The 243793-nt window shown below is 41.0% G+C and overlaps 4 protein-coding genes across 6 annotated transcripts in view; 1 reads left to right on the top strand and 3 right to left on the bottom strand.

Annotated features, from left to right (window-relative positions):
- Positions 1-3574: 3574 nt before the first annotated feature.
- Positions 3575-19896, bottom strand: dpp4 (dipeptidyl-peptidase 4). Its single transcript, XM_049570551.1, has 26 exons — positions 19620-19896; positions 19425-19512; positions 18838-18936; positions 15856-15947; positions 15610-15684; positions 15462-15514; positions 15184-15256; positions 14851-14971; positions 14210-14364; positions 14012-14109; positions 13785-13914; positions 11817-11855; positions 11535-11633; positions 11310-11380; positions 10724-10777; positions 10498-10613; positions 7780-7833; positions 7591-7689; positions 6976-7045; positions 6685-6879; positions 6402-6456; positions 6066-6165; positions 5850-5908; positions 5675-5747; positions 4263-4336; positions 3575-4175 (listed from the first exon to the last, which is right to left on the bottom strand). The coding sequence occupies exons 1-26, from the start codon at positions 19620-19622 to the stop codon at positions 4083-4085; spliced, it is 2238 nt and encodes a 745-aa protein (XP_049426508.1). The 5' UTR covers positions 19623-19896; the 3' UTR covers positions 3575-4082.
- Positions 19897-26987: 7091 nt separating this feature from the next.
- On the top strand, positions 26988-48955 carry gca (grancalcin). Its single transcript, XM_049569789.1, has 8 exons — positions 26988-27144; positions 31165-31437; positions 32642-32711; positions 39220-39263; positions 39540-39687; positions 42126-42239; positions 42497-42555; positions 47261-48955. The coding sequence occupies exons 1-8, from the start codon at positions 27121-27123 to the stop codon at positions 47285-47287; spliced, it is 759 nt and encodes a 252-aa protein (XP_049425746.1). The 5' UTR covers positions 26988-27120; the 3' UTR covers positions 47288-48955.
- Positions 48870-141674, bottom strand: kcnh7 (potassium channel, voltage gated eag related subfamily H, member 7). 3 transcript variants are annotated; one of them, XM_049569786.1, is made up of 18 exons: positions 141143-141674; positions 140133-140363; positions 102989-103144; positions 95451-95930; positions 94216-94236; positions 91487-91510; positions 90482-90696; positions 82936-83361; positions 74902-75133; positions 74611-74778; positions 73983-74182; positions 69864-70116; positions 66464-66663; positions 63471-63555; positions 60891-61172; positions 59231-59390; positions 53572-53761; positions 48870-52785 (listed from the first exon to the last, which is right to left on the bottom strand). In XM_049569786.1, exons 1-18 carry the CDS (start codon positions 141216-141218, stop codon positions 52516-52518), a joined length of 3669 nt encoding a protein of 1222 aa, XP_049425743.1. In that variant the 5' UTR covers positions 141219-141674; the 3' UTR covers positions 48870-52515. The 3 variants fall into 3 exon arrangements, with proteins under 3 accessions (XP_049425743.1, XP_049425744.1, XP_049425745.1); XM_049569787.1 differs by having other exon boundaries at positions 69864-70107; XM_049569788.1 differs by lacking the exons at positions 91487-91510; positions 94216-94236.
- An 83364-nt stretch (positions 141675-225038) lies between these two features.
- Positions 225039-243793, bottom strand: part of LOC125885163 (fidgetin-like) — a 37836-nt gene continuing 19081 nt past the window's right edge. The window contains exon 3 of the mRNA XM_049570661.1: positions 225039-231305. Within this exon, the coding sequence (XP_049426618.1) occupies positions 229036-231305 (2270 nt within the window). The 3' untranslated portion in view covers positions 225039-229035. The remainder of the gene's footprint in view (positions 231306-243793) is intronic.

The raw sequence follows: 243793 nt of genomic DNA, 5'->3' as shown, positions 1-243793 counted from the left end.
AATCTCAGCTTCCACTAAGCAGTTGTGTGCATCAGCTGTGCATGTGCAGTGATCCAGCCATGATGTTGTTCAAATGCTGCCCAAACAGGGATTTGTCATCTGACACATCAGCATTCATATCACCCATGACAAATACACATGTACATTCACTGTCTTTAATAAAAGAGCTAATAAAAGCTAGTCTATTGAGGTATTCACTTTAATTCTGGTGACATTCATAGGGATTATAAACATATAAAATAATAAAGGTGATCCTCTCATGTGCAACTTTAACTGCAATGGCCCAGTCAACCTCAAGCCAAATCACAGAAATCAGTGGGTCATATTTCTTATGCCACAGAATGGCCACACCTCCGGGTGTTCTGCCACGCAATATGCCTGTACTTAAGTCTGTTGTTGACTCCCCAACCCCATAGAAGTCATTGTGCACAGAGTTAAGTTTATCTAGCTCTTGTTTGGGTAGCATAGTCTCTTGTATACATAAAATATCGAAGCTCTCAAAGAGTGTGAATGATTGTACACTGTTAAAAATGAATCAATATGAACTAGTAGAATGATGTATAAAAAAAGATAAGGCAGTTGGGTGTAGTTTTTTAATATCCTTCTGATTGTCATGTACAGGTCAGGTCTCAATGTCTGATTCAACAAATGATCCAATCCAGAGATGGCGAGGCACTACACCATAGTCCACAGTAATGATGACAGATGGTCAGGAGAAGCTGAAATTCCTTGGATGGGCCTGATTCTGCTTGAGTGGTAGGATGCACTTGCACTTCATTGCTCCTCTGCATATCCTGCAAGGAAAATAAGTAACTTCAAAGTATCAAAGTAAACCTACTGAGTTGGTCTCATTAATTAGCTATTCTGCTCCAGCAGTCAAACCTTGGCGTTGGTCCAGCATCCAACTGAATGCTGAAATTTGTATTCCACTTACTGAATTGTGTGTTTCAGTTAACCCTTGCTCGTAAGGCTCATAATTTACTCCAATAATCTGAAAAATGTATCATTCGACTGAATTAGAAAAAGAAGAAGAATGCACAGCTTACAATTGCTCGGACACCTGATCATGAGGAGACACCAGCCATGTCCAGCTTTAGGACACGCCAAACTGTGGACCACACCACACCACGGAAGCCAAGTAGGAAGTGTACGTCTGGGCAACAGTCACCCAGGCATAGCACTAAATGGTGCTTCCCAGGAAATTCAGTGCAGTGACAAGTTAGTGGGCAGGAAGAAAGGGGAAAACCCTGCCGTTTAGTGTAGCCCTCAGAAATCGTTCATAGGGGTGGCCAGATGGGGCCACTGAAAATCTTGGGGTGGCACACCAAAACTAAAAGCCATGACTGAATTGCAGGAATTCTTTTATGCTGTTGAAGTATACAGGCTTGCTGAGAACTATGTCATTATGGAATGTGAAGGAGTTGCATGCTGATATGTCTGGGCAGCTAAGCTGCCAGGACGCTATTGTAATCCTAGGTATTCTTCTTCTTTCTTCTTTCTTCTACCGAGGAAATCATACTAACAGGCAATAGTCCTGATGGTGGCGCTACAGCAAGCGTCTAAAGTTCAAAACTTCATAACAAATCAACCATACGTGCTACAACTTCACAACTTTCATCAAACTGTAGCCCCAATACTGAAGAAACTTTTGTACATTTAAACCTATTAAAAATTATGAAGTTCATCACTCTGTTTTTTTTCGAAAACTGTAAAACATATTAAACCTATCTCCTCCCACAATTTTTGCTCAATTGACACCAAACTTGCTACAGAGCATCTTCAGACTGTCCTACAAAAACTATGTTTCTCAGATTTTTGATTTATCAAAAATTGTGCATCAAAATGTTTGATTGTAAACGGTACTGTAAAAATATACATGCAAATTCTTGCTAAATAAATCTTCAATGTTCGTGAAAAAAAAATGACAAAATTCTAGAGTCATGGTAGATGATGTGTGGCAAATTTCAGAATTTTATCGCAAAAACTGAATTTTTGACAGCATTTTGAATTTTGCTCTAATGTGAATAATTGGTGTCAATGTAAAAATGGCAATTTTAAACATCAGTTTTTCACTTATGGAGCAAATCAATCATTGTTACAAACAAATTACCAACATCTCCATGCTGTCTAGATGCAATATGTGTATTTTCAGATTTTTGTCTTAATAACTAAATTTTTTACAGTGGTTTCAAATCTGCATTTCCATGCATGGATGGCTGCTTTCCTACACAACAGTGAATGGCTTACTCAATTTGTGAAGCCACTGTTGAGTTGCTGCTTGCCAATTGGCTCACAGCGGTAGATGACTGTCTTAGGTTCCAGGGGTTGCGGATTCAAGCCTCAACTGGTGCAGAATCCACATTGTAACGTAAACATCTTCTTGTGCTCCAGCTTATTGCTTAAAATTGCCTGAGCGTGACTGATCACTGTGCAGCATCTTCAAGTCTTTTTTCTGCTAGAAAATCTGCCTTCTCATGCTTGAAAATAAACCAGACTTTGCACAAAGATCCAGTGTTAATACTTCAGTGTGAAACCATCTGAGGCTTCTCACTTTGCACATAGCTCAACTAGTTAAACATCAGTTTTTCACTTATGGAGCAAATCAATCATTGTTACAAACAAATTACCAACATCTCCATGCTGTCTAGATGCAATATGTGTATTTTCAGATTTTTGTTTCGGTAACTGAATTTTTTTACAGTGGTTTGAAATCTGCTTTTCCATGCATGGATGGCTGCTAAACCTGCACGTCTGACTTAGTCAATTTGTGAAGCTACACATGAATTGTTGCTGACTAATTAGCTCAGTGAGATAGATATTGATTCTTAGTCTCAGAGGTTGTGAGTTCAAGCCTCAGCTGATGCAAAAGGCAGACTGTGTTGCTAAATTCCTAAATGTCTTCCAATTCTTCTGCTTGTTGCTCAGAATTGCCTAAAATGCCCATCGCTGCACAGCAGCTGTAATTTTACTATTGTTCTCACTAATAACTTGATGTACACAGACTAATACCGGTACAGTTAATATTTTGAGTTCCAAAACAGTCTTTTTTAATGTGTCATCCATGGTTGTTTGGCAAGTCATTGTTGACCTTTTCCTTAGAAAGACAAATATACAGCTTTAATTTATGGGAGTACATTGATTGTAAGGAACAAAACATTTGAGAACAAGCCTTCTCCAGTTTAAGGGAGACTTATGGGTACCCAAAGAACCCATTTTCATTTACCTGTCTTGAGCTGAGAGTTCAATGGCCACACAAATTGTTCCCTTGCCAAATTTTAGCCTAACGTTGGAGTATTATTTAGAACCCAATCCTGACAAGCTGCGCTGATATGGTCAGTAGCAATTGATGCCAGAGATTGTCTAGTTTACAAGACAACCACGAACTTGGAAAAAAAGAATGAATGTGCCACAGTGTCTTAAAAACAGTAATGTTGGCCTCAGTGGACAGCCTCACTGAGATGTTAGCATGGCTGTAGACCCTTAGTTATGTTAGAAAATTCTGTGATAAATGCTACTATTGCCATGCTTATTTGCCCTAAAACTAAATTAAGAGCATGATGTATCAAACAAAAAGTTGTCATTAATTAATTCTTTATTAATTTACAAAACAATTATTACATCAAACATTCAACAATGATAAATTTGGTAAAACTGTATAAAATTATTGTGGTGCATTATGTTTCTGTGCATAATTTAACACAATACTGTAAAAACTCTTCATATCCAAGTAGTACAAGTACAGTTACACTTTCACATTATTATATCGATGTTGTTCCACAGGTCAAGTAATGGCCTTTTCAGAAGTTCACAAAAACAAACATTAGAAAATAAATCACATTTTCCATGTAGATGTGTTAAAAATAAAAATATAGGATATAATTTCCAGAGGAGCTGCAGACAAAATTTCACATACATAGAATAACATCATGATTTGGACCACTTTGTGTTTGTGAGTTTCTGCTCAAGACTTTTTCCTGGCATTTGGAGCACTGATAATCACTGCATTCACGATTAACGACTTTATCCAACATTTTGTTATTCACATGACGCAAAGAAAATATTTCTTTATCATCCAGTGGGTTTCATGCAAAGCACCTCTGTAGAAAGTGACTCATGTGGGTGTAGACATGTTGATAGGCCGAGCCGCCGAGCCCGTGATCCTTATCTGTGTACCACTGAAAGAAGGCACAAATTTTTTTATTTCAATATCATTAAGCCTCAGTCTTCCGGTAATTCTACTCTGGGTTTTCCAGATGACTCACCATTGCCTCAAAGTCCACTTGCTCCTCCACCAGAGCCTCAGAGATCTCGGCTGCCTGCTGGAAATGAACATTGTCTAGAAAACACAACAATGTTTAATTAATGAGGCTTTCGATACGATCTGCCCATTTTGGTCTAGACAGGTCAGGGGGTTCGTGCGGGACCACAAACTTTTCCAAACTACCATGTTATGACCCAAAGTGTTGGTCATGAACAGAGTTTGATTTTATGCTGGCACTATAGATTAAAGGTCAATAGGTCAACAAAATCCTAACAACATTTTCTGAAAGGCACGAGTATCTATGTTAAATTTTAGAGGAGCAGTTCAACATTTTGGGAAATACACTTGTTTGCTTTTTGCTGAGTGGTAGATGGGAAGATAGATACCTTTTTCATGTCTGTATGGTAAAGATGAAGCTACTGCAGTCACCAGTGTGGACGATGCAAATTTACCTATACATGCTTTGCCACGCTGGTGGGAGGGTGGTAAAAGCAAACAGATGGGCATTTCCTCTGTTAGTGCTCAAAGCCAATCTGGCCTGTCTGTGAGAGTATCTTTAATTTTATTTGGTAGCTGTTTTCCCTTTTGCCCCATAAGGCTATCAACCTGGGCATATACTAGAGCTTTAAGCCTGTGCTCTGGTGAATGGTTAGAGAGAAGCATTGTCAAACAGAATAGTGGAGTGCTCAGTTTTGAAGGACACTTGAACCAATGCCTGCTCAAACTTGTGGTAGTGTGGTAGCACACCATGTAGTCTCCTGTGTAAAGCGTTGTGGTAAGGTTTGCCTTGATGTTGTGCAGCTGTCTGACTAAGAGCTTACATTAGCAGTTTCTCGCTTCCTTGACTGAGTCGACTCCTGAAACTTTTCATGTGCTTCTCTGAGCTTCTCAGGTGAACATTAAAATTAGTGGGATTTCGTTCTTTTAGCTGTACCCCACAAATATCATCGTCCCTCTTCATCACGACACATTCAGGCTACTTTTGTCTGCTACAGGGTTGTAGTCAAAGTATTTCTGTATAGATCTATGCTGCTTTCTACCAGCAACGTCAGTGAAGCATCTCCTTATTTTTCTTCATCTGCTTCTTCCTCTACTTATACTTCTTCTAATTTTATGGCAGCCGGCTGCATCTGCTAGCTGTTGTATTGCCACTCTCTGGGACTAGTCCGTTACTGTGTCATCAGGCAGTAAAACAGAACAGGAGTGTTACACACCACAGTGCAAATGGAGGTAGAAAAAAAAGAAAAAAATAAGTTTATTTTACCTGCAATTCTATGTAGTGTTTTTTTTTTGTAGTTTTCATGTTTTTGAAAGCTGGTGCTTTTAGAACATGACTGATCGGTAGTACTTTACAAGATATAAATTACTAAAATTTTCAAGTTAATAAATAAAGAGTGGCCCTGTGTAACTCACCGTCAGCTGTTCCATGAACCAGAAGATACTTTACCGAATGGAAATTCTTGGCCCGCTCAGTTACTGTAGAGTTCTGCACACAATCAGATTTGTGTTTATCAGTGACCACAGGCGTAGCTAATAATGGCCGTCAGATACAAGAGATGGTCTTGATGTCCCTGAGTGTACAACTTACAGCGTAGGCAAGGGAATTCTCTGAAGGCTCCATCATGTAACGCTCTGTGTAGATGGAATCTAAGAGATCATTGCAGATATTGTGTGTCAGTAAAGTGGGAGGGTTGTTAACATGAAGCATTAGCTTAAATAAACAAATAAATAAATGTATATATATATATATATATATATATATATATACATATATATATATATATATGTAGAACTATGTAAATACCATAATATTTCCATTTGGACACTGGAGCGACCGCCATTCCACATTTGAAAACTCCACTTCCTGATCCCAAGGCCATTGATGTCACGTATCCACCATAAGACTGTGAGAGACAATCAGCTTTTTACTGCAGCTCATCCTAGCCTTTCTGTAAAGTCCTGACAGCAGGGTGAAACATTAACTCATTTTCAGAGCCATTTATTGCCCTCTTAACTATCGAATAACACATGCATATTGCTTTAGGAACACAATAAAATCATCTTTGTGCTTGTAACATTTTTTGTTTTAATACACTCGTTCTTCAATAAAAGTATTGTAATACAAAGCCCGACAACTTACCCAGCCCCAAATAGCAACTCTGTCTTTGTCAATGTAACCGTCTTTGATGAATCTCCTAAAATACAAGAAAGAAAATTGAGGGCAGTAAATAAAAAGGATGTAAACTTGGCTTCTCATCAACGTTTCCACCCGCAGACTCTCATGACCTTTCCTGTGTGTCAGTATACACCTGGTAGAATTTCACAGAAACAAGTCAAATCCAGTTTTATCAAACAGAGAGTGAGGCTGTTTGTTTGAGCGGGAGATGCACTGACTTGTCTAAACTGCTCCTCGCTTTCCTCACCTGGCCGCCGTTATCTGATCTTCCACCTCATAGGTTCCCAGACGTTTGTAGATTGCGTGCATTATCTTGTCGCCTTGGTAACCGCTTCCTCTTCCGTCAAAGCTGGCGACAATGATTTTCTCAGTGCTGGCCAAATAGGTGGACCAGCTCACTCTGTAGATGTAGTCTGCTTTCTGACTGCAGGGACCAGCATACCTGGAAGGTTGGGTAAAATCTAGTATTAGTTTCTAAACTCTCTTTTGAAAAGCATTTCTGATTATATGTTGCTTTTTTATATAGAGAAATTCTTACACATCTATCAGTAAAGGGTACTTCTTGGATTCATCAAAGCCTGGTGGCAAAAACATCTGGTACCAGAGTTCTGTCAAAAATATGAGCATCCATAGAAAGATGTTAATTAATTATTCATGGTTCGTTAAAAGGTGGAAGAAACACTTTTTTGCTTCCAAGTAGCTCCTGACCTAAAGGGGTCAGCCCCTTCCAAATGGTCAGAAAGTAAATTTGGGGGTTTGTGAGATTATTAATGGAGTAGGAAAGACGATAAGCTAAGTGCTGCTACACAAATTTAAAATTGTCTTTTGGACTTTTCTTCAATTCTTGCTTTTTGTGAAATATTGGATTTTACCTCTTTTGGCATCAGACTGTAAGAGGGATAATTCAGCATTTTGGGAAATATACTTTTTCTTTCTTGCTTAGAGTAAGCAGAGAATATTGATACCACTCTCATATCTGTACACTAAATATGAAGCTACCGCCACTAGTTTAGCTTAGCACAAAGACAGAAAAAATAGGGAAACAGCTAGCTTAGCTCTGTCAGGGCTAACTAAATCCATCTACCTGCACGTTGTCTGTTTAATTCGTACAAGCTGGAGTAAAATAAACTGTGAATCACCATTGATCACTTACTGTATCCTTCAAGTGTGATGGTGCCTCGACGCATGGTGGGCATCTGGATGTTAGATATCAGGCTGCTGAATGCTTTATTGTCCTCCAAAACATAGAACTCTTCAAATGTTAAAATACAGAAAACGAATTAGAAAAACATTTTCTCCTCTTTGGTATTATTTCAGATTAAAATTCAAATGTATGGATTACCTTTATTAATATTATTTCTGTTATCCATGAGAACATGGTAAGGAATGCCAGGACCTTTGCATAGAAAGATAGAACAATATTATTAGCTCTTTTAAAATCAACCATCCATGTATACTCACAAATACAGATACTCCTTTTTGGCTCTTATTTGTAATAAGTCATAAAGATATACTGTATTCAGAATATATTGTATGTAGTACACATTAAGGCCCTGACACGCCAAGCCGACAGTCGGCTGTCGGCCAGTGTCGATCCAAGTGTCCATTGCCCTCGTTTTTGTGATGTGTCCTGCGCTGTTAGCACCAGTTGGCTATTGTTGGCTTTTTTCAGACAAATCAGCATGTTGAATCAATGCGTTTGTTATGTATTGATGTGCAACTTTTTGGCCAAGACACAGGCGATGTGAGGCGACGCAGCAGTCAGCCTTTGTTGCCACTAGTTCTTGTCGTTCAATGTCTTGTCAGTGTCGGTTTTCTTCTTGCCTTTACGTACCACCATAGGCCAGTCTCTATTGAAGGGACAGGCAGCTGAGCTGAGAAATGTGCTGACCGTGAGTTGTCGGCAGAGAAAGACCGCAGGAAAAATCAGGATATTTTCACATCTAATTCAGTGAATTAATTGGTTTTGATGAGTTGAATTTTGTTGCTGTCAAGTTTGAATGAAGTGTGTTTTACGATGACTTAACAAGGCAATTAAGCAAATCTTAGTTCTGTGAAAGAGAGAAACTTGAATTCAGAGGGTGAGTGGTTGAATTTCTCTATTTAATAAATAAGTAGTGAGTAAAGTACATATATATATAGTAAAGTATATATGTATATACATATGTGTATATATATACCTATATATATATATATATAGGTATATATATATATATATATATATATATATGTATATACAGTACAGGCCAAAAGTTTGGACACACCTTCTCATTCAATGCGTTTTCTTTATTTTCATGACTATTTACATTGTAGATTCTCACTGAAGGCATCAAAACTATGAATGAACACATGTGGAGTTATGTACTTAACAAAAAAGGTGAAATAACTGAAAACATGTTTTATATTCTAGTTTCTTCAAAATAGCCACCCTTTGCTCTGATTACTGCTTTGCACACTCTTGGCATTCTCTCCATGAGCTTCAAGAGGTAGTCACCTGAAATGGTTTCCACTTCACAGGTGTGCCTTATCAGGGTTAATTAGTGGAATTTCTTGCTTTATCAATGGGGTTGGGACCATCAGTTGTGTTGTGCAGAAGTCAGGTTAATACACAGCCGACAGCCCTATTGGACAACTGTTAAAATTCATATTATGGCAAGAACCAATCAGCTAACTAAAGAAAAACGAGTGGCCATCATTACTTTAAGAAATGAAGGTCAGTCAGTCCGGAAAATTGCAAAAACTTTAAATGTGTCCCCAAGTGGAGTCGCAAAAACCATCAAGCGCTTCAACGAAACTGGCACACATGAGGACCGACCCAGGAAAGGAAGACCAAGAGTCACCTCTGCTTCTGAGGATAAGTTCATCCGAGTCACCAGCCTCAGAAATCGCAAGTTAACAGCAGCTCAGATCAGAGACCAGATGAATGCCACACAGAGTTCTAGCAGCAGACCCATCTCTAGAACAACTGTTAAGAGGAGACTGCGCAAATCAGGCCTTCATGGTCAAATAGCTGCTAGGAAACCACTGCTAAGGAGAGGCAACAAGCAGAAGAGATTTGTTTGGGCCAAGAAACACAAGGAATGGACATTAGACCAGTGGAAATCTGTGCTTTGGTCTGATGAGTCCAAATTTGAGATCTTTGGTTCCAACCGCCGTGTCTTTGTGAGACGAAAAGGTGAACGGATGGATTCCACATGCCTGGTTCCCACTGTGAAGCATGGAGGAGGAGGTGTGATGGTGTGGGGGTGTTTTGCTGGTGACACTGTTGGGGATTTATTCAAAATTGAAGGCACACTGAACCAGCATGGCTACCACAGCATCCTGCAGCGACATGCCATCCCATCCGCTGTGCGTTTAGTTGGACGATCATTTATTTTTCAACAGGACAATGACCCCAAACACACCTCCAGGCTGTGTAAGGGCTATTTGACCAAGAAGGAGAGTGATGGAGTGCTGCGGCAGATGACCTGGCCTCCACAGTCACCGGACCTGAACCCAATCGAGATGGTTTGGGGTGAGCTGGACCGCAGAGTGAAGGCAAAGGCCAACAAGTGCTAAACACCTCTGGGAACTCCTTCAAGACTGTTGGAAAACCATTTCAGGTGACTACCTCTTGAAGCTCATGGAGAGAATGCCAAGAGTGTGCAAAGCAGTAATCAGAGCAAAGGGTGTCTATTTTGAAGAAACTAGAATATAAAACATGTTTTCAGTTATTTCACCTTTTTTTGTTAAGTACATAACTCCACATGTGTTCATTCATAGTTTTGATGCCTTCAGTGAGAATCTACAATGTAAATAGTCATGAAAATAAAGAAAACGCATTGAATGAGAAGGTGTGTCCAAACTTTTGGCCTATACTGTATATATATATATAGGTATATATATACACATATGTATATACATATATACTTTACTATACTATATATATATATATATATATATATATATATATATATATACGTATACGTATATATATATATATATATATATATATATATATACGTATATATATATATATATATATATAGCACAATCAGAGAGGGACAGGAAAAAAACTGACCACTGCAGCTCAGACGGTAGAAGGAGGCATCGTGGCTGAAGTAGGCTGAGTTATACAGACAGTCATCTCCACGTATTGCACAAGTCAGACACTTGACTGGTCCTTGACCGGTCAACCTGACACATACAAAGGCACACATTTAAGTCTGAAGAAATGCTTTGGAATTAAAAATTATGTCTGTAAATCAGAGACAAAAAGAGTAAAACAGTAAATTAAAGACCCTTACTGGTAAACATTCCTTCCTCCAGGTTTTTTGTCCTTTTCATTGCTTGAATAATATCTGTGGAATAAGTGGTATGAATGAGTACAGAGGAATTTTCAGACTGTAGCGAAGGGGGAATTCAGCTATGGGACCTCATCATTTAGTGACAATACCAACTTTTTCATAGACACCAAATTAAGTTTGGCAAAGCGCATAAATAATACATTAGAGACATTAGAAGGTTGATTGCAATTGGAATAAAACGTAACTAGTAGGGTTGGGAATCTCTCTGTGATAGACGATTCGATACGTATCTAGATACACAGGTTACGATACGATTCAAAAACGATATATTTTTAATACAGAACGATTCGATACAATTTGATATGGTGTAGGAACGATACGATTTAATACGATTCGATACGATTCTATGGTTAATATTTGTTGATGTAGACATTAATCATACATTATAAAATAAAGAAGCCAATTCTATAAAAGTGACATTCTTACAGTATTTTCAAATTTGTAAAAGACCACATCCCCAAGCATTGTTGCTGTATCGCACTGGCAAAAATAAAATAAAAAGTCAAACAACAACAAAACAACTTACACACTATCTGCAGTTACTTTCAGAATGTCAATGACTTCCCATTCTCCAGAAGTGATTGGTGTAGCTTTGCCCTGCATGAGTCAGAACAGATTATGAGTGCATGGGAACATGCTAAAACATTTTTTGATATTGTGCAAAATGTGTGATATTCTACAAGTCTCAACAAAGAACTCATTTGGCTGGTATAATATTGGACCACTGGCTAAAATAGATCATTCTGCCTACCCCAACAACATGATGGATGTGCTTGTATTCTTTGGTGTCGCTCATCAACAGGTAGTAGCTGTTCTTGTCAGCAGCAAAAACTGGCTCTGGTGGAGAGAACTAGGAAGAACAAGTGTGTTATCATATATTCTCTGATTTTTTAACAACAAAAGAACTCAGTGGCACTTATTTGTAAGGCTATGGATACACATACAATACTTGTTAGAAGTATGGCTTTGGTCTTTTCATGGAATTCATGAAAAGAAAGATATTGAATATCCTTTAAAAGTGTGCTGGACATACCCGTCCAATCCATCCGGTGGAACTTTTCACCTCCAGATGCTGTAAGAAATACAACCAGTTTTTATTGCTGCAATAAGAAAGACTTGAAACAGTATAGCAGCCTTATCAGTGTAAATACAAAGAGACATTGCAACACAGAAATTAATTTAGAAACCTGACATGGAAAATGTACAGGTGGCAAGGCCTTTCTTTGCGTCAAGCTGAACATGTCTGAACTTTTTGCAACCAGGTTAATTTAAAAACCAACAGTGTAACTGCCACTTTGATCACCAACAAAGAAGTGTACAGTAAGAGTTTGTGACATGGAGCTCAGGAAAATAAATGTCCATGATTCAGCTAAGTTTATATGTAGGTCATGTTATATTCTGGGTAGTTTAAAGGATAGGTTGACATAAGTCTGTGGTAAAACAATACTCAGATGACAGTATGTACAAGTGTTAAAGGTTGCTGCATGTGTCCCTGTTGTCCATATACTGGAATGCATTTTTAGCCTTGCTAAGACCAGCACGTATGTGTACATCGCAAAATGTCAAGGTAGCGTCCCCCTTTTGGGCATACAAACCCAAAGATCCTATTGATATCAATATAATTTGACATGTGTTTGGATTATAATTTTGACACGTCTGTATGCATTTATTTCTTGTTAATCAAACATTTGTTTTATAGACATGTCTAATAATTGCTTTGTGCCCTTGCCTGAACCTAAGCTTCTCAGATACCTTAATATGTTAAGGTTGATAACCGTTGTGTCCCTCCAGTCTTCTTCCATCCAGGTGGATCAATGACTCAACACAGTGGCTGGATATTACATTTTTGGACATCTTTATTTGATGAAATCACCAGGTATGGTTAGGCCAAGTGTTGTCTGTAAATAACCAGCCTGTTATTTAGCCAACTGTTTGATTTTTGGCAGAGATTTAATTGGAAATGACAGTCATGCTGCTCTACTGTAAGACTGTACTGCAGCAGTCTCGCACTCAAGCTAACGTTAGCTGTTCATCGGTAGTAACTGTCACCAGCATCATTTACAATAATGACAGTAAATATTTATGTTTATTTTGTGCCTTAAATTGCAGTGTGAATGCCTTGGTTTACCTGCTACAATACAGCTTTCCACCATTTTCCTGTTTCTCTCCTTATGTAAAAGCGCATTTCTTTTCAAAAAAAAGGGGACACAGAGTTAGCGTGGACACGATGCCGGCCAGTCGATCTGTAACTTGAAGCCAAAGCCTGAGCTGCTATCTTCTCTTTTTCTTACGATATGGCAGGGATAGAAATCGGAGATAAGCTTTTTTGGATTTATCGTTGGTGCAACCAGCTATACAGCAACTTTTTGGCATATCGTTGTCAATTGAAACCAGTTTTTTTAAAGTAGAAATTTGGAGACATGTTTCAGTCTCCTCTATGTGCGCTGTTGCAATTAGTACTTATATTAGCACTGAGCTCAAAACATCAGTGTGTCTATGCACAGCCACATGGAGCCACTGGCATTAGTTATTGCTTCAGGAAGAGATATTTTCACAGCCAGTATGAATAAGAGCAACACTTACATCTACAAATAACTTTTTCAGTGTACATATGACAATGTGAATTTTGTTTAAAGACAGACTTGAACAATGTTGACCTAACCCACAATCATATAAAGGATTATGTGTGGCTGCATTCAGCTCAGCAATGCATGGCAGCTGGTTAGCAGTTGAAATGAAGGCAATTTAGACAAAATAAACTACTTACATATCTATAAAACCTGACCGTACTCACCCACTTTCAGTAAACAGTGTTGCTGTGTGTAGGTTTTATTGGTACTGAAATGTTTTGTGTGCTGAAAAGTCATCAATAGCTGCTTGCAATTTTACACTAGCATTACACAAAGAAAGTAACTGTGTGTAACGCCAGTGTAAAATTTAATGCTATACATTGCTCTAATGTAGAAAAACAATAATAATTGTTCATAACATCATCTTTTACCTCAGCGCGATCCCATGTAGATTCACTAAAATTGTAGATCTGTAAGATGAGGTGGTTTTGTACTCTCTTCAGCCATTGGACAGCAATACGTTCATCTGTCACCCAAGTAACACTGGCCAAGTAGTGCTCACTGAGGGCAAGAAAAAAAAAGTGGCATTTTGTTGTCTGTTTCTGATTTCCATTTCTTGATACAAAGCTAAAGAAAATAATAGAGGCTGTTTGATTACCTCATGCTGAATGGGGCTGGAACAACAACCTCAGTAATACTTGCTACGTTGTCAGTGTCCACAACAAACAGTTTCACAATAGGGTTGGGAGTACCAGGCTGCACAAGAAAACAACGTAAGATACACTTATTGACATGCGATCTGAAGATCCGAGTACAAGCTTGTTAGAGTCAAACAAGCCCTAGATGGATGTCCCACCTTTGGATATGGAATGGAAACAGTGCTGGGGTACTGGTTGTCGCCATACCAGGAGTACTCTATATTATGGACCTCTGTGTCATTGAACTGAGCATAAGCCACGTACTTCCCTCCAGGTGACCACCAGAAGCCCTGACCGGATGAGAACATTTCCTCTGGAAGGGGGAAAGTGTGGAGATGAGTTAGGATTCAGGACTGCATTGGGGGTCAGGTTTAGGGTTCAATTCCCACTACAACACCTGTGCTAAAAAATACATGTATTGATGAACCTGTAGGCTGCATGTTGCTGTTTTCGTATGCAGGTTCTTACTGCAGCTGAAGAATTTCATCAGTCTTGTTTTATGTGATTATTTAACTATCCTACTTACAAAATGCATTGTCATAAACAAGGACAGTTATTTGCTCCTTCCTGATGTGGCATGCTGGAGAAGAAAGGATTTCACAAAAACTTTTATGGTAAATCTGTACTACAGTGTCACACTATCATTTCCTGATAAGAAGACAATATGGATGCGCAGTGCAAAAAGTATACGGAAGTGAAACTTCTTCAAGCACCACTGACTTAGAGAAGTAACTGTCAAACAATGAGTGGACCCTTATTGTTTGACATACATGAATTCTCTTCACAATGTGCCACTTACCTTCATACACCCAGTCCGGGATCCCATTCAAAATCAGATTCTCCTCCCCATTGAAAGTGACTTGCTGTGAGGGCGACCCGGGGCTAGTCTTTATATACACATTATTTTTCCAAACATAGGCCTGAAAATACAAGAAAAATATAAATAAATCATTCAGTAGAGACAGCTTGGTTTGTTTTCTGAACCCTAACAAACACAGTTTGAGCCCTTTTTGCTCTGCTCAAGTGTTTGGTAAGGGTTGTGCTCGATTGCCTCGTCTATCACCCACTTCAAAGCTGAAATGTCACTCAAAGTTATGCACATACAACCAATCATTTGTGTGTCCAGGCTTACCAGTTTGTGCCCTTGAGGAGCCCAAGCAAAGTACTGGACTTCGTCAGGAATGTCAGATGGTATGAAAAATTTTCTGAAACAAAGTGAAAAACGTACTATTATTTTATTTCAAAAGCAATATTCCACTTTAAATGCAAAACATAGACCATTTGGCTGATGCTTTTAACTGGAGTGCATTGCATTATTATGAGTGCAAACATTTAACCATCTATAGGAAGCAAAATACTTTGTGTAGGTGTAAAAATAAAGCAATGAAAACACATTGTTCAGGTACTTACTTCAACTCCAGGTCATAAAGTGAATATGAAGCTGTAAATGAATGCCGCCACAGCTAATGGGACAAAAAAAAAAAAAAAAGACAACGCTGTGGCGTTATCACTTTATGAGAATATGCATCAGATTTAAGTGACTAAAAGCTTAGTGTACCTTGGAATGGTTGCTCATGAATGCAACATATTTGTGGTCAGCGGACAGCTGATAATCATAAGCATCCTTTTCGTCCTGTGTAGGGAAGAAGAAATCTGTTGTGAGAGTTTCATAGAACCCTACTCATGACCTCACAGACAACACTGCATTTGTTTGGATAGGTATGTAGTTTCCATGCTGATTTCATGTGGTTTATGTTGCTGACACAAAAGATGCATACAGACGCAAATGAGAAGCCCGACTTACAAACTTGTCTTTGCTCAAGAACTCCTCTGACCCTCCTGTGAGGATGTTCTGGAGGAAGACTGAGCCCTGGGACTTATTCAGAAACTCATGATCTGTGAAGGTGAGAAAAACCACGTGCAAAATTGAATATTACATTTAAATCATGGGGCAAGCAAACAAATCCTTAAAGACATCAGCCTAACACTTAATAATAATGGTTCAAAACACATGCAAGTAATACAAATGCATGGATCATGATTATTTATGAATGAATGCAGGATGTTTCATGAATTCTTGCTGCTCACCATTAAGAGATAATCAAGTTTATGTGATTGGTTAACACTTAAATGGCCACTCTGCCAGTGGTGCTCCTTTGGGAGGAACCAGGGAAGAACATGGCCTCCCAAATACGATTAAGTCAAGTCTTTGGTTCTGGTACAGCGTTGTGTGGGTCTGTGTTGGAGCAGAAATGACGGTCTGCTGCTGCTGTTGTTGTTGTTGTTGTGTGTGGGTCTGATTTGCTAGCATGTGCTCTTGCATAATTTGTTGGTGCCCCTGACTACAACAGTTGTTATTGGTACATGCCCCAGCTTGTGTAGTTGATTTGATCTATAATCATCCACAGACTGCAGACAAGCAAGATACAGTAAGGATTGTAAGACTTCAGTTTACTGAGGCATGCACCTGCACTGTACTGGGTATCCTTTGCACCTTGGACAAAGAGCAGACCCCCTCCCTGATTGTCATTGTACAATTTGTACTCTGAATATAGGGTTCCATGAGAACTGTATTCTGGTCAGGGTTGAAAAACCTCTGAAGCACTATTTTACACACCACTCAGTGTTTAACTTGCTCCTGAAACCTGGCACCTCTAAGCCTAAACAAGTGCTTCAATATCAGGTGTACAGAGTCATCCAGTGGGCCGGATTGGACCCTTTGGCAGGCTAGTTCATGCCCACTGAGTGTATGTTTGACGCCCCTAGTCTAATCTACATTGTATAACTTAGAATCAGCATATTAGACTTTAAAATCGATGCTTGACAGCATCTCTCAAACAAAATGTCCACCCAATCATATTTTAAAGGCATTAATGACTCGGTAGACATCTGTGCACCAGCTGTGTGGAGTGGATTCCCATTATGTACTGGTCTGTTTCGTGGAATGAGCCCATACAGGCCTGCAAGTTATTAAGGAAAAAAACAAAAAACAAATTACTTCTCCCGAGTTACATTTTGGGAATTGCCCAACTTTTACTTTTACATACTTGCAACTAAAGGTGTCGATATCTTGGCATCTGCTGCACAGATTTTGACCATTCTTTTTTTTAGATGATTTTTTCTGGCTTTTGTCTTATTTGACAGGACAGATTTTTTACATGAAAGGGGGAAGAAAAAGAGGGGATGACATGCAGCAGAGGGCAATGGGTTGAAATCGAACCCCTGGCCGCTGCAGCAAGAACAATGCTTTTGTACATGAGACCCCCGCTCAGCTACTGTGCGCCCTAACCATTCTTTGTTTTTTTTTTTTTTTTTTTTTTTTTTTTTTAAAAAATCTGTTTCTTGTGAGTCCATCGTACTTCCATAGAATTCAGCGTTGGTGGGCAAAGTGTTGCTGACCGACTAGTTTCTGTTCTGATTTTGTTTATGAAATGCATTTTTCTGTTCCTGCTCCTTGATTCCAGCTAATTTGGTTGCACACAGATATACAGTCATTCACTGATGATTCTCCAAGTGTTAACTAATCACATATACTCATAGTGATTTGATCATTCCTTAAAGGGTCATTTCAGTATATTTCAACTTGGACCCTATTTTATTGGATGTAAATGACTAATCGGAACAACAATTTTTGAGATTGGTTCATTAATGAGAAAGACCATCACAACCTGCAGTAGTGAAACAGGCTTCAATGTAATCCTTGCAGGCAATTGAGCACCATCATTTTATTTTCACTGAAAGTGTTTTTGACACTGACAGGTGCAGATTGTCATACTAAGTGTCTGACAACATTATGGAAAAGATCCTTACAGTGATAGAGGTTTTTGTTAAAGAGTAAGATCCTTTAACCAGAAACAACCTCGAAATCGAAGAAGAAACAGTAGTTTTTATCATTGCAAAGCACTTCATAGAACGATGATAGAAACAAAACAATTGTCGCAACTACCGACTTGGCTCATCTCTCCACTGCTCCAACAATCACCAGCTCTGGTTTGGTTAAAATAAATCATTAATTCAACAGTTGGATGTAATGACATGCTGGCTCTATACATGCTAAAATTGCTGTTTATTTAAATGGAGTCTGGTGTGTTTGGCAATGGTGATTTCGGGTTTGTTTCTTATTAAACAAAAAGGATCTTACTCTGAAACAAAACAGTCTATCTCTGTTGGGATCATTGTCAGACACTTGTTATAACATTCTGAGCTTGTCAGTGGCAAAAACAAACACTTTCAGTGGATGTAAATTTACGGTGCTCAACTGCCCCCAGGAATTACAGTACAGCCCGTTTCACTGGACAATTTCAAAAATGGCTGCTCCCTTAATCACATAGGATGGCAGAGGAGATACCTGCACACTAATGTAACTGGGCTAGAAAGCCACAAAAAGTCCACACGCTGAGATCAATGCAAAAATAATCCATTTATGGAGGCATCTGTGCACAAAAAAGGTGCTCAAGTGCAAAATAAAAATGGTGAAGAGTGAGTAAAAACAGCAGCAAATATTTCAGTCCTTGACTATCAAAATGAGGATGTATTTGAGTTTTTGCATTGATCTCAGCCTGTGGACTTTTTTTGTGGCTTTCTAGCCCAGTTACATTGGTCGTCCTTTCTGGTGTGTCTTTTGTACCAACTCACCCAAGACAAACTTTTACATGCATGGACTTAAATGAGGGGATCAATCCAAGTCAATAAGTAACCAGAGAGAAGGAGAATACTGTAGCTGATGGATAATAAAGTATCCTCAGTGACACATTTATGCTCCTTTTTACAGGTTTAATTCTCCCACCTGAGATCCACCTCATGCCAAAGGACTTTGGTTTCAGTGTATTGTTGAAGACATCCTCCAGGGTGAAGGATCTCTTGTTCTTGTTCTCATCCTTCTCCTCTGAAACACACATAAGAAAGTTAGAGCCTGTCAGGAACCTGAAGGTCACAAGTTACAGATATGATATCAAACACACGCACACCGTGATCACCATCATAAAACGAGCTCAGTGCTGTTAAGGCTGTAACTGATAATGACAAGTGGAATATTACTTACGTCAGTGTGTATTTGAGGGTGATAATGGGAATTGTCAGTGTGTACTGAGTGAGTGTGATGCTATTTGAGGGCGCGTGCTGTATTAAAGAAACTAAATTGTGATCCCCTTTGTGGTGTAACACCCTGATTTACGCCATACATTAAATAAAAAACAGTGTCCATTGGGACATTTTTGGTGCATCAGTGAAGAATTGCAATTTAAATCGGCCCTAACGCATCATGCGTAATGACGCGTGCGTAATGCACTTATCTTCGGATGTGTTTAATGGCGCGTCGGATCACAAATGATGCGCTAATGCCAACATGTGAATCATTTAAAAGCAAAGACTTACCTTTCAAAAATATAGCCGTGGGTACCGCTATCAAAATGACGACCACCGCCACCCCGAAGACTCCGAGGAGCACCTTAGCGATGGAAACCTGCGCAGAGTTGAACGGACAAAAGTCAGAAAAGCACTCCAAAAATACTCCCTATGAGGCTCACCCCGACATACCATCGACATGTGAGTATAAAACCAAACACCAACCATTGTTTCTGCGCTTAGGTGAAGTGTGTGACCGATATCCGTGTAAATCACAACTCCATCGATCCGGGCGGCTGCACGCGCGGAGAACACTAAAGTTAGAAGATACGCTGCTTTGCTGTTAAATATTATCTCAACTGAAGTTTCAAAGGTGGGACAATAAATGTCCGGCGGAGTAAAGTTCGTCAGCTTTGATGGTGTTCAGTGTTTTGAGGAAGTGTGCGGCTGCCTGTCAGGTTGTTCCCCAGACTGTCCGCTATTCAAAACATTGATTCATTCATACGCCGATGAAAATCGTGGCCATAAAGTCGTCTTTTTAAACATTTTATGACCGTTATTTTACATGCAAACAACAAATTACATAAAACAAGTTGCATTTTTTGTTCAAAACCGCAACAAGTTTATACTGTATATTAATAAATGCATTACTCATGTGTAACAGGGACTTCCCACCAAGCACCAGACGTCCATGGATGTTATGATTATTCCGTTTACTGAGAGAATAGCATGAAATAGTCATAGTGTGGCTGCACAGTTAGCTCCCAGACAGGCTCAGGCACTGACTCATGGTACTATGTTTGCTTATTATCATGCAGTTTCCCAGGCAAACAAATTCCACCTAAACAAATGCCGAAAGAAAAGCAGAATGCAGAATATTGTATATAAAATACATCTTTAAAATACAATTAATATGCAGAGTATAAGAGATGGCTCAGGCAGTATGTAGAATTTAACAGATTCATACTGTACAGTCCTGTCATACATTTAAGGACCTTCAGCTGTCAGGGTCAGTGTGAGCGTCTACTCATGCCACCTAATGAAGGATATTCACCAGCACATAAGCACCCACTCCAGACTTCCATTTGCTAATTTGCTAATTTAAAGTTAGACACGGTGGATTTTTAAATGGTGGATGTGTGTATTTTTAGACTGGACGTGCTTTTTAGGCCGAGAAAAATTGAGAAATAATGAATAAAATCATGGACCAGCAGAGTTTATTTCTGGCGGAGTGGAGAACATTCTTGGTAAACAGCTTTTAGTAGCACGTAGGGAAACTGAGGATGTACTGATGAATTTTAATGAATACAAATATTTTTAGGAAAATAAAAAGAAATGTGAAACATGGACAAATATTCAAATTAATAGAACATTTCACAGACATTGTAGACCTTGTTGCTTTACTTGTACCATAAAAATCCTTTTCAGACTCATCTGTCTCTGTTTATTGCCAGTTCCTCTTTTATCAGATTTGATAAGACAAATAAAAGACTAAAGCCATTTGCCTGAATACACCTTATCAGCATGAGATTATGTGTCCCAGTATTTTATGAACTCAGTGCTGACATATTCATGATTGGAAAACAAATGGCCATTTAACAGCCCCGAAAAATACATGAGGCATTTGATGTTACATCTCTGCCGGTCGGTCCACCACTTTGGTCCAGACTGAAATATCCACACAACTATTGTATGGATAGCTAAGAAATTTGGTACATACAGTCATGGTCCCCAGAGGATGTACTCTTGACTTTCCTCTTTTGTGCGAGTCATTGACTGTATATAATAATGGACAAAGCTACAGTGACGTCACCCATTGGCATGTGGACTCCCACTTTGAAGCCTTGAGTTTTGGCCGTTGCCATCTTGTTTTTTTTTTTTTGGATCCAGATGTGACCATATTTGGAGAGGATAGTGCTGCAGAGGAGCGAGGGTTGGATCTGACTCACAGAGGGCTGCAACGCTTCACACAAAGCCTATCACTCAGGCAGCCCTGCCCGTAAATATGGGTAATTTTGGGCCTCAATGAAATGTAAACGGGTGAGTAAAAAAAAAATGTCACCCCATGTTTCGTTGTCATGAATGTTGAAATTAGCTATAGAGACCAAAATGTTTTTTGTACCAGGCTGTGAACATGTTTATTTATGCTGTAAAGTTGGACATTTTAACATGGGGGTCTGTGGGGATTGACTCTGTTTTGTAGCCAGCCTCAAGTGGCCTTTAGAGGAACTGCAGTTTTTGGCACTTTCGCATTGGCTTTATTTTTCAGCCTCGGAGGTTGCTGCTTGGAGCCAGCATGAGATTGACATTTGTGGACTGAGTTAACTGTCAGTTAACAATGAAGGGATGGACTGCCATAAAATTCAACATGTATTCATGTCCCTAAATTGTAGTTGGTGATCCCTCACCTTGACATGTAGCGCCATCATCAGGACCACATACGTACCTGCAAAACTGATGTCCTTGCCATCAGCCTCCGCTGTACTTAGTGTTTAATGTTATTTAGCAAATGTTAGCATGCTAACAGGCTAAACTGAGAGGGTGAATATGGCAAACAGTATACCTACTAAACATCAGCATGCTAGCATGGTCAATGTGAGCATGTTAACATGCTGATGTTAGCATTTAGCTCAAAGCACTACTGTACCTATGTGCCCAGGCGGCTGTGGCTCAGTGGGTAGCAAGGGTTGTCGATCCTTGGCTGCACTATTGGGCAAGACACTGAACCCCAAATTACACTCAGTGTAAGTGTGTGTGAATGTTTAATTGATGGTAGCTTTGGGCACCAGTGGGTGAATGTGGCATGTACATGGAGTGTAAAGGTGTAAAAGCACTTTGAGTGCTCGAAAGGCAAAATCCATGTATCATCCGTCCAAGGGCAGCCTCACGCAGCACCCTGCATGGCTGTAGACTCTTAGCCTTGTTAGTGATCTAGGAGGCTACATTTTCTGTAACTCCGAGGACTTGAGTAACATTGAGGAATGACCAGTCCACTTCTGCATTGGATGACTTCACATAACTGTTGTGTGACTGATAACAGCTGCTATGAAGGCTAATAAACTCATAAATGCCATAAAATACATACACTGTATTTACATAATCATTAATATCCTTCCTGCTTCAGCCTAGGTCCTTTAGGAAGTGTGAGAGCTATGTCACCGACCGTGGGACACAAGGGTGAAAACTCAACAAGCAGCATATTATGAGAACAGACTGATCTTTTTACATGAAAGCGTTGAACACACTTTGGAGCAGGAGGACTAAAAGTAAAGTCAACTTTGGTCCATGTTGCCACAGACTGTGGAAGTTTTCCACTTTGTGCGTAAGCGCTGACCAGTCGCAGTCAATGCTAAAAGCCTGTTAAAAGCTTAACAAATATAAAGCTGTGCCTTTATTGGGAATAGGCATCATATTGTGCACTTGTTCCCTTCACACCGGACATCCTCAGCAAACAAACAGACAGTGGATGTCTTTCCTAATGCAGCACAGCTTGTTTGAAGAGCATTACTACATAGATGCCTCCATTTACCTCCGCACAACTAAAATCGTTTATAGGTGTCACTTTGAACACATTTGGTCTCACTGGATAGATTGTTGGTGTGTGGAGACACAGAGAGACATACATGGGGCAGTAAAAAGAGGGGGAATAAATGAGAATGGAAACAGCCATTGAGGCATTACAGAGACTGAGAAAGCTGTGATTGAACAGTCATGTAAGTGTCTGTACAAGTGTTTCATAGGTTATTTTCTCTATTATGAATTATAAGTGTAGGGTTACATTGATATTTTTGTCTTTCGTGATTTAAAAACTTGGGAAATATGGCAATCAACAAACCAAAAGAATATTAAATTACAAAAATATACTGACAATAAGAAAAAGGCCTACAACTGTTAACTAATCATTTAATAACCCTGCTGAGTATTTTTTATTAATCAAAAAGAAAAACGCCAAATACAGTTTTAAAAGTCTAAAAATACTTTAAAATGTCTAATTTGTCTGACCAGTATTCTAAACCTCAAGGTTATTTATTTTAAATGACATAAAACAGAGAATTAAATAGCTGAAACACTCGAAACAGTTGAAAATTGTTGATGAATCTTTTTAGTTGAAATATGAACAATGGAAAAGTCCATATTCAAAATGCTTTTGTGTGCAACACTGACAAACTGAGTTAAATGTTGCACAAACTTAATAAAACTGAGCGTAAGCACACAATCATTTATCATAGCGAGAGCACATCTGACTGTTTATATGCTGCAATGGATGCTGGGTATTTGCACTCAACTGTTACCAGTTCTTCGAAGAGGAATGTCCAGTGTTTATTCGCAGCGATAAACAGAGACGCCCTTGACTTTGATTTAAACAGATGTTATGTAAGTGTCAGTACTATAATTGCATTCTTGGCTTGTGGTTAAGTAGAGTTTGGACGTTATTGTTTGGGAGAACTGTGAGGAAATTACTGGTGTTAGAAATGGATCAGTGATGCTTCTATTAACATCTTATAGCACTGTGTGTATGAGCGTTATGCACTGGAGCAGCAGCTGACCTCCACACTGTCTTTTATATTAGACACACTACTGTTATCAAGTGGTGGTACTAGTACGAGTACTCAGACGTTTTAAAGTGCCAGTGCAACAATGTGAAAGTACCTGTCACTGAGAGCTCCACTTACAAACAGTTTAACTGGAAGAGCAGATATCTGTGATGTAGTTGTCTCCTATTTTCCAGTGCAGTGAGAGGTGGCTTATAAGAGAGTTCTGTTGAAGGTAGTCTTCCTTTTACCGATGAGGGGTCGGCATATTTCCAAGAAAAAGCTATCTCTGTTGGCCAGCTTGTAAGACAATCGTATAGAAATGCCTCTCGGTGGAACACTGGGGTTTCTGATTAATTACTCAATCCTCTATTTTAGTAAAAGTATGAAAATAACAATGTAAAATGCTCTCGCTTACAAGTAAAATATATTTTAAGTACAGTATCTGCCACCCTGACTTTTTTCTGTGTCCGTTTTTTTTAAACCTCTGTGGACCTTAAACAGTTATTTACAGGAAATTACACTCTCTGGTGGAAATACTTACAAGTGATAGACATCTGAAACGTGACACTACACAGGTTTTTTGTGAAGGAATCACAAGACCAAAAGGGTGGAAACCACCAGTTTAATCTGTAACAATGTGTTGTATTTTATCATCTTATTCATAGGTGCAGATGTGAAGACTTCGGGATTTAGGACATGTGCATTAGCCCCCCCTCCCCAGTGAAAACACGTAAGTAGCAGAGGACTTTTATTTTGACAACATGAAAGACATTAACATCATTGTTTGATGCAGATAACGAACACATTGGTGCATAAAGATTCACTAGAATGCAGGAAATGAAGTGATTGATGGAGGACCCCCAAACTCCCTCATTTCACGAGTGTCCCCACAAAGTATATTTATACGTAAAACCTTAATCTGTGAAGTAAATACAGATGTCAGATAAATATAAAGGTGTAAAAAAGTAAAATATTTGTGTCTGAAGTGTCAGTGTAAAGTAGCATAGAATTAATGTACTCGGGTAAAGGCGTCGTTACATTTGTTGCGGTGTGACCGGTCCTCCTGTGAAACCACTGAGTGCCTCATAACAACTGTTTTCCATATGACTCTCCATGTGTCGGCCGCCCCAGAGAACTACTGGTACCCCTGAATGTGGATGTGACATGGAGTCATTGTATATCTGCAGTTGGCTTTTTGTCACAAATGAACTTTACCACCATCTACTGGATGTAAAAATGTATGGCATTTATTCCGCCGAGGCTATTTGACAAAAGTATTTTAGATGCTTTTTGTCCACTGCTATGGTCTACAATCTGCAACAAAATGAGAGATGAACAGTATGATATATGTAGAGGTCTCTGATTCTAAATAATACATTCACAGACCAGAGAGAAGAGACAGCATCTAACTTACAAAACCTAAATTTATGATTGTGGCAAATTGGCACAGGGAGAAATCTGATTACAGTGCAGTCTTTAGGGATATAATTTTTGATTAGTAATATGTGTGTTTGGTCAACTTTAGAAAATAATGGGCAGACAAGACATCTGGATGTGTATCATCAAACCCCTCAGAGGAAGATAAGTACCATGAGAACACTATCACGTTACCATAGTAACCCCAGACCTCCATCAGGCCTGGGTTACACCTGAATACGTTCTTCTTGTGTGCAGTTTGCATGTACAAGGGACCTTCATCATAGTTTTGATAAGCAATGTAGCAAAAGTCTGCAGATTTTAAAATGTGCATGAAAACTTGCAGATTTATCTCATCGCTTGTTTTGAAGACAGGGACTTCTGGGAAATCTGTCATTTTACATTATTGCACTTAAAGTTATGCTATCATGTGACTTCAAATCCACAGTAAATCTATGTAGGTATCTCACAAAAACTTGTCATTATTCCTACAATGTCTCACATCTGTTATCATGAGTATTACAACATTACCTTCATAACTGCCATTGTGTGACCTCACTTTGCCCTTTCTGATGTGGCAACAGGAAGTTGTGGCATCGTCTGCACCTTTCTCTACCCACATTTTTATCCACCTGCTTTCCAAATAACCAGGTGCACTACTTTTCTGTTGAATTCATGATTCATTTGCCCTGAGTTTCACTGAAGGGTGAAATACAGTGCACATGTGGCTCCTCTAACCGTCTTCTCACCTTGTAACTTCTGATATATTTATGTCATGGTCGACTGTCTTTGACATCATATGGTACATGCTTTCTGAGCATTACATATTTGTGTTAGGATTCTTCTTCAAGATTGATAAAGCAGACAAGTGATAGATGAAGAGAGAGTGTGATATTTCCTGTATTTGGTAGCTAAAAAGTAAAATTTGCTTCATTTTATCTAATTTTATTCCACTTCCTTTGCCTCTCCACTGTGTTTTTGTATGTGTGAGGTATTTCTAAAGCAGTTTAAGTCGTCACTGCTGCTGTTTAATCTGCATTTATCCAAGTCATAGAAATAAAATACAGTTCAGTTTTTGTTTATAGAGCAAAAGTTACAAAGCCGCCATCTAGTGGTGATAGTAAGCCATGCAGGACAGCTAAACATTTTTCCAAAAATGGAAAAGCTTTACAAACATGTTGAGAGTGGATCTTCAGCTTAGTGAAGCAAGAGACATGCCATAATTCGGATTACAAACCTTTTTACTGTCTACATGCGCCACCCAAAGGCCATAAATACGATTTTAACACAGATAACATCAAAAGGAAAGAGCATTGGAAATACTTACATGAGAAGTTTAAAGACACCGGGGAAATCGGAATTATTTATTTTTATGGCGACAGGGAATGTAACTCAAGTTACCAAAGAATGACATTCAGGGGGCAGTTTGCGTTAATTATTCAACAGCTTTGACGATTTGGTCTTTTTGTAATTGCTCGTCTTTATATATTTTCTAACTTTTAAGTATTTGCGCCCCAACATTTTGACTGTCGTTTTAGAGATTGAATTTACGAGGAGCACCTAAAAGCAGCGCTTAAACGAGGTAGGCGGGTCTGTTCCTCATTCTCCTCACCCATTGGCTATCTGCGCCATCAGTCAACCCACTTCGACAACTTCCGGCAGCTCGGATATGATGTAGCAACTGTTGAGGCGTAACTGAAGTTACAACCGTTCAGCACAGCGTCAATCAGACTTTACAGATATTAAACTTGTAACAGTTTGACTTGCTTGATAAAATGGCGTATCCAGGATACGGCGGGGTGAGTAAACAAAATTTTAACATAATTTTATAGTGATAAACGAGGCATATTAGCAGAAAAGCAGGCCTGGGGCTCCTTTTACAGACAATTTCCGATGTCACAAGATGTTCTGTTAAAGATTTCCTGGTCTTCCTGTAGCAGGGTACTTATCCATATATATGTGAACCGCAATAGGGCGGTCTTTTCATCTTATTTTGGCAGTTTTAAGCTATATTGGCACCTCAGTGTTATCGTTAATATGCTGAAAATGTCTTCCGCTATGTAAATTCCTCAATATTCCACAGGACTAAGCAGAACCAGCATTTACCTTTAGCCTATTACACGTTCTTTGAGCCCAGGTAATGGGGCGTGTCCTTCACTAATATGCTTATAAAACTCTTGTTAAAAGCCTGTAGACTGTATCTTAAACTAAGATATAACTAGTTAAATGTATTGCTTGCAAAACACTCTCCTTGTATACTCAAACATTTAGCTATGGGTAATTGCGCTACCCCTGTAAGTTAATTGATTACAGGGACCATAGACACACCTGAATCTAATTTTATCCTACTGTGTGAAGAGTCACCTGTAATTACTGCTGTTCAGTCAGGCCCGAGTGCAGTCAGTGCAGCTTAAAAATGGTCCTAAACTCATTTTTAACATTGATACATGTTATTGTTATGGACTAAAATGTTTGTAAGCATGAACAACTCTCCCCTCATGTTAAAAACTGGTGATTTGATCAATTATAAGTTCTGTACTGCTCCATAGACAATGAATTGGGGAAAATAGTTAAAGATGACACTTTCCCCATAACGTCCTTTATTCAGTTACCATAAAAGGATACAAAAGCACAAAGGAATACAATTAATATCAAAGAACGCAAGTGGAACAGCAGTGGTACATTAACAGTGCCTCAAAAATGTATTTTTAATTATATATTTTAAATCAAAAAGAGATTTTCAAGGCATTGTAAATGACCATAGTCCTAGTGGCTTTCTGATTTGTAAGTTCTTTTACTGTCTCAAAGTCCAGTGCCATACCATTGAAGTGGTAGTGTTGTATTGATATAAAACTTACCCTATAAAATGAGAGGATTTGAAATAAAGACATGCCCTCTGTTCAGACCAATTTCACCTAAAATAAAAAGTATATTTTTTTCTGTAGATTAATCTTGTTTCCACATAATATATCATAAACATATTCAAGATCAGTCCAGAGGAATTTTACATAAATGCATTCATAAAACAAATAATTGTTTCTGATACACAGGATACAGAATACACAGGTATCAGAAAGATTATTTCTATTTTTTCAAGAAGTGGTTTGTTGGATAGATTAAATGTATAATAATAAAATACACCGACACATCACTGACCTTATTGTTGACAAAATATGTGTTACAGTGTTATAGATGACCTGTTTAAGAGGCTTAACCCAGTTATGATTATATGCAGGATATGGTTTTCTCACAAGTTTCAGGGGGATTATGGCTCCTCATTTTTACTTTACCTTTCCAACTTATGGACTTTTGTGGAAGACCAGCCTGTATATTTTTTGGTGATTCAGCCACCAACAACCTAAATTGAACCAAAATATCAAGATGGAGCACCGTGCTGCTCATGAGAACACAGACCGGCGACGTTGAGGCCTTGTCTGAGGGACCGGCTAACTGCTAGCCCACAGATGGGCCTGCTAAACATGAAGCTAACCCACCTCTCAGCTGTTTTCCCAAGTCTTGGAAGCTAGTCCATCTGTTTTTGTTTCTTTCCTTGCATTTTTCCACACACTCCAGGTTAGGATGAGTAACTTTATAAGAATTGACAAATCCATGACAGAACCATAAAGAACACAGAGAAATCATTCCTTCGTACACACACACATACATGCATTAGCCAACATGTTGTTGGAGGTACAAACAAACACTGGAGGTGCAAGGTAACCATTTGATGTAGCGATTGTTTGCGTTTTTAATTGCTTTTCTGTTTAATGTCATCCGATCACATTTCTTAGCTCGAGCAGTAAACATAAGTTAAAGCTTTGTGGACTGAATACATATTCTCTGGTGATGTTTGGTTGAATTATGAATGAATTCATGAAAGGCCGCCAGTTGACTGGAGCAGTAAAATGATTCTACTGACCTATAAAAATATACTGTAGCCTATAATACATTATAGATACAACATTAGCCTACCTGCTTTTATGATTTTGCACAATAAGGAGCTCAATTAGGTGACTACTTGTGAGAAAAGCATTAATCTGACTCCTAATGAATGACTGGTTTTGTTACCTGCTAAGTTTCTCACCCAACCCTCTCTTTCAAATACATCACCACTTTGTTTGCACCAAGGAAACTATGATCTTATATGATATTCATTGGTTTGTGCCTCCAACACAGTGGTATATAATTCGCCTTTAACTGTGGGTAGCGCGTGATGTCACTGTAGGTGAAAAAATAGTCCCCATATACATGAAAAATACTTGTAACCCGGTTACTGAGGACTGCAGCCTATTTGTGCAGGTGCCCGTGATGTTTACTAAAACAGGGTGAAAGGAAATATTAGACAACACTATACATTTATTGCTGTCACCATGACATGACAACTTAACTGAAAATTTCTCCCCTGGTCTCCAACAGCTGTCTGATCTCTCTCTCTGTCTCAACACACGCTATGTCCTGAGATAACACTATCCTAAAGGCAGCTGTGCTACTTCTGTCACTGTCACTGCCATTGTGTAGGACAGGGGAGCAGTGGATGAAGATGCCCAGCCCATCTAATTTTCAAAAGATTAAACTCTGTTTATTTATCGCTTCAGAAGTGATATCCTTTCACTGCCGTCATTGTTTGTGTTTCTGTTACATAACTTGGCTGAAGCTGCACCTGTGCAGGTCGTCAGCAGCTCTTAATACCAAGGATAAGGTGTATACATGGAACTGTGTCCTGGTTTTTATTGGAGTACTCCAGATAGCATATTCATGTTTGTCATAAACAAGATAAGGACTTATTCAGGTTTCGGAAATGGGGATATGATATTTACATGCTCACACACACTTATGAACAGGACACTCCAAAAACCAGACCACCAACAGGTTATTCATGTCCATGTAAACACACTCTGTGTATGGGTCATTTTCTGTTTAAAACTTGAAGAAACAATAGAATAAAGCTCATTTGGGTGTAAAAACAAACATCCCAAGATCTACTTCTCTGTTCTGTGGCTTTGAGAGTGAGTAGCTCATCTTCACTAAATTATTATTTAACAGTATAGAGTAAGCATGAAAGGGGGAGCGAGAGAGAGGGTTGTAGGCTGGAATTGAACCGACAGGTGCTGCTGCAAGGACATTGAGTTCGTACATTGGATGCCCGCCTTACCCACTTAGCTACTAGGCACACTGCATATTGTAATGCCTTATTTAGGTGGTGCATCCCTTATGAAAGGTCTGACACTTCTCAGTAAAGAGTAGGCTGTGTAAGCTTTGTGTGAAGAAGTTGAAATTAACCCTTAACAAAGTCTAAGTGTGATCCAGAACTGTGGAATGCCGTGCCTCAGTGTTATAGAATATTGACTATTGCCCCTATTTAAGCAAGCATTGAGTCAGCTAATAGAAGATCTCGAAGGTGACAGGGTCACTTCAGCTTCATGCACACTGTGACATGATTAACAATACCCGCCAGTTATTGAATCAAAAGCTTGCATGCTGTAACAGAGAGAAGGGCATGTGTAACATATTCCCAAACAACTGTGTTGACAATAAAAGCGTAACATCTGTGGGGGTCAACAGGTACATACAATTTCCCTGGTTTCCTTCTGCGGTGTGGTTAGTGTGTGTGTGTGTGTAGTCAGACCTGGTATTTTAGTTTCATCCACAGTCATACATTTCCACAGTATATAAAGTGTGTATCTGCTGCTGAGACCAAGTTTGAACATGTTGATTCACAAGAGAAAAATGACATCATTCTTTACATTTTGACATACCACCTGATCTCCCTCTGAGTGTCTTTAACATACCATCCCTGCTCTCCTCTCTCATCTGTTTAGCCTCAGTATGGGGGTCCTATGCCAGGAATGCCAGGTCAGGGGATGCCGCCCATGGGAGGCCCAATGGGAGGCCCGATGGGAGGCCCGATGGGAGGCCCGATGGGAGGCCCGATGGGAGGTCCAATGCCTGGGCAAATGGGTGGGCCGATGGGAGGCGCACCACCCCAGGGAGGATATGCCCCCTATGGAGGAGGCTATCCAGGCACATTCGGCGCTGCACCCCCAGCTGCCAATGATCCAATGTGGGGTTACTTCACAGCCATTGCAGGCCAGGTGAGTGTGGAGAAACCAACTTTTGGTTTCCTATGAATGCAGAGTACACATTGTTCATGTGACCTTTATAAAGCCCATGCTTTTCAATGCAGGCTTGTATTAACCTTCACATTTCATGTTTGGGCAAGATCAAGAAATTCTCTTGTTCATGAATCAGTTCAGTAACGACATGGTTGAGAGACAGCTGGGCTCTGTCTTTACTTGATTCCCCTCTGCTTCAATTGTCTTACGTGTCAGCAGTGCAAATACACTGATTCTGCAGTGGAATATAAGTCTTTGGTTGTATGGGAGATTTAGAAATGCTTAAATGCTAAATAAAAAGCGATGCATTACACATTGTTATGTATATCCATTTTTATGTATGCATTTAACATGTCATAATTAAATAGGGCAGTTATGAATTTTTTTGCCTTTGATAACTGAATAAATATTTTTCCATTGCACATACAAACACACTTTTTGATTTGTTTTTACATCAGCATCTTAAATCTTCCATACAAATGCTTCCAGCCTTACGCCAGGGTCACATCAGACACAGAAGAGACCGATAATTCAGTTGTTGCGTGAGCAGTCCCGTGGCTGTTCACACCAAAAGTGCATTTCTCCATGCTGCTCTTCTTCCCTGCTCTTCTCTAACCACATGTAGAGTTCTCTCTCTTTCTGTTTGTCTGCACATAATCTCTCACGCTCTGTTTAGACACAACTGATAAAAATGTGGAATAAGTAAGCATGGGATGCATATTCTGTAATTAATAAGAATCAGATCATTTACATCATATCATATATGTGTTATATTGTTCAGATTAGTGTGACTTCTCTAAAAAGTCACTCATAGAAAGACTAGACCGGACTATCGCTGCAGATCACGTGCTGTATGAACAGCCTACTTGGTTGGGATAGGTGCTGAAAGAAGGCAGCGGCACGCTTCATGGCCCTACCTGTGCCCAGTGTGAGCCTGGTTTTAAGTGGATATTATTTACGATGACTTAACGGAGACCAATTTACTTCTTGACACTTCTTCTGTTTCTGTCTTGCTGTTTTCCACACTTTGACTCAGCGTAGTTTAAACATCACTTTAGTGGTAGCATACACAGCTACATGGGTGACATCACTTCACACTTGACCAGCAGGCCAGTCTCCTCAGAAAGTTTTTTATTCCTGTGAGAGTCACACATGACTGAATATCACTTCCTGCTCTGTGCAGGACGGTGAGGTCGATGCGGAGGAGCTTCAGAGGTGTCTGACCCAGTCTGGTTTCTCTGGCAGCTACACACGTAAGTTACCGACTCTCCCTTCCACAAAGGAGGATGACTGACTCCTCAATTATACCACTCCCATGAGTTCTTTCCAGTGCTTAATTGTATGTTTCAGTCAGTTGCTTTAATCATGCATAAAACAAATGCACAGCTGGGGCGTTGGGATCAAAGTTAAAGGGTGTTAAAACACAGGACGGAAAACACAAAACGGTTGCTTATATCAAGTGATGCTGGTTCAAGCAACTACACAATGCATGCTGGTTAGTACATAAGGCTTGACCCTGTTTCACCAAAGTTACAACATTCAAACTCCTATTAATAGAAGGTAATGTGTGCACTTTCAGTATGAACACTACCACCATCTGCAAGTCACTTCTGTGAAATAGACCTTTGGAGTCTACACTATTGTTCAATATGATTCCTCTGGAGGGGAAGTGAACGAGGGGAAGTCAGCGTGGGCTTGTTGCAGGTTTTGGTTGACACCTGACAAAAATTATAAGTAAAATTATAACATCAAACACCATCTTCAAGTCCATACTGTGATTTTTTTTTTCTTCTGATTAGCCAAAAAAAATCTCCAATCTTTAAGTGTTCTACATATGGAACCAATCAGGCTAGTCTTATTTACTCAGTTACTTGAAAACTTAATGAGCTGTTAAACCAAACTGTGTGAAGAGAGCATTTTTGGGTTGAAGAAACAGTCATGGAGAGTTGTGCAGACTGTCTCTGGTGTTCTTGGATTTGATTGTTGATTTCTTGTTGAGCGGACTGGATCCTCATTACCTCAGCAATCATATATTTATTTAGCCTTTATTTAATTAGAAAGTCCCTTAACATTAAAATCCCTTTGTGAGGGAGACCTGGCAAAGACAGCCCACAAGTACAAGTAGGGGTGTAACGATGCATCAGTCTGTAGCGAAATATTGATTCAGTGATCAACGATCCAGTGTCATCGATGCAAAGTGAAGACATTGATCTACATTCAGGGTCACCGTGAAACAGCATCAGGCAGTCGGCAAGCAGCAGAGAAAGACAACGAGGATAACATTACTTACCTGGGAGTAAATCAGCAGTGTGAAAATATTGTCCATTATGGAGAAAATACAGGTCAACGGACAGAGCACATTGTGTGTGTAAACAGTGCCATTATGAGATAAGACATGACTAACTTCACTAGTATTTGCAGCTCTGTTTCAACAGTGTTTGGCTAAAAAAATTGCACATGCAGGCTGAAATTCCAGCGTACAGTGACTTTAACCAACACTGAGCAAGAAAGTACTAACGTTACCTGTCATTTGTTAAGCTTTGAGTAGAGGAAAAAAGTCTGCTGGCTGCTGGGCTAATTTGTGCAATGCCTAAGCTAATAATAAGCATTTATAATAATTTCTGTCCTAAAGCTGTGAAGGTTAACTTATCCCATGTACTGTTTTGTATGTGTTTGTGGAGTCAACTTAAAGTGAACTTTACTGCATTTGTTCGTGTTTTTTTTTATCTTTTATGGCCAAAAGTAAAAAAGAAAGAAGTGGCAGCTTCCTCTGTAACAGATTATGTTAAATGGGCATTTAATATCGTCTTATATCATTCTCAGGCCCCTGAATCGCATTGTATTGACATTGTATTATGGCAGACTTTGTAATATCGCCAAATATGGTATTGTTGTCCAGTGGTTAGAAAATGTACAAAGAGCACATTAAACACAGACATGGACGATTTAAAAATACAGTAGAACACGACAACAGATACAGAATATAAAATAGTAATTGTACTCGTTGCTTACACTGTGTTTTTTAAACGGAACTCTCCCAAGGAGACAAAATGATTAAGCTGTAGTCTGTTCTGTTTTACTAAGCTCTGGAATACCCTGGGTACCTGGTAGAGTGGAGCGAAAATCATAACAGCTGTTGGTGAGTGACAGAAAATGTCACAGATATGAAGTGAGTTTAACCTGTATCGACTTTATCTTTTTAATAAAAGGCCAGGAAACCAGGGCCTGTTCCATAAAGCAGGTTTACCAAATAAGCCAGGCTTTTTTTGGACTCCGTGAAGCAAATCCAACATAGTGCAAGGTCATTTCCTGTGGTTACTTATGCTGGGAAACTAACCTGGTCCGGGGCAGTCTAACTGTCACACTGTTGCTTAACCACAGTTCCTGCCCGACAGGAAGGCAGTGACTTTACCACTGACTTTGTGGCGTGCTGCAATATTATTTTACTTTTATTAAAAACTATCAGTCAAAAAAATGAAAGTTTATAGAAAAATCAACTTAAGTAAATACATTTAATAAATTGTACTAATATAAATGTTTGTATATAAACCTACATATGTGTTTAATTGGTGTGTGTGATATTAAAATGTTGGGTTATGCCACATAAAATAAATTTAAATTTAAATTACCCCTGCAGAATTATAATAGCTACATAAAATAGCCACGTTCTTTCCTCCTCACTCAAGTTGATCGTGTTGAAAGTGCCCCCCAACCCAAATAAAAAACTTTAATTTGTTGAAATCAGTTACCAGTGTTCTTGCATAAGATATTTAAATAATCTACAAGTTTTCTGTTCTTACTGTTTGAATGTAATGTGCCCAAACTTCTAGTGCGCATGCGCCCGCGCGTGCAGCCTGTTGCAGTCGCTCCTGCTCGTTTTTCTCAGTTTTCTTACTTTTTTTTGCTTTATTAAGTTTGGTATTTGTGCTTGCTTTTTGTGATTGTAATTTTGAAACTGCGCCCTCTCAAAACATGCTGACTGAGAGAGTTGTACTCGTTTTCCTCACCCTGGAATTACTTATTTCATTCGGACCCGGCACCATTGCGCAACAACTTCATGGCCGCATTGTTTACTCCAGAGATCAGCTGATCGCGCTGAGGCCGGCTGGCTTGGCGGCCGGAACATCGGAGATACCAGCTGAACTGTGGAGGAAAACACACAGAGGATGCAGGAGAGGAAGTAAACAGCGGCGGAAAAAAGCAGGGTTGAGACAACGGAGGCTTACGGAGAAGAGAAGATATAAGCCGTGTCTCCCCTCTCTCATCATGGGCAATGTGAGGTCACTGGCACATAAGATGGACGAGCTGACAGCGGTCGCCAAAAGTCAGAAGGAGTACCGGAATGTAGTCTGATGTGCTTCACTGAGACATGGCTTCACCAGGACATTCCCGACAACAACGTCTCCATCAGCGGCTTTCAGACTGTTCGGGCCGACCGGGACTGCACCGAGAGCGGTAAGCGAAAAGGAGGGGGGCTTGCTGTTCTCGTAAATAACCGCTGGTGCAGTCCTGACCATATTTCTATTAAAGAACGAATCTGTTGCCCGGACATTGAACTGTTTGCTGTAGGACTCAGGCCGTATTATTTGCCCAGGGAGTTTTCACATGCCATTATTGTGACTGTTTACATCCCCCCTCTGCCAACCCGACGTCGGCATGTGACGTCATTCACTCCGCCATAGCCCGCCTGCAGACTAAACAACCGAGTGCCTTCATAGCTATCTCGGATGACTTCAACCATGTCACCATGGCAACAACATTACCCACATTCACACAGTATGTGAGCTGCCCTACCAGAGAGGAGAGGACACTGGACTTGCTGTATGCAAACGCCAAAGATGCATACAGCTGCTCCCCCCTCCCCCCTCTGGGTAGGTCAGACCACAACCTGGTGCACCTCAACCCCTGCTATGTACCACTAGTCAAGAGCCAGCCTGCGACCATGAGGACAGTGAGGAGATGGTCGGAGGAGGCTTATGAGACACTGCAGGGCTGTTTTGGTGTGACAGACTGGCAGGCACTCTGTGAGCCACATGGGGAGGACATCGACGGGCTCACAGAATGCATCACGGACTACATCAGCTTCTGTGTGGACTCCACTGTCCCAGCCAGGACTGTCCATTGTTACCCAAATAACAAACCGTGGGTAACAAAGGACATCAAAGCCATCCTAAATGCAAAGAAGAGGGCCTTCAGAGCTGGTGACGGAGGAGGTGAGAACAATACAGGGGGAGCTGAAGATGAAGATAAGGGAAGCTAAGGAGAGGTACAGGAGGAAGCTGGAGAGGAAACTCCAGCAGAACAACATGAGAGAGGTCTGGAGTGGAATGAGGACCATCACTGGCTTCAGGACCAACAACCACAGAGGAGTTGAAGGCAGCGTGGACAGGGCCAATGAACTGAATCTGTTTTTTAACAGATTTGACACTGCTGGACCTGCCCACCCCCGACTCTTCTGCTGTCTGTCTTGGTCAACCATCTCCCACTCCACCCTCTCCCCCCCCCCACGTGTCGTCACCTCCACAGTGTGCTTCACTGTTGACCATGTGAGAAGACAGCTGATGAGACTCCACTCAAATAAGGCTGCAGGCCCTGATGGTGTCAGCCCCAGGGTGCTCAAAGCCTGTGCCCCCCAGCTATGTGGAGTACTTCAGCATGTCTTCAACATGAGCCTGAGTCTCCAGAGGGTCCCCTTGCTGTGGAAGACATCCTGCCTTGTTCCTGTGCCAAAGACGCGTCCCAGTGGCTCCAAGGACTACAGACCCGTGGCATTGACCTCCCACATCATGAAGACCCTGGAGAGACTCGTCTTGGAACAGCTCCGGCCCATGGTCAAGCCACTTTTGGACCCCCTCCAGTTCGCCTATCAGCCCCGACTTGGAGTTGAGGACGCCATCATCTACCTGCTCAACCGTGTCTACACCCATTTGGATAAGCCGGCGAGCACTGTGAGGGTCATGTTTTTTGACTTTTCTAGTGCGTTCAACACCATCCGTCCAGCTCTACTGGGTGACAAGCTGACAGCAATGCAGGTGGATGCCCCCCTGGTGTCCTGGATGTGTGTCAGACAGAGTGGTCAGCAATACTGGGGCCCCGCAGGGGACTGTCCTCTCTCCCTTCCTCTTTACCCTCTACACCACGGACTTCAGCTATCGCACTGAGACCTGCCATCTTCAGAAGTTTTTTGATGACTCTGCTATAGTTGGATGTATCACCAAGGGTGATGAGGATGAGTACAGGGCTGTTGTGGATAACTTTGTCACATGGTGTGAGCAGAACCATCTGCAGCTCAACGTGGCAAAGACAAAGGAACTGGCGGTGGATCTGAGGAGGACCAAGACACCGGTGACCCCTGTTTCCATCCAGGGGGTCAGTGTGGACATTGTGGAGAGCTATAAGTACCTGGGGGTACACATTGACAATAAACTGGACTGGGTTAAGAACACTAATGCTCTCTACAGGAAGGGCCAGAGCCGTCTCTATTTTCTGAGGCGACTGAGGTCCTTCAACATCTGCTGGACTATGCTCAGGATTTTCTATGAGTCTGTGGTGGCCAGTGCTATCCTCTATGCTGTTGTGTGCTGGGGCAGCAGGCTGAGGGTGGACGCCAACAGACTCAACAAACTGATCCGCAAGGCGAGTGACGTCGTGGGAATGGAGTGTGACTCTCTGATGGTGGTGTCAGAGAGGAGGATGCTGTCTAAGCTACGAACTATCTTGGACAATGTCTCACACCCACTCCACCATGTGCTGGTCAGGCACAGGAGTACTTTCAGTGGGAGACTCATACCACCAAGATGTACCACTGAGCGCCACAGGAAATCATTCCTGCCTGTGGCCATCAAACTGTACAACTCCTCCCTCTGAGTGGCCCTGTGACTATTTCACACACTGCAATAATTTAATCTAACTTGTGCAATCACCCCATTCACCCTGACTGTATATATTTTGTTTGTGTAAATAATCTTGTTCAGTTTACAATATATATATATATATATATGTATATATATATATTTAAGTTTATGTTTGTTAATAATTCCTGTTTATTTAACTCTATATTTGTTAATACTAATGTTTAAATTTCTTATATTTTCACGTATCTTTCCTCTCTTGCAAGGAGCAACTGTAACATAAACAATTTCCCCTTGGGGATCAATAAAGTATTTCTGATTCTGATTCTGATTCTGAAATTGAACTAGGTTGGATCAGAATTTTGTATAATATTTTAACTTAGTCGCCATTTATGCATTCAGTCAATCAGCAGTTTCTTGCCAGTCTTTCTCTCTGGGTGCTGCATTAGATTTTTTTGATCGTAAGATGTTTGAAGTCTTCATCCGTCTCTTCAAGTGTGTGTGGGACATAATATGCGTTTACATTCAAGATCTTATTTTTTCCAAAACCCTACAGTGGCCTGCAGCAGTCAGCTGGTTATGAGCAGGTCTTGGTGACTTTGAAGCAATGTAGACGGCATCCAACATCTCACAGGAGCAAATATTAGCTTTGTTAATTGCTCTTAATTTGGGTATGGGCTTCAACTAACAGCCTGTCAGGAGAAAACCTCCAGCCTCAGAGTGCTTTGTGAAGATGCCCTCAGGTGTAAAAGCTGGTTGTGCAGCTACAGTTTGTGGACATTTAGCTCATGTGTTGTTCCTTTCAATTACTGAAGTTTAGACTGGGACCATCATAGTAGTAGTGATGTAAAATGCGAGGCTCGTTAAACATGACTCGACTAATTCTTTACATGTTTTATTACCTTCACAGCATTCAGCCTGGAGACGTGCAGGGTCATGATTGCAATGCTGGATGTATCCTTTCTGTACTGTCAGGGTTAACTTGGAATAAATGTCTGTGTCAGTCAGAGCTGGAAATGAGACTCTGGCTGATTGTTGCCATAATGTGTCCGTCACCAGCTCCTGTTGTACCCTGTCCATTCATGGTAATTGTTGAAATGTGTGACAGTAGGTGTGGTGTTGAACCTTGAACAGGGTTAACCAGCTGCTGTCTTCATTCCAATCACACCTTGCTGTAATTATTCTTGTGGGTCAGCAGCAGTTATTCAAGCTTAACCAGGCTGTCTGCAGAGGGACTTTACAGGCAAGATGGGCTTCAATGAGTTCAAGGAGCTGTTCACAGCTCTGAATGGCTGGAAGCAGAACTTCATGATGTTCGACCAGGACAGGAGTGGGACCGTCGAACCTCACGAGATGAGTCAGGCAGTCAACTCTATGGGTGAGAGTCTCAACAGTTTAACATGATGGATATTTAATGTGGTGGTGATAACGCATCTAATGGTTGTCACAGTGCTTAATGACACTTAATTGGACTTGATATAAGTCATTTAATGTGTGCTGATTGGTGTGATCTGTCTCTCACTTATCATCCTTTTGATCAGTCTGTCACTTCTTCATATTATCATCCACAGTTCAACAGAGGAAAACGTTACACTTGTGTTACACTCATTGCGACATACGCTCCATATTCTTAGATATATTCCTCCAAACTGTCTGTCAGGTTATTAGATGTGGCATTACGAAGGCATGTAAAGTATGTGTCATTTAGTTTCATCTACTGCATTTTGGTTAGTGGATTTTACTTAAGAATTACTAAAGGACATCAGTTGCCACAAAAAAAAGTTTATGGCATGAAATTTTATGATGTAAAATGCCATCGTGTTTCCTAAAAACACTTCATGAAACAAACACTAAAGACAATTTGCATGTTATCATAGCTCAGTCAATTCTGGATTTTTCATGCTGACATTATTATTTGTGCCCAAAGACTTTATTTAGTATGATAAGGAATGCTTAAACATTTGCTGCGATTGATTTATAATCTTAAATTCGGGTACAGACGTACTATCTAACAGAACAACTTTGAAACTTTTTGATCACATGAAAAATGACAGTTATCAGTTGTCAAAATCAGGATTTTTAAAAATGTTAAACTTGTTTTATCAAGTGTTTTCCTCATTAAATAATTTTTTACACTGCACGTGTGCATATCTTTGATATTTAACTTGTTACAACTTCATAGATACTGAATACTTTATTATGCTCCTTGTAGTCTCTGAGATACAGTAATTTTCTTGTCATACTATGTTTAGTGTTTGGGCACATGAAACTACAGTTTATTCATAAAATATAATGAAATATGTAGAAAACAGTCCCATGTGCTCAAAGCCTTAATATAGTATGACAAAATAAATGGCCTTTTCTCAGAAACTGTTTAAAATGTCTTCAGATTTTTGCCACAAAAGGAAATTAAAAATTTTAGTTGCAGGCACAAACAGGTTCATATTTTAGTTTAGGAAATCTGATAACAGTTATTTGCTCATCTTATTTCTTTTTATATAAGCACATAACACAAACAAAAAAAACCCATGATAATGTGACCAAGATACATACTTAGTGGGATGTTGTACCGTTTAAAAATCATCTCGTCAGTGCTCCTTAGTAGAGAAACTACAGTATGTAAGGGATTATATTTCTAAACATATCTAGACATATATGTCATTATATGATTATAAATTATCATTATACAGGTGGAAAATGTAAATATGTCAAGTAGATCTGCTAGTCTATCTCTACATGGTATGCAGAATTCTGTGCATAGCGTGCTTTAAGTACACAATGCTTTATGACTCAAAATCCTTGCAACTCATCCCAAGTGTTAACAAATAAAATGCAAACATATTGCAATTAATGTCGTTCAACTTTACTACAAAACTGGACCCCATGGCATGAAAATGAACACTCAAGTATTTGTTTCATACATTTCAGGTCAAACGCACCGTCAAAGTAACTAAAGTTGAGGACATGTATCTACGAAGCATCTTAGAATTAGTCCTTTAAGTTAACCTAGGAGGAATATGTCTCTTACCTCAGAGTAGATTAGTTATTTATGATGCTTCTCGCACAGGCGAACAGCCAGAACAAGGACTCCTGGGAAGAGTATAGGTTTGCTGATTTACACTCAGCTGCAAAGTAGAAATTTTGATGATGTCTTGTAGTTTATTGACAATTGCAATTTGGAGTATTGGATAATAAAAATATTGAAAAATCACATAATTAACCCAATTTTATTATTAAGTGGAGACTTAATGTATGTAGGCAATCAGTGAATTGGCTAAGTTATCTTGGCTGTAAAACACTGGCAAACCACTCATGAGGCTTAATAAAATCAGTGTACATACAACTGAAAAAAATAAATAGTAAAAGTAGGACCACACTTTGTCACTTTAAGGCCTTTTGGCCAGTGAGGATTTCTGTCCTACTCTAAGATGTTTGATAAATACAGGCCCAGATTTTCTTGCAGATGAAGCCCAATAAAAGATGTAAATAGTAGTTTTGTCTGCCATTCATGTTTTATATGCAAACGTAAAGAAACTCAGTGAACTTAGTTTGCATAGAATTTGAATATAGCTCCTGTTTTGCAGGCTGAGAGAACAAGTTAATACAGAGGGAGCAGTGTGAAGCTTGTTTGCAGTCGAATGAGGGAATTAATGTGAGATGTATTCACTCAATGTGACACATCATGCTCATAAAATATAATGTCAGCAAAGATGTGATTATTATTATGTTAAGGAGCTCTTTTGAAACAATGGTATCTCTCATGGATACTGTTGAAATGACAAAAGATACGTCTGACATTTTTCCCTCCTATATCAGGCTACCGCATCAGTCCTCAGGCTCTGACCACAATCATCAAGCGCTACAGCAAAGGAGGGAGAATCTTTTTTGATGACTACGTGGCCTGCTGTGTCAAACTGCGAGCTGTCACAGGTAGGAGATACAGACACAGGATGTGTGTTTGACGGAAATGACCCGACACGTTCAGTGAACAGCCGCTCATGTGCAGATGCATGCTTTAAATGTGGACTGACTGACAGTGAAATTGCATTAAGGTTTGTTCCACCTGTAATCCTTTTGTTATCTCTGAAGTGCTGTGACATTGTGCTTTGCTCAGTGCACAAATCTGTGTGACATTGTTATCAAGTAAGCTTTATTGAAACAGTGATGGTTTACTCCTCATCTTGCAGACAACTTCAGACGGAGAGATACCATGCATCAGGGATCGGTCAACTTCCAGTATGATGATGTAAGTTCTGATGTCTCTTTGGAGCGCCCACTCCATCGGGAGTTTGCAGTTTGTGGCTGGACCTTGAAGATGTTTTAGCTTTATTTATTAACATTTCTCATTTATTGCTGTGGTTGGTAACTTTTATAAAAATAATTGTCATATTTGCTGAAACTGTCTGTATCCACACAGTGTTACATAAGACAGATATTTGACAAAAAAATCACGTTCCTCATCCTCCTTGTAGTGTAGTGTTTCTCAACAGGAGCGTCACCACTCCCAGGGGCCCCACAGACATTGTCAGGGCATTTGTGTGGGTCTGCATTTCTGCAGTTTAGTTTCACATGCTCATCTACACAATGTTATCATTAACCTGCTTTTACCACCATCATCTGAGGCTTTCCCTGCTGAAGACTGGGCTTTTTTCCCCTCAATTACTTGCATGTTTTTTTTGGTTTACAAGGGAACATTGGCTCCTCCGTCAACTTTTACCTTGCGTCAAAGTGGAACACTAGCATGTTATTCACTGCTCGTGAAGTGCGGTCAAACTGTCTAACCAGGCAGCACTGATCAAATATCAATAAAGATTCTCAAATTCTCATCTCAAATGTTTTCAGAAACATATTTTAGTGTACTGTTTAGCTGTAAAATGAGAAAGTTTGTGACCTTTCAGCCATGATGAAAACAACCAAACCATAACCAAGCACTGCCCACCAGTAGAAGCAAACTCTTGTTTAACACTGGGGAGGAGTGAGCTACATGTAATAAAAAAGAAGTCTGTTTTTAATTACAATTTTAATGACATACTTTACTATGACTTTTTTCAGCATACTGTACTAAGACATTTTATGACAGGTTTTTTTTTGACATACAATGCTCAGGTTAACAGTCAAACCTACAGTGTGAAAGGCACATGCATTGACCATCCACCACATCTTTAGTTCTTTGGGGACACTATTCATACCATGTCACCTGACTTTGGTTTTAATCTGCAACTTTTTGTCTTGTAAAATTACATTGAGGGTTTGTTTTTTTTTTTTGACTTTGTGAGATTCTGCCAACATAAGTTTTTGACATATACTTTGAAATGTTTTAATTAGTGATACAGGACCTTCATTTATTTATTTTTTTTAATGCTTTGTCTAAAGGTGCAAGAGAAAATCATCAAGGTGGAGTCTTCAAGTGTCTCCAGCTCATTAGCTCAGGGTGATAGGGGACTGGTTTGTGAGCCTTGTAACAGTTTGTTAAGAGGCTCACAGTTCAATTCTCAGTCTGACTGTTAGTCTGTTTTGAAAGCAGATGTCTGAAGAAGAAAGTTAAGTTTTAAGAAATACAAAGTGTCTCTGGACTGATAGCTCAGGCTCTTAGAGGACTTGGAAATCCTGAGTTTGCTTGTTTGGTTCGTATTAAGGCTAGGTTAATTTTAAAAGCTGCTGTCCAGCAGAGAGAGTGAACAGCTCCGTGAAACACAATGGAAGAGCGAGGTGAAATAGCTCAGGCTGTTAAAGAGCTGCTTAGAGATTCTAAGGTTGATGGTTTGATTCTTATCCAGGGCAGGTGAAATTTAAAGTCCAATGCCCAAATAAAAAGGTTAAATGCGCCCGGAGAAAAGGTGATTCGTGTAACAGCAGGATAGCTCAGTGGTTAAGACTACTGACCTTGGTGTAGGAGACTGGGTTTCAAATCTGGTTAGGTTGATGGTTTGATTCTGATCCAGGGCAGGTGAAATTTAAAATCCAACGCCCAAATGAAAAGGTTAAATGCGCCTGGAGAAAAGATGATATGTATAGCAGCAGGATAGCTCATTGGGTAAGACTACTGGCCTTAGTGTGGGAGACTGGGGTTCAAATCTGGTCAGGTTGATGGTTTGATTCTTATCCAGGGCAGGTGAAATTTAAAGTCCAACGCCCAAATGAAAAGGTTAAATGCGCCCGGAGAAAAGATGATATGTGTAGCAGCAGGATAGCTCAGTGGGTAAGACTACTGGCCTTAGTGCGGGAGACTGGGGTTCACATCCAATGCTACCATATGCACGTCATCGCACGGCAAGGGGGAGCCAGGACGCCAGGAAAAAGTGGGGATGTCATCATCATCCCCACATTAACTAACATTATTTATAGTAACAGGAAAGGTAGGGTAGACAGGAAGGGGGCTAGAACTGGGTAACAGGAAAGGTAGGGGAACAGCAAAAGAGCGGTATGACTATGCATGAAGGTGGCTAGGACTGGATAGTAGGAAGGAAGGAAGCTGGGACTGAGTAGGACGGAAGGTAGCTTGGAAGAAAGTAATAGGGAAGTTGGCTAGGACTGGGTACTAGGAAAGGTAGGGTAGGAAGATAGCCAGGACTGTGTAATAGGAAGGTCATTATTTTGGTTTGTAATTTTGTAGAAAGAAGTTAAATTATCATTTTGTATTTTAGAAAGAGGTAAAAATGAAATAAAGTGTTAACTGGAAATAGAAATGTTATTTTCCTACCAACTAGACCTAACTTTTCTATTACCCAGTCCTATCTACCTACCTTTCCAACCTACCCTCCCATATAACCCTACCTTTCCTGTTCCACCTTCCTTTCCTAGTACCCAGTCCTAGCCACCTTCCTGCCTATCCTACCTTTCCTATTCCACCTTCCTGCATACCCATTATTATTACCCAAATAATATTAATAAATGTGGGGATGATGACATCCCCACTTTTTCCTGGCGTCCTGGCTCCCCCATGCCATGCGATGCGATGACGTGACAACTTCCCTATTACTTTCTTCCAAGCTACCTTCCGTCCTACTCAGTCCCAGCTTCCTTCCTACTATCCAGTCCTAGCCACCTTAGTCATACCGCACTTTTGCTGTTCCCGTACCTTTCCTGTTACCCAGTTCTAGCCCCCTTCCTGTCTACCCTACCTTTCCTGTTACTATAAATAATGTTAGTTAATGTGGGGATGATGATGACATCCCCACTTTTTCCTGGCGTCCTGGCTCCCCCTTGCCGTGCGATGACGTGCATATGGTAGCATTGGATGTGAACCCCAGTCTCCCACACTAAGGCCAGTAGTCTTACCCACTGAGCTATCCTGCTGCTACACATATCATCTTTTCTCCGGGCGCATTTAACCTTTTCATTTGGGCGTTGGACTTTAAATTTCACCTGCCCTGGATAAGAATCAAACCATCAACCTGACCAGATTTGAACTCCAGTCTCCCACACTAAGGCCAGTAGTCTTACCCACTGAGCTATCCTGCTGCTATACATATCATCTTTTCTCCGGGCGCATTTAACCTTTTCATTTGGGCATTGGATTTTAAATTTCACCTGCCCTGGATAAGAATCAAACCATCAACCTAACCAGATTTGAAACCCAGTCTCCTACACCAAGGTCAGTAGTCTTAACCACTGAGCTAAGCTGCTGCTTACACACATACCTTTTCTCCGGGCACATTTAACCTTTTCATTTGGGCGTTGGACTTTAAATTTCACCTGCCCTGGATAAGGATCAAACCATCAACCTTAGAATCTCCAAGCAGCTCTTTAACAGCCTGAGCTATTCCACCTCACACTTCCTCTGTGTTTCATGGTGCCTTTCACTCTCTCCTCTGGACAGCAGCTTTTAAAATTTACTGAGCCTCGATAAGGACTGAACCACAAATCTCTGGATTTCCAACCAGTCCTCTAACAGCCTGAGCTATCAGTCCAGAGACACTTTGCTAGCGTCCCATGTAACTTTGAACTTTTTCCTTCAGACATCAGCTTTCAAAACAGACTGACTAATCACCTGAGAATCGAACTTCTATCTTTCAACCTTCAAAGCAATTCCCTCTACCAGCCTGAGCTACTGCCTTAGACAGTTTCACCATCTTTCCTCTGAGCATTGGAACACAAAACACACCAGACTGTTGGAAATAAGACTCAACAAGACAGTCTATGATTTACTGAATATGCTGCTTTACTATGGATAGATACTTCTGCCAGACAAAAAGTCCCTCTAAAAGCACTGATTGAGTAAACCATGACTGGTCACACATCTCTCCTTGTGGTCATGAGAATTTTGATGATGTGTCTGATCAACAAGGACAAAATACTGACTTTTCAGTGCAGGGTTTGGACTCGGGAACAGGAGGGGAGACATTTGGTCAGATACTGAACTGGCGACTCTAATGTTGGGTGCCCACCTTGAAACTGTGCCAATTGTATAGATCTTGTGTGCTGCTGGGGGGGGAGGTGTGTTTGATGCATCCATATTTGAATGCAGTAACAGAATCTTGATTCATATTGGATCAGCGCTGCCTCTTTGTTTGACCACAGTTCACGAGTAGTGATAGACAGCTGTGTTAGACACCACTCATCTATTTTTCTGAGGTTTGCAGATATTAATGGTCCAAGCCAGATTCAGTAAACTGTCTTAACTGCCCAAACTGTTCGTGAAGAGGTGCGCTTTTATGAGAAAATACAATTGAATTTTAACTTGAGGCGTATTATAGTCTAACTTTATATGACACATTTACTCATCATTTTCATGCAGTCCCTGATTCCACCTGATTAAAAGGAGGTAGCTTTACTCTACATGTTTGTGTTGTGCAGTATACAGACATGTCACAACATTATTTCAAGCAGTTTCATTTTGCTGCAGTTGGAGTTGAGCTGCATGTGAAACAGCTCAGTGTCTCCTGTGGCTGATTCACAAACCTGCTTTGTGGTTGACACTCACTCTTTGTCTCTGTGCCTCCTCTTCACAGTTCATCCTGTGCACAATGGCCATCTGAGCTCTGCTGTCTGTCCCACACCACAAGGTCAGTGCGCCTATGGAACCAATCAGTGGTGGATTGTGGATCACTGCCTCACAGGAACGCAAAGGGAGGCCAGTATAGTAGACTGAGCGGCCGTGAGCCACAACAGGGAAGTACCCATGGCTTTTAACGCTTGCTGTAATGCTTTAGTCTTGTATGTCACAAAGGGACGTGCTGAAGATCTATTGGTTGTACACACACACACACACACACATATACATATATATATATATATATATATACACATATATATATATATATATATATATATATATATATATATATATATATACACACATATATATATATATATATATATATATATATATATATATATATATATATATAACATCTCAGTGTCTTTAAAGCCCTCGTGTAGATTTCTGACCTCCAAAATAAAAGCTGCAGACACTGCAGCACAGTAGTGCCAGATAACACATCAGAAATATACACATAGAGGCTTTGAAGAATTGAAATTACAGAGTCTCAGTGGAACAATATAGAATTACTCAATCAGATACCTTGAGCTAGTTTGCATATTATGCTTTGGCTTTCTCATTTGGGAATGAAAGTCCTAAATGAGTGAACTGATACTATGAGGATGTCCTGACCTGTGAGACACCTACTGTGCCATTATAACCTGTGAATGTATGGACTAATATATTAAACACATTTATACGTAACTTAGTAACAGCAGCATCATGATTAATGATTTAATGTTAGCAGCATTTACACTGAACTTAATACAGTTAGGGTTTTTTTCTCATTATTTGTGGTAATATTTTTATAGGTGCATATTAGCTTGGTGTTTGAAGGGATAGTTCACCCCAAAATACACATTTTTCTTCTCGTGTGTAGTGCTGTTTATCAGTGTAGATTGTTTTTGTGTAAGTTGCAGAGTGTTGGAGATATCGGCCATAGAGATGTCTGCCTTCTCTTCAATATAATGGAACTAGATGGGACTCCGTTAAATCAACGCAACTCTACTTAAAGCACCACAAGCTGTTTTCTTTCTACTGAACTAGCTAGCTTAACTTACATCTCAGCTACGAGTAGATGCACGCTCCTCTCTGTATGGTGATAGAGTTGGTGGGTTTAGTTCAGTACAAAGAAAATAGCTCCTACATGAAACTGCTCACAAGGTCTGTGGATTATCTTGAGTAACCAGGTCATGAATTCTGTAAAGAGACATTAGTGATGAGTTTTTCAAAGCACCACAAGTGGAGTGTCATCCATTATATTGGAGAGAAGGCAGACATGTGTACAGCTGATATCTCCAACACTCTGCAACTCTCACTAAAACAATCTAGAGTGTTAAACAGCACTACAGGTAAGAGGAGAAATATCTATTGAGGGGTGAACTGTTCCTTTAGCTTGATAACAAGCCAGAGTGACTGTGAGCTGATATAAATCCACACTGATGCCTGTTATTAATGATAGTGAGATATAAAAATATTGTCCTATAGCTACAGTATGTTCATATGCCTGAAGTTTTGCAGCTGTAAACTTGTTTGTTTTGGATGTTTTTGTACAAACACAGCCATGTTTTGTCAACAATGCAGTGAAATCAACCTCAGCACACACCCACTGTTGTAGTAAAGACCACATTTTGTTACTCACATTAAACACTTTCTGATCATTATGCATTCTGTTTATTCATTTATACAATTGCGCCCCCCACCCGTCTATTTACACAATATATTTCTTTTTTTTTTTTTTTAAATATAGTTAAGAACAGAAACATTCAAATTAGCTGTTAAGTGTTGCATTGTATAAAATACAGTGGCAAACATTTAAAAAATGCATAAAAACAATTGTGAACAGCACTAGGTTTAAAAAGTGACATTTATATCCAGTACAGCAAGTTTTCTAATCTGTGCAAAAGTTTGCAAATCCCATGAAAGTTCAGTAGACTGTTCAGGCGTTGGATGTGTCGAGTTAGGCTTTAGCAACTTTTGTTCTACATCTGTGCTCGAGAAAGAAAGCTTATCAAATAAAACACCCCGCGCTCTGCTGGATCATCTGTATTGTCCTTTTTCATCTCATCCATCTTAACTAATATTCCCCCGTTATCTCTGACCTCTCAGGTTTCCACTGAAGGAGTCAGGGGACTAGATGAAGCCCAGGCTTTAGATGACAGCAAAGTGTTGGGTGTCAACTCACTGTTCAATAAGGGTAAAGTCAAAACTCCGCAGAAATGATATGAAAATCAATGTGCAATATTAAATCATAACAAACTATTTCAATAGCATACAGTAAATGCAGCACCCAGCTTAAAGCCTGTCTCTGAAATCTTACTTGCTACATTGAGAGGCTATGCATTGCATTCATCATCATCATCATCCTTCCATCAGCAGTCCACAGCACTCTGCCTAACATCAGGGGGTTTAAAAACAATGAGGTACATAGAAAAATAATGGCAAATTAAATACTTTGTTTTAGAAAAATAGGTCTAACGGTTATTTCTAAATCTCTCTGGATGAGTTTATGTGCTGTACCTTAAAAAGCAATACATGTCACACACAGCTGATTGAGACCTTTTATAATTTAGTCAAGTGCAGTCTCCATGCAATACATGAGCTTGTGTTGGAATTTATGTAGTTAAAAAACTAAAATGACTAATTCATTTGTCATGCAGATCACCCTAAAATGGTTCGGTACATTTACATCTGACGGTGGAGAAGCAGGTTTCCGCTGCATTGAACTGATGTCGTCTGTCAAAGGCTAGAGCAGGCTTATAAAGCTAAGGCTATCGGAGGCTGGCCTGTGTCCTCGGCCCAAAACATGAAAAAACTTCTGTCCCCCCCCCCCCCCCCAATTTTTTTAATCTAGGAAATTGTACTTTTAAGAGGATGATGGAAGACCTAAAGCATGCAACTAAAAACTACCATGTAGGATCGTCAGGGTTTTAGAACGTATGGATGTGGCGTCTGTGTGGCAGCGTCACAATTGCAATCAAAGCTGCACATACACTTTTAAGGGGTATCATGTCGAGGCATTTTAAGGATTTTCAAAGAAAACTTCACCCACAAAATTACCATTTGTATATCAATTACTCACCATGTTACCTTGAATTTGTCAAGAAAACTTTGTCTTACTCTCACACATCATGCAGTATAATCTAAGTCTCACGGATCTAGTCGGATGCTCAGTACTTCCCAAATGCGTTTTCACTGAAACATTACAATTCAAAACACTTCAGCCTTTGAGTAGTGCGCCCTGAGCATGTGCGTGTGTACAAGCTCCACTTGAGCGGAGTTCAAAGGAATGCACATGCCCAGGAACACCACTTGACCCTGCGTGAGACTTTACTGACCTGAGTCCACATTTTCTTCAGGTTATAAAAAATGTTTGCCATTGTTGGATTCTCCGTTCAGTAGTAGAGCTGCACAGCTAAATTTTGCATTATGGATAAGTGCAAAATCCAAATTCCAGGAGCTGTATTTTTTTTTGATGAGGGTAAATGTGTCAAATTGCCATTACAAATGGTAGTTTGGGGGGGTCCTGCCAAAGAGGCTTGTGAGAAAGTCTTCATGGTTAGTAATTGATAAAAAAAAATAGTCATTTTGCAGGTGAAGTATTCCTTTAGCTCTACAACTGTTCTTTTTCTATTACAGAATGATGAGAAATGTCAAAAAAAGGGACTAAACCTTGGTTCTTTTCGACTTTTTTTTTGTAGGTCAGTGTAAACTAGTGTTGTCATGATAGTGGAATTTCTACCTTCAATACAATACTTTGAAACTTACTTTGAAGAATTTAAAATTCTAATTAAAAGATAAATACAATAAGCTGATAACAACAACTTTTCCATTCTTGGTTAGTCGCGGAGAACAGCACAGTGACTGTAGTAAATATTAACAATAAGAGAGCGAGAAAGTGCAGCAGAAATTGAGCATTGAATCCATTTCAACTATTCAGAAATGCTATGTATGTTATTTTGGATGACACTAGTGCAAACGACTACTGTATAATTAAATACAAGTACTGGAAACAGTTGTCTGGAAGAAAACTCAAACTGTCACCTTCTGCTGAGAGACTACTGGTCCGGATGGTTAGATGTCCAAGATTCATCATAAATAACTGCAGAAAGAAACAAAGAACAGCTGTAGGAATCATTACAATCCCCAAACTGCTGGAACAGAAATTTCCCTCACAAGTTTTGATTGCAACTGCAAATACCCCACAGCTACGCTTACGTGGTATTGATAGGATGTAGGTTGTTGTATGGTAATTATGTTTTCAAATCTACGAAATCCAAAACTTGAAGCATTCATTTTGTTGTCTTTCAAATGTTCTGCGTGTCAAGGTTGAGCTGTTGAATTCACATACAGATCTTAACATAGCAACATAAATGCTGTTAAAGATGCTCTCTTCTTTGTTCAGGTTGTATAAAATGATCTCCAGAGTACATTAAACTCTAGAAATATACCGAGATTCAGTTCGTTCCTGTACTGGTTCATCATTATTGCTCTCAAAGATTGACATAAGTCTTGTTGTGCTATGTAAGGTTCATGCAGCCTCTACACACGTTATTACTATTACAGTGTTCTGTACTTTGAGCTGAATAAGAAGTGATTTTCATCTGTTGTGGCGAAGTTGTGTACAGTAGGCACGCTAAATATACAGACGGATCTCCTTGTGAGTTTGAAACTGCGTCGACTGTTCGGAGCTGCTCACAACAGGTGAACTTCAAAGCCGTGGAGTGGAATATAGAAATGCCTCGGAAAGAGTTTCAAGTAGCTTTGTCCCTGTGAAGAGGGAAGAGTCATAGAAAATGAGACTTGATAGCTACAGTAGTCTGTAAGCATGCCAAGGTCACACCTGATTGCCCGGTGAGTTGCAGTGAGTGTGTGAGGAACATGCGACAGAAAGGAAAAGAACCCATGAGAAAGGAAAACATGCATATCTCTTTTAGAAAAAGCACGTCAGGTGCCTCGTGTTGCTGGCAGTGTTCTATTTGAAGTATGTACAGGGTAGATGACGACTTTACATGTGGTAATAATATAGTGTATAAATACCTCTGTATAAATGGACTTTATACATCTAAATCCGAGAGCTGGAAGGGCAGGGGGCTGGGAGGGTTTCCGAAAAGGAATGGAAGAAAGTCTACAGTTTGTTTGCCTTTGCATATACAGTCTCTTTCTTAGACCCTGAGTCAAGCTTGAGAGGACACCTTCGGTCGACGTCGAAGGGCTCGGGGACGCCTACTTTCCTGGAAGCCCAGGGTCAGAAACTGGTCTGTGGAGTCCCAACATTCCTGAGCTGCTGGGGACATCAGGTAGGGAGGCTTGTCGGCCTGATGAGAACCCCGGGGGCTGTTCTACTGAGTCCATGCTGTTTTGCGTGTGTCTCTGCTCTGTGTCCATGTCGCTCTCGAGCAGTCCAGCAAAGTTCCCGTCTGGAAGAGTCTCTGTGCGAAGAAGGTCTGGGGAGGTTTCTTTGGACTTGTTCTGGGCCTGCTCTGGGCCAGGACTCTGAAAAAGACAGAGGCGAGGTGGCGTTATGAGCCATTTGGCAGAGAACGTAAAGACAGATACCCATAAGGAAGCAGACTACACAGAGCTACCATACAAATGTCTCTTTAAACCAGGAGCAGGCAACCATGCCACTCTTTAGCCCCTCTCCACCGAAACTTTACATTTTGAGTCCTCAGTAAGATGTAATGCACTCTTCACCAAATAATGTAATGCCATTTTAACAACAGGATGACATAATGAATTAACAATAATCATGAATTGCTTTTTAGAATTTTCATTTATTTGTTAAAACAAGCGTAACTGAACTTAATCCTTAGTGCTGACATCACTCTTTCATATTAAGCACTATTGAGCAGTACACACAACAGAATGGATTTTATGTTTCTGTCCTGTCTTTTTATCTCCCTAAATTCACAAGACATTTTCTGCAGACTACTTTCCTTTAAAGTGATATTGTATGCTGCATGTTTTATGTCTAAAGGAATTAATGTTAACATTAGTTTGTTCAGGGTTCAAGGCACACTCTTGCAGGACATACTTTTTAATCTTTGGCCTCAGGGAAAGGCATCAAGTATTTTTACGTCAAAAGGCTCAAAAGACCAAGTGATTTCAAGAGTCCTCATTGTCACAGACATAGTACATTGGACACAGCCACGGTGCAACATGTCTGCTGCAGACATGTCCTCCAACAGGTAAAAACGACACAGAACATTATTTTTTACTCAGTAATTTTCTGCATTAACTGATTGGTTATTGTTGAGGTGGGTTAAGTGTCTGATGTACCTGTGGCCGAGGCGGTGCAGGAGCGAGGCTGAGCTCTGTCTGGATGGCAGACACCGGCTGGACCCAGATGGCTGGCCTCTGGTACTCGGGGCTAGAGGTGACAGTGCTGTAGGCGGGGGGGCCTGACGCTGTTTGCCTCTGGAGGAGCTGCAGGATGGCCTGGATGTCTGCAGTCATCTGGGACTCCAGTCTGATGGACAGACACAGAGGAAAACATAAAGTAAAATAAAAAAGGAAGCTGTGAAACACAATGGTTACAAGATGTCTGCTGAGTGATCCTGAGGTGAATACTAACATGAACAGGAGATCATTAATGTTGGGAGTCTGGAGAGTTGATTGTCTAGATGCTCAGTGTTCTTAATCAATACTGATTTACAGACTGATGACAAACAGGTGATGAGCTGCTGCACAACAGTTCCCACTACATCAGTCACGTATGTAAATGAGCAGAGTCATCACACAAGAACACATGAATAAGAAGTCTGTTCTTTAACCACTTCCAATCAGCTAGGACTTTTTCAAGCTAGAGTGAAGATACTGGTCATAGGAAGCTAAATCTCAAGGTCCAGTGTCACCAGTCATGTCATGCTAGCTTGTTGGGAAGGGGTTAAATAATGCTCCAAAGTCAGGCTACGGACGGACGGATGGACTGGTATGGCAATTTTTACAGAGGTCCCTTCAGCTCTCACCTCAAGATATGTGAATGACAAGGGGTTTTCTGCAGTACAAATGAGACATTTTTAGCTATTGTATTTGAATATTTCTGCCTACTGGGCTCCCTAAACAGGATTGGAATTGCATAAAGTGGATATGACTGGAAAGATGAGTCTCCTAAGGTCTCAGTGAGCCCAATTGTATTCATTTATGATGACCTAAGTCCCCACGGTAGCCATTTCATTGCAGTGAGACAAATTCTTTTAAATTTTACCTGACTGTATAAAATGACCTACTGCAACCTCTGGGATAGTTACAGGCCCATGAAACTTTACAGCGACAAACCAGAGACCTTGGGCATTCAGAGGGTGTCTGGTTTTTGTAAGTATATTAACAAGTAGCAACCTCTGGGGCTGAAAATTGAAGTGCCACACACTGCAATTCTTTGTATGGCCACTTTGGGCTGACTCCAGAAACCAGTCAATCCCTCATTTTAAAATACCCAAATTTAAAGCAGAAATAAATACGTTTACAGCCTGGTACAAAAAATCTTCTGGTCACCTCAGCGTGCTTCCGGCCTTTGTGGCAAATGTATGGTGGCTGAATGTTTATATAACTGACGCATTTATATTTTATGAAGGATTAAAGTTACACATAATTAAGGGCGGGCTGCTTTGAGTGACAGGCTTTCTGCCAAGAGTGTCATCGGCTTCGCAGTCAGATCCCCTCTCACTTCTCCACAGCGCCAGCCTCTCACCCAAATATAGTCAATTCTAGCACCAAAGAACCAAGACAGCGAAAGTCAAAATCCGTAGATCAGTGGGTGACGTCACCATAGCTAGATCCATTGTTTTACAGTCTGTGATTGACATTTAGGGTGATTTTCAGCAGTTTGCAGAACAGAAGTGCTCGCTGGAAAATGCTGTCCTTACTGAAATCTAATATCAAAAGTTGATATTAAACTCAGCATGGATTTTTCTGTGGTGTTCCTCAAGGTCTTTGTGTCTTAATTTTGCACTTTGAAGTGATATTTGACTATTTTAACACATGGTATCAACCTCAAAATGTGCTGCAACAACTTATGACATACATAATACTCTAAACTTTCACAATCTGAACAGGCACTTTACTAAAGCACAATTTTTGTTACATCTTTATGAGCAGAAAAACTTGATCTGCGTCTCAAATTAATCATCAGGTTCCCAGCTGTCAGATGATGTACACCATTTCAATGTGGCATATGCTGTTCACCTACTATCTCCCCCTAAAGATCCTCTGTCCCCCTTCCAAGAGACAAACATGGGTCTATGGTCGAGAGATGTGGAGCGGAAGGGGTTAAAAGAAGTCATTTGCTTTTGATTGGTCCTTGTAACAGTTATGATCATTACAATTAAAGGTGTAATGATGCTGATCACTGCTGATGATTAAACCAGTACTATAAAGCCCCACAGCTCTCAGTGCAGTGCTATCAATGTCACATCAGTGCAGTGTATTAACTGCCACTGCTCAGCAGTGCTCATGTTGTAATGTGTGTGTGTATACTCCATTTCTTAGTTTGTGCTGTGACCTAATTTCACCGTATGGATCAATAATTTCATCTCATCATCACTGTTGCTTGGCCATCGGCCTGAAAATAAATATGATGACAGATGTTATCATTTTGCCCCTTTGCTCGAAGGAAAGAAAAAGCAAAAACCCAGATAGTAAATGTATTTAATCTGCAGACACATTGTATGACATGTTTTCCCCTCTTGTGTACAGTTGTGTAACACACTGCAATCATTATGGGATGGTGGACGTGTGGTCAATACTCATACCAAACACTAGGGGGAAGCTCAACCTTACAACAGGATGGATTACATGCAGTATTACAGAACAGCAGCCCTCTGCTTCTGAAATGCTTATCCTCCAGAAAGAGCAGCAGTTCTCACGTGAGCCTGAGTCAAGTATTCATATCCTTTACTCAAGTAAAAATACTCAATTACAAGCAAAAGCTCTGCATTCACAATCTCACCTCAGTAAATGTGTTATCAGCAAAATGTTAAATGTGCAACACTCAAGTTAACTACAAGTACCTCATAATTGTAATTAAGTACAGTACTAGGGCTGCAGTGAATGATTACTGCATTGTTGATTAATCAATTGATTATTGTCTCAAGTAACTGATTAGTTATTTGATCTATAAAATGTTAGATAATGATGGAAAAATGTTGTTCAGCGTTTCCAAAAGCCCAAGATGACAATGAAAATGTTTTGTTTTGTCCCCAACCCAAAGACATTCAGTTTACTGTTGTAGGGGGAGAAAACATTCACATAGGATTTAGAGTTTTTGTCTTAAACAATTACTCAAACCAACAAATTAATTTTCAGATTAGTTGGCGATTCATTTAGTTTAATAGTTGATAACTAATTGAAATAGAAATAGTATCCTCTTATCTCACAATAGAATTTCATATGAAATCAGACCAAGAGGTGGACTTATAAATTTAAGATAGGGCTTTGATATCTGCAGGAAAGTTTTTGTGGTGCAGGTACCATAAATTCAAACACCTGCACTGTGTGTCATCACCTAATGCAGCAAGTTACATCACGGCGTGGAGTGTCTGAGATGGTGAATCACCTCTTTTCCCTGCACACTCCCTTTTTTCAGTCCATCAGCAAAAAAGGACGGAGACACTGAAAGCGAACAGAGTGAGCAGAGACTTCACGGCGTGGAGGGGAATGCCTCTTGTCGCTCTGCCAGGTGCCTGTTTGCTCTTTAGAGGACAATAAGTGCAAATAAACACTTTGGCTCGGGCCTGTTTGAGTAGACAGAGTTTGTGGTGCAGTGACCATGTCTGCTGCCTCAGACAAAAACTCTGCCAAACCAGCATAAATGGATGAATGATGGGGACACTCACTGGCCCACGTTTCCACTGGGATCACTGTGCAGAATACTTCATCATTATATCTCAAGTGTGTGAGGCCGTGAAGGACCACACTGTTTCCTCCTTCTCCTCCATAACTGCACCAAAACTCTGCAACTTCACCACAACATCCAGCATCCTAACCTCACAGGATGACGTCGACACTCTTTGCAATGTGTCTGCATCTCGTGGCTTTGTGCTATAAATAGACAGCTGCTGACTGTCTGCCTCCCCCTCATCTGTATCGGTGCACCAGCCGAGAATCACACGAGCTGCTCACACGGTCCGCTCTCTGCATTAACACAGCTGCAGCGGGTGACTGGCCTAAAATGTCTCAGTGCAAGTTCTCAGCCAATTAAAGGCAGAATCAAGGGGGGCGTCTGTAGTGCAAGCTCTCAAAGAGGACTTCATTGTAGTGAAGCCGAAGAGAAATAAAAAAGCCTATAATGGGAATCTGAGCCTGAAGGTGTCTTTCGTTATCTAAAGGTCAAGATCCTCATCACGAAAAGATCACACTCTGTGCTTCAGACTTCAGCTCACAGTCTGAAAATATATATTCATTTTATCCTGATTTATTTTTTATTAAAAATGACTAAAAGAGTGTTCTTGCACCCCTGTAACACTGTCAGGCTCATCACGTTCTTCTTCCTTGTTAAAACCTGGCACCTACATTACCCACAACTCGGCTGACAGCAGTGTGGTCAGAGATTTTGGTGTGTTATGGTGCATTTCATTTGCAACAGGAAGTTGGAAGTTCAGGGTCACTAGTCGGAAATTTCAGCTGGAACGCCCCCTGAAGTCGGATTTCCGACTCTGGAAGTCAGAGGAACCTCACCAGCTCTGACCTCAAAATCCAAGATGGCTGCTTAGTGCATAAACACTAGTGAGAGCTGTAGTAATACAGGCACATTGTTGGTGTATTGCTATTTTGACGCAGCAGAAAGTGACCACCAAAAACCTGGTCTAAAGTCAAGATGGCGGAGTATTTTCCTGCCATTCAATGGCTGCATTATGCAGATAGTAAGATCCGCCTAAACAGGGTGGTTCACAGCATGCAAACACTCCGCCTGTTACACACACACAGGGATGTGGGATGGGCATTTTAAATAACTTCTATATTCGAGTACATGCAAAAACAAAAAACAAACCAAAAAAAAGCTATGTAAGAATGGAAATATAAATTGGCCCAAAACTGAAAACAAGTGCATCTGAAATTCATTTACTTAACAACCAGACATCAATTAGCCTAGCGCTGAAGGACCGTCTCTGAGCCGCTATCCCCGTACTCAGTTCAACATCTGCCAGGTGAGCATGAGCTAACAGCAGCAGCAACAGCTAACATCCAGCACCAAGCTGTTTAACAGTCCCTCTGTCTCGTTAATAACCTGATGGGTAACATTAGCCGTGTGATGCTAACAGTAAGCCCTGTCACTGTGTGTGTGTGCCGACACTCATCAACTGTTCCCCTCTGCATAGTTAACACTCCCGGATAAACAGAGAGCCCAACAGTGGAGCAAGAAGTGCTGAGCGAAGCAATACACTGCACGCAGCTCTACAATGAAACATCATTTTACCCATTTCAAACACATTATGTTGAGCAAATACTGACATCTGAACGAGTACGAGGCAGAACTACGAGGCCCATCTTTAGTTGTGAGTGGGTGAAATGAAACACCATTAATAAGGAATATATTAGACATTCTCTCAAATGTAGCATGAGAGCAGAGCTGCTGTCTGATTCCCATTAAGAGGCTCTGTGTTACACACGAGGAGCAGTGTGACTCCATTCATTAATTCCAAAGCTAAAGGTTTAGTTGTGTTTCCTCTGTCAGGTTTATAACTACAGTTTGTAGTTTTGTTGCCATATGATTTTTATTATATCCTTTGAAACAATCATATGATGGGATTTAACATAAAGCCAGAGAAGGATTATATAAATGAGGCCACAGCTCATCAGCTCCTCCATCCTCACAGTTTGAGGGCATATGGGAAAATATATCCTTATACATGTTTCCCCTCAGCCATCAGATGTGTCCCTGGATGTTAATGAGGCGGGGAGCATTTTGGCTTTGGTGATGTGTGGTGTTTCCTCTCCTCACCTGTTGAGGTGCTGCTGCAGCAGGTCCAGCCGTTGCTCCACCTCTCCGTAGGTGAGGTCTGTGTCGCTGTCATCCTCCCCGGCTGGCGTCTCTTGACACTGGGCTGACTCCTCTGCACCCTCGTTGGGACGCTGACACACCCACTCATCTTTATGGAGCTCTGGAGGGAGGGAGGGACGCGTGTGCAAACAAACACACACACACACACACACACACACACACACACACACACACACACACACACACACACACACACATACAGGGTAAATGATGTGTGTTATTAGAACAGTGCCTCAGGGGAAGCATCTTCCTGTGTTTTGCCTTTTCATCATTTAGCTTTACTAAGCTCTGATCAGCTTACCGCCTCCTGAATCCTAACATCTATCCTACAGAGGAAAACACTCATCTGACCTGGTCGACAATCACACCTTGTGTGGGATTTTTTTGTTCCCCTCCTTTTGGGTTTCCACAAGTGATGGTTGCAGATTAAATTGGCTATTCCTGTATGTTGTTCTCGCCGGGCTGTTTAGAAGAATCAATATCTCTCTGCTCTTGACTCTGGCTGAAATCCTCTTATGGCTGCAACAGCTGAATTATGGGATATTAATATCAAATCAGTTTTCCAATTTCAGCGAACAATCACGCTGAGTTTAACTTGGCAGTTAAAATACAGGATAAATGTTATTGTTGTCATGCTGTGTGTGCGCAGGAGCTTTGTTCCCGGTGGATGATTTTATGGAGGTTTAAGCCGATGGAGCAGTTGCATCTTTTGACAGGAGGTCACAACAGGTCAGGCTGCAGACACAAACTGGTGTGTTTGCTCGACATGTAGCAGCAGGCAGACGGTGAAAGTGAGGATTTCTCTCAGAGCTTGCTGGGGATCTCCATCCCAGATGCAGCTTTGTGTGGAAGCTGCTCGGTCAAGCCTGCTGCTCTCACTGTCTACACTACACTGAGATCCACAGGAGGATTTCATTACTATTTACTTGTTTGGTTTGGGTAACTGCACAGTGTCACAGCGCTGTGTCAAAGTTTAACAGTAGCTGAATAAACAATTAAAACCATTTATCTCTAAAATAGATTTAAACGTGACCAAAACAGCAGATAGAGTAATGTCAACAACATGATTTTACCTAATGTTTCCTGTAAATCCTTTATTTGGTCATGACCTCCGATCAAAAGGGGTGACCCCGGGCCGGTTTCTGGATATAATCCTCTTAAGTTCTATTACTGAGTGGGTTTTAGGTTTCGCCGTAATGACACATAATCCCTGTTTGGATTTTTAATAGGTGTGACATTCCTCCTCTGGGGCTTAGGGATTTTTGGGGTTTTTCTAAATTAACTTCTGAGCCAATTACCGTTCCGAGAGTAAAACATTAGAGGACGAGCTTGTGGATTTACAGGAAATTTCATGTCCGTTTCAACAAGACAGTGATTTGCTTAATATAGACAGAATAAAAACCTCTGATATTTTGTTTGTTTAAAATCAGTTCTTTTATGTTTGGGCAAAAATAGAAAAACCTGTTCAGGATAAACATTTATTTGAATAACAGGAATGAAAAAGGCTTTGGAAGCTGCTTATTCTTTCTTGATCCTAAAATAAATCCCATGTTACTGAACAAAAGAATGAGAACGACTGTGAGATTATTTCTGTTTTCACCTTTATATGTCTGATTCTGCATGTTGTCTGCAGCCTGTGCGTCTGTAGCGCTGCTCAGCCCGAGTCCCACAGTGTGGTCCCTAACCACAGGGTAGCCCAGCACAGCAGAACACAAGGGCCTCTGCTCCTCTTCCTCCTCCCTGCCTTCTTCCTCTTCCTCATCCTCCTCGTCCTCTCCCTCCTCAGCGGACTCTCTCTTCTCCTCAGCTGCTGAGGAGGCGTAGATCTGCCTCCCTTGCTTGGTGTCGCAGTAGGTGGCCGCTGGCTCCTTGTTGTGGGAGCCTACAGGGAGAAATGGTAATCAGGAAATCTGCCGGGGGAACACTGACTGCTCTGCTAAGACTTCCTCTGGGGATGACGGGTAGTCTCATTAACTTTGACAACAGGTAGCGAGTGTTTTGCTTTGGGGTTAAGCTGAGGACAAACAATGTTATGGGAGAATCTGGCTTCTAAACTACTAAGGATGTTTAACGCCATGCAACTGACAGTCACTCCACATGTGTGTGTTTACAAGTCACATGTGACCAACTGTAAATGAATAATGCTCCCGTTCACTGAGCAGCTCATCAGACCAAATTCTACATCTTCACACCTGACGGATGGAGGCAGGATACGCCGGCTGCTGGACTGTGAAGCGGACTGTTTGGTACATTCTCTGTCCTCACTTGTGTTATATTGGGAGATGGTGATACTGTATTCAGACGGCCTGTAACCATGGTGACCAATTAGATTCGCCTGAATCAAAGCCAAACTGCTGAGTGCTGCTGTGCGGAGGATCTGTCTCCAAGTCCCAAGTCTCTTAGCTGTTAGAAGTCAAATTACAACTGTTTCCACGGTACAGGTTGCTCTCAAACACTCTGTATACTGTCATCTGAAAGCCGAGGCTGCTGTGTTTATCTACAGTCTGAAGACATTTTCTAACCAGAATACACAGGTACCCGGGCTTGAAATATCACATGCATTTGCATGGCGGTACTGTGTACATATTATATGGGTTGTGTATTTTCAGATCTCTACTGACTGTGAGACTCATGCAATTAAAACTTTTCACACAACCTCGTGCTGCATGTCCATTTTACAGACATTCATTGTGCAGAGAAAAATAAATTTATAAGTGAGTTAAGTATATAAAGTAAACAAGTAAAGTTGCAGGGTGAAAAGAGGACACTGACAGACAAGGCAGAACAGCACAGGTCTACAGCAACACTGTAACATTACTGTCAAGCCAGCCACGGCAGCCGCACCACGGTGAAGTTCATTTAAAGCTGGATATCTGACAGACATTCACTCCGGACCCAGCGGCATCTTCTTACACAGTTTCACCCAAAGTTGGCAGTAGGACAACGGTTAGCTCACCTCTCAGCCCTCGTTTACCTGTTTTTTTATATTTTCATGCTGGTTTGCTAATATAAAATTCATACTAAATTGGTTTCACGTAGCACAGTTATTTTTGTTACTAATGTGTAGTTCATTCATTTTACATTATTTCTTCTTGCTATAAAAGAATGGGAAAATAAGAGGAACCTTTGGGGAAGTTCAGATATCAGATTGATCGAAACATCTTTCAGGCCTGAAGTAAAGCTAAGCCTGTAAACTAGCCTGGTCATCTTAGGTCAGACTTATTTAAATCTTCTTTATAAAAGAGAATTTCCTAAAGGTAAGCCTGATTTACTGAAATAAGCCTGGTTTAACTGGTAATCTGCTAATCATGAAACACCCCTCTGATGTAACCATCACTTCAGCTATTAAACTGTAGCAGGGTGAACGCCAGCATACCTTGAGGGTTGAAAAACTCCATGACAGCGATACCATAATAATGCTTAAAATGTAAATAAACTATTTTAATTAAACCCTCTCAACCTAACAGAAGGGTTTAAATCAGCACAAAGAAATAATGTTTAATGTTGGTAAACCAGGAACATCAGTCTGCTTTTATCAGTGTTACTGTGAGTGAATCTGACAGTGTGTATTGTCCACACAGACTTTATGAAAAGCCTCTCCCTCTGTTCATTACATCTCTGCAGCCATTTAAAGGCAGCAGGATGGAAATGTTGATAAATCTGCAGTCTCTGACTGGAGAAGTGCCGCACCAGAGCACAGGGCCGTTATGCACAGCTGTCCACGGTGTTTACCTTCATTAAATCAGGTGCAAATGACACCATAACCACACACCCCACTACACACATCAGACAGATTGCTAGAACTCTGCATTCTGCCTGTTATGCATCCGATTATCATCTATCCTTTGTGTCACAGCCTTCAAACTTTTCTAAAACAAATCAACTGTTCATGTGTTACATGTTAAAATGCATTAGGATGATACCAGATATGAAAGCAACATCAAGTAGAGTCTTTATAAACGTATTCTGGTTGTTTCTCATGCAGCAAAGTATTTAGACTACACATACAATAAAGACTGATACACTGAAGAAATATTTTAGGTCATACGTTGTGTTGGTATGAATAAGTGTTAAAATACAGTGGAAAGGACCAGAGGGTGGAGTCTTCAATTTTTAAAAAAAAAAAGAAACAATTTTTATGGCATAAAAGCACAGTAGTGATGTTGTGTCTCAATCTGACCTGTGGAGGATTTCCTTCTGTAGGACACTCGTCTTCGACACTCGATGTCATCTGTGTTAGAATCAGCTGCTTGTGTGCATGTCGCCTGTAAAGGGACGATGTATGATCAGAGCCATGTAACATAACAACACACACTAACTCACATGTACCTGCACATAAAGCTATTTGCTGCGTCTGCATAATGAAGAGGATGCCTTTGCTTTGGAGCCACAGTCTTCTCTGCTGGTCTAAGATCAAACCTTTAAAGTATGACATGAATAGATGCCACACTTCCTCCACTTCTTCTTTCCAGGGCTGTACCAACAAGGATTTTTTCCACTTATCCTATTTATTAATTTGCACACAGAATACAAACTAGTCCGTCATTACACTTCCAAATTTTTGTTCAGCCACACGAGTCCTCAGTAAATGTTTATTGAAACCAAATCTCCAGTAACATGTATTGACCAAAGGGAAAAACTGGTCACGTCTGAGTTCCCAAACAACCCTCCAAACCACTTTGCCTCTCCTCCAGGATGTCATAACTGACTTAAAGAACGAAACAAAAGATGAACAGAGCCTGTGGGAGACAACTAGTCCAAAATCAACAGACAGCCTTAACAACATGGATTACTGTATCTCAGATTAAAAATTAAGCAGAGCTCTGTTGCACAATTTCAAATAATCTTTGTAAAGATTAGATAAATGTGTGAATATGGAAATAGAGATCAGCTAAATACTACCGAGATCAATGCAACTTAAATGATAAATCCTTGGTGAATCCAAGTATACTGATGCAAACCAAAAACATACAGAACACCGGCACAACAGATATATTTATTTATTATTATTTAATGTGGGCTACAAAGCCATCGTCATTGTGATGACTTTGTCACTGAAACAAGGCCGTTATTGTTTGTCCTGCCCACAGTAAATAACAACAACCATGCTCGCATACATTGCTGAAGACGTTTAAGGTGCGCGCGCCGCCATTTTAGACCTTTAGCGCGATGGCAGAGTGGGGGGAACCCGTTAACGTTCGGCTGCTCTGTATCACTTTACGGTCCGTTACACTGTTGGCTAGCTAATAGTCGGTTAGTTAGCTTAATGTTACTCATGCTGGCTCGACAGAAAGTCTCTAATTTCTCATGCTTAGGCAAAAACTCGTTGGTCGAATTAACGGCGATTTATGTGCAAATAATAGAAGTTAAAAAAAAAACGGACAAAGGCGCAGGAAAAGAGACACCGCCTGACCGCGAGTTAACGGCAAACGAATACAACAGCTATTCAGCAACACCGTAAAAGTATGTTGGTGTTAAAGATTTAGAGCGGATATGTTAGCAGAAATTGAACATAGTTATTTTTTCTCTATTGTATAATTACCTGAAACTCACAGTCGTCTCTTTTGGTTAACTTTTAATGAGCCGTTCATATCTACACACGCCACAGGTGCCCAAATCACTCTCGACAGCCGTTTCCGTTTTCTCGTCGGCCACCGTAGTTTTCCCACACGCTTCGCATACGGTTTTGGAGGGTTGTCGGCAGAAGTTTTAGCCAAGCAGCAACCTCAAGAACTGAAAGCCAACATGGAAGTTACAGAAGCTGCAGTTCTTTGAACGGCCGCGAGAGGGTGGCCCCAGGAGCCAGGCCCCATAGACCCCATGTTAAAATGCCTTTTACAGAAGAAATGTTTACAGCCTTGGTCTCTGAGTGTCAGGCTGATAGCTCCTCAGTCAGATCCATCCCTCGCTCCTCCACGGTGCCAGCCTCTTGTCCGAATCTGGACACTTCTGACAAACGAAAATGCCGATTTTTACAGTCAGTGGCTTTAGTTGGCTCCCAATCTGCAACTTCACTGCTAGATGCTTCAGATCCTGCACACTAAATGTTTTCTGGATCACTTTTAAAACCTTAATGGTTGCCAGATAATTAAATTTGATCTAGGTTTAGGTAGATTTAAAGTTTAACTATGACTTAATTGGGTTTGAAAATGAATCCTTGTTGGTGCAACCCCAGCCTAAGGAACATGAACTACGGCCTGTCTTGTTGGAGCACCGTGTATCTCCTGTTTTTGGTGTAATCCTATCAGAACCTTCTCTTGTGTCTCCTTTGGTCTGTCTCGCTCTCCTCTTTCCCCGTTCTCTGAATAAATAACAGAAGGCCAACACAAAGTGCACTTCCCGCTCGCTTTAGAAGATAATTAAAACAACTGACTAATGTGGGTTCTTGTTCACATAATGTCACATCTTTCCCCTGCTCAATTCATCATAATTACAGCCTACATCATGTCCACAATGTCCACCCCACCCTTTGTGCTTGACTAACGCTCTCTATCTCTCACTCTTGTCTTCAAGCCAACGGCAGATTAAAGAAAAATGTCTATATTAGCCCTCGTGCTTTCATTCCCACAACTTTGGATAAATTGAAGCACTAAAGAGAATTAATAAGAAAGCCATTCATCCAATGGAAATGGACATGGCAGAGATATGGCACATGGAATGGATAGCTTAATTCAAGTTAACAGTCTCTACTAGGAGCTGTCTTACAGTACAGCAGGGACATCAACTTGTTTTGCCCGGGGGCCACTTTTGCTTAACGACAGGAAGCCAGGGGCCAGTTAATAAACAAACAGTATACATAATAAATAAATGAATTGCCTGTTTTCAATTTTCCAATGTTTGCTGTCCTCCGCTTAGCACAGACTTCTGTCAGGGGATCCGCTAGATCCTCCCTGGCAAGTTGTTTTTATAAACAAGCTATTTTCATGTGTTTCTTTAAATGCACTCTGGCACCTTACTCACGTTCAAAGTACAAAAAAAATTCCCAGTGTAAATTAATGAATTAGAAAATGGTCTGCAGGCCAAATCTGGCCTGAAGGCTCTTAGTTAGGGGTCACTGCTGTACAGTGACGATTGATTGTTCCATAAAAGCCTCCAGACCATTTCACTACTTCGACAGCTTTAATCAGAGACAAGAACAGGTGGTGGCACCTCAATGCTAATTACACTGATTACCTTCTCATCACGGAGGTCAAAGGTCAGCTCCAGGTTTGTGAGGAAGTGGTCGGCGAACTCTGGATACATGTCCAGCACCTCCAGGATCTCCTCCCTCTGAATGGTGTGGAGGTCACAGTAGCTCAGCGCCCGCACGTCTGCACAGGATTTCCCTGGCTTGGTGAAGAGATGGATCATCTCGCCAAAAATGTCGTTCTTACCTTCGGGGGTGAGGAGAAGGGGGAAGAGGCAGGCAATCAAATATAAGTAAGTGACTCCTATTAGCTAATCAAGGACATAAGCTTTTCCCCTCATCTATTCTTGGCTTCTTATGGAACAACATCCACAGTTGCTGGGAGTATGTACTGTAGTTAGATAGTATGTAGAACAGTATGTGATGACCTATAAAGAGACGGGCCACCTGGCAGAGAAGTGTGACAATGTTAAAGAGGCTAAAGGGCATCACAGTCATCTAAAAAAGGATTTACACAATGCCGTTCTGTCCGCATGGAAGTCACACAGGCCTAACATTCCTGTCTCTGTTTAGTGTGTAATGACCTACATGGGATGGCCACAGGGTTAACCACGCTCGCTTTGGTCGAGTCTCTGTGTGAAGGGATGATGGTGCTCAATATTACATAAATAAATGATTAAGAAGGAAATAACTTCAAAAAATGAATAAAAATATATAAATGAAATAAAAAAGTGAAATAAGAGATGTTATTTCATCATTTTTACATTCATAATTACAGATTTATAAGACTTCATTTTTATTTTAAAATGACCTTTTTCAAAAGGTTTTATTTCATGTCACTTTTTTATTTCATTGACAAAATCTCATAATGTCTCTTTTCATTACAGTGGTGATGTCACGGCCCTCTGACTTTTCAGCCAGTCACATACTCCCTGACTCTTATGGTGTTATCATACTGAATGTGAAGCGAGCATTGTATGCAATTGACGCTGTGTTGCAAAAGCCTATAAGCATTGAGATGTGATTGAGATTCTTCTGACGTTACTGAGAATCAGAAATGGAGGACAACCTTATTGTCGCCGTCTGCCGGCACCCAGAGATCTACAACTAAGCATCAGTACTGTACATAGACAGAACAAAACAGGAGAGGGCTCGGAGATCAGTGAGCGAGTTCTTAAAATATGTATTTGTGACTTGTGTAAGCTATTTTGTTAAGTGGCTTCTTTGCAAAACACTTTGGGTAATTTGTTTTTTTTTACACATATTTGGCAGTTTCCAAATACTCAAAAAGACACTCCAGCGGCCGTATTTGCATGAGTAAAATGGAGCGAAAATTTGCTTCGCATTTTGTATGAACACACCAACACTCCAGAAAGCATCTGCTACCAGATTTAACCCATTAGCCGTCATGAAAATTTACATTATGTGCTAAAAGTGTTATTATGAAAAGAAGCAATATGAAATAAAAACAGACTTCTGAAAAAAGAGCATTTATAAACGAAAATATCAATGACGAAATTTAAATTAAAACCAATAAATCTTTATGATGACAGCTCATTTCAGTAGAATGAGTTGAGTTTTAATAATTTCTTACATCATTTTAAAAATAATTGGTTCATTAATAATTTTTTTATTATTTACAGTATCTCAATGTATTTTAGATGTATTTGACATGGACTACATTGGGGTTCAATAAAGGAGCTCCATGCACAGGAGTAAAATCTCATCAGGTCTTATAAATTATAAAATCTTCAAACACTGCTGTGTATTTAGTTCAAAGGTGTTTGCAGACTCTCACATTTATCTTGCTCACAGCATTGAGCCGACTGATAATTTCTTATTTCCATCTACTTAACACCGTGATCAGAACATTAGCATTTTCACGTGTAGTGTAATTTAGTGTAGTATGCGACCATGTGACAACGGTGTGCATGCACAATGCTGTGAAAATGAAGTAATCAGCAGTTCTCTTTCTGTAGCAGAGAAAATGTGCTGAGTGGTGTGGAACCTACAACTTTCACATCTGTGCCTCTCGCTCATCATGACCCTATTGTGTCGCTGTTTTTCGCCAGACCTTATTGGCTGCATGAAAACAGTCATTACAAGAAAAAACTCATACATAAAAGGCTTAGTAGGATACACCTGCTGGCTGCTGGGATGAGAGGAGAGGAGGGGGGATTAGATTTGATGTGATTACATTTGGATGCTGTCGATAATGCCACGCGGCTCAGTGGCTCCTGTCATCAAGAACTGCATCACACCACTCTGACAACCAACTTCCTTTCTCCGTCTGTCACTTCTCTCCTGAATTTCTCAAACTACCCTGTTTCTTTGACTCTCCTCTTCCTCTCCCATCGCTTGTCTTTCCTTTCTCCCTAGCCCACTCGTTCTGCTCTCCACCCCTCCCTGCTTCTATTGTCATCCATCTTTATTTGAAAGCAATCATGCTCTCTTTTTTTTTTCATCACACAGATCCGCCGTTACCTTCGTCCCACCATGTGTCCTCCCCCAACTCTTTTCTGTCCCTTCCCTTCATCTGAAGCACGACTGTGAGGCGGCGACAATCACAATGTTCTTTGAAGTAAGTTATTACAACATGCCCAGTAGGGATCACAGCTGCCAACCCAGCCATATCACAGCACTACGGCGCCATCTTCATTTAGTTGGCCCACCCATGTCTACACTAATGGAGGTTAGTTGAGGCAAAGCTAACCAGGCTGGAATGACAGGACTATCAGAGGTAGTCTTCTGTGGTTGTGTTTGAAGTGTTGTTGAGCTCCATGCTGGCTCAACAACAGAATAAACTGGGCCAATTAGACATATTTCTCTGTACAGGAACGCTGAGTGAATGCCATCAAGTTCCTATGTTACCAGTGTGCACTGGCATTCCTTCCATCATCAGATCTGATTATCCTACAGCCAGACAAACTACTGGAGGCCTTTTCAAATATCTGTGTGCAGCTGAAGGTATGTAGAGTGCTTACAGTAGCTCAATCCATGGATGTATGTGTGAGCTAATTTCGGGGCCAAAGGGAGGGCACCCAAACAAACCTGAGGCATCCAGAAATACTACGTAGTAAAGATCTTTTTCATGCATGAATGTGACTGTTTCAGCGAAATCCAGTTTTAAATACAGTTAATCCCCACAAAAGCTTGCAAAATCCTGGAAGGACTGATATTTACCACATAGACATGAGAGTGGTATCTATCCTCTCATCTAACTCTTGACAGGAAAGCAAATAAGCGTTTTTCCCAAAATGTCATACCATTCCTTTAAATATAATAAAATTCTTTCCATGTAATTCAGCCTTATTCATCATTGTAAAGTTTGGTCATTGCATCCATCTGGCTTATTATGCTGAAACAAAGAGATCATTTAAAACTTCTGATCACACACACAAATCCATAACCAACTACTCAATCACAGACAGATGTTAGTACACCTACCGAGGATTGCCACAACAACGTCATCTTTGAGGATTTCTATGGAGCCACGGGAGACAAAGTAGAGTGCGGTGAGCACATCTCCAGAGTGGACTAGGGTGTCTCCAGGGGGAGCATGGGTGGTCTTGAACCTCATGGCCAGGGCCCGGAGGCAGCCCTTGGTGGCCCCACGAAACGCCTTACAGCCCTGGAGGAGGTTCTTGTTGAGGTGGAGGCAGATATCCGCCTGCAGGCACTCTGGGAAACCCTTCAGGACCTGTGTGTGAAACACAGGTCAGAGCAGACATGATTGTGGTCAGATGTCGTGTGGAAGTTGTTTCATTCAGGGCTGTGGTGTATGATTTATAGTGTGTGGTAAATTTTGGTTGGGAGTGAAGTTGCGGGTCAAATTTTTCCAGAGAAATTTTGATACATTTGCCACTTGTGTTCTTTCCTTCTTCTCAAAACCTATTACACCCTGCAGTAAAAATAGCCTGTGATGTCTTTCAGCACGGAGCTATGATCAACTGCTTTACTGAGCCTTTCAGCAGCTTTAGCAGCAGATGAGAGACAAGACAGAACATTTAGAAAGTGAGAAGCTGCGGATAAAAGACAGCACAAAGTGAAAAGACATGTTCAAAATTTATTGTGTCTTCTTTGTTTGTGATACTTTGGCACAGTTTAAAGCTGTTTGTTTTAAGAGTTTCACTGCCTTTATGTACTGAGAAAACCCAATCGCCTGAAAAATGCTGTCACTGTTTATTTCTGCAAAGCAGGGATATGTTACAGTTGTCAAAATTTGTGGTTATGTGGCAGAAACGTTGGAACAATGTTGTGGTTAACGCATGGTTTGGTTTAGGCACCAAAACCACTTGATCATGTTTGGGCTTAAAAAAACAGTTTTGGCAGCACAACCACAGCTGGAGAAGCTGTTGAGGTCTCGATAAAAATGGACTGCTTTTCGTGGCAATATCTCTGCGGAAAACACATCGTTGTTTTGGCCCAAAACTGTTTTTCATGGCACTAGCAAGTCAGGAAACACAGAGATGTCTCAGGCATTATACTGTCAGGAAAAGTATGGAGCTTTATTCCTATCTTTATTCAAGAGAGTGGTCTATCAGTTTGAGAGCATTATTTATTGATTTCACGCTCAAAAACCCTGCCCTCGCACTCAAATAGCCTCTGCTTGCGCTTGGATCTACTCTGTTTCTGCTCAAACTGTGTGCTTGCACTCAGATACCATGTTGCTTGCTCTCAGATACCGTGTTGCTCGCACAGATTTCCTGCTTGAGCTTTGGCTTTTCTCCTCGTGCTCAAACTGTTTCTGTGCGCTCGCGGAATTTCTGCTCTCAGATTTCTGCCCTGCGCTTGGACTTTTTTTATGTAACAACCCTGTCAAAATCCCCTAACCAATAGAATGCCAGATTTATTGTTGACCAATGAAATGAGCAAGCTCGCCCACAAGGAGGCAGGGATCATTTCATTGGTCAACAGTAAATCTGGCATTCTATTGGTTGGGGGATTTTGACAGGGTTGTTACACAAAAAAATCCAAGCGCAGGGCAGAAATCTGAAAGCAGAAATTCCGCGAGCGCACAGGAACAGCTTGAGCGCGAGGAGAAAAGCCGAAGCTCGAGCAGGAAATCTGTGCGAGCAACATGGTATCTGAGTGTGAGCAACATGGTATCTGAGAGCAAGCACACAGTTTGAGCAGAAACAGAGTAGATCCAAGCGCAAGCAGAGGCTATTTGAGTGCGAGGGCAGGGTTTTTGAGCGTGAAATCAATAAATAATGCTCTCAGACTGATAGACCACTCTCTTGAATAAAGATAGGGATAAAGCTCCATAGAAAAGCAGCAATGTATCAGTAAAGAAAACAATTTTTTGTGGCTCCGTGGAAAAACAGCAACAGCGACAGCTCAGTAAAAAACTCCCACATTCGATGACTGAAACGCCACTGGAAACACAGCAATGACTCACTAACAAACAACTGGTTTTGTTGTTTGTTGGTGTCAAACAGTGGTCTGCAGCTTGGCAGATGTCTCGCCTAGGTGACACGCCATCCACCATCCCCTCCCCCTCCCGAATATAACGTATCCATGGTTTGCAGAAATGTACAATGCCAACATTTTCCTCTGGAGACTGGGCTGACTGAAATGATGAAACTATGAACCATGAACTGGTACTTGCAAGACTAATAACAACAATATTAGATCTTGTCTGTCTATTAAAACAGTCCATAATACTCTGACCCATGTTCTGCTATGTAGTAAAAAAACAACACAAAAACAGAAAAAGTATTACAAATGTTAAAACTTGACCCAACGGTGATGGGTCAAGCATTCCTACCCATCCGAGTTAGCCTTGGAGACTGCTGAATATACACTGAAAAATATTTGGAAAGGTCATTTTAACATTACATTTAACATTTTCTATGAATGTAACATTTTTCGTGAGGACGTCCTGATGCATAAAGACTTATAATACACTTACCCTTTAAAGACAAAGAAACAGTGACCACTGACAACACAGCTAATGATCCTGGGACAATGGGAACTGACTGTAATGGACCACATTTTCAGGTTCAAACTTTAACACCATCACAGACACTGGGAGGTGAGGAGAGGGGCTTTGAGGACACATAAGGGACAGTTGAAACGAGAAAACACATTTCTTATCTTTGTCATTTACACATAAAATACAATGTGCTAATGACACGAACACAGCAAAAGAAATGCAGCCTGAACTGGTTTTCGGGCTCTGACAGGCTTTTTGTTGCTCGGAACAAAAACTGATCAGTAGATTTGGAAAGGAAAGACTGAACAACATTTGGCAAGCGCAGGTGCCACCGCCGAGCGTGCCGCCAAGGCTCCCACAGTGGGAGGGAAACCTGGCAGCGCCCGGCGAGGCTGTGCCCACTCTCACAGGCGTGATTCACTCTGTCTCTGGTACCAGATGAATATCATGGGGTTGTGTTTGAATACACAGATTTCATGCAAAAGGGACCTCGAGGCAGGCCACGTGCAAGTCTACCAGTCATAGACAATTAATGTGGCCTGCGAGAAACTTTCAATGTGTCCTCTGCAGTAACTGGCATGCAAAAGTAGATACTGTAAATCCTTCTATGATGTGGCATCACAGTAACTGTTTACAGTATGTGTTCATGTATGTAACGGATAAGACACTGGGGAAACAACAACATGCATGTTTGGGACACTATTAAACAATTGCACATTAAAACTTTAATGCTATCTGTGATTTTTCTGTATAACAAGCTAAAGGCTAACAACTCACTCCACTACTAGTATCAGACACAGCTAGGTAAAGCTCTACCACTGAGGAACACTCATATCAGCATTAGTTGTGTTAACACATGTACCTCCTGCTCTTACCAGAGTGGTGGGGTCATTCCATTTGACATGAGGCAGACATGGAAAAGACAAACTTATATAAGTACCATGAACAGTATCATGATGAGAGAAGCCAGAGTTGCTGTGCGCAGAAGCAGTAACTGTGGCTTCCACTTCGCTTGTGGCTATGACTGCACATTGCACAGTATAATCATGATGAAAACATTATACTATGCCAGTGACATAGCAAGGTCGCTTCACGATGTGGTAAGAGCATTTCTCGACAGGATAGTTGAAACTCACACAAATGATATCGGGGAAAGAGAAGAAGCAGCAGCACACTTAAAGGGACAGTTCACCCCAAAATCAAAAATACATATTTTTTCTCTTACCTGTAGTGCTATTCATCAGTCTAGATTGTTTTGGTGTGAGTTGCTGAGTGTTGGAGATATTGGCCTTCTCTTCAATAAATTGGAACTCGATGGCACTCAGCTTGTGGTGCTCAAAGTGCCAAAAAAGTATATTTGAAAAACTCAACAGCAATGTCTCTTTCCAGAAATCATGACCCAGCTAATCCAGATCCAGACATCTGTACAGCTGATATCTCCAACACTTGGCAACTCACACCAAAACAATCCAGATTGATAAATAGCACTACAGGTGAGAGAGAGAAATATGTGTTTTTGATACTGGGGTGAAGTGTCCCTTTAACTTTATATTTTGCTACCATTGCGGGGAGAAAAACACAAGCTAGAGGCAAGAAGCCTCACACTGTTAAACACACTCCTCTCGTACCATATTCATATCGATGCCGTTGGTGTACGTCCAGGCGTGTTGGAAATACTCCTCCAGCCTCTGCCTCAGTGGGTTTGGGATCTGGTGGAAGCGAATGAATTCTTTGACCCGTAGCATCTGGAGGTGATACCTGGCTGTACCTGAATACAACCTCTGGATGATGGCGGACACGTTCCCAAAGATGCTGGCGTACATTAGAGCTGGGAGAGAAGCCATACAGGTGAACTTTGAGCCATGGTGGCTGAGGCTGCTCACACACAGTACCTACTTCTCCTATTTACGCAAAACTACTGTTGTTGCTCCTGTGTGTCAGGAAAGACCCACCTGATGTAATGTAAAAGCTTTCATGCTGAATTAAATGACAACTGTGTTAAATTAAGGGGTAATAATAGTACATCTAAAATACAGTGGATCTTACATTTAAAATACCCATGTTAAATTTATGAGATCCTTTTGATATTTACTGGCTTTTATCTGAAAAATGTCCTGTAAAATTCTGATCATAGAGTTTTAATCACTACATGAATTACTGCGTGACGCTATCTCCCTAATGCGACCCTGATTACAGAGGGTTCCAGTAATAACAGGATTAAAATGCTATATGTGCTGTGACTCAGCTGTCACTCACATCCAATGAGCATGACGCAGATGGAAAAGATCTTCTCAGAGTTGGTGTTGGGGGAGACATTCCCAAAGCCCACACTGGTCAGACTGCTGAAGGTGAAGTAGAGTGCTGTGACGTACTTATCTTTGATGGAGGGGCCCGAGCTGGGGTCACTGTAGTTATATTTTTTTCCTACAATGAACGACAATAATACAGCACATACAAAAATTGACCAAATCTGGCAGGAAAAGTGGCACTAAGTTTTCCCTCTGTTACCACTTTGTTTTAAAGTAGAACAAAAACAAGGACGTTCACCTATCGACACCCCCAGGTTGTCCAGCCAGCCGATCTTATGCTCCAGGTAAGGCTTCTCCACGTTGCCAATGGCATACCAGATGCAGGCCAACCAATGAGCGATGAGGGCAAAGATGCACATAAGCAGCATGAGGACGGCAGCACCATACTCTGAATACCGGTCCAGCTTACGGGCAACTCGTACCAGCCGTAGAAGACGGGCTGTCTTCAGTAAACCGATCAGAGTGGTGGTCTATGGTGAAAAACAGAGATATACAGGGTTTAGTTAGTCATGGGTTAAAGTGTGACGAGTAACCTGGCCTACCCAATATAGGTGGCCAATCACAAAGCATTAGGGTGGGATCCCTGAGCAATGAGCTGGTATGATTTGTTGTATTAAACTTTTGCCAAATCCTGCCAGATATACGGCAAACATATCTTTGTTCTCAAGAAAAGCTTTAAGTACAATTGATTGTTGTTCTTCTGGCTAAAATACACCATCCAGTTTGTTCAATGTTGACGTGATAGCGGCTTCAACACAAAGTTCCACATCAACCGCAGCCACCTTGCCTCTATGGCACGCCACTTAACAGCCTTTGTCTCAAACCTGCCCCATATTAGACAGAACCGTTGAGATTGGCCTGGGATGTCTCAGGCTGCTGGAAATCTGTTCAAAGTGGAGGAGGCTCAGCACAAAACATAAACTTGGAGATTCTTCTTGACCTTGTGGACATTATATGCTTCCTGCTTATGCCCATACTATTTGTATTGTGGGCTATTGTCAGGACAGTGTCCAGAATTGGTCCATACAGTAGCTCTTCTGTACATTATATCATTGTTTTATTCTATAATGTCAGAAAGGAAGTGGTTATGTTGTTCTCTCCCCTGGATAAAACTGTAAACTGTGAAGCACCTACACAAATGATGCTAGAACCTCTTTGCCTTTTAAATAACAGCTCAAATTTATTTAAAAAAAAAAAAAAAGAAAAAAAAAAGTACTTAATCAGCAGTTATATCTGTGATTGGGTACAGTTCACATTTGGACTGATACTCTGGTATCAGTACCTAGAATTCTGTACTGGTATCCAATGCTTCCTTTTTTCGATTCTTTATTCTGTCTGTAATAACAAAAATGTAATTTCAGTTGCAAAAACTATTTCTGAATGTCAAGCTGCTGGGAAAAACTAAAGGGAGCAACTGTGGGATTACAAACCACCTAGGTCGCAAAATGTAGATAAATATATTTACTCAGTGCCTTTTTTTGGGCATCAACACTGTGTTTATGTGCGTACTGACAAAAAAAGGTAAACGTATAATAAATGAATGCTACAGGTCATGGTTACGAGATACAGAGATATGGCTGAGACACCAGCCTGAACAGAGCGAGTGCAGACAGCTGCATAGGATAGAATGAGAGTGTATCTGTAGTGAAAAATGTGTGAGTGAAAAATGCTGACGTGTGTTGTAGACATGGGGAAGGTTTCCACCTGGCACCACTGAACCACGTTCCTGCTGAGACCTGTTTTTTTCCCCTGTCCCAAATTGTCTTGAGTGGCTCCCCTGACCACGCTGGAAAGTGTTGCACCATCTCACCCACTTATGCTTTCAGGAACTGAAGTTTGGCACCAATTGATTTAACATGAATCGGTACTCAGTAGTGCCAACATAATTCGGCCAGTACTCTTAAAAGTACCAAGTTTGGGACCCAACCCTGGATATATTCAGTCAATGACTGAAAATGTGACCTTTTACTGTCCCAATAAGGTACAATGTAAATTTCCAAATGTGACCAGTATGTCAAGTATGTCAGTAGACACTGATAACAGCGTTCCCTGCAATCAAAGTGAACAAGTTGTTTGTCTTCTTTCAGGGTCAAGGGTCAGGGTCAGGGTCATGAGGACATATGTAGCTTAGGAATGCTTAATCTTATTCACACACACTACACATGCAAGACACACAGGCTAGACAGTGGATCACTCCTGGATCATTCCTGATTCCTGCTGCAGACAAATCTTTCAAGGTCTCAGCGTCCCTGAGTGTCAACACAACTTCACTGACGGAGACAGGGCTGCCTATGGCTCTGCAAATCATACAGTCAGTATGCAAGTGGCTTTGGTGGAACAGACTGGTATGCAAATACGCGTATGTGAGAGGGGAGAGTTTGGTGATTCATTCATTTGGCTGATGATAAAGCACTTTTGAATAACTGCATATGACAATGGCAAAATTAGCTCTAAAAAAACATAAATATCAGCTGCTTGGAACCTTTGACAAAGCCTCAAAGCCAGTCAGTGGGAAGAAAACAGCATCTAAGCAGCCCCACAGAACACACACACACACACACACACACACACACACACACACACACACACACACACGCATACATTACAACGTACACACACGGCCTTCTGTTCTGTTTAATTTAAAGCACTTTAATCCTCCCGTCTCAATTTTCTAGCTTGACTAAATTAAGACAGTCTATGGGAGGGGAGTTGTGGAGAGCGGGGCAACATACAGCCATAACAAGAGTCCTGATCTATTAGTGTCACGCAATCTGTAAACACAAGAAGTAAGAATGCTAATAGGTACCACTACTCCCTATCACGCCTGACAATTATCCTAATATCCTTGGGGAAATCATTACCCACAGCCTTCTGCAGAAGTTGTACTACCTCTCATCTACGTGTCCTCATTTCGGCCACATGAACAGGTGAGTCAATATAACGCGTCTAATTCAAAATATTAGAAGCAGGAAAGGGGCTGGTGGAGTTTTTCTGTAAAGAAGATGATTCATGAGGTGGAGTGCGTCTCCGTCATGGTGAGGAAGAGCGCAGTAGCTGCTTCTGATGGGTCCATTAATGAGCCTCCGTCCTCCCAATCTCACCCCTAAATCACCGCCATCATTCACTGCTGTGCATCCGGCCAGCGCGCCCTTTCACTGACAACTGAGCGAACAGTGAATGAATCATATATAGGAACAGATGAGCCCTAAATTATCCATCGTCTGTGAGCATGCAGTGCCTTAGGTGTAGTGCTGCTGACTCTATCTGAGTGACCTGCACAGATGACACAGCGCACGCTGTATGATGTGGCCCACACAGTGTAATGTTGATTAAAATCTGGGCTTACAGTAAGTCGGAGGCGTTTGGGGCTGAGGAGCCAGGCTAAAGCTCCCATTAGCAACCAGCTGTATAAAACATATCCGCTGAATATCCCTCTGGCCATCTGCCACTGTGGCTTTCCAGGCTTGCCTGGCCACTTTAAAACACCAAGAGTCAACTGAAGTTAGGCTGTAACCTTCTGACTCTGTGTATGTGGGCACAACAAGCTGTCAAATATTACAGGTGTTCTCTTATAAAACTGTGTATAAAGTTGACATTGGATTGACACTAAGAAAGCTAATTCTCTGGGCGCATTTGGAACTCCTGCCACCAGTTTTTTGACTCATGGGAACATTTCTCAGTGTTATATTTGATTTTACTTTGTACTAATGATACAGGATTTTCCTAAAAAGCAATGTAGAGTTTAATACAGAACTAATCCTTCTTAATCATCACTTATGTATGTAGGGGTGTATCGATCTGCAGAGACTCAGTTGTAGGACTGTAAGCAGCACACATCTAAGAGGATGCAAAAAAAAACAAACAAAAAAAAACCCAACTTGCAGACACAGCACTGAAAAATGCAAATATAGCCAGGCGAAACCCCAAATGGAGGGAATCTGGGGCTAGCTTATACTTTCACTTTGGCTGGCAATACTGTTTACAAACAGTAATAAAAAAATCCTGCATAGTAAACCTCATCAACAACAATGTGGGCAGCAGAAGCTGTAAACACAATATTGACATATTACTATTTTTTGAGTTGATATAGCAAACAGTTGCCCACTTACACACCCAGGAGATACCGCGATGTTAGCATTTATTTGGGGTCATGTTTGTGCACATCTGATGAATGTAAGTGCAATATCCACTTAACTTTCAGCTCTGTTTTGGTCTCCACCACCTACTGAGAAGAATATCTGGCTCTTTAAAGGGAGTCTATAGGTATCAGACACTTAAATTGAATGATTTTTAAGATATTTTTAAGATCATTTTAAACTGATTTTTGGACTAATCAAATATCTCTTATTCAAGCAGTGCAGTAAATATAAATTATAATATATTTAGTCTTGTGCAGAGGCAGGTTTTATAGGCTACAGGAATATATTTATATACTACATTTTTTGTGCAAGTATAAAGCAAAAAGACAGTATTAGGTGCAATGGTAGGTTTAAAGATTTCTAACATCAGAAATGTCAACTTTAACACACAAGAGCTTGACTCATTTTGACAAAAAGCAATTAAAAGATGGATACATGAAATTAGATAATATTTGTGATTATTATTAAGACTATTTGTTGAGTTTTAAGCCCCTACATATTTATGGAATTGAATTAAAGACACTGCAAGTCGTTTTAAGGACCTGCAGTCACCCTTCCTTAAGCTGTGAAATGCTCCACTATGTTCACTGCTGTTTGGTGCTGGGAAAATAGGGTACATTAAATTTTTGGAGCTTTCTCCCTGAAACAGCGACCTGCTGCAGCAGAACACAACACTGATGAGAACAGCAAGACTGAACCACAGCCAAGAAACCAAAACAATATGCTGGGAGATGCTGTAGGGGAACAGCAGAGCTGCTGATGATTCTCACCTTTCACACACACACACACACACACACACACACACGTGGTCATGTAATCCATTGTTAATATGAAAATATTGATTACTGCAGCTTTAACAATGTTCCTTACAGCCCGTATGATGTCAAAATGTCAAAAATGGTCATATTCCCTCTGTGCACTGGAGCTGTACAGGTCACAGAACAAGTCAGCAATATTGCTTTGCTTATTCATCTACTCTAGTAATAAAACAAACAATAATACTGTCTGAGTAAAAAGATTTTTTAACATAAGTCTGTGTCTATTCTGACTGTTTGCACAATTCCAGCAGGGCAAAAGTGAGATTGAGGGGGCTGCTTGTTACAATGAACCTGCCTCCTCTTTCTTCTTTGTTTAGCTCAGCCGCTGCTGCAGGTTTTGCAGCATGATAGAGTTGGAGTGAATTTCTGTCCAGTCTGCTTCAACCAAAGGCGAAAAATAATGCACATGTTACAATGTGACAAAACAAAGACAGAGTCTAAATGCGAGGGGAGGGTGGGGTTGAATTCAATAAAAGCTATTTCAATTTGCATTAAAATATATATGAAAAATCTGCCATAAAAAGGGGACGTGGTTCACTTTGAGCTGAAAAGCTGAATTTAATATTTGTGAGCATAAATAGCTCTCGTCCCAGGATAAGCTCCAATCAATAATAATTATTGACATGAGCAATTTTCTGGAACTGCTTCATTGACAACAAATAAAGCGTGACTGTGGACTAATGTCTGTTAATTTATTACTGAGAACTGAAAGAGATTTCAAAGTAAAATCACACATGCCCTGAGACATTCTGGATAGTAGTAGTAGTTTAGTCGTTAATGTGCATCAACTCTACCCTGAAAATAATATTTGCATTCTGGTTTAGAGCACATTTTCACTCTGAGCCGATGTAATTTGCCATTACCTCAAATTTGGAAACTATAAACACATGAACATGGACATAATAGGCAAACAATCTCATCTTATCACAACAGGACATTGATATGAAAATGATGGAGGAGCTCAAATGCCTCCTGCAGGTAAATTCAGCACTGCACCATTTCTTTTCATTTGCCATCCTGCAGAGCAGAAATCCAGCACTGACAAGAAGCTCTCACGGGAGATTTCAACCTGCCATGTTTCTAATGAAAATCAGCAAAAAAAAAAAAAAAAAAAAAAAAAAAGAATCATACCGTATTGTCGGTTTCCAGGCAACAAAGGTGCACGAGATTATGTCTAAAAATAGTATCTGTCTCTGCACAAAGAGCTAAAATAACACACCTTAAAGACAGGAACTAAAAGTGTACATGGATGTGATATTTTCAGTTTGTTCTGGTGATTGGAGGAGCTAAAAATACAACATTTTGTCGCCACTCATCCCGTCACTGTGTGCTTTTGACACGAGCTGTAACGGGAACACACATTCTGTCACTGCACCAGTCATCTAGCTCTATGACGAGGACATACATCGTGCTGTGGCGTCGCTCGGCTGTCTGCTCTTTTTTCTTCACCTGCCACTCACTGATGGCCTCAAACCATGGACCCCCTCACAGGAACACACACCTAATGGTAAAAAATGACTCTGCAAACCAACGAACTGACATTGAGGCCTCGCCCTCAACACACACATCAATCTGGGATGTTTTGAGTGTGTGTTTTGGGGGAGGGGGGTGTCATATCACACATCTTAGCATCTGGCACTGTAACACAATTCAGTAGCCTGTGTTCTCCTCTGCATGCTTTAGCTCCTCCATAATTTGAAAACTGAAACTAGGTGTCTGACTGACATCGAATTGCATTTCACTTAACTTATTAATATTCAAAAGTACAGTAGGATCTAAATATAAAGGTAAGCATTGCAGTGTAGGCTCATAATGACTGTTACTGCACTCTCTAAACTGCTCTCTCTGAGCATTAGATAACTTGCAGAGCCATCTCCCTCAGACACACATCACGAGCAAAATAGTTTCTCACAGGCAGAGTGGTTAGGGAGGCTGAGACCTTTTTAACTGATTTGGATTGCCCGGGGCCGTCCAGTCTGGCGCTGATGAAAAGAGAGCGGAGGGAAGCAGATGTGACAGCCCAGCGTCAGATTGCTTTAGTCGTCTAAACAGCTCAAAAACATGACTGCTGGAGCTCTGGCTTCACATCATGACACAGGAGTAACCAAGGAGGGACTCGGCTTTGCAAGGTGAAAAAGTTTGTGGTCTCAAATAGTAGTAGTAGTAGTTATAGTCGTAGTTCTTAAAATGCCATTTTGAGGGACTTCTTTCAGCTCCTATTTCAGAGTAGGCTCAAGAAGAATCATGAGAGGCTTAAGTGTATGGTGTAAGGATAGACCGATACATCGGCCGGCCGATATATCGGGCTGATATTTGAGTTTTTTACTTGTATCGGTATCGGCCGATACGCACGTGGGTTCTCGGATTTATTTTTCCCTGGCCTGATTTACAGACAGGCATCCATGGGCAGCTCTGTGTTGCCGGAAGACCCTGCAGCGCACATGCAGCGAATCCTACTGTGTACAGTAGTTGTTGTAGTTTGTAGTTTAGGCTCATTAATACTCCCTTGACATACAAAAATAGATACATCTGTTTCAAACTTTATAAACGCCCCTGCCCTCATACTTTCATACGTCCTTTATGATGGCATAGATACAGCCAACACATTGCAGAGTGAAAAGTTCCTCACAACAAATGAGGCGACAGTGGAGGAGGTCGTAGTGTTGTACCTTTAAACGGACGCAGCGCTGTTGAAGATGGTGGTCTGCATGGCCAATATACACATCCTGACATGTGGATAGAGATTTCTTTTCACTATATTACTTCTTGGTCAGTTCCACCATTATTTAAATTTCTTTGCTGTGGTACTGCTCCGTTTTACCCACATCTGTAAGCTTTCAGAAAACATGCACATAAAATGAATGCAGGGTACAGAGAGGAGGCTCCATCTGTCTCTTTCTCTAACGCTAAGAATATATAAGCCCTTAGCTGTGTAAACATGAGACACACAAAACACAAACAGCTCACCTGACAGGATGTGTCATAAGTATGCACTGACAATGTTTGTTTGATTACTCTCACTGCCAGAGGGGGCGAACAAAGGTGCTTTTAGCAGGCAACTATCGCCGTCTCAGAAGCATTATAAATCCTACTTTCATTTAACTTGCGGCACTTCAGTGGTATCGAACTGCAGATGGTTACTGTATGGATTGTTGTGATGAATAAAATTGCGTGCTGTACTGCAGAGAAAACACACTGACCACAAAATATTCAGCATGTCCAATAACAATAAGCTTTCTCTGAGTCTACACGACTATCACTCACAACCCAGCCTGCCTGTACAGCATGACTAAGTAACTGATTACCCCCTCTCACCTCATCTGATCCTGAGCCAAAGATGAGCAGGTCGAACGGGATGGCAGCCACCATGTCTATGAGGAACCAGCCTTTAAAGTAGTGGATGGCAATCTTGGCCGGGTGGCTGACCACTTCCTCGTTGGTGTTGACGTACGTGGTCCTAAAGTTTATAAGGATGTCCACGATGAACATAATGTCCACTATCAGATCCACCACGTTGAGGGGTGAGCAGGAGTAGCCGCACTCCCGCCTCCTCTGCTCCTCGATGTCATTGAGGAGGAAGGCAGCAGAGTAGGGTGTGAAAATGGCGGTGTAGATGACCAGCAGCAGGATGAGCCAGTCCCACACTGCTTTGAAGGGACTGTAGTGAAGGATGGTCCACTTGTCCATGCGTGGTGTTTGGAGCTTATACTCAGGCAGCACGTCTGCACCCAGAGAAAGAACCTGAGGAGGGGGACAGGGAATTTATCAACTTACTCCACTGAAGTTTTATCAAAGTGACAGATTCATTTTTCTGGTGAGGAAAAAAAAAAGCCTGATACAATGGTGCTGCAGATTTTTCTCTTCAGAGCCGAGTGTCTTGCTTTAAAGGGGCAATTCACTCATCTGTACATGAAGATCAGTGTTTACTTATCACGAGGACATCAAGGGTGTAGGTTTCATTTCAATATTGGGTGGAGGGATCAAATGAGGTTGGGGTTTAGGGGTCCTCCGCCAGAAAATATTTGGTTGTCAAACACTTTCTTTACGATCTTTTATGCACCAATTTCTGCCTTTTCTGCATTGATTTAAGGTTTAAATTTCGTCAAAGGCCCTCCTCTATTTGATGTTGTGTTGAGGGGGGTGTGTCCCCTGTGGTTTTAAGTCATCCCTCTTCTTCTTACAGCAGAAACTAAAGGTTTCCGCTTCTGAAGAGGGGCATGACTAAAATATCTGAGAACCACTAATTTAGTTGCACAATGATGGTCTTGTAAATAAATCAAATATCCTCAAATTTCCCCCTGTACAGTATTTCTGCATACATTTCCTATGTAGACGAGCAGCGGAAGAATCTTAAACATGCCTCATGGTTCAAGAAAATATGTTAAATTCAGTAACATGTAAATACAGTTTAATATAAGCCAACAAGCATTAGCATTTCCGTGCTATTACATTGATGTGCGTGCTGAGATGTGAAATTGCATTATGACATACGACTGAAGATTAGGTCAAGGAAAGGTCATGTTTATTGATATGTGAGTAATCTGGCTGTGGGAGTTGAACTTCAGTGCCACGACTGTACATACTGTACAATCCTAAAGCACTTTAACATCAGCTCCCGACGACAAGGAAACCTCGCATGAGCTGATTACTTGAGGCACAAACTCCCCGCTCTCCCAAATAAATCATGCATGTGCTAAGTGAAGGATGAACAAAAAGGCTCCTAGTCTTCAATTAAGCATATTTTTATTTCACATATTCCATACAGGAGCAGGCTGCCATGGTTTAATTACCTTCAGAAAATCCTAAGATTACAGCTGCCGTTGTGGGGATAACATTTAGCGTGTTTACTTTTGTGACAAAAATATCTGGGAAGTTGTTCCTGACTTGGCATTTGAACAGAGAACTCTCTTTGAGGAAAGAAAAAAATCAGCATGAAGAAAACAACTCTACAAAACAAGCGCATGCATAAAGCCCTAAAAGTGTTTTGCATGGAGGACGGAGCTATAATCCATTCCAGCGAGCCAGGATGTCACTATCATTATCTCTGTTATTGCAGTTACCATATATACCTGAATAGCTTTTAACATCAATATTACAGCAGCGTCATGGACCATTTCGGATAAGAGTCTCAATGACTTGGAAGTAATTATAGGCGCGGGCAGAGGATACATCTATTCATCTAAGTGTCTGACACTTCAATGGCCAGGAATTTTCAGGGCATGGCTCGTTCACTGCTGATTATTGTAGCTCTAAGGAGGAATGAGAAGAGAGGGAGGCAGATAGAGTACAGGAGCAAGAAGGGCAGAGAGACAATTACTGTGTACCTGTAAGAGAGAGAATGAAACTGAAAAGATTCTGTACCCATCACATGTCGCTTTATCTTTGCCCTGGTCGCCTTCATAACCCCTGTGATTGAGAGGAGAGGACTGAGGGACAGAAAGATGATGTATAGCACGAAAACGCTGAAGTGTTAATAATTGAATTGGTTATTAGAAACTCCTGCCCTCTGGGCAGTAGGGAGGGTCAAACGCTTTTACCCTCTGATATGGGATAACCTTTGCAATCGATCAGAAACCAAAGGACAGATAAAAGGCAACGTGTTCTATTATTCATCAGGCTGCTGCTTCATTAAAAGCAGGTGTTCCCACTGCTTGTTTCATTACGGTCATGACACAATGTGTAATTGCTGTTGACTTTCAAAAAATGTGCTTAGATTCCTGTATCCTTAAATTGATTTCTGTTAGACATGGCAGAGAAAGAGGTACAAAGAAACAGAACAGCTTGCACATATATGTTTAATGGACTGAAAAAACACACCTTGTATCAACCAACATGTCTCGTGCAGGCAGCGATCCAGAAACAGATCCTCATATTTTTGTTCGTATCCATGATTTGTTCTTAAGTCACCTATGACTTCTGGGATTTGCCACTGTTTTCTTATTTTTGCCCCTCACTTATATTACCACATGTTTTAGAGTAATTATAATGATTAGAATGTTGAATTTGCAGGCTTAAGAAATACTTCCATAGGTCTATTGATCCCAATCGACCCTTTGCTTAGTCCCATCCCGGAAGCAGACTGGCCAATCATAAAGTAGCATCAGGCTGGCTCAGACCAGGGTCCGACAACAACGCAGCTGTGCTCCATTAACTCTAATGCAATCGTTTCAGACTTCCTTCATTTTCAGGCTGGTTTTGTGGATTTGGAGCTAAATGTTGTGCCTGGGGCACGTCGTGTATTAATGATACTTGTTACCTGGAGAGGTTGGAAAAAGATATACGTTTCTTCCCTGTTCCAAAACCAAAATCAAACCCTGAAAAATGTAGGGTTAGCTAGCTACTGAAGATATAGCCTACTGAATGTATACACATGCTGCTTTTTATTTTTAATGGTTATAACAGTGGAAAAAAAGACTGACCCTGCTGTACAGGAACCAGTGAAGGGAAGCAGGGAAACTTTGCTGATATTCAACCAGCTGTGTGTCATTGCAGTGTGTGCAGATGAACGGTGTTTGACTTCCCCTGGAGATCCCTCCCCGTCTGGCAGCGGAGGTCGAAGCCAAACACCATTCATCTGCACACACTGCAGTGCCACACAGCTGGTTCAATATCAGCAAAGTTTCCCTTTATATTCATTGTTGTGATGTGGTGGTTCACTTTTACACTGTGATCCGTAGCCTATAGTTCGGCTTTAGCTTCTAACTATCTTTGTCTTTTTAACCTGTTGTTGCTGCTGAGTCAGTTTGACATCCTGGATATATCCTTCAAACACAGACTGTAGACCCCTCTGTCTGCTTCTCTCTGGAATCACTGCTTCATTTTTCCAAAAATACAATAATATTTCATCAGAGTGCAGTTAGTTACAGTGTGGGCTCCATGCTTACTCCGACAGCCGTTGGACCATCGCAAAGGCTTAACAGAAGGTCAATGCTGACTGAGTACATTTACACAAACACTGTACACAGACAAATTTGAAGTACTTTTTTTTAGTATTTTAATCTCATGCCACTTTCTACTTCTCAACGTCACTTAAAAAGGGAATTATTGTACTTTTTACTCCCCAAAAATTATTTAATAACTTCAGTTACTTCACAAATTATGATCTTTATACACAAACCATATGAAAATATACAAGTGTAGCTGAAAGTAGTTGACTGATACAAAAAAAATTAATTGGTGACTCTTCTGATAATTTCATGCAAAAAGATTTCATGGTCTTAGCCCCTAACTTATGAGGAATTGCTGCATTTCCTTTTAATTATTTCTGATGTATTAAATTGACGAACATTTTTCTGCACTGCAGTCTTTCACTTTTAATACTTAAGTACAAGGGTTGATCAGTACAGTCAGATTAAACGAGCATCCAATGTGGATAATATACTTAATACAGGAACGAGTATCATCCAGGCAAAATGAGTCAACATTTGCACTTGTGATGAGGGAAAATCTTCATTTGGGAAGATGTGTTTTAATCTCTTAATCTTATGATGAAAATGATCTGAAGCTCAAACCTGAGATTGTTCTGCTAATTTTTTTCAACTTAATGATAAATATACCAACTTCTAACCATTCATACACCAACGGCTTACTTATGCTAGTAGTTTACTTATGATCAAGTGGGATTCATCATTCTGTGCATATTTGGATAGTTAAGAATGTTTGGTGCATCTGACATTGACCTCTCTTATTTTTTCTCTTAAGAGTTAATTAGGAGAAAACTCAAAATGGAAAAGGATGTTGCTGCATGTGGCCCAAAGTGTTGAACTCCTCGCACAAACATTGCTCTGCTGTCAAGCAGTTTATGATCATTAGTGATGATACAAACAAGATGGTAACTCTGCACTGCACCAGCAGCGCCTGCCACCATGGATACATTACCCCTCGGCCTGCTGGGAAGCCTGGGAGGAGTTGGTTGGTTGGCAGAATGACAGTTCTGAATTAACGTGTTGTAGCCAATCTGTTTCTAAATAAAAGATCCCATCTCAATTATTTAACCTACCTACTGTATGCTATGTGCACTTGGCGCAAATGAACTCTCTTGTGGGATAATGGAGGGCTCGTTGTGTGTTTGGCTTGGCTTCAAACAATATGTAAATGAGCTTTAGCTTTCTCCCCTTCTCCTGTTCTTCTACACTGTCAGGGCTGGGCTATTATTTATAAGAGTGGAGTGTTGTTTCATGTTTCTGTGGTTTGTCACGTGGCTTCTATCATGAAAAATGATGCATGTACCACTGGTGTAATTCCACATCCAGCTTCAGATAACCCTAGGATGTTTAAAATGAGACATTAATGGAAAGTCGTGGGCATCTAAGACTCATGTGTGCACGAGCTGCATGCACTGAGACGTTCAAAATGTAAGAATCAGCATGTGAGCTGAAACTCCGCTTTCTTTCTGAGCTGACCAGCTAACCCTCCATCTGCCTGTTGTAGCTGTGAGGCACCGAGGCAAGGAGAGAGCGTGTCTGTTCTGACGCCTTGATCGTTGCTTCAAATGAACTCAGAGGAGTCCGGAGTCAGTTTCAAGACATCTGCTGTTGCTTTGTGTTCCTCACAGTCAGGTGTCGAGAGAGCTGTTTGCAGATCTAAACTGTGGAAGATTGGGATACACCCCCCCCCATGGCTTTTTAATCTATTTGTTACAATGATTATTTTAATGCTCAACAGCATGCAGTAAGTGAAACATAGAATGACACACCATATGCTCAGTCAGAGAGTGAGCAGGAGGGGAGGGTATAGCTACCAGTGTATCCACTGAAACATGTATCTGACAGCTCATTTCAGAGCAGTACTTGCAAACACAAGGAGGCAGGAGATGACACAGGGGCACAGCAGCGCTAGTAATGTGCCACACACACACACACACACACACACACACACACACGCTGATTTTTATGTACACACACCTCCCTCCACTAAAGCAGAAGTTACACCGCAGCCGTTTTTCAGGTCCTCATGTACCACGTGGTACAAAATTCCATTAAAACCAAATTAACAAGCCCGCCCTCTCTGCTGCGTAATAATAGTGTTGACTTTAACGCTGGATGGAGAGGTCAGTGTGGTGTGCTGCGGTCTGCTCTGCCTTTGGCTCCAGTCTTAGCTGAAGTTGCCTTTCGTGTGAACAGGGGTCAACTTCTGCGCCCTTTATCCATTACACCATTAATGGTAGAATGCAAAACTGAGACCTAATCAGTGGTTTGGGGCGGCCTCGCTCTACTCCTGGGAATACATTAACTTACAGTCCTCGTCTAACCCGTGCTGCCTCACAGCTCTGGCAGGGAAGGTGAGAATGACCTCTAACCCTGTGCGTAACTCTAGAAATATGGCTCGAGCTCTGGACACTGTCTGGCAGCGGTAAGAGTATCCCTGATTATCTGCCGCAAGTGATAGACACCTCTGCCGTTTTACGTATCAAACCCCTTGAGTTTCAATTACTCATCCTGAGGCAGGCGGGGGAAGGAAGGGTGGGGTGTGGATACAATCTGCTGACTTCATCGGCTGCTCAATCTACGCAAGTGTGATTTGTGATGATAGTTAATGATTTTATGAAGGACATTACTATTGAATTCCAATGTCTCTCTACTGCAGTCTGCACAACATCAGAGACAGTCAACAAAAGAGTGTGGGTATGAATTATTGATAAATGCTAACTATACATGCCTACTACTGTACTTCATCGTTTTCCAAACAAGAATTTACAAACAGAGATTGCTTTTAAAAGAGAGAGAGATTCCACACACATTAAATTTAAAAAGGGAAAACTAAATTTGTAGTGTTTTATGGGAATTTTCACAGAGATTGAACACAACATGCTTGACTAAACTAGACTGGAATATGAGGCGACAGTAATTATTGCTGATATATTGTTATTAGATGTCAGGTTAGGACTTTTTTTTTTAAATGGAACAAGATCACAGATTTATAACTACATTTGCAATGACATTGTTATTTTAGCTGTCCTTGTTTTTTATGTAGGAGTTACTTTTCTATTTTGTTTTAAGTGCGGCAATGTGTGTTTATTTTAATTTATGCAGAATGCACATATTAAATTAGATACAGCCTCATTTACATATTTAAACATACAATTTCGGAAAACTTGTAATACAAACAAAAATGTGCTCATTTAGGTAATCAACCGGGGAAGTTTCAATAAGATGTCTATTCAAGGCTGCAGCCATGGAGTCAACATTGGGGAGGACCAATTTCACAACACATATCTTTTAAGATGTGTTTTTTCTCCTTCTCTCAGTCGGAAATCTCTCCTGTTTATACATCATTCATAGCCTGATTTATTAAACATTTTACTCCTAAAAACATGGCAAAAATGTTTTTTGAATGGCTGTTCATGCTGTTTTCTGAATTATGGAGTGATAACAAGATATATTCAAATTCCCTTTGACTCGAACATGTCAACAAAATGAAACAAGAATTTTGAGCCTGGCTTTATCCAGTGTTCAGATTTCTGCTCTGACACCTTTAGTGTCTTCCCTTCAGGTTCCAAAGTACTGTACAGGTTTGAGATACTGTGGGACTGAAATTAGCTCTTGAAGGGGATAAAAGCAGAACAAAATGTTCAAAATGTCGGACCTGATTAGCTCTGATCACGTGGGTTGTCACACCCTGTAATCAGAGCTGATACCGAGTGCACTCAGATCCTTTCAGATCCACTCAGGTATTAAATGTATTGACATTAGAACTTCGGGCTTGTGGCAGTAAAACTAGACACTACCCGAGCACATCAGTGTAATCTGGATCCAGGCTGGTACAAACTCTTGCTAGCAGAATGTTTCACATGAATCCAGAGATTCAAGGCTCACACATGAAGGGAAAACATCCTCAGAGTGTCGCTTGGTTAGCATCTTACCTGCGTGACCTTGTCGGTGACATTGTGCGTCCGGTCTTTGACCTTTGGGGCGATGATGGTTTTCTCAGAGGACGGAGGGGAGGGGCACTTCTTCTCATTGTTGGCCTCAGAGAAGTTGAGTGTGATGAGGGGAATCTTGTTGATAGTGCTGTACTTGTTAAGGTTGGAGTCAGACGTGGAGCCGAGCAGGCTGGATTTGATCTGACTGAGCGGGCCTGGTGGAAAAGCGACAGGGGGAGGACGTCGTCATTAAAAGTTACCACATCTTGTAACGTCGTTGGGCTATTGTTGATCTAGACGTTCTGAATTGTGGACATCAGTCTGGTGATCATTTGTGATTGTTGTGACATGAATAGTGAGCATGGGGTGGCCGTTACTTTTGGAGTGAGTTCAACCACAACACAACACGGAGAATACAACAGATACTGAAATATAAACTCTACACCCTCCGACTGACTCGTCTAGGGTGAACAGGCCTTTCAGAGTTTCTCATGAAAAGATAATGAAGAACACTGTTGGCGAAAGAAAAGAATGATTTAATGCACAATCAAGGAATGCAACTCCACACAGTTAGTCCAACCATGTATCGGTCTGATGAGGTGTGTGGAATTAACAAAAAGCTCCCACGTCGATGGTCTCTACACGTTCACGGCGTATTAAAAACTGACTTTGAGACATCAACTCCCTGCCTTCTTGTGAAAGCATTCAACAATATGTGACAGCACTACACACACTGACATGAGGCCCAATGAAAGTGATAAAAAGTGAAAAAGAGAGAACTGCTGAATCAGCCCTGTGAGCCAGCAGGGGAAGGTTACACTGCTGCCCCCCCCCCACCCCCCACCCCACCCCCCACAAAGTACAGTACAGTGATTGAGTGTCAAGGACAGAGAAACAGACAGCTGAGGATGAGAGATTGCATGCACAGCTTCAATGCATGCCACAGTAAAGATACGTCATTGCAGTAATGAAAAATAACTTCAAAAGGAAAAGCCAAAGCCATACCCCCAGCCATCCAGGAGCGAGACACTAGCAAACCAGGAGAGAGAAGAAATAGGGGGTAAAGGGGAGAGTGGGAATGTGGAGGGGTGGTTGGATTGCAGGGTCAGTAGTCATGGATACAAGTTCATCAATCATATTAGAGCATTTATTAAGGAAGCTAAAAAAGAAGGAAGGATCGTTATGTCAGTGACAGCGTTTGAATTTCACGTACAAATCAGATACTGTATCTAGAGAGGACCATTCGTTTTGTTGCTTTGGCCACCGTAGTTAGCAACCTCTCAGTGTTTTTACTGGTTTAACTCACTAAGTCTGTTTGCTGAGGCAAGGAGGAGACCTCTGTGGATAGTCTGGCTCCTGGTTAAAATCTTGTGAATGTTTGGTAGGGTTGGGTATCGTTTGGGGTTTTTCCGATACTGGTGCTGAACCCATACTTTTAAAATCGATACCTCAAAATATGGTGGTTGAAAAGTGGCACAAATGGGCCACCATTCAGAAGTGTGTGAGTATTTTGTATAACAGTTTAAAATTATAATAAAAACAATGTTTACATTTATTTATTGCTGAGGCAAATTAGAAATACCTAGAAATAAATAGGTATATGAACTCTATTAACAGTTTTAAAATATAAGAAAAAACACTTAACAAATTAACATTACAATAATATTAACTCTATGAAAGTCCGGTCTCTGTAGGCAGCCCAGGCTCTGCAAATGGCAAAAAAAAAACAAAAAAAAAAACATTTGGGTCCAGGCTGTACCAACCAGCCAGCGCGAGACCAGCGAAAGCAAGCACACACACACATGAACGCGGTGCCCAGAGAGGCAGTTACAGCCACAGGCTACACTGAGGCTAAAAACAGAGTTCAAATGATGTTTTTCCAAACAACTTTTTATGTCGGGGCTTCACAACACTTAGATCACTACGGATGAGCAGTATGGAGATATTTTGTAGTTTCAATTATGTGTTTTTGGACGTTTGAATCTGGGGCACCATAAGCCTCCATTAGGTGAAGTTGTGTTGCTGCCCCCTCTCCCCTTGGATCTCCGCAAGTGTTGTGAGGACTCTAAAACTTCACCTGATCCTCCATCGGCATGAGGGTGAGTAGATAATGGGTGAATTTTCATGTTGGGTGCACTATCCCTTGAACAGGTGTGTAAATCCAGGGTAACTAGCAGCTATTGCTTGTTTATGTGACAGAGTTACGGAGGACGAGGGGGGGAGGGGGAGCTAGCTCCGTTGAACGTAACATTGTTGAACGTAAACAGGAGTGACGCCCAACGGTGCTTAGCGTGCCTTTAAATAATAATATACACTCAACAAATGAACGAATGAATGAATGAATGGTTCTGTTACATGTAACGTCCAATAAAGGGAGACATAGCATTAAAAAAAAAAAAAAAAAAGAGTACCGAAAGGAGGCACCGTAATGTGCGTTTCGTTTAGGTCTGGTAGGTATCAGTTGTATAGGTACGGGTCCATATAAGCACCGACTTTCGGTACTCAACCCTAATGTTTGGATCAGAAAAAAAGGAGAAATAAGCTGAGTGCAAGTTAGCAGATGCTGGGCAAGCGGCCCTTCTGTGAAACACTGATCGGTATCGTGAAACTGCTCTATTCATTGTTTTACCAGTTTAAATTCCCTGTTTTGGAGAGGAAGAGACCTTTGCAGATAATTCAGCTCCCAATAAAAAACTTTCTGAACAATGAACGCTGACAGAATTCTAAAAATCTGCAATCCTCACTACTAGATGCCCCATAAATCCACCCCGAATTTTACACACTGCTCCTTTAATGGCTGTATTGAGAGTTGAACTAATGTTATATACAGCCCCTGGATAAAGCCATATCTGTTTAGAGACCAATAGCAATGAAAACAAATGTGCACATTTAGATAAAAACATCAGTAAACTCTACTTGTTAACAGTTATAGTGGGACTTGCGATGTCCATCCCATTAACTTAGCAAGAGCATCAATGTCTGGCATCGATGCAAAATTCAAATGCTGTCACTGATGTGATGACCCTTATTCTTTGTTAGTGTCCTTGGCATTTATCAGGAAATAGAGCACTTTGGCAGCTCTGTGTGTAGATTTACATACTGTGATGCTCATCTTACAAAGCATTTTGGGAACTCTTCATTTGATCCTAAACACAATTAAACATAAATGCATTAAGTTATAATCTATGTGATAATGCTGTGAAAGGCATGCAGAATCAGCACTGCTACAAGTCCTTTGCAATTTAAATTACTATGGGAAAAGGACAAGTGTGAGCATATCGAATTTCAGTGGAAACACAGTCAGGTTTCTGTTCATTCACTAAGACATGGCAACAAGGAACCCAAGGTTTCACGGAAGAAAACAGAGGCTACAGACTGTGGGAGGGATCATCTCATAAAGCTTCATTGATTTCTTTTCAATGAACAAAAGCAGGAGAGAGATGTATTGCTTCATGCAAGCGCGTGCAGAGGTCAGTGTGTTGTTTTAACTGAGCCTTCCCCTGGGCAACTGGCTTGGGATCAGCAGGTCATGTGCACTGAGACCAAGTCATTTAGTGCTGTGCCAGTGTTTTAAGGCTCCGGCCCAAGACCTTACAGACACAGGCGTTGCACTCAACATAAACCTCAGTTATGTGGGGAATCTCATGCAACAAGCAGGCTTTGTGCAGCTTATGTTATCCAGTAGACATGCTAAACTTTGACAGCTCAAGATGCAGCAGGCTGCTGTTTGTTACCTTTAATATTGCGACCATTGTCTGTGATGGCAGCAACACAGCATCGGAGAAGAAAGAAGAAGTGTAGTGAGGGGAGGTGAGAGAGGAATTTCTGGTGGTTCCATGATGACAAATGGGGACTGGCATCAACCCCCCGCTACTGTCCCCATGAACAATTCATTACTATGAAGTAGACATATTACTGTGTCAGCCACTGGGAGCTATTTGAATGAGGATTGTAGATAAGGCTATGGGGGTAGACTGATTGGCCTGAAGGAAACGGCCAGTCTGGGGCATTTTTACCCTCATCCAAATGAGGGCCAAAAGGCTAATGAGTGATTCAGACTCAAGGGAAGATCAATAGCACACAGTGTAGATGGTGACTCAGTATAATACTGATTAAGAGGCTGGCATGCCACATCTCGAGTCTCTATTTTGGGACCACAGGGAGTTTGGTCATTAATACAGCCAAATTATACTTAGTGTTTGTCACAAGTAATAAAATCCTTCATAAGTCCCTTATTGTCAAATACAACAATTGGGGTACTGTGATCACAACTCACTTTTTGTTATCACTGGGCAATTAGTGTTTTTGTTAGAGCATTTCTCATAATCCATGCACATAAAGGACAAATACTGTACTCCCCTCAGTCCCTCTCACTTAAAAAAAAGTTTAACTACTATACTGAAAAGTCTTTTCACAGTGCATGTGCACTGGAGGTTTCAGGTTTCCATATCAAACTTGTAAGCTGAGCACTGGACCACAATTGACTTTCAAATTAGTTATGTTATGTCACACAGTCCTTTTGTATATCCATGTGTTATGTAAAGATTTGAGGTGAGCACAGATAAACTTTCCTCTGTCAGTGGGTTAAAGTAGAAACTTTTAGTGTCAAACTCTGCAAAATGACAGTGACATAACACAACTTGAACTATAAAGTGGGACACGCCGCAGATAAAACAACTGCAGTATTTGTTTGAAACTCAAATTATCTGGTGTTTCCTAAGTTTTCCTGGAAGTGAGAACTACAGGGGGTAAAGGGCATATTAAGTCATTGATAGGGGACCAAATGAAACTCATTACCTTGAACAAATGACAGATTTCTCTGGGTTTGAACAGTGTTGGAAACATTTGGGATAATGCAAGTACACAGCTCAACACATATATAACATAGATCTAGTCGCTTTTAGACATTTTAATGAGGAAATGTTACAGGTTATACCTTTAAGGGCATAGTACAGCAGTAAATTCCTACCTTCACTTGCGTGTCTGTCCCTGAACGCCATCTTGGAGTTGGACCCAAAGCCTTCCATGTCATGTACAGAGGAGGCTCTGCGAATACTGCACACACTCTCTCTGGAGGCGGTTGGAGTGAGGCCCGGGATTGACGGAGCCGCAATGAGCGTGTCCTCATTGCTCTGGTGCTGGGTCTGGGTGATGGACTGGTCTGGGTATGTCCGATCCCAGGGGCCCTTGGGCGACGAGTGGTCCAAAGGCCCGGACACAGGGGTGGAACAGTGGCTGGGGCCGATGAGGGCGCGGGTGTCATTGGCGTAAGAGGGACTGCAGCTCTCGCGGGTGGTGGGAAGTTGGTAGTCGCGTGTAGCCACCGAGCCATCGCTGTGGCGAGGAGAGTCCACCAAGACGGCATCGGGGTCTTCCTGGGGCAGGGACTGCTTGCTGATGCCCAGAAGTGGTAAGGCCGGGAATCGGAAACGAAATAGTCTCCCTTTTCCTGACGAAGACAAAGACAGAGAAATGAGAATGAGATTACTGTCATCTTATTTTACACTAACACTTTTGGAAGACCAGTTTCACTGTATATGGAGTGCCTCATGCCACCATACACTAGGAGACTTTGGAAAGACCTTCTCACATCTGAAGATAATGTGAGGTTTGAGTCACACACTCTAAGATTTCGCAAAGACTCAGGATCATGCACGGTCACAACAGCTGGATTCCTTTTGAGATTATTTCCCATCCTGTTTCTTTAAAATATTACGCCAAACTCCCTTTAAGAAATATGACATATTACCAATTTGTTACGTGTCAGCAAAACACATAACTCTGGCTACTTTAGCTAGAAAGCCTCCCCTGAGTCCCCTCCTTGTTTGATGTCCACTGGTTTGCTACTTCCTGTTTGGTGCTGGAGAGAGTGCAGCATGAGCCAAGACTAAAAACTTTCATCAAGACGGGAAAAACACTGACTTAAAACAGGTCAGACTGAGTTTTATGACCACCTTACACCAACTCTTGGGTCACAAGAGAGTGAACCAACTGGGGTTAAACTTGTGATTTTATTCCAGCATTGGGAATTTGCATGTGACAGCGACATCACTTGAAAAGGTGTTTGGTGTAAAGCCGGCATAAGGGCAACTGGTAAACACATCAACATAAATACTAAGACAGTGGATAGCTGTGTCATTCAGTTATTGTGAAGAAGCTATTTGACTGCTTTGAGACCAGAAACAGTGTGTATGGTCGTTTTTAATGAGACAGTGGGATTGACATAACCCCCGCCGACCTTGTGTTGTCTTTTCATGGTGTGTTTGTAGCAGAACTTGCTTGCAGTCTACAATTTCCCTGCTGATATCTTGTACTTGTTTGCCAGTAGCACGGTGAAGCCTGCCAATGCAGCTATCTTAAAAAGACCCTGGCAGATCAAAACAAACGCCCGTTCTGCCTCAGGCACTAGTTCAATCTTCAATTTCCTTCAATTATTCATGGAGGAGGACATTTGGTGAAATATTATAATGGCAGTAGTGCGTTGAGTCAGTCCTGTAAAGGATAATGTGCAGGGATTTAATGAGTGATTGATAGCTCCTGGGGAGATGATAGGGAATGTAACACAAAGTGTTGACAGGAGGTAGTTCAGAGGAAATTGTATGCAAGAAAAAGTAAAGAAACACAAGAACAGAGTTAAGTTTAGTGTGAAGTTAAAATTAAGACTATGCTATATACACACAGCACACATCCACACACACCATTCATAAATAGTCAAGTGTACGTGCATCTAACAATATCGGCAAACATACCATGAGAGAGACTGCACAGGATTTCACATATGGACCGCAAACTGCGGCCTGCATGTTGTGAATCATTTAGACGGCTGAACATATGCCATACATATCAGAGTGCTGTCTCACTTCTCGAAAACAAGTCTCACTGCCACGAGGCGCAGTGAAAACTAAGTCCCTTCATAAAATCATTACAATATAAACAGGCTGCACACACTTGAATTCATGAAACAACCACACCATTATGCCCCCTTTGTGTATTTGCTTGAACAAATGCAATGCTCTGCTACAACATCTGCAAAAGTGGAACAGCTGAGGACGCATTCAGAGACACAATAGGTGGTAAAATAAAACATAAAGTGAATGTTTGAAGCTCAGGAGGGAGCAGCGTGCATCTTTATCTTTCTCATTACTCCTTGTATTGGGGTGAGACTGAGAGGGAGGAGAGAGAAGGAAAGTAATTTTAGACACAATGCTCTGAGTCTTGTTGGGTCAGAGTAGTGTGTTTAAATTAAAGCTCTATCCAGATGCTGATGATGCCAGAAATGATCATTAGCCTTTAACTGGTGATTCAGGGCTGAATCTGAAGTTAGTGCTCAAATCCACAGCACAGTGTGACTAAACACGTGGTTCATCTTAATGAAGATGAAATGCAGTTGAATTGGCATTTCATTTCTGCCAAAGAATTGCGAACAAAGTTCTGTTTCATCTGAGCTCTCTGCTTTGAGGCAGATAAGACTGCTGATCAAAAATACCATCTGATTCATCAGTCTGAAGCCGATCCCAAACCAGCAAACCCAATTTATATTCTAAAGAGTCTGTGCGTAGCATTGCCCTGTTTAGTGGGGCTTACTCAAACACTTTTCCCTCCAAAGGAAAACTGTTTTGCAATCACACAACCGCAATACTACAAAATTGACATTTTTTCCAATTAATCAAGCAGCTCGAGCATTTCACATTTCCGACAGTACGATTTAAACACACGCCTCAACTCTTAAAATGACACCTCAGAAAAATAATGAATGGTAGCTCATGAAGACTCACACACTCAGAGCTGTGTTTCTAATTACTGCGCCTAGAGGATAAACATATACCCCACAAATCTTTTAATTAGCTCATAATTCAGTCATGCATTCATGCTGCGTGCTGACAACATTGTGTGTAGCTATATTTAATTGTGATATTGAAAGGGCTGAACCTTGCAGGAATATGCTGCCCTTTGAGTGCTGTTACCGCATTGTGTGTGTGCTCACTCTCACTCCCTCTCCAAGCCTCTCATTCTTTCCCTGCAAAAACTCACCAGCGGCTTTACACAACCAATGGACGCTCAGTGGCCCTTGTTGCTATGATACGGGATAGTAATATTTGCATTGAATATTAATTGGACCCTCAGATCCCCATGTTGGGGAGTGAAATGTCTTTCTGTAATGTGAGCATGATTCAGATGTCAGGGAAAAGTAGAAAGAGAACAATAAACCTTCATCCTTTGGTAAAAGCAGCACAAAGACGGCTTTGTATCCTTTTGTTTCTGTCTCTTGTTCTTGTGATTCTGCTGACGTTAAATGAATAAAAAGCAACAGTGCAGTAAAGGCACTTACTTACTGATTTGCATGAAGGGTTGTTTTACCTTACTTTAAGGAGTGTTTACCTGGGCTCCCAGACCTCCTATTACTCACCAGCTCTGGAGAATAACATGGGTAATTCTGCTGTGTCCCCACTTTGCCCCACACTCATTTACACAGAGAGAAAATTAAAGTATGATTGCAGTGAGCCTGGGTTAGTAGCAGTTTTTATTTATTATGGTATTTTTCTTAATTAGACAACTGCCAGCAGAGCGTGACAGTAAGCATGAGGGAAAATGGAGGCAGCATCGTATGCACCTTCTTCACACGTAGAAATAAAACACACCTGACTGGCAACATTTTAGTCACAGATGGTCTTCTTCAGGTGGTTGAAACATTGTCACCAAACATTAATCTATTTTCTCAGAAGGAACTCGTATCTTGGAAATGATTCCCCATTGCCCGCAGTATGGAGCAGAGAGAACAAGACTCACAGCTGCTGGTGTGTCTTTTAGGCAGCCAACCTGTCCTGAGGGATGCACTTGGCTCTGTGGAGCTGGTGCAAACACCTACACCTACAATGTATGTGAAGTTCCAGTTTAGGGGTTGCTAAGTTTTGTAGCAGGAATGAGCTTTAAGAGGGCAGGAAACTGATGCGAAAATGGCTACTATGATGAGCTGGCAAACAGCCCAGGCTTTTATTTGATTCAGTCACTGAACTCAACTGGCTATTTGGGACAGGCGTCGACATGGGACTGTCCTTTAATTCCTTTGGTACAAAATCACATTGTTAATCTAAACCTGTAGGAATAATACTTATATAAAAATTAAGCTATTAAATAACATTTCAACTACAGATCATTTATTTGATCCAGCTCCAACAGACAGGCTGTTGTGATGAAAGAATTTCCCTCGCAGTGATTTAGGGTGGCTCAACTGTGCAATATATGGTATTACTGCCCTTTTTTCAAATTAATTTGTGAATAAGAGGCACAATAAGGGGCACAGCGTTTTTTCAGCTGAGACGCTTTGGTTGCATCTGGTTGCTACGATACAGACTATCTGCTGAGGGTGAAATGTGGGCACAGGGTAGAGTACTTGCTCTGGATGAAGGGAAGGCTGAAGTACACCGAGAGACAGGACGGACCCGTCACTCTGTGTGAGCTCAGTACTAATTTCTCCTCCACTACTGTCACTCAGAGATGTGACAGTGGGTCTTTGTGGTAGGGTATCTGTCCCGCCCCTTCTCCACTGTGATTGGATGGCTGGGTAATAAGTGACAGTGATGAGTGGCTGCAGCATTTTACCCAAACTGGAATATTTTTCTACTTTTTTTTATTTCTTAGGCACATCATGTAAATAGTTCTATGTGAAAGCGTCAAAAGGTGTTTGATAATAACTTCTTGAAAGTTTTTATTAGTGCTGATAGGACAGATTCGGGACTTAAAGTAATTTCTAACAGCTAACAGTTGGATCCCACAGGAAGCTTGGATTGTAAGCATTGTAAATTTCGATGGAAGATATCGAGCTAAACTGTATGGAGTGTGTTTGGCTGGAAGAGTCTTAGTGGATATTTTATTACGCCTACTCAGAAGTCTCATCACTCAGGCTCTTCCAGCTGCCCGAGAAATTGTGGCTTCCAAGCCAACCACTACCACTTGCTTTGGGCCTGTCCAAAAGTAAATGCTTTTTGGCATTAGTGACTATATTTGGGACAAAATTTACATTTAAGTGGGATGAACTCCTTTTTTGGCTGAAAACAAAATACTTATTTGGAATACTGAGTGTAGCTGCTAAAAAAGCAATTATAAAGAAATTGCTTAAGCCAGACACCCCATGACTGAAAATTGGTTTGATATCATTTATGAAACATTTGTAATGGAAAAATAACCTGTTTAATGAGGCTTCAGGAAATTAAATTGAAAGAAATGGAAGAATGTATATTTCACTAAAACATCCCTCTTTTGTTTAAATTGGTTTATTCAACTCTTTACTATTTTTATTATTCATGTCTCTCAAATGAAAACCACCCCATGTACTATGTTTGTGTTTTATTACTACATTGAATAAACCTTAAAAAAACAGTCTCACTCTGTAAAACTACCTAACTAAAGATGACTGAATCTCGTTATTAAGTGAAACCAAATAAAGGAAAAATAAATAAATCCCACCGCTATTCCCTTTAAACTGGCAATCTAGAGTTGTAGTCAATAACAATGCCATTTCTTTTGTGTATGTGTGTCTCATTAATGGATCTGTGGAAGTGGCTCTGCCGGGAGAATCCAAGATGGTGGCAGAATGGATGGATCGTCCCTGAGCGGTTAAGGCAATCGATGAGCAGCACCGATTGGCTACTCATCCCCCAGAGGGAGTTGAGATAATGCAACACATGGATCATCCCCTCACACAGTCTAAAGGCAGCTGCTCCTACACACACTATAGAGCTGCTCCTGCACCATGGGTTTCATTGAGTTAAATTTACATCTGTAGCAGTTTGTTCATCTGTGATGTTCACTTAAATTATGCAGAGTTATTCATGATCTGTGACCTCTGTCCATCTGCCAGTTCGAAAATGCACTACTAGGTCTCTGGAGTTAACTGAGTAAAGGCTGTGATGAAATGAGGCTGAGAAATACCAACTCTCTCCGGTAATCCGTGTGACGGCAGAGGTTGCGTGTAGGCAGAGAAAGAGAGAGACGGTGTCCAGCACTGAGACTCAACCTTGTAAACAAATCTGGACCTCACCACCACATTTGCAGGGATTCCCACTTAGATATTCAGATAGGCATGAATAGACTGTAACTCATAGAGTCTTGCTCCATCAGGGACTGCCCTTGTGCTCAGGCAGAGCAATTAGCTCCCATAGAAAAGTGAAAGAGGAAGGCTTTATCAGTGACACTGACACTCTTGCACACACACTCACAAATTGAAAAGCTTATACGTTCACGCATGGCTTCACAGGAGTCTGAGTGTACGCACAATCACACAGTGCACACAAACACACACACGGACAACACTTGCTTATATACTCAACACACGCATTCCCACTCTTTCCACCACACACCCCATGAGGCATGCAGCCTGTTAGGGCCTCATCCAATTACAGTCATCTAGAGGTGACCTCTGGTCCTCCATGCTGCTGCCTTATATGTCACAGACAGAAGTGGAGAAAGAGAGAGACACAGAAGAGAGAGGAGGCATCAAGAACATGCTGGAGAGCACCGCGGGGGAATTGCATTATACACTATTATACCGACAGCTCTGGGAAGAGTGCTCTCCAGCACTGCTCCAGTAGTTCATCAGGCCATCCTGGCAGGCTATGAGCTATAATTGGGCCAGACCTTTGAGATGATGGCAGGCTAACACATCAGTGTCTGCTAAACGCTGGTGTCAACATGCCAACGGAGCTGTCTAGCAGGGAATTCCTGCGGTGCACAGCTGCAAGTAGAGATGAAAGCACAAGGTGGAGGGCGCTACAGGATGTGTCTGGTTTTAAGAGTTATGCTACAGAGGCAAGACACTAAACAAATGTATCTGTTATAGCATCGAGCAGGGAGAGCAACAATAGTAATAGGGCCATGTCAACGAGAGGCACAACTTGATGTGGGAAAAGGTCACACGTAAAAGGTTATGAGTGGCTGTGACATTACTATCACTCCCTTTCTTCTTCCTTGCTCTTCCAATCTTATCATGGGCCAACTTCTCTCTGGGCATGGGTAGTAACGATATCTCATCACAAGTGGTCAGCTTGTGGGTGCATGATAGTCTTAGGTGTGAACAGTGATGTGTCTTGGTTGTTCACTCTGTACAGATCACCAAAATGCATGTTGATACCAAGTGTAAACAGGTTCACAGATGACACTGAGAGCACCCAGGGGATTGTTCTGGGTATATGGGTACATTTTCTATTTCAAAACTCAGGGCACCACAATAGAATAAAGCTCACTGAAAATAGAAAAGACAAGCACAAGTCCACAAAATCAGGCTCCCATTCATTGTCTAGGGAGCAGCTCCAGACTTCATACATGATGACATCACAAGTTTAAGACTTACTTCTGTGGTTTCTGGCTTTGAGTAGCTCATACTCACAAATATTATACATAACTTTCCTAAGCCATGGAAATAACATATTGGATGTCTTAATTTAGGTGGCGGTTCCACATCGAATGCCACGTGTCATGTTGACCCTCCAGCCCTTTTCTGCCTGTACTCACGTTGGTCAGCTTTGGATGGCGAGGTGTGGTTGAGTCTGTTCAGTGAATCGCTGCTCCCTTCATCCAGGATGTAATCGAAGTTCAGGATGAACATCATGACCACGCCCTCCTCGTTCTTCACAGGGATGATATGGGTGGCGCACAGGAAGTTTGAACCTAACCAACAGAAAATTAAAGTTAGACATGGGTAATAAACTTTTGTTTTGTGTTCACTTATAGAACCTCAAAATTCCATTAATCTAAAAGAAAAACCTGCCTCATTTAAAATTCACAACTTTATATGTTTCTGTGCAAAACAAACAAAAAATGATCAAAGACTCAAAGTACCAGAACAGCTTTTCAGATATGGTACAGTTTGACCCTGAAGCTTTCTATTAACACTCTTTGACATTCAAACATCTTATTTCAGATAACGCTCTGTGCGCAGAAAGGCCTGGCAGCGAGATGAGGGTGAAAAGGTCAAGAGGTCCGCTGAGAGGAAAGCCTCTGGAGCTGAATGATTTCATATATCCAGACATGCCCCGAGTCTGTCCTGCTGCTGGGTACAGTACTGCACAGTTCAGTACAATCAAACACAGAGAAACATCCATTCACCTCAAGTTAACATTAAAGGAGCTCCTTGCAAAAGTCCTCCTGCACACAGTTCTCAACATGGAGGGGGCTGGGCCTGCGATGGGACTAAGTCACTGCTTGGCAAGTCACAAGTAAATCTCAAGTCTTTGCAGTCAAGACCCAAATCAAGACCGGGAAGTCCCAAGTCCTACATTTTGAGCTTCAAGTCCTAAACAAGTCATGATGCAATCCTCACCAAACCTTTTAATCTCTGGGCTTGGAGGAACATATCAAGTATTTTCAAGTCAAAATGGTCAAGTGCAAGTGAAGTCATGAGTCATTGGTGTTAAAGTCTTTTTGACTCTGTCGAGTCTTAAGTCATCTGTGATTTAAGTCTTGCCACATCTCTGCTAGCAGCCAATGGTGCTAACTACAGCTGCCCCTTGAAAGTCAGAGATTTGACTCATCAGTCGGAGACCCTCAGTTGACCCTCAGATTTGCTTCAAGTCGAGCAGTCTGGGTGTGCTGTGCAGTATACTTAAATGTCCCCAGATTATGCTGCCGAGTGAATGCTCTTGACTTTCACGCTCCCTTTTGGTACGGATAGCTGGAGACGTGACACAGAGGCACAGAGGAGTTGAAACTCTCCACTGAAAAGCCCCAAGATAACATTATCTCCTCTCTTCTGCTTGGAAGTGACAGATACTTAATACAACACAGTCTCTGGCTTTTGTTTGATATCTAGTGTCGATAAAAAGAGCCCTGTTCAAACTGTCAAACTTTATAGGAACGAATAACAGTTATTGGGTACAGCCCTAGTGCTAACAACATGAAAAGTGCTAACAACGGCAACAGTGATGACATAGCTAATGGTGTTAACCAGGTGGAACCAGAGGGTGGGCACTATGCTTCCATGCCACTGCCGCTCTGATGCCAGCTGTAACCGCCGTATGGGCACAGTGCAAAGCAGCGGTGACAAACTGCAGAGGAGCTTGGATTACAACCCACACGGAGGTAGCGTGACTTCATTCTCTGCTCAGGACACCATTATTCCACTCTATCTTTACATAGAATACAATAGTGGTTTGCTGCTCTGAATATTGTATGCAGAACTTGTAATGCCTTATCCAATTACTTCCATACCGGATGACGTCCAAAGTCATCACTATGTAACATGAATAACAATGCCCACACACAATGTATGTTTGATATGTATTTCCCCAAAATACAGAAGCCAGAAAAGTTTCTCCCTTCTGATCACGCTCTCTATGTTCTCAGTCTCATGGAAAAATGAATTGCTCTCAGTTAAACCCCAATTACTGTATTAGAGTTGCCGATGGCTCCGCAATGGGAGGTAAATTTAATGTGGCCCTGCTCGCTGCTAATGCCTCGTGTCTAAATGTTCCTAATTTATCAAACAGCAGACAAGAGGTTAACAGAGATGAAACAGAGATGGTGCGCTCTTCGTACCAGCTGTCTTTTCCTTGGCTTCCAATTTAATATTACCATTCAGAAAAAAAGATAAAGAGACAAAGATATTTTAGGTTTGCCAGACTTTAATAAAAAGTCTAAACAGTGCTATCTCTGGTTGCCAGCACTGGCTAGATGAAATGTACAGAAGCTGTGACCAGGAGTACTGGTGTAGAAAATGAAATGTATATTAAGTTTTAAATAATGAACATGGACATCTCTGGAAGATGCTCTCCCGCACATTAGGCTCTAAGTCCTGCTGTCACCAGGAGGCTATTTATAGCTCACCCAGCAGGCACCCTGCCTACAGCATTTCTTTTCTGGGGGAACACAGACACACAGACACACACTGCTGCACAAGCACATTCAACTGCAATTCAGACTCTTGCAAATGTATGCGCGCTTGCAAGTATGCATGCCACTGCGCGCACACACACAGACCTACGCAGAGAAAATAATTGCAGAAAACCAGTCTTCGGTCATTTTCTCGTATTGTTTTGTCAGCGTTCAAGATCGCATTGTGCAGCTATATTACAAACCAAATGCTCTACTACACTGGGGTTTGATTTATGAATTGTGGAGCCCTAATTCTGCGAGTATAAGCAGTAACCTGCCCCTAATAGTACATCAGTGTCACAGAGAGTGGATGGAGCCATTCATTTCATTTATTTATTTATTTATTTATTTACAGGGTTACAACAGCTGAAGGCAAGTTTGATTTAACACTTTTAAAGCCTTTTTCTAATGCCAGTCGAAATGACATTTAAGACCAATTTTACAACAAACAAACATGAACCAAATTAAATTACTCAGGGTTGGGACAATTTTGCCCAAATATTTGTTGTATCATAAAAGAAGGCTTTTTTAGGTGAAAAAATATTCATAAAATTCTACTTTGCATTTCTTAGCATTTTAAGACTTCCATTGAAAACATGTCAATACCAATTAAGGCCTTCTTTTTAGATTCATGAATTCCAAGCCTATTAAGACTTTTTAGGGAGGCCTGTTTTACAGTTTTTTCTACCTTTAGTGACAATTTGCAAAAGAAGTCCTTCTCCAAGTGGAGGTGTCTCTCTGCTTTAAATGGTTTAAGGTATATTCTGCATACTGTAGCTAAAGGGAATACATATTGTAACAAAAACAGGGCCTTGAGTGTCAGGACAAGTTGGCAGATTTAAGAAAAAAGGGTTCCAGGTTTTGGGGATACAATTCAGATGATCTTGTGTACTAACCTAATTTTGACAAATGACATGGTTTACCCCTTACTAGCAATTCTGAATTATTGCTATTCACTATAACAGACCTTGTAAGTAATAAAAAAAGTCATTAACTTTTATGTCAGCACCTCATCTGCAGGCAATTTGTTGATACAAAAGAACAAAAGTGTCTGTTTTATCTCCTTAACCACAACGAGCAGAAACGACAATAACAAGTGTCCTATTATCTGAAATCCTGACAATTCACTTTGTTTGAAAATTAAAATTAAAATGATCAAGTCCGTCTCCATGGAAACATGAGCGCTCTGGAGAAAAGCAAACTCCCTATGCCAAGTTGGATATTAGTTTAATTTGTCTCCGGCACAGAGCGACTTCAAGATGTTTCTCAAATGAAATGAAGTCTTCATTGTGCTGAAGACATCTGCCAGTTTGTGGAGAACTCTAACAAAGCAAGAGAAATTTCCCTTTCAAACTCACACTATTCACACTTCCTGTTTGTAAAGATTAATAATTAATACAACAAGTAAAGATGGAGCTTCTCTACAGTGTATGCACCATCATACATCAGCATCAGGGGCCATTTTCCGGTACAGTATCGAGAGAAGCTTCAGCCAAAGAGGATAAATTCATAATGATTGAATGTCTCCCTGTGGATGAATTTAATGGCTGAGTGTGTGTGTGTGTGTGTGTGTGTGTGTGTGTGTGTGTGTGTGTGTGTGTATGTGTCAGCCCAAACTCACTAATGCGAAATAAATTCCTCCAAAGTAGAGAACTTGCACACACACAGACACACATGCATGCACATCATTAAGAAAAACGTGCTTCACATACATCCAGCACAAGCACATAAACTCATAACACATGCACACTACAGAGAGAGTGCTTTGTGTGTAACCTCCGCATGCCTCAGGAGGGGACATAACCCCAGCTTTGTAAAGCAATCTGTGTGCATGTTAGTGTGTGTGTGTGAGTGTGTTTGCGCATGGGGGCATGCTCTAAAAATAAGCCGCTTGGAAACCATGGGCATTTATAATTCATAGGAGTTAAGTATTATGTTCTAGAAAGCATAATGGTTGGAGTTGTTTAGGCAATATAAGAATGAGAAGAGGCTCAATGGTTGTGTGCGCGTGCACATGTGTGTGTGTGTGTGTGTGAAGCAGATGACGAGCGAGGGACAAGGATAGGGAGATACATATCAACTAATCAGGTTGTGTAGAGAAAGTGTGTGTATAGATTTCTCAGATATTATATCTAACCTATTACTGTTAATGACTATTTCTTGGTTCACCATCAGGTTAATCAATGTTCTTCTATGCATGTGCCGCCTTTTAATGTCACACTGTTTCGGAACAATCTGAATTTGACAGACAAAACGCATCTCAACAATACATAACAGAGAGGTGCTGTGTTTGCTTACATCATGCGTAGGTGTGTGTAAAGAGGGGCATATGGTATATGTATGTCGGGTCTAAGTCCAAGTGGAAGTGTGTGTGTGCATAAGTGTGTCTTTTGACTTGCATGACGCGTTTATTTGTGATATAATACTGCATTCATAAGTAAAAATGATCTCCTTATCTATATGAGCCAGAGTGGACTGGATTCATTTTGCCATTTCTCTCAGACATACAGACGTGTGTCATGAGAAACAACAGCTGAAGCCAATTTTGAAGTACAATAAATTTGTTAATACTGATACCAATGTTTAAAACAAAATTTTAGCCAACAGCCAGTACTGATACTGATGTTTTTATATTGTTGTTAATTTTGTTTTTGTTATTGTTTACTCCCCACACTTGGGAAACAAAGAAATCTACACTAAAAAAACAAAAAAAAAAAAAAACATAACTGTTTTAAAGTAGCCTAAATTAAGCCCTTCAGTACACTACCTTTGAATGCACATGAAAAACATCTTTAGCTTAAATTATGAAAAAAAGACATGCTTCAAAAGCATTTTTACTAAATATATCATAAAATCTATTTAATATTGCTGTGAAAACATCAACACATTTCTCCCTCAAACAACCTCAAACGCATCGTAAGTCAGCTGATTGTCCTGGCCACCGGCTGGTAACAGCTTACAGCTCTCCTCCTGCCGATTTTAATACAGATAAATAGTTTACAATGTCGCATCATAAGGCAAATACAAGGGGGTGCTTCCTGGCATGCCAATAGTGAGTTTAATGCATTCAAAGTTTGATCTTCCCAAAGGTGTCCTGTGGAAGATCTCTGTTCATCAAACACATGTTCTATTGTTCCCGAGGCAGCAGGATACCATTAGTTTCGAGCCCTACCTTTTAGCCTGCGCAAAATTGATGTGACACTAGGGGTGGGCGATATGGCCCCAAATATAATATGAGATATATATATATATATAATTAATTTAAAAAATAGTATTGCAACAAAATAAGTGATATAGTTTGCCTTAAAAAATTCAATAAAAACTAAAATGATCTCCCATTTCTTAAGTTTGGAAACAACAATAGTATCTCAGAGTGAGATTCAGATTCTGTATACATTATTAATAGTTCAAAAGTTCAAGATTAAAATCTACCACAAATTACACACAATTCACAATTAAACAGCTCCCAAATACAAAAAATGTACCCTGGGATCTATATATATAAATCAACAAGTGATTTTCTTCTCTTTTGGCAAAATCCTAAATGCTTGAGTTGTTTTGTTTTTTTTTCCACTTGGACCTTTAAGCTCTGCCATTTCTCCTCTAATCATCATGCTGTAACCTATGACAGGCTGTTGTGCTGCCAGAACTATCACACATTCACATATATGTAGTTTCTGTCGAGCTGCGAGCATCATATAGGTCTACATTATCAAAGGTTTAATCACATGACCTTACTGACTCCCTGTGTGTTCACGGCGAGAGAGGAGAAAGAAAGAGAGATGCTGTGCTGCTGCCAGAGGAGCCGCTGACTGAGTTCCTACTGCAGGGAGGGTAACTCGCGGTAACTCGCTCAAAAGGGTCTGAGAAGTCCGGAGCGGTTCAAAAAACATAAAGGACGCCCAGGCCTAACAACACCACAGTTAATTCCACACAACCGAAGCTGATTCTCTTTTTGGATACACCGCAGAGCCAGTGATAATTTTGCTGTCAGCCATGCTTGTTCTTGCCATGGGTAACAGCATGATGTCAATATGTTAACAAGTTGAAAAATCGTGAGTATCACAATATGAATTTTTCATATGATATTTAAAAATATACCCGTGTTATTATGAACGACATGATATGGTACACTCCTATGTGACACAACGGATAAACGTCTGTCTCAGTCATTGGTGAATGTCATTTTATTTGATGTTGGCAGTCATCATGGAGAATATTAGCAGACACCGATGTTCAGCCAGTATATCGGTGCATCCCTATTTATGAATACTATTTGTTTTCATTTCCCTCTCATTCGCTTCAGTCACTTTTTCTCTCTGTGTCCTTGTCTGTCTTTCTCCTCCACCGTTAATAAATCCACCCCAGTGCTCATTTGTTTTCTTCTTCCATCACTGTTTCTCTGACCATCCCTGGTTCCCTCTTCAGTTTCAGTATGCCTGCACGTCTCTCTCTCTCTGAGAAATGAAATAGCCGCCCAGGTCCTCTGCAGGAAGGCCACCTGACGTGTTATAAGTGGACAGATCAAACAGATCCCCGGTGCTGCTGCCGATGCAAATTTCTGCCAGTCTGCCTGCATATCCTGCCTCAGCGGAGGGTCAAAGACAAACACACACACACACATGCATGCACACACACACTCTCACGCAAACAGAAATAACATTTACATTTCTAAGTTGCACACTGGCATAGAGACAGACAACCATGCACACAAGCATGTGCACACAAACACTAATGAGGTTCATGGATCTGAGTTCAGCACACTCCAAAACAGGCACAGACAGACTCTGGCTCACACACATGCACACACACAGGCGGTCACACACAGCCTGCCGGCAGCATTAATTAGCAGAATGTTCTCTGTCCAACTAAATCTAATAAGCAGGCGATGGAGCTGGTTTACATGGTGCAGTGTAATGAGAGAACGCACCTTTGAAAGGAACTAAAACAGCTTTAGTCAGAGCATCTCTGACCTGAATATTTATGGGGAGCTGCAGAGCAAAACATAGTTAAGCATCCTAATGTGATACATCAGGTGCCATCTTCTTTAGAAATACATTTGGAAAAAAAACTGACCTCCTCCGTCTTTCAAAAAACAGCATGATTCAGCAGCATTCTCCTTCGTAAATCTACAGTCATGGATGGATGGATAAAAACAACAACACACACACAAAATCTGTTCTTTTTGAGTCTCTAATCCTCCGAGGACGGCGGCTGGAGGAAAGTGCTGACTTGCAATTTGAGAGGGAGGTAAATAATCTCAAACTTTGGCAAGGTGAAAGTGAGTTGAAAAACACAAAACTGCCAATCACCCGCACAAACAACCCGAAATCCAGAGTCAGTCTTATATATAACAGCCTGTTAAGGCTGCTGTGTTGCTAGCGCATTGTTGCTCTTGCCCGGTGTGTCAAAGTCAAGCCACACACGCCTTAAGCCTGAGTGGAAATGTGGGTCTTATTGATTTAAACATTTTCCGCTCGGCTTCATTTCCTCTCTGACCGCTGCACAGCCTACCTGGATTAATAGGGCTACCTGGTAATCTGGTGCTACACAGATGGCTCGGCAGGATGACAGCACAGTGTGGCACCAAGTGCGTACACAGAATATGCCAAATCACAGTATGCTGAGGGGTGCTTTAATGCTGTTACACCAAAGCTGCATTATTTAGTGTCATCTCTATTGAACACACTGCTACACTGATGCTGTGTAGAGTCAGTTTGTACTCTGACCAACCAAAAGATTATAAAAGGCAGGTCCGCACACACAAAGTCACCTCCATGCCTGTTTGTTTTGGGCCAGATGTCTCGCCAATAAACTACTTGGATGACTGGTCCAACCAAAGACATTAGTCATGGAATAAACACAATTATGTGTGCAGACATACAGAAAAATGTGGCTACTCATCCAAAACGTACTGGAGAAACAAACACAATGAGTGTGACGTTTTCATGCATGAGATTTATTTTGGCGTGTTTGACCTTGAGGTTTGGACTGGACGCAGCACCACAGTTGGACCTCGAGTTCAGACGAGGACACTGTATATCGCACTGATACACCACTGACCAACTGTTCCCACAGAGTTGTGTCTTCATTACACGGAGCAATCCAATACACCCTCACCACACACACACACATACACACACACCTATGAAATTAGCTCCCTGCTCACCTCAGTTCACTCACCCTGAGCCTCCCCATTCTTTTCCTAAAGTTATATTAATTACACCCTATCAAGGCTGTGTCAGTTCCACCTCATTTTAAGCTTGAGGGCTCACTACTCCTCTGTGGTAAAGGTGATGCACATATTCCTCTCACTTTCATTTTGCTCTACTCATGCATTTATAGTTAAGCTAAGTAGTCATGTGTTTGATTTTGTTTTCTGTATTTTTTATGGAGATGAGGTTTAAAAATTTCCACATCTCACTTGGGTTGGTTCCTTACTGGACAGGGATTGGCTCCAAACTAGTTTTGATGTCATAAATCCTGCAGGCACAGTATGTACAGTTCTTAAACTCAGATTCAAGGTGAGCACAAAAGCTTCCGCTCCAGCAGAGAAATGTGAAAACAGCCTTCTGATGTCAAACGGTGCTCATATATCATTCTGCACAGCGAAGCTCAAACATCACAGTAACAACAAGCACAACACAGTTAGGAGTGGCGGGGGACTTAAAGTGAAAACAGCAATAATACAATGTAAAAATATTCCTACATTTAAAATTCTGCTTGAGTAAAAGTACAAAGTATTACCAGATAGACTTGTACTATTTAAAGCAAAGCTGCAATGATAAGTAGATTAATTGATCAATCAAAAGAAAATAATCAGCAACATTTTTGACAATCGATGACCACATCATTAAGCAAAAGTGGCAAATGCTTGGTGGTTTCGATGTTTAACTTCTTTGTTTGTTGACAAGAAATTAATGATGATTTCACCTTGTGCTGTAGTATAATGTCACAGTTTACTGAAGTTTACGTTTCCCCAAAAAATCATAAATTCATTGTGGAAAGAATATGCAGATTAATTAATAATGAAAACAGTTGTTGCTTGCAACCCTGACATTAAGTTTCAATAACAAATATACTTGTTATACAAAAGTGTCCCCTTTCAAAGTGTTAACATCAAACTGCTACCTGTGAGGCTGAAAAATGAGATGTCCAAAAAATGCAGTTCCTCTAATGGCCACTTGAGGCTGGCTCCAAAACCAATTCAATCCCCATAGGCCCCCATGTTAAAAAGTCCAACTTTACTTTGAGTGGCAGGTGGGTCTCATCTGTTGACAAGTCTCTAGCACAGCAACAATGGTGGTTAAGTAACACAACCATGGCGTAACCTTTGATTCAGAGTGTAAGCATAGCCGTAGCTGTCGCTATTTCAGTGTGTTTTCAGTTCATGAAAGTTAAATGTTGTGTTGTCACGGCTAAAAAAAAGTCTTGTTCAACATTTAGTTGCACTAAAAGACCCTCTAAGGAGTAAGATAGCTTTTTCCATTAAGTACATTTTGTGTCAATGGTTTTAAGCTTGTTTTTCACTCACGAAAATTAGCATTAGCATTATCACAGTTAACTGTAGCTGTAAATGCATTCTGCTAAATAAGCGAGCATTATGCGTACAGTGGTGTGATAAAGTGTTTGCCCCCTTCCTGATTTCTTACTTTTTTGCATGTTTTCCACACTTAAATGTTTCAGATCATCAAACAAATTTAAACATTAGTCAAAGATAACACAAGTAAACACAAAATGCAGTTTTTAAACGGAGGGTTTTATTAATGAGGAAGAAAAAAATCCAAAGCTACATGGCCTTGTGTGAAAAAGTGTTTGCCCCCCAGCTCCTGTTAAAACATAACTGTGGTTGATCACACCTGAGTTCAATTTCTGTAGCCACACCCAGGCCTGATTACTGCACACCTGTTCCCAATCTAGAAATCACTTAAACAGGACCTACCTGACAAAGTGAAGTAGACCAAAAGATCCTCAAAAGCTACAGACATCATGCCGAGATCCAAAGAAATTCAGGAACAAATGAGAAAAAAAGTAATTGAAATCTATCAGTCTGGAAAAGGTTATAAAGCCATTTCTAAAGCATTGGAACTCCAGCGAACCACAGTGAGAGCCATTATCCACAAATGGCGAAAACACGGAACAGTGGTGAACTTTCCCCAGGAATGGCCGGCTGACCAAAATTACCCCAAGAGCGCAGCGACGACTCATCCAAGAGGTGACAAAAGACCCCGCAACAACATCTAAAGAACTGCAGGCATCACTTGCCTCAGTTAAGGTCAGTGTTCATGACTCCACCATAAGAAAGAGACTGGGCAAAATGGCCTGCATGGCAGAGTTCCAAGATGAAAACCACTGCTAAGCAAAAAGAACATTAAGGCTCGTCTCATTTTTGCCAGAAAACATCTTGATGATCCCCAAGACTTTTGGGAAAATATTCTATGGACTGATGAGATGAACGTTGAACTTTTTGGAAGGTCTGTGTCCCATTACATCTGGCGTAAAAGTAACACTGCATTTCAGAAAAAGAACATCATACCAACAGTAAAATATGGTGGTGGCAGTGTGATGGTCTGGGGCTGTTTTGCTGCTTCAGGACCTGGAAGACTTGCTGTGATAAATGGAAGCATGAATTCTGCTGTCTACCAAAAAATCCTGAAGGAGAATGTCCGGCCATCTGTTCGTGACCTCAAGCTGAAGAGAACTTGGGTTCTACAACAGGACAATGATCCAAAACACACCAGCAAGTCCACCTCTGAATGGCTGAAGAAAAACAAAATGAAGACTTGAAAAGGTGGTTCATGCTCGAAAACCTTCCAATGTGGCTGAATTACAACAATTCTGCAAAGATGAGTGGGCCAAAATTCCTCCACAGCGTTGTAAAAGACTCATTGCAAGTTATCGCAAACGCTTGATTGCAGTAGTTGCTGCTAAGGGTGGCCCAACCAGTTATTAGGTTTAGGGGGCAAACACTTTTTCACACAGGGCCATGTAGCTTTGGATTTTTTTCTTCCTCATTAATAAAATCCTTCATTTAAAAACTGCATTTTGTGTTTACTTGTGTTATCTTTGACTAATGTTTAAATTTGTTTGATGATCTGAAACATTTAAGTGCGGAAAACATGCAAAAAAGTAAGAAATCAGGAAGGGGGCAAACACTTTTTCACACCACTGTAGCTCCAGTGTTTCGTCCAAATATGGTCATTTCTGTCTCCAAAAATCCAAGATGGAAGGTCAAACAAAACTTTAGGGGCTCTCCTATTAGTTTTGTTGCAGGAAAAGTTACAACTTCGTCATCAGTACATGGTTACCTCATGTAAACCTGTTATATGAAATAAATCCAAGGCAAATTATAGTTTTGGACAAAGAGGAGAGGAAATAACTTTAATCACTCTAGTTAAGCTATCCCATTACATTTCTGATCCATAATTTCACTGCAGCAAAGCCATATTTCTTTGTATGTTATCACTGCATTTTCTCACACTGGGGAAACTTTAAATTATTGAACAATTAGGAATTGTTGAGTGTGAGAGAGTGTGTTCATAGGTGACGCAGTGAGGAGAGTTCTAGTTTCAAGATGCTGGAAATTTCATTAGATTCTATTTCCACTATCAATAATTAAGACAATGCAGCTCAATGTGCACTTGTTCACAGTGGCAGGGTAGCTAAAGTGCAGCACACACATTGACTAGTTAGTGTGATTAAAATGCAATACATCAAGTCTCTCCTTCCTCTATGTCTCTCACACACACATGCACACACGCAAGCACACACTCAGAGACCAGTTTAACATCTGCTGACTGGTTGTGTCTGACAGTGATTGTGGGATAGTGGCATATGGGAATCTTGATAGCCCTCATTTAGAGAAACCGCTGCCAAGAGTACCGCAGTCAAAATCATTTTAAATTGCAGCCTGTGCTTTTTGCCCTGGCCTAATAGACATGGTGAGTGTATGTGCGTACACATAGGTGTGTGTTTGTGTGTGCATGCAAGTGAGTGACAATGATGTGAGCTGAGCCTCCAGCAGCAGGGAGCTGTTGGTTGGTGCTACACTGCTTGAGGGGTTACATGACATCTACCTCCTTGTTTGCCTGCCTCTGTCTCTCTCCCTCCCTGTCAAAAGCTCAGCAGGAAGCGTCTTCATGGCTAATTGTCATCAAATCAACGTATCCGGGTCGCTCTCTGACCATGCGTCTGCATGTCAGTGTTTCTGAGTCAATCACTGCTACACTATCACTGCCTCCACTTTGACTTTACATCAGAAGGTAAGCAAACCGACATCACGTGAATGATGATAAGACTATTAGGGTGTGGAAAATTTTTAAAAGTTAAATGTAAGAATTGACCTGCTTTACAGAAGGAGGAGGGCTTATTTTCTGCCGTCCCTTCTAGGGAAATGTGATCCCTTCCTCTTGTCCAACGGGAACATTCAGTTTTACTAACTCTGATGCCAGCTCTGTAATCCAGGAGTTCTACCTTATCACCAGGGTTACGACATCATCAGTGGCATAATGGGGGCCTGGTGGTTGAGTGTCATATGTCAAATCCGTGCAACAAAGACATTTGTCCATCACTGGGCGTATCAATGAAAATGTCCACAAGTTACCCACCAAGATATCTGCTCTATTACTGTAGGAAGTAAAACGAAGAACAAAAAAAAAAAAAAAAACTTTAACTGTTTACCGCAAGTGACTGAAAATCATTTTCATTTAAATTTTCCTCCCAAGCTCTCACTCCTATGGCAACAAGGGGTGTAAACATACAGAGGAATCGGGGTTCAGGTCATAGCCCCAAATGAATAAGGATCTGTTCCTTTTCATTAGGGATGCACCGAAATGAAAATTTGTGGCCGAAGTCAAAGCCGAATAATATTAAACACTTGGCCGAATACCGAGTACCGAATACCAAATATCGTTGTTTAGTTTTTCCTTAGTTTTTGCAGATGAACCCCCTCCAGACTAGTGTTGTCACGGTACCAAAATTGGATCCCACTGTACGATACCAATGAAAATATCATGGTTCTGAGTAGTATCACAATACCACAGCGAAAATGAGGCAGATGTGCCTTTTGTCATTTATAAGATAAATCACTTTTCCATAATACATCAATGATATTTCAATGGAATAAATTACTTATTGACTTATTCATACTTCAAAAACAGCATCAATAAGTGACTAACATAGGGGGGATCAAAATAAAATAAATAAATAAATAAGAAACAACCAGCCACCCTCCTCCCCTTCAGAAGTAAAGAACAGTCCCTAAAGTGCGGTGAGGTTTTTGGGCCGTGAACGGCTCGTTTCTCCTCTGACACGTCACATACCTGTGTTCAGCTGGCTCGGCTGTTCATGTACTTCTGGGCAGTCCACACGCCAAGAAGAGGATATTATTGGAGCCAACTTCTCCGTCGCCGGGTAAGCCGATGGCCGCCGTATTTGACAGGAATACATTAACGTTACTGTCTGTGTCTGTGACCCCCGTTCAACCCACAATCGGTGGGATTCACCTTTCGTTTCTGCTGGTGGTTGAAATCTGTAGGCTGCTTGCACAGTGTGCCAAAAGATTTAAGCCTATTTTGCTCGCTCAAAACTATTTTTAGTCGCAAATGCGAGTGCAGTGATGGGCAGATCGCTACACTGCCGACATTTAAATCCACCCGTCACGGCAAACTGTTTGATTGTGTTATCAAAACCGCGCCGCTATTATTCGGCCTTGCTTTTAACTTATTCCACCGAATACCGAATGTGTGGTTTTTTGCAATATTCAGCTGAATATATTCGGTTACCAAATATTCGGTGCATCCCTACTTTTCATTTATTTTGAACAGACAGTAGTGCAAGAATCAAGGACAGGCAAAATCCTCCTGCAAGGGACTGAGGTAACACTATTTTCTTGTAAAAACAGAGAATATTTCTGTATTACACTGTACATATACTGAACAAACACTTACCCAACAGCCACTTTGGCTATGTTTAACCATTCAAAGCACCCAAACACTGATCATCTTGGTGATCGGCACATCTGGGTGACACTGTACAGTATCACATTAGATGTGTTTCCATCAACACTGACACACAGTCCCTCTTCGTTACTACACAACCCTCTCTCCGTTGCTGGTATAGCTGACCACCACAGCTTGGCAGGTGGGTCTTACAGCTCCAGCATTTCATTTGTGCTCACCATAGTGTGAATGACTCACATGCCAACCAGCCTGTTGTGCTAACCACAGCACATGTTCCTAATGGCATATGGCTTTAGGTTTCCAGGCGGAATTCACACTTATGAACTTGGTTCCACATTATGTGCATCAACCTATATACTATCAGAGACCATGATAAATGAGACTTTAGAGTCATTTCCGGTATCTGTGTCTCTATCTACTCTATCTATTCATTTCGACGCGAGAAGTGAACCTGAGCAGATTATGTCTGATTCTTTGCCCCTGAAGTAGTTTTTTTTTACAAGCCATAAGCTTTCTGAACATTCTGATACAAACATGGCATTTTTCAGACTATTAAATCAGGAGAAAATGAACTTTGTTTGAGACCTGCCTCTGTCTCAGCAGCACACTCTCACGAGATCTGGCAACAACTAATCTTGCACTGATTGGTTATCAGATACTACGCTAGCAAATGATAACGAGCAGCAAAATAAGGAGCAAACATTTAATTTGTACTGTATAGCGCATTGTTTTGAATGTGTTTGGCGTTCACGGCATTCACAACACGTTAAACATTTCACACCATTGGCGCAGCTTGTATTGTGTCATCTTTTGCTATAAAGCATCTCTGATAGCCGGAGCTGACCCCATACCATCAGAGTTCGCTGCAAATACACGAACTGTTCAAGCTAGAATGACAAGGCAATTTTATCTTGACTGTAGCTTCACTGCTCATTACATTATCTTTATGCAATACTTCTACAGTGACTTGACCAATTACAAGAAGATATTTAGAAATCAAAGCCAGACACAGTTAATGTCATCATTATTTATAGTGGCTTTGAATAGGACTTGATCATTTTTGAGTATTATTCGGGGAGACAGTCTTTTAAATAGAAGATCACACAGCTGAGTCATACAAACCTCAAGGTCACTGCGTCCTGTTCCAGTATCTGTGTAAGACACCTTCCGCTCTCTGAGTGTAAGTTGCAAGCTGTAACAGTCTGTTAAATGATCAGATGACAAGATATTCGAGTGCACTCAAGTCAAGCAAGGATTTAATATCTTCAGCAGGGTTTTGATTTCACTCTGAGATTATTTATTCATCCAAAATTAGTTTTAGTTAGATTAGTTTTAAGAGATGATGGTGGTGGTTCTTAGCCTGTGCTTTGGAAAAGAGAGAAGAGTCTTAAAGTCGCTGGAGTCAACATTAAATTATGAAGCAATTTTCTTTCCATGTTAGCTATTTCACGTGTCATTGTGCTTTCTGGATAGAAAGGTTTGATGCTGAAATTCCCTTATGCCTGTGATTGTACCTTTTTGTTCGCTTGCTACGTCCGATTTGTGGCGGTGAGTGAGGAGTTAATCTGAGGCCACAGAACAAGTTGTAAGCAATTTACGGAATACAACAAAGCCTTGCATTGCAGTATTAACAGGAATAATCTGTCTGAAGCTTTGGACACCATGCAGCGTCACTGCAAAAGGTTATCTGAGAGATCATGGTGGGTGATGGAGGGCTCTGCGGACTCAGTCAAACAGCAAGCTGTGAATGGATGCCATAAATACACTGTTTATGATTATGAATGCGGAAAATAAGTCAGACTTGACAGACGGTGCAGCAAACAAGACACCACAAAGCAACAGAACTGTCTATTCTGACTCTTTGAGAACAGATGCCTACTTGTTTATTTTTATACGCTAAACATATGAAAGACTTGTTTGTGTCCCTGGCCAAAAAGGGTCCTGGTTGGACAGCAAAAACCAAAACATGCACAAAAATTGAACTCATGTAAATCAAATAAAATCCCAATTTAAATGATGTGTGAATATAATTGGAACACAGATATGCATATGTAAGTGCCAATTTATTTATTTTCAGTTTGATCAAGTTTTGGTGACACATGGTGATGTCCTTTCCATGCTCAGTAATGGTTAACCCTGACTGAAGCATTCTCTGGCACAAGAATTTCTCTTGAGATAAATAAAGTTCTATTGAATTACACTGAATTGAACTGTACGTCTGTTTAACTTAGTAGTGAATGTCTTAGAGGAACCTTCAGACACGAGTGACACTGTACATTGCTGCAGTGTTTGCTGGGAAAGGAGCCGGGCTTTATTAAAGACAGCGACAATAAAGCTGTGAATGCTCAACGCCCATAACATTATCTTTTGTAAACAAATACACATACAGGTTAAACTGAAACAGCACAGAGCTTATCTCAATTTCTGAGACTGTACTAACTGAAAATAGGCTGACAAGAGGGCCTGACATATCTACAAGCAAAAGCTCTTCCAGCATCATTGGGGTATACTGTTAGTGCTCTTGTAGGTGCAGAAACAAATTCAATTAAAGAACACCCAGGCTCCCGTTCTTGTCACCCTCATCTCCTCACAGCACTGCCATACTAAATTACTTTTGTCAAATTGTCAACGAACCAGCTATCCGTGTATCCGTCTGCCCACAGCTGAAGAATAAAACAAAAACAACATGCGCTCTGCTGTGTCTAAGCTGGACAGAATGCTCGAGGAGGACTCAAATGGACAAAGACAAATCAGAAGCCTCAGTCACAGGGTGGGACTGCAGAGTGAGACCATTGTGGTCCAACACCTTGATAATGTGCGGATGTCAGGTTTTGTTGAGAGTTCGACTATCTGTGATGAAACAGGCCAGTGGCCGTTGGCTGTCCCCTTGGACTCTAAGGGCTTGTTGAATTAATCTCCATCAAAGTGCCTCTGCAGGCGCTGCAGAGTGCTGATCCCTGCCTGGCATTTAGTAGTGGGGTTCTAAAAATGATCCAGTTCATGAACATAGGCTTTCACCTTATTCAGTGGGTAGAAATCATATATAAGTCATCTGAATCAAAGGGTCAAACACAAACTGCCTGGACACAAAGACGCTGTAACAGCATCTCCATATAGATGACCTTGCCAAGCACCGGGCTGGCCACAATGCCTACAAGGGGAACTAAAGAACATTTCTTGCAGAAAAATGCACATAAAATAATAATAATTATTATTATTAATATTCTAATTCCACATATATATCTAGGAATAGACCAAATGTTAAACAACAGCCACGTGAATGAAAACAATCAGGTCAGCATGTGATCTGATGAATGAAATGGCTGTTCATTCACAGATGTGCGCATATCCAATCTGTGAATGAGAGAAAAGCAGGGATCATGGTCTGAAATCACATAGAGACAAACATGAGTGATTGACGAGGACGGGGGGGGGGGATTATATGTTTACCAATAAATCTTTTTACTGCTCACGTGAGACATTCTGGAATTTCTACACATTAAAAAAATCTACATAATGTGAGGAAATAATCCTTGCTCACATCCAGCTCATCACTTATCTCTGGTTGAATGATATCTCCCATGCATGTGCAAAGCTGTGGAGGGTGGGTGTGGGTGGGTGTTTGCCCCTCAGTGAAGCAAGAATCAGGAGACACGAGGGGGAGGGGGAGCCGCAGAGCGAGGTGTATGAGTCGGAGCAGGTTGGGGGAGGGGGCTGTCAGACTGTTCACTGTCTGTTTGTGGTAATACCATCACATAATGGCAGCGTGTGTGGGCTTAATCCATAGATCCAACATCACAGTGACCTATATTTATTCATTGGCACGCTGCCTGCAAAGCGTGGCTGTGAAATAGATTTCATATGTACAAACTGAGGTTAAACTGCTTCATGTGGTTGATATGGGAAATCAGAAAATACTGTATATCAGATGGTTACAGGGCCGATATGGCTACTGTAGTTTGTGCAACTTGCAATCATTTTTTAAATCTTCTTTGCCTATTTTTATGTGTATGAATATATCAAAGTGACACCCCATCATCACAACCTGAAAAAGCTGTCTCAAAGCATGTAAGTCCTCGTCTTATGAACAGCTCTTAGCAGGTCTTCCAGCTCTGGCGTTTCCTTTGTTCTCGCAATAGTGTGACTCCATTAGGCGGCATAAACGGCCAAAATAGCTCAAAAGTTATTTTTTAATAAAAAAAAATTCACTTTAATGTGTTCATCAGTGAGTGATCATTACAGTCAGACCCTGCTATACCACTGATGGGTATGGAAAGCATTCAATGGAGAGCATCATAGTAAGAGAAAATAAAAAGGTAAAAGCCATCTGCATTTTGCAGTATACAAAAAAAAAAAAGACGACGAAATTTGCAAGTCTGAACATTTTTATCTCATCTATTGTTTATTACTATTGTTCATTAGCTAAGCTGTTTATTTGTACTTATTTCTTATTAATATCTCATTAGCTTTTGCTGTTGTTTGTAATCAATGTGGAGTATTTTTACAAAAAACTGTAAGAAACATATGAGCCTGCCTCGGGCACCGCATATGCTAGGTCTGACACTGGTGTGACTGTCTCCCACACCAATTAGCTTGACGTGCTAACCTAAGCACATAACGTTAACAGCATATGGCTATTGCTAAACGGAACCCATGCTTACGGTACATGCATAAATCTACACGTCATGTTTTCAGGGTGCGGCTGCATATATGGGAACATGACCCCCGAATGAATTCACAAACCTTCACAGCCCCAGCTGTCACAAGGCAATGTAAAATCTCCAATGTCAGTGTCAAGTCTCATATTAGTTATTGGAGTTCAAAATCCAAATTAGATGCAACCTGGACAATACTGACTTTGTTCTGTATTGTGTTTTACTTTAAAGATATAAGCATCTTGAAAATGACCCTGTAATTCTTTTAACTTGTTGAGATGACAATGTCTTTAAATATGTGAGTTTAAATAACGACCTATCAGGAAAGATATGAAAAGGGAACGGCCACTAAAGGAATGGGTTATTTAAAATAAATAGTTAAATAAATAAAGTACAAGGTTTCATGAATTTCAACACAAACAGGTGAAAAACAGCAAAATATTTATCTTATTGTACTAACTAATTTCTAAGGTCACAGCAGGTGCAGCGTTTCTTTTTGTCATACATTAGTAAATGTTGAATGCTCATGTTTCTGAGAGACATTTTAATGTGGCGGGATAACGATAATGTTTCTTTAGGCAGTCGAGATACATTGACCACCAATAAATCAATATGTTGTGATAATGTGCATGATGCCATTAGGGTAAATGAAGAGCATGGACATAGACTATTCAGTTGTTTCACAAAGCCATCATCTAAGCTTGTGTTAAGCCACGCTGGTGTCATGTCTCTATAGATGTTGGTCTGTCATCAGTCCACCACATTGGTCCACACTGAAATACCTCAACAACTATTGGACGGTTTGCCATGAACTTTTGTGCTTTCATGATTCTCAGTAGACAAATCCTCATGATGATCCTCTGACTTTTACTGTTATGCCAGTAAGTATTTAGATTTTTGGCAAAACTAATGACATCCCGATGAATCTCAGCTATACTTTAGTATGCTAACATGCTTTGTCAAAATGGTATACATTATACCTGCAGTTAACATCAGCATCATGTTAGGCAAATTAACATCTCAGATCAAAGCACTGCTGTGCCCATGTGCAGCTTCACAAAGCTGCTAGCATGGCTGCAGACTCTTAGTTATGTTTAGTCACACTACACTGTTACTGGGAATCCACATTAAAAGCAAGATTTGAGCAATGTGAGGCTGCCCCCTACGAGTCATTTTCAATGGAAGCTGGTGACATACAGCCATGAACTGACACCCGACACACACCCGACGCTGCTGGCGTCACATGCTAGACAATGAAAGTTGTGTAGGCCTCAACATTTTTCAGCACTCTCTTGTTGTTACACTTTTTGTTTCTAGCTCTGGTACTGTTATTTAGCTAAGTTACCTGACGCTACTCATGATTTATATGCACTGCGTCTATGTTTGCGGTGCACACACTAAATGTAATGTTACAATGAGGCTGACATTGACCAAAGGCATAGATATCTTTCTGACCAGATACAAACTTTGGATTATGTCCTGTTAAGATTTGTTGTAGCAGGTAACATTATCTTCTGCCCTCTGCATAAAAGTGGTGAATTTACAGCTCACAGCAACTTAACACCATATAATCTCTGGCTTGGTTTGATTTCTAGTACAAAAATGCTGCATATTCTTGGTTTGTTATTAGCGTAATTAGCACGCATTCGCTAGGAGGGCTAATTTGGCTTGTTTATTACATCAGGTGAGACTCACTATCACCTTTAATATCCCGTCAAATCCAGTTCAAATTCTCAAACTCTATGGAAAAAAGGAACAAGTAGTCTAATATTAGCATCTAATACAGACTCAGTGACATGAATATGAGTTGGGTACAGCCCTATAGTGATGCTAAAGTGCCACTGAAGTGTTTGCTCAGTTCAATGGACACGGAATCCAACCTATTTTTGGCCGTCTCTGTCCTCAAAACCAGCTGTATTACTGAATCGGCACTTCTCAATGTACCTACAGTGAAACCAGAGAGCTCATAGTGACACTGCTAGCCTTGATCAGTCATTGCAGATAGGTTAATAAGTTCAGTAATAACATATGAACAGCACTCTGTGGAGATAACACGTCTCTGAGTGTGCCAGAAGAAAGCTCCATAGCTTTACAGTGAGCTAGTTGTTCTTCGTGTGAAGTCATTACAGCTCGACACCAGCATCACCAAGTCAAATCCCTCTGCGTTAGTTGTACTTGGTAAATTACACCAATTCTGATTCTGCTTTTGATGACAGTTTCAGTATTGTGATTTGGTCCCAGTATTTTTGTTCTCCAGCTGTGAAACCTTCAAAGCAGGCATGCAGGATGAATACGAGAGTAGCGATGATATATAATGGCTCTTTCAATGGTTGCCAGGGCAACACTATGCTGTAATGCACATAGAGATTGTTTTTATAGGAACAGCAAAGTAAGGGTGTGACAGACAGGAGGAAATCCATGTGAATACTAAGGGATGTTAAAACATGGGTAGAAAAGTACAGCAGGGGCATGTGTCTCCTTTACATCCCTCCGCTTTGTCTGTTTTAAAGCACTCTGGTTTATAACGGCAACAGTCAAGGAGAGCAACTGCAAATCTTCTTGTAAAGGACCAAACTGCAATTCCTCTCGCTGGCAGCCTGAAGAAGCCATTGAGAAAACTCATTATAAATGAGATCCACTGTGAGGCATGAACACAGAGGAAATCGAAGCCTTTGCTACAACACAAATCTATCCATGTCACTTTAGACTGCGAGTGGGGGGCTTGCTCATTACAGTCCTTTCTCCCAGGCTCATGAGAACTGATGAGAGCAAGCTGGACAGCCGTATTCAAAGCCACACACCATTTACCAAGCGGCTCCTTTAGTTATATGATCTTTCATTGGTTTAGTCCTGATTGGGCAGTACAATAACTGACAATTTTTACGGCAGTCTATTGAGAATCATTTTATCTGCATAGCCCTAAAGACGGAGGGTGCTGTAGACAGAACTAGGGCCATCCATAATTGAAGCAGCTCTCAAGCTGCTGGACTGGATTCAAGAGGGCATCCCGCAATGGAAGAAGCCACCTGATATTCAGCTGCACCTGATTTCTCTCTCTGACACCTTCATTTATTCTCTCTTGTCTGCTCACTCACTTCATCCCTCACAGTCACACACGTCACACTTAGTTTAGGGTAAACGCTCCATCCTCCATCCCCACACTCCCTCTGTCTCATTTATGTGCCTAAATTTGTCTTTGTGTTGCCGTCCCTCTCCCCCACTGCATCTGAGCTTCTCCTTTCTTCCACTTTATCTCCCTGCATGCATATGTCTTTCACAGACACAAGCTGTCCACTGTATGCTCTCAAACACAGCCGAACCTGAGAGTGTGAAAGAGACTGCAGGCAAAACAGAATAAGAGCTTATCTCGTTTGCTCAGCAGTGGATCTACAAGAATTGGTTTTACAGAGAATGGCTGCTATTCCAGAGTCACACCATCAAACAAGCAAATAACCCGAGTCATATCATCATCACTCATCATGTCTGGCTTCTTCTGAGGCTACAGAGCCTCAATGACTAGTTACTTGTTATTCTTAAGAGCAGTTCAAACAACTTGCAAATTGCATTGGCAGCACACTGCAAGAATATGAAATGTTAGGGCTGTCACATTCATGGATTGTTACAAATAATTAACAATTTGTCTTTTCCTGTTCATTTTATGACACACAGTGGTGCTGTTGTGTGTTCCGCTTTGCAATTAGACCTAAATCTGTGTTGTTAATTTCAATGGATGCTCATTGAAATGATGCGATCATTGTCAAAGGAGCGCCTTTAATCCTTCAGACAGTTTGCTGAAACAGTGTGTTTCACCTTTCGCTCTACTGCACACAGATTTATCTTAAATAGCTCTTTCTAAAACTGCTGTGTAGGCCGATATAATGCAACCAAAATGTGGTTCAGACAGTTAATTACTGTGAAAGGAGGCTTGATTATATTTTCAATAGTTAATATGCAACATGGAAACACAAGGCCAGTATGACGGCTTTTATTTCAAACATTTTAAACATCACTGCCCTCATATTTCCATGTGTCCTTTATGGGACATGCAGATGGAATACTTCCTACACTTTATCACCAATTTGTTCTGTTCCGCCATTTTTATAATGTCTTTGTCGTGTCCTGTGGTTGTCTCAACATGGACTACGCTGAAGTGCCTCTGTTTGGTCCACAAGCTTTTAGAAAATATCCACAGATACAGACACACAGCTCCACCCTTGTTCATATACATATCTAACAGTGAGCATACACAAGCCTTCAACTGTTCCTGCTTCAGCTTTCAGACCCATGGTCAGGACTCACGACCACACGTTCAGAACACACATTGCACAAAGCTATGACACCACGTTTCCATCCCAACATTTGTATGTAAATTTTCTTATTACAGAAACTGGATGAAAACGACACCTCCAGCATAACTTTCCTCAGAGCTGTCAAGCACACAGCTGCAGTGCTGCACACTGCTACTCTCACTATAAATCTAGAGACCTGCTGTCGGCACCTCTCTGTCATCATCTTGCTCCGTACAGCAACAAACACAGACCTGTTTTCCTGACATTGTATCTTTGCACTCAGGCAGACACTGTTTACCCAGTGGATGAATACACACCTGACTCACCTAATGTTTATTGTCACATTTGTGAGATTGGCATTTTGATTGTGGAATCTGATGATTATGCAAAATGACTGCGGTCAAATCAAATAATTGAGGTTGGGTGATTATTTCATAATTGTGACAGGCTCACTTAAATACCATCATGTGTTTGTAACATAGATGTATAATAACTAGGTACTGGATCACAAGATGGTGTCCACTTATTCCAATGAGTAGCTTGCTTGGCGTATCTGCCATACACAAAGTTTACTTTTGCGTTTTGTGGAACACCTAATATGCACGGCAGTGGTTCTCACGCTGGCCCCGCCCACGAGTTCCTGCCTAGCTTATAGACTTTACCTTGTGATGACATCACAGATTTGGTTTGGTTTGGATTTTGGATTGGATCAAAAAAATCACAATAGAAAGATTCATATCTGACCTTGTTTGCAGTTCGAGGTGTCCTGTCAACAGTTTTACAGACATCTCTTTTCCAATGGTTGTCTATGCGGAAGGGGGATTTTAACGCTGTAATACTGCAAGTGGCCACTGGGAAAAATTGGTTGCAAGGCTGTGTAGGGATAATTTAGCTGGTGTCCATGGAGTTTTCACTTGGAGTTTCATCAATTTTGTACCACATGGCCGCCTAAGTCAAAGGGGAACTCCAGCAATCACACATCAAAGTGTGTTTACAAGTGTTTAGGAGCACAGCTGAATATGTCAAATATGTGTGAAGCCTTCACTCTCTCCAGAGGAAGCTGTGTGAAGTCCTCAAATAATGTCATCTTGGCGTAAGGCTTGAGCCTCCAGACTACATTAGCTGCTACTAGCATAGCCCACCTGAATTTCTGACCCAACTGTCTGCTATTTAATAACAATGTGGGGAATGTAGGCACCAGGTTTTGTCATGGAAGAATACAAAAAAGATATCTCCGGTTCTGCTGTACCACAATGTTATAGTGTAATGATAAATTGATGTGCTGCTCCTTTAAAAAGGGGACATATGAAGCAGATCAATTCACTGATATTAATCACTGGAGTAAGATGCATTTTAACTCATTAGACAGGGGAGTCACTTTGCAAGCAAAAACTGCCTTGCAGGTTCCCTCATATGCACTGAAGACCTCAGAGCTTTGGCCTGTTAGTTAGACATTAAAAAACCAATCTGGAAAATTGTGGTAAGCATTTTTCATTATTAGGCAAAACTGCAGAGAAGATAAAATTTTGGTCCCTTGCGTGAGGTATTCTGGTGGTTTAAATGAGAAGATGGCATATAACAGGAACACTGAGAGATAACAATCTCAAGGCGAGACTGAGTGATCACAATCTGAAGTTTCTACATTGTTAGGCGACATTTTAAAGTCGTGGAGGGAAAAAAAACTCTAATCTCAGTGAGCATCACTGATGCACAACCAACTTTAATCTATTTATAGCATGACATTTTCAGTCTCATTTGCTATTTGCAAGTGAAAGCTTTTACCATGTACTGAGCTTATGGATTTCTTGATACACCAAGGCCCCCGTGAGTTGGCTCTTAAGTAGGGAAAGTCAGACACTGTGATTATTCTATTTGAATCACTGAATGGAGACGCAGATAGAACAACTGTTGCTGAGTAAATACGTGCCCCTTTGGTTTGAACACCTTATTTTTTACTTGGGTGATTTTTGAAGGTTGCTTTTAGACAAGGAGGTTTCAATGTTAACTCTAACTCGGGTCATTCACGTGCAGTGCTGCATGCATTCGTTAACAAATAAAAGACCGGAGAATAAGAAGCGCTGACCATTGAGTTAGTCGTAGCTACTTACTACAGTTTGTTGTTCAATGTAACATATGAAAAAACATGGTGTTTAAAAGTAGGGGGTTATACTTCTTGGCCAGCTTTTGCTTTATTATTTGCATTTGTTCTGAAGAGATCGTGCCATTTTGCAAATCCAATTTCTCACTACTTTACCATCTAATTACATTGTGATGCATTAGCATTTAAATAGATCACGTTGCTATCTGTTACAAAGCCGCGCCAGAAGAAAACAAACCCAAATCCAAAATCTTGGCAACAGTTCAGCATTTATTGTAGGGCCTCATGATGGAGGGACTTTGTAAATGGCGAACTGAACGAAAAATGATTATGTTCTAGGTCCTCTCCTTTTGCTCTCATCTGCCGTTTGAACAAATGATTGCTCGTTGTGATGGTCCCTCAGTGATGTTGGATTTTTTTAATGACATCTTTGGCTTTAACCTGCTGTTTCTGGATGGAACAATGTGTCATAAAGAGAGCGACCTCTCCTCATTTGATATAATGGTTATTTTAATGCTGTTTTAACAATTTTGTCATTTGAAAAGCCAGTGACTTTTCAATGACATGGTACAAGTGGAATCACTTGTATTACCCGAATTTTTGCTTTTATGTGATTTTAATTTGGTGAAATTTATCTGTCATCATCTGTCTCACACAGTACACCCACAGAATGGGGTGCACACACCAGTCTGCATATCTTACGCACACAACATCATGCATAATGACCACTGCAGTATCCTCTTGTTCTCTCACACAGGCACAGGTTTTTTTCCCATTGAATGCGAATGGAATAACTAAAAAGCACAGCAAAGAGCAAAGCAAAATAGCAGTAGCACATCACCACCCAATTCAAATGTTATCACTCTATTAGATAGGTGTTAGTGGTCATTAGTGTTAGAGATATAGGTTAGAATGATGCCCTTATCATCTTATTAAAACAACCATTGCTAAAGCTTTAGGTTTCTTTACATTCCAAGAACACTGTGGTTAATGTGGCTTTGATTAGTCACAAAAGTCTTGTGGTTATGGTTAGGAAAACATCATGTTTTGATTTAACCTCTCTAACTCCGCTCGGACGCCCACGTCCACGCTCCCTCCCTCCTCTGTTAAATGGTATCTCCCAGGCACACTACGTCATTAAACCATGTGATGTTTGGTATTGCCGGATTCAGTAAGCTCTCGGCTTTTCAAAGATAACATCGTTTTTCTTTTATTTCTTATGGATTTCGCACCAGAGCCACCTAAACACACAAAGTCCAAAATCGCGATGAGTGCTGTCAAGTCATGTCATGCCGTTTTTCGAGGGGAAAAGTTAAAAGATTACTCGCGATCTTGAGCAGAGCTGCAAGTGGAGACGTAGATCTTTTATAAAAGGTAAGAGTCTCACTCCTATCACTATTTTTGGCTGAGATATAAGGCCTAGAAAGTGCGATCATAACTTTCACATTTCATATGGCTTTAGTTGGTGATATTTTATGATGTTGCTGTGTCATAAACAACATCAGCTATCATAATCACACCTGATTTCAATAAGGTACAATGTTTGAAGCTGGCTGAGTGTTGTTTGGTCACTGATAGTACTGTTTTGAAGCGGAGTGAGCGCTCTTGTCATTTGGAGCTCCGCCTGGATCTTTTCGTGGAAAAAACACTGTAGAATGGTCATACTTTGAGCAATTTTCTTCAAATTTGAAACAAATGTTCATTGATAGTGTGCCTACAGCCCCACAGTGTCATTTACCTGCTCAGATGAAGCCAGAGACAGTTATTCACCCTGAAAAACATTTTTTATTTTATTTTAGGCAAAATCTTCAACTTTTTACTGAATTCAGAGGTCCATTACTCTGTCTCTGTATCACCTAGAGTGTTTCTGACACTTTCACAAGAAACTTCAGGGAGTTTTCTTTCTGGCAAGACCTCATGCATGTATGTAGTCAAAGCGGTTCAGACACTACAGTCATTTTAATTTGGTTATGTCATTTTAGGCGTTTTCGCCACAAAATGGGGGTGGACTGCAAGAGTTAAAACAATGTTTGGTAGCATAAAAGCTACTGGAAACGCAACACGTCACCAAAAAAACACCCACATTTGGCGCCACTGGAAATGCAGCGATGACTCATTAAAAAACAGCCATATTTGGGGGCAGAAACACTGATGGAAATGCAGTGAGAGGTTGCCAAAGAAAAAAAAACACATTTAGCAGTACGAATGCTGCTGGAAACGCAGCCACGACCTCTTTAAAACAAAAGCGCCAATGGGAATGCAGTGATGGGTCGCTACAGAACACCCACATTTGGGGGCACAAATGCTGGAAATGCTGTGCTGTCTTTCGAATGAACAAATGGTGTTGTTGGTCTCAAACAGTGGTTGGCTGCTTGCCATCCCCTCCACCTTCCGACGACAAAATGAGCATATCACCACATAACAAGAAACATGGCCGTTTAACAGTTGACAATGGTACTTTGAACATACTGTGTACAGTGTAGCAGGGTCCTTCTAAAGTAAATCCACAATGCTGATAAACACAACTAAAACCTTTTTAATAGAGTGATAGACTCACAGTCTTTCTCGGTGTTGACTGAGCTGAGAAGAGGCGCTGTTCAGAAAATGTAGAGGTCAACAATAATTCAAATGACACAAAAGTTGCATTTGAGCAAAGCTGCCCTGTGCTGAGTTTAAGAGATTTCTGTTGTAGCAGGTGCAGTAAACAGCTCAGCATCTAAGTGTCAAGCACAGTGGTTTGGAGTAAACTCTGGCCACTATTCGGGGTCACCTCGGTAGCTCACTGGGTAGAGTGCTTACTACGAAGGCTGAGTCCTTATCACAACAGCAGCAAGTTTGAGTCCATCCTGGGACCTTTGCTGCATGTCATCGCCTCTCTGTCCTCTGCTTATTTCTCTATCAAATAAAGCAAATGTGCCCAAAAAACTTTTGCAACTTAGATGACAGCTATTGCTCCTATAGAGGTCGTTGAGATATGTGCTCTGGCTAAAGGACCAGTGGTCCTGTGAAGGCACAAATCAGAAAGCATTAAAAATGTGCCAGAGATTGTGCTGACGAGCAGAATCTCCTTCACGGACTGTAAAGGACAGCGGACAATGCGTTTATGCAGACCCTGGGTCAAAGGATTAAAGAGAAGAAGATTGCCTCACAGAAACCCCAGTGGTCCACCAGCAATCAGCTTGCCGCAATGACATTTCCCCTGGAATTCCAATACAGGAGACAACAGAGATAGGGACTGAGAGCTGTGTGTGTGTGTGTGTGTGTGTGTGTGTGTGTGTGTGTGGGATAGATACGGAGAGGGACAGAAGTAGTTATACCTAAAATGAAACTATTTCGCAAATTGCTGCAATCTGCAATCCTTTATTTTTAATCTTCTTTTTCACTTTGCTCAATTATGTTTTCAAAGATGTACTATTACAATGTGACACCAGAGGTGCCTCTTCACAGTTTCACTCCCATTTTGACCACATGAGTGTTGCATAGTTAAATAATATATATGGTTACACATTAGTGTTGTCAGAAAGTATTGATTTAGCCATACATATTGATTCTGAATATTCTAAGCTGTTTCAACACTCATTTCCTGAGATGGATTGTTCATTCTAAACATAAATTTGCTTGCTCACTTGCTTGTTTCACATTATTTGTGCCAAAGATGGCAGGGTTCAACGCTAAGGTTTTTTTCACAGATCTACTTGCCCGAAGTCAGTTTTTACTTGCCCTATAAAAACTGTTTAATTTAAGTGGCTATCGATTAACAAAGACTGCAGTTATTTTTATGTTATGTAATCTTTATTCACACTGTATTTATTAATTAAAACAACATATGTCATGTATTGTAGCTTAATTCCTACACAAATATGACAGTGTCAGTGAAAAATTTGTCAATCATTCACCGTCTATAATTTTGCGCCCTACTTGAGCCATGCCCACCTCTATTTATTTTTCACCCCTCTCTCCAGTTCTGCTGTATTAACACCGGGTTTAATATATTTTGCTTCCATCTCTCTGCCCTGCTCTACTCTACTTCAACGCTACTTAGCTCTCTCTCTACTCTACCAGCAGACTACCACATCCACCTGTTGCACAAAACGCACACAGCAGTGTTTCCCCTACGATGGATATGTAGCAGCGGAGGTGAAGCACACGCATGAAATAATTTTCACATGCGTGAAACTTTTTTGTATGCTTGCAAAGCACAGCCTGCTGGGATGTTTCTGTGTATCTACTGGTAGGCTACCAGAAGGGCTCTTTAGGACTAAGTACATACAGTACATGTGTGCACAGTATGAGCAGGTGAAATGTCTGTCTAGCTTACATATGAGGTGTCTCAAGATTTAGGAACATACAATTGTATTGAATATAATAAAGTAAAAAGTCACATGACATGCTGCTGTTTTGTGCTATGACCTATTTAAGTGCTGGAAGTTGTTATTTATGTGACAACGCCTGGACGCAACACAAGCTCAGCATGAGTGCCGTGCTACGCTGCTACGTGCTCACCTGTGTGTGTGGCGGAATTCCGCCGTGCGTGATACAGAGATCAGAGGAGAATTGTTAACGCGTGACCATGTAGAGACAGAAATGACACGATGACATAACACCATAAATAGTATGTTGTTATGTTATTATACGAAGCGTTCGTCGCGCAAAATAATATCAATGGGCACTGTGGGCAGGACATTGTTAAACAGCATGTGGCTGTGACTTCAGGCAGAGAGACCACTGCATCAGAGCCGGAGGAGCACGTTTTAAAATACATTTATTTTATCAATTAGTTATTAACTTTTACTATTTTTTGCAACTTGCCCGATCGGGCAAGTGAGTTGTTAGTTTACATGCCTGACCTTGAGTTTTACTTGCCCTGGGCAATCGTTATTGTTGAGCCCTGGATGGAATACAATTGGGGTCTTATAACAGGCAACTGACGGCAAACGTAATAGAACTGTACATATGCATTTACATATGCCACTTTTGCTGAGTAAAATCGTTCATTCGTTGACTACACAATAAGTAATCTGATATTGTGTTTTTACAGATTACATTACTGGCAACACACAGAGAGACACAGCATACCCAGCCAGAATAATAGGTTTGCTAAAATGTTGATGGCGGTCAAGTTTAGCTGTCAACCTGTACTCCATCTCACTAACAATGCTATGCATTTAGCTGAGGTTACCCGACAAACATGGTTACCAGACTCTGTGAAATGAGTATAACTCCATGCATTCCTATGAAAGCTGCTCAGTCGCACTTGAAGCCAAAACAGCTCTATTTCAGTGGTATGAAATCACTCGGATCTTCTGCATCATGCAAAAGAAAGCACACGGGAGACTTCCGGTGGCCGAGCTGCTAACTTGCAATTTAGCCCTCCACTAACTGGAAGAGAATAAAATGATTTATTCGTGCAGCTCTTCTAGACCTTCTGGATCAAATCCTGATAGTGAAACAAATCATTTTGCAGAGGTTATGACGCTGATTTACAGACGTCTCTTTCACAACGTAATTCTACAGGGAAAAGTCTTTCTGGCCCCACTGGCATCATGTGATGGACTCAGACCTTGTAATTCTACATTTGGCCACTTCATAAACTGGCTTGAAAGCCGGGCGCTGTTCCTGGGGGCTTGGCCTGACCTCTCAGATAGCTTTGTGGCCAATTTGATTGGTTGAGTGTTGGCAAAATTGTAGGTTTAGAAATGGCCTTGTCAGCCTTAAAATGCATTTGTGCACACCACGTCAGGGACAAATGATGAGCACTTCTTAATATGCAGCTCTCAGAATCAAATACAGCAGAGTCGCTGTCCTTCAGAAATAACAATGTGTGCATGCCGGTATCAAGATCGCAATCTTTGAACAATAATTTAAATCAAACTATGGAAATATAGTTAAAGGATGATCTATGGTATGAATAACTGTACAGTCATACTTGCTTATTATAAAAGGGAGACGATACGAGCAGTCTGCCCTGTGGAAACAGGTGTATGACCTTCCCTGGAGAATCTCTGAGTCAGGTGAGAGGAAAACACTGAGGTAATTAGAGGCTCAGCATACAGAATGGTAATGAGGCCTTTTCTCCTTGTTGCAGGGTCTGACTGTCAGAAGTCCTCCAGCTCTTTTTATCCAAGTCTCCTGTGGGCCAGCCAGTGGAGGGAGGGCATTTGGCCATCATTGATTTCCCCTCTCCAATGCACCGGTTTTGAAGATCAATGCAACATGAAGGTATTTGTGTCCTCATTAATGCTGTTTGCTCAGCGAATCGATGCAGATTGAACCCCCAGCTTGGCTTGGCTGACATTAGGCTGGCCTAGAGAGGAATAAGACCTCTTATAGTTATGTTTTAAGTACTCAAATCCTTTACCTCGCTAATAGCACAGTATACAGAGAGTCCACCACGAGTGAATGTCCTCTATTCAAAACTGAAGTTCACTAAAAGATAAAAGACGGAAAACACACTCAAGGATCAAAGGTAAAAGTACATTACTCAACCTGAGCTTTACTCCCCTTAGGCTGCTCTTCGGTAACGTGTCCTATGGCCTTCAAAGATTTATGTTTGGTTAATTAGTTCAACAAATATTCCCAGAAGGTTTCTACATAACGTCATCTTGTGGTAATGCAATTCTGTTCCCTAATGAGAGTCCTCGCTAATGGTTCCTGCAAGCTCTTTTTTACAGAAAGAACCGAACATCTCGACAATGTTTCTAAATGGTTCTTGTAACTACGCAATGTTCTGGTAACTAAAACAGTGCCAGAAAATGTCTGCAACCACAACACGTCTGTACCGAGTCAATGCCAAATTCTGAAAAATGCGATGCTATTTGTTTTTCTTCAGTACGGTAGTTACCGGGGAAGGAATTCTTCCAGATGTGACAGGCAGCATATACAGCAACGAGTGTTCTCGTCTGCTGTTAAGGAATAAGGAGAACACCTACCAGCACAGAACAACACCAACATGCAGAAGTCTGCGACAAGTTCTGCTGCAACAACAGCTCCACCTCGACTTGTCAAAAAGAATAACTTTTTTTTTCTGAGACCAGTAAATTTTCCTAATTCTTTGCAATGAGCAGGCTGCTTATTTACACTATGCTACAAAAGCAAGCTGTGGGACCAGGCACTGAGGGTCTATTCTGTGCTGAACGCTGCACATTCGGTGCTTTTTTTCTGGTCGCCAAGTTGAAAAATGTTCAACTTTGGATAACATGCTGCTATCATCGCTGTCACCCAGCCGACCAATCACAGTAGAGGAGGGGTGGGACAAAAAGCCTGCCAAAAAACCCAACTGTTACATCTTACATGTTCAAGTGCTAAACAATGACAACTATGGAGGAGAAATAGGTTCACATACTGTAGGCTATTCCTTAATATATGTTTACTCGCCCACAAAATCTCATGCACAATTTAAAATAAATTAAATGTAAAAAAAACAAACACAAAGGAGTGTGTGTTCAAGTCCATTAGATTTATTATTTTGTTTTTGTTTTTGATCATGGTATCAAATTGGGTTATGAAAATCATGGAACATCACAAGCACTGGTATTTACCCATAGACTGTAAAAATAATGGACATAACTACTGTGACATCACCCACTGGTTTGTGAACTATTGTTTTTAGGCCTCAAGTTCAGCATTTGGCCATCGCCATCTTGGTTTTTTGGAGCCAGAAATGACTATATTTGGACGAAAGGCTGGTGCTGTGGAGGGGCAAGGGGTTGATCTGACTGAGAACCCAAGGACACTATCAGCAGACAACCTTTCACTCAAAGCGGCCCATCCTGAATTATGTGTAAATTTAAGCCTTGATAAAGTGTAAACAGGTGAGCTATAAAAAAAATTCAACACCCGTACAGTCTTACTATATAATGATGTAAACTCTGTCTGTGGGTGTGTCTGTCTGTGTCTCTGTCTCTGTTCAACATTTTTCTCCTCACTGACTTGGTCAATCCATGTGAAATTTGGCACAGTGGTAGAGGGTCATGGGAGGATGCGAATGAAGCAATATTACATCAATTGGCCAAAGGGGGGCGCTATAGCATCTGATTGAAATTGCAAACTTTCTCATATCTCATGCCCCATATGTCGTAGAGACATGAAACTGTTTTTTAAAAACACTTAAAATCAATCTCTTCCTAGGAAGTTTGACCGATCTGCATGAAACTCAGTGAACATAATCTAGGGACCAATATCTAAAGTTCCCTCTTGGCAAAAGTTGGAAAACTTACTAAAACTGAGCTTCTATAAGGCAATGAATATTGCGGAGGGCGTGGCTCATCACATAAAGGTGTATAACATCTCAAGGGTTTCACCCATCACCACGCAACTTTGTAGGCATATGACCACACATAATCTGAGGGGACCCCTCCATTATTGACCCCATCAAACAAAATGGGGGCACTACAGAGCTAGTTTCTTATCTAGCCCTAACTGCCATATCGATTTTTACTAAACTTGGTAGATATGTAGAACAGGACGCCTCAAGGTGACTGGAGAAATTTAACTCTAATTGGCAGCTGGGTGGCGCTATAACAACAGAAAAATGCTTAAAAATGGCTAAAATGCGACTGATCGCGGTGGCTCCCCCTGTGGCCAAATGTTGTTGGGGTTTTTCCTAAATTTTGGTATGACTAAGTCATGGTATGGTATGCTGTACATAATCACGGAAACTGTCAGTGTGTCATTCTGTCAGTCAGTCATTCTGTCTGTCCCACATTTTTCTACTCACTGACGTGGTCAATCTATGTGAAACTGCACATAGGCATTGAGGATTGGCATAGGTAGAAGGAGACAAAGCTACCAATGGGTATGGACTAGCTGTAATGAACAGGGAAATTAGCGATAGAGACCAAAACTGTTTTTGGCACCAGACTGTAAACCTGGTAATATCTGCTGTAAAGTTGACTCACTTCTGGAGCCAGCCTCAAGCGACCGTTCAAAGAACTGTAGTTTTCGGCACTTCCGTATTGGCTTCAGTTCTCAGCCCCAGAGGCTGCCGCCTGGTATCGACTATTGAATTTCTGGTATTGTGGCATGCCTTATCTACAGCGTAACAGCACCTTCAACTGTCAAAAAAAATAGAATGGACTAAAATTGACAACATTTCCCTCTGAAATGTAGCAGAGTGTAAAACTATATAGATGTACAAGACAGAACTTGGTACTTGAATAAATGTTCTTGGATCATACCCAGGTGTGAATTTTGTGGCACACATAAAATAAGTAATGTTGCAACTCCTATCACAGGGGCAAGATCTCATCTTTAGCACTGGAAAACACAGGGAAATTGTAGTATTTATGATACTGACTGACCTTATGGTCCTTGTCAAAGTTCAGGAAAGATAATATTTTTTAAAAAGGCTATGGGCTGCATATTGACTCCAACCACTCCACTCAAAAAATAAGCTGACTTCTCCACTCTGCCCAGTCCCTTGAGCCTTTTTCAGCTGCTTCATCTCACTCTTTCAACCTTTGACCTCGTATATCTATGTCTCTGAGGATACTATCATTTGTCACTGCTCTATAAACTACCCTTGACCTAATCTACATCACCTCTCTCCCTCTGGGTTTTCTTATACCTGCCTGAGAATGAATCACACCACCGCACACACACAAGTGGTCAATCTTTAAAAGCCACATCATCATCGCTAATCTGGAGCTCCTATCTTACATCAAATGTCAAATCAAATCCCTCTGATAGCATCTTGTTTCATTACGAAAGAATACATCTGCTCTTAAGCAGAGAGAAACTTTAACCCTTTTTTTACATCAGGAGCTTTATGTTTCTCCTGCAGCACTGATGAGTCACCAGGTGCAAACTGTGCTTCTTCACTCTAGATGCTCAGGGGGACGTCCTCCTTAACTCAAAGACGCCAACGCTAACTTAGATCTGAAGTGGGCTTCAGAGGACTTTGTGAAGTGGTTTATTCAGCAAGTATTGTTCAATATTTTTGCAAAAAAAAAAAAAAAAATTGGCAAGGCTCCAGACTAACTTCTCCACTGGTAGCACTGCTGCTACTAACTTTCTCAGTTATTTGCACCAACATATTATTTAATCGCACCACTTTTGGTACAGCATGTTACTAATCAATGACCTCGCCTGCTGATGAATGGTTTTCTTTATTTGTATGCCTGCAGGTTTTGTTTGTTAGTATTAATGTGCAACTCAAAGTTTCAAGCTTTAACTGTCTAGACACAGTTGCCTGTGGACATTGTGGCTGAAAGTGGTACTTTTTATTTTTCACTAAACATCTTGTTGTCTCCCTCTACACCAACCTCCTCTCCTCCCTCCTAATTTTATTTTTGAAATAATCAGCTACAGACTGCTTTATGTTTTGGAATGCTACCATGTAAAATTTAACTCACGCACTCACAAAAAATGATCGCCTATGTGACCATTTTTGTTGCAGTCTGGAGCACTGTTTGGGATGTTACGTGAGAGGGTTAATCGAGTTTTTATTGTTGTTTTAATATCATTTGCTGTTAAACAAGTTTTCAGGCTATTGGTTGTGATTTATTAATACCAAAAGTATAATTTCTTGTTTGAGGCGATGTTTCAGCTAACTTTACAGCTCTGCAGCAATAATTGAGTGCACTCAACCCAATAAAAAAACTGTAAAAACTATAACAAAATGCTGCACCCCATGGGCTCAGCCTAAGTGCAGTAGATTGATTTTTATTGGATTAAAAATAACTCACACACAACAGCATTAACAATCACTGAGGATAAACATTATAAAGCCTAAAGGCAACATACAACAAACACCAGACAAGCACACGTGGATGATCCCTTCATCAGTCTTAAAAAACTATTAATCCTTATTTGAGTCGGCGTGAAACTTCACCTTAAGCATTATGCAAGGAGACTTAATCGTCTGAATACATATGTCATTGTTAGAGGTCAGCACATGAACTCTCCCTGAACCAGCACATTTGATGTGACTGGTTTAAACTTTCACTCTGCAGCTCGCCTTGTAACTCATCAAAACAATACCAGCTGTCAAGCCAAGTCATGATCTGCATGCAGTATTCATAAGCAGCATGTACACGCAGCAACACAATCTGAAGTATGGAAAAGCTGCACAGATACAGTCAGTCAGAGACAACTGTCAAGTCTGTGAGCACTAACAGGATGTTAGAATTATAACAAACATCTATGACATCTGTGTACACTGTACTGTACAACAACTACGCTATTTTATTAAGAGATGATGAGAACAGAAAGAGAGGAACCACACGCCTCACTATCTTCACATTACTCTTTAGGGAAGTGCGCTACATCCTTCCCAGGGTGCCCTATCCAGCGCAGGCTAATGAACATCTCTCCCAGCCACCCAGCGCTTGCATCAATTCAAAACTGGACTTCACAGCAAAGGAAACCTTCACAGCTGCTCTTCCCCCCCTCAGGGTTCTAAATGGGTGCACTCAGTGATTTGCTGCTGCAAAATGCTCCAGATAGAGCCGACTCAGAACTAAAAATTACCCACTGTGTACCTAGAGTGTGAGACATTGTAAAAGTCACCTTTCGCACATTTATCCCACATCTTATCTTGCACTAACACTGCAGGTGGCTCGGGCTTGTGCAGCACACAACAAAAATCAAACTCTGTAGCATAAATGTTGTGTTTCAACCTTTCTTATCAGTTGAACACTGGCGAAGAGATCAAAACATGATGATTACTTTCGGAGAGGGGGCAACAGAGCTTCAGTGCACTTTACAGCAATACTACTGCAGCAGCATCGTGTCATGTGCTGTACACACCACCTGAGCCCAAATGAGATGGCGCGTGGCACTCACCATCCTTACGGTGGTAGGTAATCTCCACCTTGCGCTCCTCCGAGCCCAGCAGCGCCTGGGCCACCTGGGCCACCGAGTGCCGGGTGGTGAACTGGCCGTGCAGGAAGTCACAAGTGCATGGCTTCTGCATGACGTCCGGCCGGGAGAAGCCCGTCATCTCGCAGAAGCCGTCGTTACAGTAGATGATAGCGCAGTTCTGTACCCGGGCATTGGCTATGATGAATTTCTTATCTGTAGAGGAGAGATTGAAAAAGGAGAAAGAACGGTAATTTGTTCATCGGCAGAAAAATCACATAACCAATTTACTGAGGACATTAAACATGTGGATATAAATTAAAACATTAAAACCATAAATATATTAACATAATGTGACAGAATATATTTCACAAAAATATAAAAACAGGTAAGTGGGTGTAATCTGTTTACATGGGATTATCCTCCATTATATTCCTTAATATATGAATAAATAAACGTAAAGCAGGCTGGATCGCTTTATACTTGTTTATGCTCATCTTGTAATCATTACAGCTTGATTATTTATTATTTTAAGTGGAAAATGCACACATTTTCAGCTGTACAACCAGATTTATGGCACACTTGATGACTGTTTGCCCATTTGCTTTATTCAATAGGCCTCCAGCATGCATCACAGCACAAATAATCTACCAAAACTAAACACAACTGGAGGATTTAATAAAGGCAATGCAGGTATTTTGAGGATATGATCTGAAAGTTATTAAATCTCTTAATCCTTGTTTTTCATATGCAGCTTTTTTAACTACAATTTCCAGAGTAGAGGAGGCACTCCAGCACTACAGAGCTGCTACACAAGATCAGGCAGCAGGATGATTAACTTAAAATTACTTCCCACTGACATATCAAAATCATTCAACTCATCAATGTCCTAACGACTATATAATTGTTGTCAGGATGCAGCAGGACAGACACAAAGGCAGGCAGCACAACACAGCGCACCCACACAGCACTGGACACCAGAGAGAGGTACTCACTTTGTCCTTCGAATTTCCGAATAATTACTCCCAGAAATGTGTTTTGTGGCGCAACATGACCCCTCCGGACAGGCATGGTGCCCCTCCACAAAATAATGATGATAAAAAATCTTTGGCTGTCCAAGTAAGCCGGTCCCCCAAAACGCCTTCCGTCAAGTTCTCACGGATGACAAGCGAAGCCAGAGGGGGCTCCCCGTTTTCTTTGTCACCAGTCAGTCATCCTCGTAAGAAAATCTCCCCCTCTCTCTTTTCTCTGCCGACCCCCCGTGCTTCCCTTATTTCAACTCCGACGCGTCCCCGGTTGAGCGCATCGCAGAGGCTTCCCTGCGCTCCTCGCCAATGTGAAGCTGAAAAGAAGGGAGTCGGCAAACCGCAGTTTCACCAACATTTCACCGACGCTCCTCGAAAGCACTGTGCGCGTTTGTGCCGGCGCGTGAGCGAGTGTGCGCGTGGGGGTCTATTGTTGTGAAGGGAGGACTGATGGTCTGTGAAGCCAATGGCTGAGAGGAGAGGCTGACAGAGAGGAGAGGCGCAACACTGACACTGCGAAGGGAAAAACCCACATGGATGCGTAGACAAAGCAGACGGAGAGGTAGTAGAGGCAGGGCTGGCTGGTAACGGATTACAGTAACGTGTCACGGCGACGTTACTTTACTACTCCCTGTTTTGTTTCAAAGCATAGGGACTGTTCGTTATTTATGAGAGTGGAGGGGTGGTGCATAACGGGGGTGGCATATCAAATATTTTTTTAAGCACTGGGGAGGGAGTAATGTTTTTTATTTTGGCTTAGAGGAGGGACATACAACTTTAAATGTCTGTATTTTGTATTTATTTTTACCACCTTTTTTTTTGAAAAAAGAACATGCGGGGTATGGAAGACATGCTTTCTTTACAAATCACCAAAATTACACCATTTCCCATAGCCAGAAACTGTAAAAACAGAAATTACTGTTGGATTTTCAAATTTCCTACGGTCCTTGAACACCTTAGGTGGGACAAACATGTCTAATTTAAAGAAATTGCCAAAAATAAAACTGTTTACACTAACCAGCATGCATGACAATCCCCAACTTTTAATTTTCAAACATAAAAGGGTAGGTTTTAAAAATCTAACTCAAGGAAAAGTATTTATAGCATTGGGGAGGGCCCAAAAAACAAACAAACAAAACAAAAAATGGAGTCACACCCCAGCCACCCCCCTCATCTGATAAATAAACAACTGTCCCTTATAGTGGCAGCATAAACAATTTGTAATTACCTTCTAGCTTAGCATATTTAAGTCTGTTAATTTCCTTCTCTCACTGTCACACAGCTAATACAATTAAGGTAGTTAGCTTAGCAAGTGCCAGGTAGCTTAGCTTATCTGCGTCTGATAAGTTACTTTACCATGCTTACTTTGATTTTATGGTTCCAATGATGCCCCTATTAAACCAGCAGCATGGTTTAATAAGAAGGCAAAAAATCACGACGACGAGTAATGAAACATTACGTTTGACACTAATGACTGACTAATTTTCCTGTCTTCCGTCTGAGTCACGAGGCCAACAGTGCTGTGAGTGGTGACATCAGGGCAGCAAACGCAGGTGTGCCTCCCGTGTCATCAATGAAGAGCCCTAGGTCAAGGTGAAGCTGGGCGGTAATGTTTTAAATGTCCCCTCTAGCCTCAAGCTTTTCCAAACATTGTTTGCATAAAACACTCCACTGTCACTGCCTCAGAGTGAGGGAGGCCTGCTGCGCACGAGCAGGCGCTGGCCATGGTGCTGCTGAGACAATTCACTTTTCCTCCCACTGGTGGTATCAGTCCCATGGTGTAGACATTTTGTAAGCGGATTATACAGAGTGAGAAGTCAGGAGAGGGGGTCGGCGCCTTGCTCAAGGACACTTCAGCAGGAAATAATCAGTGGTGCCCCCAAGGAGGGGCCATAGGACCCTGATATACCATCCAGGCTGAGATCTGGTTCAGGCACGCTCATTTTTTAAACTAACACACACATAGTGGTATCTTGTGAAAATGCACAACACAAGGCATCCACTGGCACCAACCATGTCAGCATAGCTTGTTGGGAAAGGAGTTAAATAATGCTCCAAATACCTGAGGTACCTCCATACCTCAAGATATCTAAATTAAAAAAATCAATACACGAAAATACACATAGGCTACCAACTAAAAATCCTTATTTTGTGCAAAGACAGTTATGTTACCATGTCAAAACAATGACAGGTAATCTCCACTGGAGGTTTTAATACTCTCCTCCCCTCAATTTATTCCCCTTGTTCCATTTTCCCTTCAGATCCAATCTATTTCCCTCCCCGTGTTTCTTTTCGTGTCTCACTCAGAACACGCACATGCAAACAAACACACCCAGAGTCTAGTGAAACATCTGTCCTGGTCTTACACTCACTCTCCCTCCATCTGGTCCATTGAGAAAACGACTCCGTATACACAGACATGGGTGGGGGGGTTGGAGAGAAGGTAGCATATGCTGTTTTTACAACCTTGTGCTTTAACAATGACTACAGTAGACTGCACGTGCAGGCAGCCTTTGTTCAACACTTTTCTCCTTGTCGTACACTAGCAGCTTTCTTTGGATACAGCATGTGTTATTTTTTCCCTTGCGGCCTATTGCACAGATTCTATTGGCAGCTTTAGCATTTATCAGTGCTAATCTGCATTTTGTTGCCCACATCCAATTTGTCATGACACGGTAATGATATCTGAATCCATAACAACAATCCACTACACAAACCTTTCTCTCTCTCTCTCTCTCTCTCGCTTTCATTTCCTCCTCTCTGTCTCTGTCACACAGCAAGCACGACTCACTGACTCACTCACAGCAGTGAAACAGCAAAGGGTAGGCCTGCCCTTGAGTCAAATTCACATTAAAGGGAGTGACAACATTAATTAATTGTATTTTAGCCCATAATATGCTCACTGAAAGGACAGCTGGTGGTGACGAACACTATTTTAACAGGGAGAGGAACATAATCCTAAATAAGTAAGTCAGTCCTGCACACACGCAGCAGTTATTACTGTAGTTTAACACCGTAGAAATTGAAGAATTCCTGTTTGAGATAGTGCAGAGATCTAAGGACACAGCATCAAAAAGCATCTAACAGTATTAGGACAAAGCCTGATACAAACGTCTTGAATGCAAAATTTTTGTAATAGGAAACACTTTGCCTCATGTCAAAAGCCCTACTGAAACTACAGAAAACTACAACCTACAGGTTCATTTCAGCACAGTGGACAGCTCCCCATGTTCTAAGCATTTTCTTGACTTTGTTACTACGATAAGGTTTGTTGAATCAGTGGTCCTAGCTTGCAACTGAGATCACAGGTTAATCACATAAGGGTAAGTGCAAACAAGAGCTCTCAAAGCCGCAGTTTAGTTTCAATTTCCACTTAAGTCCAGGCTGCATGTCAGATTAGATGCTACATGCTAGCGACTGCGCTCCACATGACGAGAGGGCGAGTGATGATTCAAAGAGAGAAAGACATGTGACAGGTAACTGCGTAGTGGCATAACTCAAAATGTGTGCTGAGATGTTACAAAATTAGCCAGTGTGCTCACATCCTCTTGTTTCAGTGTGCTCCTTGAATATCTCCTACCAGATGCTATTGGCAAGGAGGCCTGGTGCTTTATGGGAACTGATAGCTATAAATAGGTAAAGCTGTATTTACTTTCCATTTATTTGGAACGTCACTTATCCGTTTATGCCCTTTATGAGACTGCATCCTCCTGACCAGGTTTATGAGTCACCGTAAGAGAAGGAAATTAAGTTTTAGCCCTAAGATGCTGTTATAGGTGTAATGAATAATTAAGTTGAAATTAAACAAAGCAACAGGGATGTGGGTCTTATTGGCAATACACGAGGGAATTTTCTAAAGTAAAGCTGGAGGGTTTGAGGATATTTCCGAAGAGATATTTGCTGTGGTTATGAGTTCAGCTGTATTCCATTAAGTGCAACCAAGTGATCATTTCTATCAGACTGAAATATTAAAACCCTTTGCCTCATGGGGAATATTGTCTGTCAGGAGAGTCACTTTGTCCAGCAATTTTATGGTCAAATGAATCTATCTCGTGATTGAGTTCCTCTGCAACTGTAATAATAGAGCCTCACTTATATACACTGAATGTGAGTGACGCAAAGATCACAATTAGAAGGATAAAGCCTGCACAGAATATGTTGTTGTAGAAGCTTAGTGACATAGGGAATAATCATATTGCTATCAGTGTAGCTGGTGACAGTGACATTTTTTATAGTGGGACCAGATGGAGCCACTGAAAATCTTGGGTGGCACAATAAAACCAAGAGCCACAGGTGAATTTCAGGAATTCTATATGCCGTTGAAGTATGAGAGTTAAAGGATCAAATACTGATATACTTTAGTTTGTTATTTTGCAACTGCAATTTACCCATTTTCATTCAGATATCTTGAGTCAAGAGTTCAAGGGACCCCTTTCAAAATGGCCATGCCAGCTGTTCCCTCACCAAAATTTAGCTCCCTCGTTTTCCAACAAGCTAGCATGACATGATTGGTAACAATGGATGCCTCAGGTTATCCAGGTTCACAAGATACCACAACCATTACATAGGTTAAAAAAATTGTGTGCCACAGCCTTTTGAAGACAGCAATTGTATCAGGGTGCCCCCTCCCGGACTCCCTTTGGGGCGCCACTGACTGACGAGCTAAAGCTCAGCCTCCTACTCCTCTTAAGTGGAGCAGGTAATGCTCCACAAGAGGAAGTAAAATAATAGCGGATGGTGTAACACATCTAATAAGCTACAATATCTTCTTCCATTTTGGAATCTCCTGCTCTCCATTCCTTTAAAAGGTCAGCACTGTCCAAAGACAGTTTGCTATTGGTCAATGATACAATTTTGCAAGTCAAAAATATTTACTGGATTTACTTTGCCCCCTCCCTGATCAACTTATCTCAGTGAAAGTATTTTTTAAATGCTTCTTGTGACCCAGCCTTAAGGGGCAAAGACTGTAAAGTTTGTCTCAAGCAGTGCCTTTGTTTGGGCAAGGATGGATGTTTTTTCCTGGGTTTCGGTAAGACATGCCCGAGCTGAAAAAGGATAGAGCTGAAGCAGCCGCTTTATAATTGGAGCTGAGTCAGCAGGTGAATGATTACAACTTTGCCCTATGGGATCATCACCATCATTATGATGTATTGGAGAAAGAAAAAAAATGGTTATTACTGCAGAGTGTAACCTTACCCTGGGCCCTGCTAATTAGGTAGACTAATACCAAACACTGTAAGCTCCTGACAGGCTGTCACTCTTGTAGCAAAAAGGTCCAGATTCGGCATTGCATGTGGTGGAGTGATACAGTGACATGGGAGGTGTAAGTGGGGAGTGTGGAGGCTGTCTTTCAGCCTGGGTTCAAGACCCTTTGACAGCAAACATCCATCCTGCTGAACTGTCCTAGAGCAAGAGCAGATACTGAAATCCCACCTGCTCCTAAGATGTTAAGCCAAATGAGAGCTCCCCTCTTCAATCGATAGAATATCACATCATTTCTGTCTCCAGTGTCAGTGCTAAATCATTTAAAATTGGCTTTGTCATGCAGAAATTACAGATGCTGCCCGCTGTCAAATAGCCCCCGTTCACTTAATGTGACACAGGATTTAAAGGTTAGGACCTACAAGGGGTTTATCCTCCAGATTTTGTGAGTGTAAGAACGCTAACATGGTTAATTACATGGACTGCCAACAAACCAGCAGTGATTTCCCCCGGTGGTTGTAAAGGATCTCTATTACTATGAGGCATTTTCTCTGACCTCAGTCCATGAGAGAGGCTCAGTGTACTGTAGCCTGTGCAGCAGTCATTAAATAAACCCCGAGGGGCCTAATCCACTCAACATCAGCTCATTCACGACTACAGAGAGGAGCGAAAGTAGATGTGTATCTGAGTGTATGAGTATTTATATTTATCTGGTTATATCTGGATCATCAGGGTTTTTCTTGACTGCATATCATAAGCCAACAGAAAGTCTTTTTTAGAGAAAGAGGTTCTACAGAAATATATTTTCCCTGTTTTTATACTCCTATCACCCACTGCTGCCCTGAGGCAACAAAAAAAAAATGTGGGTGGGAGATGTGGGTAATTAATTTTGATTGATAATCTAATGAGAGTCCCAATTTTTCAAATAATAGGGTGAAAACTTTTCTGGGAATTCAAGTGAACGTTGAGTTATTTTAAGGTACACCATCACCATGATTCTTCTTTCTAAATCTAGCCTATATAACTTCACTTTCCTAACTCTAACCTACGTAACTTTACTTTCCTGACCCTATCCAACGTAACTTTACGTTCCTAACTCTAACCCACGAAACATTCCTTTCCTAACCCTTACCAACGTAACTTTTCTTTCCTAACCTTTACCAATGTAACTATACTTTCCTAACCCTAACCTGTGAAACGTTCCTTTCCTGACCCTAACCAACGTAACTTTACTTTGCTAACTCTAACCTACGAAACATTTCTTTCCTAACCCTAACCTACGTAACTTTACTTTCCTAACCCTAACGTACAAAACTTTGCTTTTCTAAACCAGATCTATATAATTTTACAAGTACAAGTTGCGTGACAATATGTCAAACATGAGCATGCTAACATGCTTATAACAAATTCTGATTTTTAACCTTTTTGGTGGCACTAGATGAAAGCTTAATGGATCGTCAAAGCTACTGCAGTTCATCCTGATGGAAACATGAATGTCTGCACCAAATGTGACTGCAGTGTTTCCAGTAGTTGTTCACTCAAAACCAAATGCAAACCTCGTGGTGGTGCCAGAAGAAAAGTCAGGAGATCAGAAAAGTCATTTGGATTCATCCTCTGGGACCAGGAATGATTAACATTTTCTGCCAATTCATCAAGTAGATGTAGAGATATCACACTGGATGAGTGAAAATTTCTGACCTGCTGGTGGCACTAGAGAAAAAACAGGGATCGCGTCAAAAGCATTCATCATCTGGGGACAAAGAGCATGTGTACAAAATTTCATGACAATCCATGCAATAGTTGTTGAGATATTTCAGTTTGAAGTACAGTGGCTGGCTGACCAACCAGAAGATCAACTGGCATTGCCATCAATAGCCAAAAAGATGGAGATGCTGGTGTTGCCAATACTGTGGCGGCGGCCATTATATTAAACTGGTGATAATGATGATTATGGTGGTAATTATGACAAGCATACTCATGGTGACAGTGGCGTCAAGCATGGCAATGATGATTTATCTTGGTGATAATGGTTGTGATAATTATGATGCTAAATCAGTACCATCACTGAGGGTATACCCATGCCAGTCCTATCTGTTTGCTCCTCTGTGAGACAATAAGTTCCACTCTGTGTTAATCTCCCAACTGGCATTGGCCTTTAGCCTCCTTGCTGCAGCCGCTGCTGTGGGGAGTGTTTTTGAAGGAAGAATATCCCCCCATAAGCCTGACTCTATCAGCTTGGTTGGTCCATTCATTTTTAACTTAATCTGTTTGGTACGTGGAGCAATTTGGATGAGGCAGCCAGGCCTTGGCCCCTAATCCACGGATAACTCCAAGGCAAATGGCTGCCTATACACCCAGGAATGACCCCCCCCCAGTCTCTCTATTCTTTCTCTGTTTATTTCTGGCTGTTGTCTGTTTTAGTTGACCCTCGATCTCCGCACTCGCTGGGAGCCAAGACAACAGGACAAGGCTGACAGTCATAAAGATCACAGCTACATGATTACAGATAAAGTGAGGCAGAATATAAAGAAAATTTTCCAATGTTGCTGGTTGGACTTTTGTTTTTGCCGCAGTCCCCCCTCCAACTTTGTCCCAGACTTTTTCCACAGCTGGCCCCTTCCACAGATAAATGTCTCACCTTTCCTCATATGCTGTCTTGCTATCTTTTGGGAGAAGTTCAGCTCAGTGGTTCATGGGAAATACGCGCCAGGGACGCACTGTTGGTGTGTCAATGATAACCCACGTGTCACTCCAAGATACCGCTGGCGGCTCTCTGTAAACTCGTGGCTTTGTCTTCTGTCAGTGTCGCCATCACAGCTAAACGCCTGTGACTGCACAGCTCATCGCCAAAGAGAGGTGTCATCCCAGAGATGTATCACCCTGCACATGTCCCCCTCTCTTTGCTAGTCCACTCGAGGTGCAAAAGTGAAGTGACTGTGACTCACAGTAGTGTGTGTGTGTGTGTGTGTGTGTGTGTGTGTGTGTGCGCGTGCGTGCGTGCGTGCGTGCGTGCGTGTGTATATGTAAATACTTTTGTGCCTGTCCTTGTGAGAACAGATTTGAGTTAAAGCCCTTGGAAGGAGGCCATTTTGGTAAAGTGAGGTAATTTCGGCCTGTTCTCACCTCTTGATGGAGTCATGACCATGGCCAGATTCACCAATTCAAGGGCCTGAGGGCAGAAACTCATAGTTCCCATCTTGCATTCAACTTCCCATCAAGTACAGTGCACACAGAACGGCTGTCAACCAATATCATATATTTAAATATATAATGACATTGTAAAAAAAAATATATATATATATGTGATTATGAAAATTAGTATTAGATTGTGTAAAGAAGGGTGGGCACTACGCTTTTGCGATGGCCTTGTCCCACCACCATGAGGACTCAGATGCACTGGCAGTGTATTCATTTCCAATGGAGCGCAGGAGAAAGCAGTCGCGCAGCGCATGGTGGGAGTGTCGCAGTGAGTTTGGAGGAGGGGTTCAGAAGGTTTTGCGGATCTTTATCAGCCTAAAGCAGACTAGATTTAACTTGATGGAAATGAGCCCATCCAGCACGATGTGGCTGGCTCACGAAACTTGGACCAAACTGTAAAAAAAGGCGATGTCGTTCTAAAATAACAATATTCAGCAGTGGCATCACCTATTTCTTCACTAAAAAGTTTTCAGAGATACATTTGGTGCATAGTTTATATGTCGTAACAGAAAGTTTATGAGCTTAATTTTTAGCCAATTTTGACAGCACTAACACAGAGCATGCTGTAAATAGTACTCCAGCGCTCCTGTCTCAGTATAATGGTAATTAGAGGAATCATAACGTTATGTGGGAAAATTCACCAACTGAGAGCAAAATAAACATAATAAAGTTGTCAGAAATACCTCTGGTGAATGGACTGGTACAACATTTTGCTTATTCATGGCACCCAAGTGATGCTTGCCCTCCGAATAAACAAAAATTTCAAAGTGTTTATAAAGTGGATGGTTGCTTTTCAGACCATCATTAGCACAAATCCCAAGCCAGGTCTCAGATCAGCCTCTTGTGCCAGTTCCTACCACCAAACCCATGAGCATAGCACTGAGTCCCGTTTCTGCATTTAGCATTGCTTTGCCCTACAATGACTCCTGCCGAGAGACCTCAATGAAATTCTTTGTCACTTCCTCAATTACAGCCACAGTGGTGCTGAGCTCTAGAGCTCCTCACTCTGTCTCCTCCTCACGCACAGCTCATCTTGTAAACATGTGTTAACACCTGAGATCCGCACTCATCATACACCTCTGTGTGTAATTAAATGAAGCCGTGATTGCCATTACAGATGGTGACAATTGCATCTATTTATGAGAGCAGCTGGATGTTCCCCAGTTACAGAATCACAAACAAGTCACATGAATCATCTTCTGGCAACAATACTGAGTTGGTGTTTGCATCTAAAGGATGAGATTGGAACAAAGTCTTACAAAAATATCACTCACTTGGCAGCAGAACTACAACATTAAATTTCAAATATAGCCTACTTGCTGCAAAATCGAACAAGAATAGAGTCATGAATCTGAATATGTAATGTTCACACCCCTGCTTCCACTTTGCAGTCTTTGTAGTGAGCAATGCAAGCACTTTTATTTCCTATAAACTCACCTTGGAAACATTAAAATTAGATGTTAACGTTGTCATATTGCTGCATACCTAGTACAATGCATACTACACACAGACACATCAAACCAACATCATGATGCACTGCGATTAGTGTTGACAGATCAAACAGGAACGGAGGTATTTTTAGATTTTGTTTACCTATTGAATCACTCTCTATCCTGGTAATCCCTTGCATTTCTCTGATTTGTACAGTAGTTGGTCTAAATCAAGCCCTCTAATATTTATAGCTCTCCAGGTCACAGTGCATATTCATAAATAGACTTCATCCTGTAGTCATGCATGTTTAATCCTTTGCTGATGAAACAACATTTATTCTTAACTCCTAATTGGTTTGATCTGACATCCCGTTCAAATCTTTAAAACTGTTAATTAGAAACATCTAGACAAGCAGCAAGGCTTGTGACCCCTTACTTTGGAGCAATGTCTATTTGTGATCGGACATAATAGAGGCCCCATAGAATTGGCGTTAAAGGGATACTGTGTCGATTTTCAACCATCTTTGTATCAAAAAATGTTTGTTGAAATGAACTGTGGTAAACTTCCCTCCATTTTACCAGCGCCAAGATCCCTGTGCTCATTTGCCAGCAAAAAATCTGCAGGATGATGCGTTCTGTGGAATCCATCTTGGACTGTTGCTCAAACTACAGGTTGTGCCTCCTCATTTTTGTCAAGGCTATTCAATGAATGCTGAGACACAGTTTTTGACCCCATAGGAGCAATGGGATATGACATATGCGCAATGTAACTGGAGCTGCGATGTTGGAGGAAATAAAGGAGTGACATCTGCTCAATTTATTCAATAATTGCAGAACTGGAATTCTCACCGATGTTTTCTCTGTAGCACCAAGTCAAAAAGCATTTGTGTCTTTCTACTGCATGGACAGCCCATTTTTTTGAGACAACCATCTTCCTAGCAGTGAAATACTTCTTTACTTAGTTAATACTTTTACTTTTTTTTTTTTTAATAGTTTTTTCTTTCATGGGTTGACCAATAAGAAAACAAGAACTAAAGCTAAAGAGCTAAAACAAGCTACCAAAATAGTATAAAGAAAAACCAGAATCATATGTGCTGACAATAAAAAAGAGATACATCTCAAATATATCAAAATCTTGAAGAAATATTTCATTATTTTGGGAGATACACTTTTGCTTTCTTGCCCAAAAGAGAGATGTAAAGATTGACACCACTCTCATGTCTGCACAGTAAATATGAACCCATAACCAGCATTAGCTTAGCATAAAATCAGAGGGAAAAGCTAGGTGACATGTCCTGTTAATTCTATCTTATCAAAAAGTGTAAAAATGACAGGTTGTGATTTCACGGGCCTGTTCCTTGGCTGAACGCAGCGGCTTCCTGCAGTGTTTGCTGGTGCCTTACAAGACTCCATGAAGTCAGTGCACCAGGCCAAGAAATAGTCTCACACATAATCCCATGTAAAACCACAACTTGTTGTTTTAAACTATGGTTTTTCCATGCATTTCCAGGCTTATGCTGAAATAAGCTAACTGTCTGCTGGCTGCAGCTTCAAAATGTATTCTGTGTGTATTTGCATTTATGTGCATCCAGATTATGAGTTTCATTAATCCCTGTGTTTGTAAATAAACCGTAAATTCTTCCACACTGAGCCTACTGGGAATTTGTATGTACTGTGAATATGTATTTGTACCTGTGTGCACCTGTGTGTGTGCCTGTGTGAGTGTGTGTGTGTTCAGTCTTGTCAGTTCGTGAGGAGTTGATGGTTGCGGATGGCCTAACAATTAGGAGGTCATCCCTCTGGAGACTATGGCTTCCTTTTGCGATGACTCCATCCCTCCTGTTCATTGTTCACTGCTGTTGTCAAAATCTCTGGCAGCACTCCAGCCATCTCGCCTCCCCCTTCCCTCTCCTCCGGTCTGTCACTCTCTTGCTTGCTTGCTCTCATTCTGTGCCAGCTCCAGCCGGTCTGGGGGATCAGGAGCCAGGGTTGCCGTGGCAACTTGTACTATCCCTATCGCTGAGTGGATCATCCCTGGATTGTGTTCCTCACCACCTCCACCTCCCCAATGCAAATGCAGAAGAGACACATGCACCGACTTCTTCACCTCTGCCTCTTCTTTTCTCTTGTAAAACACAAAGCCATTTGTCCATTTTCTCTTCTTCTCCCTTCCTCTCTTCATCTGTCACTTTATGTTTCCCTGAGACAGTCAGGTCAGGCAACTGACGTTTTGTTTGGCAGCTGGAGTCAGATGTCAGATGAGATAAATGAAATTATGAAATGAGCCTTTATAAATGGTCCATGGCTTGTTTAAGTGGAGCAATAGGGTCCGCCATGCCTTTGTGGGATTTCCCATCATGCCTCTTATGCTGGCAAGGCATTCATCTGAAGTCAGTGGGTGGCAAGGATTAAACTCACCAGACAGGGGCACCCCAAGAAATTTTTCATTAGGTAGCCAGGTGGGGCCCCTGAAAATCTTGGTGTTGCACACCAAAATCAAAAGCCATAACTAAATTGAATGAATTTGACAATGCTGCTGAAGTATACATGCTAGTTAAAAAACTATGTCAATATGGAGACTTCACTGATAAATTCTGGTTTCTTATTTTACAGCTAATGTTAGTGTTCTTCAAATAGGCTGGTTTTCCTTTTCCTCAAATTAAGCGGAGACTTGTGTCTACTCATTCAAGCCATTCTCATTATAGATATCTTGAGGTAAAAGTTCAAGGGATCCCTTGAAATGGCCACGCCAGTTGTTCCCTCACCAAAATGAATGTTTTGTTATTTAGCCTTCTTCCAGACAAGCTATGCGACATGGTAGTGCCAACTAACGCCTTAGGTTATCTAGGCAGCACTAGCTTAAAAAATGAGCATGCCACAACCAATTAAAGACAGTAACGTCAGCCTCTAATTATTTTTGCTTGTGGAGGACCAACAATTGTGTCATGCATTTTCAAGCTTTTCCAGCACGTTACAACTGTGGTAAAATACATATTTACATACAGTACATACTATATATACAGTTTACTGATTATTTCACACAAAGATGATTCAGATGTTACTGTGCTAGAAACGACAAATTATGTTTGATGCCATGATTTGTATTTTTGGTTCTCAAGCCAACGCTCATTCAAACAGCAACCTCCCGGCATGTAATGTTTGTTCGCCTCTCACTGTTCCATCAGAGGGAATACATCAAAAAAGGCTGACAGATCACACGTGCGCTGAGTGACAAGCAAGGTCTGAGCACAGTCGTCTTCATTTTGTGTGAAAGGCAATTAGGCTCCCTCCGACTTATTAGATTTGTTTCTCAGAAAAGAAAACTTTTAGTCAGATACTGATTTATTATATGAATAAGCAATTACAGTTTCAAGCACCCTTTTTTCAAAATTCCACCACTTTTCAAACCTTGAAAACACCACATTAAAATTCAAGAGTTTTTAGGATGCCCTGGAACCATACAAACTCTCGGCACACAGTTAAGAAACAACAAAAGCGTCTATGATTTATCCTGAGAGGAACATTAATATCTGCAACCAATTCTACGGCATTATGACAAATGTGAACCTCAAGTCAGTGCAAGAGGAAAAGTCTGGGGATCACCAAAATCAGTAGGGTTTACCCTCTGGGAACCATGAACGTCACTACCAAATTTTGTGGCAATCCATTTGTTAGATGTTGACCAAATTCACTGGGCAAGTGAGTGAAATGTATCTGCTGGTGGTGCTTAAGTACGTGCCAAAGGATCACCAAAGTCATTGTAATTTATCTTCTGGGGACAATTAATACCTAGTAAATCACATGGCCATTCATCTAGCAGTTAACATATCACCAAAAAAACAAAAATGCAAACCTCACAATAGCACGACAGAAAAAGTCAAGAGATCAACAAAGTCATAAGTCATAATCTGGGAACTATAAAAGTCTTCATCAAATTCTGGGGCAATCCACTTGGTAGATGTTGATGAAATATTTCATTGGATTAATGTGTGAAAAATGCACTTGCTGTTGGCTCGAAAGGAAAAGCCAAGAGATCACTAAAGTTAGTGTGATTCATCTTCTGGGGACCATAAATATCTGTATTAAAATGTATGGCAACCCATCTAACAGTTGTCAGCACATGTCACCACAAAACAAAAACCTCATAATGGCACCCCAGGAAAAGTTAAGAAATGACTAGAGTCATTAGGACTGTTTCTCTGGGGACCATGAATAGCTATATGACACTTCATGACAATCTATTCTATAGCTGGTGGACATACACTGCCATCCCTAAAGAGCTATTCCACTAGGAGGCTAAAAAGTGTACCAAACATTGAAAGAGATTTGCACACTAACCACTGTTCATTAATTGCTGTTGAGGTTTGCTACCTGTGCTCAGAAAAGCTGTGTTTTCTTCTGCCCCCAGGCCACAGTTGCCCAGTTTCAAAGAAAGTAGCTCTTGGCTGATCAAAGACCTACGAGAAGTTGCCAGGTGATGTTATTTTTCACATGAATACATTTTCTGCAGCACCCAGCTCTCAAAGGAGAGACAGAACTACACTGTTTATTAAAAGCACTATGATCACCACATCATTATAGATTAGACAAGGCAGTGCTGCAAGTGTACGTGTGCTGGCATCGGCTGCACCAATTTACCACCACAAGCCGTGGGACTCAACATATTGCTCCCCACAGTCCAAATAAAACAGCTTTGTTTCTGGATGCTCCTGATGAATCAAGTCACCTGAGATGCCTCAAGAGTTGTTAATGTAGTTACATTTCTGGCTCTGAAAAATGTTGGAATAGCCAAATTCTTATCTGCCAATACACATTACTGCACATGCACACACACACACACACACACACACACACACACACACACACACACACACACACACACACACACACACACACACACACATCATCGACCCTGCCTATTATCTTGACGGGGCAATCCATTTAAAATATGTCATACAAGGTGAAGTTGCCCACTGATCAATCTCCTCCATTGATTTATAGCAAATGACATTGAGATACGACTGCAAAAAGCTCCTACATTTAGCCTATTGACGCAGTGTATCGAGTGACAAATAGCTGCCTGAGAATTGTATTCCAGGATATTAAATCTACCGGCCAGCTAATTGACAGTATCGAGGACTAAATATAGAATGTAGCTTTTAATCTAAGGGGATATTTATAGTACTGCTGGATGTCTTTTTAAAATGTAATCAGTGACTTAGTTCAGTGCTTTAATGTCTCTACAAGCTCCTGACTGCCTCTGTTTCTGTTTCTCAGGGCCCAAACATCCAAGACTGGAATTATTATTTGTCAGTGTTCAGTTCTGAGAAAGCAAATATCAGCTCAGCCAGTATAAATCCATCAGAGTTAATCGGCTCTGTGAGAGCACAAACAACTCACCGGTCAAAAACCCAACAAGTCATCACTGAAAATCAACACTAATTAACAAATAGTCTGACATTTTGCGAAATATTTGCTTTCCTGCTGAGAGTTAGAAGAGACGACTGATACCACTCTCACATTTGTCTGTTAGGTAGGAAGACAGAGCCAGGAGAATATTAGCTTAGCGTAATGCAAGTGTATTCACTGTGTCCAACTGAGGAATGGTTACAGCTCGGAACTCTCTTAAACCACATTTTTAAATTTTTGGACTGCTGGTAGGCGTTTTTGTCTGAGCTTTTAAACGTGTCAAGATAGATGTTTACCTCTACTTCAATCCTTCACGCTAAACTAAGCTAAGCTAACTGTGTCGTTGTTCTAACTTCATATTTAGTATAAAGATATGAGAGTGGTATTAATCTACTCATCCAAGTTTCAGCAAGAAAAAGTGAATAAGTCCTCAAAATGTGGAACCCTTTCCTTAAAGCTGTAGTGGTAACTTTTGTCATATTTGCTGAAACTGTCAATATACCCAGACAGTAGTCCTTAAGACACTGCCACAATGGAGGCATTTGCTAGAATCCACTGCACGTCAACAAAAACAATCAGATCACTTTCCCCACTGGCCACTCCTGGCAAAAAGTAATTGGAGGCTGACACTACTGTCTTTTAGAGGCTGTGGCATGCTCATTCTTTAAGCTAGTGCTAAGATTACTGCTATCTCCTGAGACAAGACAACCCAAGGCATCCATTGGTATCAACCATGCCATGCTAGCTTGTTGGGAAGGAGGCTAAATAACTCTCCAAAGTTAGGGACAGACTGGCATTGAAATTTTCAGAGGGATCTCTATGAAAATGGGATCTATGGCACCCATGACTCTCCCCTAAACTTGAGAATGTTTGTGCCCATAAGATGGTTTTTGTTGTTTGTTTGTTTTGTTTGTTTTTCAGCTGTACAATGAGAAAGATGTAAAATGACAAAGTCTGTGACCTTGCTGTCATGTTTAAAACAGCCAAGCAAAAATGAGGCACCACCAACTGGTCTGAGCAACCTTTCTCATTTTACAGCTAAACAGTACACTAAGATATGTTTCTGAAAACATCTGAGGTGAGAAATAGGCAACGCAGTAACAGAATCTTAATTTATAATTGATCAGCGCTGCCTTGTTTGACAGTGTGACCGCAGCTCAGGAGCAGTGACTGACAGTGGCTCCGTTAGAGGATCCTTGGCTCTGACTGGGTGTTTCCCTTCAGCTGTGGTGGACTCTAGCAAATGCCAATAGAAGCACTATGAGGAGGAAGAGAAACATGATGTTGTTTACACTGTCTCACATATAACTGTGTTGATGTAGTGACAAGCAAATATGACATAGTTACATAGAGCCAGTCAGTCAGATCTTGCACGTTTGATGCTATGCTTTTAAAGACATCTAAATGAAGCCACCATTTCATATATAATCACTCTGCAGTTAAAATATCTGGTCCATTTTGTTGATCTTTAATTAAATGAACCAATTATACTTTGTTCCCAAAAGACACTGCTGTTTGGTAACTGCAGCAGCCTGCTGAACTATTTTGTGTAGGTTTTCCTTCCACTGCACTAATGAACTCTGCCCGTGTTTTTTTGGAGTAAACACTATGAACTAGAGTCAGTTAAATAAGGTTGAAAAACAACCACTAAACTGTAACCAAAGACAATCACACCGAGTTTACTCAAGTTATAATGAAGTAATTAAACACAATTAATTAGAGCTGTAAGCAGCTGATGACGCCATCAGTGCACCTCACAAGGCCTTGGTGTAACAAGAGCCTGCGCCTGCCTATCGAGGGCAAGAGAAACTATAGAAGCGTCCTATAAACTTAGACAATGACTGCAGGATTCAGTTTCTCTTATAAGGCACCTCTGAAAGCAGCTGGCCTCATTAGATGGTACAAAGTTATGCAGCGGTAAGGAGGGAAGTCACCTGGAGAATCACCTGAATAATTTGCAGCAGCTTTATATATGGTTTTTTCATGCATTCTCAGAGGTAAAGGTGTTACGACTTTGCAGGGATGTGAGCTACAATCACATCAGAACTCTCTGGGAGGTTATATAGGTGATATATTGTGTGGTGTTATCCCCACTCTAAATATTTTATGAAGTGGTTGTCAGTGTATTGAATGTATGAATCAGAAGCCAGAGGTGTCTTACTGTGAAACCTATGGCTTGGTCAGAAGATATCCAACTGGAAGCAAAGCTCTGTAATTGTTACAGCTGAAAGGAAATGTTGAATCTCAGTGGTTACAAGGGAATTAACAGCTCTCATTCACTGCAATAACAGAAATGTGTTGCTCATATTATTTTTCATCTCATGGAAAAAGAACAAGTTTATATCGCCCTCTGTTGGCGATATGATTTAAACACACCTATCATATGTCTGGTTCACAGTGTGAAATCCATAATCACTGTTCCCAGCTGTTTCCAGCTGTTAGAAATTAGAAATCAATTAAAGTCTTTGCACAGGGGCTCCAAAGATCCCCTCCAGACATGCTTTAGATGTAAAATATAAAAATACCATGCTTGGAGTAAACATTTAAAAAATATGTCTGATATAGTTTTTCCACAAAAAAAGTTTGATTCAAACTAAAATGGCATCTTAATAAGAATCTATGAATATTTGAATATTGGGTGTATATAATTATTTAGTGCAAAGACAAAACCCATAAAATATTAAGCATAGAAAATTACAGACCAATTGCCCCGCAGCATATTAGAATGAATTTCCCTGGCTAGACTTCAATAATACATAATAACCCCTGGTTTTAAAAATAAATATGGTACAGATTTATGTAGAGTATAAATACACTGACTGAAGTTGTTAGTAAAAATAGAAGACATAACGTTATAATATTGATGTGGTCCTGCATGCGTCCAAAGCTTTTGACTGAATTAATCATGGTAAATTGGTGCACTATTAAAGGCAAGGGCTCCCCCATATTGTTATGAATCTTGCATTTTTGGTATTCGCATCAAACCATGCAAGCTATATTGGGTAACAGTAAATCTGCACCCTTCCTAATGACCAGTGTGGTTTGACAAGGTGAGGGACTGTCACCTGTGGGTATTTGGTAGGCATAGTCTTATTAAACATCTATAGAGACTGCTCAGAGTCTGTTTGAGTTATGGTGTGCAGTATGACATTCAATTTAACTCTAAAAACAGTTATCATTATTGCTAAAACTACGAAGGATCAGGAGCAAAATGTTCATTTTTCATGGCAGATCAAGTGTTAAATGTGCTGAACAAAGTAAGATATTTAAGTCTCATCATCAGGAATGATCTATGTGATGATGGCGATGTGCAGTGCCACTGTTGCAAACTGTATGCACAGACCAGTATCCTGGTAAGTAAATTTAACATGTGTACAAATGATGTTAAAACAGCAGTTTTAGAGCTCACTGTACACACTATTTAGCCCACCTGTGCTGCAGTTAAAGTCAAGCAAACAAAAGGTGGCATTTAATTAAGCCTTCAGAATCTTGCTCAAGTTCGAGTTCAAGTCATGCGTTTGTTCCCACCTTTCATGCTGTACTGAGGAATTTTATATACAAATATTAACTTAGAAAAATGGAATCATAATAACCTCAACTGAGCCTACACAACGTGACACAAGAGGCCAGATGCATAAACAATGTGTACACACAAAAACCATGTGTACACTTTTTCCAACACATAAAAGAAATGTATACATTTATAAAAGATGTACGGTGAGAATGAGCACACCTCATTCAGACTTCAGACGAGGTGTACGCACCATTTTAGCTAAGATAGCTGCGGGTGAGATGATAATGACAAGAAAAAATGTAAGTTAAGACATGTATGACATTGTTTTAGACTGTTTGCCAATTTAATTGATTGTGGTGTTATATTTAAAGGCTGCACAACATTCTCGAAAATGTCAATCAAAGGCACATTTATAAGTTCATCTTCAATTATTTATGAGTGATGAACACATCATTTTCATCTCCATGTTAGTGATCATTAAATTTTATCCTGTGAAGCACTTTTTAAAGTCAGTTTTTAACATGAGCACTATGAATCCATGATTGATCATCTTTCTGATGTTTGATGATAATGACTGAGATTTTACTGCCACAACGGTTTGCAGTAATGTGATATATTAGTGGTACGGACGCTACAAATATCCACAGCAGTGCTTAATGACAGGACCTCACTAATGTGACACACTCGGTGTAATTGCACATTTTTTACAGTATTTCTCACTGACAGGTCTAATGAGTGGTAGAGGAGCACAAGTATCAATATGCAAAAGGCTGTTAAAGGGCTTTTCTACATCCATTTATGGTGAACTGTGGGAGTGGAAATGAGGCCTGTGTGCGTGCACCCACCACCACAATGATTGTGATTTATAAAACAAAATGAGGCGCACGCAGGGCTTTGTAAATCTGACAAAAAGAATATGTATGGATATTTCTGCCTTTGTAGAAACACAAGCCAAGTGCGATCTAGTTGCATTATTTTGGCGAGAAGACAGACATCTCTACAGCTGATATGTTCATTTGCCAAGTCACAACTAAACATTTTAAATTGATAAATAGCACTACAGGTGAGAGGAAAACATGTATTTTTGATTTAGGGTGACCTGTCCCTTTAAACTTTACCCGGAAAGCTAAGCAGATACCAAATAACCTCATGAAAAAGTTCTGAAAGCACTCAAACACATCCGACCCTGGTCCTCACCAGCCTAATTTGATTAATTGCGATCATTTACAAGTCTCGTACTCAAGGGGGAACACAATCTGAAAGAGGAGCCACGACTTTCACGTTATCTGAAAGGGAAGGCTGCACAAATGCACAATCACAGGTGTCAGCTGACCTGGTCTGTAAGGTCGCGGCTCAGTGTGCACTTGATTTCATGATATGACTTGTGTCTCGATCAATCATTTACTGCACCTTTTCAAATTAAACCTGGTGTCGGCCCGGGCCTGCTGCCAGTGTAGCCGAGTATCGCTTGCTTGCATTAACTATATAACAACTAAAGAGAGCAGGAGCAGAATGAAATTGGAGAAGTGAACTTCACCAACTGAGAGTAATACACCTGCCCATCTGCCAGTCTGTCTCCATCTGTCTGCTACCTTTTCTCCATTACTCAGCCCGAATCCCGCGCGTGTCTGAGTGTGTGCGTCTGCACCGCAGACCCCGACCAGGACCCAGTTGAGATGAGAGACCTTGTCATGTCTGAAGAGATCTAAACCACTTAGAGGATGAGCAGTGGTCTGAGCTCCCTTCAGACATCCTAGCACAGCATTCTGCTGAGAATAAGATCCTGGAGTAGCCCTGTTTAGCCACAGATAGCGGCTAAGTGCCCTGTTAGTTCACTCTATCTCCAACCCTTCAAGCTCGATTCCCAAGAGCCTCTTAAGAGACGCTGTGCAGCTTTTTTTTCTCCTCACAAAAGCAGCTGAGCTCAGAAAAACACATTTGTCACACTGGGGAGCTTTACAGGTATCAACGCCTGTTATAGCCCATCTACCTCTTCCCACAATACACTGTAGGTTTATAGCTGTATTTGTTAAGCTACTGATGGCAAGTATTTGCTGTATATTTTCTCCGTATCATCCGGCAGAGCATTTATGAGCATGGTGTGTTCACGTTCAAACTCAAGTTAACAGTTAAGGCTGGCATTATGCTGTAGTTTTTTGTTATCGTTATCATGTACTTAATCATTGTCCATTGGCTTCACAAATACATTAAAAAAGGCATAGTAATTTCCTTAAACACCTGGGCACTGCAGTTTTTAACAAATGCGCAAAACAGGATGAAATAGTGCATTTATTGGGATCTATTTCAACTGCAGATTTGCGTATTTTTGACTAATTGTTATTCCTAATTGGAGAAACATGACATAAATGCAACAGGTGAATAAACTCAGGCAGATAAAATATGACAAACAACAATTAAACTGAGCTGTAGGACCCTTATTCAGTTCCCTTAGTCCCTTCTCATTCCTCATTCCTTTCAAATACTGCCGCTTTGTCACACCCCACAGCGTGATATCTATGCCAAAAGCAGCCTTTAGCATCTTTGTCCGACACATCGATGCAGTGTGAATTTGCTGGCAGTCATTTTATTGTAGGTAAAATATGGTGATGTAATGTTGCCTTAAAAGGAAAAAAAGCCTTGTTTGAAGCAGTTAGAAAGACAAGTACAGACTAAATGACCTCCTCTAACGTTACAGTTCTCTCCACTTGGAAGGTGAACAAGTCCTCTGTGCTGCACGACGAGCTCACCTGACTCTGTGTCCCCACGTAGGTAAACCTTATATGGGCTATAGGTTTACTGACCCTTTACTGATACCCCTGGGTTACGTCTAAATGGCTAGGGGCTAAAGATTTCAAGAATGCTGCCTGCTTTGTAACATCTACTTTCAGGCCATGCTCAATTTAAAGAGCCTGAAGCACACCTGTCAATCAAACTCTCACATGGACGATCTCTTTCCATTGATGCAGGTGGCGGGAGTCACTTTCAGGCAAATGGAGCAGGGTCTGATTTGGAGACGTAGGTGAAAGGCAACCCAATCTGGTCTATGGCTCGTCACGTGGTGTTGTTTGGGTTTTGTTGGGAATTCTCATGAGACTCTTCCTAATGAGAGAAGTGCAGAGCTCAGTACTCTGAACTGCAGGGGGTACAATTCAATATTTTCAACAAAATAATGAGCATGAAAAATTTTCATTTAAATTCCTCTCTGTCTGATAGTTAGACTTAAAATGTGCAGGTATTTAACACCTGCTTTATGGATGATAGCTTAACATTTGTGTACTATAGCGGGCTGTTTTCATGCACTGTTTGTATGTATCCTATGAAAAGTAATTCACTAGAAATTGAATGTGTATACCCACATAATCGTGAAGGTTTTGATCACATCACAAATGCGCTAACAGGTAAAGAGGGAAGTAGTGTAAAGATCGAAAGTCCATATTAGGTGGTAGATTAGGGTGGTGGATGGGTCAAACAAACCCACGACTTTCCCCAAGAGACCATAACTCATGTCCCATACGAAACCAAGTGAACTTTGAGCTATTTTAAGGTACGTCGTCATGTCGATTATTTTCCTAAAGATAACCTACGTAACTTTCCTAAACCTAACCTACATAACTTTACATTAAGTACGTAACGTGATAATGCCCAGCTATGACTGTTCTCCTAAACCTAACCTACGTAACTCTCCTAAACCTAACCTACGTAACTTTCCTAAATCTAACCGACATGACTTTACCTTAAGTCTGTAACGTTATAATGCCCAGCCATGACTGTTCTCCTAAACCTAACGTACATAACTTTACTTTCCTAAATCTAACCTATGTAACTTTACTTTCCTAAACCTAACCTACGTAACAGTAACCTGACACCAACCAACTGTAATTATTTCCCTGAACCTGAACTAACTGGTAGGGGCGCTAATTTGTTGGACACTAATTTGTTCGATATCATACAAACAATTGTATACATACATATTCATCATTAAGCAGGTAAAAAACTAAAAAGGAAGGGCCCTTCAGCAGCATGGACACACACTTTCTGCTCCATTGTTTTTTAAATATTAATGCATCTACACTACTGTGGAAACTCTATAAGGAGAGAATGGCCAGGTTTCCTGTCAGCCTGTCTGACTGTATCAATAAAACACCCATACTCATCAAATTACAACCCCCACTTACGCAGAGTACAGTACACGATTCCTCACTATACAGTTCCATCACGCCAGTGTCTGTCTTTCATATCAACTATGGGGGGACTGTTACAACCAGAATGTCATGTAAGAAAATAAGTCAATTCCACACCTCTTGTTTTGGTTCAGTTTTAGTTGATTTGTCATTAATCATCTAAAAAACGTGATAAATTATGATGATAAAAGCAGAAATAGAACAAAAGGCAAAAGGCTATTTTGTGAGATAAAATACATCAAGGGTTCACAACAACATCTCTGAGACAAATGAAGTGTATCTAATATTAGCGCAACACTATGATACGTGTCTTAATATTTCTTTCAGCTATCACATACTTTCCATCACTCAATATTTGCACAGTCAGAAGGCCATTTAAAAGGTAACCTTGTATGTGACCGTTGTACAGTGGAATCCAAACAAAATGTAAAGGAAAGACTCGTGAATTTGATTTTAATGGGTTGAAATAAAAGAAAAGAAAAAATAAAGTAAATAAAAGATAAACCATTATTGTGTCGTGTAAGATGTGAATTGATATGATCTGTACTTGTTTTACACAGAGGGCTGTCCATTGCATTCAGTACCAGCAGATGGCACTCCTTTTTCATTAATGGTGCAGAACAAATTTCCCCATCCTCTCAAACTAACACTCCACTTTTTTCATGTGTTCCTGCCTAAACTAAAACATTTTCATGAAATTAAATGAGAACCATTTAAGATTTTTTATTTATTTATTTATTTATTTTTTTTTTTTTACTTAATTTGGATTTTAGCACCTAATGTACTGCAACACCATTTCAATTCAATTTTCCATTTGAACATGTTATTATCACCAGCTGTCTTCACATCTTTTCACTATAAGTCCCTACAGACATATACATATATATACATATAGATATAGATATAAAGAGATATATTCAGACATACAAAACAATAAGAAATAAACATCTACTGAACAGTTGCTTAAATTTTCATCCTCTCCCTTGTTGGAAAATCTGAAACCTGTGAATATGTATGTTTTTTACTTTAAGGGTTTAATAGCTAGACACACTTGTTTTTTATCTGATTTATATTTTTTTGCATTAGTAATTTTCAGTGTAATATAAATATAGTCAGCATAAACGACTAGACATACATACAAAACGAAAGGAGGAGGAAATCTGATTCAAATCAAAGAAGATTACTACAAAAGCCGGTATGTTACATGTAAGTTACGGAGCAGGTAGAGGTCCCTGTGTGCTCAGGTAAGATGTGGTACCTTATCGCTGGCAGCTGAGGGAGGCAGATATGCTCCTGTCCTCCTGAGGAGCACGTCTATGTCTCTTTAGCAATCTTAGGGTTTTTGTGGATGTATTTCATTCATATAGTGTTTCTTTTCTCTTTAAATCCATGTTCTCAGAGGGAAGATCCAGTTTCAATCCCCTCATGCTCTTTGGAAATATCGTGATGTAAGGACCATAAAACACATCACATAAAACACATTTAACTCAATCAACAAATTGAATGAAGAACTGACCATTCCTCTAGTTGTTCTTGCAATCTATCAATCTATCAACTATTATATTAACTGAGGATATTTTTGTTGCAAACAACCAAAAATGTTCTGCTACTAACCTCCTACTTATGCCCACTAAAACTGTTACACGTACAGCTACACTTACATATTTTTACTTACATTACGCAACACAAAAAACAACAGATAACATAACATAGACAGTTCCATTTCACAAAGTTCCCAAACTGCTTTTATCGCATTTTTAAAATAACTAATCGTTTCCTACTGTGTGTTGTGTAAGAGACTAGCAGGTTTCAGCCACCTAATGGCCTCTTTCACAGCAGACAGTTTGACTTGTCGTGGCAGGAAAAGCACAGATTAAACCAATTCTGTTTTTTTCAGTGTCGAGGTAAGCAATGACAGTGAGCCAGCAAGTGCAATACCAGGGTCCTAGTCGTTTTTTATATTATCAATCACACCGGTGCATCAGCGTAGGAGCACGTCCCCCTCCATATGTAGAGCATGTGCCTTTGTTCCACCCCAATACAAAAATTAAAAGTAGCAGAAGACTTTTATTTTGACAAAGTTAAAGACATTTTTACCATAAAATGATGCAGAAAAATAATCAAAATGCAGGAAATGAAAATGTTTGATGCTCTAAGTATACTGGGGGAGGACCCTAAACCCCCTGTTTCATACATGTGCCTCACCAATGTTGAAATGAAACCTATACCATTGCACCTGTGCTTTTCATGCTATGATATGCCAAAAAAAAAAAACTTCTGCGTTGAAAAAGACCTATAGTAACGTATTTAATGGCAGCTGCTAGAAAGATTTGTTACAAAGAGATTTAGCCTTCTGGGATATTAGATGTATTTCAGCTCATCTGTACAAACTCATCATGCAGTAACTACGGATAATGGAATAAGTGTTCATAATTTCATGTAATAATCAGCCTTTAATGTCTAAAAATGTTGACAGAATATTATGTTTCTTAAGTCATGACAGTTTACGCAAGTTGTTACATTATGAGGACTACTGTAGATATAAATAATGTAATAACATGTATTGTAATGAACAATGTCAATCATATACTTTTACATCACGAGCATCATACACCCCTTACTTAGCTATGGGTTTTGTTTTGTTTTTTTTGCTTTATTGCTGCTTTATCAACAAAAATGAATAAAGAATCTAGTTATCCCAGCAATCTATACATTAATCTATTAACTGAGGATGTTTCCGTGACAAAAATCTTTAAAAATCTGAGCTTTACCAAGTCAACTTGCTCTCAGGACACACTGTTTATTCTGCATTTCTGATAAAATGTATATAACAGTCCTTCAGTTCTCTATGAAGTGATATTTCCATGAGTGCAGCCTGTTTAATGCTCCTCTAAAGAGCATTAAAACCCTTCATTGTGCAGCATTTTCAGCATTTATGGTGTTATCTTTACCTTTGTCAGTTCTAACCTTGGACGTGAGTTACCCTGTGAGAAACAGTCGCCTGTAACGCAACATTTATCGACGTAGAATGATCTTTTTGTGTGGGAAAGGGCCTTCTCTACCACAGCCGAGGTCCTACCCAGTATGCCCTCAAGGTGGTGATAAATATCAGGAAACAAAGTCATCACGTTGAGTAAGGCCACTTCATGAAAGAAACACAGAAGTCAAAAAAAAAAAAAAGAAATCATGCCTGATGTCTTTCCGTGCGGTTAATGAGTGGATGAAATAAGGAGCTGTTAATACTTGAGTCGAATGATACCTTTTTAATTCCTCCTTAAACTGTAGCCGGCTGCGAGGGAGATGTTTTCACAAGGAGGAAAAGGCCAACTAATTCAACTGTGGCTGCGTTTGAATTATAAAACAGGATGAAGAACAGATGATGAATATTTAACTGGGAGAGTTGAGGTTTGATGGTGTAAATACGCTGCTTTGTTATCGCACCACAACCTATTTAAATCTCATCTTTCACACCCAAAGATATCATTAAATCCTTTTTAAATCTCATAAGTATAACATGGTAAATTATTGCCACCGTGGTACACATAATTATCCACAAACTAATGATGGCGATCCACTTATTCTTGCACGTCTTACTTGATGGTATCCAAACAGGTGCAGTTTGAAGAATCCTTGTATTCGTCCGAGGTCATTAAGCTGATTGCAGTTCATTATGTGAGTCTTGGGTATGCACTGTGTCCTGCATGAGAGGGGGGAGCAGGAACCTACAGGTGGGCTTTCCCTCCCGGGGCGTGGGAGTGAAGTAGGAAGTAAGGTAACTGAATCAATATCATGTGAATTATTAAGAGCTTCCTCCGTTGTCACGCACCGTGGATCTCAAGCTCGGAGAGATGCACTCCCTCCTCCCTCCTTTTGTTTTCTGTCTCTCTTCGTGCATTTTCCTCTGTAAGTTTCCTCGATGCACAGATATACCACACCACTTCCACACATGTGCAACGCACGCCGGCCACACACGCACATGCACTGGTCTTTAAGCTCACCCTTGTTGGAGTGCTCATTAGTCAGTGCAGTGATGCAGAGTAGCCCTGTCATTAGCTGAGAGCTCTGTGTCCTCCACTCCCTTCCCTCTGTTTTATTCTTCTTCCTCTACTAAGGATTCGTCTTCATTTTATCTCAGACGCCGGGGGCATTCCAGAGATCTACATGACAAAGATCTCCCTAATCCCACTGACGTCTAAATACCCTCTGCAGACCATCTTTATTAGCAGAATTGAGATCAGGTATCCTAATTGCCTTTGCCGTGCGTGTCACTTGTTACGGACCGAGTTAAAACTGTTGAGGAAAGAGTCTGTTCGACTTGCCTTTGTTTCTTCTCTCAGGATGGTCACAGATGTAATGCTTGTCATGTGTTCGCAAATCTGTCCGCACAGGTATCTTAATTGCCTTTAATTAAGTAGCAGTTCCATTACAAAATGTCAAAATACTCTATTACAAGTAGAAGTGCTGTATTCGAAATTCCACTTGAGTAAAAGTATTCTCAGTTTACCTATTAAGTATTAAAAGTAAAAGCAATGGTTCTACCTGTGACTAATATATTATCATGACATTATTAAATTGTGAATGCTGATGCATCAATGTGTAAGAAGCATATTTTTTTAATGTAAAACTTTGCTGCTGCTGATAAAAATGTAGTGGAGTAAAAAGTACAGTATCTATTCCAGGACCCTGTGACATCACTGCTGAGTTTAGGTACAGGTGGAAAAAACAAACACTGGTGAAACAGGCTTCAAACCTTAAGCCACAGTCCTGTATCATAGTTTAGGCCCTGTCTACACGTATACAAATACTAAATTATAAATTGTAAATGTTCCTCTACATTTTGGCCTCGCATTCACACGCAATTTTTTTAAATGCCTTAGTTGCCTTGGTTATTGTTATCATTTTGTTAGCACTGCTTGGTCTAATGACCACTTTACACTTGAAGTTAGTATTGCTGCACAGCTGCAGCACCCAGTGTTTTTGCTCCACCTCAGTGTCCGCAGTTTAAAATCTGCCAGACACGACAGGTTCTGGATCAGGCCTGGCTGAACCAGCAGATGGCGGGACACTTTCATAGTGGGAATGCTGTCAAAAATGGACATGAGGGAAAACTTCGGCATGTCCAGAACATCACTCATGTCTCTGAGTGAGCTCCTTCATCCTTTTATCAAACTGGAGTCAATAGTGATGAGATCTTCAGACTGTAGGACATTACTACTTTTGCCATATGGGGAGACTGCTGAAGACTTGGACGGAGATATTTTCTAAAACAATGGCCGTGTGTATATGATTGGCTGTGGGCTGTATTACATTATTCACTCTCTACATGGTCATTTTTGTGCTGATCCATGGACTACTGACAGGAACACTGGTTGTTAAGTTATACAGGGTGCTCTACTGAGACATCCCACCACAGACATGACAATGGGCGTCTGTTTAAGGTGAAACGATAACATGTAGGGGATGACATAAACTTTTTGTCTCCTCCTTTTTATTCCCTTTATGTATTGTGCATCGTGTTTTTACATGTGGATGTGTTTCATATGTCTTTAGTTGTTTCCACCAAAGAGAAATTTCTTCTCTTAACTTCTCACATGGTTTCATTTCAATAATTGTTTGAGACCCATGAGTTCAATTTATCTAATATTTCATAAAAAAGGCAAAGATCAGAGAAAACTCTAGAAAATTAATATACATTTGTGTCACAGCACTTTGATTATCTCATGACCCCTCAGATTTATCTTGTGACCCTTTGGTGGGGCCTAACTCCTAGATGGGAACCAAACTGGCTAACTGTATTTAACATAGCTACAGTAAAATGATGCATCAGTACTAATACTCTTGTAGCCATATGTATTATATCAGCCACAAAGGCCATTTTTAGCAGAATAAGCCCTGCTATTGATGATACTTTTTTTTTTTTTTTTTTTTTACTTATGTGTGAATGCAGGACTTCTGAATAAGTTCTTTTACATGTTGTATTAGTACTTAAATAAAGGATCTGAGCACGTCTTCCACTACTGCTTGAGGTCAATGGTAAATGCTGATATAGAGCTTTAAAAGTTTTGTTTACACTGGTGTGGTCAGCACTCATATGGCAGGAAATGAAAGGATTAACCATTTCAGTAGGCAGCAGAGCTGGCAGGTATTTCTGAACCGGGTCATCAATTGTATCTTCACCACTGCCGTTTCATATTTGTATTTTTCTTTCCAACCAAATGTAGACCTTGAGATATTTCCAGTGCGGCTATGATGGATTTTATTTCGCATCCATCTTAACATCAACAGTAAATACCAGGTTCGGATGTCAGTCCTTCAGAATCAAAGACTAATGGCCTCTATCATCATTTTGCACCAACATTCAACAATTAAACAGTGAGAAATACGCCAGAGAGGAGGCAGAGATAAAATGTTTCCACCGAGCGCAGCTTCTGTGATGCTGCATGCAACAAAGCCCTTACACATGTTCTGAGTCGAGGGCTTGACTCTCACTTTTACTGGACTGGAGGACCTCTTGCCCTGCCGCTGCAATCATTATAAGTAACGCTATTGCCCCCTGCACCTGTGTATAGCTCACGGCTGAATGCAGTAAGATCATGCCCATCTTCTGTGAAATGCATCCTGGGAAATGTAGGAAAGCAGTAATTGAAGTTGAATTGGTGAGAAAGGTGAAGGAAAAGTAGGCACACTGCCTAAAAACAGAATTAATCATGAAATAACTCCTTTTTGCATTTCACATGTAATAATATTAGGAATCTTTTAAAAACCTAGCTTTATAATCTCTAAACTGTGAAATCAGCACTGAACACTATGGATCCTATTGACAAATTGTGTGTGTGTGTGTGTGTGTGTGTGTGTGTGTGTGTGTGTGTGTGTATCAAAACCTGATATATCTTCTTCCTCTGTGCCACAGAGCTCTACTGTTGTCCAAAAATTATTGAAGACATATCGATCTCCACAGCTGAAAAATGAAGCCAACACAAAAATACCACAAACTAGCCACTTGAGGCTGGCTCCAAGTGTGACTCAAAATCACCGAGACCCTAACCTGCAATTTCCACATACTCCATCTGCGCCGTGCCGCGGATCTGGAGCGACCGACCGACGGCATATACCCTCGCCTACTGGATGCGTTTCAGAGCATTGCGTAGCAGAGCCGCAAGCTCACATGGGAACTGCAAAATCATGTGATTAAAAAGCACTCCCAAAACTCCTGCAATTTCACACCACGTCTTCTCCTTGCGGTTTGTATCCTTGTAGAAGGGATGTGTGGTGTCATACAAAATACTATGGTTTTGCACTTCAACTATGAGTTTCTCCTCGTCCATCTTTCCTTGGACCTTCGCATTGATTGACAACTTGTGCGTCAGAGTGTGACGTGATTTTTTAAAAATGGAGAGCTTACAATACGTGGTCCGTGCATTGTGTTGTATTTTTAAATTTACCAGATGCTGTGGCATTCCCTTTCCAGTTTGGTGCGATCTGAGCTACGTGGCTTGACGCGCTATGGATGCGCAGTCACTGAAAAATAGACCTGGCGCACATCTCCAACGAAGCGGAGCGCCATGGCACTTTTGGGACGCTCCAAAGACACTGCACGGCGCACGCTGTGGAAATAAAGCGTTTCACTAGAAAGGGAGCATATCTGCTACGCAGTGCGCGGCGCAGATGGAGTACGTGGAAATTGGGGGTAAGGTTAAAATGCCCAACTTCACAGCAAGATAAATATGTTCGCAGCCTGGTACAAATACCTATAGCTTATTTCCCAACTGTTCAGGGGTGAATTTATATGTCGTTCACCTGTTTACTTTTTTTAAGCTTTAGGTTACACATAATTAAAGGCACTGAATAATGGGCTGTCTGTGAGGTGTCACCAGGGTGTCTACAGGAAACACACACTTAAATTTAATGCTTTTTAAGATCTTTCCAAGATCATTTTAAACCAAATTTAACACTGATGGTTATCAAAGGGAGTTAGGTTAATCTACATTTTGCCACCAATTAACTGCAAGTACAAAGCAAAAAGACAGCCGACGATGTTTCACAGTTTGACTCATTTTGAAAATAAGATATTAAAGGATAAACAAAAGACATTAGCTACAATGTTTGTGGCATTTAAGACTTTACACATTAAATTTTTTTGTTGGCTACATCAATAACTTTAATACAGCCAATGATTTTGACTCAATCCCACACATACACCATACTGCTGCCACAAATGCTCACTAGAGAACCTAATGTTCCCAAAAAATGAACTATTACCTCCTGTTTGTTTGATAAAAACAACAGTGAACACCTGTTTAAATTATTTGCCTTATTTATGTCTTTTTAAATGACTTATGGGGCCTTTTAATGCTTTTATTAGATAGGAGACAGTGAAGAAGTGACAGGAAATTAGGCAAGAGGGAGATAGGGAGTAATATGTAACAAAGGTACTCAGTCAGATGTGAATCAGCAACGGTTCATTGTTGATGCACTAACCACAAAGACACCAGAACCACCATTTTAAAAAAAAACAAAACGAGGGGCGTCGGTGGCTTAGTGGATAGAGCAGGCGCCCCATGTACAAGGCTGTTGACGCAGCGGCCTGGGTTCAACTCCAGCCTTTGGCCCTTCGCTGCATGTCATTACCCCTCTCTCTCTCCCCCCTCCACGCTTAACTGTCCTATCTATAAAGGCAAAAAATGCCCAAAAAAATATCTTAAAAAACAAAACAAAACGAGTCTACTAGAAATTATGTTTATATACTTCACTCATAAAAACATTGCCAGCAAACAAAAAATAGTGAATTATATTAACATACTTTCTGGGAGACAGGGTTGGTGCAAAACCAAGAACTAACTGACTACATAAATAACAAACAGTCAGCTTCAACCCTCTCCAATCAGGAACCACCTATAACTCCATGATTTCGCTGGCACACTTAGTCTACCAAAATATGAAGCTATTGCAGCATATCAGGAATTCCCAACCACCACCTACACACACACACACATGCAGAAACACATGCACAGTGCAGCTGAACATCATCCTCCATCACTCTCTCCTTTCCTCACTATCCCTCCTTTAGCTCTCATGACACTAATGCTTGTTCATCATGTGTAAACCCATGGGTGATAAATCCATCACAAACAGAAGATATATTTATTCTGTCCCAGGATGCACATCCCACATCCCAAATCCTAATTTGTCTGAGCAGAGACGGGTCCGACACACAGACTGATGGAACACGCTGCTGTACGCATGTCGTCCTATCAGTCTTCCTCCGGCTCTCTGCTTGCTGTTTCTTATCTCTGAGTTGGCCTCTTGTTTACTGACACCATCAGTTAAACACAACATCCTCTAATATCTGTTCAGCTAATGACTGTGTTGTAAAATCTATCAATCTGCAGGCAGCAGACACCCAGGGAGATGTGGAAAAATAAAAACTGCTCAAACTTAATTCTGAAGTATCACAGGCAGGTAAATTTCCCAACAGATATTCTTAACAAACACGACTCTCAGTTTCTAGCACAACCAAATCTGCGAGCTATTTCTGTCCCATAAACACTCATCACATCCAACCTGCTGTGTTACCAACTACCATCAACAATGCAATTAATGGACACAATGATGATAGCACCAGGAGGACATTCCTCTTTGCTCATCATGCATTCCGCACCGCATGCTATTACAAATGACCAAACACTCCATATAATAGCACATCATTTAGCCGATGTCCTTCGCTGGCTTGGCTCCCCACATACTCCACACTGGCCATCAAATCTCTGTGATAGAGCACATTAATTACACCCATCCAGAGACAGCTATGATTACAATTTCACACGTTTGAATGGACTACAGCCATTTGCCACAAAACTGCAGAGGCAGAGCAATGACTTTAGTGAAAGGGGGGGGGGGGGGCGTTCGTAATTCTCCGGAGAACTGCAGATGCAGGATATGTGGACGCATGGATGCTGACAGCTCTGGCGTTTAAGCAATGTGCTGTAATTGCATGCAAATGGACCTGAATCTGTATCTTAACACGTCTTCATTAGCCGGTTCACAAGTGTCTGCAGCTTAGATGGAGGGACAATGGAGGGTTGAAGTTAATTCTTAGTAGGCTGGTTCTGTTTTCATATTGGACAACTTTAATTAAGCGATAGATTAAGTTTTGAAGGGACGGTTTAATGCATTGAATCCCATGAGTGCTCTAATAAACAGCACAATATAATCAGTCAGTGATATCTAATGGGGTTGAAAATAGACACAGACATCTATATTTTCAACACCAAGAGCCTCGTTTCTCTTGACTTTAAAAATTGCACTAAATGTCTTGGTGTCTCTCAACTGTGCCTCTATGCAAGAAATGCACTTAGTTATATTCCAAAATCTAGCAGCCTTAAAAGATATTACCATTATTTTATTGCCTTGTGATTGAAGCAAATCTAGCAGCTACTTGGATTTTTTAACCAACATTTGGCTGGTGGCTGGTAATAATTTCCAGCCCTGCAAAAAATCCCACTCTTGTAGCTACAACTGGCTGAAAATGTCCTCAACATCTCATTTAAAAGTACCCACATTTGTCGCACAGCTGGAAATGTCCCACCCTTTTGTTAGAAAATACCCACATTTGTCACCACAAACACAGCTTGGAATACCCCCTTTTGTTGGGCTAGAACAGTGTTAGTTTCCAGAAACCTACAATGCCAACATTTTATATTCATTTAGCAAGCTAGTGGGATACCCGCACAGGGACTCTCATATATGAACATGCACAAGCCGCCAGCCTTTCTACTTTCAGCTCTGTCTCAAAATATATCTAACTTTTAGCAGCTAAATGTTTGTCTATGTAAACTAGCTTTGCTAACTTTGTCTGTGTGCTGTTTGGTGCTGGGCAGGTAGCATACAGTGGGTTTATTACAGAGCAGAGAGACTGAACCAAGACAGTTAAGATAAAAAGATTTAATTTTAGCTAAAGACGCTAAAACCCTCTGTAGAGCTGAGGGGAACTGGTTCCAGTGACACCTTTCATATTACACATTATCATTTGATCCATTGTTAATATTGAAATATTGATTGTTGCAGCTTTAAAAGAAAGAGCTAAGTGCATCACCAAGGGCACAGATTCTGTTGTTATCTATTTTCTGACTTAATCATGAACAACAGCTTTGGTGCGCTGATGGGGATGAAGTATGTGGCAGCACACATTATATTCATTCTCTGTAGCGAAGGGTGTCTCAACTCTGTTTTTTCTTGTGTCTGGAATCGTTTTGACCTGTAATCCCCAAGATTATAGTGGCTAAACTGCCCACTGTGTGTTTTCATGCTCTTTATCAACTCCTGGTATGCTAGGCTGAGAGGACTGCTGGCCTCTGGATGCCCTTAGCCTGACATTCAGGGATCACAGGGGTAGCTCGCTGTGCGCGTGTATGTGTGTGTGTGTGTGTGTGTGTGTGTGTGTGTGTGAGTCTGTGTGTGTCTGTGTGAGCGCAGGCGTCTCATATGCCCTTGGGGCGGAGACCAGCTCCTAGCAGGTAACAGTAGGTCAGGGGGCACAGCAATTAGGAAGCAGTTGGAACCATTAATTAGCCGATATATCACTTACACTATTGTTGGTATAGACTGTGTACTATAAGCTGGAAATAACCTCTGGACAACTTTCCCTCCTCATCATATTCCTATTAAGCTTAAGTCGTGCTCATAATTGCCACCCACAATTTAAGTCCTCCACCTCAAACAACCCAAAAGCTGGACAAAGATGACATAATACCTAACACTTAAATGGCACTTAGAATGGCAGAAAATAACAAATAAGTAAGTGAACCTCGGAGACTATGCCTCGCATTGAGAAAAACTCTTTCAACTCTGTGCCCCGTCTTCAGGCAACGTGTCTCCTGAATTCATATCAGGTTTTTTTTCTCCTCTTTTTTTTTTGGAGGGTTTCACCTGTGATCCGAGCCCGCCTTGAGCAGTTTGATTTTCCTCTCTGTGCCTCCAAGACAGGCTGTGAACTTTCAAAGGCTGCGAGTAAAGCCACGGTGAAAACTCGGAGAGGGGGATCTAAGCCTGCGAGCTCGGGAGCACTGCGGCTGAAAGGGATGGTGGATGGGCGGAGGCTGTAGTTGTTTAGAAACCATAGAAATGGGGGTAGTAATGGGGATTGACAAGGCCACCCACGTGAGGGAAGCACAGTCTGCTGAGACAGACGAGAGCAGCTACACGAAAGGGACATGATGTGCACGGATGTGATCTCTCCATAGAAACGTCATCAAAACCCCCCGTGTGTGGTAAGTGGGGTGATATCGTGGCGAGCAACACACCGCCAACCCTTCAACGATAAGGCTCTTCCTGCTGTTGCTGTACCTCTCTAACCCACAACCAAAGGATAAGCGAGAACACAGTAGCAGCTCCTCAGGAGTAGCAGAGGCCATTTTGCCAAGCCACCGAGTGATTGACAGGAGCTGACGATAAAGGGAGAGAGGAGCGGCGTTGAAGGATAGCGGCCTCTGTGATGGAGTGCTCATGGGGAAGAGTAGCTATTGAATCCTCTTTTTAATCTGTCTGTCAAGGTTATTGAAAGTGCTGTCTTCGTTATTGCATGCCAGCCTTGGACTTGGAGGGGCCATAAGTATGAGAACACACCCTGTTCTGGTGGGCAGATAAACAAGCTGTAAACAAATATACACACATATGAACAGATGCACAAACCTGTGTAAAGACACCAGGACAAAAATTGCGATTTAGGGCATTAGAAAAGTTTTTCCTTGATGCAAAACAAGCCTGGGTGGCAGGTAATGAAGGCGGAGAACAGTGAGCACTACATCTGTACTGAAGCTGTGAATGTTGAAGGTGGACAGACCATTGATCCCATCAAGCCCCAGTTTGATGCACTCTTCATACCGATGGCTGTTTTTTTTTTGCCCCACAGTTGTTCCAGTCCAGGTTAGACCGAGGGGGCCCCACTCCAAACCAGACCCCTTTTTCAATCAATGTTCATCAGCGGGTCTAGCAATAAGTTGTCAATGGGATTCTCATTAGGATTCAAGTATGCTTTTGAATAATATTGTATAGTACTGAATCACACTGACAGATGACTGGGTGAGTGGCAGCTGAGAGCTTGTCATGGAGTGAATTTTAATCAAAAGAGGGGATGGTGTCAGGCAGGAATTGATGTGTCTGTCTCGGACAACTGATACTGCATGTTCCTGTTTTGTCTAATAATAGGAATAGTTTACCACATCATAAAGAGGTTTACATAACCTTTTATACTCTTAATACCTTCAAGGGATAGGGCTGCAATTATCCTATGTTTTTCTTATTGCTAAGAAGCCCATAACCAACTTTTGAATCAATTTAAGTGTTTGCAGTAGGCATTTGATACTTGAAATTGACTTTCAAACACTACATGTCTATGTCTAGCCTTGTTTATTTTGTGTTTGCAACAAATTCGTGAATGGACTGTGTATTTACACCCAATTGAAAATAGACACACAACAGGTATTTATTGTTTTGTTTTGTTTTATTATTTGCACACATAGTAAAAACTACATAGAATCCAGATAAATAATAGAAAAAAGATAAGGATGTGACAGGAGAGGTCAAGAAGCTATAAGCTTATACAACGGACCTCCCCTCAACTTAAGATAGAGAACTATACGAACAAGAAAAAACAAAATAAATAAAGAAAAAAAATATATTAAAAAACAAAAAACAAAGTGAAACTAAACTAATAAAGTTAGTATAATATAGTTAAGCTAATCAAACTAAATAACTATTAGCTATTTAAACACATCCCTACTGCATGTTATTATGGATCCCACTGTGTGCTGTGATTGGCTAGTACTAGTCACGTGTCGAGGCTGGAAGCGGTTAGGGTTAGGGCAAAGAGGTCATGGTTAGGGCCAGTGCTAGCTAATCTTGGATATCCTCTGAGATTAAAGTGGTAAATTTACAAGAAATAACTCACAAATGTAATGCAAAAAAAAAAATAGGAAGTATAGCGTAAAACGTGGTAGATGAATGATTATGCACAGAACTTCTAAGGGGAGACTGGGATTCAAGTCCTGCATGAGTCAAAGTTGGCTTATCATTTTCAGAGCTCGATGACTTATTTTCAGTTTTCAGGATGTATAAAGGGCCTTGACACACCAAGCCGACAGTTGGCCATTGGTCAACGTCGGGCCGTATGTAGCGTCTGTTGCCCTAGTTTTTTCAATGTGTCCCACACCTTGGCACTAGTCAACCCTTGTTGGCCCGTGTCGCCTGTTTTTTGGCTGATTAAGTACACTGATTCGGTGTCAGAGCTGGTGGAGCTTGTTGATGAATGAAATCCCTTCGATTGACAGTTCAGCTCATTGCACGAGAGGAGACACGGAAGTGAGGAAAGTAAACAAACGGCTTAAGTCATCGGGGGTAAAAATACACATAGCTACACTGGCTATAGCATTGTTAGCTGCAGACACCTGGGTGCAGCATCTACCATTCATAAATTCCCCAACTAGCTCCGGCAAGAAAATATCAATGATGCCGTACATTGGCCTATGGTTGATTTGTTTTAAGAAACAGCTGGACACTGTAGTTTTAAACAAATGTTACTCACAGTAGAGGAAATAATGCATTTATTGGGAATTATTTTCATTCGGTCCAATAGTGAGTATTTCTGGCAGCACGATGATGATGGGATTTAGTCACAAAAAAATGGTAATGAAGGAACACCCAATGCAACAGTGTGGCTCACTGCTCTTTTTATTAGTTTCTGGACTATGGTGCTCTATGGCACTAATGGTTGAACTGCACATTGGATTTGTAGCAGAAGATAAATACAGAATATCACCGGACTTGTCCTTTAATAGCTTGTGCTTATAACGTCAGTTTTGAGTAGAAAACTCACACAATGAGTGGAAAGCAAACTTTGTGGAAGCAAAGAAAATCATCCCCCTGTCCATTTGTAACATCCCGAGCTGTGTGAATTGCATGACCAACCAAATGGAACTAAATGTAATTAAGATCTACTCAAGGTTAATTTGGTCAGTAATGGCATTAAGTATGTATGGAGTCGCCTTTTTCTAAATACCAGTCCATTAAATTTGTGTTATTAAAAGAAGATACTGAAATGAGACCAAGCATATACACATTAAAAATAATTAGTTTGTTCTGTGTGTTTTTCTTAAGAGAAAGAGCAGAGTGTAGCTAAGGTTGGATTTTAATGTTTATCATCACTAATTGTCTTTTCATTCAAACATGTTTTTGTCCACAATTTCTCTCCCTCCTCGTTCTGCATGGAGTAAGTTATTCATGTGCTCTGGTTAAAATCGATTGGTCGACGTCCACTCATTTGAGCTCCATTCAAATGAGAAATAAAAGACAGTCTCTTAGAATTGAGCTTTGGTAAGCAAGGAGTGCTACTTAAAAAATTGGCATCTATCCAAGAGAAACAACCTTCTATTCTCTTATTCATTTCATTTGAAAACTTGGTCACAGATTGCCCTTAAACAGAATAATTTTCATATGCCAAAAGTGTTGCTTTGTTATCCCTTGCAAGGCTAGCCTCTATCAACAAAATGGTCTGAAATTACCAAATAATCCATCAAGAGCCACTGCTTTTCAGAGAGCTCTACCTTGTATCAAAAGCTTACCTTGCCTTGTATTCAAATTTTCCTGCATTATTTGACCATTCATTTCTTTTTAATAATAAACCTCTGGAAGATATAAAGTCTCTGAAAAATGTATTCTAGTGGAGCAAAATCACTTAAATACTCATGAGAGGCCTGTAATTTGTGCTGTCCCTGAACCATCAATGACTATTAACAAAGACATATCAAACGCTACTGTACATGAATACACTCTTAGCCTAGTCAACTCTTTCCATACGTCCTTTATTGATTCAATATATTAATCTGCTGTTGACTGTTTAGAGCTTGGAACAAAATACCTCTGATGCCATGGTCACTAGTCATCTGTGTTTACAGCATGGATATATAAAATAAAAAAAATGCTGGACAAACGTTAAATGTTGGTTGAAATCAAAATCGGGTTGGTTGAAATTAAAATCGGGTTGATGATATTTTAAATGTCCAAAGACATTAGACTTTCATGTTGTGTGGATGTTAACATTATGACGTTTTGCAGACTTTGGATTCTGGTCTCCATACATCACGACTAAATGTCGTTATTCTACATCAAAATGACGCTGGCCTAAGACATTTGGAAGACACTGGATTTTTTTGACAACTCAAAACCAACAAAATATCAATCTGTCATCTGTCATAGGCATTCTACGGAAAGTTGATGTTAGCATTAGACATTGTCCTGACACTAACTTTTGCTGACCCAACATCACAACTTAAATTTAACCAAATATCAACATATAACGATGTTGGTGGCCGGCTGGGTGGATACAGCATCAGAGGTAGGTTCATTCATTCCCGTGAAGAAGTTGCTCAGTAACGCATGAGGCTAAAATAGTTCAACTTCCTGGATATTTATTAGGGATGCACTGAATATTCGGTAACCGAATATATTTGGCCGAATATTGCAAAAAAAAACCACACATTCGGTATTCGGTGGAATAAGTGAAAAGCAAGGCCGAAAAATAGCGGCGTGTTTTGATAATGCAATCAAACAGCGTGCAGTGACGGACGGAGTAAAATGTCGGCAGTGTGGCGATATTTTACTCCGTCCGTCACCGCACTCGCATTTGCGACTAAAAATAGTTTTGTGCGGGCAAAATAAATCATTCAGCATGCTGTGTGAGTACAGATTTCAACCAGTAGCAGAAACGAAACGCAGAATCCCACCGGTTGTGGGTTGAACGGGGGTCACAGACACGGACAGGAATACGTATTCCTATGAAATACGGCGGCGCATGATAACGGCTTACCGGCGACGGAGAAGTCCGGCTCCAGGTGAATAACTTGTTGTCATGACTGCCCAAAAGTACCTGAACAGCCGAGCCATGGCAGCACACAGTATGTGGCGTATCAGAGGAGAAACGAGCAGTTCACATTTCTCTCTTTTAGTCTTTCAGTGGCAGGTAACGGCCCACAAACCTCACCGCAATTTAGGGACTGTTCTTTACTTATGAAGGGACTTGTCAGGGGAGGAGGGTGGCTGGTTGATTTCTATTTCATTTATTTATTTTATTTTGATCCCTCCTATGTTAATCACTTATTGATGCTGTTTTTGAAGTATGAATAAGTCAATAAGAAATTTATTCCATTGAAATATCATTGATGTACTATAGAAAAGTGATTTATCTTTTTATAAATGACAAAAGGCACATCTGCCTCATTTTTGCTGTGGTATCCTGATACTACTCAGAAACGTGATACTTTCACTGGTATCGTACCGTAGGTCCCAATTTTGGTACCGTGACAACACTAATCAGGGGTCTCTAATCATCTGCAAAAACTAATGAAAACTAATAAAAAATAGCATTTGGTATTTGGTACTCAATATTCGGCCAAGCGTTTAATATTATTCGACTTCAGCTTAGGCCACAAACTTTCATTTCGGTGCATCCCTAATATTTATTACCTAGATTTTGCGCATCATTAAGTCCATAGAGCAAGTGCATGGAATGGGGAAGATATTATTTAATCGCATGGCTCTTCTAGACTTTCAAACTGTTATTGGACCAACTGGACAAAATTCAAATAGTGAAATGAGTCATCTCGTAGGGGTTGAAAGCAGAGTGCCAGATTTGCCAAAAGCAATTGGTATATCACAACTCAACAACAAATTTGGGAAATCACTTGAAAAATGTAAGTAGTAACTAGTAGGCCTAATATGCATTTTCCAGTTCCACCAGTCGGCTCTGAGTCTGGTGTCACTTCTGATGCTCTGAATTGCACATCTTGTGCTGCAGTGTGCGCTGAGGGTTTTAATTTAGTGTTCAATCAGAAGTTAAACACTATTTATCACCGACCATTAGTGTTTTTTCGTTTGTGAATATTTTGATCTTAATTCTAGTGTTGGAAGAAACTATGTTTTTGCCATAATTTTTTTTAAACACCCCCCCCAAATGTGCAAATTTTTGGTGGGGCCCCAAACATTTGCCTCTTGTGATGCGCCCCTGCACTTGACAGATCCAGAAGTTGTAATTCTACAATTTTGCCGACACCAAAATTGGCTTCAAAGCCTGTCGCACTTCCTGGGGGTCTGGTTTACATGCACGCATATGTGTGTGTGTGCATGAGTGCACACATGAGAATATTTGTTTAAGAGAGAGATTGTTATGACCATAACATTATCAGCTGCAGTTTACACTCCAGTGGCAATTAGAATGTCTGCTTGTGTGTGTATGTCTGTCCGTGTGTGTGTGTGCACGCTCACAACATATGCTGGAGTCAGTGGGGAATAGTTTTCCCCAGAGAGTATTCCACACAGCCCTCTAGTCAGTGTCTCAAATTAGAGAGAGCAGCGGCATAGCTGTGCCTCATCCACTTTAATAGCATTTTAACTGTTATTGGAGCTCTTATATATGAGCATTCAGTGATGCTGGTCATGCCGGCATGCCTATGAAAAGGACAGTGCCACAATAGCCTCCAACTGAACTGTGACAGGCCAATTAATGAGCCTTCATTGGGAAACAGTCGTTACATAGGTCACCTAAGAAGTGTAATTAGAATGCATTGTAGATTCTTATTTTTATTGAGAGCGTTAAATTGAAAGAGGGAGCGCAATCAATGGCAAGTCATTATAACGATGTAGGGTGATAGATTTGGGTAAAACAAAAGGTGACTGTTTATAGTAGAGATGCAAAGCAGCTCACATGCAAGAGTTAGCACATGTATTTGCAACCCCACAAACACACACACACACACACACACACACACACCGACACACACACATAAATGTCGCCCATGAGGCTTGATAGATGTGTCACAGTGGGGATGTGAATGGGAGCCAATTACATTTATAATGTCAAACGTGGTGCAGAAATTAGCTTCAGTATTATTATGTGAAAGCTAATTGCAAGGAAATGCTAAAATGATTTAAATCACCAGGGCTATTTCAAGACATTAAGACATTTTGAAGATAGCTACAGCACTAACAATTTGTACCACCCATTTTATAATTACATTTAATAGGTTGTCTTATCAGTACTCTAAAAGTGGATTCGGATTATCGCAGGCTGGACCAGACCGACAGAACAAAATTGTATTTTTTTTTTTTTCTTTTTTTTTTTTTTTTTTGAGTGATGAGTGCCGGCCATTCTGCTCATAGGAGAAGGGAGAGAGATAATATTCTGGGGGTTAAACTCTTGGATTGCCTCTTCAAAAGGTAAAATGGAGCAGAACGCCATTGGCAGGGCCATGCTTTGTATTTTCAAGAAGGCAGTCTGGAAGGTCTACTATTGGCATTCACCGCCACTTAACTTCCCACCGCAATAGATTTCCTACAGTATGCAAAGACACATACAGAGCGTGTTGCCAAGCCGTCCTCAGAATTGACCCCATCCAGCGGCACTGACCTCACCATTGTTGGCGCTCTCAGCATTCAGATTGTATGCTAATAAGGGCAGCGGATGGAGGGAAGGGGAGTCAGAGACATGCTTTGTTATTAAGTGTACGCAACACTTGAGTTGCTACTGCTTATTAATGTTCAGGGTCCAACACTTGAATGGTGCCGTGAATTAGCTTGGTAATACAGTATGTAAGTATTTTTCATAAGCGTGATTGTAAAAAGGTCTAAGAGATTAAATGTCATCTTTAAGAAAATCTTGACTTGTTTACGGTACGTTTTGGCACCAAATTCATTTCGCTCACTGGAGCTCAGTTTGAAGGACAATCAACATTACGGAGCAATTTTATTGTTGAATACAAGATGATGACTTCCTCTGGTCTAGCTGTGTGTGTCACAAATACTCCCTGAACTGTGACTTCAAGTCAGAAAGAGAGCTACAGGAGATGTGATGGAGAAAAAGATTTACAGTGTGAGAGGTTGATGAATGGAGGAGACATGATCAGGAAAGTGTGTGATTGTGTGTACATTTGAAAAGGAAGCTGGAAGGGGAGGGAGATCTGTATTCTGTGAGCGTAGGCCGCCGAGGGCTTAGGGCTCTCTGTCCGCAGCACCTGAAAGCCTTATCCACAGGTGTACAATCAGCAACATAAGCAATAGGCCCTTTACCCTAAGACCACATCATCCGCGGGCCAGCCGTGCAGACCCGGGGTGCCGCTCGGAGCTTAGAAGGAGATTAAGGTCTGGATCTTGCCAAGGAAGAAATGTATCATTCATAAAGTAACATTTCCTAATGGTGTATGATGTCTTAACCATTTAACCTCTGGCTCAAATTATTTCCATTTCAAGTTTTGCCTTAAAGTTTTCACAGCATTTTCATGAAAGAGTCATAGCTCTTTTTTCTCCCCCGCACATATTCACTTCAAAGAGCCATACATTTATGTCCAGTCGATTTGTTTTTTTTACTGTGTCAGTATACAAGTTCGTGCCAATTAAGCCAATGATGTTTATTCCCCCACATGTTCCTTCATTAGCATGAACCCATACACTGTAGTTTATCTTAATTTAATCAGCGGTGGAAGGAGAGTTCAGTAAAAGCAGTGACACCACGGTGTAAAAATATTCTGTTACAAATAAATGTCCTATATTAAAATCTTATTTGTGTAAAAGTACAAACATAGAGGCAACAAAATATACTTAAAGTACAAAAGTAAAAGTACTCCTTATGCGAAATGGCTCATTTCAGAATCACATATTATTAAATAACAATTACTGATACATTTTTATGTACATCACTTTAATGTTGCAGCTTCTAAAAATGTGACTAATTTTACTTACTCTATATTAGTGCTATCACAATACCAGAATTTCATACCAAAAAACATCGATATCTGAAATAATTTTGGATACCTGAGGGCATAAAATTTAAAATTGTAATAAAAGATTTAAAAAAAAGGAGGCTATAATGTGACAACAACTATTTTATTTTTCTTGGTTAGTAGCAGAGAACAGCAGAATGACTGTAGTAAACATTAACAATGAGAGAGAGCACGAAAGTGCAGCTGGTACTGTCGTAGAGTTTTCAGAATAGATTATAACCAATTACTTTTTTATTATATTTAGTATCAATAATCAAAATTTGCAAGGTAACAAGGATTCAAAATGGATGTCTTGGCAAAAAAGTGCATATTTGCCTGTGAAACGTAGTGAAGTAGAAGTAGAAAGTAGTGTAACGTGGAAATACTCAGAAAGTTGAAGTACTTAAAAACTGTATTAAAGTTGAGCACTTGAGTGAAAGTAACCCCATGTACATCATCCTGCTGCCCTACATAGTCACCTGTACACCAAAAGTAGATTCATCCGCAGCTGAAAATAGTCCCCAGCAAATGCACCATGTCTTTCTATTTGAGATCAAAACTACAACTACCAGCTGTTTTAGGGAATTACTGTCAGATTTCTTCAGTAGGAACCAATGGGTTTGGGGCTAAACACTGCAAACAAACACTTGTTGGTGTTATTCCTTTTATCGGATTTGTTGAAAACCAACTTGCTCAATCAGCAGTGGGGTCCAATGTGAACACAAACTTCTCTGCCAAACTCAGGACAAGTTTTCCCCTCATGTCTGTGCTCCTCTTCCTTTTTTGAAGTGGATGGGCTTGTCTAGAAAAAGCTGATGTCAAATACTTACTGTACGCCTGTCAGAGTTCAGAGACAGTGGTAAAATGTAACAACGTACATCTACTCGAATACTGTGCTTGAGGTACAATACGAATTTGAGGTACTTGTATTTTACTTGAATCTATTATTTTCATGCCACTTTATACTTCTGCACCACTACATTTCAGAGGGAAACATTTTACTTTTTACTTTTACTTCAATTAGCCTGAGAGCTAAAGTTACTTTACAAAATGAAGGGTTTTGCAGAAAGAAAAAAAAAAACGTACAAGAGTTTATAAAACATGATGTTTTATCAAATTAAATTACTCGACAGTTTATACAAGTACAGCTGAAACAATCAGTCAATTATGAATTAGCCGATCTATTTCTGATAAACATTTACATGATTTTCAAATGTATTTTTAATATGTTTTGGGGTGTTTATTTTAAACTGCATTTGAGAAGTTTTACTGTAAATACTTTAAGTACATGTTCCTGATCACACTTACCTACCTACTTTTACTGATAGTGTAGCATTAGTACTTTACTAAGTAAAGGATATGAATACTTCCTCTACCACTAAGTTGAGAAATATTTGAATAAATCTGATAACAGTGCAGCAGTTTGCTCATGCTGCCAGTCCTCCGTCTTCATAAATAATAACTTATGATGTACTTTAAATTTGATTGTTGCAAATTTAGTTATACATATTTTATGAAAAAGAAGTAAACTTGAGATTTCAAACCACATTTCTAGTAGCACCAGAACTACCTTTAAAAGAGAGACTCCCTCCACATATAGTTTAATTAGAATAATATTCAGAAACCTGAAGAAAACAGTAAATAAACATCATTCTAATTGTATATTTGTGTTTGAACAGCTAATTTATGAAACATTTAAAGTGTTTCATGTTGTGACTAATATCATTTGCTCAGCTGTTAAAGTGCTGTTTTCCTTTCGCTGAATTAACTGAACATAATCTTATATATTTTAAAAATAAAATACAGGTAAAGACAAAGAAAGTACTATATGTTTTTTTCTATTGTGTGTTTGTGGGATTTTACTCATTGTATAGCACGTTATCATGAAATCAACCTGAAGTGTCACCCAAGTTAGTGTGTTAGAGACAGTCGGCAGCAGGGAGTTTTGTGGTGAAAACCAGGGCTGGTGATGAGCTGGCCTTGATTTGAGAGTGCCGGTAATCAAGCTCTGTGTGCAGTTAATTCTATGTTCCATTATGTGCTTACATGCATAGGCACATGGTGAATCATTGTGCTCACACGCACACACAAACACCTCAGCACACATACACACCAAACAGATAGAGCTCTATATGTGAAGCATCTCTGTCTCTCCACCTCGCTGTGAGTCATTAGCCATTCCAGACGCAGGGTGATCAGCAGAGCCAGCCTGGCCTGAGACAATTAGAGACCCCAGAGGTGGCTGCACATCACAATGAGCCCTGCGGCCATGATTAAAACATCAGCCGCTCTCTATGCAACACTGACGGAAAGAGAGGGAGGGGGGGAGATCACAAAAAAACATGAAGGGATTGAGAGTTTAGTTCTATCAGCTGTCTATGTTCCTGATTAAAAGAGGGGTTTGTACATCATTTTATGAGCTGGAAGAAGTCATCAAAAGGGGGTTGAGCTTCATTTATTCTTCATTGTACATAATATTCCCCACACACATACTGTACACACATTAGGGAATTGAAATCTGGTTCATTTCTAATATCCACATTCAAACTGAGACATGTGGAAATATTCACAGAGCACAAACCCACAGACGCACTTGCGTAAGACTACAGCAGCCAGTGGATTACCACTGCTGCAATGTTGCTATCTCCTTTGACATTTGTGGCTTTGATATGTATCTCAGTGAAGGGAGATTTAGATAGCAAATCCCTCAAGTGCTTCATTGAGCCAAGGTGCATACTATTCAAAAAGCTTACAGAGATGGTCAAAATAACGGGAACACCACTTGAAAGAGCCCAGCTTTGAAGTAACTAAATCATAATTACAAATGTGAGTCAAACTATGTTTAATGCCAGCCATTGAACTTCTCAAGTCCCTTAAAGCTGGGGTAGGTAGAAATCTGGAAAAGTGGAAAAAAAACGCAGCAGAATCTGAAAATACGCCCTCCACCTGCAGCTCCCCCCATTTTCTGTCATAAGCTCCTCCTACCAGCAACCACGGGCATATGCACACGCTTCATACATTAACCCAGTGTTTCCCATACCATCCCACTGAGTTATTTGATCTAATGTCATTATAGAGTTCTCTCTCTCTCTCTGTTCATCAGACCACAAATGAGTCAAGAGCTAGCTAGTCACCCCATGGTCCCTCCAACTCACTCCCTGCGACAATGGACTGCTTCACTGGTAGGAGCTCCAGAAACAGACTTTCAGTCAGCAGCTGTAGGGCCTTGATTTCAACCAGTGCGACCCCCCTAGTGCCAGGTGTCACAGCAGGCTGTTTGCCAGCAGCAGTGCCATGTCTACCCTGTGTAACAGCAGCAACAAAAAGTTTGCTAACCCTGCAGGGAGTCTGAGCTGTCCAGTCCTCTGGAGCTGGAGTTTGCACGGGCTAGATTCCTGTTGCTGCAGCCACTGACTCTGTCTCTGAAGCTGCCTGCTCTTTTCCCTGCAAGGTGGTCTGTAGCGGCGGGGAGTGAGGCATAGTACACACTGTGATCGAGGCTCTAGCTAATGTTAGCTTCATAAACGTTAACTAGCTTCAGCCGCAAATCTTAGGCGTTTTATTTTGTTTATGTCAGACTCTCTTTTAGACTTACTTTATGATAAGTCTGTTATTTCAATAAATCCATGCACCTGCACCTGTAAAACAGCCGATAGAAACGCCCTCTCTCTGAAATACCTTGCATTAGCCAAAGTCTCCTGTCGTGGGCTAGATTTTCTAAAGCCTGAAAACAGAGCAAAAAGGAGGTACAGAAGTCTAGTTTTCTCTTAGACATTAGAAAATGCTGAAAGTTTATTACAGGATTTCTGCCCAATGATGTAAAAAATAAAACTGCCTACCCCAGCTTTAAAGGCCCATGAATGTGGCCATTTACATTTAAGGCATATGCACAGACATAAGCTGAAGAGTTTGAGAGGTACAGTGAGGCAAAGGGGGCATTTTATGTGTTTCTCATCAAATAATAATATAAAATACAGGTCAAGGTAAGGTGAAATCAGATTTATTGTCAGCATTTTGGTTAATCTAATCGATTGCATTTTGTGGCTGTATTACAATACAATACTGTATATATTATACTGAGTAGTCTGGAGTAATGAGAGGACACACAAAATTTGCGCCAGTAATTAATACCATGCAGTGTTATAACGCACTGTACCACAAGTACTGAATTCTAAGTTTAATCAACTGCAGGCCACACCATAAGTTGCATTTAACCATCAGTCATGGCTATTCTTTCTTTGACTGGGATGCAACTTATTTATTCATTTGCTGGCCTAAAAGTCACATTTAAAGGTCCCTCCACCTCCATCAGTTTAGCACTACACTCTTAATAAATTCAGTGACTCACAGGAGACAGATTAAAAGAAAAATGGTCAAAATTGAAGCAGCAGAGTCCGATATATCTAGACTTTAGCTCCCCAGTGAGTTCTACAAACCCAGTCCTACATGCCCCATGATGCAACTAACTAGCATCTTTCACTGGACCCTCCATGACTGATAAATGCCGACATCTGCAAAAACCCCATGATTCGAGTTCATAATTCCTTTCTGAGTCTCAAAGTTTCTGTTGAAGTCCTGAGCTCAATTTGGCATAACCCTGATGACAACATAGTAGAGATAAAACGAAAGGCAATAGCCATCCAGAGCACAATACAAAAAAAAAAAAAAGAAAGAAAAGAGAAGATGAAATTGAGGGTTGGGGGGTTTGCCTGGGGCACCGAATGCGCTAGGTCCGGCACTGGACATGACCTAAGTGTCCTGAATGGTAAGCATTGCCCCATTGTCATTGGAAACATGCATTCGAGGATGACTGAAGTTTTACATGATAGGCCTGATCCTTAGAAGAGACTGACATTTAGATATTGGCATGTGTTTCCATCATTTTGCCCATGTCGGGTAGCTTTACAAATCTTCGGGTTGTAGTAACAAAGGAAATGTTTGATATGACATTTGAAAACTAAATCCTACGTCAGAGTCAGTGCAACATTCAATTATTATTGTGTCGCTCAAACGTGCATAATGCTCTAACAAAACAATCTCAGACTGCATTATTATCAGACAGCCCAAGCCCACACTTCCAATACTGGCTCCAGTCAAAGAAAAACCAACCTATTCACTGCTATTCCCACTGTGATCTGCCCTCGTATCCCCAGTCCTCACTGCCTCGGCCGACCCTCATCTCCCCCCTGCCTCCCCTCCAACTCCTGCCACCCCACCCTGCTCCGCCTCCCCTCAAGAGCCTCGCTGTCCTCTGATCTGGAGCGACACCACCACTTACCCAAGGCAGCGGTCCTCCCAGAGAAGGTTGAGCTATCCCAGAGTCCCTGTGGTGTACAGCCCTCTGTCCCTCTGTTCTTATGGTTCAGTCACCATTGAGCAAAGCCACATGGGAGCTCCACTACAGCGCCTGCCTAACCCGCAGTGGTCCTACCGAAACTCCCAGCACGCCCGCTGTGCAGTGTTGTTCTTTCGTAGAACCAGAGAGGATGACATGTCGCAACTTTAAGATGGGTAAAGAAAGACTCAACTGTTGCAGGTCAGCTGTACAAATGCCCTTTAATCTAATGACTTCCCTTTAAAAGAAAAAAAAACACCACCCCTAACTAAGAAAATGCAATAAATGATGCCTAATTAGATGGAAGTTTGCTGGTTAAACCTAAATGAAGGGAAAATAACGCTTGTCGAACACAATTTTGTATCTAATGTGTCCAAGTTGTGGCTGCCGATGCTGTCTCGTCGCATTTGAGATGTTGCCGCATCCCCTCCTGTTCTGACACATGCTATAACGGCTAATTAAATGTGATGGCTGGTATTATTCAATTCGGAAACAGTCGTACCTCAAAGAGCAAAGAAAATTACAAAATTGATTTGATGACAGCTAAATTGCAAGAGAAGGCCTTGATTTAACCAGCCAATGTAAATGAGTCCAATTTAGAATCGTGTAATGCGGCCGGGAGAACGCGGCGGAAAAATGATCAGGCCGGCCAGTCACAGATATTAAAATGAATTATATCTAATCGGAATTTTAGTCACGCTACATTAACTAATAGAAAGTTATTAACATTTCAAGAGCGCGGGGAGGGGGGAAAAAAAAGCTTTTGCCTGCAAAATTAACAGTGGCTGGGCTGACCCGTGGGCCTGTGGATGTGAACACTGTAATGACAGCATAATGGCATATTTACATTTAAAACCTCGCCGGCTAATATTCAGATTCAGAATTAGACGTTAAGTCAAGGAATATTTGGTTTGCCCTCATGGCCTCTCTGCAGAGGGTTTCTGTGATTTCAACAGTTCACTCTAACTTTTAATTTCCTTCACTATTTCCACCTAATCTCTCCTTTTATCCTCCCTCCACTTGTCACTGCTGTCTTTGGTATGGTTGTAGTATGTCTTTCATCTAGCATGTTACAGTAAAGTGCCAACTCCTTCCCTTGTTCCCTTCTTTATTTATTTCCCCCTTTCATCTTTTCATTAGAGTATATCTATAGAAATATTGTGTCCCCACCTGTGTTTGTCTTTGTCTCTCTCTCATGATGAGCCCAGTCTGTCATTAGGCTAGAAGGCCATCCCTGACAGCTATTTTACCTCTGGCAACAGAGTTTTGTATTTTAAGTGTTTTACTTTTATATTAATTTTTCTTTGCTCACCAATATCACTTCAGTCTCTTATGCGTCTTCAATCCGCTGTTTTTAAGTTCAAGGGCTGCAAAGAACACAGAGGAGTGCTTAAAGACACAGCTTTCGACGCTGTTGATACCTGCCAGGTTTTGCTAATTTTCAAAGTAGTGAATATCCATAATGAAACAGCACCCACCAGTCAGCCAAGGACAGCGCAGCATTCAAAGACGTTTCATCACTTATCACACACTGCCCACTGAGCCATTAGTATTCACAACATATTAGAAGTTTCATGGACATCATACAAGACGATTCAGATGAACTCAAAGCATAGTCAATCCTTAATAAAGGCATCAAAATCTTTCAGTATTCACAAAGTTTGTTTTCATGACCGGGGGTTATTCAAATTCCAGTGTTTTTCAGTAAGTGAACAGAACAATTTACAAGCACACAATGTGAATATGTGTGTATGTGTGTGTGTGCGTGCATCTTTGTGTGTTATTGTTTCTGGGTTTTCGCCGGAGTTGGGCTGACCTCTGGCTCAACACGTTCAGCGCCAGACATCACCGCTCCTCTGCTCTCCTCATTTCCACTCCTCCGCTTGTCTGCAACTGCTCTGTTCATCCGCAGCAAGCGATGAAATTTTTACATAGGACAGACTGCCTTTTTTATAATTCAACACAGTATGGAGGAGAGCAGGAACCGATAGCTAGCAGTACAGTGTAGTGATGTATTTAATGTTTGATAAAAAAAAAAAAAACAAGCGTGCTGCTTTCTGCAGGGCTGTCGTCGTGGTTTTAAAAGCCTTCGGGTTTCTAGAGGGGTTAGCTTGAATGTGTGTGTGTTTGCAGACACACGAGGAGGGACAATATCTGGGTTCATGTGTCAGGGTCGAATCATAAAATGTTCCCTTTGCAAGATGGTATTTGAGGGAAAATGTGCTTCTCTATGTCCTTTGAGGTTGACACTTTTAGCTTTTGACATTCATATGGTCTATGTGTGTATGTGTGTGTGTGTGTGTGGCACTGTATAGTAGTATCTGTGTATGCCTTGCCTGTGCCAGCGGTGGCCTGTTTAAAAAATAAAAATAAAAAAAAAGCAACAAAGAACGTCTTGGGCTCTGACGTCCAGCCAGCGAACCTTCCTCTCAGCCCACCATCTGCTCCCCAGGTCACCAGTAACCCCCCCCCAACCCCCACCTCACGCCGCTGCCTGCGAGCTTAGTAACTGGTTTCAATATGCACTGATGTGTGAAGCGCTAAGAGACTCAGCTCTGATTTTCTGTCTACTACAGCTCCCCCCAACAGCCATTTTTAAACACGTCTCTGAGTGCAGGAAATTCTCCTGTCCTGCTATTTCCTAAATGTGTAGCAACACCTCACAGTAACCTTGGAAGCGGGCATTTGACATTTTATATTCTGTAATAAAACACATAAAAGCAAAGCTGTAATCACCTATTTAACAATTAGGGGTGAGTCCGTGTATACGTTTACATGTTTACACGTGTTTGAGATCATAAACGGTTATGGTTTTTTTTTTCTTTTTAGGGGGTAGGGGGGTGGTACTAATTGTTGACTAACTGTGATAGACTGTGAATATGACAAGAAATGGTTTGAGACCAGGTGTGGCAACAAGTCAGCAGCCTACGTGCTCCGTTCTATTAAAACGGCACGTTCGTTAAGGAGGTCATTCGCCAGTGAGCTACAATGAGTACCGGGCCATCAAATCACAGCATCCGCGGTGAGAGGACACGGAATTGTTTGCGTTTTTACACGACTCGTGCTACGGATGGACGGACAGACGAGCCACGTATCTCGGTGCTGCTTAAAAACAGGTAATACATCTGGCTACATCTTTCCCACATCAAATATCCATGATCGCCTTGACCTGCGTGCGTAAAAGCGCACACAATTCCGTGTCCTCTCACCGCGGATGCTGTGATTTGGCCCGGTACTCATTGTAGCCCACTCTGACAAGACCCAATAATAATAACATTAATAATATGCCATGCCTTTTAATAAAATTGCCAGAGGAGTTCGCTGAAAAACAGATAAAGTCAGCCTGAATTACTCGCGTGCGTCCCCAGTGAAAATCGCTGACATGTATGGGAAATACAGCTATAGCTTACTGTCAGGACTCAGGGACCGGAATTCGGGATGGCGGACCGTCAGAATGGCGATATTTCAGAGTGGTTGCCTGTAACCGTTGGTTAAATGGCCCATTCGGTTGGTATTTAGATAACTGGGGCTTTACTGGTATAATGTAATAGCACCACCCAGCGGTGAAACCCGTGTACACATTTACATGACAAAATGACCCACTCTAAACGTTTAGAGATTTTTTGTACACAAACTCACCCCTATTAACAATTGGAGGGGCTATTTTGAATCTACACCTACATTACTTTTCTAGGATGTCCAGATCATTGATTACTGTCATCTGTCTTAAGCCAATCACAGTGTTCCACATCATCTAAAGTGGACTACAGTAGGGCCACACCCCCTTTTTCACCAAGTATGTTTGACCATGAGGCGAGGAGAAAGCACAAGGCACATTTTAATCTATTAATCATGTTGTTACAGTACATAATTTGTGTTTAAACAGTTTTTGAAGTAAACATGAAATGTCATATTATTTAGACATGTCAAAATATGAAGTACTGTTTGAATAGGGAAGTACTACTACTACTTTTCTGCTTTGATTTTCTAATGATCACTATCATCACTTAAAGCAACTCTTACCTTTCTTGCATTTCACACAGCACTTAGAAAAAATTTGAACATCCACAACTCCCGCCTCCCTCCAAAGTCCCATCCTCCTCCTCCTCCTGCAACTCCACCTCCCTCCAAAGGCCTACTCCCCCCTCCTCCATTACGTCCTCATTACGTCTATGATAGATGTAGGCGTTGGCATGGTAACGTTAAACACACGGAAAAGGAGGGCGTCAGTGATGACTAATGAGTTTTAGAATAAGGTTACAGTGCTAACGTTAGATAGTAATGTTAACATTACTAGTAAGTGGAAACGCACAAGGAAGATAACATTAATGTTTCAGAGGCTACGCTACAGTAGGCTAACGTTAGCCATTAGCAACTGGATGCTGTGTTGTCATATATAACATTATGAACTTAACTGAACTTCTTAATTTGTCATTTTTATGCGCAGCACAAAAAACGAACTGACATTTCGTATACCCCAAGCAAAAAGAAACAAAACATTTAAAAACAATTTGTGCAACATATAAGAAAGAACACAGATGAAACGGGTCGACATTTTCACAGTCAAAAACTCCACATCCAGTCCAATCATTGCATTCGGTCCGAATGCGGTGATTTCTTAGAACCATATGAGAATGGTATAATTATGAGTTTTCATCTCTGGTGGAATTCACTTACATTTTAGTGTGCCATCAGCTTATTAATAGCATTTTAACCTAGACAAAGAAAAGCGTAAAATTTCCAGAAAGGTAAGTGTTGCTTTAATTTACTGATATGAGTCAATGGTTCATGAGAAATAAATAAACTCATATTTTTTGATTAGAAAAAGTCTGTTAGAACCATTTATTATCCTTTTTACTATTAGATGGTAACTCGAGTTCACATTCTGTGTCCATTGGAATGCAAAAAAATTAAATGGAATGAAAAAATAACTTGAAAGTAAAGTTTGTTGTTTTTTTTGGCTTGTGATTTATGGGTGCATTTAGAGTGGAAATCCACCATCACAATATTTTTTTTGTGTGTTTAGAACATAACTGCGTTAAGACATTTTTATGACAAACTAATACTTTACAAAAACTATAGGTCAACAGTGATATTGCCTACGTAATGCTCATATTACATTCTAGTTAAAAGTAAAGTAATGAAATACAGAGACAGTACAGTGCTTGACATTATTTGTACCTACCCACATCAGTAAAGCAACAGCTTCTGAGAGGGTACAGCAATATCACATGGACAAACCAGACTCAGAACTGCAGTTCACTGTAATACTCGGACTGTTAGTAATAATACACTTGCCAATGATTATTTTGGACAGCCATAAATGGTTGGCTTTTGTAAACAGCAATTTTTGTCTTTAGATTTTTTATCAATATAGTGGGGAGGACATTTTGAGCATATTTAAAATATTGGTGATGCCCCCCTCCCCACCTTATAGACTGTGTAAAATAATGGATGCAGCTACTGTGACATGGCCCATTTGTTTGTGGACTCCTGTTCTGAGGTATTGAGTTCGGCATTTTGGCCATTGCCATCATGGCTTTTATGAGCCAGAAGCGACCATATTTGGACAAGAGGCTGGTGCTGTGGAGAAGCGAGGGGTGGATCTGACAAAGAAGCCGAGGATGAGATCAGCAGACAGCCTGTCACTCAAAGAACCACGCTCTTCACTGCTTAACTTTATGTCTTGAAATGTAAACAGGTGAGTTATACAAAAATTCATTCTCTGTATAGTTGTCATCAATGAGGAAATTAGCTATAGAGAGCAAAACCTTTTTTTAGTACCAGGATGTAAACATGTTTATTTCTGCTGTAACTAATACTTTACAAAAACTATAGGTCAACAGTGATATTGCCTACGTAATGCTCATATTACATTCTAGTTAAAAGTAAAGTAATGAAATACAGAGACAGTACAGTGCTTGACATTATTTGTACCTACCCACATCAGTAAAGCAACAGCTTCTGAGAGGGTACAGCAATATCATTTGGACAAACCAGACTCAGAACTGCAGTTCACTGTAATTTCGGACTGTACTGGAAATTTTAACATGCCAATGATTATTTTGGACAGCCATAAATGGCCATTACAGTGACTGCAGTTTTTGGCACTATAATGTTGACTTCATTTTTTCAGCCGCAGAGGCTGCCGCATGGTCCCCCTCAAAATATATTGTGATTAGTCTACTGCCTAGCATAAAAGGCACAAAAATCATCTCCATGAAGCCAGGTTACATAATTGACGGTTCATTAAACCCCAGATTTGTAGCAGACTTACATTCATAATTTCTGAAGCAAGGCGCCTAAATTTGAGTGAAAGACAGCTAAAGGAGGACAACACAAAAAGCTGCTCGGGTTCAGAATGCGTCAGCTATTCTGCTGCTCAGGTGATAAATGTGCACACAGAGAAGGATAGCTTTTGTTAAACGCCCTTATATTTTGCTGCAGTGGTCTACCTTGCAGAGGAACAGAAGCAGCAGAAATGTAAAGTGTTAAGCGCAGGTTACAGTGTCCTCCAAGCAACTGTCGGCATGAGTCTACTAGCAAACATCTTTAAGATGTTCAAAGTAAAAATGTGTTTGAGGATTGATGCATCCTGCAGTCTCTAAGGTACGCTGAGCAATTTAATTGTTGTTTTCTTGATACTCTCAGCCTGCAGCCTCTCACATACCAATAATTTTCTTTTCCTACCTTGCTGAGATAGTTTGAGATGTATGCAGCATGTTGTAGTTACTTTATATAATTAGACTCCCTGTAATGGCAAGTTGAGGGGGCTGCAGGAAAAGAGTGTGGACAAAGTCAGCAAGTGTGTGTGCATCTGCTGATGTATTTTTATGCCCCTGTATATGTATGTGTGTACCTGTGCATGCTGGAGACCAAGGTGAGCAGCAGGGCACATATACAGCATGTGTGCGAGCTTGCGTATTTGTGTTTTTGTGAGCGAGCGGCATCTGCATCACAGCGACTCCGTCCGTTAGCACCCTGTGGAAAAAAAAAACGAACAGTTTGTCTCCCCCCACCACTTTACAAATGAAATCAGTGCTGTGAGGCGGTGGATTAATATCATAAGGAAGGCCAGAGTGGGCCATTAGAGTGGTGTAATGTTGCTCCGGGGCCTTGTGATGGATGGCCATCGGCGCTACGGCCCTATTTGCACACAGTCACCTCTGTGGTGGCCGCCATTAGCAGGACATGGGAGGTAAGGGCTAAGGGATGGTGGTGAGGTGGCTGGACCAAGGTTTTATTAGAGAGGTGTGTATGTGTGTGTGTTTGTATTGCACTGTATATGCCTGTGTGAGTATGAGTGTGTTCATATGCGACCATGTGTTTCTGAAATGTAAAGCCTGTGTGTGTGTGTGTGTGTCTGTGTGTGTGTTGTGTGTGTGTTTCAACTCTTCAGCAGACAGATGTTGCGCTCCCCGCCCTCCACTCTATCTAACGTGTCTGTCTCTCTCAGTGGACGGCGGTAGTAGGCAGCAAACACACTCAGTGTAATTAAGACAAATTAGCCCGGATGGCAGCTTGCAATAACAACAACATATGTTGGGAGGTTTGTGTACAGAAAAATACAATCAAAATCATCATTAACAAATCACTTATCGTAAACAGAATCACATTTTCCACCTTGGAGCTCTTGTAGATTAATAAGATGCCTTGATTTCTTTTAATTTATTTATCTTATTACTTTCGTCTTTCATCGTTTTTTGTTTTTTTGCTGTTGCCACTGTCTTTAACTCTTGCTGTCTTTGTTTCCCATCTTCTTTCCTTTGCTTTCTATCTCTGCATTGCTCTATCACTCTCAATGTCAAGCTTTCCATTCTCACAGTAATTTCTTAACTATGAGTCCTTGATTGCAAACATAAGTAGATCATTAGCGGCTTCTCATTTTTAGTTGACGGTATTGGATTGGATTGCAGTTAGCAAATGTAAGCTCGTATCAAAAAGATACTTTGAATTCTTTTAATTTATTTATCTCATTCTCTCCTCCTTGCATCACTCTTTACCTTTAACTCTTGCTCTATTCTCTATTTATTTCTTTCCATTTTATTCTATGTCTCTGCCTTTCTCTCAGTTTCAGCGTCAAGCTATCTATTCTCACACAGCACAAATGCAGTTTACAATGATAGCGGCGATTGACATTTGATTGCATATAATAATTCTGAGTAATATTTGAACAATGAGTCCTTGATTTTGGACGTAAGTAGACAATAGCAGCCTCTCATTTCTAGTCGACAGCTGTGGATTTTGTCAACTGAAATGACAAATGCCGCAATTACATTCTTTAAATGGTAGCTAGCAAGTGTAAAGTAATGCAAAAACTCTCCGAGTTGTTTGAAAACTCAGTGTCTGGCTGACTTGTTTTAACTCAAGAACCTGGTAAATGGCTCTTAAATACGTACATGATTGCCAAATGTAATGCCAAAAAGTTTTTGAATGTTGAAGTAAATCAAAAACATGCTTTCATGTCTTTTAATTTATTTGTCTCACTCTTTCCTTTGTGCAAAACTTTTTTCAAGTTTCCGGTCTAGCCCAGCACATATGCAGTTTACAATAATAGAGATGGGACATCAAACTTCTTGGTAATTTTTGAACAACAGATCTTTGATTTCAGAGACAACTGAACAAACACAGCCCCTTATTTTTAGCTGACAGTTTTGGATTTTGTCTGCTGAAATGACAAATGCTGAAATAAGAATCTATTAGCTGTCACTAAAAATATTAAGCTAATGGTATAACTCACAAGTTATTGAAATCCCATGGCATCAAAAACTGCCACTTGGTTAGTGGCCCCTAAACATAAGATAAGGATGTGCAATGCATCCTTTAGCATTTGTATGAGATTCACCAGGCTATCAACCAAATCCAATGAATCCAACCGCGTAATTATTAGACAGTCAGAGCAACAGAAGAAGTATAAAGAGTAAGAAAGTCAACTCAGGGCAGGTGGATGGATCCACGAAGTACAGGACTTTGACCCAGAAGACCGGTGTTTGTCTCTCATGTGTCAAGTCAATATTGAGTTATTTGGTCATGTCAGTCGATAGCTACGTGAGTCAACCACTTCCTTTTCCTGACCACTAACAAGTATTTTTGTTGCCAACCCCTTCTTAGTCACAAGTCAACAAATGTGACTGATGTCAACCACAATCTTGCCCTAACCCCAACCAAGTAGTTTTGTTGCCTAAACCTAACTGTCAACCCCTTCTGCGTCAATATACTAAGCAAAAGACTTCTGCCCCAGTGTCAAAATATAACAAGTAGGGATGAGATCACGTTGGACTTTTTAACCTTTACAGCTAACATGTTATATGTTAATAACCATGTGAAAGGTTGTTAAACATGGACATGATGGCTAAATACTAGTCTCGCCACCAGACAATCAGAGATCTCCGCCTTCTGATAGTCTGGGGACACTCCTTTCTAAAGTGTGTTTAACACACCGGAGAAAATGGCCGGCAACAAAGCAACGCCTCTTGCATTTTTTAAAAGGACACACCCTCCCGGAAATGTGCGCTCCCCCTTTTCTCGCCCGCAAGGAAACACACACAGAGAGCTTGAAAATGGATGCCGAGAGATTTAACTCCATTTTATCAAAAGTGTGCTCAGTCCACAAGATTGTGGAAATGAAGGACTTACAGCAACTTTGTTTAAAACTTTTAACGCAGTCGGACTATGTTTACGAGCACAAGAGTTCAGTGAGCCACCTAAGGACCGCCCTGCAGATTTACTATTGGTTCTGCAACGTAGGGAGTTTTTTTAAACTCTGAAATTGTATCCGCCCATCTAAACACATAATCAGGGAGAAAGACATCAGTCTTTAGTTCAGCAAAGCATCTAAAGACTGACTTGTGAGTCTAGCTAAATACATGATGAAATGGTTAAAGACAAATGTTAAAGCTTCACATTGTAAATTAAATTAATAAGACGCCTTGAAACTTTTTATTCTACTGTATTACACGTAGATCAGAAAACCATGGATATTAAAACCACTCAATGAAACCAGTTGCAGACTGTAAACGTTATAGTGCTTTTTATCTAGGAAATTTCAACTCCCCTGTAACATGCATTTGTTTGAAGGCTAGTCCTGCAATATGACAGCGACATGAATGTTTAGCTGCAACGGGTTGACACAGCCAATGCAGTGTCTACATCTACATGTCTGTGCTCTCAATGTCAAGCTTTCTGTTCATGCACAGCACATATGCACTTCACAATAATAATGGTGGCAGATTAACCATCAAAATTCTCTGACAGTGGATTTTGTCGGCTGAAATAACAAATGACAATGAGAATTTATCAGCTGTAGCTAGCAAGCGTAAGCTTATGCTAACGGAAAATTTGATTTATTTTTTTTCTCCCATCATCACGTTTTTGCTATTGCCACTTTAATTCTCTCTCTGTGTCTCTATCGTCTTCTTTCCTGCCCTTCTTCTCCATCTCTCTGTCTTGCTCTATCGCTCTCCATGTCACTGCCCTTCTCCTCACTTCTCTCTCCATCTCCCTAAACATTTCAAAAGAATGAATTACTTTAGGCTGTCACTTGGCCCTGGCCAAGAATTCATTTTTGTGGGTCAAGTGTTTCAAACTGTCATCTTTGACAGGAACCATCTCATACAATAACTACATGGATGGACCTTGACTTGAAGTGCTTTCGTTTTTTTCCCCTCCTCTCTTCATATGCATGCTAAAAAGATTTCGCCTATTGTTGGTACAGAAAGTGGGAGGGATGCAGAGATGGGAGAGATAAGGAAAGTGGAGAGTGTAGCTGTGAAAAAGGCGGCAAAGCAGAGATCAATACTGGATTAATGGATTCACATGCAAAGTTGTATGAGGAGTGAAAATATCAAGGGCTCTAGCTGAGGACTGAAACATTCCAATGAGAGGATAAATAAAGTGACTCGACACGACAGGAGTGCAACAACATTTAGCTATGCCAAGGTCTTTAACATAACAAAGTCATTAAAGTAAGGAAAACACATAAAGATTGTGGATCAATATGTGCATTGAGGTAAAGATGGCATTGAAGTGAACATAAAGCCTGTGTGTGCATGTGTGTGTGTGTGTGTGTGTGTGTGTCTGTATGTTTTCTGGGGACAGCAGGGCTTCAATGGCATTGGACTTGAGCAGACAATCTATTTACAGTGTGCTCAGGGGAGCTTATAAACAAATGTTGAGTAATTTCAGCCAGGAGTAATTACCCTTGCCGCTGACAAGGAGAGTGTGTTAGCACTCCCCTTCACCCTCGGCCCTGTCCAGAAGGCTTCGAGCTTGTGCGCAAACACACACACACACACACACACACACACACACACACACATGCACGGACATGCACAGATGCACATCCACAAAGTAGAGAACTTCCTCGCATACGTGTGGTGTTTGTCCAGCAGTCGATACCACAAACACCTCCTCAGCCTCTCGGTTTCACCCCCATATTTGAGAACGAGCTGATGAAATATTCCTGCCTGTTTGGAAAAATGCACTAGCAGCTTTGAATGTTCCAGGTAAGTTATTTAGTGAGTTTATTTTAATTAGCTACAGCTGATAATTTGCCATCAACGAAGATTGCTGTTTTAACCAGCAAAAGTGACGGTTGATGCATCCAAAATATGAGCAAATGTTGTGATTGAGGTTTGCCAGGGAAAAGGGACATTAAGACACCGTACTACAAAAGTCCAGCTAGGCAAAATAAAATTGCAGGCCATTTTGGCCAAAATCAAAATGCATCTACTAATTTGGCGAATCTAAGTTCTTTGTACAAAGGAGGTAATAGCTCCTTTTACCTTATGTGGCTTGAAGCCCCATGATCGACGTTTTGAGAAATCTGCTATATTCTTTGCAGAGAGTAGGAGATAATATCTCAACAAATTTTGTTTCCGCTTGTCTCTCAGAGCGTCTGTTATTGGAGAGATGTAAAAAAAAAAAAAAATCAAAGCCTTTGACCAACATTTTGAGAAATCAGCTATTTTCTTTGCAGAGAAAAATGACGATTGATACCACTCTCATATGTGTACACTAAATTCATTCATTCATTTTCAGGTAAGCAGCAAAGACTTGGCCTTTTTCGATGTTATCCCTGTGCTTAAATCTAAAAAACTTGATTTAAATGTACGCAGTCAGTTTCTGTTTCATTTTTGGGGATTAAAAAGTCCTGAAATTCACATTTGAGCCTTGGTTAATCTGGGGATTTTTGACTGACAACACTTTCTTTCTCACTAAAAATGCATCTCCTGTATTCAAAATGTCTCATTTCTTGTAAAATTTGGCGCTTGGTTGCAGTTGTTTGCTAGTGTTGCATTGTTAAAAAAAATATATCATCTTTGAGAAAAGTAACATCAAAACATCATTAAACAAAAGATTTTTTTGCAGGATGGGTTTCTCTAGGCCAACACCTTCATTAAGATTCTGTAAGCGCGGTCATCAGGCCAACAGATCATGTTATCGAATAAAACAAACAAGCAATCAAAGTCACATTCATTGCTCCATTGTTTTACATTTTAATCATTTGCAAGACTTAATTACAGGATTGAAATGTAACTAACAAACAAGCAAATTAATTTTCACCTTAACCTTTGAAAGGCAAGCAGGCCAGCTACAGGCTTTATCCCATCTGATCGATTATGATCTCTCGGCTCAAATGGAATGGATTCCCATGCAAATTGAGCCGGATCAATCCACATCCCTGCTGAATCAATGAAAAAGCTTTTCCAGACCTTCCACAGACAATTGTATGATTAGGAGATGAGATGATAACGACTGGAGAAATAACACAGAATCTGAACAGATTATATTAAATCAAAACAAAGGGAAGCTGGAGGCTTGAAGTGTCGCCACTGTTGTGTGTAGAAAAACAGACACTACAGCATGTCAGGGCAGAGACAAGAGTGTGAAAGGAAAAACAAGAGGAAAACTACTTCTCCTATTCAGCTCTTTAAATTCCAAATAGTGAAGCTTTAAAAGCCACCGCGGAGACCCTTTCCTCCCTCATCCCTGTCTCTGTTCTCCCTGCCTTTGATTCCTACTGAGCAGGGTAAAGATGTGAGAGAGGTGGCTGCTTAGGCTGGGTCTCCTGACAACTGGGCGTCACATGTATTCTAGTGGTGAAACTATTCAACAACAAGGGAGGTGCTGTGTGTGACATGCAAACTGAGCAAAAGCTCTGAGATGCAGGGAGCAAACAGGATTGAATTTCTCCACCATGAAAAAAAGTTACGTGATACTTATTTAATTGTCAATAGCAAAGCAGGAGAAGTAAATATATCTACATTGAAAGAAGCTTCTCAGTAGCAACCCTTTTAAAGCAATATCTCAATGTTTTCTGCAATATACATGCTTGCCAAGAATAAGATGAGAAAATCGATACCACTCTCATATCTGTAAGCTAAATATGAAGCAACAGCCAGCAGGCCATTGCAGTAGCTTGGCGTAAAACCATAACTTGTTATTTCTACGCTTGCACTTACATTGCACATGTATGCAGTATCTGAAGGCACTGGTACAAGCTTTCTGGTTTTCATTTGTAGTCCAAGCAGTATTGACCAGTTATGTTTGAGCAACAGGTAAACAGTCCATATGGAGAGCGGAGGAGGCGGAACATATCGGCAATCTCAGAGCCCATGGGCTATCATCTGATGATAATTTAGCTTTTTAAAAAGATGTGCAATATGTATATATCTGTAAAGAGGTTCACTGAAATGAGCAGCACAGAGAAGAGGAAGTCTTGGCCCGGATATCTGCTGGCTACAACAGAACTAGGGGTGGGCGAAATGATTGATTCTTAAGATGTGTCGTGATCCTAGAATTTACTTGTAATTCACAAAGGTAGCGATTGCGAGCTTGTTTTAATTTTACGTCAAAGAATTACATTTGTAAGACCAATGTGAAATATATATGTAATACTTTCGACACCATCAACCAGAGATTAACGTTAGTGGAGCAGAGCAGCGATAAGCAGTAATGTAAACAAACAAGACCTGCTAACCAACACACGCTGCAGCATTAAACAACTTAAACCAACTCTGTAGTGAATAAAATAACTACATACTCAGTCTGTTTCATCTCAAAAATCCTGCGCCCGGGCTGCTCAGCGTCTTGGTTTTTCCCAGAGCTAATGCGCAGTGGAGAGGCTGCTCTCCACAACACAGTGAAGCACTCTGCCTCCTTTCATTTTGCTATTGCCATACAGGCAGGAGACTGTAAGGTTCATTCAAATCAATCAATTAATGCACTTAACTTTTTAGGACAAAAAGGCCGGCACCCATTTACTATTCAATAGTATGCAGTAGGCTAAATGTATACTATTCCCAGTTAAATATTAGAGTATGCACTATCCCACAAAAGATTAGCATGTCCAACCACAGATGAATACTATCCAACTGGTTTAAAAGCTTGGGTATGGAAGCATTTTGGCTATAATATTGCAGGGAAAAGGGGCTTGTGCAAGAGTCAGATGGTATGCAAGTGTAATTAATCTGTGTATTTCATTATGGATCACTACAAATACAGTATGCTATGTTTTAAAAGTAACAAGTAGTCAAACAGAGAGGAAAAATAAATCATGTATTGTTTCCAGTCTTTATGCTACGCTAACCCAGCGACTTACCAGCTCTAGCTACGTGTTCTAATATACAGACATTAGAGTGTTATCAACAAAAAAGCATATGCACCACTCTAATTTCAGACTATTTCTTCAATTAAAAATAACGCAACAATCGATTTCCTGACACTACAGTTTAGTGCATGGCTTTTAAGCTAAGGCGTCGGTGCTTTCTTCAATTCACAACTAAGGTGACGCTTTGACAAAAATTATTATTTTTCTGAATTAAGATAGGGCAATGATAGAAAAAGGTAGCAGCAGTACTACTGGTGTCCCTAAAACCAACGGTGCTCATTACTAGGAATGCTTCAATAAAGGGGGAGGAAAAATTGTTGCCAAAAAAAGAAAAGAAACATTAAAAATGCACCAACACGTATCAGTTTGCACTTTTCTCAGGGTGTAGTGAATATGGGTGAATATGGCAATAACATATGGTAATACTGAAACTCTGACCCATCAATAAAAAACTAGAAAGTACATGGCTAAAGCAAGTTTGGCAAAATAGGAAATCTATCTCAAAAACATATTTTGAAAAAATGTTATCAACAATATAAAATACCGAAAATGTGTTTAAGTTAAAATATGTTGAAACAAGGGTTATAGCTACAATATTAGAAATACAAAGGCTAAATTCCCCAGTGCATCACCATACCCAGAGGAAATATTGGACTAGCCACCAAAAAACAATTACCTATAAATGTATTTTTATTTTTCACATTTTATTTATTGATTTAAAACTGCATTAACTCATTTTTGGCTGGACCAGAGCATGAATCCAGCCCAAAAACACAAAGGTCTGTCCGTAAGTGAGGGAGTAATTAAGTATCATTGGTCGGACTGACTGATGACGTGAGTGTTGGTGTTTCCCCGTTGGCTGTTGCTCTTGCTGACAGACCCATGAGCGCTGACAGTCCTGTATTACATCCTCCAGCTGAGTTTTTGTTTCACGCCATACTGTTTGCTGACTGCTGTTATACTGCCGTAAAAATCCCACATGGAGTGATACAGCTGTTCTGTTTCTGTTTATGTATGTACATTAAGGCTTCCACAATTAGTCAACTAATCGATGACGAATCGACTATTAAAATAATCGGTGACTATTTTAGTAGTTGACTAATCGGTTTGAGTCATTTTTCATAGCAAAGTACCATAAAAGTACCCCAAAATACTCTTATTGCAGCTTCTTACGTTCAAATATTGGCAGCTCTACACACTCTCCCATGATGGTGAACTAAAACCCTTTGGCATGAGTATGAAACAAGACATTAGATGACGTAATTTTGGGGTTTGGGCGAGACAGACTGACATTTTTCAACATTTTAACACATTTTTCGATGAAATGATTAGTCGACTAATTGAAGAAATAATCGACAGATTAGTCGACAATGAAAATAATCGTTAGTGGCAGCCCTAATGTACAGTGGGCTGATCAGAGCGTTTTCACCAAAACCACCTGCCTGCTGCGCTAAAATACTCCATAGCACTGTAGGTATTTACAGACAGCTAGTCTAGGCTCAGAGGAGCAGTTTATAACTAACACTCAGGAGACAAAGATCACAGACCAAGGGATACGTTTGAAATGCTAGCTGATTTATGTGAAAAAATTTGTAGTAGACATACACATAAACTGGTACCACATCACACATCTAGAACACACGGAGAGGATTTACGGATTAAAATCCCAAACCATCCAGAATAAAACCTCAAATCTCAGAAAAATAGTTATTTCCCTATTTTATCTTCTTGTTGTTGTTCTCATTTCTCTTTGAGTTTACTTAGTTTTAAGTTCACCTTTTGTCTTAGTTAGGCCTATTTAAAGATTTTAGTTCTACCTCATCTTTAGTGTACTAGTTACGTTTAACCAGTTGACAAGTTGTGAATTTACAGTAATGCTACCTATTTGTGGTAGCAATTCAGCATTTAAAACACAATTTAAACCTGAATCAAGACTCAAAACCCCAAATTTTGTAGATCAATGAATATATATGATCAATAAACTCAAAATTCACGACTCAGTGTGTCCTTTAGTTAAGTCCTTTACAAACAGTAGTTAAGGTGGGTGGAACAGCTTTTTGGCTGATAGTATACTGTAAATGGTCAGAAAAACTGGTGAGTATCACCCATAAACCTGCGTATTCCCTCCATTACACCGCTGCTTACCAGTCCAAATGAGTGACACTGCGCCTGTAGCATAACATTTAAAGTTTAGTCCTACCATGATTCAGGTGAAACTATCAGTATCTTCATCCTTGGAGTGCAGGTTGGTCCTGGGGATGTATGACCCCTACTGGTGGCTCGCCATCTTCCTTCTCCAGCTCTGGGTGTGCAAATACCGAACGATCCTCAGAACTAACACCTGGCCTGTTGTATAACGGCACAGTGAAATATACATTCAAATGTTTTAGTCTTACATATATCATAATAACATGAAGTACTTGAGACTAACACCTAAACACAGATTAATGGTACCTGAACCGCATCCTTAAAATGGCGGCGCCTTTCACCTCACTTCACCAACAAGGCTAAACTTGACCATGCCTGTTGCGTGTAGTTTCTCAGTTCACTTTACACAAGGAAAACAAAACACAAATGCCAATGCCAAATATTAATATTAAGTTTCCTACACCATCTTAGTTTAGCTAAAGGCAATTTCGGCTGTGCATTTAGCTTGAAAAACAAGGAAATAGCATGCTAACTGACACAGGAAATAGTTTCCGACTCACCAAGTCCTCCTTCAAAACTTAGACAGAACCAGAAACCAGCAGTGTAGACAGCAGCTGAACACAAAATCCTCCAAAAATTGAAAAATTAACATTTTTATTCCTCAAACGTGTTTCTTTGCTTTTATTTCATTTTATTACCTCTCACCAGCTCTCGACCTCTGCCTCGCGCACTCTTCCGTTTCTCCTCTGTCACCAGCACGAGGCGCTACAGTTACGCTGATTGGCTGTTACGGCTGCACTTCTTAAAGGAACAGTACACACAGTTAAACACTATACAGTCTATGGTTAAACAGCAACATAAACAGTGTTTTTTACCACTATACAGTAATAGACTAGATATTGTCTTAAATTTTGGATGTAATAATATCACCACTCTTTCTCCAGGTTTAAAAGGTTTTACTGCTTTATTGTTAAATCGTGTGATTTTCTGAACTTACCAGACTGTTATAGGTGTTCACGATTTGCCTTTACCTACTTATTCATTATATCCACATTACTGATTATCAAACATCTCAGTGTGTAAATACTTCGTGAAAGCAATGCTCAACCTACAATACTGTTGCAGTATCAATATCGAGGCATTTGGTCCAAACCATTTTGATATGTGATATTTTTTCCATAACGCCCGGCCCTAATATTTTTTTTTTGTTTAGCCTTTTGTTTGTTTAAAGGTATCTTAACCTAGGTTACAATTCCATAAAGCTGAGAGGAACTGCAGAGTCCATTGATAATTCTCTGCAGATTTGTAACTAAAACAGCATTGTTTACAATGCAGACATTTAATTTATTGTTGGCATCAAAACATTTTTATAGCAGCTTTAAGTGTATTTGAGCAGATATATTTACCTTATATCTTTAATTTTAAGGCAAATATTGTCTTTCCAAAATATCATAATACAATTTGTTGAATGTAAAATCTTCATCAGGTCATTAAATTCTAACTGAATACTGAGGACATGTCCTTGAAGACAGCGACAGCTCCCATTTTAAATATGTTTTAAAGGTCTGATGTGTGGGATTTAGTGGCATCTAGTGGTGAGGTTGCAGATTGCAACAAACTGAAATTTCTTGTGCGTGCCAAATGTGTAGAAGAACTACAGTGGCCAATATGAAATTCAAATGGCCCTGTGCAGAGCCAGTGTTTGGTTTGTCTGTTTGAGACTACTGTAGAAACCACATGGTGGACACTGAGGAGGAATACCTTTCCCCTTGTGTAGATATGAACAGCATATTCTAAGGTAATGAAAATACTACGATTCCTAGTTTCAGGTGATTATAAATTGATGAAAACATAGTTGTAAATATAATATTCCAATTCTGCCAATACATCTGCCTGAATCCTACACACTGGACCTTTAACTAGTTGGTTTAGACATGTTTGGTTCAGGCAGCTCAAACACATGTTTAGAAAACCTTTGCTCATGGTAGAAACTTGCATCAGCTGCATCAGCTGGGAATGAAGCTGAGGTCATTGGAGGGAAAGTCACATTTTCACATTCCACTGAACCATTTCAATGTCAAACTTCTCTGCTGTGTCCTCCATATCACACATGGATGAGGCACACAGTATCTCCAGCCTTCCACTTATAGAGTATATCATTTGCATTTTAACACATTATGCTCAATTCCTATATTCAACATCAGTGCATAAAGGCGTGTGTATACCGTACCTGTATATGTTTCTGTAGAATTTAATGCATGCTTCTTTGTCCTCTCTTTGAACAAGTTTTCTCCCCAGCTGATATAATATGCTGGGAGGGTGGTGGGCTACGTTAAGCGCCATTGTGTTGCCTTGGCCGAGGACTGCAGGAAGTTGTGCTTGGCACGAGGCCCAGAAGCAAGGTGAGGACAAACACTCCCAACAAACACTCACTGACATCCACAAATCTACAGACACGTACCTGCTTCATAGTACACATCGGCTGTGTGTGTCTATGTGTGTGCGGGTGGGTGGGTAGCGGGGAGAAGTGTTGTGGACGCAAGTGAGCACGTGTTTGAGTGTGAGTGCACATGTATGAGCAGGTCCACCTTTCATCTGTGCCGAGATTTGGAAAGGCTTCACTTTGCACAGGCTCCTTAATTCTCCCTTAATTCATTTGTGCTCCAGATTCACTTGGCTGCTGGGATAACCTGGGAATGATAATGAAGCGGAGGGGGAAAGAAAGAGATAGAGAGAGAAGAGGGACATAAAAACATCACAGCACATGGCTCCTTCTCCTATCTCCCCTTTGAATGTGTTCGGAATGGATTTAGGGTCTTTTCACTGAGTCTTTTAAGAGAAGATGGATCTTATTAGTGCTGATTGCTAGTCATAGAACGTTTTCTGCCTCAGGAACCCACCTTACTTAACCCTTTCACAGATGTACAGGGACTGTAGCATTACCAGAGCTGGGGTTTGATAGCATTTTATCAAATATGAATCCGGTATTGACTCCACTTATTAAATCTGAGTCCTTTCAAATGCCTTAGCCAATCGACTGTATTTAGGCTCAACCATGTTTCCTGGAAGAATATCAATATTTTAAGATTCTGAAAGACCCTGTATTTCCTACTTTCTACTATATCAGTACTTGTCATCTATAGTACAAATAAAGATATGGTTAGGATCTGTAAGTGTCTGCTAGAAACGCTCTGATGACTCACTTAAAAACAACCTCTTTTGTTGTTTGTCGGTCTCCAGCAGTGGTCTGCAGCTTGGCAGGTGTCTTGCCTGTACTGTAGGTGCCATGCCATCCAGCGTCCCCTCCACCTCCCGATGACAAAGTCAGCTCATATGCTACATCACTTAAACACTGATATGATATGTATGAAATGTACAAATGTTACAAATCTGTTATTTGCAGAAAGGTACAATGCCAACATTTTCTTCCAGCGACTAGGCTGTTAAGGTTAAGGTAAGCGCTTGAAGGTTAAGGTTAAGGTTAATATAAAGGTCAAACATCACCCTGACCTCCATACCCCTGTTTTCTGCCTCACTACATAAAGGGCACACTACTAACTGCATTGGCAGACACTGAGAGTAGCATTGGATACAACTTAAATTAAAAATAAGACACAATTGAAATCTGTAATAGAGTTTTTTTGGCTTACTAATCAATATCTACAAGTATAACACAAAAGCAAGATGAGCAGCATAAAATATGAAATTTGATCACCTATGTATGGCAGGTGTGGACTATCCAATGTTGAAACCTTCAAATGTTTAAACTTGCTCCAATTACTGGGAGTCCCAGTTCAGAACTATCAAGTTGATATGCTTATTTTTTTATGATATGTATTTAAGTTCAACTGGAAGATTCGAACTACAAAAATCAAGAGTGTTTCACTAAAGAAGACTCATCAGTCTGCTGGATTATTGGACTGCAAAAATGCATTGCCCAATAGAGTGGTGTTTGAGAGTGAGGCCTTTTCTCTAAAAAGCCATCTTTGTTACATTTTAGCCTTTAGACAAGTTACATAACCAGTGCCGTACTTTCTTGTCCATGTGAACACAGTCTCCCTCTTTCATTTCTTCAACCATTGTCTTCAAATTCAGAATGCTGCCATATTTGAGTCCAAGTCAGGGCAAGGTTCAGGTTCTGGTGGCTTGAAAGCAATGGTACTAAGCACATGACAACTTCAGCAATCTGGCAAGGAATAAGTGGAAACAGGCTGGTTATATACTGCAGGGCTGACGAGGGAAAGTAGAAACAGGTGAGTCAGGTGTCAGGTGACTGAGGCAGGTGTAAAAGTCTTAGGTTATCTGGTGGGCAGGTAGAGAATGGCAGGTTTGGGGACAGAGAAGCAGAATGTGAGAGACAATGGGTGCTTTTTATCATGCTAACATGTCTCCTCACTTTCCTCACTCGCACGTCTTCCTCGCGTCTTAGCTCCTCCCAGTGAGGATATGAAAGACATGCAAGGGGGTAGGAGTCAAAGCTGCCAAATGAGAAATCCTTGGTCCCATAGTGCCAGTCCTATGTGACTTCTGTTACTATGGCACATGTGGAGGTGTGGCATTTAGGCGTGACACCACTTGGTAAAAGTCCTTTCTCCAAGCTCCTCCAGAAGCCTCCTCTCTCCTCTATCCTTGCTCCTACTCTCCTTGAGGATTGGAAAATCCTCCGTGATGGCAAAGCAGGGAACGCTCTCCAGATCACGAGAGGAGAGAAGACGCAAGGGAGTATAAGTTAATATAACGTAAAGCACCTAGCAAATAAAAGGTTAAAAAATTGTAAGGCACAACATCTTAAATGGATCAAGCTGATATAGATCCACTTATTTCACTTGTGATCTTTTAATATTTATCGTGCCATTATGGGGGGAAATATTTTCTCAAACAGGAGGGTCCAATCTATTATCAGTCTCCTTGAATTTAACTGACTTAGTTTTAAAAGCACAATTGGCTCATTTTACCCAATCAATGATTTAGTCACTTTTAGGAATGAATGTTCCAGAAAATCACCCTGAATTCCCGGCTTCACTTAATTGAGCTGTATGCATGTCTTAGTTAAATAAGTATTCAGAATGGCTTCAATTACTTCTCTGTAACTAATTGATCTTGCCTGAAACAATGGCACCAATAGAGTAGTCCCAGCAGGACACAGGCCTCCCCTCCAGGAAAGCAAACGCAAATGCTGCCACTAATTGAAATTATTTCGATTAATATGGAGCCTAATCGAGGCTAACTATGCACCATCACAGTGGGTCATACAGTCGGGAGCGTTTTCCCGTTCTCTCAGTCTCCTTTTTGTTTTGACACGGCACCTCGGTGTTTTGACAATCTCGCCCTTCTCAATACACGGAGCAACAATTCATCCTGCGGAGAAGAACGAGCAGACGCTGGGGGGGAAAAAAAGGAACTCGCAGCGGGGCCGATCGATAAACAGAGTCGGAGCTGTGATTTATTTACCGCTGTGTGTTATGTAGAGGCGAGAGCAAGGAGAAGAAAAGCCTTCTGATATGGCCACAGGCAGCCGACATAATGGGGCCCTCTCAATCTTCAGTGAGTGGCTTGTTGGATTGTCAGGCAGGTTTCCGCCGGTGTTCAAAAGCGCTATCCGATCAAACCCCCGAGACGCGAGCGACCAGACAGATGATTACTCACTGTAAACGATCCAGGAGGGGAAAAAAGAGAAATAACTACAGCGGATATTGATGACTCAATAGACTCAGTGACAGACGATTCCATTTGTGTCTAGATTAAGTGTTGACTGTCTTGGATCAATCATAATATAGGCCTCTTATTGAGCATAAAAACCATGTTTAATGTCATTAAATCCCGATCTAGCTTCTGCCCCTCCTCTGCCTGTTCCTCCTTCCCTACACATATCTGGCAGTCTGCCTTCTACAGTACGAGCATGTGAGAACGAGGCAGAAAGACAGTGGGGGATGGGGATATGAGTTGTGTTGTTGTTGGTGGTGGTGAGGCGGGGAGGAGGAGGAAAGGCATGGGTGAACAAGGGGAGATGGGAGAAGAAAAAAGAAACCTCGGAGGCAATCATTTCTGGCAGAGCGGTGGCAGTCAGTTTGGGTGTGTGTGTGTTTTCTCCTTTTTTGTGTAATTTCAGACAGTTTGGACGTGGCCGACGCTCAGCGAGGGCCAATAACAGTTTACAGACTGCTGATGTCATCACATTTTGACAAACTTCTCAATCTGGAGTGACCTTCGCCGCGCTCAAACATACTCACCTCTCTCTCTCTCTGCATCTACTCTACTCCCCCTTATCTCTGAGCAGAAGTCGCCAATAGCAGGGGGCCTTTGGGTTATTACAGGGATTTGACCACAAGAAATATACAATTTACATAATGCCCTGCTTTCATACAGTAATGAGGAATATAGGCTGTTAGATATCCTGTAAAATAACAACAAACATAAGAAAGAAGGTGATTTGGATGGACGAAAACCAGTCCTGTATACTTCAGAGTAGGAGAGTTGGTTATTCCTGCACTGACTTTCAGTAGAAGGATCACTCCTAGAAAAATTGGGAAACACAGTAACTATGAATAAGTAATATGAATATATCTATTAAATAAATCTGCACTGTCTGCAGTTTTAAATAGAGATGTAAACAAACCCATGATCTGCCAAAACGCAGCTTGTTTTTCAGTAACTTTATGTTAACTGGTTTGGAAATGAATGAATCTGCACGATCTGTGGAGCCGTACAAGTGATTAAAGTTTTTAGTTTTCATTGCTTAAGTTATTAGTTGTCAAAACGCTGTATTTTCCCTTTTGTTGCAAGGTAGTTAGGACCTTTGTAGAGAGAAAGCATGCACTCTCTTTTGCATCAGAAAGTCAGTCAAATCACATACATTTGTCAAACTGTATCTTTTAATAAGGTAATTGCTGTCAGTGAATATCTCTTCTCCTATCTAAGATGTGCACGGCCTTGCCTGACTGCCATTGCCAGTCAGTGTTACTGATGTTCATTTTTTAGAATCAGAGTTGCAGAAGTATGCTCAGGGCACTTATTTATCACTTGCCTTACATCCAAAATGCCTGTCTAGGGCCCATACTCATCAGGCTTCTAATATTTACACTTATATGTTGTATTTCAAAGAGCCAACTTACTTTGACGATTTTCAACACAGACCTGGTTGAAAATCATCAAAGTATCTCTTAAAAGGAATGGCAAGAATTTTAATATGCAACACTGAAAAAATGCTAACCACCTAGCCCCTGCCCCATAATATCACTTGTGCCTTGAGGGACGATAGTAAGTCACTGTAGCATCCAGTCTGCCCTTACTCCAACATGAGAGGACAAAGAGGTCAGGTCCAGTATTAATGATTGTTGTTTCAAGATACCTGCGATTTCTCCTGACAAAAAGTTCAGCAATTTTTTTGTCTTTGTCTCTGTAACTTGAAAAATAGTCTTTGGTCCCATCTTGCTTGTACTGTGTAATGAGTATGCGGTCGACCAAACAGTGTCTGCAGAAAGTAAAAATAAGGTTTACAGTTGCTACGTATATGCTAACTACCTGGGACCAGGCACAGCCAAGCCAACCAGGCCAAGATAGCCAGCAGGACCACTAACCCTGTATGGCCAAGGTCTTTGCTCATGATTGGCGTGAGACCAAGTTCAAACAATCTGAGGTCAGTATACAACCAAGCTAAGCAAGCTAGGCTAAGCTAGATGGCTTACCATTCACAAGTTTGTGTTTTCTAGGATAGCGAAGGCACAACCCGCCCTACTCTGCCTCTGACTGGCTTACCCTGACATTTTTACCCTAATTCTAATTCTATCCAATCCCACTCCTCTTGCCTAAACCTAACCACCCAACCAATGACGGCAACAGGTATGAGCCAATCAGAGTGAGAGTAAAGCAGGGTGTGAATTTGCTTTTGCAGGAAAAGCAACCATTCATCAAAAGACATTCTAAATCAATAAATGGTTTTGATGTAGCTGTTGTCTTGCTAATATGGTCTTGCTAAAACCGAGCTAAGCATAGGCTGATGCCACATGTGAAGATTATAAGATAACAGTGTTATATTGAGTTTCAGCAATTCAGTCGAATTCTGCGTCCTCTTGTGGCCGGGCACTACACATTGGACCTTTAAGATTAAAAGAGTTGGTTAAAAATGAAGAATAAGAAACATTATTCAAGTGACTTACCTCTTCTTACAGCAAAGTGTGAGGGTTATTTTTAAGAGCAAATGATCACATGATTAATCACATGTATACTAAGAAGAGGAATAGTCAATCAGATACAATCACAGTGTTGCAAACCCATACATACTGATTCTAGGCACTATGTAGTATGTTTTTAGTATGCACTGTGTTCACACAGTAAAAGTGACAAAATAAAGTTAACTCAAAGCAGACAGTATGCAGACTGTATACTGTACGGTTGATTGCCTAGTGTGCTGTTGATGGACACTAATTTTCCTCAGTGCAATGCTCAAAGGAAATGGACAAACTGCTCCCAGCTGAAAAACACAACAGTAAATTGTAGGTTGTGGTGAAACAGCTCCAGAAAAAAACTGAAAAAAACTGAATCTTAAGAATAGGATTGGTATATAAAGGGTCAATTTAAATTCAAGGACTCCCAAGTACTTTTTGAAGCATTCATTTTTATTTTCAAAAATGGAATTGTTTTCTTCACAACCATCACTCCTTTCCAGCCTGAATTCTTTCTTAATCTGCAACATGTTAGTGTGGCGGTTTAAACTTGTGTCCTCTTACAGAGTCTGTGATCAAAACTGGATCTTCCGCTCTGTCAGAGAAAACTGAGTTCAGACTGTTTACTCACAGCACAGCTACACTCACAGATAACTGAGCCTCACAGAAATCAAACCATAAACCTCTTTCGAGACACTCTGGATCTGGGTGGAGTCCTGCCGGATCAACAGATGTGAAGTCTGGCGGCTGGCAGCTGCTCGCACTGCTGTGGTTCAGCAGCTGACAAGTGGAGTTAGCTGCTAACAGCCACCACTGCAACCAACAAACTCCACAAGTCCATTCAACAGCTCCCCTTTCCATAGTCAGACACACACAGCTGCTCATTTACTGACATATTCCAGCTCAAAACTCACAATAACAGCTGACACTGCTCCCATGTGAGTGTTTTGCAGGCTAGTAAAACATCCTGGCACTGACTATTTACTGGTATTTACCAACCCATTGGCCCGCTGAGCTCTTACAGCTTGTACAACATTAGAAAATAATTACAAGCACGGCCCCTCTCAGCCTCCTTGATTAAAACATTTTTGAATACATTTCATGAAATAATTTATGATTCTGTTCATCTCTCAATTTTATTCAAGTACCTTTTCTCAGGGACAAAGTTAAAACATGTCTGATTTTCAAGGTATTTCAGTACTTACATCTCTGATTGCCAAATTCAAGCACTTCAAGCACCATAACCACCGAGTATGAACCCTGTAGGGAAAACCTTTTGGTGTCTCTTGGGAAGTTTGAATGGCAATTCCAAAGTTGCACTTCAATTTAAATCTGAAGTCACGTGTTATTTCCTTAAGTAATATAAAATGGTTCAATGGTACATTGATCAAAAGTTTGTTGATCATTGTATAATAATGACTTAATGATGATTAGTATGCATACTGGATAACCATGTCACTGCACAAAAGGAAGTGTGCATCAACTCACGGAGTGCATAGGCCAAAGACCAAAGTGGTAGGCTAAAACAACAGCCATTCCTCAGCATGAAGGAGTGTGCTCACCTCTTTCTGCGCGGCTGTCATCTCCGGCTAGTCGAATATTTGAAGCCAAAAGAAATATGATAAATCAATGATAGTTTTAAGTTTAGAAATGGAAGTAAAAGTGTAGGACTTTCACTTTTATTGTTCATTAACCAGTTTGATAAACATGCACCCAGATCACACTTTTGTCAATAGTTCTGATTTCTGCAAATGCAAATCACCAACCTGTGTGAACCAGGTGATGGTGTGATAAACCTGTGGAGGAACTCAGGGTTGACACTCACCCCATCCGTCAGGCCCTGTCCTCGCCAACCCCATCCCCCATCAGACTTCCACCCTCAGCCCCATCTTCCCCCCACCGCCGGAGGCCTTCGCCCTGGGGCCCACCTGACTGACAGCTGTTGATTTGGATCTCTCCATCACACGCCAGATAAAAGAGGGATTCAGGACTCATTCCTGTTTCTGCCTCCGCTCCATTCCTCCCTCCAATCCCCGGCGCAAACGCAATTCCCAGGCACCAGACTTCTACAGGGCCTCCTAATGAAGTCATTCCCAGCACACATGATTGGGTGAGATTGCCACCACCACCACCACCACCACCATCGCTGCAGCCGCCGCTGCTGCCGCCACGATCCCCGCTCTCCCCTCACATCTCAGGTCTCCCATCCCCCATCTCCACTGAGTGTACTCATGTGGAAACAGCAAGTGGTTGTGTGCATTTTCCGTGTGCATCCATCCCTTGCCTCTGTGTGGGTGTGTGTGTTTGTACATATGCGACACGTGTGATGTGTGTGTGTGTAGGTGTGTGTTCTTAACTAAGCTAACACAGCCTGACTGGCTACTAATTGGATGTCTCCATCGGCAGTCATACACGATGTGGCATTATAGCCGAGAGAAAGTCTCACTGGAAACTACACCTCCAACAGGATGTATGGTGAAGAAAATAGACAGCAGTGAGGGATTTTCCTTGCACTAAAGGAAAAAAAATCAGATGATGATCAGATGATGGTGTATGTACAGTATGTGCTGTTATAAAATCAATCAGAGAGGCAGGAATCCAGTTATTCCAACCTGTCCATCACTGTCTAGGAAGATGAAAGGCTTTGATGAGTAATGATCTGAAAAAAGGCAGACAGCTAATGAATCTCTCATAATAAAAAAAACACCCCACCCACTCTAAAAAAACTTGTCTTTGTAGAGGTCTCTTGCACAGCCTAATGCACATCACAGTCCCTGATAGTTCACTCAGCGACACCTCTTCAGTAGGAATCCTCCAGAGACAACCTCGCTGGCTGTCAGTCGGTCGGTCTGCCACTCACCGCTAACACGACAGCCCATCCCCGAGTGCCTGTGAACACTCCACAAGCGCCGCCAATCTGACAACACACAAAAAAGCAAGAGAGTGTTTCTGAAGGTACCCTCCTGTGACGCCGGAAAAGGCTCGTTTTAAGTTTTTCTGCCGAGGGAGGTGGGCATCGGAGTGAGGATGACTCACGTCTGACTCCCCGTTAGCGAGGGGGCTGCGCGATCAAATGGATCAGATTTTTGGCGCCTTTGAATCTCAACGATGGCTGCACAGGAGCCTCTTAAGAGAAGGGCTGGATTGATAACAGCCAGCTGTTAAACCTAAAGAACATCTCTGATCTTGAATTGTGACTGACACCTTTTAGATAAGAATGAATCAATGTGATATTCAATCACATTATTAATTATTATTTTCTGCCAAATCAAAGCTAATCCCTGTTGTGACTCAGAATCTCTGATAAGTGTCAATTAATAAGCCTCCAACATATCATTTGCATGACAATAAATGCAATGCATTATCAATATGCCAACATCATGCATTATTAAAGATGAACACTATTAACATAATAATATATTTGCATAATCAGGACCTACATTTGCATGGGAGATGTTCTTGTAAACCACACAGGACCTCCATGCATCAGCAAAAGGTAGAGACAATTCATTTTCTATGACATCTTCATCTTCAGCCAGTTCAGTGCTTTGTCAAATCTCAGCTTAGTTTCAGTCACATTTCATTATTCTAATGGATCAGTGCTCAGTTAGCGGTGAAAAGGGTTGATGTCTTTTTTCCCCTCAACAACTCACGCACATGGTTAGGCTGAGGAAAAAAGAACAGGGCTTGACTTTATAATCTTACGTGACGTGAACGCTGCTCTCCCGGGTCAAAGTCGGTGTTTGTTGGACCCAGCCACCACCACTCCCACCCACCCTACAACAACTTTTGTTCTTGTCCCGCAACATTTCCCCATGACACCGCCGAGCACTGTTAAACTATATCGGCGACTGGCCGGGTCTCATGGCGACGTTAAAGGACGGCTTTTTTTGGTCAGTGTCTGACACCGCAAGTCACTGCCCAAGCGTCGTATTTCGACGACTTCGGAGTGAGACCAGGTTGAATAAACGTCTGTCTCAGTTAGCCGCCTGGTCTGGTTGCAAAGCAGTTCATTTTTTTTAATAGAAGTTCTTCAGACGTGTAAAACCAGATTGTTGGCTACCTCAAATTATGTGTCCATTCCTCGATTACTCTGCAAGTAATTCATATTTCTTTAGTCCGTAAGGGTCCTCAAATCAAAAGAATCAAAATGGGTTGTTCTTAACAATTAATCCAAGTTGTGAACATGTTGTAATAGAATAAAGTGGTGTTGTTTCAGTACGCCAGAAGCTGTAATCCTCGAGTGCTTAGTGCGAGTAACTAACTCTCTCGCTGATGTTCTGTCTGTCGTAATATTCATACTGGTTTAAAAAAAAAATTTGATTGTATTATGTGATCTTTGCCGAGCAACAGCTTTATGTGAAAGGAATTAAAGTCCTGTTCCAAATATAGGCCTGTTGATTTCAGTGATTGAAGCAAATAATAGCCCAGGCCATTAATTAAAGTTTTATGGTAACAGGGGCCATTGTGCCTGCATAATGAAAACTTTTACCTTTAATACTTTGAGGTGAGACGACGTAATATTTGAAATAAGAGGAAAATAGTCTTCATCTTAAAAATAAAAAGTTGAATTCATGAGCATTTAAATACACTATTGCTCAGCTCAGTGCACTTAGAGGTTTTACTGCTACAGCCTCACTTGTAGCTCATGGTGATGAATATATATCCACATGGCAGACACTTCACTGACTTTATGACCATTACAGACGACTGTAAAATGCTGTAAATGGCACTTATGGCCACTGATTGTTCAGGCACTTGGGGGTGGGGGGGGACTAGCTGTAAATACAGCATGATGTATTGGTCAACAGTTGCCTACAAATATGGAATAAGATTATCATTGATTCGGAGTAGGGGTGGGTGATACCCTAAATTTGGTTTTGATCTGAAGTAACACAGGGCCAGAATCACCAATATTAATACTGACGCTTTTTATCATTGTAAGTGGCTCACTTTTATGTAGGGAAGAGCAGCGTGTCATGATTTATGAGATGAATACATTGTTGGGGCCGCTGAGGCTCAAGACAGAGCGATTGTCTACCAATTGGAAGTTCGGTGGTTTGATCTTGTCCATGTCCAAGTTTCGTTGGGCAAGATCCTGAACTATAGGTGCATATATAATGAGCTGGTGGCATCATATACAGTAGCCTCAGTCATCAATGTATGTGAATGCATAGGTGTAGATTTTGGGGGGCACACAAGGGACCATGAACTCTGGTGTGGTTTGTTTGTGGGGAGAATGTGAACCAAGTGCAGTCACACTACACATTGTTTGAGGATTATTAATGTGCGCCTCCTCCTGTACTGCCTTAATACGGGAATTCGGCACATCCAATGCATCAAAACATTTCAAACTGTATGGTTTGCCTAAAAAAGGACAATGCAAGCAATATAGTGCACGATGACCAGCGCTAAAATCAACCCGCGTAACTGTCCCTCCATTGTGACATTAGAAAGTGTCGCATTTATCTTGCAAGTGTACTCTTCTTCATCGTTTTGTTTACTTCCTGGATTTTTACCACATGGAAATTCTGACCAATCAAAAGCAGCTTTCTTGCACAAGGCATTTTATCTGGTCCGCTTGTAAAATTTCTTCAATCAATCAAATGCTGCCGTGAGTGCATGAACTAATCTCGGCAATTAGACAACTTTGTAACAAAATACAGTAAGTCCCTGATTTGGACCAAAGCAAGCCAACTCTAGGTCTGAAAGCACCCTTACTTTTTGATCAAATACAAATGGGTACAATATAGAAGCGAGAGATGGATCCTTTCTTGGTATTGATGCTATTAACGTTAGAACCAATCTTCAAAAAGAGATGCAGCATCAGTAGTTTTGATTCGCCCACTCCTAATTTGGAGTCATGTTTGTGCTCAAGTGACGTAAGTCCAATATTGACTCTCCTTTTATCTCTGTTTTGGTCTCGACCAACTCCTGACTAAAACATGCAGTTCTTTAGTTGGATTTTAAGAGCACTTTTGCAGGAGACATCTGCCTGCTTTGCCTGAAAGAATTGCTGAGAGCAGTGACAGTGAATCAAAACATTCAAGTTGCAAACCAGAAAACCAAAACAATGAGCTGAAAGGCACAAAAATGCCTCGTAGAGCTGAGGGGAGCAGCAGCATTGGGGATGTTTCTCTGGTTTTCCTAATGTACGATACCTTTCACATACAAGTAGTCATGTCATTAACTGTATCTAAATTATATAAAAATTAGTGAGTACATTTTGCACTTATTTACTATCACTGAAGTAACAGTTAAGAACAGTTAAATGTGATAGAGTATTTTAAGAATTTGAGGTAATGGACTATTCTACTGCACTCACCATTGTCCTGCATGGACAGATGTCAACAGCATGTGATAGAGAATAGACAATGTGATTAATTTGGATTGTATGTTAGAATACACAATGGGATTTTTATCATTAAACCAGAAAGGTATGGGTTTTCAAGTTATATTCAAAGTGAAGCAATGTGCCCCTGATAAAACAAAGCAAAGGCACTTAGCATGTGTTCTCCTAGTTAAGATTCCCTCTCAGCAGTAATACAATGTTTCTGAGTGTCTGCTGGAAAACAAGTGGAAGGTCAAGAACACGAACAATAGATGTTGATTCCAATTATGTGTAAAGCATTGAACAAGATGCGCTAATGATGGCGTTGTCGGGAGAAAAAAGGTGTTTATGTGCTACTCTCCCAAAGCCTGTGGAACAGTTTATTAGGCAAAGGCTTTATTTCCATAAAGGCTGATAAGACTTCAAATGATTCACTGAAAAACAGTCCTGGCATCAGCACAGCAAAGCGGCGTGTGTATTTATCTCTCCCAACGCTGGGAGACAATCAAGACAAAGATGATAGCACATTTTGAAATGCAGCACAGAGGCATAATGAGATTGCAGCTACTTCAGGAACAAAACCAGACAAAATGCTTTTTTTTCATAAATGGCTCCTTGTTTTATTCACTCACACCAAAAAAAAGGCCATCGTTTTCAATTAATGAAGCAGGGAATTGAGTCCGAGGTCCTGCGGGATATGGATTAACCATGATGGCTTGAGGGCCCAATCTCACACTGAGTCTGCGCTGCGGACTGCATGGAGGAATTTCTCATTCAAGGCCTCCTCCAGCCCCCCCACCACCACCACCACCACCTCCTACCTCCAACTCAACCATCCATTCCTCTTCCTAAGGTGAGTTGCTTCAGCGCGGACCGCTATTAGTGGTGGGGGGAGATAAAACTGTAAGTGTTGCTCCCAATTAGTGCATCAGTGACCGCTCTGTGCCTCCTCCACGGCGAGGCCTGCAAGGAGGGAGGGAGGGAGGGAGGGAGGAGGGGCGGCGCAGAGTGAAAGATTGGAGGGAGGATGACAGGAAAGGAGAGAATGGCGTGAAGACGATGGCTTTGGAAAGGAATAAAAGAAAGGGAGCGGGTTATAGAGGTAGCTAGATAAAGAGAGGACAAGAGATGAAAGGGGGAGAGAGGAGTGAATGGTGTATAGAGGGAGGAGGAGGGAGAGAAAAGTGACTAAAAAATGGCTTAAGCATTCATTTTGAGTGGCGAGACAGGTCCTATTAACATTTAACAGCGTTTGCGCAACTTGGTGTGGAGGTTAGGATGCAAATGAGGAGGAATTAAAACTGGCCAGAGGTTTGTCATTGATGGATTGCAGTCTGGCGGTACTCACCACTTCCTAGTGTCCATCACAGGCGATTACTGTATAATTAAACCTTATTTCTGGACTCTCCGACGCATAATTACTTGTGTGGGAATGTAACCATCATCTAAAAGCTCCAGCAAAATGCTTTAGCATTTAGTCTGGCAGGCTGCAGTCATTTCACAGACCAGTGACAGATAGAGCCATCTGATGATCGGCAAAAGAACAGTCACTTTTAATAAGAGGTGGGAAAAAAATATTAGGCGACAGTGTGCTGATTATAGGAAAATTAGGCTTTTAAGTGGTAAAGTCCTTTGTGTTATTTGCATAATTTATTCCGGCTTTACCCCCCTGTTCAACCACCTCTGGTTTTTTTGCGAGCTGTGGGCAATTTCCTCTCATATTTGAATGGATTGCACATTTAAGACTACTTAAGGAAAATGATCACTTAGCATATTTTAATTGTCGTGCAAAGAGTGAGCAGAGGTGTGAGGCAAAGCTTATGGAACGAGGACCCTTTAAAGTGAAGAGGACACAGCGGTGTTGTGGTAGATAACCTCGGGGTGCACACGCAGGCGTTGACTCATACGGACCTCATCACGTGCACAGTTCTTTCTGCTGTCCGAGAGTGTGTGGACCTTTAAATTACAAATAAAATTAAAAGACTTTTCACGATTCATCCTGATTTGGATAAAAACTTGCCTTTGATGATATTTCCTGTATCACTCACCATGCTTCCCTGCTGCAGTGGTGGATCTTCCTATAGGTGACTGGAGGGTGTCAACCCCACCACCCCTCTTTTAAAGATTATCTATTTTTTATTCTAATTAGAAAATAATTGAACATATGGGGAAAAACAATCCAGAGATCTAATGCTAACAGTCTGCTAAAATGATGGCTTTTCTTTTGGGCATGCTTTTCTACAGCAGCCTTGCAAACTGCTGGAGAGCTGGTTGGTGTACAACATCTCAATAACAACGCTCAGAGCCGACCATAAACTTGCAAGAAGCCATGTGTCGCAAAGTGCGGTAAAACCCTCGAGTGAGATGCATCTATTGAATGGGCGATATACCTGCGTGAATAATGCTATTAAAACCAGAATAATACCACTAAAATGCTACATTTAGAAAAAAGCCTAATTCAAAAAATCATCAAAGTCATATTTGGAATAATAGGGAAATATTAGTGTGCATGTAAACGTACCCATTTATGGATGTAAAGGGAGGTAAATGTATACGGAGGACATAAGAGTAAGGGAAATTGGTTGAAACGAAAAGGAGAAAATAGCATTTTTGAACAATCATTACTCTTTTATTCTTTTGTTATTGTTTATTTGCTAAATTGACTTGTGTTGATTTCTAATTTGCGCTTGTTCTTGTTTGTAATAAATACAATTAATTTAAAAGACAATTTTTTGGTGTGTGTGTGTATGTGTGTGGTTGGGGGGTGCAGGGCGCTGAATCTGCTAGGTCCGGCACTGCCTTGCTGCAGCTTTATGAATACAAGTTATTTACAGACCAGCTTGCTGCTACAGTATTTACAGCTCAGAGCAAAAAAAAAAAAAAAAGGTGCAATAATCAAATCTCTTCTTGCTGCTTGTCTCAAAGTCTGAGAGGAAAACATCAGCTTTAAATGTGATGGACAAAAGAAAAAAAAACTTGTGCCATAGATTATTTCTGATCATGGCTATAGCATGTTTCAAAGTGAGAAAATAAAGAAAACAGCAGCCCTCGGTGCTCTCTAACCTCTTGTGAAGCGTTTGAGTTTTCACAGATAATTATAGAGGCTATACAGCAGCTTCCCACACCTCACCGCCAGCTATATAATGATACCTTGGAAATGCAGTGGGCTAATGCACATCATTTTCATTAAGAGTACTCACATAATCCAAATTCTTTGTGATGGAGAAAGATAATTAATGCTTTAATGTTTTGGTCTTGCCACTCTTACCACAGCAAGAGAAATGAATTGTTACATTTTAATGAGAGGAGCGACAGCGCCGGCTTCCTGCGCAACACGGATGATTTTATAATTGCACACAAGGGTGACTAACTCAAGGCTCATTAAGACGATTTTTCAGCTGGGCTATTTTTTGGCAGGACAATACATATATTTTTCCATTCTACTGATAAATAAATTCTGTAATTAATCTTTTTTTATTCATCCCTCTGAGCCTTAATGTGACCGGTGACATAAAAAAAAGACATGTACAAGATATAATCTCCCAAGAAAATGTCTTTAATGAATCGTTTGTTGCTGCTTGTACCTAAGATTACATGAAAATACATTGACTGCAAGTATGGCAACATATTCACACATATAAACAAGTGGTGCATTTGTATTGTATGTATAGGTATGTACAACAGAAACACGTTACACTCTGGTTTAAAGTTGTGCAAGTGTGTTATATATACTAACAATTTATAAAATTCAACACACTAAATAAAAAAAAGAAGAGTGTGCCCACGTATATACACATTCACACGCGCACAACCACAGTAGTTCACAAAAGATTAAAGCAAATGTATTGGATTATACATTTCCAGGTCACCTTTAGGTCGACCCCAACTGTTCCTTCCTCACAAATCGCTTGTGAGTGTGTTTTTGACGTCAGTGTTATCAGGTGCGTGTGTGTGTTTCGCCTATAGCTCCGATCTGACACACAGTGACAGAGACACACACACACACCCACACACACACACGCACACGCACGCACACACACTAGGCTATGCTGCAGCCTGCGGTTGCACCATCAGCTAAATGTTTTAAGTACAGTCATCTGAGGTAGACTGCGCAAAACTTCATGGTGTTATTCTCTTCACTTCTTTTTTTTTTCTTTCTTTTTGTTTTTTAATTTTTCAATGCATTTTTCACAAATGTCTGACATTTGGAAAGACGTAAATCAAATACCACGTGTGTTTTGTAGCCATGAGGTAGAAATGCTTTAAAGAAGAACTCTAGCGTCCATTTAAAGAAAGGGTTCAAAATAAAAAGCTAGATTTAAACACCATGTAGAAAAAAGGTCGAGACACAAAAGAAGGACCACAAAACACGTAACAAACAAGCGTAGCATTGACCGGTGTGTTTCAAGTCGTTTGTTCGTCGGCTGTGGAGAACGGGGAGGGTGGGGGGGAGAGAACGCCTGTGCTGTTGTTGTGTGCTCTGAAGTGCATTAGTAGGTTTTTCTGTCTAAAGGGACTCTCTCTCCAGAGGATTTGCTGACAGAAGGAATTCTGGTACAGATTGTTTTGAGGGTGGTTTTCTGACGGACCACTCTGCTTTCCCCTTGTGCTGCCGCCACACTGCCTGGCTGTCTTTCCTTTCCGTCAATTTTGCTGACGCTCAGCAGAACTTTTTTTTTCCCCCCACATCAGGTGCTGCACTGATGGTGCCGAGACCAGAGATAGCAACACAGAGTGGGCCTGAACATACAGTATAGCTCCTACTTCACTGGTATTATAAAAGGAAGAATAAAAAAGCAGGATGTACAGTAAAAGTGTAAAACTGATAATCAGTTCAGATAAATGAAATCTCCTTCAGGATAAATACCAGACAGACAAAGCAAATTCATACATTTCAACAAAACAATATTACACACAAAATGCTTTAGTGCACGTACATTAAACTATCTTAAGTACTCCTGTGTCACAACAGTGGAGCTAAAGGACAGCTTCTTACACGGTGACAAGGAAGAGACAAAAATACATTCCAATGCAACACAATGGGCAACAGATAACCTTCAGCGATGAAGGACTTTAAGACTAGTGCCACAATTCCTCACTCATGTTACAAAGCTTTTCAGTCAACTGAAGTATGTATCCAAATGCATTAAGATGCCATCTGTTTAAATATAGTGAAAAATAAAACCGATACAGTTACAGAAAAAAATGTTTGAATTGGATTAGTTAGTCTGGGGCAGTCATTTTGCATCAAACATGTTTGATTAAAATAGTTTTGCTCACCATGTATACCCCCACTGGTTGGACAATAACATGGCCTCTACAATAATAATGCTATTGGCTTTACAGAGATGTCAATCAATCACAATTGCTATTATGAAATGACCTCAGACCTCCAGCAAAAACACTTATTTCCTCTCTACTTTGCACACTTACAAAAATTATAGCAATGCACTGGATGAATGACCTTGTCTAATTTAAATTACAGAAGTGGCATCCCCTCCTACAGCTAATCCAGTTCAAATACAGCTAAACAGTGTGAGTGACAAGGCAACTTTGCAAAATCCATATTTCCATATCTAGGTTGTGACACCTATCAAATCCAACTTAAAAACTAGGAGGATATCTGCAGTGAGCTCCCTTAATCCTAGTGTACTGTTATAAAAACAGATTTTTCCTTGAACGCAACAGTTGAGCTGCTTATTTCCAATACAGCATTTCTGGCTGAAACCAGCTGGAGTAAACTAGATCAAATGACATTAAGTCAAACATTTAATTCATAGAATGAGATACAGTAAATTGTCTTTGATATCGCTGTGATTTGAAAGAGTAAATTGACATTTTGGGTTATACACTTATTTGCTTTCTTGCAGAGTTAGATGAGAAGGTCAATACCACTCTTGTGTCGGTCCTTTCAATACAAGGCAACAGCCAGCAGCCCCTTAGTTTGTATGCATGTAAAACCACTAATTGTTTAAGTGCTGCTAAGCTGCCAGGCTGCTGGCTATAGCCTGTTAGCTTAGCAGCGTATAAAACCAAAAATTGTTGGGTGCATTTGTGAATCCAATCTGCTGCTTGACACTAAACTTAGCATGCTGCTGTTCAAAGAAACAGAGGGTTCTACACGTACAACCACAATTGTGGTTTCACGCACCGCTGAGCTAACGAACTCACTCTATAGCCTGTTAATGTCACAAAGACAGGTAAAACCACAGTGTTTCAACACTTCAGTTTTCATACGAATTAAACAAGAAAAATAGTCCGACAGATGCTAACTGTTTCCCTGTGCTCAGTTTTTAAGCCAAGCTAAGCAAACCTGCTTGATCTTCTCATTTAACTTTCAGTAAGAGAGCAAATGATTTCCCAAAATGTCCAACAATTCCTTTCAATTTTTTGGAGGTGTTTTTAGCGTCAAGTTCATCCACGTCAGAGAGTACAATCTCCCCTCACTAAACAGTATGACAAATGAGCTGATATTTTGCGCAGAAGTTAGCTGACAAACTGATGGCGCCTCCATGCAGCCTAACCATATAGCCTAGATCGCATAATATAAACAATGTTGATTATGGTTGTTTTAATAAATATACAACTCCCATCACCCCAACCCCTGCCAGTCTCTTACAACCCCCAATTTAATTTTTTTAAAGCGATGGAAATAAGCTTCAGGATTGGTCGAGTTGAGGCAGGTAACTGAAGCACCTGCTGTGAGGAGAAAAAAAGAAAGAAATAATGTTTTTACTCTCACTGTTGATTATGTTCCACCATCTCAGAACATATCTAGTACATTCATTGTCACCTCTTTGCTATGTATCCAAGCCAGTTGAGGTACACCAAACACTGCTTCACTAAACATAAACTGCCAAAACGCCTCGGATTCTGCTCTCAGATCTTAGTGCTTTTCGTCAAGATATCTTGAGGTACTGTACAATTGACAAACGCTTTCCTGAGTTTTGTTTGTTACGTTTGTTTTGCAGACACAGGATCAGAAGAGATGAGTGCGAGTCAGGGCCCAGACTACTGCCGCCCTGATGGATTACTGTTCTTAGCAAGACAATAAAGAATGACTGACCACCACCAATGGCAACTGTCAATCTCTGCTTTTCAGACTCACCGCTGAAGTTTTAAAGCTCTTAATAATCATCAGCTCATGCCATGAATGTAGATTGTGAGGCAAATAAACAAAGAAAGAAAATCAGAAAGCACCACTTCAGGCACTTGGATAGCCAACTAAATCTCAAGAACAAGAACATAACGATATATACACAGACACTGGGGTGTCTCTTCTGAAGCCAACTTGCTTGCAATGTGTAAACAATGCCTGGCTTTCTGTAGTGTCAAGCATTCAAATTAAAAATCTTCCTCATTAACTGCAAAACTGCCAGTTGTCTCATCAAACTAGGTCTCTTGGTGCGTCTAAACCCTGCTTGTGAGAACTCAGTGGGCTTGTGTTGGCCTTCTGTGTGCCTTTCCCTCCAGCACAATGCTTCTGCCCTGAGGGGAGGAATTGTGGATGCCTCTTTTTCTCAAGGGCGGAATCTATCGTTTCACTGGCTGCAGCCGAACATTTTGTTCCACTCAGTGTACGTGTCAATCTCTTTCTGTGATATACTGGCTTGGAATTTACAAAAGACACTCTCAAAGTCCTGGTAGGTGAGGGGCCTGACCTGTCCCCTGGGCATCATACCCGACATGTCCATGCCCTGTGCAGAGACGTGTAACAGACCCACGAGGGCCTCCTGGCAGAATCTGGCCAGGTCCAGTCCGGAGAAACCCTCAGTGCGTTGGACCAGCAGCGCCAGCTCCTCCTCGCTCAAGCAATATTTGTGCTGAGATTGAGCCAGGAGCTGGCTCACGATCTGGTGTCGGGCTGCGCCATCCGGCAGGGGCACGAGGACCCTCCGAGCAAAGTACCTGCGCAGCCCTTCGTCCATGTCCTGGGGTCTGCTTGTGGAGCAAATCACCAACACTTGGTTGCCTCCGTCCTCGCCTGAGCCCATGAGAAGTGAGTCCAACTGGGCAAGTAGCTCTCCCTTCAGTCGGTTGATGGGACTCTCTTCACTGAGGTGGGCTGACAGCAGCATGTCCACCTCACTAATGAACAGTACTGAAGGCTGCCGGCAGCGTGCCACCAGGAAGGATGCTCGGATAATTTTTTCTCCCTCTGCCAGCCACTTGGTGGCCAACGTAGACCCATTGAGCTGGAGGAATGGTGCCCCCAACTGGCTGGCCAGGCAGCGACCCAGCAACGTCCTGCCACTGCCTCTGGGGCCAAACAGCAACACGCAACGTGGGGCTGGTCCTAAACTGCTGAACATGTCTGGGCGCAGAATGGGCCACAGGACCTCCTCCTTCAGGGTTGCCTTGGCCAGTTCTAGTCCTGCAATGTCACTCCAATCGACTGGGGGCCCCTGCTGAACTATTTCAGAGGTAACCATGTCTAGGAGGTGAGGGTCACTGGTTTTTAGCTGCTCTTCAGCAGGCCGGGAGGAGGAAGTAGATGAGGAGGAGGTAGGCCCTGGTGCTGAATGGGAGAGGTGGAGACGATGATCATCAGCACCTTGCTCGCTAAGGGAAGGGGAGGTGAAGCTGGCGAGGGAATCTGCTGAGCGGGAACCCCCCAGGGTGGAGGTGACATAGGCCGGTGGAGTCAGCGGCCCACCTGTTGCCTGGCTGCTGTACTTCCTCTGCTGCTGCTCTGAGGACATCGAGGACTGCTTCTGAGGATTAAAAGGTAAAGATGACTTTTCAGCACTTCTGTCAAATCCACCACCGGCACTGTTGGAGCCTCCATTAGCACTGCTGCTGTCTGCTATCCTGTACATGGGGCTCTCAGCCGAGCTCCGAGCCTGGCCATAGCTGAAGTTACCATAAGCGGAGTCTATCTCTCCTTGGCCTGTCATGTAGAAGGCTTTCCTCTTGAGTGAGTTGGAGGAGCTACTGTTGAGAGGGGTGGGGGCGATTGGGGTCAGGTTGTGGCTCTGGTATGGGTATCCAGGTAAAGCAGAAGAGGGGGGAAGGGGTGTAGGTGCAGCAATGCCTGAGGGGAGGTATGAGGATGGAGGCGGCGCTCCCCCAGGGCTGTATCCTGGCCCGACCGAGCTCTGAGCTGGGTAGCCTGCTGGGGGGTAATTATAACTAGACAAGTTGGGGGAGCCTCCGTTGTAAGCTGGGACCAAAGTGGGGTGGGAGGGTGGTGGAGGGGGTGGCTGCAGGAGCCCAGAGCTGTGCAGCGGGGATGGAAGTGCTGGGGCGGGGGCAGACTGGGAGCTGTAACTACTGTGCAGGTAGGAGCTGCTGTACGGAGGGCCATATTCCTGAGAGGGCATTGAGGAGGAGTGGAGGGCGGTGGCAGTGTGACTCCCACAGCTGCTGCTTGAGTAGCTGGGCTCGCTCAGGGTGCTAGAGGCCAGGCCCGGGGAGCTGCACATGCCAGACACCACCTCTGAGGCCGCCGCCACCCCTCCCTTTCTGACGGAAACCCCCTCGGGGATGCAGCTCATGGGATAGACGCCATCCTGCCAGGGCTCTGATTCACCTTTCCGCCCGTTCATCACTCCCGGGGCCTCCGAATAGGAACCCGGCATCTCCAGAATGCCGGAATACTTCTCGGCGTACTTTTTGAGCAGGTTGGAGGCGGTGAGGGCGGAGATGTCGTCATTGGCCCAGGCGTACTGGTAGGTGGCTGAGCGCTGCAGGTGCCCAGGTACCGCCCTGTAGGCCTCAGCCTTGTGGGCTGGCGAGCGTGTGGTGGAGGAGATGTCGAAATGCTGTTCGGCCCACTGGCTGTGCTCGGGGGTCCACTGCATCTTTAAGCCTGGGAGAAATGGAGACACAGACACCGGCACGTGAACACATTGACATGCTAAAATCATTTTAGCAATAATTAAAATGACAACACCTTCAAATTGCCTGGGATGAAGGCAGGCCAATTAAAAAGGTGATATTCATCTGGAGGCTTGTTTGCTGTGGTGCTCTTTATTTTCATTTATTTTTCTTCCCGATACATATCATGAGAGGGGCTGTGTCCACACATACATGGTTAATTTCTACAGATCATAAGAAGGACAGGGAGTGTGTCGGCAGGTATAGTGCGGTACAGAGGGATGGCTGGTTACGGCAGCCTAATGCACCCTGGCCAGACCAATAAGACAGAGGCATTGAGGGTCACTCTATAATCCCCGGCTCATCTGAGGTGGCTGGAGATGGGTTTGAAAATGCGCCTCGCCGAGTACCACAAAGCAACACACACACCCATACAGATCCACCCCCCTCTGCTCACAGCGCTTTCATCGAACACACACACACACACACACACACACACACACACACAAACGCATAGCCTCGTGCTCAGACACACAGGCGTTTAAAAAAAACTATCTATGCCTGCACTCAGGCGTGCTGGCGTGCACGTGCGCACACACGAGCTCACATCCACTGACCCAGACGGACAAACACAGGCACGCACACAGGAGCTGTAGCGAGCAATGAATTACAACACATTGTGTCTCAAGCTTAGTTCCTGTCTGCACAGCTCCACCTTGACCTCCTCTCTCTCCACCGTTCTCTTTACCTTTCTGTCTGCCTCTCTTCTTCATGCCTCCCTGCCGCCTTGTCTTCCCTCTCAGTCTCTTAGCTTTTTTTTTTGTCATCCATTTTCCACCTCTCCTCCTGCTTCTTTATTTCTCTTTACCTCCTTTTATTCTGACTTCATCTATTTCGATATATATCTCTCCTTTTCATTCTCTCTCTCCATGGCCACCCCTCCTCTTATTTACTCCCTCTGTGCTTGCTTTGCCTCCTCCCCTCCCTCCTTCCTTGCTCCATCTCATCTCAGACACACTCACCTGGCTCTCCCCTTTATTGCCTCAGGAGGCTGGAGAGCCACTGTTTCCTTTAATCCCAGCCAATGCCATCTGCAAACACTGACAGTCACACAGCGACTCCATCGTTGTCTCACTATCAAAGCCGTGGCGCTATCAAAGGCTGGACGCGGCGTAATCACAGCAGCCGCACGGCAGATTGAACCCCGTTTGATTTGACTTAGTGCACACAAATAAAGGATAATATCGGTGTCATTTAGGCTGCTTCCTCCGACTTATTGACTGGCTGCGGTTGCATGTAGAGATCCACAGTTGGGGGTCTGGTGAGCAATGCCTGCCTCGGAATTGGTTTATGTGTGTGTTTTTGTGCTTGTGTGAGTAAAGCAGGCATGCACAATAAAATCCATTCATGGAGGAGCAAATCTTCCCTTCCTCCCATCCATTTACTGCAAACACAGAGACACACACACACACAGAAAAAAGCAGGCACAAACACATACACGTTCACACTCTCTTGCTCTCTTTTCCGAGGCCCTGTGTTTGTTTGGTAACAACACAGAGAGGGAGGGGGGAATCCCCAGACTCCTATTTCCTCTCTGATTCTCCTCTCTAGCCATCTCTCGGCAGACGCCAGTGGCTAATTAGCAGAATGGCGATCTGCTAATTGTGTTAATTTACAACATTTTAGCCGAGGGGAGTCTAGCAGGGGCTGGCAAGCCTGTCACCCTCCCAGTGTACCAAGCAGGGAACGCCTCAGACAAAGAGCTGAGCGGAGGAAAGTTTTGTATTAGCTGGGAGGCTCCTTTAATATTGAGAATATATTAAGTGGAAGCAGTGCTATAAAAGGGCAGTATTTCAAGGAGAAAATTACAAGTCAGGAAAACTGGACAAAATAAGAGAAAATGAGGCTTTAGGCCAAATACAGGTTTCACAACAATCCTTCTGCAGCAGCCTGGTTGCTATACACCATTATATTGTGATGTGACTTCATAATAATACACATAAAATCAATTCAGGACACAAAAGAGGACGTAGTTTGTCATTTCATCAATACACCAATACTATCTTATAACTGGAAGGCACATTTTGCTCATTCTATTATTCCTAATAGTACCATGTAATCCCAACACAGAATGAACAAAAACTAACAATAAATAAAATAATATTGTTACTGAACTGTTGTCTCATGGTAGCCGAGTAAATCAAACAATGTTTAAGGGCTTTTAAAGTTCTCAGGATTGTATTCTCAAGCTACACGTTTGATCTGTAGCCAGGAGCAAAATGCTGCTTTGGCAGCGCACATGAAATCTCTATTATTTCTACATTAGCTCATTAATAGATAATATGTATCCAAGGAGAGATCGGGAGACCCGTGGCAAAGGCTCTCAGCCAGATTCAGCCATGTTTTCAGACATCAGTATGTATGCCTTCACTGCACGTCTTTTCACAGTCTCTCGTCCTGGAGGTTTGCAGACACACTGCCTTGTTGATATGGGGTCAGTCTACAGTGTGACTCTGGATTCTGCTGCAGAAACATCCACCTTCACATGTTGTTTAATGGCCATCAAATAATGTTCCATTCAAAGATATAAATATACGATGAAGATATCACAACAATGCCATTAAAGTCTTTCACCTTGGCCTTTACTCTGGCTGTCTAATTGCTGTATTCTGGCTTTACACTGCAGTTACTGCCAGGCATTAGTATATTCTAGATCTGCTATTACACTTCAGTGCTGTCTTTGTGACGCAGCAGACATTTTACGAGATAGTTAACGCAAAATAGCTATGTCAGGTTAAACCTAGCTGGTGAGTTAGCAACTGCTAGCCTTAGCAAAAGAAACATTTACTAACTTTTTTCTTCAGCAGTAATTTGTATTTGGAAAACAAATCACATTTTGACGGACCAACATTTTATTAATTCAGTTAGCTACCCCATTTAAATGAGCTAGTAGCTTAAACCAGTCATTACTGAGAAAAAAGAAGCTAACATTGTCATTGTAAAAGTAGCCTAGCTTAACAAATAACAGTAAATGTCATCCATTTGTTATGGCTACCATTAAATCACCATAATTTATCAATTTGATATAAATAATAATAGTATAAATATAGTATGATTAATAATAATTTTTTAGGGGAGGTGGGGGGAATTGTAACATCCCAAATTGCACCAATCAGAAACGGTACCGAACAGTCAAAATCACATGGTCTGTGCAGTGTTCTTAAGTTTTACTACAAAAAATAATGCACAAAAATTCGTACATATCCCAAGTCTTCATGAGTTAGTAAGTCGCGAATAACCCATATATTTGGGAAGCCTGAGACCATGTGACCAATACATTTATGGGAATACAGAAGGAAGCACTCCCTTCAGGAGGAACGTTGGGGTTATGGTGGGATCAAAAAACACAGAACTTTCCCCAAGAGACCAGTGTTTAGAACCGCTTCAACTCTGAGTCATTTTTAGGCACATCGTCACCATGTTTCTTTTCTTAAACCTGACCACGGTAACTTTACTTGCCTGAACATAACCTCCGTGACTTTAAGTACATAACGTCATTCATGAGGAGCTAATTTGTCATATACGCACCGTTGTATGTGCATTTTCATATGCTATCACACGAACTAAGATGCATTCTGAGAATATGATAATCCCTCTCTGCCAGCCAACAGACAAACTGATGTCTCATACTTGTAGGCTATTTATATTTGTATAATTAAATGATTCATTATACTGTTTTAATTACACTAGCGCTAATTGTTCAATGGATACTACATTGTTTGAACTACATTTATATTCTTGGAAGTTTACTGTGGTCCTTGATATTTATTTGAAGGTGTTACACGTGCTGTTACATTTGCCCCCATTCGCTGTTACTATCGCCCCTGCATGTGGGCGCAGATCTAACATTTGACTTCCAGTGTTTCAATCAATATTGTGATTCTAACATTGCTTTTCAACTGTTAACAAGAAGAACACAGATACAAGTCACTTGTATAAAATATTATCCACATAGTTTAAGAAGCCTTTGAGTCATGACTTCAAAACCAATAATTGTTACAGTTGCCCCCGGTCTCCCCTAATTATAATTTTCATTTAAAATTGTCAAAATATCAAAAGTTTATTTTTGAGACAAGCTTTTTGAAAATGACATTTTAACACAACATTTTCCATAGCACTGTCTCTGTGGTATGGTAATAAAGCATTATGGGAGAGCAAAAATTACAACTAATTTGACATTTAATCTCATAATAAAAGACTGTTGTTATGAACTTTGGGGCCAGAGTTGTTGTTATTGTTGCAATAAGATTGTTTAAAGACAGTAATCAGCTGATTTAACGCATCTCTTGAAACCTGCACTGCATTGTAAACAAGTGAAGATAATATAACGTATGAAGATGGATGGATGTGTTTGCACTGTCATGATGAATTGGCCTGTTTAGGCTTCATTTTAAGTCCCAGGCTCTGGTTCAACTTTTCAGTGCAGGGAGGCGTACAGAGAAATGGACAGAGATAAAAAGAAGTGAGGATGGAGAATGGACCAGGATGAGGGGAAGTAGGCTCTAGAGGAAAATGGGGGGGAGAGGGAAGGGAGCAGAAAAACACAAAATAAAACAAGCCTTGTGACTCACACACACTCTTCCCTCCGCAGAGTTTGACACTCCATCAAACTGTGATATGTCCTCCATTTAAAGAAACATGAATCTTTCTAATTCCATCATTAATAAAGATAACATATATAAAAGAGTGTGTCAGGCTCCATCAGGGCTTTCATCTCTTCTATAATGAGGTTAATGCAGAGACGCAGTGATTACCCCAGCAATGCAAATGAAGGCCAAATGATAACTTGCACTATTTAAATAAGGTAATAGCGATTACTCTACGTTATTCAAATGAGGACAGATACTTTGAACTGAGCGCTTTGAACTCGCTGCTCCTTCTCCAAAACATATGAAAGGGATGGAGGAGGATTGACTTTGGAATCGTTTGGTGTGTATCCTTTAATTCAATGTGATGTAAACCAAGGGCAATGAGCAAAGCAAAGTCACTTAATGTGGTGGTGCAGGATGGGCGGGGTCGACTGGGAAAATGTTTAAGGTAGCCTGACTTAGTACACTCCTTTTCTCACAGTGGAAGCCCTTAAAAGTCATTGAAAAGTCCTTGAATATATTGTCAAAGAGAAAAACACAATCGACACAGATATCAATCATCCTGGATTTTTAGATGGTAATTAAAAAAAAACTACCCTGAATGCAACCTATTCTTTTCCAAAAAAAAAACAAACTTCCAAGGTCCTTTTCTTGTTTAAAATATGAAAAGAATTCTGTGGAGCCGATTTAACCGAGCTTTAATACTTAAATAAGTGTGTTCTCGCTGCCATAGCCTTCGACAGGGTTACAGGATTACATGTATAGGCCACGCAGTGAAAAGGGTTGTCCACATTTTCCTTAAGAGTAGCTGAATTCTTTCCATTCATTCGGTTTTTTTTTCCCTGGTTATAGCACCTCCATGGAGCTGCAAACTTTAAGCACATCCGTTATTTGATTTTCTCCACAATCTTTCAAGGCTTTTAAGGCCTGGGGGAAATTTGCAAAGCGTTTGGATGGACACATGCAGCAAAGTGTGCGAGCAGAAAAGCAAGTGCGTGTTTGTGTTGCAGGGAGAAAGAGAAAGGAGGGAGAGAGAGATCATGCACTCAGCTGAAACAACATCCAACAGAAATCTTCTCCACCTTCTGAAGTCTGCCAGCGCTCTTTTTTTTTTCTTCTCCTCCTCCAGCCTCCACATAGAGAAGCCTAATCATTCTCATTACACTCGGCGTCCATCTGCATCAACAGAGCTGCCTATTACTGTGCGTGCGTGTATGTGCAGTAAACAGCTCTTTAGAGAGAGCTAATGAGCTCTTTTAAGTCCGTCCGCTGTGTGATTCTGCAAGCGGGGTGTCAGAGCAAACTGCCCATTTTGGTAACGTCATAATTAAGCCATGTGTGTATGTGTGGAAGAGAGATGCCGGCACACATGTCGACGCTGACATGCCCACACACACAACCTGAGACAAGACGTACAAATGTGTGCCCTGCTTTGTCTTCCGAACATAAACAGACACTGAAGACCTTCAAAAACAAACTACTGTGTCATATTTTTATAAAAATCTGTCTCCGACATCGGAGCAGGAGAAGGAGCCTCATGACAAGCGATAACTTCATCAAAAGAGACCTGTTTCCACACACCACCGGGGAAATCTAACCAGTTATTCAAATCCTTATCAAATACACCAGAGGGCATCTTTTAACCTCTAAATCGCTGCACGTGTGCGCACAAAAAACCCTCACATGTAGCTATTGTTTTATGAGTGTGTGTATTCTCATGCGCGCAGGCCTTGTGTGTGTTTGACAACCTCCGGACCACCTTGTTAATGAGTCCAGCACACTGTGACTAAGCCACGGGCTACGCTGTATTGGCACACAACCTACAGTAGAGAGTCAAATAATGTGATTAGGTCCTCCAAAAGGCAATTAATTATGAAATTAGTCATGAGCTGGTGTCACACACACACACACACACACACACACACACACACACACACACACCACAATCAAAACTCCTCCTGCGTTCCTCTTCAGAGCAACAGCTGCAGGAAAAGTGACAAAAATTTAAAAGATTAAATAATTATAAATCTTCCTTTGTTTAGAATAGAGTCAAAAATGAGCAAAAAAGACATGTTTAACTAAATTTCTCTTCCATCCCCAGTGAGACTGAACACAACTGTTCTCCAAACCAGACTATTCCTCTGAAAATAACCAACAAGCCTGAATCCACGTCTTTGAAGCCTGCAATTCAAGCCCAGCCACGGCTTACCATTACGACGACTAGTCTGTCGCAGAGCAACGACAATAACAACAACAACAACAACAGATAAGGGAGTAAACAGAGCGAGTTCAAAGTCTAGACGGCGAGCAGTGACCGGGAGAGATGAGCTGTCACTAACTCAAAGACAGTACGGGGGGGAAGAGAGATCGCTGTAAAGATGACAGCTCAGAGCTGCGATATAAGGATATTTGACAAATGACAGCATTTTTTTAAAAAATCAAATATTCATTGTAATCCGTGATCTTTGACCTCGTGATAAGTTTTTGCTGCTCCGACCATCAAACTTTGAAATGCCTTTGTGGAGTAAAAAAAGAAATACAGCTTTGAGAAATAGGCTTCATTCTGGTATGTAAATGTTAAAAATATTAGGGTATATTTAATGACGCCTCTAAATTTAGCTCACAGGAGAAATCAGACTTAACTGCTGTAAATCTCTGACTAAATTCCAGAGACATATCATCGCCACCCCTGCCAGCCAGTATCAGATCTTCCTTAGAGCTGTATAAATTGACACTGTCTAAATTTCCTTTTACTAGACAGACTATTGAATGGGTGGGTTAAATGGGTAGGGCGCAGTTAAACAAATGCTCCGGATCAAGGAAATTGTGCGTGGCTTCTTTTGTCATTCAGAGAGGAAATTGAGAGATATTCGGCGGGGGCTCGGAGCCGCTAACGCATGGCATTCATCTATAATGCACTCGGCCTGTCCGTCAGCTACTCCATTTCCTGTGACTAGCGCAGCGTGCCTAATCACCCGGCTCGACGCGGGGTTCCTTCCTCAAAGACAGCCCTGCGCACACACACACACACACACTAACACACGCGTGGTCACACACGCAGGCATGAATGAAGACAGACACATGCAGGACACACAAACATGCAGAGGAACATCAGGTCCGCTGAGGCAAACAGATTATTCTTATCTGGGGAACAAAACATCTGTAAAGACTCACACCATCACTGTGCCGGGGAAAACCTGCCGATATATCATCAGTGGGAGGAAAAGACACACCTCACTGAAACTGAATGCCTTAGTGCTGATCTGTATGGCATTAACAAACAATTTATTAACTCAGTGAAGCCCTTAGCCACTACATGTAGTGTACAACCCACGACATACTTTATAAAGGGTTTATAAAGTATTAATAATGTCTTTATCAAGCCAATGAATCTTATTTTTTTATCTTTACAACATTAACAGTCTATTACCTTAATACAGCCATTTGTAACAACTGATAAACCCCTACTAATACATTGTTCATTAAACCTTTATAAGATGTTAGTAATGGCTTTATTAAGTAAATAATTCTTATTACCAATTTTTAAACATTAATAATCAATTTATTAACTCTATAAGGACAGTAACATGTACAGTGTAAATCCGTAATAAAGTATGTCTAATTAAAGCTTTATAAGATCTTACTTCTGGCTAAATTACATTAATAAATCATTTATTAAGTCACAATACTGGTTTATAATCATTTATCAACAATTTATTGCCTTAAAGTCATAAGAAAAACCCTAATGAAGATGTACTTTATTAAGTGTTTATGTTGTGCTAATGACATACGCAGTTGATTATTTATTCATTAGGTCACTATGACTTCATAAAGCCATTAGTAACAAGTTATAAACCCTTAATAAGCATAATTAAGTAAGGGTTAGTTACCCACGTCTTTACTGTTAATGTATCCTTTATTAATGCCCATTAATTCTTATTACTGATACATTAAGAAATAATGTATTGACTTAATAAAGCCCTTGGTAACATCTTATAAACTCTTAATAAGAATAATGTATTAAGGGTTATCATTAAGGGCTGGTTGCTAAAATCTTTTTTATTAATGCCTTTTTACTAATACCTGACACATCATGAAATAATTTAATATCTTGACAAAGCCATTAGCATAGCTTATAAACCCTTAACAAGACTAATTTATCAAGGGCTGGCTGCAAAAGTCTTTGTAAATAAATCCCTTTATTTTTGTCTATTAATTCCTATTACTGATAGATTAAGAAATTATGATGAGTCATGAGCAACAGCCTGTTAACCCTTAATAAGCATACTTAAAGGTGACTGTAAAGGGTTAGTCACTGAAGTCTTTACTACATTAATTCCTATTACTGATCTATTAACATTACGAAATGACCTGTTAACTTAATAAAGCCATTAGTAACAACTTAGAATCCCTTAATTAGCAGACTTGATTAATTCTTCTTTCTGATACATTAAAAAATAATTAATCAACTTAATAAAGCCATTAGTAACCGCTTATAAAGCCTTAATAAGAATGCTTTATTAAGGGCTATTACTGAGGGTAAGTTACTTAAGGCTTTACCACATTAATAAATCCTTTTCTGATGTTTTAACATTAAGATGTAATTCATCAACTCAATAAAGCCTTTAGTAACCGCTTATAAACCCTTAATGAATCATTCTTCATTGAGTGTTTATATGTGGTTAATTATGGCTTTGTTAAGTAAATATATTAATTAATCAATTCTCCTGATCTACAAAGCATTGATGAACAATTTATTAATTCAATGCATCTGATAATAACAACATATAAAACCCACATTAAGGTATACTTTAAGATTTATATGTTGCAGATTTACTGATGAATTTACTGAATACTGATGTTTAAAAAGCATTTAAGACAATAAACTGCCCGGCTAAAGTCGCCTGTGGACCAACTCTACCTACTTTGTCAGAGAAGTAAATAAGTTGTAAGACTAACATCCTCCCACACTGGTGTCAATTAAAGCTCCACTGTCCACGTCTGCAGTGTTTGTCAGGTGACAGCAGGAGCAGCTCTACATCTACATTCCCTCCAAACAGCTCCGAGGCCGCTGCTGATGTGCTTCTACCTGAGGTGCGGGGTCTCTCAGAGTGCCCCCGAGGTTAACATGGGCCACATACTATCAATACTTCTCTGACGCCCAGATCCATACCTGTGAACCACCACCACTTTGTTTACCTGTGTGTTCAGTAATTAAAATAGATTTCTGAGAGGAGGCCTAATCCTTTTAGAAATGACATCGATCTGGCTCCCAATGCAAGAAAGCTGTGGTGTAACTTTTTTCCCCCCCACTCTTCCATACAAGCGGTGTTGAGGACGCTCTCGCCCCTTCCTCCTCGATGGAAACTTTGGAAAGTCCTCGACATGAAGGACGTCATTTAGGGCCAGGCGGGGAGGGGAGGGGGGCTGCAGTAGAGGGGTGGCAGGTGGAGATAATAGAGAGGAAGCCTCTAACCTCGTCTAAAGCTGTCTGTCTTCGTAAATAAAATGAGATAATTATTGAGTGAACAACATTATACGCCGACGACGCACTCTTTCTTCTACCCCCCTCCTGCCGGCGCAGTTGTAAATCTCAACAAACACGGTGCTTTTGGACATTAAGTGCTCACTAAGCACAGTGGATGCATCATATTTCAAGAGCAGGCGTTGTGTGGGTGAGGAGCTGGGGAAAATGGAGTGTAATGGTTATCCATTATCTTATACGGCAACGGCGGCAATGATCATTTTCAAGTGACTCATTTCTGGAAGTACCTATCTATTGGCCACTTCGAGAGAAGACTTTGATGGCTAATCCAAAACAACTATTCAGAGGTCATTTACTGCAGCAGCTCTGAGACACTCTGCACAAGAGAACGCTCCAGCCTCCCTCATTATTCAAATACAATCCTCAGGAAGATCCACATCACAAACAGCGGCGCCGCAGCCCCAGAGTGGGCGATTACCTACACAGCATACTCCGGTCCAGAGTGGAAACATTAACAATGCATCAACAAATGAATATATCACAATCCAAGTAAGAGTTTGAAAGCGCACAAGAGATATTTGTCACGGGAATTAAATAGTGATACTGGAGTGTATTAACATATCAATGATCCCACTTGTGGAAAAAGCTTCAATAATATCCAGATACAAGTCGTGTCTGCGAGAGAACTTTCATGTTATTCAATCATATTATATTTTTCTGCCGAGGTAAATGTATTTTAAGAAGTGTAGGTGCGATGTTTGTTTGTGTGTGGTCTCGGCTCCACATGAATGGTTACTTAACACCACACTGATTTCCCCTCAGCAGTTAGAGAAAAACCAGCCGATGCTCAATGATGCATCACCGTGTTTGTTGCCGCCAGGCTGTGTGTATGAGTGTGCATATGTCTGTGTGTGTGTGTGTGTGTGTGTGTGTGTGTGTGTGTTATCATCGCTGGCACGTAGACAGACAGCCCAGGAGTGACTGCCAGAGTGTCACCATCTGTGGATGCATTTATGTCTGTCTGCACTGGGCTGTGTGTGTGTGTCTCAGTGTGTGTGTGTGTGTGTGTGTGTGTGTGTGTGTGTGGGTGGTTTGGAGAGGGGGAGGGAGGGGGGTGCACTCAGTCAGACAGTAGACTGGACCACGGCTCCATAGTTTGCTACTTCTGACAACAGCAGGGCAAATCGGTGCCAAATACTAACTACACTGCAAAAACTGTCTGTTTTAACAAGATGACAACTCTCCAGATTTTAAACAGTCTTAAAATCGTGTTTTTACCTCAAAGTAAGTCACGAATTGTGCTAAAAAACGGAGAAGATAAGAGAGGAAAAATTTTAAACCGTCATGTCATCACCAGGGCTAATAAATAAAAGCATGATTTTATGTTAAGATGGATTTTTGCAGTGCATGAAACACTTGGCAAGCAAGCAAGATTAGAGTTCAACAGCAGTTGGTGGAGATTAACGCCCGCCGTGAGTGGCGCACGTGCGAAGGTGTGTGTGCGTGTGTGCGTGCATGCCCGCGGTGTGTGTGTGGATTACTGAGGAGGCCCTGGCTGGGATAACCTCTACCCCCAGCCTGTGAACTCGCAGGATCCTTCACGGTGCATGTTTGAAGTGTCAAATCCTGCACACTTCCTATAGATTCTGGTAAGATCTGCCAACTCACGCAATCCCACTGTCCCGAAAAAATAGGGAAAATGTGAAGAAGTCCCTCACGATCACACGATCACACAATCACATCCACACTGAATATAATCAGGAGAGGTTAAAGGTCATAGTTTTATGTGTATAAAAAGTAATTTAATTACACAATAATCTGTGCTAACAATGAGTTGGGAACAAACTTTGGCGTCATTTATATTAATGCCACACCTTTGGCTCTGTGTGGCAGCAGAATATACAGGCTGTGGTGGTGACTGACAGGATAGGTGAGAGGGGAATAGAGGACGTGTCGCTTAAGGTCATGCAGTTGGATTCAAACTGTAGCGATAGCTGCTACGAGCTCCAGCCCACACTGAGTCATCAGGACACCTCAACAGGCTGTCAGGCTCGTCCTACAGCTGCTTATTCTCCATCTGAGCTCACGTGTGCTGTGTATCTGCAGCTCCGGGGTGTTAGGAGGAACAAGCGCTCAGGTATGACAGCGGCGCGTGCACGTGGAGCCTGCGCTCGTCTTTAAATCCACTGTGGCTCGCATTATGCTGGAATTCACACAGGTTGTCTAAACAGTCAAACAGCGGATCAATACGCCCATCGATCGGTGGCATTGAGACTGAACTGGTCGTGTCGAGGGGGCAGGAGATTCTCACTAGAGCTCTCTGCAGGCTGCCGGCTGGAGGACGCA

Source organism: Epinephelus fuscoguttatus, linkage group LG24 (assembly GCF_011397635.1).
Source record: "Epinephelus fuscoguttatus linkage group LG24, E.fuscoguttatus.final_Chr_v1".
NCBI classification, from domain to species: Eukaryota; Metazoa; Chordata; class Actinopteri; order Perciformes; family Serranidae; genus Epinephelus; species Epinephelus fuscoguttatus.
Note: the sequence above shows the minus strand (reverse complement) of the source record. Positions and strands in the feature narration are given on the sequence as shown.

What these genes read in the sequence shown, in the direction of transcription:
- dpp4 (XM_049570551.1), bottom strand. An exon ending in TGGCATGAGGTGGATCTCAG is followed by an intron (nt 15,948 to 18,837) that starts GTGGGAGAATTA and finishes TCACCTTCACAG; the next exon opens with ATCATGAGTTTCTGAATAAG. An exon ending in CTACCGTCTGAGCTGCAGTG is followed by an intron (nt 7,834 to 10,497) that starts GTCAGTTTTTTT and finishes TTCTATGCAAAG; the next exon opens with GTCCTGGCATTCCTTACCAT.
- gca (XM_049569789.1), top strand. Translation starts at nt 27,121, where the DNA reads ATGGCGTATCCAGGATACGGCGGG. An exon ending in TCAGGCAGTCAACTCTATGG is followed by an intron (nt 39,688 to 42,125) that starts GTGAGAGTCTCA and finishes CTCCTATATCAG; the next exon opens with GCTACCGCATCAGTCCTCAG. An exon ending in CAAACTGCGAGCTGTCACAG is followed by an intron (nt 42,240 to 42,496) that starts GTAGGAGATACA and finishes CTCATCTTGCAG; the next exon opens with ACAACTTCAGACGGAGAGAT.
- kcnh7 (XM_049569786.1), bottom strand. Translation starts at nt 141,218, where the DNA reads ATGCCTGTCCGGAGGGGTCATGTTGCGCCACAAAACACATTTCTGGGA. An exon ending in TACCTACCACCGTAAGGATG is followed by an intron (nt 103,145 to 140,132) that starts GTGAGTGCCACG and finishes TCTGTTGGTTAG; the next exon opens with GTTCAAACTTCCTGTGCGCC. An exon ending in GCAGAATCAGACATATAAAG is followed by an intron (nt 59,391 to 60,890) that starts GTGAAAACAGAA and finishes CCCTCCCTCCAG; the next exon opens with AGCTCCATAAAGATGAGTGG.